This window comes from Clinocottus analis, unplaced genomic scaffold (assembly GCF_023055335.1).
Source record: "Clinocottus analis isolate CAN_PGR_092001 unplaced genomic scaffold, fCliAna1.0.p SCAF_7, whole genome shotgun sequence".
Taxonomy (NCBI): Eukaryota; Metazoa; Chordata; class Actinopteri; order Perciformes; family Cottidae; genus Clinocottus; species Clinocottus analis.
The window spans coordinates 9,025,884-9,314,241 of NW_027176229.1; the positions used below are offsets into that span (position 1 = coordinate 9,025,884).

Consider the following 288,358-nt stretch of genomic DNA (forward strand, 5'->3'; position numbering starts at 1 on the left):
GTGCCTACAGAATCTGCATATTCATTAGTGAACCTTTCCACTTGAAGTTGTTCTAGAAATCCCCTCATTTTTTTTTTTGTTTAAATATGTTTTATTGATCCCCTCCTTATTGAGCACAGTGGTACTCATCAGGTAAAATAACCACATAAACATGTTCTCAACTGCACCTTAGAAGGTTCATTTCAAAGATGGGAGACATAGCAAAACCGCTTTGATATGCATCCTGTGATACAGTGCTTCTCCTGACGGCTCATTCTTATTCTCTGGACACACGGCCTTGTTTATTAAAAGATGCAAGGATCCAAACTCAAATGGTTGTCATTACATAAAGCTTTTGCTATAATTTATCTTTCAACGCAGTGCCATGAAGTCAAAACGTTGTGATATGCCAACAAGTCCTGTCAAGTTCTTTTTCTATTGTATTGATGGTTTCATTCTTGCTATTTTACTGGTGAAGGTGTCGACTAATGAGCCAACCACAGAGCCTGTCAAACTGTCAGGAGTTATGAAAGCACTTCACAACAATCAAATGCCAAACTACCAGTAGGACAGCAGAGAGGGAGGGGAAATGTAATTACAGTGCAGAGCATTACAATTTAAAAAGCTGTATACATTTTGTCAAGAGCAAAACCTATTTAGCTTTGTTGATTTGTGCAACAACATATTCACAATAAGTTCTAAGCTCTTACTAACAATCACTTATTTATACACTATATTTGCTTTGCTTTGGTGTTACAGCCCAAATAACACAGTGCCAAAATATCTTGTATCGATAACATTCCTACTACACTTAATATCATTATTTAATATGTAAAATTATAGATTTTGCCTATTATAAATAATATTGTGATAAGATGGGAATCGAGTTTTAGTGCACCAGTAAGAAACACATAAAAGCCACACAACCCTGTGGGAAGGTGCAGCATTTTGAATGACTGCAGAGAAAAGCAGGCTTCATGCTTGTGGCCTGTCTGCTCTCTCTGAGTCCGTCTGTGGCCTTCCAGCTCACAGCAGCAGAGAGAAGGGAAACGCATCCACACAGAGGCAGGTGAAAACACAAAGATGTGACAACGCCATACTCTGCTGCTTTGTACGATACAGATGTGTAGGGGTGTGAAAAAGCAGATGTGTTTGCCCTGGGAATTCAAACTGGTTAACACCCCAGTTAATTACATCCCCACATGGGGCCCAAATGCTCTTTGCTGATTCCCTACAATGTCCCGAACAAAGCCAAGATGAAAAGAGAACATACAGGCAGAGTGCAGGGTCTCTGTAGATAAAAGACCGCCACACACTTCTAGGAGGGATTGAGAGGGAATCTTTTTGTATAAGTTTAAAACATATTTTCAGACATTGTTATACCTTTAACAGTGAGAGGAGCGGCAATTTGGAATTTGTGGGAATGTTTGTTTTCGGCTAATATAATATTTGAGTTACCTTCCACGGCAGCTGGACTCTGTCACAAGATGGATGCAGGATCACGTAATCACAAGAAAATGGATCTCGTCAGGCTGGAAATAATGCATTTGTGGTCAGCAACGCAGTACACAAACCAGTCAGCCAACCTGTGAGGAGGAGCTACCGGCAGCGATGGGCATGGCTTGTGTTTGTGCGAGGTGACTCTTGGCAAAACCACAATGGCGGCTACTAAAAAGGTTAGTGTAGATGCTACACTAGGACCAGCTATATCAGAACTGGAGTTTATTAATTTATTTAAAGAAGAGCAACACTGAGGGATTTTCTCGATAAAAAAAAAGCTGTTTTTGCTCTTCTTTCGACCGACAGTAAGCGTTTACTGCTGTGAGCTAAACATCTTATTCAAGAATAGGTAATCTGTCAAACATACACGTATTAATAATACATTATTAGACATGCATTAATAACCCTATTCCCCAGAGCAACTCACACAGTTGCATCACTGGCTGAGACAAATAAAAGACTTCTTGCTGAGACACCAATGGCTCATTTCATTCAGCTGCCTCTTATGTGGAGCTTTCAGCGGGAAGTGAGTCATTCGCTCCTGCTCCTGTGTCGGTGGTGAAGAGATGAGCCGCATGACCCTTGTGCATGATTAATTAGTGATCATTATCCCATCTCCGGTCTCTTCAGTGGGTGTTGTGCTTTTGTCCCCACCTTTATTTGCATAACTGGCTGCACTACCAGCCTTTTGACGTGACTCTGGAATATGGGAATGTGTGTCGCTGAGATCTGGCAGAGGATGTCCGGTATTTCTTATTGGATGCTTTGGTGATTCTAAAGTTGTCTTTCTTCACTGTGAGGAGTAGGAAGAAAACAAGGAAGGAAGGAAACATTTAATAGGTGACAGCAAGGGTATCATTAGACTTCTTTCAGTGCAGTGTGAGCATCTGTGGTATTGTGCTCCAGTTAGATTAGTTGTGAAAAAAAAACACAAACACATTTTTGAACTAACATTACATTATCAAAAAACATACAATATGCCCGATGTCATGCATGTTGTATTGCATCTCTGACTGGATGGACATGAAGATAGATACATTAGATACATAAACTTGCTAATGCATGTTGTCAGCAACATATTTACTGACTAGATACATGTGGAATTATGTATGGAGTTATGAAGATAAGGCAACCTAGAGTCTAATGTTATTGTTCATAGGTAATTTAGTTAAGACTAATTCTGGATGACATTGCCTTGGATATCTATTGCATTTATACTAAATAGATTTGAGGAATACAAATATTCAGTTGAAACCACAGTCAGTTTAAATTAATGGCCGACCTTATACTGAGGCTTAAAATAGCAACACGCCACTGTTAGCAGAGCAGGAGTTAATTCAAATTAAGAGCATAATCTGAAAACACATCTGGAAATTAAATGCAACCCTGTAATGAATATAGAGAATTAAGAGACTCTAAAACATTGCATCACATTGCATGCCTAAGACTAATTATGATTGTGTCTGTAGATTTAAGTGTTTGAAAGGTGGAAATCTTTTAATTTCACTTTGCAGGTTTGGAGGAGTATGAAAGATTACTTCTGTTTACTTCACAGGTCTAGAGCAATGGTCAATTATAGAAGCATTGGTGAGGTTGTTTTTTTTTTAGAAAGAATGATAAAAGAGTAAAAAAAAAACATCTCAATTTACAACTCATAATTACTGGCAGCAATATAAACAATTCAACTTAAAGAATGACAAGCCTGCTGACTCTCTAGCTATTGCATGTAATGCCTCAGTTTTTGTGGGATTCAAACATAGATAAATAGCTGTCTTTTGCTACTAGTTGTGGAAATAAACTTGGAGTATTTAGCAGACAAACGTGTGGTGGATAGGATTATTTTTTCATGTACGTCCCAGCATCATTTTCAGTTGACAAGGCTCGGTAGAGCTAATAGCTACGTAGGAGAATAATCATTTTCTTTGTCCTGCACACACAGCTCCAACCTGGCCTTCCACCACCTATTTAGGTGTGAGGCAGCAAAGGTGAGAGAAAAAAGGATACAAAACAGTACTTGTTGCTAAAAAGAAAGATGGTAAAAAATGACATTCAATATTGAACCAAATCTGTACAATTAGTGGCCTTACTCGTGCACAATCATAACTCACGGCCTTGAAGCTCACAATTCCATCAAAGGCTAAATCAACACTGAAATCACACAAGGTTGAAATCCGTTGCTTCATTGGGTTAACACCAATAACTTGTTGTATTTGTGCCCACATCCCAATCAGTGATGTTACACATGTTGGTTATCAGTTGTCCTAACCTGCAACAGCTTCTCTGGTAAGAGTGTGGCTACAAACTCAGGCAGGATGCCAAAACAGCTCAAAGAGTCAAAACACCACATCATTACCAGGTTCAGTTTCCTGTCTTTATGTATTATACAGAACTAAATGAGTGAACCAATTGATAACAACAAAACAACAATTGTTTATCAATGTTATGGCTCAGTGGGTGCTGCATAAGAGAGGGCACGACACATCATAATCATAATCAGTTTCTTTCAATTTGAATTTGGGCAACATTGATACGTTGCCCATAGATCAGGTATAGGTTTGAGTTTTGTCAAATAGATTTAAATCTGAACAATCTTATTGGAATTCATGAGACGAACAACTATTGTGACACATCACAACTAGATAATTCCAAGTTATTTACTTTAACTGCACTAACCAAATTCCAGTATCCATCATCATGGCTCATGACTCAGGATAAGCTGTGGTGCTAGTCGAGCCAGGGCACAGACGTGGCGATACCTCAACATCTCTGCAGCTAGGCAGACAACAGACAACACACTCGGAGGGGGGTTGGCAAGTCGTTTATGTCGCCGTCTCATCGTGCATCATTACGACTGGAAACCTATCCACATCGCCTGCAGCCTGAGTAAACATTAAGTCAGAGCCATTATCAATATAAACTCCATAGCTGTGATGACATGAGATATGGAGCATAGAGAAGATTCTGTTGAACTTTACATGCATCATAATGCCAAATAAATGAATACTTATAGAACACTATATTTGGACTAATCGCTAGATACCCGCAATCATCTTACTGACACTGTAGATGTCATCTGTGTCCAAAACATAATTTATGGCCTCCTGTTTCCACATGAATGTTTTATATGCCTTGTAACTACCACCACATGGAGATTTTACTTCATGCCGGTCTGCTAGACACACACAGGGTGTGTATTTGTCACTGAGACGTTTCTCTGGGTCTTCAATAAAACTTTGTGGGTCATAAAGTCTGCAATACAAAGCTTAGTTAATCTGTAAAGACAATTTAACATGATATCAACACATGAATCGTACAATTGGCTAAAGGGTTCAGGTTTGGTTACATCAGTGACAGCGTATGTTCAGGCAACAGAGAAGAACAGAGAAGGTCTAAAGAAACCAAGGCTTTGACGGTGGCGGGATAAGTTCAGAGGCGATGAATGAGTCCTTTCATTTTGTCAAATTAGCTCTCGGAGGAAAAAAAGGTTGCACAGCCTTGCTGGAGCAGCACTCACAAATAATGACGCACAAGCATCGTCAAAGTGATGCCGTCAGAGCGAGCTCCTGCAGAGATCAGCCTGGAGGTTAATGTACAGTAAGACAAGATCTCTTCATGCAGCAGACCAAGAGAACATGCAAGCAAAGAGTCCCTGACCCATTGAGGCGTCTGCAAAGACCCTGTGGCATCGGGATCTCTCTCTTCGACGGGGTAGCACCCAGACATACTAATGGATGGTTTACTAGTGTAGCGGGTCATCCTGAAACCACAAGGAGGCTGATTCGAACCCCCAGTTGCCCACTGCTCCTTAATTACCAAGGATGGGTAAAATGCAGAGAATAATTTCTCCACTGTGGGGACAATAAAGCATTATGAATAAAAAATAGAAATAAAATGTGATGCAGTAATTGTGACAGTATTCTTCAACCATGTATTTAGTATAACCTGCAAAACAGTCACTACACAGCTGTTTTCATATTTTCAAAACTACCGTTTTCAATATGGCTTTGTGAGTTACTCCAGCTATAAAACTTTGAGCATCAGCAGGCGACAGGATATCCTGCTGAGACACGTGGCAGGGATAACAGCTGCCACTGATATCTCTGGGCTCGCTCGATCATGTTCAATAGCAGCGAAGCTTTCAGGAGGACTGTCACAGATCAGAGTGGGGCCATTATACACTCTCTCCACCGCTCCTATGTAAAAAAGGTTAAGACCATCAGACCGATGCTGAGAGCCGCTGTACTGTCAGACCATGGCCAGATAAAAGTGAATCTATCCGTGTCTGAGCTCTCCTCTCAGTGGGAAGTCTTTGACATCTCCAGCCAGCTGTGCTGCATGGGAGCGCCGCTTCCATCATGTTTATCGACTAGGAGCGGTCCTCTAATTGAAAAGAGATGGAATAGAGAATTTCACGTTGACTCCCTCTTTATGAATAACTCGATAGCTTTATGAATAACTAATCGATGAGTCGGAATCAAAGATCAGACAGAACACAGTTGGAGGAAAACACTCCGGACTTTGCCTCATTAAAGACTAAACCGTAAACATCAATGTACCATCGGCCCACACTACAGGCAGCAACATAGATGCACTTATGGGCATCACATAACTCTCTTTAAAATGGCCAGTCCACCTGCCTGGAGTGACTTTGTGCCTAATACTGCTTTGTCATTATAAACGCTGAGTGAGCTTGATGTTTGCATGTACAGATTAAAGAATCCCACGATGCACCCTTTTAAGGAATTAAGAACGTTTCTTCAGTGTACTTCACCCACCGTCACACCTTCAAAAACACACAATGCACACAATGCACGCCTGCAGAGGTTGAATGGATTAGTATTTTCAGTAACTTTTGTCTTATCAGATGTTCAGCTTCATTTTAAATGTTGCCTGCATAAATTCAAAAACATAGACCCTTGCAATAACTTGAACAGTTTTCAAGAGTGCATCACATTTGGCCTGGAAGCCATGTTATCAAAAAGCTGCCATATGAAAACCTAAAATCCTGACTATTCAAAAAAAACAAACTTTTGACACGATTGAGCATGGCCCATACAAGTTGGTAATTCAGATGTCATGACCTTAGTGCACTTTGCCAGACATCCATTAAAATCTCAGCGTAATTTGAAGCGGTTTGGCTGTCAGCAATTTATGAAAAGTAGACTTATTAGCGATGCAAGGCTTTTGTTAGCGACCAGCAACAGAGTGGAAAGAATAAGTGCTCGGTTATGGCCAACAATGGCTTATTAATGCATGCCTAAAGGGTACAGGACGTGACTGCACAGCCACATAATTTAGAAACAGTTTATGATGATTCAGAATCCCAATAACGTACCAGCCTCCCAGAGCTAAACTTTTTGAGTCCCAAAAATGTACCAAACACTTGCTTACTAGTCAGAAGAATATTGGTAAAATAATCATTGTCAATATACAACATTAATTTGTAAATAATAGTTTGAGATATAATAAAATATTGTATGACATCTTCACAGTTTGAAAGCCATGCTGAAATAAGCAAGGTCAAATATTGTTAGTTGAGCAAAAAAAAAAAAAAAAAAGAAGTGATGAATATTTTCTTCGGTGTAGTTTAATAAATACACTTCATTGTACATATAGGTTTACATACCATACTCAACACATACACATATTTGCCACTGTAATTAACAGTAACTGAAAATGGATCAAATGACCTAATAAGTCTTATTGCATTGAGAAAATATGCCAGCAGTCGCAAAAAAACCTGTAAACTGCAGCGACACAATCATTGGTTTACATGGCAACATTTTGACCTTTAACTGTCACCGGACATACCCTAATGAAGAGCAAGAGATGTCCAAAGATCACTGAATTAACCAATAATGGAAAAACAATCTAGTATGCAGGGTCATCTCTTTCATTATCACACCTCAGTGCTATAAAACTGCTCTTCATGTGAGCAGTCACACCCGCCTCCGCAACAGGACTGTGAAGCTGCAGCGCCACCACATGGTCATGGTTGAACAACCACTTTGCCCTGGCTTGTTCAGACAGAGTGGGAGAAAGGTCTGTGTGAGACTCACAAACACATGCTGTGAGTTTGTGGTGAATAATGAGGCTTTTTATACAGCGGGAGTCAGAAAAGCATGTCACAACAAGTTCAGACTGACAACTGATTGAAATTATTTCAATTTTAAAGCCATGCTCTCCTTAAGAGAATAAAAGCAACCGACAGAGGAAAACCCTGATGTGTATTGTAGCAGTAGACATTGATCAATGTACAGAACAAGACGTGACAAAAATAATTATTAAAAACATTTAGAGAGAAACAATGGCAACTCATGAATAATGACAATGGAGTGCAAAAGACCACTAAATGCACTGAAGACCAATTGGAGTGGGTAACTTAAGTTGCAGCATTTTACTGCGTCCATTATTTACAGTAGGACACATTCGATTCCCGAAGTTATGGTAACTGTACACTTGTGCTGAAAGTGAACATGCTCAGAACAAACACTGCATGAATATATACACTTCAATGCGTCCATTATTTACAATAATGGACGCAGCACAAGTCCTATATTTTATATCTGCTAATAGCTGAAGAGTTGTAAATTAGGTAAGTTTATAGCCATTAGTATGGCTCAAGTGATTAAAGCTGTGGTTTCTATTACAGGGTTTAGGTAATGACCCCAACTCTACTTGGCTGTCTTTTACCGAACGTGTAAGACGACAACAGGAAAGAGGTGGAGTTGTTTTTGAGTCAATTGAAAAATCAAGCAGCAAACCTCAAGGGATTACTGGTCGAGAGCTTAATGCCCCTTACTCAAGATCTTGTGTAGGTCAGTAGTAGGACGGTATATGGAACCTTATGAAGAGTCGTTTTTAGTATTACTAGCAGTAACTTCTGATGAAAATTACAACAGTTATGGAAAATGCATTCACCTCTTCCAATCAAATGTTCATGGCGCCCTGGAGTAAGATATTGGCACTATGTCAGAGGCCAGTAGGACACATTCGATTCCCGAAGTTATGGTAACTGTACACTTGTGCTGAAAGTGAACATGCTCAGAACAAACACTGCATGAATATATACACTTCAAGAAAAGTATGGCTCATTTCTGGCTTTTCCAACGGCACGAAATGTATGTGGAGCCTCTGTTAGTTTAGTTCAAACAAAAAGCAAGGAGAAAACATTTCCCATTGTGGTGCAGTACTGGAGTTTAGTCCAGAGGTACCTCTGACACAACGGGTAACATGAAGGTTGTGGCCCGCTTAGATTCCTTCATCTTGTCCAGGCCGAAAAGAAGGTCCAGCTGGGTGACCGGCCGCAACTGTTCCTCATCCACAGGTCTGGAGCAAAGGACACAAGCTGTCAGCGGTCAGACACAGAAACCTACCAAAACAAGGCCGAGTCCACACTGCACACTAATTGTAAACCGTATGTACAATTCACACTAAACATTATTGTAGACTGTTTTTGCTGTGGTATTTAAGAAATCTACATACTGGAGCTAAATGTTTTATACTAAAAGGAAATTATACAATATTCGATAGCGCACATATTGTATATGAATATCAATCCCACTGTTATGTTTTGACTAAAATACCAAATATACTTCACAAAGAGACAGCAAAAAGTTTGTCAAATATTTTTTGGGGGGGGTTTTCTGAAGCCGTTTTACCTCCAACCAAAGTAGCAATTATTTAAATATGTATGACTTATTTTTTCCTCTCAAGATGATCTATTGTTACTCAGTGATTTAAATTTCTTCATGATCACTATATGGTGACAAAGGTGGTTGAATTATATTTGATGCGCAATCCTGTTTTTATACATATACACACACACTGTACCATATATATATATATATATATATATATATATATATATATATATATATATATATATATATATATATATATATATATATATACACATATACACACACACACACACACAATACACAAATAGTGCCTTGTTCTGAGAGCATTTCAATAGTCGCTTAGCAACGACTAAAGCATGGGTTACACAGCTCAGATATTCAGCATATTAATATAAGATGCTTTTAAACTCAATTAGATCCACCTCTGACACCTTTCAATCTAAACACACACACACACACACACACACACACACACACACACACACACACACACACACACACACACTGAAGTTAATTCAAGTCAGGCCACAACCTGAAATTATTTGAATGCACATGATTGTAATCCTTGAGTGCATTCATGTTTTATCAAAGTCACCATTACTTTCAGTATCCCACTGAAAACAGGAGGGAATGGGTGGATGGTTGGTTGTTTGGATAAGTATATATAGATATAGGAATATTAAATCTCAGGTAAAGTTGGAGAGTACCGGTATATACATCACTCACAGTAACATTGCTATCAGCCTTCAAAAACCCACACAGGTGTAACCTCCAGTGTTTATGGCAGGCACTGCATTTAAAACAGAAACATGCTCAGAGGACACTAGTGCTAAGCAATCGTGTAGGTGTTTGAATGTATGAGTCATACCTTTCTTCCTCCTGGCAGTCCTGTAGCTGCTGAGCAATCTGTCTCATTTGCTCCTTTCGGACATAGTCCCGGACTCTGTACATGGCAGCATCACGGCAAAGCTCCCGGAGGTCACTGCCAGAGTAACCGTCGGTCTTCTCCGCCATCTCCTTCAGATTTATGGCATTGCTCAGCTGAGCAGAAAAGCAGGACAGGCGATGTGAGACAATTATGTAGATTTAATCTGTTAGCCGTCACTGGTCTTTAGCTTTATTCATGGTGATCTGATCTACTTTAATGTCATCACACAGTGAAAGTACAGGTGTTAAATGATCACTGCAAATAACAAAAGAGAACATTGAAGAGAATAATGTCTTTCAGGACTGGCTAGGATAAAAAGAAATCACATCTTACGTTTTCTCCTTCTAAAATCAGCCTCAGGATGTCCTGTCTTTGTCTTGTATTCTGCAAAGACAGTGATTATTTACAGAATATTAATGTCCCACTAATGAAAAACAAAAAAAGTACCTGAGCAACTAATCACTAGTTAGAAGACATGCCATCATCAGAAACATCAAAAGTGCCATTTCAACGACCGAGACATGCCATACATAAACAGCATGTGTCATTTATTGTTTTATCCTGCAACAACAGCTCATATATATTTATATCAGACATGATAAGGAGCTGTATAATGTACTGAATTAAAGATTAATGCTTTTTGTGGCTGAGCCAGCAGCCATACATCAATCTGAGACACACAGTTCAGCTCAGTTCAAGCTGTGCGCCTTTCCTTTATGTGTAGCGCAAAGCACATAGCAAAACACACCTTTTCAACACAAGTTCAATCACTACAATAAATAGAGATCAGGTGATGATGATAAAAAAAAACATTGTGGTAAAGTTGGGCCAAAAGTTACACAAGGAGCTATTTGTTTAAAAAAAACAACATTTATATATATATTTATATATATCAATAAATTTGCATGACATAGATAACCATTTGTGCTGGTGTAAGCGTCTTACTGGCAGGCCAACATGAAAAGTAGTGGGCATCCTGCGCAATATGGCTGGATCCACATCTTGTGGCCTGTTGGTAGCTCCCATCACCATCACCTGAAATCAGAAGTACATCAACATTAATACATTATGCTGTCAAAACCACCTACAGCATCAACTCCTCAAACACAGGACAACGTACATCTTTTTGAATTTTGAAAATGAAATGAAAATGAAATGAAAAGTACTTTATTAATCTCCAAGGAGAAATTTTTTGTCGTACTAGCAGCATCCCAATGCCGTAAACTAAGTTAAACACACAGATGATAAAATAAAATAAATAATAACAGGAACAGCGGGTAACAGATGTATGCATAAGTAAGAAATAAGTATAAACATATATATACACATACATGCAAGCAAGCGGAATGGATACATATATATATATATATACATACACCCGCACACATATACATACACACATACATACATATCTACACATGCATATATACACACATACATACATATACACATACACATACATATACATATATACAAACATATACATATACATATATACATACATACACATACCTACACATACACACCCACCCGTGGCCCACGCACATACATGTACACATATATACATACATATCTATATACATACACACGCATACACACATACATACATACACATACATACATATGCATGCATGCATGCATGCATACATACATACATACATACATACACACATGTACACATACATATACACATACACATGTGCAAAACATACACAACAAGCAAAACACAGCAGTGTATTCGGAGGATAAATTAGTGTATTCAGTGTATTCAGAGGTTTGATTTAAATTAAATGTAAACTGAAATGTGCAAAAAGTGCAAAATGCAAAATATATGTATGCAGCATACATAACATATATACATCAGCATATCTATATACATGTACAGTGTACAGTGTGACTTAGTCCACGGATCTGGACTCAAGGGATTTATTGTATAGCCTTATGGCCGAGGGTAGGAATGCCTTCCTGTAGCGGTCCTTGTGGCAGCGGAGCGTGATGAGTCTTTTTGAAAAAGTGCTCCGCTGACCCTGCAGGAGCTGGTGGAGAGGGTGGTCCGAGTTGTCTAATATGGACAATAGTTTCTTTAGTGTCCTCCTCTCCACCACCTGTTCCAAATGCTCCTGCTTGCAGCCGATGATGGAGCCGGCTTTCTTAACCAGCTTGTTAAGTCTGTTGGTGTCACCGGCTCCAATGCTTTTCTCCAATGCTTTTTCCAATGACAAGGGACAAGAGAAATCCCACCCAGTAGTATATAGAACCTTAATCTGGTATGTACATCACAGTATGGGGAGGAGTGTACCTGGGTGGTTAAAGAAGTATCCAGGCCATCCCACAGGCTCATGAACTGGGCCTTCATCATGGCTGTGGCCTCATGGTCCTGACTGGAACGATTCCTCAGAAATGACTCTAACACACAAGAGACAAGGAGCAAAAACCAGGATGAATCAGATTCTGAAGGGAGCCCTTCAATTTGTTTGTATGAACAGCATCATGATAACAATGTCAGCCTCAAGTTTAGAAACAATGTCTTCTTGAAAGAGTAGACTTAAAACATAAATCATATCTAACAGTGTATTAAACAAATCTTTTCAAAGTAATAGAGTAATCAAGCATACCAATCTCATCAATGAAGATGATGCAGGGCTGGACTTTTATTGCCAATGAGAAGACAGCAGCAGTCAGCTTCTGTGATTCACCGTACCACATGTCCGTCAGCGTGGAGGGCTGAAGGTTAATAAACTTGCAGCCTGAGGCTTTGGCTGTTGCCTTGGCGATCATGGTCTTCCCACATCCCGGAGGACCGAACAATAAAACCCCTGCAAAGGCAAAACATACTTTCAAACTCCCGTTATGTTTTTAATACTAAAATTAGTACTACTAGTAGTCAAATTCCTACAAATACTATTCACAACAATTACATATCTATAAAATACATCCTGGTCGTGTAAAACAATACATGTAAGTTGGAGACATGATTTTACATTGGCTTTTGTTATTTAGGGACATTTTAACTACTGTGGGAGATATGTTGCCTACCTTGGTCCTCTCTAACACATGTACAGATGGGAAATTGTGCCTGACTTGCAGTGTACTTTAAGAAATGTACATGATATAAATAAAGGCTGGCGATGAGGAATGTAACTGAATTCCCCTGACAGCTAATTTTGGAGGTTGACTCATCCTTGAGCTCTGTATAAAGTTTTCGGCCAAACAGTGAAAACTCTGTAGAAAGTAAAGTGTTCCTCCAAGTAATCATCTAATGCTTTTTGGCACACAGCTCTAGATGGAGGCATAATGCACCGGATAGCTTTCTAACAATAATGAGAAATAGAAGACATGAATAATTATATATAATTATATAAAACAACTTTGGATATCTGTAGCTCCTGAAAATCTGTTTGTTGGTTTGTTGTTGATGCACTTCGACTCTAATTTTTAGCATCAATAATAGAGAATGCAGACATTGTAACTGAGACTCTTTGTTTATACTGCCTGTTGGCAATATAAGCAGACCATCTACATCAGACTATAGATGCTATTTATGTATTGTGAGAAGAAGGCATGTCATTTCCAATTCCTCCTCCTTACTGCTCTTGCTTGGTAATAAAATATGTATAGATTTTTGTTAGATCACACCCTATAATTTGTTTCAAATATTGTTTTGCAAATCTGCACTGAAGTGAAATAAAAAATAAAAATGAAACGCTCTTCACTCATTCAATAAATTTAGTAAACAGAAGTAAAATACAATATAATACTAAAGATTAAATAGTGCCAGATGTCTATGTGTAGTTTCTAATCCATTATTACATTACAGAGTACAATAGCATGAAGTTTATTTAATTTGATCGTTTTAAGTTAGTATGCATCTTAAAGATTATGTGTAAAGTATGTCATTATATTTCTGAGAAAATAACTGCTGTGGTACCTTTGGGAGGCTGAAAGAGTTTGGATCCAGCTAAAAGGTGTCTTTTCTGAAAGGGCAGAATGACTGTGTCTTGCAGCTCATTGACAACCTCATCCAGACCGGCTATATCTCTCCAGGTCACCTGCAGGAAGGTAGAGAATGGTGAAGCGGGTAATAAAAAGAGTACAATATTGTCAATAATCATGACACCTTATAATCTCAACTGTCAATTGAGGACTACTGTGGTTACCTTTATAGTTTGGGGATCAACTAGTTGAGATGCAATGTTCATCTCATACTCAGTTAGTTTGACACCCTCAACACCAATCCTCTTCATTAGTTGTTCTGCCTGTAGAAAAGAGACACACACACCAAGACACAAAAAGATAGTGTGCATTAATCTGCTTCAGCCATTACTTTAATTTCTTAATCACTTCTGCTACACTGACAGAAGAGAGCCAGGACAAATACCGACCTACAACATCTTACATACTGTAAAACAATGGCCTGCTTATATTTTGTGGTTATGTTAAATACCCTTTTCTTGGCTTGGCTTTTCTGTTTAGAGGTAGGATCCATAGCATCTATAACCCATTTGATGCTGTAGTACGTCGCTGCACCAAAGATGGTCAACCTCAACAACATGCCCACCACCTCATTCCTGGACAGTGGCCGCATCAGCGCCTCTCTGGGAAGATCTTTAAGGAGCATCTCGACTGGCTGCTGTCAGTCCATTGGCTGGATAAAGATGTAGGGAACAGAGGGATGAGATTGAGAGACGAATAAGACTGAGCTTGAAACTAATTATGTAGTTACATGTATACCAAATATAAGTCATAAGAATTCTGTCTGGTACACTTTATGCTCCACCTGGTGGTGTGATCTATAATCGCATATTGCTTTATTTGACAAATCACACAATTTAATGTGGCTTTGCAGTGCATTAGTGTATACATGACAATATCATAAAAGACAATGTGATTTTACCTTCATAAATTGCGTCTGGCTGACATTTAACGTAACATTACCGTGTATGACAGTAAGTAGGTTGAAGAGAATTATAACGTTTATATTGCTCTACTTGTCGGGTAACACGTATGACAAACTGTAGAGTGGCTCGGGTTGTTACGCAATAGATGGGGTAACATGTTTTTAGTGTTTGAGCCTTTACATTATGAGCAGTTACTAAATAAAATTGCACGTGAAGCGCAAGATTACAGTGCTCCTACCGAAAAGCTAAAGCTAACGAACCCATCTGTCAATCATTGTATTAACATTTGCAAACTGAGCAAGTCATTTACAACTCACACATAGTACAGTTGCATTCAGGATACGTCCTTGTTTAATTACGAAAATATAAATCATATAAATTCGACAGTTAGCGTCTCAATGCGAGCTAAAGCTTACGAGGCTGTAACTAGCATGCACTAAACTGTGACTTCCGCATGTTCATATAACTAAAGCCTGACTGCATAAAACAGTCTGCATGCTGTCAAGCATACATGTAAAAGTCCTTCTTAAGATAAAAGACAAAAGAGTCAGACCTACTCAAGACGGGAACCGACAGCCGAGGAAAATTCCCAAACACTGACACTGTGCACCATGTTTTGTAACTCGGGTAGGAACAAACACTTGAGTTCCGGGATCTTTTTATAATATACCCATTCATTGAGCAGACATTGTTCAGACAGTCAGCCACTGGATGGCAGAGTTTGCACACAGAAAGTTTACATATCAGCACCACGGACAGCATCCACATTACGATAGCACAGTGGGTGTCAACCTTTGTTTCAGTGATGTACCGTCTGTTAAATATTTTTTTTTTTTACCCCCCAAGCAAGTGCAAAGCAATTTGGGTTGAACACAATATGTAATACACAGTGCTGTGACAATAATGTATGATTTAATATAAAATATATACATTACAGTTTTTTTACTTACACTTATATTTTATTGAATATTTATTAAATAACATTTTTAAAAGAATCTCACATGGAGAGCCTTCATATACCCTCAGGTGTAAACATACCCTCATTAGAGAACCACTGCTCTCTTTACCTCTTGTAAGATCGCCAAATATTTGACTAGTTTCTGGACCGAAACTCTCTTTGATGGGACTCAGATGGGGCAAATGGCTGCCCAACTGTGTCATGGAGGTGGTTTCAAGTAGGATTGTGATGTGCTTGAATATGACATTCTGTTTGACACAAAAAGAGATAAAAGAAAGAACACTGTGTTCATGCATTGGTGTAATGATACTTTGCAGCATATAAATACACACACACACACACACACACTCACACATACACGTGTATATATATATATATATACATATATATATATATATATATATATATATATATATATATATATATATATATATATATATATATCCATTATCTTATTTATTTCCCTCCATTAATGCCCCAAAGTGTGCGCTATTACAATATGCCTTGGAGACAAATATTTTGCTAGGGATGAATGTAGATCTTTTGATTAGACTGTGATTGGACACCAAAAACCCAAGCTTTGCATGGGGTATGCTTCATGCAGATGTTTCCCAGTTGAGTAGATAGCTCTTATCTGAAGCTCTTATCTGTTTGTTTTCCACTAATTTCAAGTGCTGACTGAGGCAGGATAATTCAGTCTTCTCAACAGCAGTCTCAAAGATAAGACTGTAACAAATGGGCCTCTCCTACAAGCAATTTATCACACATGGTCCAAAGGGATTGCTAATTGTCACAGAGTGTGTGCTAAATTTGAAAAAGCTGTTATAACTTCTTTCCAGACTGGTCTTTGCTTCAGGATTTTATTTGTGAAATACAGAGTGAAGTATATAAAAACATCTACTATAACTCCATAATTTGAAACTTTTTACATCAAAGGATTTAATGAATTCACATATTCCTTTTGATATTCCCCCAAGACTTGCAGCTCTTGCATCAACTATGAATGCTGCTTCTCAAGCAAAAACAAACAACAGTTTTCATTGTAATGTTCACTTCACCGTCCATGGATATGTAATACATTTTGGCCTAGTTTACCACACTTCTCTGTGAGCACAATTAACTGGATTTTGCCCCCACCCCACCCCTTTGTAGTATAATTAGTGGTCCAAAATGGACGCTCACTTCCATACTGCACAGTTCCAGTTAAGAGTCCAGCTAAATTAATTCCACCCTTGTTGTGGAAAATGGCACAAAGGCTGCTATTGCGCACACCTTCGACTGTGAAAATGCTTCACGAAAAGCTTTAATCCCCTTGTACTGCAGCAGCGAGTCCCAGGAGATAGCGGCCTGACAGGGCCATTTTGATGGGTCTGGGCATTAAAGCACAGGCTTGTGTATCTGCAAAGTGCAGCCGGGGCTCCCACAACGACTTGCACCTCGCCTAAACAACCACTCTCACAGGGTGGGGCCAAAAAAACACATTCAGCTTCTATGGTTGTCAACCTCGACCATGCCGGAGCTGAAATAAAGCACTCTGCTTGTGGCTTTCGCATGCCAGAGCTGCACTCTTTGGCAAAAACAGGCTAGTAACTGATTGGATTGCAGCAAGAGATGAGAATCCTCGTTAATGGGAAATACTTGTGCCATAACGTCTCATTGTACCGGCCAGGTTATAATTTGCCATTATTTCATGAGTGTGAAGAGTGAATATATATCTCCCTTTTTACTGAAGAGATTAAAATGTTTCACACTTCAGTAAATGTTGGCCACACAGCAGTTAATTACCCTTTCAATCTCCCAGGGAGAGATATTGTCTCCTACAGGATGAAGAATCATTTGGTGGTGGATTATTATTATTAGTATGTATTTGCCTGTTATCCAGAGAGAATCCACAAAGGATTTATTTCTGAAAACAGTAAGTGCTGGAACTGGACCGCTCACCTGAGTATTTTGAACATAAGTGGATGGTCTTTTTAATCCATCCTCTATAGTGGTTTGAGTTTTCTCACATGTTTGGTCCTATTTTAAGTTGGCCATTATAGGTTCAGTGAGTCTTAACTAATTTACTTGATTTTTAGATAAGCTATTAACTATGGATAACAAACAACAAGGTTGGTAGTAAAAACAAGGTTGTGAAAAAAATTGACAACACAATGAAGTTCCCTCACCTATGGTCACGAACTCTGGGTCATGACCGAAAGAACGAGGTTGTGGATACAAGCGGCCGAGATGAGCTTCCTCTGTAGGGTGGCCGGGCTCAGCCTTAGAGATAGGGAAAGGAGCTCGGACATCAGGAGGGAGCTTGGAGTTGAGCCGCTGCTCCTTCGTATCAAAAGGAGTCAGCTGAAGTGGTTCGGGCATCTAATCCGGATGCCTCCTGGACGCCTCCCATTAGAGGTTTTCCAGGCAGGTCCAACTGGGAAGAGGCCCCGGGTAAGACCCAGGACACGCTGGAGGGATTATATCTCCCGGCTGGGAATGCCTTGGGGTCCCCCAGAATGAGCTGTAAAATGTCGCGGGTGAGAGGGAAGCCTGGGTCGGCCTGCTGGATTTGCTGCCATCGTGACCCGACCCCGCATAAGAGGCTGAAAATGGATGGATGGATGAATGGATGGATGGATAAAGTTCATTCAACCACTGTCCTTCGTCTATACTAAGCATGGCACTCTGGGTCCTGGTTGCCCTTTTGTGCAACCTACCTGACGCCAACTATTCAGGGGCCTAACATAAATGATTCATGCTTATTATCGGACAAAAAAGCCTGTCATTGTCCTTTAGCATCGATGAAAACACAGAGATGAGCAGATGATAGATGCATGAAAGAAGCGATAGGTAAGACTTGATACCGCTCCACAAAGGGATTTCACATGGTGCCGAAGCTTCCTCGGGCATCTCGCACACTTTGTTCATTCTGCCAGGGTAACTCGTGCAAGTCACGAACACATTGACATCACCAGAGAAAGAACAACTGTAGTTCCAGAGTGACAGCTTTCTCCAGTTTCCTAAACTCTGCAGGCCCCACCATGGATACGGAGGCAATGCTTGAAAATGAGATATAATGTGTTTTCTCCTTCTCCTTCATTGTCTGAGACACGTGAGAAGGCTATGCATTCCCTGTGGCACATCTGTTCATGCATATAGATTACACAGCCATAAGACTTCTTGCTCTGAAGAGGAAATCAGTTTGTTTGGTGAATCAGTGAGATGGAAATTTGTGGAAAATAAAAAAGTTCTAACATGTTTCATTACAATTAGAATAGATGATGTATATATTTAATTTTAAAAAGTAACTTCAGATTTTTTGCAGTCAAGTAGGAATTGACAGCAGGGTGATAATTACATCTTTAGATTGTCAGGATTTTGTACCAGTAGTCAGCATCTATTATCAGATAATATAAGGAACCCAATTAACCACCGAAACTTAGTTTTAAATTGTTAAACTGATTAACGGTGACAAGCGGAACAAGACAGATTGAAATATTGTTGCAAAAATAAAGCATTAATTTACATACACGGTTGTGTGAAATGTAAACAGAACTCTTATAAGAAGCAGCGCAGGTTTTCCAGAGATAACTGTTGGAGCAAGTTTACCATCATGGTGCTATAATGAAAAAATAAATCATTGAAGACTAAACGCCTTAATTTCTACAACCTGGATACACTGATAGCAGTAATAAAAATGTCTTTCTTACCTGCATATAGCATGAAAATCTGTTGTCAGGGGCGTCTGTAGTTCAGTGTTAGAGCAGAGTCCTCCTTCCATCAAAGGATCGGTGGTTCGATTCCCGGCTCTGCTAATCCATTTCGATCTGTTGACTCGTGTATTAACACATAACCCCAATTTTCCCCCACAGGCTGTGTGTCTTGCATGGTAGCCCCTGTCACCAGTGTGTGAATCGGTGAGCAATGACAAGTATTGTTGAAGTGCTTTCAGTGGTGGGAAGACTAGAAAAGCACTGTACAAGTCAGTGCTGGACCGTGGTTTTAGACCTAGGGCTTCAATGAGTGCCGTATGGTCCACATCACGAGCGTACTGGGGGGGAAAAGGGTCCCTGGAGTTACTGTCACAGACCGAAACCACTCAATAATACACAGTGCGTTCATACAGGCCACCATGTGTGGACCCACTCTGCAGCAGACACCCGACTCGCGAAGCCGCTCCCCGCTGGAGTCTGCGTGGACTCCCTCGGTTTAGGCCTTCAGAAAGGCTTAGAAGGCCCGAGTTGTATTTAATCAGTTGAGTTTATAGTTTATGTTGGGTTGTCTAAATGGCCTTAATGAATATTCATTAACTGTTTTCAGAGACAATTATAAGCCTGAATCATAGATGTACTAAAGAAGGTCAAAGCTAATGTATTCAATCTATGGTTCCTTTCTTGGTGTTAATATTATACATTACCATAGTAGATTAGGTGAATATTGTAACTATTATCGTTAAATGCAACAGCAGCAGTGACTTGACAAAGATAATTCATTCAGATGTAAAACTGGCGATCATGAACCATTTCACTGCACTCTTCAAACTCTGATCTCTGCTCCTTCTTCCACTTCTGACAATTGTGATATATTCATTGCCTGCAAATCTGTTACATAGTCTGAATTTATATGCGATAAGAAATAAAATGGGTCTAAGATGTATCTCAGACTGTTCAGTCAAATAAAGCTGGAACCCAATTTACCAAAAAATCAACGAGAGATGAGTGCATTACACCATAATGTTTGTTTATAGACATTTCTATAATGTATTATTAAGTTGTATTATTCACAATATTTTCTTGTTTTGAAGAGGAGGTAAAACTCAAGCAACAGTTGTGGTAAGTGAAAATAGAAAATAGGAAAATGTATGATCAAATATAATATGATAAACAAAGACCATTACAGTTTCTTTTATGAAAATATACCCCGGCCCCTCCCCAAAACTGCTGTATTTGGATGTATTGAACAAGTAAAATATACGGTTTGGTGCATAAATGTCACAGATGCAAGCTTTGTACTAAACCCTCTTTAACTTTGTACTGCTTCACTTTATCAAAGTCAACCTTTGGAGAGAGAATGTTCACATGTTGTGCTACGATTTGGGTTAGAAATCAGAAATAATCATCCCGAAAGTGCTTTTTTTTCTATGTAGACGGACCTGAAACCTTGTCTTTTCTTTCTGTGTCATCTTCATTTACTCAACCAGTAACATATATACTGATATTTACACATTTAAACAAAATCTCACATGTGTAGCCTTTTATTATAACCACAATTAATCAAATAGCCCTTGTGGTTGCAGTGATGCACCTTTTTTAGTTTAAGTATACAATGTTCAAGGAAAGGGCCTAAAAATAGGCGGATTTCCATAAGGTTAAGATTGTATAAAAAAACACATGCTATAAATAAATGCGAGCATCGGCTATATTACCGTTCCAGTCAGGCAGCGAAATCTAATTGTACCATTTCAAGCCCTTGTAGTTTCTCACACTCAACCATTTACCTGGAGATGTCAACCCTTCAGGGTTCAGGGCCCAAAGCCTTACGGGGCACATTGGCATTGGGCCAAAACGACCTTGAAGGTGACACTGAACCTGAAGTTGCTCCCCTGGCACTGTACCTGTGTGTGACTATCAAGTACAACATTAAAACAGTAGCTTTCAATACTTTGCTTAAAAAGCACTTAATTTGGAAAATGTGTCTGACTGTGACCAAATGAGCTTCACTCATTCAAACCAGTTTCTGTTGGCTAACTAGCTCTCTCGGCTGTCAAAAGACAGCAGCAACAGCGGCAAGGCCTCATCACACTGTGTCCACACATTCACCAAGGTTATGTCCTCACCACTACCCTGAAAAGCCTGAGTCGACTCCATAATATCCACCTGCATGACGCATTCTGAGCCATGGAGAGGAAATTCAAGCTAACAGACCCTTTTTCCCTTAGGTAGATTCTAATAAGAAAATCCCCAGGGGTGTTAGGTGATGGGCTTGTTTCTGTGTACGTGTGAAAAAGATGACAGTTGTATGAAGGCCCCAAAAAAGCAGGGAAATGGTAGAACTCCTCTGACAAGGAGGACGTTTAAGTTCAGAGCTTGTGAGACTTGTCCCGTCAAGTGAAAACAATTGGCCAGTTCCAGCTCCCATTCATCAAAGTGACAGCACTTGGCCACGTGGAAATGAATGAATAAATAAAGTAGAACGCATCCAGTGTGCAGATCTAGTGGAGCCTGCTGGGTAGAAGATGCCAGAGAGGACTGTCAGTATGGATACTATTCAGCCCTTGTTAGCGAAATGACATACTCCATGACTAAAATGCTCATTGCATATGGTTCTCTCCTCTCCACCACACTATAGATAACAAACAAATTATTTTTGACAGCGAAAGTAAAATGTAATCTTTTCAATCCCCTTCTTTCACTTCTCATCTACTGATATTGTATCCCTTACCGGGTGGCTGTCACGGCTGACCTGTGGCTGGAAAAAACAGGAGTGGTTGACCTCGGAGAGCTCGGGCATATCAACATCCCGTTCATGACTTGGACTTTGGAAAGAAGCGTATTTATATGCACCCCACGTGGCAACAGAAACGTATGCTTCACCCCTCACTACCCTGCTCTTGAGCTATGACCTGCCACAAATTCATTATTGACCATCGATTTCTGTTGCTGCTGAGCTGCCTTGGTTATCTATAGTGGATACTAGTTCATGTTGCTTTCTTACCAATAGTTGGATGAGGAGATTGATAATAATGCCATTTCATTCATAAGTTCAGTTTAAAAACTGTAAACAGGGGAAACAGCAAACTGGAAATAGCCCTGTATGAAGTGTTAATTAGTGAGCTTTAGAAGGTCTGTCTCTGTGTTATTTTTCATTTGAACCAGGCAAGTTGTTTCACCGTTCCCAGTCTTTATTCTAAGCTACAGTAAGATACTCCCCTAGTGTTCTAGCACCATACATGCAGGCACGGAAGTGATATTGATTTTCTCATCTAACCCTCTGCAAGAAAGCAAATAAACCTATATCCCGAAATACCACCCTTTTCCTATATTTAATCAAGGTCTACAGAGTATATAACATAATTGAAAATATACTGACTTTACTAAAAGTATTCAGAAAATACACTTCATTGTATGTATTGCTGTGTCAGTTTATAAACATCATTTGATATATTCTATATAAATTGGACACTGATGCTACAGAGCTGTGTACTACATCTTTTTTTCAAACACACAAAAGCTTTGCCGTGGTCAGGGTGTGATTGGCTGAAGAAACATTTCACAGGGGTTAAACCCCTGAAAAAAGGTTGCGACGCATTGAATTCAATGTCCAATTGTTCGGTTAGATAAATTATTTTTGCATGAACCTTTTTTCCTGAGAACATTTCATCCGTATTATTTGTCACTCAAAGCCATTTTAAATGCATCTCTCAGATCTCAAATGTTATGGGATATCTTGCATCAATCCATAACATCCATAGCATAATCATTTTTTCTTTATGAGGATGAAAAGCTTCTATTTCCCTTATGAGCCTTGCTCCCTCGGCTGTGGCGTATTGTTCTGAGAGTGACACCTTTATCATACATTACGTACAGGCACCATGATGGCCACTAACCTTCGCCTGGGGTGAGCAGCGGGTGGTGCGGAGAGTCTTATGTTGCTTGGCTGCACAGCGAACCATATTGATTACCACTCGTGTTTCTTTAGAATCAATCTCCATCATCCATTGGCCATTTTCTCCATTCTAATTAATTTCGGAGGACGGATGATGAAGTTGACTTGCTGCGTGTGTGAAGCATATCAGTGGTGCTGTCGTGATTCCATAAGGAGATTTAACATTGTCTCGATCTCACTACGATTGGCTAATGGAAGAAGGCACATAGCTGTCACTGGCTGCATCCTCCCATCCTTTCCTATTCTCCTTCACACCCCCGAGGGATCCAGAGAAAACATTTACTTTGGCTGATTAAAAACCTTACCAAATAACATCTTGGATTCAGGCTAGACACCCTCAATCACTGGTGATTTATGATTTTGTCTATGTATACATAACCATACATGGTGAACGTGTTACACTGTACATGCATATTGGTAGTAAATCAAAGCTTTTAGTTTGATATTCCTGTCTCTGTCAACTATAAATGAAGTGACTGGTATTGACGCTTTACTGGGTATTCTTTTATTCAATGCATGAAGTCCTTCTTGAGGCACATCTGAAATAATAAAACGTCTTTGATCAATCAATGTCCAAAAACAATGAATATCCATCCATATTTTGTTATTAATGGACTGACAGGAAATTAACTCGGAAGCCATATCATGACCGGCGGAGACATTCCTCATCATGACGACGACCACACATGGCATGTTTATCCTCGAAGACAATCTAACTTTTGATTGTTCCTCGCCAGAGTTGTTGGATGAAGCCTCTGTGTGGACTGGATTTCACTCGACTGGTGTCAACTAGATTTATTTTTCCTCCCAGCACTGGCGCTCGGTCAGTGCTCAGCTCAGCCCAAACCCCCTGGTGCTCTCACCAATCTATCAAGTCCATCAGTGTTTCATGTAGCCTGGGGGACACTGGCTGGCAGCCTGAATGAGCTTCCTCTTCCTCCATCTCTTCCTCATCCTGCCAACGCCTCCTCTCCCTCTCTGATGCCTGCTGATGTTCGCTGGCTTTTAAGATTTCTGTAGCTTTTTTTTTTCAATCTCCTCAGATCACCTCAACGGAAGTACCAAGTAAACTGAGTAAACTACACTGACTGCATCACAGCCTATAAAAAAGAATACAAAAAGATAAAGATGAAAAATGTTCCCCTCTCTCCGGTTTAATTCCAGCTGTGGATCTTTATTGAATCTTAAACCCCACTCTCTTTCTCTCCCCATGTTTCCTGACTGTGTCCCTCCTGTTAACTATCCAAATAAAAAGGGAAAATATTCCAAAAAGAGATGAATTAAAGGTAAATAGCCTGTTTATACTGATGCATTTACTAATAATATGTAAAATATCTCTACAGAAACCAGAAGGCACTGGAGTTGAAGGTAATATAATGAAAAAGTATAATTTTATTAAACCTGCAATAACTTATTTTGGGGAGGCAGCAAACACAACCCTGAAACATTATGGCTAACACAGTCACATAGCATCCATTTAGGGTTATGATTCTGTAACTTTTGCTCTCTTTTTAGCTCTGTTTTTCTCTACAATAACTCTTTTTGTGGATTATTTTAATAATTTTAAATAGGGAACGTTATAAAAAATACTGATAATAGCAAATTTAAATAAAAAAATATATAATAATTGCTTATATTTGTCGATTGTTCTTTAAAACGTAGAACTATAAATTGTAAAAGGCATAGTATAGTAAGTAAAGCAATATCAATATGATCCATACTCTTGAATAAAACCAATATTGACCAGGATTACATTTGAGCAAAACAACCTCAGAGTCTCACCTGATCATGAGGTAAGTTGAGGTTTTATAAGTTCGGCAAAATTTTATATAATCCTTCCATGAAGTATCACCAACACTACCGGTGCTGTAGTTTATGAGGCTGTAAAGGGCATTGCAGAAATATCTGATGTACTGAAACTGCAGCTTCTCTAGCCAAGATTGGTAATGCTTATAATGTACGAGCTACAAGTAAAGTTAACATGACATAATGCAGCATAACATGCTTTTGATGGGAGCCCATACATTTACAGCGTCTGTGGCTTAGAAACTCATTTTGGTGGGCCGTAAACATCCATTATAATCAGTTAGTAAATACTTGAAGACATGATTGTCGATGTCTTCTGTTACATCTTGAACCACATTTCTATGGTGAGTGATTTTTCTTGTGTGTCCCGGCGGTGCCCTTCTTGTCTAATAGAAGGTGGATCCCCTTTTTAAAAGTGATTTATGTGTTGACGCCAGTGATCTTTTGCCAGCTGCAGAGGTCTAAGGAACACATTTACACAGACTGTGATTATGCTCTCCAAAGGTCACTGTAGCGAAAGGTGGCTGTAATCATGTATCTTGTCGGAAATCAGTGAGAAGTGGATTAGAGCTATTTTATGAGGTCTTGGCTCTCTCTTTCATCCTCTCATTTTCTTGTTGCTAAGTGACAGGGTTCAAGTGGGATTTTGGGGAGAATATGGACTCACGCAGTCATGCCAAACAACTCATACATCATTTTTGGTGACTAGAGCGTTTAAACAATGTTTGCCGAGGCTGCAGGGCGGATTAAACTGCTTTGTGTTGTGACTTAGATGTGAGAGCATGTTCTATATGCCCTCAGTTCAAGTAAAGATAAAGACAAGATTAATGCAGTTTGTTCATTTCCACAAACCCGCAAGCCTTTTAGTCCCTGAGGGTGCATAACGTCTTGATACATGACCAACATATGTGAAGTGGCTTAGTAGAAATTAGCTGAAAAGAAATTAATGAAATGAACCAGAGGCCAGCAGAACAATTTCACACAAACAGATGCCATTTGGGATCAGCATTAGAATTACAAGGTCGCCTGAGGCCAGTCATTTCCCTTCTCAGCTGTCTGGAGCACATCTTCAAATCAAAACCACCAATGACTTTATTAATAAACAATATTCCATCGGGTAAAATGTTAGTTAGCTAATATCATTTTGAGCCAGACATGATGTGATAAAGCAAATGCTATTCTGGCATTACAGTGAATTCACAGTTTTATTTATTCTGAAGAGCTCAATAATTATTACATTATTACATGTCATTTAGCTGACGCTTTTATGACAAAGCCACTTGCATTGTTGCTCAATACAATGCAGACACAGCAACGGGGATCAATTAGGGGTTAAGTGTCTTGCTCAAGGACACACCGACATGGACTAGCGGAGCCGGGGATCAAACCACCGATCCTCTGATTGAAAGACAGACATGCTAACCACTGAGCCACAGTCGTGTAATAAGGATGTGCTGTATATTTTCTCCAAAATAATTGCAGAGTTGTAAAGTATTCCTAATTTGCTTTCTTGCAGAGAACTTCAATACCAGTCTCCTACGTAATGCTCATCAAGCAAATTAACAAGTTTTTTTGACAAAATGTTTAATTAATGCATTAAAGGTTTGCAAATATGCTAACTTGATGCCAAACACTGTATTCAGCCATAATAAAAGCACTAATAAACCAGTGTATCATTTCATTTGGCCCATCATGAAAGATATTAAGACTCTATAAGTAACAAACTAAATTAGGTTATTTTTTTGATAATGATGCCCTGCCTTAGGCTAAAATTTAAAAAAAAGCTATTAATCATTTGTAAATAGCTACAGAAACATGAGCTTCATGCTGTGCCTTGATATTTAAGATATAACGTTGTGGTTTGCAACTGTCTCTTTCGTAAATTGAGGCATGCTTGCTTGAAAAGTACTTATTACTAATATTAGTACTTAGTTCCTATAGTTTATTTAAATATATAGTATAAATATACAAATTCTGACTCTGACAACATCTGACTCTTGAGCTGCTAAAGTCCATCAGCTTGTTGCTAACTGTGTGTTTCTGCTCTTTGGTGCTGAGCAGGCAGTATAGGGGGGTTATTGTACCTTCTTCGCCGATGAAACAATCAAGTTTATTCAAGCATATGATGCCTGTCAGAAAAGCACTTTGTTGCGTATCTGGAGTAGGCCGCCACGTTCATACGCCTACCACCCAAGTCAGAAGATGATCCCAGTTTAATGGATGTGAGAGCTGTGATGGGACGCTTGCCTGAAGTGGCACTTGCATTCCTCCTCGCATGCAGTCATTCTGCAGGAGCAGCATAGTTACTCTTTCCACTTTTAAGTGGTGAATGTTCACTCTATCCATCAAGGGCATCTTTTTACAGCCAAACATTGCAGCCAAGACAGCTAAATGACAAGCCGAAAGTGGACAAGTTAGTGTCCACGACCGGGTATTACAGCGCAGACATGAGTAGATTTTGCACAAAAGCTGTTATATGAACTGCTAAAAACATTTTGACAAACAACCACCCATCCATAATTAGCCGCTTATCCGGGTTTGGGTCACGGTGGCAGCAGGTCCAGCAGACCGACCCAGGCTTGCCTCTTACCCGTAACATTTTCCAGCTCATTCTGGAGGACCCCGAGGCGTTCCCAGGCCAGCTGGAGATATAATCCCTCCAGCGTGTCCTGGGTCTTACCCGGGGCCTTCTACCAATTGGTCGTGCCTGGAAAACCTCTAATGGGAGGCGTTCAGGAGGCATCCGGATTAGATGCCCGAACCACCTCAGCTGACTCCTTTTGCACAACAGTTCCAAAATATTAAAATATCTTAGTAACATATATGTACTTAGCATTGATTGATGATGTGCTAAGCAAAAATAATGAAATATGAAAAAAAGACTACTGGATACTTACTCAATTGGATATTTTTTATATATGAACATAAACAGTATGCAAGGATATATAGTGATTACATGTGATCTTAATACAAAAATCCATTGTCATTAATGGTAAATAAATAGTTTTTGCATAAATACGACATGTAAGAAATAAAAGAATGTATTTGACAAATAGACGCACATGTCTAGACGTAAATATAGATCATGTATTAGTAAACTATTTAAAAAACATCATAACAACATGGAGGTATTAGATTTATTTTGCTGTAAAACATCCCTTATGTTGGAAATGCCCAAGACTTAGATTTTACTGTGGTTTATAAATTAATGTATTAAACAGCACAACCTTGTTTTCAGCATTACATTATTGGCTAAAATGGCCAAACAAAACAACTTACCAAATATCAATACACTTGCCAGTATTATATTGCTACTAGTTTCATTATTACCTGACATGTCAGAGCCGTCTTTACAACATTGTAAAGTGAAACAACACATCACTGTCTTGTCTTGCTTGAGGGGTGTGGGAATCCCCTGAGCTTTGTTTAGAGTGTCTAGGAGAAACCATCAAGTCCCTCGAGCTGCCTTTGAAGTGCCAGAGAATTGTCCGTGGAACATCCTGTGAGATGTGGAGCAGAGCCCTCTACATCCCTGAACCTGTTCCCTGGGGCCGCTGCAAGAGAAGGAATTCTACATTTGATATGTAGCTTGTTAGAATGGTTGTTAAGATTGAAATAATTATTTCAAGATTCAGCTTCAAGTTCTAAATTTTTAACAATACAAATTGAAAAAAATGAAAAGATTTCAGTAAGGCATTTTCATACTGTCATTTTTTGCACTTCCCAGATGTGTGTCGTCTTATTTTGCCACTCAGAATTGGTACCGGCCCTGTGTTGTGTTATGACTTCTGTACCAGCAAGGAGGGCACTTAAAGTACAACTATAATCATGTTAAGACATCCTTTTATTATTAATATTATTATTATTATTCAAAGGAAGAAACATGGTGTTCAGGCTGGAGTGGAGGGTCATGTTCCTGTATGTGTTTGACAGATAGCAGCAGATGGCAGGCTGCCACAACGCCTGTTACATCCAGGTGGCAACCTCATGGTCCGAAAAGTGAAGCCAATGTGGAAATGTTTCAAACGTGCATCCTTTCTAATTGCCTTCAGGGGATGAAGGCAATTATGTTGATAATAAAATGACCCACCTTCTAACTTGTATATTACCTCAGTAAATATTGTAAACATAACACAATTATGGTCTCAGTCCCTTTAGTTTTTGGTCTTCTTCAATACAACATGGTGTTGTATTGGATAAAAGACCTTGTACTTTGCAGAGAATATATGTAGCTCCACCATCTCATGGCACTTCTGGTTACAAAATAAAGAAGATAAGAAAAGGACTAATTAATGACTGATGCCTGGAAAACATCTCTCCATGCATGTGGAGGGATATCTTATGTTTGTCAGATGCTTTCGAGGTTATTATGAATTTGACTGAATCAAAAACCGTGCAAACTGAGTACATTTTTTGTGTTAATGTTGTATGACACATTGAACACAGCTGTATAAATATATGAACCTTTGTGAGTCACTTGACTGAGGACATGCTTGTAATGTGGCTCAGGTCTCCGGATTGTGAATCGTCAACCGTAAAACAGACAGATGCACGCACAGAGAGGGAGAGGGACGAGCACATCGATCAGGAGAAAACACGGCTATGATCAACAGCAGCGTGATCTGTCATGGTTGACTGTGATCACATTATGATCAAACTAATTCATTTGTAAACACACTATTTTTTGCTTTAATCCAAGCAACTCGGAAAGAAGTAACACAAACAATTCAATCAATCTGAATTGTTGTTTTTGCTGCTAAGAAAGTAAAACGACAGGTTGTATAAGTTTAAAGAACACATCTTAACTGAGCCTTAGTGTGAGCTAAATAGCCTTATTCCATTTTGAGAGACGATCAAACCAGTAAAAGCTGGCATAAGAAAAATAAACCACCTCAAACAACAACAGACTGAGTTGTTTTATAAGAATGCATTGAGAACACCAGGATAATATGAAGCCAAAGAACAAAAATGAATGTATCAGTATTACACAGTGTAGGTCTGGCTTTATTAATTAAATACCAACTTCTATTTGAAAACCCTCCTGTCTATTTAATTTGCCCTACATTTGCATCCATGTGTGAGTAAATCTATCAGGAAATATATTAAGTAAAGCTGACAGACAAAATGTCGTTGAAAACGTATTCTTCTAAGTTGAGCTTAATCTTTTTTGTTTACCAATATTTATTTATTTTTTCTTATATAAAATGAAATAAAATAATTAGTTTTTAGTCTGCCTACACCAGGGGTTTCCAAACTGAGAACCATTTTTTCAGGGCTCTCAAGTTTTGATGACAGGCAAGCGTGACATCTATCCCCCCCCACTTTACGAGGGGGAGAGGAGGGGGGAAGAGACCAACCACGGCGCCACAAGGGGGGCGTGGCTTATCTCAGCCGCTTCTTTCCTTGAAGAGAGCGATCTTTTCCGTTATGGACTATAGATGAATGACCACCAGATTTCCTCTATACTTGTTGTGGAAGTCACAAAAACGTGGGAACATAAACTCCATGGTGTCTGGGATCCGTAGTCCCACAACAGCCTGAATGAGACCGCTATCAGCGCTCTTTCCGGGTGACCGGAAGCAGTTTGATTCGCTGATTGGCTGACGCACCATGACACACCATGACGACGACAAATACGCGCCGCCGGACGGCTCCAGTCCCGCCTGTCACTGTCATTACATCTTACCCGGATACAAAAGGTATGTTTTTCTGATTGGCTGTAGCCCATTTCTTTTTTTGATTGGCTGATGAGTGGCTCCTCATGAAGGGTGTGTGTGTTTTTGTGTGTGTGTGTGTGTGTGTGTGGAGGGGGGGGGGGGGGTGTCGAGGCACATTAAATAGCCTAGGCCCTAGGGTTTTTTTTCAGCGTGAGAAATACGATGTGTGGCGGGAGGGCGTGATTTAAGACCAAAATACGTTACAGTCACGCTCAATGCCTGACACTTGAGAGCCCTGATTTTTTATTGACAAGTTCTAAATATATAAGAGAAAGTTAAGTAAATGGCAGCTAGCCCGCTAGCTCGACGATCATATTTTTGCCATCCAAACAAGACAAAATAAAATGCCACGCGAGCAGCTACGAGGTCAGTCAGCTCACAGCGCAACACGGAGACCTCTCAGACGAGACTTCATAACACAAAACCTCTCTCACCCCGAGGTGCGCTGCTCAGTCGCGACGCTGTCGCGGCTCAAGCTGCTGCGGTTTTATTCATTGAGGTCAGAAATTGACCAGTTTTTGAAGGAGAGGGACCAACCTCTTCATGAGCTGAGTGACCCTTTATGGTTGGCAGACTTTGCATTTCAAAGTGATCTTATTCATCACCTTAACACACTGAACAAGAGCCTGCGAGGCAACGAGCAGGTAGCACCACAGCTTCACGCACACATGAAAGCATGCTGTGTGAAGCTCTGTCTCTTTGAGACACAACTACGTAACGTCAACGTTGCACACTTCCCAACACATGAGAGCAGCTTTTCCAGAGGTCAACCTTTCTGCTAAATATGTGTCCGTCATCACATCTCATGACAGAACTCAGTCAGCTCTTCCAAGATTTTTCTGCCATTAAGAAAGAAATCAAGCCGTTCTCGACTTCCTTCCTGATGAATACAGAAGAAGTGGAAGAGAGTCTGCAATTATCACTGATGGAGATGCAGTGTGATGATTCTCTGAAGAATCAGCATGAGCTTCTCTCTCGACCTGATTTCTACCAAGGTTTGGAAAAGCCCAAAATCTCCAGTTTTTATTCAAATGGACACAAAGCCTGTGTGCAACAAATGAATGACCAAACACTTCACCAACTATGATGACATCTGGATCAGGACATGAGAAGCCAATACTATGGCTGTAGTACTGACAAGAGTACTTGTTTTTTTTCAGGCAGCAAACTCTAAGTCCCTCTCTACTCAAAAATGTGTTTTCGCTGGGATGTGCGTCAAGTGCATTTGCAGAATACTCTTGTCATTAAATACATTTTTACAAGGTTGTGCTTTTCTCAAGATACTATTGGCCCAATAGGTGTAACTAAACTACTGGTCATGTTAAGCGTTCTCTGAGGCTGCACTGAGACACAGTGGTGCTTTGAGCTAAATGCTAAAACCTGCTTACATGCTCACAATGACAATGCTAACATGCCGATGTTTACCATGTTTAACATCTTAGTGTCATCTTAACAGTTGTCATTAGCATTAAATATACAAAGTAAATATGAAGCTGATGAGTGTCATTTTTTTTGCAGGTATTTATTAGAAAACAAAAGTATTGAACAAACCAAATAATTAACCTAATGGATGACTAAATGTATTACACATTTTCTGAAGGAGAACATTTAAAAACAGTCCGTCAAATAGTTATTGATCTTGTATCTAATCAACTTTATGGTTGGGGTATCAGAAGAGTTCACCTAAGATATTTGAATACATTGTCTGAGTCCATAAATGCCCATCCATCAGGTAGATGTTTAGATATTTCACATGGTAAGTAAATACTTTTATCTGAAAAGTGAGGGGATCACCAAAGTTATAACGATTAATCCTGAGGAGAGGAATAATGTCTTTAAAAAGATCATGGTAATCCACTCAATATTTGTATTGATATCAGTGACGACCAAAGTCAACCAAATTGCATGTGTTTCCAAGAATAAGCAATTCATCCTGTGGGTTGGCCAAACAAACTGTTCCTGTGCAAATATTGCACTATAATCATTTAAATATTTGATAAAGTACTTAGTTGTCATTAACTCGAACTGAACTTTTCGTATCAGAGTAAAAGGATTAGTCCTTGAAATGAATCCTGATTATATTGCTGTGCTCTGACACTTTTAACATTAAAAAAAAAAACCTCTATGTAGCATCACTGAAACATTTCATGCTTACAGGATGTGGTTTTATGGAAATTACACTGACAAACAAGACACACAGTAATGAAATCAAATCTCCATTTCCACTAAAGCAACTGCAAAAGATGCAACACATCAGAAGCTTCCCGCCTTGGCCTTGTCTGGAGTGGTTAAAATAAATCAGGCCACACGGGAAGCGCACTGAAATGCTCTTGTTCCTTCCTGACAGTGGATACAGCCCAGCGCATTGTGTTTGTCGGCTTGCCGCGGTCTGGGGAATGTTTGGCCGATGTTGGAGGGAGAAAATTCTCGGCTCACATCTGTGAGCGGTGGCTGATGCTCGGTCTCTTGGGCTCTGCGGTAGTACTGCTGTCAAACCCCGGGGCCCTTGCTTCTTCTCCTGGAGCCCGCGGATCAAACACTAGGCACACGACTGTCAAAACCCATCTCATCATGGAGAGAAGAACACGCACACTGTGAGGCTGTTATGCAGTTTACATGCAAGAAAGAGGGACAAAAAGCACTTTGCTTGGAACCAATGTGTTCACTCAGCAGTTTATTGTGTCCTATTTGCATCTCACCATGTTTATAAATGTGTCCTACTTAATGACCATACATGAACAGCATTGAGAGCTTCAGGAGAGTTGTTACAGAACAACATATTTCATGTCCCTTCATGGGCAAAGTGCTTGGAATAGTTTGTACTCACTGTAACTTCTTAAAATCAAAGAGCAAAAACATGAACATATGCAGACAGTGTATGAAAACAACCTATAGTGCTACAGGAGAGAATAAACAGAAAACATGGCCTCGAGCAGAGAACCATATCTTGAAAAGATTAATGAGTGTTCCTGAGGACCCCAAATTAAAATAGCATCGCTTTACATATCTTCTTGACAGGGGATAATTAATTACCAGCCCTTATACAATTGTTTTCAGAAACATTGTGATTACTGTACCTGCAAAAAAAAAGTCAGAACTTTCATTAACAAAATTCACTGTTTTTTTAATACATATTTTTATTGGTGCGGTGCCAGCAGGTCAACAGAACATGACTTGGCATCCACAGAACTGCTGGCTCAGTTACTTGCTCCTCAATCTCGAACATGGAAAGTAACGTCTATAGGGAGAAATACACTCAAGAACGCAACAAGGACAGTACAGCAGCCATTTAAGACATGGGAACTTATTAAACAGCACAGTTTCTTTAGAACAACCTGAATAAATTATGGCGTGTCTCACACAAGAGATAGAGCTCGCTAAGAGAGTGGATAGAGTGTGCTTGTTTCCCCTCCTCATCAATCAAGCATGGAAAGCAATCTAAAGGCTGTCGATACAGGATGGCGAATAACATTGAGAGGTCTTTGGTGAATGGGAAGGGAAGGCATTTGTAGGCGTATAGCCAAAATGTGGGCAGAGATGAAGGTAGAGTTAGATTTCAGCTCCTGGGTGTTATCCTAAATCTTGCTTCAATACGTGGCAATATTTCATGTAAAAATACAGCTGTTGCCAGCAGAAAGGATTGTCCCATCCAGACATATAAAAGACTTGGAATTTCCTTATACACCCGCACCTCTTTCCCCACAAGACACGTTGTTTTAAATTTAGAACAAAATATAAACTGAGGGCTAAAAAACAAAATGGTCATTCTGTGAAAGACATAATGGATCTCCTTTCAAACAACTAAAAAAAAAAAAGATGTTATGTTAGTATCTAGAAATAGTAAAATGTACTTCTGTACTTGGAGATGATTCCCTACTTTGCTGCAAAACAGCTTAAGTTTCACTTGCGCAATAAATATGTGAACAAAACCCAAACATCATTTTTACACTTTTGTTACATGTGCATCTTTTGTAGACATATGCGCTGCTCATGCTATGCTATGATGAATGTTTGCACCAGATTTCCTGGCAATTATTGTTGGGATATGTTGACATTACATTATAAGTAGATCAAATTGGTGGATGATAAAAAGTAGTGTTGTCAAGTGTTCGTCCTGCTGTTTGGGGCACCAGAAAAAACAAAAACATGTTAATGTCCATCCTGTTGCTATTTCAAAAGAACACTTCCTAATTTGTTTAATTTGACACGTTCAATGACAATCATCTTTATTTACCTTCAGTTGTGACCAACATCAGTGTGGGAATATTTAGTAACTATCAAGGTGTAGGTCAGTTCAAATATATATTTTTTTATATCTAGTTAACTTCTTAACTTCCTGCAGTGTGTCAGTTGCCAACATCGTGACATCACTCTTAATGTGTGTGATTACGGATGTCAACTCGACGTTATCAGTGTGTCATGTGATGTTTATTATCTTTAAACAAAGGGCAATAGCATAATCCTATGCTAAATGCTCCTTATGGCTTGTGGCTTCTCATGGCCGTCATTTGCAAAACAACCCCCAGTAACAGTAAGCAAAAAACAAGTATGTTGACATTATCCTTTGGTTGTTTCTGATCGTAAATGGTCTGGACAATCAGGTCATACTACTTCTTTTCAGATCTTTGTCTTTTGCGTCTAATTGTGTTATGTGACTGTGTTGTGTGCATTCACCTGGCCTCAAGCCATTTTTCAAATGTCAGTGTTGCCACATTGGGGACAGATTTTTTTAATAGATGGCTCCACAAGTCTTGATTTAGATCTGTGATAATATTTGAAATCAGCAATAATCCTATTTAGTGTGAATTTTGCCCTGCTCGTAATCCTTGACTTGTGACAAACGTTTCGTCTTTGTGAGTCAGCCAATGCCTCTCTGGCATGTTGCTGCGAAAGCGTGTGTGTGAAGGTGAGGCACTATTCTCAGGTTGAAGGCCCTTTTTAAAGGAAGCACTATGTTCTTCTAGACATACTTAATTAAGAGAAAGTCTGGCTGAAATAAAGTTGATTTTGTTATTTCCACAGACTTTTGTCATTCTGCTATTGAGGTAAACAAAATGCAATCCTCAGTATACTGGCTACAAAGTGTCCATCTTGCAGTAGTTTCTTTCACCCCCTTGATGTGGGTTATCCATAAACAAAAGATGATTTTGGGTTTGTGATGTCATTCACAAGTTAAAGTTACCCATACCTTAAATAGCGTTGCGTACATAAGAAAAAAACATATACATTAGAAATATGATTCAGTTTACACTCTGTTGTTGCTATAGTTGTGTTTTATCATCCACAGGCTTTTTCTTTCCATTTTTGCCTGAAGACCAAAAGGCTGAAAAACAATTGATCTTTGAGGTTGAGAAAGTGCACTTTCCAAAGCAGATACAGAGGAGAATCAATTTGAAGTAAGAGCACTCCGCGCCACAATTGTTTGTGGCGATCAAAGGCTACCCTTTTCTGTCTCATGAAACAAACACACCATAAATCACTACTGATTGGACAGTGCGGGTTCACCACAGCTCATACAAGAAAACCAAGATCCTGATTAGTGAGGTAAACATACAAGTAGGTAAAGCCTTGGAATGTAAATGCCAAGAGTGAAGTTGTTTTGTTTAGTACAAATGAAGATCCAGAATAGACACAGACTCGTACGATTTTCCTGGTTCAGTCTGGCCTTGGCATACTTTTCTGCAGAGAGTACATGTGAAACTCTGTTTAAATGGCATTGAATGTCCCATTGATAGGAATCATCTGTAGCAGAACACAGCAATGGTGATTCATTAGTTATTGTCCATCAGAGAAGTAGTCGCAAGTGCTTTACCCCATTGTTCCTGATTTCAACGAATCACCGATTGATTGCAACGGTAGATTTCTCCTTTCTTCTGAGAATAACCTTGGAAGGATTGGCCCTCAATTTACAAGACATAGCTTTGATATTTCTCTTTAAAGTCGGAAACTGAGTTTGCTTTCATAATGACTGTAGACTGAATGTGCTTCTGGTCTAGCATTGTCACCTATGTTTGTTTCCCCTTTGAGAACTACATCAAGGGCATCCGCAGCTGCCTACATTTTAACAGACATGGCTGATTATTCAGAGAGATAAAAGGAGGTTCATTTGTATTCAAAGATGAGTAAAGATGGATAAGTGAGTAAATCACGCCTGGGTAAGACTGATACTTGCTAATGAAAGCAACCCACAGGTCAAATCAATACTCTGTCAACGATAACACTGTAAAGTGCATACCACGGCTATTTAAATATTAAATAACACTTACCACCTCAAGAATGCAATGGAGGACCGTAGCACTGCACACACACACACACACACACACACACACACACACACACACACACACACACACACAGTCATGCACAGCACATGCACACACCACCCAGCAACTCATCTATGCTACTGTATGCTCTTCTATGAGTTAAAAAGGATAAACAATGCAAAAAGGAACCAGTAGCGTGACTATTTTAATAAATAAATTCACTTCTGATATGAGTCATGTCTGTGGAGAATTGATCTCCAAGCTTTCATTTCCATTTTCTCCTCAGCCAATCTCTGATTGGCATTTAGACAAAGCTACCAAGAATCCTGGAGGGAAATGACATTTTCGTTGCTATTTTTTCCTCGCTCCTCTGCATATTTGGAATGATAAATCATTCCTGGATGAATGCAACATCGTCTTTTCTCCATATGAACAGTTCTGTAATAAAAGAGAACATGTTTTGATTTCTGCTATAGACTTCGGAGGACTGTGTCTGTTTTATTTGTGCTACGCTTTCACTATCTTAACCCAATACATGTTAATATTGACAAGTGCTTGGCCTTCTAGTTCAACTGGGAGTCTCAGCTGGTTGAAAATGTTGAATTTTCTTTTTTTTAATGTATTATTAACCACCTTTGTGACTTACAAATCTTTCCTTCTTGTGTCTTGGCTGCTGGAAAATGTCAGTAATATTGGGGCTATACAGTTTAGCTATGACTACTGCAAAAACTACGACTACTTTCTTTTACAATGATGATTCTAATTGAGTGTGTATGGTACTTTTAAAATGTACAACACAAATAGAAGCAAGATCATTTAAATGACACATGTAATAAAGGTGTTAAATGTATTAAAACTTCATAAATGAGAGAAGCCGGCCTATACAATTGTATTATCTATGAAACAAGCCCATCATATGTACAATCAAATAACACACAAGATAATAAAAAAACACAACAAAAAAGAAAGCCAGTCGGAAAAATCTGTTTTCAGCAGACAGTCTAAGTTGATGTGGCCAAGTGTATTTTGGGTGCATGTATGCTTTTGGCGGCTTCGCTTCCAAGGCAACACAGTTGGTTAATCAGTTGTTTTTACTGACAACAGTCGTCTGCTGCCGCCTCACACAATGCTGAGACTGAACACAAACAGCAAAACCATGTAAAATATAAAAAAATGCTTTGGAGAGGTTAGAGAAACAGTTCAAATATGAATACCCGCAACATTATTTTATGATTAAAAGTTGCTATAGCAGTTTTAGCAGAGGGCATGATAGGTTACTCAAATGATTTGGTCTGACTAATTGGTAAAAAATAGTAGTCCAAACTAAATGAATAATTATTTCGGATTTGACTCATTGTAGAGGAAAAAAGACTATAGATAATCATTTGCAAATAAAAAAACAAAAACGGAATAACTTAAGATGAGAACACAGGTTAAAAAAAAGGAGAGACATAAGTTTCTTTATTAAGAAAAGACAACATAATTGCATGGATCACCTGATCAGTTGCATCCAGTTTATTGGCCAGTGTTTAACTCTCAGCTCACTGCACACCCGGTTGCATGAATGTCCCATGACCACTCAACTGCATGGCGAGATTGATTCCATTCATCTGAGTTATTAGAGGCCGAGAGGGCAGCCAATGAAGAGAGAGTTCAGTATGGCACAGCAGGGTTGGGGTGACCATTCAATTAGCTGCCTCCATCTTTGCACCACCTCCACATGACCTGCACCAGTAGTTTTTTGCTGACGATCAACCTAAGTAAAGTAAAGTAGTGGCATCCTTGGGTTGTGGCGCAAACGCAACCAACATGCCGATTGTCTGAGAGGACTTCAGGTTAATGGGATGGGTGGATGGGGCTTGTCCTTCTACTTTCAGCTCACAGATTGGTTTCAGAGTAATTGCTGTAGAAAACCAGCAATGGTTTAATTTCAGAAAACACAAACGCACATTTGAATTACAGCTCTCCCCTCTCGTTTCTTAATGCGGCTAAATGTCATCAATAACCATAATCATTTAAATTGCAGGTGCAGCACTTCAATTATGTAATTTTATTTCCGGTTTTTTTTCAGGTGGGCTGAGTGACCTTGGCTCATTTATATTTAGGCTATGCAGAACACCTACATTAACTCTGTCATGTGCAATATTTAAGAAACATGTATTCAAGCCTTGAAATGTTTTGAATTATCTGTGACATGTTTTCTATTTCCACGAAGAATTATTCAATCCATGACAGATCCAAGTTAATATTCTATACAGAAAACAGATCAGTCATGAGGGTGAGAGTTCTCAAAAACTACATTTTCCATATATTATCTGATTACTGTTTAATTGGATATATTTCACTATGATGAACTTGTGATAGTTGCACGAAAAGCACAATATAAATGAAATATATTATTATTAGTTGATAACAATACTTACAGCAGTTCATCATGTACCTCTTTTTTCATAAACATGAACAGGACATGGATAATATGATACCTTTCTTTCATCATTGTAGTCCAACCCTAACCAGGTACCTTTTTTTTCACACAGCACAGAGCTCACAACCCACATTGCATTGGGTCTGTAGTTGTGACAGAATTGTAAAGATGCAAAGTGTTTATAGAATTTTAATGCAATTAAGTAATTTGAAGAATGTTAAGACGGAGATTTATGTCTCTCTGGCAAGTCACCTGGTCTGTTGACAACTTGACTAAATAGTTATTGGTACAACTAATAAAAGCTTTGTGAACCTGACATAGAAGTTCAATGTAATAACTTGGTAAAATGATTTTACACTACTAGCTGGTTCCAAAATTGACAAAATGCAAAAGGCTCCAGTCTCTATATTTTGACAGTGTACGAGGAATTTTCATAGATTTTTTTGTCAAATTCAATCAGCATAGGTCATCTGTAAACAGGATGGGACTGAAAGGAATACTTTTTACAAATGTTAACTCAAATCAGAAAACCTCAGAACGAAAAATCTTTAAAGAAATTAACAAAGTCCAGCATTGATTTAACGTGAGGAGCCCGACCCCCAGAAAAGTGTCTGTCCTTCAAGTGTAGAAATAACATGAATGATTACAGCAGGATTAGATTAGCCTGGGTGGAGATGCCAATGTAAGAGCCAATTCAGTGAAATTATGCAAGGAGCCAAACAAGTTATCACTGAACTGCAGGGATATTTTGGCTGAGTGGATTGGGGGTCCATCTACCAACTTGTCTTTGGTATCGATAGATGACGTGGTTGGCCGCATGATGTCGATCATGGTTCTAGTTTGGATGAAGGACATTCACACATATAGTCACACTGTAGTTAGAATGACATGTTGGCTTTCACTCTTTTCTGCTCGACGAACAGTGAAATTGGCAAACACCTATAGCAGAGTTGCTAAGCCTTTGATTAGGATCTGTTTATGTGCAAATGCCTTGGTAAAAACAAAAAAGCACGTACCTGGGTTTTAAGCAAGTGACATGAACACCAATCCCAATAATCTTAAACACCAAAATTGAACTGTGTTACTCGATCATTACTGACTCTCGCTGTGCTTTTCCTCCCACAACAGTGGGCAGTTACAGCACATATCCTGAACTCCAGAAGTATGTATCACACACTATGCAACTTGAAACTGTCCAAGGCTAGTCTTAACCACAAAAAGTATTTAAATTTTCATCACTTGGAAAAGTTTTTAATCAATGTTTACCAACAAACCAATGCACTGAGACCTTTCTGCAAGGCCACTGTGTTTACAAGCAAAGCACCGTAAGAAACCAGAAAAGGAGAAAAACAAAAAAGAACCAAAACAGATCCATGTTTAGATGAACCTGCAGAAAAAGTTTAAGGGCCGAGGGAACCTTGCTGTGGCAAATAACCTCAAATGTTGCCATGGGTAATACATTCCCCCTTGAGCCATTGTTCTGTTTTGGGAAATGGCGCTATTAAAGTCATCACTGTCTGCAATGTGGAAAGATTTTGTGAGCAGCGAAAAGACGAGCTGACCTCGATGGAGCTTATTAACATAAATTGGCCCCGCACAATAGGTGGCTGTGGTCTGTGTGGAAATGTAGCCAGCTCTGAAGCTGCTTCCTATAAACCATAGAATACAATTAAAATGATGAAATCACTCTTATATTCACTGCTCACCGTAACTACAATTCTGAAATAGAGTGTAAAAGATACTATATCATAAAAATGCTGTACTGTAATGACAAAACAACAGGGAAACAAATGGCATTACAGTTGAAATAAACATGGAAATGAGGTTTGACTTTTCCTCATAATTCAATTGGAAGAAATTAGATAGAAAGGATTTCTTGAAAGTCACCTCTAATTGATTTGTTGTGGATATTTGTAAGCATATTAATTAGATAACACTGTTGATTTTGACATTTAAAGCTGCATTTATTGATTTGTCTGGAAACTTGAAAACTGCAGAAGAAGCAGAAAACGCAACATTTATTCTAAATTAGACAGCCAGCAGGAAAAGAGACATTTAGATTGATTAAGAATCATGATTTTCTCCATCCGACAAATTTAAGTTCAATATTTATTCTTCTTATTTTTGAACAAAGTGAGTGGGTCTTTAGTTGATAGATGTTCCTCTATCCACAAGTTTGTTCTAAACTCTGTTTGCCTGTGGTTTGGTGATGGGCGAGGAGCATACAATAGATTCATCAGACCTTTTTATTTACTGAAAACATCTTGCCTCTTGAAGTTGGGGAAAGGAAAGTTTTATTTTGAAAATAACCATCCAACAGTCAGAAAGGCACATTCATTACTCTGTAATGTATTTGCACATTAGATGTTTACAAATTACAAACACAGTTGACATTCTTTTAAAAAATCCAGCATTTTATTGAACAGCTTTCACATATTCATATTATGTGTGTGTCTGCTTTACCCTATCTTGTGACCAGGAGTATATTGGGACTGACTGGGTTGTAAATGTGTGAAACTGTGGGTATGTTTGTCAGAAAACAGTTGCTGATCAATACCAGAGACTTATTATTTATTTGGACAGATGCTTCCCAGCCTCAGCTCGTGGTGGAATCAATACTCCTCACCCATCAGAGTTGCATCACAGGGACGTGTGTATGAGGAGACAGGTTCTATCAATGATCACGAATCTTCTATCCTGTAAAGGTCGTGGATTATATAGCGTGGTCTGTTGCCTCTGAATGTAACTTATGCTTTCTTTAGGAGCCAATTAAATGTTGGAACAACTTCATATTATAATAGTAGTCATGATACAAGGCACTGATTTCTGAAGTTTTGTCAATATTGTCCCTGCAGACAACTTTCTCTATATTAAATGCAAGCCCACGAAACAGATCAAACCTGTTTCTCTTTTATTCCTTTGCCAAATCAAGGCCTAAAGGCATCTTCAGACTTTATTGGTTTCCAGTGGTTATCTTGAACCCGGGAGCATTTTCTTTCTCAGTTGGCTTTGTTTGAGTTTAGAACTGCGGCAAACGGGTTGTGTCATTGACATCAGGATTTGTTTTTAGAGACCTGGGCCCCGTTCCTCGTACGTGGTTCAACTAAGTCGATCAAATGTCTAATTATCCAGCTTAAATTTATCTAATGATTGAAGTCAAGCTATTTGAGTTTCTCAAAGGCTGATCCGCACTCTAAAAATCGTGTTAATTTGTACCAGATGTCAGTCATCAGGATAATTGGGAAAAGAGGAAAAAGTCAATCTCCGAAACCGTGATTTTCTAACAGTACAATGGCAAATAAACTCAAAGGAAAAGTCTCTTTTTTTCTCCGCTGACGAGCAGTAGATGATCATAAATGCATATGAGTTATCCATGATCCTAATTATGGTGAAGTCTGACACTGCCACCGCTGCGAGGGCTAGACAAGAAGAGTTGCAAAATATCGCAGATAAGTTAAATGTGTAAGAGTTGAGAAAATGTATAAGCGAATTTTAAATGCCTCATCACCCCAACCAATCAGATTTGTATTTATTTAAATGTGCCCGCTGGCAGTAGGCTAAATGGATTGCATCATCAAATAAGATCTTGCAAGCAACATTTTTTTTGAATCTCAACTCAAATTTATAGATACTTATGAGGATATATGTACCGTATGCGCTCATGTATCAAGAGCGATATATGCAACTCTGTCTCCTAAAAATGTTGTTCCCCCAGAAAGCGACAAACCAAGCATATACGTAGATTCAAAATTTATATTTGTAATAGTCAAATACAAACGTAATCAGGAAAAAAATATGTTTCCAGTCAAACGAAATTGAGAATGAGTTTTAAATTCTTGGGGAGCGTAATTTTTAAGGGACAGGGTTGATATATGTGTATACGTGTAGATTACCGAACTCGGACTTTACATATGTGTGTGCAAATCTGTCAACGGCTGTATCAGTACTGCATTATTCATAATCAAACATGTAATCAATTGAAACAGTGAAAATACATTGTTTGTGAATCTCTCTATTCTTACCATGAGTCCGCCTTAATCATTTTTTTTTTTTTACAATAATCATATCCTATATATTTTAGCAAACAAAAAGATGGCTGATATGGTCAAGACAGGGGGGACCTAAGATTCCAGACTTTACTCCTGCTGAGGAGCTGGCCCAATAGGGGTTGGCCCATAGTAAGAGGGCATAGCAGGGGCAGCTCCTCTGGAGAGGTGGGCAGTACTGGGAGAAGGACAGGGGACAACGTAATGAACACATCCAAAAGTTCTTAAGCGCCAAATAAACTCTACAAACAGCACAGCATGCAACGGCTTTCTTGATGTTCTCCACCTCGCCGACACTGACAGTGTACCACTCGCAAAGAAGCGCAAGGCTATGCATACAGTCTGTGAGACAGTCTGTGAGAGAGTCAATGTTCGGCTGCGGCGTTTTGTGTTTAACGTACGGCTCGAGAAGGTCTTGTTTTTAAATGATTCCTCGTCGGCAGAATCGATATCGCTCGCACAGGAAGTCATCATGATGTGAGAATGGATCTTGGCAATCGTCAAGAACTCTCCATCTCTGAGGAAGGGAGTGGCCAGCTTATCCAGTGAATTGAAGTTAGCCTGCGCAAGTTTTTGGATGTGTTGCTTCGGTGATTTTGCCAAACTTGCTTTGTGGAACCGAAAAGCCTGACATTTGTAATCTGGTCCTGAAAATTATCCGGCTAATCAGTTGTGTGTGTGCATAGTTAGTCCCTCGAAGAATGGTCTATTATTTGTTGCATTGTCTAAATCTTAAAAAAAAAAACAGGACGTGCACAAAGACATGCACACACATACACACATGCACACACACACACCACCTCAGTGCTGCCTATACAGTTATATATCGGAGGCAGAGCAATGCTGGGCCTAATTGTGTCTTGGAGCTACTATGTTGCCCATCTCTGGAGATCTCATTATAAGATCCACAAGCTGTTCAGGCACGTATACTTTCTTCCCTCTCTCATCCCATCAACATCATAACGGCACGACATCTCCATTGCCCCTTTGCAGTATTGCCAGAATAAAACAATCATTGTTGATTAGAAAATTGCGCCACAAAGTTAAAGAGAGACACATGGAGACAAAGAGATAAAATGCTCTGTGAGACGTTTGATCTGGCCGTTGGCTGTCAATAGCGAGTGTCAAGTGAGCAGCTCTGATCCGAGCCATGAGAGCAGAATGGGTTTCAGAGTCTTCAGAAAGTTTTGTCCATTTGACAGCGAATATGGCGTTGAAGGGCTCAAAGCACGCTTTTTTCACCATCCAGCTTGGGGGCCGTGCTCTCAGTTTTCACCCCTTCATTTATTCAGGTTTGCATGTGGTTAATGTTGTAAATCATTCAAGGTTAACAATATAACACGTGATTAAGGTTGTGAAGCGATTAGGTGAAGGCAATAAAATAACTTAGTTAGGGTTAGAAAAATCATCCATAAAATGAGTCTCATCCTGCTGCTAAAGGGGCCTCGTGTGTCAGCATCAAGCCATCGAGGACCACTGCCCAAACATTAGTATCTGTCTTATATCAGAAGATATAGGTTACAATTACAATAATATTTAAGAAGAAGTTAATGGAGGATTAGGGGTTGAAATTATTTTAAATAAAGAGTTACAACTCTACAGTACGGACCAGGATTTGGGAGGCAATTAAAAACTGGAAGTAGGGGGAAGAAGATTTTCTAAACTTAAAAAAAAGATCAACCCGCATCTCCGAAGCTTACTAGTTAATGACGCAGGGTCCCTGATAATATCAATCATAAAATGCGTCCAAATGTTCGTTGCCTCAGGGCAGCAATGTGCCGCGAGGTTGCATTTGATACGAGGCGTAAGGAAAACAAGCAACATCCATTGAAAAAAAGTTATATTTTGACAACATTAACATGTAAAACCACATCCACAGGGCAGTGCGTGCGTGTGTGTGTGTGTGTGTTTTAGGTGTGTGTGTGTGTGTGTTTTAGGTGTGTGTCAGTGTGTGTTATAATTCTGAACATAGTCATTGTTTTACTTTACTACTCATAAACTAATCATACAGAAATGACATAGGAACATGTAATGTTCCTATGTTCCTATGTAATGCGCATAATGAACAGGATTGGGCAGTTAGGGTGACTTAAAAGACAATTAAAATTAATTATTAAACTTTACTTTTGCCCTTTTGTACTTATTGAGCTTGTTATCTGTCCAGGTCACTGTGCTTTCCAAACACGGCAGTAATTGCTGTCAGTTTGTCTGCAGGTAAATAAACCTCAGCTGGTTCTTGCAAGTAATGAATGAAAGTGCAAACAGTCCTAGTGGTCGAGGGAATTAGCATCTGTTTGTTTTCACAATGGAAGTGCAGCCTTTTGCAACACTTCTAACACAGTTGAAAGAAAACCACAAAGTCCTATATCCCCCCCAGCATGCAGCTGTCGGAATAATGAAGTCACCTCTTCCTCTGGGCTGCATTCCAGGCATGAAAAGACTATTGTCAGTATCACAATGAGAAAGAACGAGGATCCCTGCACATGAGACGGATGTGGTGTCCTTGCCCATGCAACCCCGACCCCCCACCTCCAGCCCCACTTCCCGCCACCAGCTCTCTGTCACACACACACCCCTCACCCTCCAACAGGCCATCACTCACTGTCACTCTATTATCCAACCGAAGGGAAAATGCAGACCAGCCTTCCCATCCATATGGCAAATTGTAAGCGTAGCAGTACCAACACCCTCCAACAGTTATTTTAATCATACACTCAAATAATCATCTGAGGACATGTCTTTAGTTTGGTCACAAAAACCCATGCACACCACCGACTTCATGTAAATAAAGCTAAGCTACATACACTGGGGCTCTCAGTCATTGCTGTCTGCCATCTGCACTGAATTTCTTTTGAGCTCGCTGTAAATTGGCTTGGCAGGTGAGCCTTGGTGGTACAGAGCTGTAACCCATTGAATTCACCCATGCTATCAGGTGGTGTGACATTATATTTAAAGTGTGAAGTCTGGGGAAACCCATATTGCTAGAATAATTTTCCGGTGCTGGCTAGTTACTCTCATGGGGTCCATGAGACGTTGCACTGGTGGTGTTTGTAAACCTTGTCTGACACCAGAATAAGATATTGCCTTGGAGGATGAAGTGGTATTCGTTTAGAGGACACCGATGATGCAACGCTTATGAATTGATCAGGGGCAAAGAAGCATGACATGGTAGCAAGTGTAGGCAATCTCTCAGGGTAAACCAGCTGGAAATCAAATTAAAATAGGCCTTTGGAACGTGTACGTTTGAAAGCATGGCTAACCCCAGAAAAAAAGACATTTCACTTTCTATTGCATACTAAAATCTTCAGTATATCTGGACATTTTATATCTGGGCTCGCAGAGAGTTGAGAAATAAATTGGACACACAAGGCAGTCTCTTGTGAATGCAACAAATGTGGTCAATGATTTCAGGGTATATATATATATATATATATATATATATATATATATATATATATATATATATATATATATATATATATATATATACATATTAAAGGGAAAAGGCAGTCAAGTTTTTACATCTTGCTACCACTAGTAATTACAAAAATTCAGCATCAAGCTGCTGGAAGATGCACACAGGACCAGATTCAAAAAGAAGAAGCTGATCCATTTTCAAACGCAGTTTGAAATTACAAATGTGGACAACTGATGACATTGAACTTTTATGAATACCTTGTCTTTGATTTGGGAAGGAGGTAGACTAAGGCTGTTTTCTAATCTAAAAAGCAGATGCTTTCACATTTATCCAGCTGTAGCTGCTAGCTACTTAAGAATACATCAATTTAATGGCTTAAAACGCCGTCTCCAGCTTACTTTTTAATATTTGCAGATTACCCGAGAAGCCATTAAATATGCACTTGATGGTTTAATCCGATTACTGGCTTAAGATCGAGGTTAAAGTCAAAACGTTGAGCACCTTAATGATCTACTATTGTTATTGTCTTGCATTGTAAAAGTCTGGATGGTATGTATTCATCAAAGATTACACTTTTTTTGTGTATTTTTGCATCGCCCTGTTTGATTGCTTAGCTTTGCCTATTTGGCACTAGTAAAGCATGAATAAACACTGAATTCATCATTCATAAAGCATTATTACAACATAAACACTTATTAGTAACTCATTACTATGCTATTCATAAAGAGTTATACATATTTCATTATTGATTAACAAGCTTGGGTTTTTGTACTTTATAAATGATGGTCTCCCCATTTGTAAATTAAGTATTAGGGACTTATAGATGATTAATATGATCATTTGTAAAGTACTAGAAAATGATAATAAGAATGCTGCAGTTCATCATAAATTCATGTAGTTTAACTCATGTATGTGCTGTGGCCTCATCTAAAGTGAGAAATATTTATGCCTTACAAAGCATTAATACACGGCATGATTAATTTAGTAGTTACTCCTCGTTAGTTAAGTATTTGTTAAGAGTGTTCTGTGACCTCATCTAATGTATTATATAACTAAGAAAAGAGTGTGGGTGTATTTTGAAAATATTTTAATATCTAGGTTAAAAGCATGTTAATTAGCACTTTAAAGTCATTTTGGAAAGTTTTGAGTGCTTTCTGAAGACCTGATAATCCAGTGGGCGGATTGAACAATCCCAGTACAGTGCCAGAAATCTGACGGAGGTTTGAGGTGGTTGGGAGGTTGACAAATGGCATTACAATAGGACAAAAGAAAATAAGTAGTTTTAATGATACACTCAGACATATTTAGTCGGAGAGCAAAGGTTGACACTTAATTCTTTGAATTAAAGACAGAAGTGACGACAAGAAAGACAAAGAAGGAGAGGTTGCTCATCAAAAAAATGACTTTATTATCCTAATTGTTATCAGAGGACAAATATCAATTCTTCACTTTTTACAATATATTACTATCGTTAGACTGCTTTATACATTGTTTTATATATTAATAATTTTCAAATGATTTTGTACATGCTTTTGGAACTGACATTCCCTGGTCAGAATAAAAAAAAGAGAAAAAAGGCACATGATTGCTCCTGTCCTCCGTGAGCAATACAGTCCAAAGAAACAAAGAACTGTAGTGGTTTGTGTGAGAGCAGGTGAAATGCCTTCCAATCAGATGATGGGTGAACCCTTTGAAGGCTATTACATGTCTTGCCAGTGCAGCACAATATGTCCAAAGCAATTTTCCAAATCACAGCCCAAAATAATTACTTTGATGTGGCAATTGACTGAAATCAGAACTTTTGATTTGCTCCGATGCACTGTGGAAAAAAACACTCACAAGCTCACACATTCTTTCTCATCTCCAAAGATCTGATAGTTTTACAGTAGAAACAAAATAATTACAAGGATCTTAAATCACCTTAAGGGGCTGCACTCAGGTGTTTTGTTACTCAGTTCTGTACATTAAGCTGAATGTAAGAAATGAGGGCCATTTAAAACAATGCAGCTTGCCATAAGGTCGAAGTGAACACGCAGCTCGGTGCAACACATGAATTGATCAGATTCTTCTTGAAGACATAATGTTGGAAAGCTCTGTGGCCGAAGGGGAGCTCAGTGTGCTGTGCAGTCTGCATAGTGTGAAATACCACACACTAGCACCACTAGTCCGCGCTCCTCTCTGAACTGTCCACATTGTGAGATCCGACTGCGACTTGAAACACTGCCCAAACTGTCTCAGAGGTTGTTCTCTGGCTTCAATGCCTGGGGTGCTTAATCCAGTTCCGTATCATCCATTTCTGACCGGAGCATCTCTGGACCACCAAGCGAAGGCCAAAGTTGGCATCCTTGGACATTTCAACCTCCAAGCATCGACCGCTGTCCCTGCTTATGATTGGGCCATTCTGCAACAAAAACACATGAGAATATGAACAAACTTGCACAATAACCATATAACCTCTTAGAAATATCATATTATAATGCCTGTTGTCAGGGTATCAGGTATTAGGTATTCAGTAACATATGGGTCACTGTCCTTATTTATCTTGCATTACATTTGGTGAGTCTGAAATTAACTGGTGAAGCTCAGTGTCAAAAGATCCTGTTTTCTCTTTACCTGTGTGAAGTCCCAAAGCCGCTGGGAAGTCCTTGAAACAGTGTCACATTTTTTCAGTCTGGGAGTGCGTCCTCTGCCATCATCAACGAGGCATTTTGTGTCAGGCAGGAAGGTGGTCGACCCCAGGGGTCCTAGCTGGAGAAGCCCCTCAGTCGCGTAGCGGGCGAGCTGAAATATAATGAAAAACAACGTCACACTAATGGACTCATGTACTGTCGGATTAACAAAGAAAAATTAAAAAAAATATGACACTTTAGAGGGCACCTCAACAAACGTGGAAAGCAGACTGACAGCAGTTACTGCAGAAGCAGCAGGGTTTTGAGTTTTCAGGCTGGTTGGCGGTGCAAATGATGGAAACGTTTTTTTTTTTCATTTCACGCCTTTTTGAGCATTTTACTTAACACAAAAAACAAGTCGCACACAAAATGCACACATTTTGAGACTGCTTTGGATGATCCTCGCAGAATGTGAGAGGGAAACGCTATCATCAATCAAAATGTGTTCTTTCAGCTTCCTTGACCATTTCATTATTATCATTAATAATAATAATAATAATAATAATAATAACAATAATAATAATAATAGGAAGTTCATTTTGAAAAGGGACTTGAGCGGGAACTGATACACTGTTCCTTTAGGGGTACCTTGAGTTTAAATCATAGTTTTAGGTGTAGGGACACTCACGCTTCAGTATTGGACAAATTGGGAGTGAGAATGTTCACATTTCTGTGGTTTAAAATTTGTATATGCCAGCTAGACGATGCCAGATTTAGGTCTTAACTCAAAATATCAAACACGTAGTTATGTTATTCCCTAATATTTACATTTTTAGATTGGAAAACTTCCAACTGTTCTTTATCACACGTGGTATTGTAGGATTTTTCAGTGTACAGCCTTGCATAGAAACCACTGTGAACAGCTGATTAATGCCACCATATTTCCCCAAACCAAAACTTGATCCCTGAATGTTTCACCCTGCACATGAAAGGCTCCGTGGTGATATGTATTTATTACGTAAGGATACAGTAGCGATAGCATTTATTATTTATGGGAGTGACTCTATCTGAAAGTTGAGATGCTAAAGATAGGCAGGTCTTCAGTACGACAGCAGCGTTGCTTCAAGGGGAACACGCATACATGACTGACTCACACCCACACGTCTTCTAAGCACAGGGTAGTATGCTATGCTAGTCACAGTCCTGGATTAAGTCAATTTAAGAGAAAGACACTGAATCCAGAAGAAGCAGTGTTTTACACTGCTTCAGTGATGCAAAAACATGCCACGTCTTTTTCTGTCCGATGGACAATGAGAGAAATTCTTTAAAAAAATAATTTGTGTGTTTGACAAACAATTAGATCAACTATAAGTAGGTTATTTTTTTACTATTATTATTGTGTTTATATCCTGTTCTAGTATCTTTTCAATTGTTTTTAGCATGTTAACTTCTCTTCAAACTGATATAACTTTTTTGGTCCGGAGGAGTTTAGGAGGATGGATGGAGAAGCTGGCGCTGCAGGGAGCGGCCTGTGTGGGTGCTGCACCTCCTGAGAAGAGAGCATGCAGGTGCTTTGGTTCTTCTCTGCCCTGAAGAGCCACTTTGAACAAATTAAAAATAAGGACAAACCACTTTGCGTGCCACTCACAGTTTGCATATTTCAAACTCTCAATCCTCAATCTGATGCGAGACACATAATGTGGTGAACTTGTGCTCTTTTTCTCCAGGTGACAGCCTAAAGGTCAGATCAAGAATTCTTTGTGGAATTTTCAGGGCTACAGTGTAATGTTCTTAGCAGATTTATCCATAATGTAAACTATGACTGGGCAGAAGGAATACCTAATATAATCCCCACTAATACCTGTTTACAGCTCAGTCTGGCAGCAGTTTATATGCTAATACATTTAAAATGGGACCATAACAAATAATGAATGTCTGGAATTTATTCTGCTAAGCCAATTAACCTGTTCCTCATGCTGCAACATTAGCTGCTCCATTGCCTTCATGGCATTGTTAAAGTTCTGCAGCCACTTACTCGAGGTCAAGCTAATCTAAAATGTCGTAATTAGCTCATTAACGGTGCAACGCTGTGACAATACGAGATACAGTGTTTGTATATTCAATCTCCACTCTTCTACCTTTCCTGTGCCTAGCTCCACCAGGAAGTTAGTAGTAAATTCATGCCACGGATTAAAACAAACATTTTAAGAAGGGCTTGTCTTGCATGGGGCCCTGGCAGTGTACCTATGGTAGCAGGAGTACTCTCCATATGTGACTATAGTTAGATGTGGGAATCTGAGTGAGCTTCCAACTTCAACACAAACCTCTAAAGGGAGCTTCAAGAGGCCCCACAGGATAGGCTGTGCACAGGGTGTACATCCAAGTACATAGTGAGGATTTCTTGTGGGAGCCAGGAAGATTGCTTTTCAGTTGGAGGGCCCTGTTTTTATGGAGGTGCAACAACTATTAAAAGCAGTGCTAAGCGGTGTTTTGGTGAACATTGCACTGGGAATAGATTTGTCAATAACAGCAAACTAAATACTTGCTGCTGGGCTAGTGTGTTTATGCAGCGAACGTCCACTGTGATTACCTTCATTAAATGACACAAGGCTGCTACAAAACACACAACTCTAGACTGATCGGCACTCTGGGTATTTATGCGGATAATTCAAGATTAGTGGTGCTTGTTTATTCAGTTGCAGTCTCTTTTAAACTTTTATAATATTTCTTGAATAATAGCGAAGTTTGTTTTATTGTTGAAATGCTTTATGGCGCACATGATGATCAATTGTGGTATGATGTGATCTATTAGCTATGAGCAAGGGCATTATGAGACAATGGGCCCCTGGTCAAAGACATGCAAAAGACCTCATATTTCACCGCTTTTATGATGTTTTTGCCTCTTTCTTATCCTTTTGCGTGTCTTTGTAGTTTTTACTAATATCTCTGTGGTTTTTGGTCACTTTGTGATTATTTTGTCTCTTTGTAGTCAGTTATTGGACTGACACTTGGGGGTCCCTGAGCCTTTGCCAAGCAGGCCAGTTCAGTAATTCATCCATGCCCATAAAACCAGTGATGTGACCTGCAGGGAGTGTATTTATTAATCCCCACTTTGTCTGATCTATTAGCCACCTCTCCCAGTCTTTTGATGTATGCTCCACATACAATACTAATCAATATGTACCTTGAATATTAATAGCCAAAGGCAAGAGCTCCACTCAAACAGAAAATCTATGGTAAAAGATACATGACTTACTTTAACAGACTGCTACTACAACTGCTGTGTTTCTGTGTGTGTGTGTGTGTGTGTGTGTGTGTGTGTGTGTGTGTGTGTGTGTGTGTGTGTGTGTGTGTGTATGTGTGTGTGTATGAGAGAGAGAGAGAAGTGCAGGCTTTGTAGCCCCTCCACCATGCATTCATTGCATTACATTATCAGACAAAGGTGAGGCATTGTCCATGATTTAGATTTCCACTGGGAGAGCCGACAGAGAGAGACTCACAATGAAGAATTATTAAATTATATTTTTTTCCTAAGTAAACGGAGCAACAGTAAAAAGGAATGCGTCCCACCAAATGCTATTCTGCCTCGCTCATACTAATGTTGGTCATCACTATAATCTAATGATACAAAGACACAAAATTCATCTCTGTTTGTTTATTTCCCCCCGGGGATCAGGAATAAAAAAAGTCAGTTAAGCTTTACATTACAGGACCTTACTGAGCTCTCTGTAGAGGAAAAGAGGAGAGGCGCGTGAGCTGCTGGCCTCCTTATAATACCTCCTGCCATGACAGATAATGAGCATATCACTCACCAGCAAGAGAAGCAGTTTGGAAAGGTGGGAAATGTAGGAAATATGCATGAATATTATTTGCATGGTTTGTCTTTAGGAATAGCTTTTGTTTCTGAGCACAACAACAGGACAACAGCGTCCCACCCCCAGTGTCATTTGTCCTGGTATCTAGTAAAGGTCATACTGAGCACACATTCTTTTTTTCTGCAGCATCTGCCTGCATATTCATAGCTACATGCAATCCCACCTGGGAGTGGCCCAGTATTTTATACTGAGCGGCTCAGATAGAGCTGTTGGTGATGCCTTGCACTCTGTATCACAACAATGTTATGTTTTTTAAATCAATAGTGACATCATACAGTGTTATTAAAAACACATTTTGACTAATCACAAACCAGTGTGAAGAATTGGTTCATTGTAATATTTTACTCCCACAAGCCTCATCCTCTGATTATTTTACTATTAAACAAAAAAATACAAATGTCAAGGAAGTCTATCCTCCTACACATAGTGTGTAATTTGGACTTCACATCCTCTGTTTCAAAGCAATATGTCAATAGAGTCACTTCCTGTTAGCTGTTGTGAAAGGATAAGTTGTTTTTATTGAATTTATGAACTCTTACATTTTGAATTCCTTTTTTATTGTATTAAATCATAGAAGTTATGAATATACAATATCTACCAATATCTAAATAATCTTAACAGTAATATAGGTGAGACAAAGCATGGAGTCTCTTAGTTAATGGTAGCATAACATGTTTTAGTATTTCGCACGCAGTCCCAGCACAAGCTGAAGGGATAACATATCTCATCTGGCAAAGGTAAAGCCTCGGGATCCCCCAGGAGGAGCTGGAATATGTTGCTGGGAGAGGGACATCTGGAAAACCCTCCTAAGCCTGCTGCCGTTGCAACCCGGGCCCCAGATAATCGGAAGAAATTGGATGGTTAAGGCAGCCAGATTTCTTTTCTTTTTACTTGGACCCCAAAGCCATCCATAAGTGCACTTCATCTTCCACACTATGTTCAGGTTTTATGAATGAAATTCAATCCAGATCTGCAGAATGTGCAAATGCATATGCATTGCAGCTTTTATTGAAACATTTCATATCCAATATATCGCTCTTGTATTTATTTTTTACATATATATATATATATATATATATATATATGTATATATAAATAATGGGTGGACGGTTTACTGGCAGTCTCTTCATATACAGTATATAGTCACCTTCAGTCCAAACAGTATGCTGCACATCGTATGCAGTCTGAGACTGGAGTTGGCGTTGAGAGGCAAACTGATTTTTTTCAGGAGCAAGTTAACTGGCTATTTTACTGCAAAAAAAAAGCTCAATTGAAAGGCGATAACTGATGGGTTCCAAGATTGCATTTCGGGCAACACTCTCTCCACGCTGCTGGTTTACCTGCATTCAATCCTAGCCTGCTCACATGTGTTGGGTTCCCATTAACTGTGACGGTATTCACTCTTTTAACTATCTTTCCATGCATGAGCAACCCTGCTATGTACATTTGGTAGTTTATTTCTTTTTTTAACAAGCATTTACTGTATTTCTAATGTATTGTTACCACTTTACTGGTGATTTGGGAGATACTGTCTGCCCTCAGTGTGTCTTGAGCGTGTCCTAGCTGTTCATTTGAAAGCTTCAATGGGGAGGTGTAGAAGTCCATAGATCTGTATAATAATAATAATAATAATAATAATAATAATAATAATAATAATAATAATAATAATAATAATAATAATAATAATAATGCATTTCAATTTTTAATTCATATGGCATTTTCTGTGGTACTCCTCGACACTTGATAAGTAGTCAGGCAATAGTGCTGTTGCTACTAACTTAAACAAAAAAAATACTTTTAGTTCTATGGAACGTGAAGAGGAGAGTAATTACACCACATCATCCTGAGCAGAGTCCTCAATGGTTAAAATACAGAATGATTTATACATTTAAGAATGAGTGTTTACATTTTCCAGGAGGACAAGACAAGGAAACCAAATATAAAAGTCTATTCAATACATGGACTGACTGATCCGATGTGAGGTCCTGGGACAGGGATGTCATATGTGTACAGATTGTAAAGCCCTCAGAGGCAAATTTTAAATTTGTCAATCTGGGCAATACAAAATGAACTGAATTGAATAGACTGACAACTTAATGTATAGCTGCTTAATGAAAACAACAGTGAACATGGACACACAAACAGTTTCTGACTCTGACCTGCGAGGACATGCCATGGCATGGGTAGAGGATGGCTTTGTCATCGTCCTCAGAGCCCTGGTCCAGGCAGTAGCCGCTAGCTTTGCTGTTCCTCACCTAAAAGACAACACAGAAGGTCCAGGTAGTATATGAATGAAGTTAGGAAGACACATGAGAAAAGGTAATTGTCCGTTGATAGGAGGTAAATAAAGTTTAGTATAGAAGAACAGTTTGACATGTTGGCAAATCTGCATAGTTGTCTTTCTGACAACATTATTCTAATTTTCACATAATATATATATCTCGGTGTAAAAACAATGTGACATCGCTTTAAAAGTTATGGGAGGGGGTGTTCCTCCCATTATAAAAAGTAATTTCCTTAGCATGACGTGTGTTTTACATGAGCGGTTACATTAATACATTCTGTGATAGATAAGAAATAACGGCATATTAGAAGTGCAGGGAAGCGAATCTGGGGAACCGGGATAACAAAACAGAGTAAATAAACAGGGGAGGTAATCAGGGGCAGGTGAGTAATTGAGGGCAGTTCTGAATAATTAAAGCTTGCTCAGTTTTTCTAAGCACACTGACAGCTGAAAAGTATGCGTAACTTCAAACTAACTTTGACAGCTTCTTCAGTGCAATGCAGAACCTTTCATTGACTCATAATCTTCTACAAGAGACTGTCACACCGTAAACATGTTCAATACACAGAAGAAGCTGGGTAGTTCAGGTATTACTACTCCTATGTCATTTGATGCTAAGAAAAAAAAAGCCATCAAGACCGGGCAAAGAATCACCCCATTTCTTTCATGTATGGATTATAATTCATAATCCTTCATGCATCAAATAGTGATTTAAAGGACATCAGAAAATAAAACGCCGCACCCTACCTTGTCTAATTCATTTAAAATCCAACTTGGAATGCAGTGTAGTGTTTATTTTCCACTCCTCTGCATATACGAGTAGAATACATGAACTGTGTAGCTTCTATAGTTGAACATGTTTAAGGTTCAGTCTGGATGGCTTTATAGTTTTCGCCTCTTTTTTTCTTTGTCTAATTGCTGTTGATGTGTTATGTTGTCCAACTGTGTATGTAGCGTCTGATGCAAGGTGTGCTGTATTTGGAAAACTAATAGAAGTCAGAGGCCTCTGGACATTAGGTGAGAATGTTACATTAACATGGTGTTGGAGATAACAAGCCTACTGGCTGCTGTAGTTACATTAGCCACAAAATTGAATCTGAAAGCAAACCAATTGCCAATTATTATTTTTTTCACAAGAATCCTTCACAAGAATTCTTATGACCATGTTACACTGCCTCTTGTCTATTAGATCTACTGCAGCTTGTTCACACAGTCTTATAGCATCTCAAAGTGATGACCTGGCCATGACAGGATATTAACATGCTGTGACCAATCCCCGTCTGGCTCTTCCTCTCCTCCAGGCTTCCAGGTGGTGGTGTGTGTTGAGCATGAGCTTTGGTTCTGTGTGATTTGAATGCATACAGCTTCATTTCCAGTTTGTGACACATCTATCATGTGCTGTTGTCAGGGAAGGTTCCACTCGGCCGGTCTGGTCAGCGTGCCCGAGCTCGGCACTGATGCTCAGTGACAGATGAGACTCGCTACGGCTGCAGCGGTGTGGCAACACAAGGCTTGTCGACAGATCTGAAATAGTGCCACTTAAGTGGCTGCCGCTCTGAGGAATCCATTAGCTGGGTGCCAGAGCCAAAACAGGCGGCAGGGGGAACAAATTCACATAGTTTTGATGAAGCTACAGGTTAATTTTGATGTATTATGACATTGCATTTGCAGAGCATAGATTTACCACTGTTTTCCATTGTTGAAACTGATATCACCAAAAAATGTGTCTTTCAGCAAACCTCCAAATAGTGTCTGACTCTGGACTGTGTTCAATTCTTCAGCCGGTCATACTCCTGTTTTCTTCTCCCACTGTGCTGAGTACGAAGCCGAGCCCAAAACAATCAAGTTGGAATGGAAAACTAATAAGTGTTTAATTAAAACTAATTCTGAGGAAATTGCATCTAATCCTGCGTGGTGATGCTGCGTTGGTTAGAGCAAGAAGATACCTTTACCTAAGACTGCCTACAATGAATTCAGAAGTATTCTGTTCAATGTGGATGCTTTGAGCCATGCTTGCTGTGGATGCTTTGAGCCATGCTTCTTTATAAGCGCATAAAAGTTTGTGTTTGACGACCACTTTTTTGGAAATATTTTTTTCAACATATTATATATCAACATTAAATGTTTAGGAAGAAAAAAATACACAAAAGTCACAGAACAAATCCTTACAGCTCATAAATTAATTCATTCCTAGCAACAGATTTTCTGTATTTATGATCTGTGGAATCAAATTTGTTAGTCTTAGTGTATGCTCCTCTTCAAATCCCAGCTCTCTAATAAATAACAGAGGAGGATGATATAGCAAAACTAAGATGCAGAGTATTTCAAATAATCCTGTTAGCAAGTATCTCACCTCGCCGTATGTGATGGTGTTGTTGTAGATCCGCATCTCTGGGTAGACGTGTTCAAGGTACCAGCGAAAACTCCGACATTGCAACCTCTTCCTTAAGGCCAAGCGCTCTGAGACATCCCCGAAATCAACCCCAGGGTTCTGTCAACAAATGGTACAAAACAAAAAGAAAGAAAAGCTCTTAGCCAGCAGGCACTTTACTTAAGAACCAAGTGAGAATACTAGCTGCGGGAGAAATTAAAGATGCAAGAGTGCTGAGGTGCCGAGAGGACGCAACAAGCATTTAGTTAAGAGATGGATGTATGTGCCTGTCATGTGGGACCTTTATTGTTCTTTCATTAGACATGATCTGTGCTGAGCAAATTCTAATCAGCTGCTTAATTATGAGCCCTCACGGCCCTGCCTGCCTTATGGAGGTAGCTTCCTTGATTGATTAGGGGAAAGCCTAATAGCTGCACTGCCTGGCATAAAGGCCTGATCCTGATACGCGCACGCGCACACACACGCACACACACACACACACACACACACACACACACACACACACACACACACACACACACACACACACACACACACACACACACAGCATTATGTGTATGTATGGTGCATGACTTAAATGTGCATGGATATGCAAATACATATTGCTCTCACACACACACGCACGCACACACACACACACACACATACACACACACACACACACGCACACACGCACACACACACACACACACACACACACACACACACACACACACACGCACACACAGAGTTTCCAGGCACATTAGTCGCATCAGTTTCCCTTCGCTGTAGGAATCCACAGCCAGCTGTTGAACTTACTTTTAGCATCTGTTAATAATTCATTCTAGTTGGAAATGTCCACTTTTTTGTACAATAAAGTGACACTAACAAACGCATTCAATTTCAGTCATATGTTGTTTGGTATTTGGATTTGGGGCTGGCCGCTGTGGTGAATCATAAAGCCTTCTGCTCTCAACAGGTACCTCAGACAATAACAGGAATCTGGGATTGTGTGCATGGTAGGGTTGGGAGGGAGGGGGGTCGATAGAATAATCGTAGCGTTAGGTCTTTGTACTGTACACAAAAGAACTCTGCGCCACAGGACAGCTCAGGTAATAATGTGCCATGCCACTGTGTTTGTAATTACACTGGAGAAGGGATGTGGCCTGATTGGCTAGTTTGTTAAATCCCCCCCCTCCCCTCACTATGTCCTCCATGCTGCACTCAACAGTTTCATTTCCCCAGCTGGTACTTCCTGCCTGCATTTAGTGAGTTCTCATGTAATGATGTTTGTGCCAGATTTCTAGACGTCATGCAGGCATCCGCTGCGTTTCAGACCTGTATGTGACTGCTACACAGACAGTTATAGTTTGGTTATAAACAGCAGTGCGGTTGTTTTTGACAGCGCTAAAAGGCTTTAATTGACGTCCTTCACTGACAAATCATCTCATGCATGCCTAAAGAGGCAATCAGGATTCAATATTAAACTCTTTATTAATAAAAGTAGCTGTATATGAATTTGCAGGACATCTCAAAGACCCTTGAAAGCAATTAAACTAAACCGATGTGTATGAAAATAGACTGATTAGACATGAGGCTCATCTCTTTCACTTGGTGCTCTTCTCACATGGTTTTAGAGTGAGACCCCACTGCTTCCTCATTCTGGCTTTCCTCTGCTGCCAGTATGAAGGTCAAATGGGATGAAATCTGAATTTTGAATTTCTATTGACTAGCGTCTCGGGAGACCGAGGCATGTGTGAATGAGCAAGTGAGAAAAGAGGGAGCAAAGGGAGCTCAAGGTTTAAGAGAGTGAGTGATCTTAGATGGAGAAAAACTTACGTTCATGGGGATGTTCCAAGCCATGTAGACGTGGGATTTGTATTCATCCATCCATACCTCCGCGGCCCTCAGGGCATTGCGCTTAGCGTAGTAATCTATGTCATTGTTGTAGGGCTTCTTGGTGCGCTCGATGTGAGCCACTCTGGCACATGGCAGGACTTCCATACTCCCTCCACACTGCCACACCTGGACAGCAGCAGAAAAAAATACTTCATGTTTCAATTATATGTGGATTAGCACTAGAAAACTTTAGTTTCAAATACATATTAACATGGTGGAAATGGAAGATGCATTATTTCAACAGTCTCGGAGCAGTGTTGTCACCAGAAGTGTCACTACTACTTAATTTAAACTTAACCTCACAACGTTAAAAGAACACTTGGACTCAGGACTGACGACTTGTTCTCTTGGACTCTAGCTTCTTTACTCAAAATGGACCTTCCTCAATCCCAAATATGAAAAAGGATGCCACTGAAATGTCTTACTTTTCTTGCTTATTAGGCAGTCATCCTTATGTGAGCAAGAAACAAACTTATGAGGCCTTAGAACAGTTTTCCCCAAACATCTTTTCTTAAAAAGGACAACTTACCAAGAAACACACCATAATATCTGTCAGTTTGGGGCTTAAAGGATGGTAATTCTGGTTCATTACAAATTGGTTCTTACGTTCATAGTTTTGGCCATTATTCCCATCGGTCATGGTAACATTGTACCGACGTAGTGAGATCATGGAACACAACAACGGTGCTACAGCTGTTACTCACAAGCTGTTAGAAAGTCTGATGAATTGCAAACAAGCCAACAGTTTAGCTAGAGTAGATACAGCCGTGCACTGGGTGTGTGCAGCCACACATACAACAAGTGCTGAAGGTCAATATTGACTCCAGAGTTTGATCTGTGAACAGTGATGGATGTTTTTGGCCTTTTTTAAACAACCTCATCACATTTCAAGATCTTAGCAATTTACTCAGTGAGTACATCTAAGTATTACTAATGTGAAGCGTGTTTAAAACCACAAAAATGCAAACAATATAAGGCTGTTCAACCGAAGTATTCATAGAAACTTGAATGCCTCTTTACAGCACAACTCCCCTCTCCTTTGTCCATCTGCATGGTTTCATTGATCGATGCAAAATTAAGTCACATTTGAAATACATGGTATAAAAATATAAAATAAATACATCTTGCTTTAGATCGCAGTTAAATAAGATTTACATTTTGACCACTCATTATTGTGGCTCTGACGCTGAAGCCCAGGAGTAAACTGAAGTAAATGCATACATTTTTGTATCTTGCCACTTTTCAGACTAAATTTAAATACAAGGACAAAAGGTAAAATATGCATCTTCATTAATGCGTCAGCTGCATCTGGTTCATAAATGGATTTGCTGTAGTCATCTGCTTTTTCATGCAGCCTTCTAATTAACATATAGGATGTATGCATGGACACATAGAAATCTGCTACTAAATATTCCATTGAATGCACAAAAATTGGGAGTGCAGCATGCACAACAAGCACTACATGAATGGGAAATAACAATAAAAAAGCATTATTTACAGCAACATTCTACATCATTTTTCACTTTTAGTGAGCTAGTATTTATTTTAACATGACACACATGTGCTTGATGCTGAAGGTGTTTCTGTCCCCTATTGTCTGCTGAAGCTAGTAAAACAGGATGTGATAACAGGATTGTGACCTGATGGTCCATAAGAGTCATCAGAGAGTTGCCTACGACAACCAGAAAACCCCGATACCACGAGTGCTCTGTGTACGGCATAAGGACATAGTGATGTATAAAAACAGAGGTTATTTATTTTTCATCTTGAAATGCTATTATATTATTATATCTATTACAGAAAAAAAGGATCACAGATTTAGAGATTATGTCGTGTGTCAGTCACATAGCTGTCAAATTTGTATTTCTCGCAGCAAAAATCTACAATTTAAAAGCTCTCTACGAAATAATACGCTTCAATGACATGCTGTGTGCAAATCTGCAAAACTATGCCATGCTGTGGGAAAGTGGCTCAGCAGTTACACACTCGCGCAGCGCCCTCAGAATGCCACGGCATATGGTAATGTCCTTCTAGCTGTACAAACCGCAGAGCCACCACCACCACCCACAGTATCCTAATGATGATCACCACGATGCGTACCAGATGTTCTGTACCATTAACATCTCTCTGAACCCAAAATGACACCCCCTGCTTGGTCCTAAAGGAGACTACCGCTGCAAAACAATTTTCTTCTATTAAATCCATTGCACGGGCGAAGACTGTGTTTAGCTGCTCATGTATATTAATGTCATGCAAGTAAAGAATGCTTCTTCTGCTTTGGAGCATGTTCACAATAATCATGTTGGAGTGATTTATTCAGATTATTCTCATATAGTTTGATTCTCTTGGCCAGACTACAACAGTATGGTTGAAATTAGAGCAACACATCACAACCTCAGGTGTAAGCATTCTCAACCTCTTCCTTCTATGTTGTTGCTCTGTGACGAGTGAGTACCAACGGCTGAACATGACGCCGACATGCGAAATCTCTTAAAATGATTAATCTGGTTTATCTTTAAGAAACTAATGTCAATGACTTTTTAAAACAAGTCATATAACATACACTTACAGTTCCTATGAGGAGTTTGTAAATGGTTATAAAACACACAATATGGTTATAAAGCACACAAATAAAGATGCCTCTATGACCTCCAAAAGCAAACAAGACCATAAGGAAGTAGATTGTCTATTTCTACATAGTTATTCTGCCATGCCGGATGGACGCATATCTGGCTTCAGGGCTCCACCAAACCCAAAACAAGATAAAAGTTCCTTGTTGTAATGTTAAACTTGAAAAGAAAAACTGCTAAATACGTTCCTTAAACAGCTGGGTACTCTACTGGGTACTGAGGACTATTTTCAGTTGTGGATTCAAATCTATTTGGTGAGTTCTTTTTTTGGCAGAAGAAATCGTACTTCTATGTGGGACTGCCTCACATAAACCTCTCTCATGTTTATAGCAATGAAGGAACATGTCACCCAGGAACAATGTCCATCGTTCAGGGTTATTAAGAAGCTATTTCTTTGTAATTCCCCAATTGAAAAGGTCTTTTTGAATAAATTTCTTATTAAGGTAACTATTAAGTAATCAGTTTTTTCCTTTATCGTGTTAAGATAACAGAAAATGTCCACATTTATTAGAAATAAGAAGAGGTCCCCAGGTAAGACTAATCACTTGCAAAATAGGGCTTTAGATATCCATCTAGCTCTATTACTGCAGTGTTGAAATCAGCTGAAGAAAAGACAGCAAAAAGCCAAAGAAAATCACTCGAGTAAGATCCAGTGGGCGGGCAAGATGTCTGACTCATATGGCCAAGTGGGCTGCGTTCTTGTAAATGAGACGCTATCCAACATTTAACCAAGTTCCACTTCCCATAATTTACATGTCTCTGTAATGCTTAAGGGTGTATAAACGTGTTTAATTGAAAATTAATAAAGGCATCCACCCTGTGTTATTCTCTCGTACCCTGAAGCTCTTAATTACCCCGGCTGTATTACTTGTGGAGTTCACCGGGATGACCTGAGCTTAAACACCTCTATTAATGGGCTGACCCCTCATCTTGACTGCCAATGATCCACAGTGACCCTGGCCTAAAAAATCCATTTGTACTTTGGAGTAGGCTTTACCTGCTTTGCTGCTGCCCATGACAAGTGCTGCCTTCCCACAATAGTCTTTATGGATGGTGCATTTATGTGGGTGGAAGTGCAACACCAATTCAATGGTAAGTCTTTAGTCCTTGGAGATTCGCCCCAGCACCTTTTGTATCATAGTGAGCTGTGTGTAATGTTGTCTTTTCTATGGTTTCCTTCTTCAGGTTTACTGTTTAATCAATAGGGTTGCAATGTACTGAATGTGTGTGAAATAAATATATTTGTGTTCAGTGCTTGTGCACTAATGGATAATTGAAAATGTGTATATGTGTAACTGCAGTTAGCAGCTTGCACTTGCACTAAAACAAATTGAAGATCAATATTTTCTCCACCACTATTTCCAGAAGGTTACAAACCTAATAGCTAACTAGGCTTGTAAAACAGGCTTCAGTTTCTTTGCATCACATTATGCTTCTGTCATTGGACATAAGCAACACACAGTGTTTTCTCAGTAATAAGGATTATTTGCCTTTTTTTCTTTCACATGGCTGGAGTTCACTGCGCATCTTTACCACTGTACCTCGAGACAGCTGATAATAATACTGTGTGACTGTAATCATCTCAATAAGCATAATGCATTCATTTTGATTATATATTACAGCATGGTGCATGACAAATTACATGCTCAGTAAATTACAAAAAAACATTTAATATGATATCCAACGTAGCAAAACCCTTTATTATCTGCCAATTCTGGTAGCTAGGTGTTTATAGACCCAGAAACGTTTAGGGAAGAAAAAGAAGATTTATTCCCAGTTTCCCAGTGCTGGAAAAAAAGATACCTTTACTGAATAAATTGAGCTGCTGTAGCTTTGTACATACATACTAAACTGTACTATCCATAAACAAACTCTCGGGTGTACCTGGTTAGTTATCACTCAGTATAATTAGAGTGATGGATTATATGTTGGTGCAGTGTGACAGTAACAAAAACATTTCAAACAAGAAGCTTTTTTGGACCTCACATGTATAACTTGCCTGACACCACATCAAATATGACAGTAACAGGGTTGAATGTATTTGTGCTCCTCCATGTTGGAAATATTCAAGATTGTGACTTTCATTTGACAGTTACTCACCTCAACATCAGTGCACTGCAGTGTTTGGCTTTATTGCTAAGTGACAAGGTGACATGAGCATAGCCCTTCCACTGTCACTTAGGAAGATTATGTCTATTTCTAGTTATTGTTAATGCTTATTATTGCCACTGGGTCAGATTCTGGGTAAAATCAGAGGAAATCTAGCAGGTTCACCAGAAACTCCTCCAGCTCAGACTGCAGCAGGGCCTCCAGCGCAACCTGCCTGCAGTCGGAAGCTCCAGCTAGAGGAGGAGAGCTCCATACCCAGCAGCATCTCCTCTTCCAGCCAGGAGCAGCTCCTAGCAGGGAGCCAACACCAAAATTACGCTGCTGGAGACCCAGGCCGAATTGCTGGTCCTGTTGGAAGGAAGAGAGGCATAGAAGACCAAGAACAAAGGCTGGATGGGGCAGACAGTCAGACCCTGCTGCAGTTAAAGGAGAGGTTTTGTAAAGGGACTCTAGTGCTCTGAAATACTACCACTATACAGGGCTGCACAAATCAACACAAAAAGAAAGTGTAGTAGCTGTAAGAAAATAATCTGAGTTGGGGGACAGTTTGGGAGATGGTAAGTACATTCCTTCCTTGATTTAACAACAAACAACCCGGTACAAGACATCTGCAGCGAGCCAGCTCTGCCTTTGAGGATCATCCGAGCTGATGTGATCTTTTTCAACTTGTGAGAGAATCACAGATCCAATGATTTAAAGGAAATACAAGACAGCAGATTTCTGGCACCAATAGTGTGAGTTGCATTCCAGGACTGCTCATGACACTATCCTGCAGCCGGTATCTTCAAAACCAGGGCTTCAAAGCATGAGCAAAACAAATAAGTGTTTGTGTGATATGTTTTTCTCTTGAGATAATAGACACAGTATGGAGGCATGTGCTTTTGTGTTCACACTGCGAAACATTAATGACAAGCTGAGATCACCTCTGCTAATGAATGACATAACACTTTTTGATTGATAGCACTAACAATGTGCTATCAATCTGGCTAAATGATTGTAGTCTTTCTATACCAGGGGTGTCAAACATATCAGTCCAGTCCGGCATTTATATATATATATATATATATATATATATATATATATATATATATATATATATATATATATATATATATATATATTAGATCAAAATTAGCAGAGCTGGGATATAAACCTCAACCTCTAATCCTTTACTTGTAAGAAGGACATGTAAATCATTGTTTCACAATCACAATTGATGTGAGCATTGATATTATCGTGTTGGGAGTCGTTAAAAAAAGGACCACGTCATGAAAGTGCCGTCACAAACGCGTCACAAAGCGAGAGCATCTGCAGAGGAGAGCCCAGGCAGATAAACAGAGGGCTGATGTCTGAATTTTTGGTCTTTCTGTTTCTCGTTAGTTGTTGACAGACCTTAACATAGGGTTTATCGTCCAAAAACCTTCGCCATTGATTTAAACATAGAGAAATATTGTCGTTATTTATGCGTTATTATGCTGTGATTTTACTGGTCCGGCCCACTTGAGATCAAAATGAGCAGCATGTGACCTCTACACTAAAATGAGTTTGACACCCCTGTTCTATACTGAGCCAACTGGGTATCTGCTGCTCCACTCACTTACAAATAATATTGGAATTAGCATACAAATCAGCATAGAATAAGAATCTCTAGCCACTTTGAAACCCATTGAATACAAATGTGGAACAAAATCAATATGATGCTATTGTACTGAGGAAACAGAGCTTGAAAAGAGTGAAGCTATGCTGCAGTTACAGTTTTTTTCCATTAAATAATCTAACATTGTGTAAATATAATGAAATTTAAATACAAAAAAAGATTGTTTTATTCTTTTACCTCTTAAGACAGCCCACACACAGGACCTCAGGACTGCATTTTGCATAAGTCCATTTGGCACTGACCCTTCATAAAATTGCAGCCTGCATCATTAAGAGAAAGCACTTAACACAGAGCACTTTGATGTAGTGGTAATGTAATTGCTAATTTAATTTAATTGTCTCTGTACATGCAGTTAGTTAATTGCAGCTGGTCCATTTGCGTGATAAGCCTCATAGGGCTACGGAAAAACATCAGACATAAAAAGCATGAAAGCTATTAACAGCAGTAAACAGGTTTCCATCAGCGCCATTACACAATATAATCAATAAACTGGGAAAATGCAGCACGTAGAGGCTTATAACAGGCATTCAGGAAGGCATTAATGGCAAAACTATTTCCACATGTGGGTGAAAAAAGCCACTGGAACAGAATTTACTCCATTATGGGCCATGAAAACTCTCCATTGGAACTGGATAATATTCCAAACAGTAAAAATGGCACATCATCAGTGCGTCATTGGAATCAGTCAAGGATTGAACTGACCTGTCCATATTTTTAAATAATAATCTATACATTGGCTCACCTGGTGAATCACCATGTGTGTGTGTGAATGTTGGATTGTTGGTTTTGGTCACAGAAGTAGTCTGACACTGCCGGCATGATGTCAGAAAGGTATGAATTGAGGAGATTTCTGATGGCGTTTCCTTTACTGGAACTACAAGGATGATTTTACCACTGTGTCCTTTTCTCAGCGAGTGGTCAAAATAGAAAATAGGGCAGAGGAGACGGAGCCACTGTGCAGCTAAGAACCCAGATTGGGATGATGAAAGGGAGTGCTGAGGTCATACAGATTTAATATAATCTTGCAAAATGGCTGACATATTTGACAGACAGACAGGAAAATTACTCTGCAGCAACAAACACAAGTCCCAGGACTGCACAGATTAGTTTAGTTGTGTCCTGCGGTCAACCAGAGTTAATCTCCACTTTTTAAGATACTCTGTGTATCTCTGAAGCAGCTTAATAATTGACGGAAAAGATATACAGGTTTCTAACTTTTAACATAGCGGAGAGAAACATTATGTGGAGGTGTTTTACTGATCTCTGACGGACTGACTATTTCACTGTGCAGTGATTTTTATGGAGACACATGAGACATTGATATTAATGTCTTTGATGGACACATACCAGTATATCTCTGCATCAATCCATTAATTTTACCTATGGCACTACTGACAAACTTGGCCCACTTTACCAACAGTAATCATGCAAAGATGCTTACTATTCAAAAAAGAAAAAAAAAACATACTGAATTAAACTTTACTTAAACTTTTACAATTTAGGAAAATAACAAAACTCTGAATAGTAGCACATCTCTTCTGGGCAGCATTACATTGACTCGTAATCGACCTGTTGGCTTGAAGTTCATTTAAAAAACATTGGGAAAATAAATAACCTTCTCCTGTCATTTCTTTTTCTCAATATGGAGCAGGAGACAATTAGTACTATGCCATAATAGCATTGTCGGCAGGACTCTTAAAATTAGCATTGTATAACTCATCTCTTTACTTTCAAGCAGTTTCATATTTATAATTGCTCTTGGGTAATGAGGTGCCCTGTGATTAAAGGAAACTTTAAACAACTTGCCTTTGTTTCTGTCAATTCAAAAGCATTAATAAAGTCTATGTGAGTGAATACATCTAAATATATATTCCTATTCATTTTGAGGATATTCAACAGGCTCAGTTTGCAGGCAAATGACATTTCAGAACCTCAACGGATAACCTTCTTGCTTTGTGACTGCTGCATTTAAAATTGATTGTGCACATACATTAATCTAGCCGCTCTCAGTCCTGGTGCTTGAGTTCACATCCAAGCTGGTGTTCTATCAGCCATTTAACATAATTCATCTAAAATTACAGGTGTTAAATCAATGGCTGACTAGATGGCAGGGAAACCAGAAGGGCTGTCATAATTGAGGTAGTTAGTAGTAGTAGTAGTAGTAGTAGTAGTAGTAGTAGTAGTAGTAGTAAATCAACTGCAAATATTATCCGATTTAATATTTTAAGTGGATTTTTATTAGAATGTTCGCTAAAACTGTCCGGAGCAGAAAACAATCCTGTTCCAATGATCATGTTTATGGACACTGACTCCGTCAGCTGTTAGAGTGACTGACAGCTGATCAGCTGTGATCAGCTGGCAGTCGGCTGCAGTCATCAGAAACCGACGTCGCTTCACGTGACGCTTCACGTGACGCTTCATGTGACGCTTCACAGAAAAGGACATCTCATGTCTCTTAAAACATATTTTTTCGCGTCTTCTAAATCTGCCTTCTAGCACCCTAAAGCTCATCAATTAAAATATCATACCTCCTTTGTCCAGGAAGTGCAACACTCATGGCAGTTTGTGAAATAGGTGTATAACATGTAATCTATTGGTTTTGTTTACAGAAACAAGAATTGTCTGTATTTTTTATGTCGCTCTGCATTACTTTTTTTTTTCGGGACGACTTTTCATTTAAAACAAACGTTAGGTTTAGGCAACGAAATGAACATTACGTTTAGGCAGCAAACCACATAAGATTAAATTTAGACAACGAAACCACAACCAAAAGACTACAATGCAGGGTTAAACACCGGTGTTGTATGAATTAACAAATGTTACATTATCATTTGTGAGCCTCAGAGATTCTGCTAGGTGTGTTTTTGTTATACCTTGTGATAGAGCTACGCTTGCTGTTTCTCCCTCTTTCCAGTCGTTCTCTACTACCTATCTAATGTAGCTACCAGAGTATCAGAGTACACTGAGACCTCTATGTTTTTTCTTTATGCATTTTTAAACTAATTGTTGACATTCTTTGGAAATCTTCCCCAGTTAATATGTCACACTGGACATAATCATTGCCATGCTAGCTTCCCCCATTCCCTTCCCCTCAAGTCTTATGTAATGAGGAGAGATGTTTCAAAGCGTTGAGAACTGAATGCTTCGTCCTCCATTGAGCGGATATGAGCCGCTCCCCTCGGCCCATCACTTCATTGCATGCCTTATTTTCCCACCCCTCATCCTCATACATCCATAAAGTGGAGGATGTTGAAGGAGATATATTAACTAGATGGATGAAGAGGCCTTTTTAACTGTGCCTGTCTAAAGCTAATTTCATCCAGTTGCTGCCTTCATCTTTGATATGCTTGCACATATGCTGGTACGATCCTCGTCAGATCACTTTAAGATTCAAACTTGCGTCTCAGACATCTAAGAGAAACAATTACATGACCAGATTAACTAATATTCAGATAATGAATGAACCAATCTGTGCTTGTTAAGTGTTACTGTATCTCCTGGTGATGACACTAAGAGAGGCTTGATGCTTTTCTACATCAACTGTACAGAATATCAGAAGGATGTGAAATGCTCAGTTCATTTGAAATAATCTTAATTACCTTGTCAAAATGTGCTTAAATTAAAGTGGGAGTATCTGCAGTCACTCTTGAAAGAGGTTTTTAATGAAGTTTATGATTCACATGGATAATAGGCAAGCTGACAAGGTCTGTCTAATTACTTATCCCTTTGGCCCTGAACACCAAAGCAGCAACGCTCTGATGTATGCTGATGCACAGAAAGCCATGTCATCTTTCCAAAGCCGTTACAGGTTGAGAAGTATGCGACGTGTCACTGTTTAAAGTAAAACTTAAAGTATACTTTGAAAACACACAATCTGTTCAGGCTTAAATTACAGATAAAGCCTGGATCAGCAGGATCTGAAGTAAAAACAAGACAATACAAGTCCTGAATCATCTACGTAACTCACAGTGGATGAATGCAAATCCTACGTTAAAATTCACAACAACACAAAGCATATGCAGAGCTGCTCCACTTTGCCATATGTCGGCTGTAAGTCTCTTCAATTGCTGCAGTAATTCCTCTGAAACAATATTTCATCTTGTATACATAACTTTTACAGCTGCATATATTCCCACTTGTCTCTCCTTCCTTTGACAGATGCAGACTGGAACGTATATTAATGAACCTAGGAGTAAGTAAACCTGAGTCCATTAAGCCCCAACAGATTGATTCAGCCACTAAATAATGCAGGCATTGAAAAAGACAAATGCCCAATCAATATCTAATGCTATTGTTACCTTTTTGCGGGCTGTATTGATGGAGAGCAGATGGTTCCTCCCATATTATAGTTTGACTGTGTTGTGAGAGAATGAATCGTAAAGTCTACATACTGGAAGTTAAGGGAAAAGTAAGACTGAGATCAAACAAGCTCTAGACCAATAATAGAACATTTGAACTACTCTTTAACCAGCAGCCACTACATTTGCTTTTTTTTCATTCTGAGAGTTTAAAAAACATTTAAAAATTAGACCAGACTCAACCACCTAAGCCCTGTAACAAATAATGTACCCACATAAGTTATAAATGTCAATAAAGGATATGTTGCTGCACCATATGTAACTACCAGATTGTTATACAGTCCCTTGTCCACAGGCTCCTACAGCATTCCTCATTATGGCATTCATCCAGCAGTTCTCCACATTTTTCTTCTACATTTGACAAGGTTTGATATCAGATTATTCAGAGATTTGTTCTCATCTTTGGAATGACTCAGTTTATTGGAGAGGGCTCACATATGGTCAGCACCAATGCAATTTGCTGCTTGATAGACACAGGCATTGCAGTGATTTTGAAGGGGCCAGAATGGCCGGTGTCCACAGATGGCTGGGACTTAATGTCCCCTCTTAACGACGTTCCTGCCCTTTTCAAGGTTATTTATTTAGCTGGGAAGGGGATGTAGGAGTTGCACAGGTTTGATCAGATGTTCTAAAAGGGCGCATATCAGAAATGCAAAGGTTCAAGATACAAACTGTATTATCTGAATGGCCCTGTGCACAATACATAAGACAACCCACCAAAGCATGCATACAAACACATGTGGGCAGAGAGAGTGCAGATAGCTTTGCAGTTCCCAAAAGGAACCAGGCTTATCAGGAAGTAAGTTGCTCTGGGCTTTTTATAGCAGCCCCTGATAACTCATTGTAGCCTGCAGATGAGATTAACATTTACTCTATTAGTCCTGGTAGATAAAGGATCAGTATCAAGCCCTGCATTGCTGACATGTTGCTGCATCCTTTCAGAAAGTTGACAGCAAACCACAATGACAACACACCTAACTGTCAGAGTTACTTTCTGAATATCATGGTCCTATATTTGAGATTTATGGGCTTGGCGGACTGAATGAATATGATTTCACCACTAAAATAAACAGCAGTACATCAAATCTCCAGGGTTAGGGTCACTATCTTTGAAAAGAAAAGCCAATGTGTACTAATGGTGTTACTGTATGTGGACCGTTAAGTCTTAATGTAAGGCTGATGTATACTTGATGCAAGGTCTGATAGGAGTCCCGACCTACACAACTACAAGTTCCACACCGTGTACAACAATTCATTAACTTTATGACACAAGCGATGTTGGGAAAGTCTGCATTGTTTTAAACTGAATGTTGGACTATTCAAGCATTACACACCGTTTTACTAGTTGTGCGTTACTAAGCTTTTATTCTCTGCCCTATCCAAATGTCACAGATTGTGTCATAACTGTCCGTTACCGCACTGAAATAGTTGACTTTAGCTTATAATTTGATGGCCTTTTTTCATCATGTGTTCAGTTGTACTCACTTTGTTCACTGAGCTAACAGCATTAGTAGCAGCTCAGCCACAGAGTATAGCTTCAGAGCCTTCACATACAGCCACCACAGGGACAACATGAAAGGTCTACCAACTCACTGCCCACCTCCATTTCCCCAAAACACAACATCAATCGAAGTCCACGCCCAAAATTACAGAGTGTATCAAGGTAGGGAGGAGTAAATTTCAGAATGTGTCTCACTGAAACATTCCTTTTCACAGTGTCAAAACATCATGATTAACTGTAATATGACATTAATGCTTGTATCCCAGATTCACAAGTATGGGAAATATTCAAGTAACATTTTGAACAAACTGTAAATTGTAACGAGGTTATTCGAGTACATTGTGTTGTCACCACACATTTACCAAATCATAACATTTGGAATGTGTCAATTTCCTTTGAATCAACTTTATCTGCAAATCCAGGTGGCTTGTGAGGTTAATCAACTGTTAAACGTGTCCAGTGGGGCAGATCTGACGGCTTCTACCAACTGCTTTGAAGCAGCACCTGTTATTGTGCCAACTGAAATCATCCTTACTGTCTTCACTTAATGTATAATTAGTTTCTAGTCAGCAACATTGCCATCTGAAAAAAAATAGATGGAGTGTGATATTAAAGGAGTGGGTGGCATGAGATGCAGCATACTGTAAAACAGGCTCTTGTTTTTTTTCTGTGGTTGATAATTGATGCATCTTAGCCAACAGCTGATCCATCTTTTAGCTTAAAGTTGATACAGTTAAACAATAATCAATAAGCATTGATTGTGAATAAACAATAGAATCCCCTTAGTCTGTGTTTTTGATTCAGTTCACTCGTCTTCAACTAGATTAAGTGGAAGGTTTTTTGATTCAAAATAAGGTCTGGAGATAACACGAGCTGCAGATATTTCAAGGTTTTGTTCTATAAGACATGAAATATATCAATATGTGAATGTTTATGCTTTAAGGAGTCTTATACAAGCAGTTGCTGACAAGTATGATACTACACATTTTCATCACATCACACATTTACAGTCTCATTTTGAATGCATTTATACTTTAAAAAAACAGAAACGCATGTTTAAGAACATAGCCCTTTAATTTTGGTAATAATATGCCTGAACAGTAGTTACACATAATCTAAAATTTGTCTATTGTGTATGTTTGTTGGCAAAGTTATGTCTTAGAGAAGGATTACTTCTTTTGAAGCAAATTGTAGGGATTGGAGACGGAGGAATTTACCTTCACTGCTCTATGGGCTGCAGCTTCCTGTTATTCAGAACAGCGGTGCAGCCGAACACTGTCATGCACCTGTCTCTTTCATCTTTGCGGTATCTCTTTCGTGCCCCCCATGGGGAGGCATCTCTCACAGTTTCAAAACCCCTGTTCAATTGACAGTGTACTCTTGAAATTGATTTTTTAATTATGTATACTGGTCAATCTGATAATACATAAAAACTGATGAAAAATGCAAAATTGTCAATGTACTGAAGTGTTGTACCGTAAATTGTCATCACACTGTAATAACGCTCCTTTGGATGCTGAGGGGACCAACTGAAGTGTAATTATGTCCTGTTTAGCTGTTGGTACCGCTTGACTTTAATTATCTCCATCCTCCTCACGACAGAGAGATTATGACCAGATGCCTCAAAGCTCAGCCCAGGTGGTTGTGGAGACGAGACTTCAAAGAAAAATAAAGAATATTTTCTCATTCATTATTTTTGAAAGGAGTTCCTGGTGAGTTCAATAAATGTCATTGAGACAAGCAGGCAATAGCATGAGATCACACTTCAGTTTTATGGAATTGAACTTGATTTATTGTTTTGAGAAAGAGGTAGAATTTGGATTTGGATGTTTGGATGGTGACCATATTGGAATATGGTGTGAGGTAAATCCATCTAGACTCAAACTAAACCAAATTAGGACATTTCATACTGTTAAGATTGTGTCTCAATGAACGACTGAAAAAAGAAATATTTTCTGTAAATAATTCTTTTGATATTGACTTCTCATCTCGGAGGGATGTATTTCTTATTCTGTCGTGATTCAACATGTACGTTCTGGTAGATTTTGGTTTCCTTAGTGGTAAGAAATACAAAAGGATCATACTTAGAAAAGTAAAAAACTCCACATTCCCTCTGCCAAGGAGGTTATGTTTTATAGGTGTCTGGATGCGTATTTAGAGGTGCATTGACATTCGCTTATATCTGCATAAATGTTAACTTCATAATATAAAATACATTTAGAAAATTAAAATATATATTATACGGTTTCAGTGCACACATTCACAGGATAAAACTCGTGCCCACAGGAACTTTGAAATGAAAGGCAATGTTTCGGTCTCCTGGGATGCTATATCAGCAAAGACTCAGCATTGCAGGAGGGGCGGGAGACACATTACAAGATAAACTCATATTGACACTTCTGGCAGAATTAATCATTTCAGTCCCTGACCATTTTTCTCTGTTTGCAAATGAAGCCATTTGGGGAAACAAAATGTTTGTGTTCAGACATTTATGATTATTTGAAAGGTGAAGATATACAATTTCCATGATGTTAATATATTGATTTTAAGCACCATCAGTTGATTATGTAGTCTCCAAGAATGAATGTATTGGTGGTGTGGCTGCATACGATGTATCGATCACTCACTACATCATGCTGAGAGCTTCTTTTACAGAACCATTTTTCGTTATTTGTAGTTTCATCCTGTCTCTTTACATTCACAGGACCTATCGTGTAAATTATTTCACATGTGAACAAACAGAAAACATCAGTGAGGTGTATGATATATTTTTCCTTCCCTCGGCTTTATTTCATTCTCTACGTCACGGAAACAACACCTCATGCAGTACCATGTACTGTATAATCCGCCCTAGCACATCCTAGCTTCTGTTCTGCCTACAAAGAGGCCGGTTCTTTAGATCCTGGAAGTCTTTTTACCTCGAGCAATATACAGAAGCCGGAACTCACAGTAAATTATAAATACGCCGTAACCTTTCTGTGTGAACGCTGTGTTTCATCACCCCCTATAGTCAGATTGTCCTCGGCAGGTTTAGCTATTGTGAGCTGCCTTGGCTAATTGTTGAACATGTTCTTGTCAATCAAGCCTATCTGAAATGCCATTTCCTGAGCCAGCACTACAATGACATTTCTAAATTGCAGTAGCCTTAAAAAGGGGTAATTATCGTCCACTCTCCAGAAGCCCATTTCCATTCCTTCAGTGCAATATGGATGACTGAAGCTGGTTGTTAACTGCAGCCCAATTTAAACTGAATAGCCCCCTTTTCTATAGTATGTGTTGATTTTTCACACAAACAGCAGGATAGGTAATTGCATCGGTGATGGCGTTGTGTTCACAGACTTCACTTCATGAATCAAAAAGCTCCAGTAAATATTAATTGTGATAACAATCAATGAGGAGCTTGTGTGTGAGAGAGCTAGAATACGTTTATTGTTACACCATATTGCACTTTTCAATAGAGTTGTTCTAACTTCATTTAGCTGCTATAGCTGAATTGATCTTCATGACGAATTTCATCTAATCATTGCATGGTTTGTTAGGTACATATAAGCAGCTCTGCTGAATGAGAAAACGCTATGCAATCTGCAGGGGGATTTTGGCAGTTGGCACATATTATATAATGCTAAGTTATCATTCTATAATAATGGGGAAAAAAAGTAATCAGAGAAAAACAAAAGAAGCTAGATGATTGTCGTTATTGGCGATGGCAAAAAAAACATGTTCCTGATGTCAGGGAAAAGCTACTCTATGTGGAATAATGAGACGTTTTGAAATGGCCACCAACAAATGCAAACGTCTCTGGCTTCAATACAGCTTGGCAGAAAACTGTAAATCAAAATCCATTCTCCAGGTAACGTTCAAGTGCGGTTTCAAATGGGCCCATCACTTCAGAGGTGTTGTTGAAGCTGCCTCAAGACTTTTAAATAGATGTGGGGACGACGTTAAATGACGGAGTGAGATCTTTCAAGCACATCTCATTCCAATAAGCGAAGGGAGAGCTTTTGGATTCAGAACGGTTACACTCGGCTGGAGAATAAAAATTCTGAATTTAAACGCTAAACAATTCTTCAACAAGCCCTTCGCTCACATGAAGCGTTAAATTCAACTGAAAGCAGCAGCAAAAGAGATTTACATTTTACGTATACAGGCTTTAGAGCCTTTGGGTTGGTTGAAGATTAGCATAACAGGGATTTTTTTTCCCTCTAGTTCCATCTAAGAAACTTTGCTAAGTTTAATCATGGTTTCTGTTGACGCCCCTGGGTTTTGTATCTTTAACTGTTCCCTCTGACTCGGAAACATTAAAAAAAATACATTTCTTGCAGCAATTCTGAGAAATTTCATATTCTGTTGAACATATGAGACTTTTAATTGAGTGTAAAAAAAGACAAAGTTTAAATTTCAAATTATTATTCAAAATTCCAATTTAATTCCAATTGAAATACATTTAACCTTTGAACACAAAAATCAAGTGATTTTCACCCTACGATTGTGGTTACGTTATTTTCTTTATGTTGCTTTTTGCTTTGCTTCATGCTGCTCAGAGGCGTTATTGCAGGTGGGTATTAAACAGGCACATGTTTGTATTATTTTCACACGGTGTTGGTGACAGAGGGTGAAAACATTTTGGATGGGTTTTACCATTGAAGAAAGACTTTTCTTTACATGACAGGACTTGCATGTCCCATGGACGGTTAGACCAAAGGACAAGTTCATAGTTCCATTATTTATATTTTTATTCATGTTTCATTGACAATTCCCTAATTTTTCACCCGATTTTAAACCTTTTTTTAGAGTCCCCCCATAATACCTGTTTTTCGTTTTAGGAGAAGTTCTATAGGGTAAAATAAAATAAGAGTACTTAAATTTGCCTTGTATTGTTGTATTTTAATCTATTTTGATCAGAAGTATTTTTTATCAGGTACATAATATCGGGTAAAATATACCTGACGGTAGTGATGGTGTTACTATTTTTTAACATTATTGTTTTAGTGTGTTAAACAGTGGCAACAGTGACAATCTGGGCTCCTTACCCGCATGCCGAGCTCGATGTTCTCGCCTCCGTAGACCTCCATGCCAGGATCCAGCAGACCAATATCGCCAAAGTATTCCCGATCAACCACAAAGGAGCATCCAATCATAGCTGGAGTTCTAGATGAGCAAAGAGAGGCAGCATCCTTTGATTATTAGAGAGGAGATCCTATTTAAAAGTTAGGCAACACTGCGATTGTCTTACGGAACTGCTCCGACTGCTTGGTTCATTTAACGTACACACCCTCAATCAGCTGATGAAGTATTTGCTGTGAGACTTAGAGACTGAACTTATGAATGAACTAGAGAGTAGAGAGTGTCTTCCTTACTGAACTTACGCTTGAGCTTCATGACACCAATCCAGCATAACGTTTGAACTGTAATTGTTGGACTTCATTATATGCATTATACATTTTTTTTAGAATAAAATCTAAAAAAAAAATACTTTCAGGACTAACACAACTTAAAAACAAGTTCAGCTGGTATGAGCAAGAGACATTTTTTTTTTCACAAAACAAAGTGGTTACTTTCTACTTTTCGTAAAATAAATAAATAAAATAATAATAAATAAATAAAATCTTGTGTCAGGTCTTAAGTGGTCTGGGAAAAAAAGACCCATAAAAAGCAGAGCATTCATACGGAGTACTTAGCTGCAATATTTTTTACTCAAAGTGAATCTGGATTTGTCGCCTGGGGTAATTCACCATATATGCGTACACACACATACTGTATAGAAGAGCCGAATGTGTGTCTGCCTCTTCAGTTTGAGAAACAGAAGAAAGTACTAGAAGGAGAAAGCTGCATTATGATTCACTGACTGCATTTAAAGAGTGCACTGAGCCGTACCATGTGTGAGCCAAAAAGAAAGGTGCTTTTAGGTTCAGAGCGGGTGGGGTGGATGTAAACCCACCATGAAACACTTTCCTGCTGTTTTGTTGACAAAAAACATTTATGAAAAGACATTCACAGTACATTAGGTAGTGTCATATTATAAGTTGCTCAAAATAAAGAAATGTAAAGAAACATCAGTGTGACAGCATGATATATAGTTTTGATAATTATTTCATTGTGAAAAATATATATTCACATTCATGCTGCTAATCCTTTAATACCTTTGCTCCACGCTGAACTTTTATTACAACACATGTTTTCTGACTTCTAAACTCTCCTTGCCCGACGTAATCTCATACAGTCTTTGTTTTAATTCTAAGATGGTGACAGGGAGGCTTTCAAGCTCCATTATTTGCACTCACCGTGCAGATAAAAGGACAGACACAGCACATACTCAGCCTTGTTCACCTCATCCTTTCTCCTCTCTTGACAAGTGACCTACCTTCCTTGTCTGCACAGTGCAAACTTTGGACAGCTCTCTTTGAGTGTTCTCTTTAGAATAAGCTTCCTGGCCATGTAAACAGTCCTGTGTTTGAGTAGAGACTCAGCACCTTAATAAGTCGGATGTATGTGATGACAAAGCTCAAACCTCTGGATGACAGGAAGCGATGGTGGAGAAGAAACATCCTCACATTGATAACAGTCAAGGCTTAAGTGGATTATATATTGGTTATGTTTATGTGGAAGATGTGCCGTTTCTCTTATTTGCCTGGTGTGGAAGGGGATCAAACATGCAATATAAAGACATGAAAAAGTAGTTCCTCGAGAGCTAATTAACTGACACCTGCAGTGTACGCTGCACGTACACTGCAGGTGTCAAGAATCAAACGACCAGGAATGGTTTAACGCCTCTATTGACGTACGTAGCGATGCCTGGCGTATTGTCATATATCTAATATTGTATTGTATTATATCTGTTGCTTACTCTGATTCTCACATTTTCTTTACAAGTGACTGCAACCACACCAGATGACCATCTCAAGAAATCACACCAATATTTAGAGTGAGCCTTATAAAGCACTACTTGGGAAGCAAACATATCTGCGTGATTTTTGTTAAAGATTTCAGGTTTTTGTCAATACTTCCAAACCTCTTAGAGGCCATATTCACTACCTTTCTAGTTCCTCCTGTCAATAATCGCTGTAGTTGCAGAAGAAAAAATATATTTTTCATCCTACAAAAACGGTTGCAATCCTGTAGCAGTTGTGTGTCCTTTTTTTGGTTGAGTGTGTCCTAACAGCCAGAGAAGGCTTTGAGACTTAGCTCTGAATGGCCACAAGACGTATGTTGTTGATGGACAGAAACCTTGAGGAAACAAGTGGGAGAATGATTTCCAATAGAAATCCACACAGCTGACACACTTCAGCCGGCCCTTGAGGCAATCTGTCCATTTGCAAGTGTAAATGGGGAAACGCGAATCAGCTCTGAATTGTCTGAAGCTGTTCTCCTATCTTCCATCCACACCAAATCGAGCACTTTAAGCTCAATAATACATGATTTTCATGGAGCTTTGATAAGACATCCAATATTTAGGTCTGCAGTATTAACTGTTATCACATTGTTTGTATGAGACCAACTGTATCAAATGAGACCATTATTGCTTTGCCTACGCTGGACTGCGAGGTCATACAACTCTGCGGTGGAATTTAGTTTGTATTGCCCTTGGTTAAAATCTGACCGTATGTGTGAAGGTCTTTAGATTCTGTTTGAGATATCGGATGACATTCTGGCAGTAAGTACCAGTATGTTTAATGTTTGAACTATCTGCTTTTATTTATATCAGTACAGCTTTGTGAAAATGCAGTAGCAAAGGCTTTCAGTCTTTTGATCTAGAACAACCTGGTAGAGAAGCTTATCCTACAGCAGCTACTTTACTGAAGTGATTCCTTCTTTGTCGTTTTCTGCCACAGCTGTTTTCAGAGAAACCGACAGTGCTCTTTCTGCTCCGCACCAAACAGCAGACAGATATAGTCAGAAACTAGCTGTTGAACATAGTGAAAGCTGAGCAAATAGCTGATCGACTACCATTAAAGGATTACATGTGACCAGATATAATCAGGGACTCATCATTGATGAAGGCCTCATATCATTGATTGTTATGAGTCAGATTGTTATCAGTCATTGAGCATAGTTCAGCTGCTGAGAGTTTTCAGATGATGGAAGGGTGTGATTCAACAAAGTAAAATCATCCAACCAGATGCAGATGCCTAACAGAAGCAGCCGCTCACCATTGCATGCAGCGAGACCTCCCATTTGCCCATCACAGCCGTCATGTGAGAAAAATACCATTTCAAAATGAGTTTGATGTTTTCAGGCCAAGAAATGTCATAGACATTTCAGTTTCATAATCTCTTCATAAAGGACCAACAATTGAAACGGACTGTGGTGAGATAGGGTGTTCTACAGATTACTGAACAGCGGTGTCTCGCTCACCCGGTTTGGGGTATTATTGTGAGAGAAAAAATTCCGGACATTCACAATTTATTTAGATTACAGTAATATTTGATGTTAAAATAAAGAAAAGCCTTTCATCTGCTTTTTTTTTAACGATTTTAAACATATGAGGCAGTGTGATAGCATTGTCTGTCCATTTCAGGCATCAGATCTGTGGGTTCCCTTTGATTTAACGTATACAATTTTCCCCCTTTTTTCGTGGTGAATCGTTACGAGTTAAGTGGGTCCTAACAAATACCCTCCCTCTCCAAACCCCCATAATATGGGAGGTTCAAAATAAAAGGGAATGGAGGAGGTCTCAGGGAGAAACAACACTCTCCCTCAGTCAATTAAAGTCCAATATGGCCGAGGGCATATATAATCAATTCTAGGATTATACAGAAACACGATACAAGACAGTACTGTCCTCCAATCAGCGGTGGATATAATGGAATTCCTCATATTCAACACACAATTACACTAATGACACAGTATCGCTGTGGCCTCATGATCCTGCATCAAAATAAAGATATTCATTATATCATGGTAATTAGACAGCTTTGTACAGGTAGGCTTTATTTGTGTCTTAGGGGTGGCAGAGCACCACTACAGAGCACCTTAATTTGATGGTTCCACACATGAATAAGTCATATACTGAGCCTATCCATATTTTATCAAACATCCTCATCTATAATGTACGCTGTATGCCAAACGAGGACCTCACCTGATCGGAGCTGTCTCATCGCCCTTGTCCAGCCACTCTTGTGGTGGGATGATGTACATGCACCACAGCCCCCAGTTGTAGCCATGGGCGGCATTGGCATATTGCTGCACCTCAAACGTGTTGTACTTGATGTTGTCTATGGCGGGCAGGATGATGCGGGTGTGATCCTCCTTCATCCGGGTCAGAATAGGTTCAGCCCTTTGGAGAAGGAACAGAGGCAGAAGTTAAAAGTGGACCTTCTGAGTTAAGTATGCTGGAGTTCAATTGCACAATTACAAAAGATGAAGAAAGACAGTGAGAGGAGAAGCCAGAGGAAGAAGAAAAAAAGTCTGACATATTTTTATTCTGCCCGGTAGAGGTTTCAAGTACAAATATTGCAACGTTAGCATGAATAATTCTGGTCAAGGTTGACCAGATGGGTCACGTAACACAATGTAAACGTAAGGTGAAGTTCTGAATGTGTTTTTTCACAGAAACTGAAAATCAAGCGAAATATTAATTACACATACTGAACCAAGAGTTGTTCACTGGAGATCATGATCCCTTAATCATTGCCAGGAGCAGCTATAGATGACTGCAGATGTTATTTCAACATTCAGACCAGCATTACATATACAAGTGTTTTCAGTCTATCAAATCAGCATTTTTTTCAACACTTAAACCCAACTAAGATGCGCTTCCTTCCACTTTGTATGAAGGTCATGCAAAATTATTTTCGTGCGGCACAACCAATGATATCATAATATGTTATACTGTATCTCCTGCTCATGAAAACTAAATGTCAAAATGTGACAGTCATACCGGTGAGAGTTGATAAGAGGTCAAATCAGATATGACAGAACACATCAGGTGAAAAGAGAGGCTTAGTCTGCTTCAGGAAAATACCCACTTTCTCCTTTATCTGAAGATAGTTTCTGAAAAGGCCTTCCTCTAAGTGCTCACCAGACTTAAGAGCACATCAGGTGGAGGGCAGAGGCCATATTAACAAAACACCCGAAGGCTCAGAGTAGCTCTTAACAGACCAATTTGGGAGAAACAGCTCTCGTACCTTAATACTTTAATGAAGGTTTTTGTCTTAGTTCATGGGGCATTTTAGCACCAGCGCTTAAGCCTGTGGAAGGTTAAGGGAAGTCAAGAGGACTGACAAGTCACTGAGGATAAGTAACTCAGTACTGAATAGAGGCTGCTGCTGGCAGTCCATCCAGTAACTGGGTCAATAGTATTGAAAGATTAAAGACATTGACCTTTTGAAAATACATGACATGTATTTTATTACATTGATGAGAGCAGAGCCGGGTACAGTATGCAGAGCTCTAGCCATTATTCAGAATTATACTTAATGATTGTTAGTTGACAACTAATAGATTTTTTTTAAGGTAAAAATGTGAATATTTTTTGGTTTTCTTCCTCATCTATGAAAGTTAAATATCTATGGTGGATGCATCAAAACATATCAGAATGTAATCTTTGTCTTTGGAAAACTCTGATTGACCAAACCACTGTGGCAATTAAGATGCATGTCTCCTTTCAACAGCGACAGCAACATTGATTTCTTTTGAACTAAAACTTGTTTGGAAATACACCTTCAAAGCAAGAGGGTATCAACCTCTTTCTATTCATTTTAGTTGCCTCCCTTCTCATAGTAATAGCTGCTCTCAGAAGTTTTGTTAAAAGGTTTAATAGGCAACAGAAACTCGTGTCTCTCCATTTGCATACTTAACAACTCTGAATATACTGCAGGCCGGTACACCATCATCAACCATCACCATCTGAAACATTTATTAATAACTTGACGGTGTGAAAAAATAGACTTCTCATCAAAGTAAACTGAATGGCAGAACATTTTTATTGGATTGCACCAGATTGTGAAGGTGTGCCTAATAAAATGACCACCGAGTGTATAATCATAATCACGAGGCTGTGCATTGATAAGGGGATGAATAAAGATGCAGTCAATGCAGTCATAAGAACTGGATATTGAACATATTGTAAGTAAAAAATTGCTCTTTAGGCTTAAAAAAAGGTTTCCCCGCTTCCTGGATTGCTTCTTTCTTGTTTCCCACTGGACATGCACATACATACATACATACATACATACATACATACATACATACATACATACATACATACATACATACATACATACATACGTTCTGCTAGCATTGTTATTTGATTGGGTCCAACTGAAGACAACACACAAATGAGCACATATTAGCTTCTATGAAAAATAAATATGAAAACAAAGCCATTACAAAAAATATAGCTTGTTCACAAAACAAACAGAAGATATACAGATGTACAGAAGATCTGCAGAGGTGTCCATGTTCGCCAGATACTCTCTTTTATGGAAAACAAAAAAAAGGATCTGACAGATGCTTTTGAAGATAAATGGCCTGAATATTTTATATGCATTTGCACTAGTGCTGGTTAGAAAAATACATACTTTTTTAGCCTTAGTTTTTCTTAACTGCCGGCAAAGAGTTATGCAAATCATTTTGTCATGTTTGTAAAAGACACTATGAGCAAATTTGATTTCTGAAGCCAACATGTCATGTACAACAGGAGAGTCGCTGCTGAAAAATATAATTGTTTAATGTTGTGTTCCTGACGCTGATGTGTTGCTGCTACTAAATCTCCTTCTACGTGCTCTAACCTTGAGGTGCTCTTTCTGCCATCACAGCATCTTCCATTCATCTCCCTGCATCCTTGAGAACCCAAAACACCCCGGAGCCAGCCAGCCGCTCCTGTACCTCAGGGATCCATGAGGCTGATAAGATAGAGACTCTGGAAATGAGGACACATCTGGTTTTGACAGAGGAGCCTACGCCATTCCTCTTCCTGTATCTGCCATTTCATCTGCATAACACCGAGAGGGTAATTCTTCCACATCAGCCCAAATCATTCTCTGTTCCATATTACAGGATTTTCCCCCTTCCAGCAATGACTCATCCAATATTTTGAATACATGTAGACAACCTCTGCTGCCGTCCTCCTCACCATAACATTTGTGTAGAGGTTCATATTTAAGCATGAGGTCCTTTGATGTATTAAGTCTTTATGGATGACTGTTTGTCTTTCGTAATATCCGGTAGCTTTGTTGAGACTCGCATCAGGCTGTGCACATATTTCACAGTTAAACAAACAGAACCAGCCAAGATAAATATCACTGTACAATTTCAATTCATATCGGTTTTACTCAGCCTCAGAATTTGTTACCATCTGTCATATCTTTGTACAATACTGACATACAAATCCTGTAGCTGTCCCTTTTTGAGAATTTATTCTTATTTTGAATGTCCAGATCAACCGATTAACAGTAAATGATTCTTAAGCAAGTAATTATCAGATGATTAATCTAACTGTGGTAGGAATTATACCCAATAGAGCTTCAGGTACCTTAGCATTGAAAATAAGATCTCCTTTAAATCTGTGTTGGAATTAAAGAGAGCTTATCTCCACTGCCATTTGACCAATAGCTCCTGTGTGCTTACTTAAAGAATCAGAAGGTGGACATAGAGTTGCTGCAAGTCAAAGTAAGACGAAAGAATTTGAATGAGTTCTATGAATACACAGATAAAAAACACGCAGAGCATGTGCATGTTTTTACAGATGGATTTTTTACAGATGGATCAAAAGTTTAGTAGTTGGGAACCGGAAGATGGCAATAATGGCAATAATTATCTTTCTTTCTTCTATTTTTTATCACTTCAGGAAGATTGACACTTTGCACAAGTTGTTAAATGTATCACTTAAATAAGTAAGAGAAAGCAAGACTCTCTTAACTCCAACAAACACAAAAGAGATCAGAAATTCTTCTTTTGTGCTTTTTCCAAACTTTCCTCCATCAATGATGCTCTCAGAATGTAATGTAATGTAAACAAGGAATATTTGATGCACTACAGAGCAATACATTCATCACATGAATTCCAGGATATTTAATGTTAAAACAGTCATATCACTGAAAGATATTATCATATGCAATGCATGAAGAAAATTACTATTGACTGTTTAAAAAACAGGATGGGCATGAAGGCAATGAATAAAATTAATCGTAGGGATTTGATTTGGGTGGATTTGTATTAAGGCTGTTCTAGATGTGCATGTTCATACATAAGTGTATTTTTTATGCAAGTATGTATGTATGTTTAGGTAAAGTGAACACATTTGTACTTCTCCTTTTTCTTTGTTTCTCAAATCTTTTTTAATGATGTTTTCACAAACTTCACATAACATAATTATGGAATTTGTGCAACTGTGGTGTATGTTTAAAACATTTCAATAGTTTACTTTACATTCAGTTTATTGTATAAAATGGGATTATTGATTCAATTCAGTAGTTTCAATTTAATTATAGACCTTACATTTATAATATAGAAGCAATACCTGTACGGTTCACAATGATACTGCTCGGGAGCTCATTTAGAGAACAATACAAAGTGTTGACATTTACATATTTTAGAATCTAAAGAAAGTAAAACAGATCAGCGCAGAATCTCAATTAATCATGCGGTGGATAGTGAGATGCAGAAGCACGACCTGGAAAAGGATCCTACGATTCATTGTAAGATTCCACACTACTTCTAAATGCATTTGCTCACGATATGGTTGAAATGATACGAATGACGGCATAAATCTCTGTTTGCGCTGCGTTTCGGAAGTCTGCCTGGCCTGTGCTCTCTGGAGCACTAAGTATGGCTGCAGCCGTCTTTCTCGTCTCCAGACAGATATAAACACTGAGCCACCGCCAGACACAGTGAGCGAGAGCTAAGACATGATTTAAAAGTATTTCCTTAGACTTCAACAACTGCAGGGTTGTATACCAAATGTATTTATAATACCAATTCACCCGCAGAGCATTATAGGTTAATGATATCTCAGTGATATTAAAGAACTAATATATGCCATGTAAATGAGGACGTGGCTGGTATTAGATAGTTTATGATGACAGGAGGTGGAGGTTGGTTGGAACAGTTTTATTTGTTCTTAGATAAACTCAGCAGGTCACATAGCAGATGAACGTTCAAAATTCATCAAAGTGTTGCTTTCTGAAGCATGTATTTCATTACCTGCCTGCAATGACAATCTTATCTCCAGCACACACTCAGCAGGGAGCAGCTGCTACACGTCTAATCATTATGTGTTAATAATCTGAGATTGCAACTGTGCAGGGACTTAAAAAAAAAACAAATACAAAATAATGTCCTGCTCTTTTCCTCTGCAGGTGTTTGGTAGAATACAGTAGTTCCTGATTACAAAAAGCTCACATTTCCAGTCATTAATCCTGTTTATTTACAGAGCTTGCTGAAGGAAACAGGTCCCGTTTGGAGCAGAATGAACAGCCGTTGCCTCAAAGATGGATGTATATAAAGTGTTAAAGGCGATGGATTATGAACATTTAGCTGATGCAATACTGCCTTAATAATAGGCAATGCTTTCAAATCCTCATTAAAATAGCAAAGGCGTGGAAGTCTGATTCCATCACTCCTCTGGTGGAAACGTGTCTCACTTCTTAACTCCTCATAAACCAACATGGTGTGAGGAAATGGGAAACAACTGTCAAGTGCACTGTACGGTGTGATATAATTATGTCTACTTTAACAGGAATACCAACCAGAAACACATTTCAGTTGCAAATGTACAGCACACCAGGTGGGATGCTTTGCCAATGAATCACAGCACTGCAGCTGAGAGTTGGCAGCATTGTCTTTGGCTCAGTATGCACAGGCAGTGTGTACAAGGTCATTGTGGGATACTCACCACAACATCTAGAGGAACCATCCATCTCACTTATCACTGGATGTGCAATGGTGAATAATCGTATTATGATAAATAGGGGGCTTCTTCCATTCAAGCAAATAGATCGTGTAGATACAACGAGTGAATCTATCTGAATAAAGAAGCAGCACAGAATGTTTTCAAACATACAGTAGAAAGTAAAAAGCACACATACAAAAGATATCAAAGCAGCACGAAGGACATTCTTGAAAATGCCTAACATCTCCTCCATTGCAATATATCCCTTTACCCGGCGTCTACAAAATCACAGGGATTCTGCTCTACTTTCCATTGACTCCTGGAAATAAAACCTCACACAAAAGCAAATCACAAGCAGTAAACAACTCAAAAAATAAAGTCAGTGGGTTATCAAAGAAAGACGGAGGTGGGGTGAGGGTGTGTGTGTATAGGGGGGGAGGGATTCACTCATGGTAGGTGAACAAACTCAAAAGAAATTCGCCAACATAGCCTCAACATGTAGAACATTGGGGAGCATGGGGGGCGGAATAGCAAGAGAGCTGTGGAGGAGGAATCAGATGCAGAGGTGAATGGGTTATGTGGGGCTTGAAAGGTATGTCTATTTTTGAGCCAGAACAGATGGGAAAACAGATGCGGGATCCACAGGGTATCAATTATCATCACTATTGCACCTAGGCAATGATGCTATCTTCTCCCTGAGTGCCGTTTGTTGACTGGCCTGGTCAACTTGCATGTCCTCCGGGCCTCAAGTATATATATTAATGCTACAATACAGTGCAGAGAAACAATGATCCAGGTATATTAAATCCCTAGGTGTTGGAAGGTCAATGTGTTTGGTCATAAATGGCGGAAAAAAAGCTTGTTTTCACCCTGTTACTTGTTTAACATGTTAGTACCCTGCTTCCATGTGAGCATGGTAGTACAACACAATCCTACTATTTGTGTCCATTTATTTCATATAAATATCTATATTATTATTATTGTATTCGTACTCATGCAAGCCGTGAGCAAAGCGTGCACTAGAAAATTGTTAAAAATCCTCTAGACTGCATACTTCTCTATGACAATGGTTTATCCTGCCATTTATATAGAAATAGGGACCACAACCTTGTAATAGCTCTTTACGTGATGTACAATATTATGCCTACGCCGCGGAAACAATGCTGATGGAAAGTAAATTAGGATTTCTCTTTCCTAATCATAACCAAGTTGTTGTTGCCCGAACCCAAATTTAAAGTGATTAGTTGACAGCATCTGAGTGTCCAAGACATGCAGACGCAGATCTGATAATATGAGCACACAGTTGATCAACAGTCATTGGCCTACAGTGTTCTGGTACCAAGGTTTAAGCCATATTCATACATAGGCCAGTTCACTGGTGTAACCAGACACCTGCATCTGCATTACTTACACTATTTTTGATTACTGTTGCCTTTAATTTTCTTTTTGTCTATGTTGTCTTTCATGTCTTTTTATATGCATCTTGTTTTTTGTATATTGTGTATGTATATATGTGCAAAGAGCTATGTGAGTCAAACTCTATGTGTCGACATACATGGCCAATGAAGCTGATTCTCTGCCGTATGAATATGGTGTTTATTATGGCCAATCTTTGACCAGCACATGACTAGTGCTACCTCTTATAACTAGTTTGTACAGCTCCACCTCACACACTGGCTTTAGTTCCTCCCCCTCCAGAATGGTGACATTCCACATCCTTAGACGTCGTGTGCGATGCCAGGGGTTGGCATGTTCCTCCATTGGGACCACTTTGCCTTTGGAGACTCTACCAGGAGATACTGAGCCCTATAAAAAAATTATATATTTGAACTGCATTGAGGGAGTCTCTAGAAAAGGTATAATTAACCATTCCTCTCTGCTGTTCTCCTCCCTACCTCCTGTTCTTCCTTCATCCCTCCTTGTCCCCTTCCTCGGAGGCAGCTTCCCAGGGAACAAAGGCGACACTTCATCTTCAAACACTGACAGCATGGCAGACACAAATTAGGTGCCAATTACATCTATTTGAGTGACTTGTTGGCTGGTAAACTTAAGCAGCAGGCAGACATTGGACTGAGACCCCCAGAAGTAATTTCATATCGCAAAATAAGTCCAGAGCCTGCAGGTAAAATTTTGTCAAAATGCTCAATATTTATGCGCCCTCTTTAATTACACTCTCTTTTGCCTTCCACATTGTTGTGCTCTCTTATCCTAAGTGTATGTGTTGGACAGGTAGTGTCATTTAAATTGGGCTTTTATTCAGTTCAAACCAAAGCCATTACTCACAATTTAAAAGGAGATACCAGAGAGAAAAGTGTATTAATGATAAACCCTTCATAATAATAAGGGTCATTTTGCTGAAAATGCTGTATCAGAGAATTGACCTGGCACTGTACCAAAATGCGTAAAGGGCAGAGAAAGCTGCATATTTTAACGATAATAATCTTACATAACATCCTACTGTACCGAAAATATGAAAAGCAAACCACAACGCAAAGGTGACAAAGAACAGAGAAACAGCTCAGACCTTCTCATGTTAAACATGACTTTTTCTTACCAGCCAGGGTTAAACTCGACATGGGCGTCGAAGAAGCCAACGACAGGAGCCGTGGCCGCGTTCCAGCCATGTATTCTGGCTCGGATCAGGCCCTCCCGCTTGCTGTTCCTCACAATCTTTACCAGGCCCGGGTAGCGTTTGTTCACGTACTGGTCCAAGTTGAATTTCAGCTCCACTGAAAGAAGGCAGATTAAAGAAATGATTTCTTCAAATTCATCCAGATGCAAGGACAGCAAGTGAAAATGTTTCCAGGATGGTTTTGAGCAAACTTGCCTTGATTCGTTATGTCAGGACTGCAGTGAAAATGTTTAGTTTTTTTGTATTGTATAATGATCGTAACTTGTGACCAGCAAGTTGGTTGGTTGACCTTTAATTAAACTCCAACACCAAAGCTTCAAAACCCCTCTTTGGTAACATGTAGAAGTGGAAAGTGAATCATAATGGTTTCACAAGCAGCCACTCGAAAGTCAGTATTTACTGACTATCAACGTTGTCTAGCTTACTGTTAGTCCTGCCTGCAGCAATCCAGCAGTCTTGTCTTTATAGTAAAGAGTGACACACCCGCTGACTGCAAGTGATTCCTGAATGCAGGCTTATAAGTAGCTTGTGTTAGCAAGCCAGCTAAGTCAACAGAACATGTAATAGTATGTTTCCTGGCAGACATTTGAACAAGTCATAGTAGGAAAAGTTCAGATATATTTCATAATATTAATAATGCTACATACCATTTTGGGGGAGGTTTGGGTATTGTAAATGATAGCTCAATGGTATTGGTAATGGTAATGGTAATGGTATGGTATGGTATCATTAATGCCCGTCATTGAGTGTCTATTTATTTTCTATTTGCACCTGTATAGTCACATGCTATTTGGCAATTGTTCAGACTGAAAGTAGTGACATTAGTAGTATAATAGTATGTGTAGGGATTAGGTTATGGTGGATGACAGGGCAAACTCAGAATTTACACCTAGGAGACGGGAGATTGAGTCCCATGGAAAGTCTAATCAGCACCACCGGGGCCTGGACAGCTTCGCTTCAGGCTAACCAGGGTTACATTATTTCAGTGTTTTAACTACTGTAGATTATAACCCATGTATGTTCAACCAAAAATAAATTAAGCCCCAGGTTCAAATCTAAGAAGAAAAAGAAGAAGAAGAAGAAGAAGAAGAAGAAGAAGAAGAAGAAGAAGAAGAAGAAGAAGAAGATTCTCTCAATGATGAGAACTGTTCTGAATGTCTCATACAAACATAATGTTAAAATGTTATTTAATCCTATCAACAGGAAACCAACATTTCCTCCATCAGTACCAAAATCTCATTGGACAAGTGTCATGGAGGGCAGCATATTTGGGCAAATACAGTAAGACAGTGAACAAGTTTAACTCCCAATATGTTGCTGAAACAAATAATTATTTGGATTATTAAGTGTGATGTCACCTTGTTACAGAACATAGTAATCTCATTACTGTAATACATTCGACATGTATAAAGTGCTAAAAACTGATGGTCGGCCTTACTCGCAACTTTAGCAATAGTGGAAGATACAATAATATGAGGAAACCATTATCCTAACAGCGCATCCTATAAGGGTCGCGAGGACGCTGGAGACAATCCCACCTGACATTGAGCGAAGGCACTGGACATTTCGCCAGTTTATCACAGGGCACATATAGAGATAGACAACCATTCACGCTCACGTTCACACCTACGGGCAATTTAGAGTCCAATTAACCTAAGCTTTGGGAGGAAGCCAGAGAACAGGGATCGAACCCCTTGTACTGTGAGGTGACAGTGCTATCCACTACGCCATTGTGCAGCCCAGATAAACAGCCCATTATTGCTGTATAAATAGGATACCAAACTGATAGGGAATGTAACCTCCTTTGCTCTCACAGACAAGTTTGGCTGTCATCACTGGAAAAAGTTTGCTGGATAAACAGCCAGTTGCACAAATTGCTGTCTGTGTTTCATTGGAGGATAGATGGCTGTTTGAGCTTCTCCTCTGGGTTTCTGCTGAGCGTCCCACTTTCTGAGGGAGAGATTAATAAGGACGCTTGTGGCACACTGGCACTGAACAGCATCCACACCTAGTTTGTGAGTGTGACTCGCAACATAAATCAGCCAGTGAAAGTAGAGCGATGGCAGACTAATCCTCTGTCTGTGTGACTGACGAGACAGAGTGAGTGGATGGATTGTCAGGAGTCTTTTTCAGGTGATGGTCTAAAGCAGGGGTCTTCCTCACGCCGAGGACCCCCAAACTGAGAGTGATGGAGCAGGGACACCCTACTATATACATTATATACAATTGAGTGTATATTAAACTGGGCCTAGTGTCATGTGTAAACATGCCTTGTCATTGTGCATTCAAAACTAAGCTATTAAAATAATCTACAGGTTCAGACATTTTCATTTTAAACATGTGCAAGGTACTTTGAGTAGGGTGCTACTGCCATGTATAAACATACCTTGCACACTGATACCAATATTAATATGTTCTGTCAATTGTATAATAATCATGCCATTAAATGGCTATTTTTATTTTTGAACATAAATGTGAAAAGGAAAATGAGCGATGGCCTATTAGTGCCAGTGGCATGCATCAACATATCTGTGGTCTTGCATCACACTGAACTATTAAAATAATGGATGGATTGAAGTTTTTTTTTTAAACTTACATGTAGGTGGACAGTGAAGCCTCAAGCCATGTGGATGGCACACAAAGGCTTATTTCCATATTAGTGAGATGGCTGACCCTGATGAGTAGAAACAAAATGTATCTATCCTTGGATGGAGGAGTTGCCAGCAGAGAGTCATATCAGCCCCAGGCTAGTTTTGTGACTAGCTTGAGAGTACTGTATGTCGCTTGGCATCAAATTACAACAAGCATTCATGGGAACTTTCTCCATTTGTGATGGTGTCTGTCTGTGGATTCCTTGTTTTGTATTTCAATAACACTCTTAAGTTTAACATGAACCAGCAGGTCAGCTCAGTGGTTAACATTGTGGCTACAATAAGTAGTAGATTTGATCTCCAGCATTTCTGTGTGGGCTTTCCATGTTTTTGTAAGTGTATGTTAACCAAGAATAATTATGTATATTTACTCAAGTACTATGCGATGCTTTTACTCCAATATATTTCAGTAATTAGAAAGTAGCTATTCGCTAATCAGATGTAGTTTTATTTTTGCTATACTGGAAGTACATTGTGGACATAATTCTTCTGTAATTTTTTGTATTGTTACTTTTAGTTAAGTTTAAGTAAGTACTTCAACTAACAATCAAACAAGTGATGATTTTAGCACATTTTATACTGGCGAACTGAGACAACCTTTCCTGTTTCTTTTTTTGCTAAAAAGTGTTTCAGAGCAGTGGGTACAAATTAGCTTGCTGTTAGCATTTAGTAATAAAGCCACGTAAGCTCATTAAGGAATAATGAGATTCATCTTTACTGCGTTCCCATTTGGATCACTCACTGTTAGAAGCTGCATTGCTGCTCTTTGAAGGTCCAGAGACATTTTCAGTTTGGTTCCGTTTGCACAGTTGAATATTTCTAACCTGTGCATTGGGTCTCCTTCATCATTGTCCTACTCTGCAGCTACAATATGATAAAAGCTATTAGAGTGCAATAATTACTGGGCTTTTTCTGGGAAGGAGACAAGTTATGGTCCTCCCCCTGATCCTAGAAAATAAAACATTGGACTGCATCCATGGGAGGAGAGTTATGGAGCAGGGAATACATTTTAAAGGAGTAGCAGTGAAACATAGCTGCGGATAAATAACCATCTATCATACCATGAATTTAAAATGAATGCATGGTGTACAGCGCAAGGAGCACCATGAATTCCTTTGGCGACATGTGAGATTATGGAAACCGTTGTGTTGAGGATAGATGGGAGAGAGTTATTGAACCTGCCTTTGATTATTTAAACTGGGGCAAAGCCTTAGAGTTCACTTACAAGCTGCAAAGCCTGAATTATATCCTTCCACATATTGCCTCTTAGGTGCTCACTAAGTACGGGTACACCTGCATTCAAAATAAGCCACAGGACCTTCTGTTTCCGAGCCAGTAAAATCAGCCTCAGAAGAGGCATCAGTTGAGTTTCTCTGTGTGTTTCCAAAAGTCTGGTCTCAAACAGACCATATTCTTCAAACAGCTCTTCTTCAGTATCAGACACTGATACAGAAACAGGTCTTACATTGATCGATCACAGGCAGACTAGTGGAGTTGGTAAACTGAATCACCACAAGTAATGTGATGTTCATTAAATATTAAAAAACACTGTAGCCAAAAGTAAATTGATACTCCTCATCCAGGGGCAACAGCTAAGTGCAGTGTGACAGTATAAGTCCTTCATTTAAGTGGGAACGTTTTGACGGTAGGCCTGTAAATAATCTGTGCAGCAGCATGTCAGCAATTTGAGGGTTATCCACCTCTCACAGAAACAAGACATTGGTAACCTGGTTCATGCGTTTTTGACTTCTTACACATCCTCTTCATTTCAAATCATGCCTTGGCAACATTGTGCTGTTTTTTTCTTGGGATTAGTTACAGATAAATTATGAAAACAACCATTTTCTCTGCTCTCTGTCTTTTCGTCTCCTCTCCTCCTTTTCTTTATTATAATGATCAGTGATCGCATTACCTCCTATACATTCAACATATTATGTCTATGCAATGCTTTCCTACTGTAAGTAGGAAGTGAATGCAGTATGTGAAGCTTTACAGAGATATGTGATTGAGTGTCTCAGAGTGCAACGAGGACAAACACTTTCCCATTAATAGTGTTTTGCAACTGTCAGATAGGCTTTTAATTAAAATGTAAAGTGATAGAACTGAGCTATTTTGAACCGAATTAAGATAATTATATAGGAATTAAACAGTGTATTTTTCAAAATTGTTTCTTGCAAGCGCCTCAATGTGTCAGACAAATATTCTGTTGCGTGTTAATTTGCAAATCCTTCATCCTTTTTTAAATCAGATTTAAGAAATGCAATGTTGAAAGTAATTCAGCTCTACTTAAAATTAATACCACAAGCTGTGTCTACTGGTCCTCAGTATATATCCTGTTTTCAATATATGAATCATTAAATTATCAATGAGATGGTGGAATTTGCAGGAATTAATCCTATAAGGTTCATTAAGCCTTTCCTTGCCGTTATGCCGCCAATATGGCGAACAACAATCCATTTGAGTCGTCCTGCCTATTACACACACATAGCCAAACTCGCATCACTTGGAATGTGAGTTTAGTTTAAATGCTGTGAATAAACCATTCAGCCTCAAGGCAAACATGCTTCTGGTGCTTAATTTATTATGCCAGAAGTGAGCGTGGCTGTACCTCCACTCATCACACCGAGCCTTGTTTAAATGAGAGGGGACAGACAGAGCCATCCACAAAAGGTCAAGCACACCAACCTGCATATTAATTGTCTAATGTCACAGCAGAGCAGCTCCCGAGAAACCGCTCACACATCTGCACAAATCATCTTCACTTTTGGTAAACATACAGGACGAGCCGCTGACAGATGTGTCTGTTTGCAGGCAGTGACCTGAATTTGACCTCATGTATGGACACCAAAAACATCAGCACCTGGTCGTCATGTACCTTGATGTCAGTGAACTGCACACTAGTATTGTTAAACAGTAGTCTTTAATGCTTTATAGCAAAGGTTACTCAACAAGTGACAGAAGCCATGAGTTTAGCTTTCTGTTTTCTACTGCTTGTACATCAGTTACAATTTGTCTCTTCCTCTGGCTGGAGATAACTTTATTGAAACAGCTCTGATGAGCTGTCATGCCTGAGGTATTATTGTGGCAAATTAGGTGACTCTATAGGGATTAATTAGTTGGAATGAGTAGGCGACTTGGTGGTTTAAATATCCGGGTATCAGGCATGTAATTTGCTGACAAAGTTGTACCGATTGTCAAATCCATTTTAAACCAGACAAACTTGAAATCAAATTTCAAAGTTGGTGTTCTTCTCTTAAATTATTATATAGATTATTTGGAGAACTTCATTTAAATGAAAAACAATGTAGTCTTAAAAAAAAAAGTTTACCCTTGAGTGTCACATTTTAAGTGCCACATTTCTCATGTTTAAGTATGGTTTAAACATTACAAGAGGGGCGCTTGGACGAAAATTAAGAATTTAATTGTGTGTACATTTAGTTACTCATGTTTTCCTTTTATGCAATGGGAGGAACCTTAATCCCTCGCTGATATACAAAAGTTTCACATCATGGAAACTTTTTTTTTAAAACAAAGATATTTTCTCAGCTAAATCTAACACTTTAATAACCTCCAAATTGATGCCTTTATGTAGACGTCTCAATTCTCATTTGTGGTGGAAAGTGTTTGAATCTCCCCTCTGAACCACGGACAGAAATAACTGCGCATTAAGAACAACCAGACCATAAATCAGCAAAAGGCAGCCTCTTCCAAATCCGTCTCGGCCAACACAGATAAGATACGCCACGTTTAAACCGGAAAAATCTATTTCAGGAAAACCTTTGCGAGAGTCAAAATGTGTGGAGCAGTCTGACATAATGAGAGGAAGGGTCGACTTCCTTTTGTATCTGTTCATTGGTTGTTAACGGCTGCCTGTTTAATAGTTGGCAGTTCTAGCCTCAGCGGGAAGCGGAGATGTGCCAGCGTGGACTCTTGCTCGGCCTTCTTTCAGTATGTTACTCATGCGCCCTTTTCCACTGCCAGCCCGAGGGAGGGAGGCCTGTTACTCTGTGCCAAGTGAAGGAGGGCCAAGTGTCGTCTGGAATCTAGTTCATTGTCCCTCCCTCTCCAAATGGAAAAGCTTTTGAGATGTGGAGCCGAGCATCGTCAGCTGCTGTGGGCGTCATGGTGTGGAGGCGACTGAAGCAATTGCCCACATCGCCATGGAGACAGTAGTAAGCAACAGCAGTTTAGCAAAGGACGAGACAAATCCCATCCCTTCTCTTCACCCTTTTTAAAAGCTATTTTTAAAACCTGGTGTGAAAGAGTTCACCCTCAGGGACTCTCTATGCCTTCAACTGTTACTCGCAAAACCAAACACACAGAAAACTGTGTCTGACACACACACGCCAACACATGGAAAACTGTGCCTGACACACACACACCAACACACCTGTAGCATTAGAAGACTGACTACTTTGGCAGGAGTCCAAAAATATCACACTGACTCAATTGTGTATGACGCCTTAAGTTTGCGTTCCACCAGGGACGACAAGACATGATAAATAGGGTGACTGTCTCAACTGAATAAGCAAACCAAAAGGATTAGACAATGACAAACTGCAGGTTCTGTCGGTTTCATGATTTTAAGTCTCAGAGGAAACACTTGTAAATGAGGAAAAATTAAATGTGCTGCAAAATGAAATGATCAGCTCAAACCACAGCAACTGAAAACATCTCAGTGACTAACATGAATTAATGCGCTGCGGAGCATATAAGTCACTTGCTAGGTCATCTTTTTCAAGTGTCGAACATCTGTTTTGTTTTTTTATCCAACTAATAAAGCTGTCAAAGGTCTTACCACTGTCACTGTTGTCGTCCACCAGGATGATCTCCTTGAGCACATGTGCTGGTGTGTGGTTGACAACACTGTGGACGGAGCGCAAGATCACTGACAGTGCCTCGTTCACGAAGATGAAGACCACGGAGATCTGAGGAAGGTCTTCTGGGTACGTCAACTGCTTGCACCTGTTAAGATACATTCAAGATTATTAGCAAATGTTAAACTACAAGCACTTTGTTTGTATGTCATTTCCCAAGAAAAGCATGGACAGCTCCCTTTGTGTACGTTATATGTGACTTTTAGAGCCAAGTGTAATATCAATCTTTTCTTTCAGCAAACATATTTGGGTGGATAAGACGACGGTCTTCTATACAAAAATATTGAATAATATATATTGAATAATTCAGCAGAACAATTATACAATTTAAAAAAAACTCAGTCATAAGAAATAGCTAATTCATATTTTAATAAAAGAATAGTTTGTAATTATGACAGAAGCTTTAAAATAGACAATGTGTATAAGAAACATGAAATTAAGATTTTCACAACCTCGCTGAGCTTCCAAAAAAAATCTCAGAAACCTCCTTAAAGAAACATTTAAAAAAGAAAGAAAGCCATCCATGTCCTTTTGAACCTTTTCAAGGACTGCTGAAGGCCAATATGACCACATGTACACATCTTTCTTACAGCAGGCATTTTGACTTGTCAGGGCAGAGAAATCCCATGCGTTATTAACAATGGGTGCATCCCAATTCTCTAAATTGCCGTTTCCTCGCTCCTCGGTCCTCGACTGAACCGGAAGTGGTTTTGAAGGCGGATATTGAAGGCCGTCCCAAAGCTCTTATTCGGCTCGGACGAGCGAGGAGCAAGGAGGGAAATCAGAGGAGTCGTGATCGAGGAGCCCCGAGAGCAGACTTCCAGGAAGTGTTTTAACGCTGGACACGCCCCCTCATTGTTCCTCTGTTATTTAATTGGACGCTGCAGCTGAGCAGACTGATCGCTGGAGTTTCATACCAGAGTGAAGACAATCACAAAATAAATGTTCTATATTTTAGTGTTTTCTTATTCACCATCTGGTTAAAATATGTGTTCATTCATTCTGAACAACAAAAGGACAACAAACTATTTTCTTCAAAGATTTGATCTGTTCTTTCCTTCAATAACTTGTATTATGTATGTAATTAAAATCAGAGAGCTGGAGAAGGGAAACACATTTTACAACATGCATGGTTATTTTATAATGTCACAATTTGTCAGAATTTTAAAACATACCGACGTAAATAATTAATAAATAGGACGCGTTAGACGTTGGTAATCGATCCTGCGTATGAGCAAGACCCTGAACACAACACAGTGTATAAACACTCAATGCAGTTTGTTTAACAGTTAACAGTCTCCACATCTCCACTCTGACACTGATGATAACTGTGCCTTTATTTATATAAATTGTAGTTTAAAACTACTAAATCAACTGAAAGCAAACAATCATTTTTATCAATATTAAAATTTGTATTGAAATGTTCGCTAAATCCGGTCTGGACCAGAAAACAACTCTGCCGACTGACAGCTGATCAGCTGTGATCAGCTGTCAGTCGGCTGCAGTCATCAGAAACCGACGTCGCTTCACGTGACGCTTCAGAGGAAAGGACGTCTCATGTCTGTTAAAACGTGTTTCCTTGCGTCACTCCGTGCATCCCTGGTGGGCGGGACTAAGACGCAAAGAAGGGATGCAAGTGAGGGAAACAGGGATGCCATTTAGAGACTTGGGATGCACCCAATACCTCTGATAGGCGTGTGAGCGTGTGCAGTAGCAGAGCTCTGGAACCGGCACACCTGCGGTAAATGGGATGCAGACATAATTAAAGTGATTAGTTACACCTGTTTTTCACCTCCACACCCACAAAGACGTATTATGTGTTGAGAAATCCACCTCTTCCTCCTACTTATTGGAGTTTAAGAAGCTTTTATATCATAATGTAATTGCATTTCCAATGTTGCATTCACAGTGCAGCCGCATATCTCTATCCAAAAATAAAGGGACGTAACCTGGATAACTTTTTTCTCAGAGAACCAAACCAACAATGCCAAAAATAGCTCTATTCTGAGATATCATGTAAAGCCCCACATCCATTTGATGGTGAAGCTGCAGCTCCCAGACCTGGATTCTCTATAGTGTACAGTGACTACTGCTACAGTATAGCTGCCTACTCTCATCCTGCTTTTGAGAAACCTGAATATGCTGACTGGAGTCCTCTTATCGATTCTTCGGCATGATAACAAGCTCACTGCAGGCGTAATATTTACCATGTTCATTTAATTTGAACATGTTAGCCTTATAACATTTTCTAATTTGCAACGCAATAAGTGCAGCTGAGGCTTGATATTTATTATGACGGTATTTTGTCATATTACGAAGTACTGGACAGATTAAAATGCTGTGACGTGATGATGGCTTTAATCTAGATTGAAGGTGAGAGGATCACTAAAGTGATTACAATTCATCCTGAGGGGGACACACCAACGCCTCCTCCCCTTGAAACAATTGACGTAATGATGATGCACAACCTTAAATAAAGTGTGACTGAGGCAATGTCAGGGATGGATCGTCTTGCATTAATGGTCACATATACTGTGTGTCGAGCGGACCAACCTGGACTCCTAAGTTATTGCCCTTGAGGACTTTAACAAAGGAAACCCCAGCCATGAATTTCTTAAATACAAGTTTATCAAATGCTCAACCAGAGAGGGAAACACTCTCGATCAAGGGGTACGTGTACCTCTGGGGGTATGTGAAGGCACTCCAGGGAGTATGGGAGATTTTATTTTTTTTTAATTAAAAAAAATTAGCATGCAATCAAAAATCCTTTAAAAGTAGTAATTCTGAAAATATTTAATCAAATACTACTACACAACAATAAGCGAGACCTTTCAGGCCGTCCCTCGCGCCACACTCAGATCCTCTGACCACGTTGTGGTCCATCTGATTCCTGCATAAAGCTTTGTAAGCCCGATGACAGGAAATCAAAGCAGTGGACCAGTGAAGCTATGGAGGGTTTTGAGCGTGCTCGGACTGCACAGACCGGGATATTTTCCGAACTGCTACCAACAGTCTGGATGAGTACACAGAGGCTGTGACTTAATACATCAGCTTCTGTGAAGACAGCTGGACACCGTCACACACCAGGGTGAGTTATAACAACAACAAACACAGCAGAACTCCATCAGCTAAAGTTCAAAAAGGAACAGGCGTTTAGGAGTGGGGACAAGGATTTGTATAAAGAGTAAAAAAATACATGTTTAGAAAGGTAGTGAAAGACGCTAAACGACAATGCTCTGAGGAATTGCACCGTCAGCCCTTGGCAAGTGACTCAGCTTCTGTATGGAGAAAGCTTTCCAGCTATAAACCAAAAGACCCCCCAATCCATGAACAACCTATGCTTGGCAAGCCAGCTGAACCAGTTCTACTTTGCTTTGAAAGGCAATGGAGCAGCTCTGACCCCATTACCCATGACCCCATCCACCAGCTTCAGACCACCAGCTCAGCAGAGGCCCATGCCTCTTAACACCAATCCCAGTGTAGTACAGTGTACAGGGAGGTGAATGTAACATGAGCCCAAATATCTAAGATCAAAACCAAGGTGAAACCAAAAAGTATCTTTTTAAATATGCTCAATGTCTTCCATTTCTCTTAACCTGTTAGATCTCACACCACCCGTCATGCCTCAATGTCTATCTCACACAGTGCATTGACTCTAGTAACCTATTTTGAACATCTGTGAACACTTACTTTAGCTCAATTCACAAAAAAATTATTGTAAGTCAGAATTAACTGTGTTGACTGAACGGACGCAATTAGGTGATTCCTATGGCAACTGTGAACACACACACACACACACACACACACACACACACACACACACACACACACACACACAGACAACATCTTGAGTCTCGCCGCGTCGTAACAACTGGGCTCTGAACAAACACGATTCACTCGCTTCTGCCTTTGTTTGTCTCTATGTTTTCACATATCTTATTCAGCAGTGCTGTTTCATTATGTAGGAATAAAGAGCTGGCTATTGTAATTGTTGTGGTTGAATTATTTATAAAAGATTTTGACTGCAATGAATGTGATATTATTCTATATTAGAATATCAAATTGACATGAATCAACTCCAGAGTAAGCACATCTATGAGTTTCGTTTAGCCTCAGTAAATCCTGCTCAGCTCTGGAAGTCGTTTTGCCAAAATTTCCCACCAGGATAGTGTTAAAGACAGTGAAATATTGCATTTGGCAGGAGAAATACCATACACTCAAGAACTATTATTGAGAAAATAAATTGATTCGACAGAGTGTATCGGTCTCTCACATGCTATCACAGATCATTAGATGTAAGAGGCAACAAGTGAGGCCAAAATTCAGTCTTGAAAATCTGCACTTTGCTTAGGCATTTAAAAATAACTGTCTCATCATCATCATCATCATCATCATCCTGAAACACAAATGAAGGCTCTTAGAAAAAAGAACATTTATTATATTAACTAATAAGACACAGCCAACATATCATAAAAGCTCAAATGAGACTAAGCAGCTGCATACAGTCTGATGTTATACTGTGCTATTTCTGCATACTGAATCACTTGAAATTAAAACCTCATCTTTATCAAAATGTAACTGCTTATGACCCTGTTGATGTTTGTACTTGTTCACTGTGTGGTCGTATGTTGAGATATAAAACTCGGTAGTGTTGTTATCAAAGTCATAATTCTGCTACCTTGAACGTGTTTTGTTGAAAGACAGCACATTCCCTGCTCTTCCACCCTAACTGTGAGCCATCTGAGCTCGACTGGAGCTCGGTGCACTGATACCCCGGTGAACTGCAATGTCAGCCTGAGTCAGCAGCATCCATGGGGTCAGGCTGCAGGGTTACAGGCTCACAGCAGATGGATCTCAGCATGATGCTAAAGTTACATCCTCTTCTCTCCACCCATTGGAACCCTCCTTGTCCTCTACAGCCGCTGGCTTTTGTGAGTATTAGTGTGTGTGTTTGTGTGTTTGTGTTTGTGGCAGGCATGTTTTAGCAAGTTCTTACCTTTCAACAATGAGATTTGGCAAGAGAGGGCTAGCAATTATGTAAAAAGACACAACAGATGGTATCTTTTTAGGGCCCAAGCATTGACAATGTCGGGCCAATGAAGGAACCATTGAAATTGTAGTGTTTCTTCTTCTTACATTACATTTTGCTGATGCTTTTATCTAAAGCTCTATACACTGTAGACACAACAACGGGGCAGGGGTAAGTGTATTGCTCAAGGACACAAGAACGCGGATTAGCGGGACCGGGGTTCGAAACACCGATCCTCTGATTGAAAGAGGGGCATGCCAACCACTGAGTCACAGTCACCCTTATTCTGACAAATTAATTGGCTTTTTGGGAAGCTTTATCATATCCCAAAACTCACCAACGTTGACATGCATATCAGGATTGGTGAAAAATGTGATATACATATAGTTTTTTTTAAGTTAGAAAGGCCGCACCAATCGATCAATCGACTTCAAATTCGACACATGTCGAGTTACGTCTACATTGTAGACTCTACACACCATCATCAGTCAATGGACTGTAGACTGTACACTGTAGACTGGACGGGATGGCGTCACTGGACTGTAGACTCTACACACCATCATCCCTTCTCTGCTGCAGCTGCACGTGCCCAACTCCACCTGCCAGTGGATCACAGACTTCCTGTGTGACAGGAAGCAGCATGTGAAGCTGGGAAATCATGCCTCAGCTTCTCGAACCTTCAGTACCGGTTCCCCCCAAGGCTGCGTTCACTCCCATCTTCTCTTCTCCCTGTGCAGCACATCACCCGTTCTGCTGAGAGGGTGACTGGCGGGAATCTGCCTTCCGTCCATAAGTTTGCATCAAGGACCCTGAAGCTGGCAGGTAAGATTATACCTGGACACAAAAGTACCCTTGTCACATTACCTTCTATTGTAAATGATTCCTTTGCAATTTAAGCTGGTCGCTTTGAAAATAATGTTTCCTCATGCATTCTGGTGTACTCTATTTTGGAGTTGTTAATGTCTGATCTTTAAATAGACAACATATAATGGTATAGTGTGTATTACTTGTTTTGTCTTTTTCCCCCAACTAATTCTTGTTCATTCAATTCAAGTCAAATTGATTTGAGACAAAAGTAAAAAGGTGGTTGTGATATAATAAAGGAGCTTGAGCTTGAGAAGCACTGACATATCTTGATCCTTTTTATTTTCTTCCGTGACTCTTAAACTTAATACTGGCATTGACTCATGCATAGGAAAGGAAATCTACTACCAGTAGTCTCACTATGCAAGAAGGCTAGGGCTTGCTGTTCTGGACTGGGAAAGTTTAATTTCATGCACTGTTATCAATCACTTCCGTTACCACAGTCCACATGCATTTGACAGCAGAGGTAATAAAAGGAAAACTAAACCACAGAGAGTGTTTATGATGGAGCACGTTGCGTACGTCTATCTATACTTTAAATCCGACTCTCGCGCTCTATTTGTAAGAGTAAGTGCAGAAGTGTTTTGATTGATAACCCCTCCACTGTATCATTTCAGTCCTTCCCTGTGCATTTATGCTCTCCCTCAGCAACTCCTTTGTTCCCTTTCACAGCTTTCTCTATTGCCTCTCTCAATCAGCCATGCCAAGTCTATAAATACGATGACAAATCTGGCAGTGAGTTTGAATGGAGATTTTATTTTTTTAAAACTTCTTTACACAGCCACAACATGGCAAGTGTGCAAAACAAAGTAACATATATTTCATTCCTTTTCAGTTCTACAAATCGTGGAGAGGCTTCGTTTAATGAATATGACGACAGTAATTTCTCGAAAATGGCAACGCAGTGCAACGCAGCCTCATCGCTTCCAGTTGAGATGTGGAGTGAGGCTGGTTTTCAGTGTCGAGATCCTAAACTGATATTGTAGTTCCAATGCCCTATATTACTGGATCCAATTTAGGGCATTGCTCAGCCTTAAATTTGTACCTGTCTGCGGTAGCGGGGAAGCCTTGTAAAGCTGTAACAGGATGAGCGATCGACTCATCTGTTTGTAATGGGACTGAGCTCACTGGCCAGTGCTCATAATTTGACCCGGAACAAGCTTTGACAGAAGCAGAGCGCCTGATTAAGATGTATTCCAATCACACCTCCTCCTTCTCCTCCTCCACCAGCCGAGTGGCTCAGTGCTCCCTCTGACTTTTTCCCCACTGGCGGCTCTTATTTGCTGTGAAATTTCACATTAACCTCCTGTAACCCGCGAGGTGCAAGCAACACCAAAGCAACTTTCCAATCCGCAAGCACTTCTCTCAGAAAGATAATCATTTGCCTTGTCATTCCTCCACCCCCATTTCCCCCCATCCAGGAGATAAACCGTGGCACTGGAAAGAGCAACAATTTTCTGCAGGAGCTCCTGCACCGTGGAGACCTTACGATCCCATTCTGCAGTATCAGATGCTAAAGAGATGAGGTAAGCCTGTTTCTTCAGCCTCGCTCTCTGGTTATCACCATCCCACAGGCACAGGGCGTAGACAAAGGGTCCATGGTCTTTAATGTAGTTTTGAGTTTAACTATTTTGACAAAGTATAAATAAACTTCTTGACAACGAGACGATAGTGATACAGATGTGATTTTAACTAATTGAATATGAATTCCTTTGCAGGAGAAACACTGGAGGTTAACATGCCAGTAGATTGCCTTGAATCCATTTTCTATTTTTGAGTGAACCTAAGTCACATTTTACATATTTTTGTTTGTTGCATCAGTTATCTTTGTAGCTTGCATGCCTTTTATTATTTTTCTCTCCACAGCCCAATGAGACGTTATCATACGTAAACCTCCCAAGGACAATGAATGGCAGGCTCAGAGTCACTATAATATAGAGCCTACTTAAGTTCCTTGGTATCTCAGTTAAGAATGTCACATGCTAGAAGTGAAGGGCAGAAGAGAGAAATCCAGGCTGGCGGCCAGTGAAAGAGGATTACTTGTTTTTTCGAGAGAGACAATTGCGACTGTAATATTATGAATTGGTTCTGCTGCTGACTGGCAGGTTTAAAAAGAGAGAGACTTGAAACTGTGTGGCTCGTTCAGTCATGGGCCATGGTGATAGACTTTGCTCCCCTGTCGTCATCAAAGTCCTCTGCTTAATGACTCCTGTTTAATTAAAAGCCTATTAGACAGGAGGTGACTGGTTCCTACTTTTAACTTCACTTCAGCAGTGCTGCAGTCACCTTTATCCTGCAGGACATTAGAATTAAATTAGAAATCAAAAATACTTAACTGTCTTTCATTCATGAGGCAGAGAACTGCTTCAAACTGAACCAAACAGGTTACTCTAAGCGTGAAAGCGCCCTAAAAGTCGACACTAGTGACAACAATGCTTGCAGTATAGTATTGGTCTGGCTGCACATAAATCCATTTTCCTTTACTTGAAGTTCTTTGATGTTTCTCTTTAAAGTACTGCTTTGGTGATGTAACCACAAAAAGCAAAGAAAACTATGTTTGCACATTGCACTGTATTGATTTCTATTGAGCCTCACAACAAATGGACTAAGTCTTTATCATGGAGTGTACCTATTGGATAGCTGTCATGGACTGAAGCTTTACCTTGTTTGACACAACATGTTTTCTTAGCTCTCATAGAGACTATGTGCTTGTTTTATATGGGTATAAAAATATTCTGGACACGGAGAACCAGAACAAGAAGTGTATTGTATACATTGCAGAATTGTTTCACAATCCGTGAAACGAGTACTAAATCCACAAACAAACACACAGCCCCGATATCAGACTGTAAACACCTTGACAAACCCCCAACACTCACTTCCCTTTTGTCTTAATTTCAATTCATTTGTTGAACAAGTTGATTGAAAAAAAAATATTTCCTAAAACCCCTCCATTCCAGAGGCACTCTCAGTGGACTTTATTAATTAGCAAACTCCTTTTAGCTTGGCCCCTCCTCCCCATTTCACCCTTGTCAGTTTTTTTCTGGGTGTGAAAAGAGCTGGGAACAAAGCAGCGTGGATCAAATGAATTGTTATCCCTGCTAAAGCCCTAAGAAACCTCTTTTGGCCGTCAGATTTCCGCTCAGTGTGTCCGCCTCTCGCCATTGTTCTTAGTGTGAACGCCACTGGCAGCTCTGATTACACACACAGTCACACAGACCCCAATCCATCTCCTGCAGCACTCACTGTATCACAGCTGTAGTCTCTGTATAAAATGTATTTTAGAAGGATCATTTAGGCGGCTTGACACTCAGTGGACACCCATAAAACTGAACTGATTCCCTTTTGGTGCGACATTACAACACAGCACAACTGTCATCACCATCTTCCCCATGTCTTTTCATGTGAGGATTTGGTGTGACAAAAGTAATTTTCTATTGTGTAACTCCCCATGGAAGAGGCCTGAAGATGCTCTGTGGCTAATCTAACTGTACTGCGTTGACAGAAGAGACAAAGAGGGATTAAGTGGAGTCAGGCAATAAGACATACCAAGGGGATGAAAAGTATCAAACAGGAAGTAAGGTTGGCTTTTACAGTGGGGAGGCACACTGTCATGTGACAGCAGGAGACAGCAGTTGGTGTCATTACTGTAGGACGCTTGCTCGCTTGCCTGCCTTGTAAGAGGATGTTAAGTCGAAAAACCCCTTACACAACTGTTCTAGAAAATTTCATAAAATTGGCATAAAAGACAAAAAAAAATGCTGTTCAGCTAGTTATCAGCCTGACTCATTTTACTCTTCTTTTGTCTCTTTTTGGTTTTGAGGCAGTGCATGATTCAGGTGTAATGAAATTATTGTCATTCAAAAATTACTTCAACATAAGTGTTTTTAAAGTTACTGTGTTTTCACAATGTTTCCCCCTCAATTCTCCGATGTGTGTGTGTGTGTGTCTATCATACATCCCTGTTCAAAATGTCTCTGGATGAAGAAATAACAAATATTGAAGAAGGTACAGTGTGATGCCTTTGGAGGAAAAAAAACATCTCCCTCTTTTTCAATATGGAAACCAATGAGAGGCAGTTTTTGAATTAAATTACATTTCAGAAATCTCATCAGCACCCCAGCACACTGACAGCAGGCACTGGGTCCAGTGTTTTAGAAGTTATTCTTGAATAATGTGAAAAAACAATACAACAGCGCGGATTAATCTGGAAGTATAAAGCTATGTTGGTATTGAAAGCCAAAAATTATATTAAATGCCTCTACTTTCACAAGATTAATGTAAAAAAACCACTTTGTGTTGCACCACTCTACTTCTGTTTCGCATTGTAAACTTGCCTTGTAAGCCCAACGTTTTTGAAACCTATCAGTCAAGACTAGAGTAGCGCCAGACCAAAGCAATGCAAGTGCTGCAAGTGTCTGCTATTGTTAGGATGTGGTCTGTGAAGTCACTGTGAATTGCACAGTATTCAGATAATGGAAAAATTATTTGCTTGATAATATTATTGCCTTGCATGTCTTCAAATAAATTGAATTTAATCATTGTAGAGTAAATATAACTATTGGGTTCTGTCACTGCACGAGTTGGGCACTTAAAACAGCATTTTTAACATAAATGATTTGAAAATGAAGACATTCACTGTCACTTTTAGCTTTTTTGTGCATATGTTGCTGATGCCATATTGCTGAAGCCCTAAGAGGTCCATCCACCATTTGTTCCCTGGCATCTATAGAGGACACACTCACAAACAAAGTAAGTCTAATTTACAGCACGCTATCAGCATAAAAGCATAAATATATAATTAGTATGCCATTCACTTATAACCTTGTCTTAAATTGCAGGAAATTGTTGGAATTTTAAGTACACAGTTTCTCATAAATCTTGTGCTGCAAATCTGCTTTTATTTTTGGCACAGTATTTGTTCTGGAAATTCAGCAAAACACAAATTAATTACCAAAAAGAAGAAAAAAAGGAGAAAAAAAAACTGAGCGCTGGATGAAAAAGCTAGTTTCCTGGCAAAAGGTCCTGCAGTACATTGAGTGTTCTCACAAAAATAGACCAGCAGCAGGGATTAAAATGGCAAACCATCCAGTTACAAGCCTCTTGAACATTACACAACCCTGGCGGGAGAAAAAACACTTGTAGAGCTGGAACGAGAATGTATGACAGACAATTAGAAAAACAGAAGGTGGACATACTTTTTAGGCCTGTAGTCTGGGATGCTCCTGTCCAGGGAGATGCGGTCACTGAGCTGAGCGTTGTAGCCATACTCCTCATATTTCCCCTCCACATCATGACTGTCCTCTCCCAGAGTAGCAGCAGCTCCCCCCTGGCCAAGGCCTCCGGGTCCCTCAACTAGCCCCATTGGCTTCGCCAAACCTGCCAAGAAAATGACACAGCAGAAAGACAGTCACACAGATGTACATGGCTATGTACTGAAGAAGGACCCATTACATTTCGAAGAACATCCAAATTACGACATGGATACACAAATGACTTTTCATTTTCTTTAACGTTGAGAGATAGGGCCTTTTGACTTGGTGAATGTTGGAAGAAAAACATATTTACTCTTGATTAAGTGCTGTTCTACTGTTAAATTCAGAATTATATCTTAGTTTCATTCATTATATGTAGTATGAGAAAACTAGTGCCTTTTCATTGAACTCTCTCTCCCATGTTAATATCTACACACCAACTTGGCGTGTCTTCTGATATGTCATGAGACATCAAGTGTCAATATGTCTCATGTTTTCAGAACATATGGGCGCCTGTTGCCTTGTGATTTTGGCCATGGCAGGCCAGATTATAAGATGGCAAGAGCTCATGATAAAGCCATAAAGACATCATATGGGCCTCTGTGTATTGATTATAAGCTATTTAAAAAGGTAGTGCCTCGCTCATTCGGGGAGCAGACTTGGATATGCAAATAGCAAAGTAACACGTCTCTGTCTCTGCTCCTTCCTTGCAACGAATAAATATCCTGATGAATGATTTTACCACAAGGTGTCGAGTCAATCTATCAGTGGAGGTTTATGATGGTACACATTTAGTCACCAAAATGTGTCAGCAGATGTGGTAGCACAGCAGTTTGTGAACAGTACAAAAGCACAGAAAATGTAATTTTCTTAAAGAATAACTAATTTAGTGCACCACCCGGTAAGAATGCGACCAAAAATAAACACGGCCACAATATTGAGTCTGATAATAGTCTGAGTAACGTTCCCATCGTGTGGCACAAAGTGGCTGAATAAACTGGTTATTTTAGGCAATAAGAAGGATTAAGCATATATTCTGAACCGCCAGCAGATTGAGGAGGACTTCACGGTGCCTCAATGGTAGATGTAACTCACTGCACAAGGAACATCAAAAGCCACTGCATTGCCTCGAACCTGTGAACTTGAGTCTACATTTCTATACTGCTGTACTATGCCGGCTGTATAATTACATTTGATCATGCAGTGGTATGTGCAGGCTGCAAATGTCACTTCATGGAGAAGGAATTTATTTTAGTTCTTGCTTAAATTAATTATTTGAATTGCAGATCAGTATTATTAGAAGTTTACAATTGTCATCATCATCAAATGTTTCAACTTTCTAAAAGTCTATCTTCCAAACTTATGCTACTACTACTACTACTACTACTACTACTACTACTACTACTACTACCACATATGCTACTTAGCTACTGCTTAGTAGATAAATAGCATATGTAGCATCTGCGCTCCTGTTCTCGGTCACCTACAATATCAATATTTATTCTTAAGTTATTGTTTGATGCTTGGTGTGTCCGGATGGTTTCTTAAAATATTTCAAATCATGTCCTATCAGCCTATTCTTATTCCCGGGACGTCACATACTGGCACTTTGTCACGCCCCTTGGGTCTAATACCAACACACAAGGCATCCTGTAGTGCCTGTGTGAGATGCACCAGGCTTTCAAGTAACTAAAATGTAAATCCATCCGCATCATTATTAAACGCTCAGAGAAAAGGCTCTGGGAGTGTGATGATGTATAAAAAATACATCCACAAACCCTGCTGTTGTCTTATTTTCATAATGTTTATTGACATAATATGGTGTGGTCAAGATGTCACAATGTTGAAAAGATCCTAAACTGCTCTGTTTTTCTGTAGGTATGGCGGATAATGTAAATGTATTATTTATCAATAACTACATTCACTTTTCTGAGGTAAAAACATTAACGATGGAAATGTAAACCATTAGTCCAACACAAGGCCACCAGATTTTAATTGAGGCCCTAATGGCTCCATATGGGTAATCATAAAAGCATAGACCAAGTGTGGAGCAACACTCCAACTGTGAAGTGGTTATAATTCAAACGGTGCTTTGGCCGTGCAGGTCTTTTTTATCCCACAAAGGATCCCTGAAGAAAGGCCAGCTTGCAAAGGGTCTGTGTGCTTTAGAGCCAGTTCTTGGCCAGCCCTATCATGTTAGGCTTCCTTGGTCTCACAAAACTAAATTCAGCCCTGGATTTAATGTGTCAGACTTAAAATACCTCTCTGCTCTCATTAAAATGACTCATGACTGTGATTTAACAGAATGCCGCGTTGGTAGCGTGACAGTCACATTTTCAAACAGAGAAGGAGAAAAATGTGGTACAGTGTCAAAATGAAGTTTTGGCTGATGGAGAAAAAGACGGTTCACTGGTTCAGGGACTATACAGAAATGATGAGGGAGGACAGAGGGCCTGAACCTGCCGTGTGTTTCTTCTTTTAAAGAATGACCCTCTTCTTGTTCCTAGTATTTGGTTCGGATCCTCCACTTTTGACTTTTACAATAATGCAATATCTTCCCTTATTTCTCATTGTATTTATTCACTGGTTCTTGTTTCCTATGAATTACTTATTGGTTCTACCAGCTTCTTGAAAGGCTGGACTACTGTTTGACTATTTAAAATTCCGTGAAACTGCGGGATAATGTCAGATTATTGTTATGTGAACCAAGCACCAGTGTGGCCTTCACAGAAGAATCGAACGGCGTCTGTTCTCCATACCAACAGATGGACACACAGACAGTAAGTAAACAGTGCATACCAATGAAGAGCTCAGCTCTCCGCTTCAACCCTCCAGGAACTGCGGACTAATCACCATATTTGGATGGCTTCAATCCTCGGGTGCTGCTGAAGATTTGTAATTGGAGCTGAATGGTTGCAAACTGACTTCTCCCACGAGAGGGATTTAACATGTCCTGCACCAGCAAATGTGGTGGCATTTTGACAAGTATGGGTGGGGTTTACGTCATGGACTAGCCATCTGGCATAGTGACCCATGTCACACAATAACACAGATACCCTCTAGAGCTGGAGACTTCAGTGTGGAGGGCCTCGCTGTCTACACTGGAGTCCTGGAAGCAGGACAATGCCTGCCAGCTTTGTTTTCGGGTCCAGGCATCATTTACGTCCACTTCCTCTGTCTGATTGAAGGAAATTACATTATGAGACGAGAGGCCTGACAATCTGATCAACTGTCTGTAACACTTCAACATCAATGTAAAGATTCTGCAGAATCAATCTCGTGATGAAAAATGAGTATGAGTATCTTTAAAACAGCACTGCAGCAAATGCATTTCTTGTTCTGTTGTTTTGTCGCTGACCTGCATTGATATGGCCTGGTGGTTTATTTGAGGTAGTAAAATGACTCTGCCTGGCTGTGATTTACCTTTTATGTTTCATCCATTTGATCTTTTTATGTTGTGAGATATGTTTGGAAGAAAGCAGAGACTAATACATTGAATATGCAAAAATGTGTGTTTCTTTGACACAGCAACCTTTATTTACAAACAAAAATAGAAGCTTTTAAAACATTTCTTTGAAGGAAAAATTGGACCGTGTATTTCTGTGGGCAGAGCATAACACTGTGGATTAAGAGCTCTATTCCCAGGGCGAATGACTGCATGAGTTAAAAATGTATGTATGCGTTATCCTGGGAGGCACTTTGTATAAAAGCATCCAGCAAGTGGGCCGTTATGTCAGAAAAGGATGACAATGACTAAAGGTCCACGCTGCTCACTGTAGTGCTGTGACAACCGTAGCTACGAATGCAAATACAAATGAATATTGAAGACGTGAAGTATTTGACTCTACAGCTTTAAAATACACATGTATTTTCTCTGAAGTATTCTTTTATTCACTTTTCCCGCAGCGAGCCACTCAGCACTTTCATCATTCCACAAGGAGACTGTTACAACATCTGCTTCTTCCATCCAAAGCAGAACGTGGCATCTCACATTGTCAGGCACCAATTTGAATCTCATTATCTGAGTATACATCTGTCTCTGTGCTTGTTCCTCATAATCCATTTGTCCAAATCCCCCTGACATGATACGTGAAACCCATAAATAACAGCTATGAATCACACTGCAACTTTAAGAATGTGTCTGATTTGGCCTTTATAAGATAGAGCCTCACATTTAAAGATGACCCCATTTTTAATGAATGATTTAAGAGCAAGAGTGGATTTATGCAAGTACAAAGTGATGCAGCAGGGCTCTAAATATTGATGGCGAAGGGAGGGCGGGGAGGAATTCCGTGATTTCTTCAAGAAGAGGAAAATAACTCGATCTGGAGAGGCTTAAGCCTTCAAAGGCCAAAACAAATCTATGAAATATTGAGAGCTCGGTGAAGAGCTGAATTAATTCTACTGTAGCGCTGCCACTCATAACAGCAGCAGGCATGTCAGGAGGATAACAACTCTGATTTGGAAATTGGTAGCACTAGACCCCAAATTCATCTCTAAACAATGGATTGTTTTCCTTTTGCAAAATGTACAGCAATCTCTATGAGAGCTGGCATGACAGTGCAAGCCCAGCACATATAGAGCTGTATGTGTTAATTATACACAAAATATGTACATTCTGTTGTTCATTTTCTTTGTCCAATTGTTTTCTTCTGCCATTTAAACTATTCATATGTGTGTGTTAACCTGTTCACATTCTTGACAAGACATGGTCATATTTCAAATATGCACATCAATTAAATTTAAATTACATTAGAATAAAACAGTGCTATAAAAAGCAAGGTGTTAATACAATTGAGAGAAGACAATGTAATGTATTAAAAAAAAATATTAAGTTACTGACAAAAGGGGCTCGCCATTTCCTCATTATTATTCTGGACACTGTGAAGTCATGCAAAGTTTTCCAATAAGCCAGGCTTTAATATTGCATCATGAGGTGTAAAATAACACTAGTAAAACAACAGTTAGTCAAGCTTTATCCTTCAACACAGAACAAAAGTGGTACAAAAATATTATTATGGACAAACCATAGCAAATAACTGAACATCAAATGTATTGCTCGTATTTATTTACAAATCTGCACCGTGTAAAGTCACGCTAAACTGACGACTGGCAGTTTCTATAAAAAGCATGGTTTTGTGTGATTTCTATGCAAAATTATGGCTAATCTTACCAAAAACTAAATACTACTGCATCAATTCTAATGCTGTTAGCATCTGTTCAGTGTGTGTAGTCTGTTCAACTCTGAATAATGTATTCGTACTTTTCTGTTTTGAAAGACTTTTGTTGCATTTTGTGAAAATTCTGGAAAAGAAGATGGGAAAAAAAATCAAAATTCAGAAAGGCAATGGGAAACCATTTACATCATCAATTATCCAGCCTGGCATACTGATCTCTGTGTCCCTCCTTCATCAAATGTCTTCATTAAACGTTGGTAAAGTAATCACTGCATGACTCAAGGCCAACAGTGTAAATAAGATGAACGCTCGCTCCATCTGAGATTGCCATTATTGTCTGTGGCTGACTGCTGATTGTCAGGTTAGCTGCTGAATCCATTATCAAGATTCCTCAAGGCTGAGCAGAATTGATTCTTATCCGACTCTGAAACTGTTTTGTCGACCAGAGCCTCATCTACATATCGTTATTGGAATATATTTCAATTCATCAAGGTTCAGCGTGCTTCCCTGCAACCGCCTCCATTACACACCGCACAACAAAAATATAGGCACACCGCGATGTGCATCATTGAGATACTGCCAGAGTATCACATTTGTGTGTGTGTGGAAAGGAGCGAGAGGGTGACGTTTCTTATTTTTCATCAAGCCTTTGCTCCAGCAGGCTTAGCATATAAACAGCGTTAGTTTCTTTGTCATCATTGGGCATTATAGATAAGAAGCATATCTGGTACTGCAGCTGGGCCTGTGAGGCTGGCATCCCATCAGCACCTACGCGCTGGGAGAAGGCTAGGAGTGACATGCATGGCTGATGACAACAGCCTCAGTAGGACCGTGCGCTGAGGGACAACAGCCGAGCTCAAGCAATGACACATCCAGCGCTGGTCAGCGGATTGAACCGAATAGTAGCACATTCCCCCGCTAATAGCAATATATATATATATATATATTTTTTTTTTTAATAAGAAGCTTTATTTTTAGAGCATTTATGCTTTGAATGACAGCATGGTAGAAGAAAGATAAGCCACGAAAAGAAGGTCAGGTAGTTTTATCTGGGTCTAATCCAATTTAAATTTGACCTTAACACCAACGGAATGAAAATTATGAAATGTTATGGGTTTTTTTTTCATTATGTTTTCCTACTAGCCTATATTTTCATATCTAAGTCTTGAAAATGATTGATCGCTATACCCCAGTCAGCAGGGAACCTTCAGAGTCAGCATAAGACACATTTTCAATCAACTCATGGAGCTAAGAGACCCAGCTTAAGACAGCTGATGAATCTACTGACGTTTGTCATTTCAACCAACAAAGTTGAGGTTTGCCAAAAAAAAAAGCCTGCTGTTATCTACCTCTGTCTGAAAACAAGGACCATTGTTTCAAATGTCTGCAAGTGCTCAATCTGCCGCCATTATTATTGTAAACCGCTTGAAGTACCGTTAGTAAAAAGAACAGTAACAGAGAGAGGGAAGGCTTAATCGAACTGTGGATTTATTTTTAATCATGTTTTCTTTACACTACTTGAAAATCAAATAATTATGCTAGATTTTTACAGCTTGAAATGTGCATATCAATTATGACCTTTCAAATCATTACAATTAATGCATTTCCGTTTTTTTAATAAAATGATTGCAGCTAATACATGTCGTGTTTATTTAGGCCAGACAGCCTTACAGGGCTTCAGCTGGTAAATAACGACGAGAATGTATTTGTTGGTTTTAATGCAGTACTTAAGGTCAAAACGCTGCTTTATAAGCTTGTTAACACGCTTAAAACCCCCTCATCTGATTACCCAAAGACATTGGCAACCACAGCAGAGCAGTGCTTCTGATAAACCTCATGTTTCTGATAAAGCTTGACCGTTGTTTTCTTGTTGGTAGTCCATCTGACCATCCATCTGACGACTGTAAAAAAGGAATTTTGCGACTTGTTTATGTCCTTCAAATCTAATTGGACCTTGCTGTAGCTCCCGTGGCATGCCATTGGTAGGCAATAAACAACAGAGGGAATGGGCAATTACTTCATATCGCTGCTGGACATGGTAATAGTTATTGGCGCGCTGAGTCCTCCCCTCACCATAGTTATTCCCAACAGCCACAGAATACAATTTGTGGTCTGTGCACGATTTAGAAAAAGGGGCAGTGACCTGGGATATGAGGATATGATTAAGTATGCCATTAAAGAGCTCAAGACAAATCATGGAGGGATTGTGACAGCGAGAGAACGTTTCCAGCCTGTGAGCCCTCCTGGGTACACATTGTCGCTGTCAAATAAAAATTACGTAACTGCAACTGGTTCCTATTTCTGTTTCAGACTTAGAATGTGTGGAGCCAGCCTTAGATGAAGTGGATGCGCTTGAGCCAAGGCTCAGGGGAAAAAAGTCAATTCACAATTGCACTTTATCCCCCCAAAAAACATCTCTGAATTAAGGTTTTAAAATCTACCAACTCAACATTGCTATAAATTAAAATAATATATATATGCAGTTTTGGCTTGGACGACTCCAATATGTAACATCACTATTTAACTTTAGTTAGAAGTCTTTCTTTTTTTCTTGCTTAAAGAGCTTTGCAGACACAGTGTGTTTCTGTCCTATAGAGATATGATTTGGGGTTGCCTTGTCTTTACATAAAGCTAAGTGACTAAGGGGATGCATTGTATCTTTTAAGAGGCAATGCCTGCTGGCCAGATGCCGAGCATAACTCAAAGTGACAGTGACCATCAAATATCTGCGGATGCTTTGGCATTTTAATAACATCATGCAGAAACAGTCTACAACCGCAGTGTTTTGGGGCTGTGAAACCTCCTTAACTGACTGTTGAGCAACTGTCAAATGGGCTGTCAGGGCACTTTTTCTGTAACATTCGAACGCTACAACCAGTGAGGAAAACACTTACTTTCTCCATATATGTTCTATGTATTCTCCATATATGTTTAAATGCAATGTTTTTACAGCTTTACGGGTCTGGATAATTAAAGAGATATTTAGATATCTGTGTCCTCTGCTGGTGACCAGCATGCAATACAACAACACCCGCAGAACCTGCATCCTCCTGCACAGTCTCCATCCCCCCCTTCCTTCAGCTTGAGCTATGATAGCCTTCACACAAATGATAAAGTCACAATTTCGACAGAGAGCAGTAAGCTGGTGAATAGAAAATGACGTTACTGATAAATTAGAAATCCATCAGTCACACCATGCTGAGGAGGATTAAGATGCAGATTCCTCCATATTTGCCTTCGGGACATTGTGTTTTGTCTTTTATATTGTAAGTTCAAACATGGCCCTCATCACCGTCAAGTAAATTGGTTGAAGGTTTAAAATGTAGCAATCAGTGAGTCATTGCTACTGAAACTGATCAACCATCTGCACAAGCATCAGGACTGTTTGTGTTCTTAACTGGAACAGCTTTTTAAATCTGGAGAAAAATAATCTGTCAGAAAATAGTACCTCTTGGTAAAGAAGCTACGAAATATTTAGTTGATCAACAAAAAATTAAAATATTTTGAGAGCTAATTTATGGTTTGTAATTTTCCAATATATATTTTTTTTGGGCTAGTTCCAGTCAAAAGATGTGAGGATTTGCTGCTTCTCCTTGTCATAAATACTATATTTTGTGTTTCTAAACTGTTGGTCAGACAAAACAAGACATTTGAAGACATTTAGCCACCCAAACGAGTAATCAATTAATTGAACATAATTGGCAAATTAGTAAAAACAATATTGATATGTTATGTTGCTATGAATAATCACATGTTAAGTTAATTCAAACAACCACACAAAGCCCGTGGATGTAGAAATATATGTCTATACAGTAATTAATTGGATATTATTATGCGACTTGATGTGATTTTATAATGAATTTTGAGGAAGGAAATGTTTGTTTGCTTCATTAAATGTCTGAAACAGTAATATGTATATATTAATTTCAATAAATAATAGATTTGGAATATCTCATGTACTGTATCCAGGTCAGCCTTCTTTCAAGCATATATGAATAACACCTCGAACGTCAGTTGTGATTGTGTGGATTTTCCCATGGGAATACAGCTATGTAAGTAAGACATAAATAAGTAAAATGTAACGTTATGTTAAATGTACATGTTCCGCTGAGGCAGCAAACCTGCCCCTCAGGCTAATGGCCAAGTAATGAAACCCAGGTCTGTCATTCCGTTATAGCCATTACAGTACACTATCCTTCAAAACTCAGACAGCTTGTAAGTTCCACTGCGTCCAGTGAAATGAGCTGGTGATGAGATACTGACTCCCTCTGACTGGGAGTCTATACAGAACTCCAGACATGAACATAAGTTTATGTGAAGTTTACAACAAGTCAATCGTGGGTTAGGGGTGTTGCCATCTGTTAGGCCATTAAAGTAACTGCCTAGTAAAGTCTATCAACACAATGTAAGCACATATACCAAGCACTGCACTGTAAAACACCACCAAGCATTAGTGTACATCAAGCAGGGTCCGTGCTTTATTAGTAAACGTTAACTAAGTTTGTATGTGTAATATGAACAGGATTTTTTTTTTTTTTTTACTGTTTTATCAATTGAATGAGGCTACAGGATGACAGTAAAATATGCATGAGTCATGCTTCGGTTCTCACCCCAGTGCATGCAGCCTTGGCCCCTTTTGTATTCTGAAGGACAATTTGGCACCAATCAAACAAGACGAAAGTGCTCTACGTTGCAGGCGGTCTGCCTATTTATAGATACAAATGCATGAAGTGATTGGCTTGCAGTGGTCGTTATTTGCTTCATTACGATGATGACTTCCTGACAAGTCAATCGCAGATTTGTATATGCAGACGACCGAGGCGTATCCTACCGTTCAACTGATTGTAGACCACATCCTCCAGCCTCTCCAGCCGCTGGAGAATAGACTGCCTGTCCACCAAGTTGGAAACTTTGCCAGTCCTGGCTCGCAGCCTCTGGTCAGACACACGCCCAATCTGGATGAGCTCCTCGGATCGGTCTTGGATCCTGCAGTAGACCGAGAACAGGATAATCCCCACAAACACTAAAATGTTGACGGTCAGCAAAGTTTTGATTTTGCGTGCCACAGCCATGAAAGAGAATATAGTCTGGCTGACTCAGTCAAGCCCAGCAGCTGTCCATGTGCGGTGGCCTGTTTTGCCACCTTACTGTGTGGGTTGCAGGAGGAGGTTGTTCTGCTCGGGGAGAGAAGGTCAACTCGCGGGGACCCGCGGAGCTGACGGACCCGTTCAGCACCACGGACAGCTCACGAGGCTGCGCTCACTTCTCAAGGTGGGCAAGGTTGCTGCTGGTGGCTCCAGCGGTCGAGCAATATTGTTACAAGCTTCACGAGCCGAGAAACAGCTGCACGCGCTCCGTTGCCGTTTGAGCTACATATTACAAGCTAGAAATGACGCCGAGGAAAGCATTCATCCTGAACAGCACCAAGGCAGTTGCAAAACATCTTTCTCCCGACAGCGTGATAAATCGCCAGTTCCTTAGCCCCAATACGTCTCGTCCATCTTACGGGGGATGCGTTGCAACAACCGCTCGCATCGAAGCATCCTTCCGCTATCACCGCTTCGCTGTGGCATCTCCCTTTTCAGGCGCTGTGGTCACTCGATCCGCCCCGCTCTGCAAATATGAACCCGAGGAGCTTCTGTCCAGAGAATATGTGCATGCTTCAAAAACAAGGCGGCGTTTCCCACACATCCTCCCTCTCTCTCTCTCTCTCTCTCACTCTCTCTCTCTCTCTCTCTCTCTCTCTCTCTCTCTCTCTCTCTCTCTCTCTCTCTCTATCTCTCTCTCTCTCTCTCTCTCTGCCTCGTCAGTCCATTGTCGTTTCCCTTGTCGCCGGTGCAGGGCAGGGTGAGTTGAGAGCAGATTTGCCCTCAAATGCGTTGGGAGAGATGCGCTCTGGCACGCTGCACCTCCTCTCAACCTCTCCGATCTCTGTCAGGCAGGAAGAGCCGCCACTGCGTCCTGACGCTTCGAGGCTCAATCATGCATATTCACGAGCTGTGTTGGGCTCGCAGGATAAAATAAACAGCACGACCGTGGAGGCAGCTAATACGTTCACTTGGTTGGGCAACCCTCCCCCTATCAGTTAGTGACCTGTAAAAATGTTAAGATGTGTGAAGAGATTTGTTTTGCTATTTGATCCGTAATGCAAAGGTTACCAGTTTCCGCCTCACCTCCGATACCAGCAGGAGCAACTTACGTGCATCACATGTCGCATATAGGCTCCAATTTGTATGTTATGCAACTGACCATATATGCACGGTCAACCTCAGGAGTGTGATTATTTCACTAATCACATGCTTGGATGGTCCTTTAACTCCATCATATTAGAAATAATAAACGTATCCCGCACTAAATAAACAGCCTATTTTAATCTAACCCATTGGGAATTGAGGTTGCATTCCTTTATTTTTCTATTGGAACCACCTTCAGAACAGAGGTACAACTTTTAAACAGCAAATCCGCCTCACATAGAAGCCCACGCTGGTGACTGGACTATAAAGGGCAGCAGGACCCCCACAGCTTAAAATAAATAGCTGTAAGGGCATGGTGTCGACCACAACCATGCAATAATGATTCAAAACATCAGGAGCCACTTCAAATCACTTTCTCCACACAGCTAAATTGTAACCTCTTCATTATAATCTTCCCACCTCTAATTCCAAATGAATTAGCTCAAGTAAATTACGTCCAAATAGCTTTAGTCTCATCGTGTATTTTTACTTCATCCGTCGAATACAGACAAAGAACACTCTTCCCAAAGCACTTTGATCCCTCTCCACACACACTCCACTAAAATCAGGCTGTTGCTGTAAAAAAAACAACAACTATCTTTTATAGACTACAGATCTTCATCAGAGAACATCTATGGCAGGCTACTAATTGTATCCTGGAAGTATCCTCATACCTTTTGAAATGTGATGATATACATCTTAGGGATGAAATACATTCTATTTTTGAACCTCTCTGAAATTGGTTTCACAGTTATAGAGAAGTAGTGTGCTGTGATGTTGAGTGTGCTTTCAACGTCAGACACAAGAGCAACATGCTCAAGAGTGAGCAGTGAGAGCTACTGATTCCTCAAAGTTCTCGCAACACCACACTGGCCATACTAATCTCTGTGGCATGTGTGAAAGAGTGGAGCCACGTGGGCCACCTCTGTAGCCCTGCAAGCTATTGTGATTCTCAGCTCTGTATGACACTTAAGTTGGAAATAACTGACTTTGTATGCAGTTTTTAATTAGACGTCATGCTGCACATGAGCCCCACAACAAAAGGTGCTGATTTAATTCAAGGTCTGCAGAAAAATACAGACTGTGGGGAAATCACTGTTATAGCCACCTCAGCCGACATGCAGGCCTCAGGACAGTTGCTTCTGCTCTGCATGAGCTACAGTATCACTGCCCCCTACGCTCCTCTATAAGACTCTCTAAAGATGTCTGTCTTCTGCATTCAGCACCCTGAATGCCCTGGCCCTCTGTGACCGAAACTGCAGACAGTGTCGCTCTTTTAACCATATTAACTTGGGTCACTGCCAGCTGCAACTTAGTCAGCCCACGTTACACAAACCACTTGAACATGTTCAGGATGCAGGCTGGACAATACTGTGTGCATCTGCAGCATCAGCTCCAGTCATGTGTTCACCAGATCTGTGCTCATGTGAAACGTTAAGTATAAGATAAGGTAACCACCCTGAAAAGGAAGGTATGTATGAATGTAAGTGCATCGATAGCATTACATTCAGCTGTCGCTTTTATCCAAAGTGACTTGCATTTTTGCTCTATACACCACAGACATAGCAACGGGTAGCAACTTGGCCTAGCGGAGCCAGGGTCCGAACCACCAATCCTCTGATTGAACGAGGGTTAAGGTTATGCTAACCAATGAGCCACAGATGCCCCTTAAGTGTTTTTTCTCAACATGTTAACATGTGAAAGTTCAAGCCTATCCTTTTTATTTTGCTACAGCAAATCATATCAAAGTAATTTATGTTTTGAAATTAGTGATGAGTAAAATTATTATTATTAAAAGGAAAAAAACAAAAGGCATTTAAAGATAACGTAACACTCCTTTGCCCTCCAAGCCTCAAATTGCCAATTTGCAGATTTGACCTTTTCCCTTTTCCTGCCCCCCAACTTCTAGCACCCTTGCTGAGGGCCACGCCACTCTTCAAACTCAGTCTTTACTTTCATGTAAACTACACACACCTTTAAAGTTTTGTTGAGTACAGCCCAGCTGTGATGCTATTCTGGTGACAAAAGCTGTCCACAGAAACATACACGCTGAAAAGTACTAAAACGCTTATGTCCCCGCAGCAAAAGATGCCACTAGGACCACAATGCTCCCTGAGTGCACACACACAAACTCACAAGGTGAAAACAACATGAAGAACACATTAAGCATGCAAACATACACATCTGGACATTTGTAGGTATGTTTTTCAAGTAAAATGTGCTATCTAGACTTTTTCTACCTTGTTTGCTAGTTCATACAGCAATCCAAGGTGCGGAACAAGACATGAAGGTAGTTTTACACTTTTCCTATGTCATCATGTCTCAGGATGTGCCAAATGTTAATACTGAATAAGAGAAATTTCCAAAGTCTGTAGCTAACACCGTAGATATTGAGCAACACTAGTATACATTTGGTATCATGGTTCAGGAGATTTGATGAATGTAGGTCACTCTTTTCATAGCTGTGTTTTTGGTCCCACCAATGCTAGTGAAAAATAGCAGGCTTTTCAGGAGGTAACTACTCCAGTATGTTCACCAGCTAATCAATGAATTTGCATGCTATGCAGCTCTGCAAAGCGGAGCCACTGCACTCAGGTAATAGTGATCTGTTGGTTCATCACTATGAGCAACACATTTCATGTTGGACACAGCCTTTGGATTTGTGGTTCATATATAAATATTGATTAGTGCAGCCTTTAAACATAAGCAGTCAGGTGCCTTGGCCATAAAGAGGATATTAACTGCTGTAAAAACCAAGGTAGTAAGTGCTTTGTTGGGCACCATTTAGTTTGCTACACTCCAGTGGTTTTAGTATACTGGGTATTCTTGTCAGCTGAAGCTGCTCCTCACTACTGTTTGGTTCACAAGAGGCCAAAATGGCCTGGCAGAGTGAATGTGTGAAGACAAGTTGCTATGTAGCAAGGTAAGCCAGAAGTCAACAGATCATGCACATTCACTGCCTTGCAGGGACTAATGTTACTGCAGAACAAAAGCATATCAAAAGCACATCAGTTTTTTGTTTTTGGTAGTGTTTATTTAATGTTTCATCCAGGTTTCATCTAACCATTGCCATTCTTATAGAATAAAAACATGTACTTTTGGATGTGTCTTCATGTAAAAGAAAGAAAGACCTTGTGATGCCAGAATCATGCAAACTTTGAGCTGTTAGCACAATGAAAAATATGCTATGTATAAAAGTGTGTCCAACATCACGGCAATTTTCATGAAAGAATATACAAGATTGTTGTTTCTTCTGTGAAAGAGTTGTATTCTCCATTTGTATTCACACTGCCTTATATGCAGTGTGAACGTTTTGGCTTGAACACAAATGATCTAATTCACCACAAGATACATCAAGGTCACTATGACCACTGTGAAAAGGAAAAGGAAGAAACTGCCAAATCTGATGCAGTGCATTGGTGCTGATGCTCTGCAAATTATTCATGTTTGTACCCGATCAGCTGACACGCAAACGTGTGTGACTTTTACAATAGTGCACCCACTGTAAGACACTCGTTGGTCACTAATATAGTGCTGTCTGCTTGCCTGCCAGAGCTAAATTTATACATTATCACTTTGACCCCCAGGCTAACAGCAAAGCCCCAGTTCTGTCTGCCTTAACTTAGCTCATTCACATTACACCTCCAGCCAATTCTCCCCAGTGCGCTGCTGCGGGAGCTGTTGATTTACCTAATGCCTAAACAAAATTTAAATAATAACCCAGAACCATTTTTATATGTTTTTGGGTTCTGTACCACATAGATGAAGCAACACTCGGGCCCAACAGCTGAATGTTTATCAGAGCGACAGCCTCATTAAGACACAATGTGCTCCTTGACCTTGGCAGACAACTGTGGCTGTACACATAATGCATCACTCAGTTGCAACCTAATCACAAATGCAAAGTGTGGGGACAAAGAAAATCTTGATGTTAATGAGACAAAGACTGAAGCAGCATTGCTTCCGTACACAACAACAAAAGTGAAAGAACTACCAAAACACTGTGCAAGAGACTGAGCACATCAAACACGAAATGTCAAATTTAATGATTGGATATGTCAATATGGACGTAAGCCTGGCTTCGCAATGTGTTTGTATTAATGGAGAAGGAGCTCTCCGGACGCCCCCAAATGTTTCTTGATTTATGGCAGAAGCAATTACATCTTGCCAGTGTATCGATGCTTGATGGGCGAATCGGTGCAGGTAATTAGAAAGAATAATGAAACAGAGAGTCAAGGGAATGAATCCCTGCATCAAAAAATCTAATCAAAGATAAATGGACTATCTATATCACCTAGTCATTATGCAAAAAGATTATTGTTTTAAATCCCTGTGTACACCAGCTATAAACTCTTTCTCAAACAAAAGCCATTACTCTGCTGACACCTTCGACTTGTTTGCAGATTGATTGAAATTCCATGGCTTGGGAGCTTTCCTCTAGTTTATGTTTTCCAATTTCTTGGTGAGACAATAGATGCTGGTATTTTATACCGGCGGGGGGTAGGAGGTCGGGGGGGTTGGGGGGATACAGCTATTTATGGATTTACTAAATAATACAGTTATCCAAAAGAACACATTTAAACTCAAACAGAGGCACACACGCAGTCACACGCACAAACACACACGCACACAAACACACACATATGCACACGCACACACACACACACACACACACACCTACACACACACACACGCACACGCACACACACAAATACATGGCGCTCCATAAGTTGGGTAATTCAATTGGTGCATTACAGTGCATTGCCAAAACTGTTGTTAGGATTTCTACAGTGTCAACGCTAAACCCTTTAAAGCAGAATTAGCTGTAATTACAAGCAAATCCTCGGCTCAATCCTCTACTCTCTTCGGTCGCTCAAACTATATTGCTGCTGTGGAGACAAATACAACTTGGAATTTACCTGGTGTTTTGAAACATTTTCGAGGTCCTCTCTGAAATTTAAAAAATAAAGGTAGATGTAAAAACGGTGTTGCTGTATTCTTAATTAAAATATGTTTGCAACCAGTGCTCAGTAGTACGAGAGGGCATACGTACTGAACGTGCGCTGTGTTCTAATATAGCAATACCTATATTGATGCACATAATGCCCAAAGTCTCTTTTGTTTATGTAATATGTTCAACAAATAAAATGTTTAATACCTAGTTGTGGTCTAGACTTAAAATGATATAGTTTTTTGTCACCTGACTACAACATTTTTTTTGTGTTCTTATCCAATAACATGTTTCTGATACTGTATAGAAAACTTCTAAAGTTTCATGGTGGCATGGTGTGATTTGTGATGAACATATACAGAGACGATATTAGGGCCCTAATGTTTTTACAACACAGCGCACACAACAGACATTGTTCAGCTTTCCTTTCTTTAAGCTTTATTTACTCAGCAAGTGTCACTGGGTTGAGCTACCGGTATCAGTGAAATAATGTGGCCGGTCTCACTCAGTAGAAAGTTGCAGATTGATAATATAAATCTAAAATTCCTGTAGATGCTTTTTCTGCTTCTCTAGACACCAGAGAAGCAGACTGGACGTTGCGCGTCCCTTTCTGTGAGAAGAGAGGAGAACACAGGATTCTCCTCCTCTTGACAGTTTAGAGCCAAGTAAATGTTACTTTGCTTATGATATATTAATGACATAAAACCGTGTATTAAAGAGCCGAACTTCCGGCTGTTCGGGGTGTTGTCTTAGACGGTCAACCTGCGTTGACTGGACGACTCCCTGCCTTTGCAACCGCAGAGCTTGTTACTTTACCTGTGATCGAGGAAATAAAGTTGTCGAACTGAATTCTTCTGGAGGCTACACCAGGCGTCCAATAATTTTCACACTAACAAGATGCAAAGCTGCTGATTGAGTCCTGTCTTATGTCCATTTGTGGTCAAAAACAGCCAGCAGCCAACATCTAAGCCAATGCTCTAATCACAGGCTCACAGCAGCAATCACAGAGCTAGTAGGTAATCAGACGCACACACAAATAAGCCTAACTGCATGCACATGTTCAATTTTAAAAGACTATATGTTATTATTGCATATTAGCAGCTTTGATTTTACAATATTGTCTCTATCAGTTTTTTAAAACCCATCCCACTTTTACAGTTTTGTCCAAATATAGTACGCATACACTGAGTGAGGATACGCATTGAAACACACGTTACAAACACCCACAATCTGCTCACACACAGGTTTACTATTCCTGCCGACAGGACTTACGACAAAAAGAACAAAGTGGTTGCTGCAGCATGGATCAAAAGATGCAGATGGTGAGACCGGATTGGAGCAGAACAATACTCTGACCATTGTTAAGCTAACATTACCGCCCAAAAACTAATTCCAGATCCAAGCATTCGCTAGCTGCTTTGGATAAAGATGCCATGTTATAGTACATCGCCTGACTGCCAGAGAGAATATGATGCAGTGAGGCCAGAATGGGGTTGACATAAAAGTATTCTGCCATTTGCCGGGAAAAGAAAAAGAGTAAAGTGGAACGAACACACATCAAAGCAGCATGTCTGGTCCCTCCCGTTAAACCCAGCTTCTGCTCAATTGTAATTAAAGATAGAGGCGCATGCAAGCAGTTTGTCTCTCAGAGAAAATAATGATGTGGCTCTGCCAGGGAAGAGGGCATGTGGGTGGGTGTAGAGAGGAGGGGAAGAGGTGGAGGTGAATGAATGTACGATCGTGCGATGGCTGAGGTGTGGGTGTAGGGAGGGTAAGTCACAAGGGGTTGCTGAGGCTGAGGTTAAAGTGGGTGCAGAGGACTGCGGGTAGAGGAGAAGACTGCGGGTTATAGCTCATCTTTACACTGCTCTCTATTCAAAATACCACAACACTCACACATCCACACAGAGACACACATTCCTCGATGGTTGATTAATTAAAGGGCAGAAAGAGAGCAAAAGATAGAGAACATGAGAGGCTGGGGGTTGGATGTGAGGAGGGATCTCCCCGCTACACGCCAGTCAGAGTGTTATCTTTGAGCGAGAGGTGGGATGAAATAATGGTCCACCAGTTTTATTTATGATCACATACTGCAGCTGTGAATCTACATAACACAAGTTTAAAAAAAAAAAAAAGATTTTTAACGCTATCAGTGAGCAGGAATGTGTTTAATTGGTATCAACTTCATGTAGAATCACAACACAAACTGAAGCTAATTTCATGTGTTTGTGGCTTTGATTTGTCACTTGATGTCTTTGGAGCATAACAACATAGTGGTCCATGACAGTAGCCATAATGAGAATGCAGCCAGATAGTAATGCATGATGGTAACCAGTAAGTCAGTGGAGCTGGATCGTGATCCATCAGGCAGACACCATCCAACCAGGATCAGTAGAGATTTGAGTTGGAGCATTTCAAATTGCAGACTAGAGATAAAAATAGGACTTTGTAAACATACAAACACACAGAAAGAATAGTAGCTGTAACTAAGTCTTGCCTACTTATTCCACTCAATTTGCTGTTATTTGCAGAGACATTAGGGCATTCGGTACTGTGGTGTACCTTTACAATATACCATATTGGTGTAATGTCATGATGTAGGTTAAATAGGTTGCATGCTTCTGTAATACATGTTGTGTAATCTGCATGTAGTTTGACTTTTTTTTTTTTAACACTTAGGGAATTAGAATAGCAAATTGATGCCCCTCTCATGTCTGTATGTTAAATACAAAGCTAAAGTCAGCAGCTGATTAGCTTAGCTCAGCTTAGCTTAGTTTAACATAAAGACTGGAAGCAGGATGGAACCACTAACCTTACTAGTATACAACAAAACAAGCAAGCACCTCTGAAGCTTGCTAACAGGTATATCTTGTTTGTTAAACCCAAACGACTGAAGCGTAAAGGCCACCGCTTGTACAGCTTGAATGAAAGCAGAGAGAAAAGAAAGAAGCTTTGTAATTTACTATAGTGATAGCATGGCCCAGCTGGTTAGCATGGTAGCAGATAGCTAATCCAGCTATAGCTACTATTCCTGAGAGCAGGATAATCCCTACATCTCTAAGAGTATAGAAACATATATTTTACAAACACTCACAAAAATTCTTTAAGACAATGCTATGGACTTCTAGAAAATGATACATGTGTTACTTGTTACCTGAAAGAGCAGGGCTGGCTGTTTCTCCCAGTCCACAGTCCTTATGCTAAAATAAGCTAGCTGGCTGCAGCTATATATTTACTGAACTGACATTGGGGTGATATTGATCCAGTTATTTAACTCAGCAAGAAGGCAAATAAGCGCATTTCCCAAAATGTCAAACTATTGTGTTCAATGACTCCTTGGAAATACAGCAATAAGACTAAAATGACCATTGTAGGCAATAAAAGAAAGACAAACATCTAGCATATGTGCAGGTGTTGAAATAGTCTGACAGAATTAATAAAAGAATCATCACATTAATTTGCTCATAAAGCTTCATTAAAAATTATTGCCATCATCCATTTAAGGATTTTAACTGGAAAGTCTGATTTGCTTTTGTCATGAAAATCAAATGACACAAGTTATTTTCGGCCTATTTGTTTAGCTTGTTTTTGAGGCTTATTAAATGAGGGCTTGAATAAAAGGAAAAGACGGGTAATGGATCTTCAGAATGTACAAAAATCACAAACCATTGTCTCTAGTTAGTAATGTAATATGCTGTCTATTGCTATGGAGACTCCTCGTGAAATAAAAGCTCTTCTGTGGTTTAAGGTTGACTCTGAGTGTTTTGAAACCCAAATGAGAGTTGAAGCTCCTTATTTGTTACTTTTTTCTTTTAGCTTGACAAACCAATGTTTGAACTACAAATTGGCTACTTACTTAATTTTTCAGCCGTGGCATACATTTTATGGGAAAGGGTAAGAAAGTCAGTTTAAAGTTTATTCCAATGTGTTTGATTAATGGACACTGGAGGATGCTGTCTAATCTGTGTACTGTTCAACTGTACTGTTTCAAGCCACACATAGGTAATTATTCCCTGCTTTTGCCTGAAGTAAATTATGTTATTACACTTCATCCGCCCAGCTGTCTTGTTTCTAGACATCTTCCAAAGGATGTAGGGTAGGATCATATGCTGTTGATCTGGTTTGTTGTTATGCCACCGTAATTATAAAGTCAAAACAATAATGCTTCAAATACATTTTAGCTGTCAACACTTGCTGCAGAACATTTTTTGTTCAATGACATTATTTAATGGGTTTCACACACAACAGAAAAGGATTGACCAAAATGTCCTATGGTTGGTTTGTGTCGCGTTCTCAGCGCACAATATGATGATGCACCAGTATACAACTCTTGTGTGCGTTGCATTTATGCTATGACACTTCTAAGTAATGTAGTCCTCCAAAACCAAGACAGCAACCACGAACTTGACGAAGTTTGGCCATTAACGGTAACTATAAGCTAATGGTGTAATGGGGGGGTAAAAAGACAACTAGGGCTGGACCCGAATGCAGGTAAACACAAAGAGCAGAATAATCATAAATCGTGATGATTTTAATACAGAAATATTGCAAACAAAACTTAGCAGGTAAGTCCAAAAAATGTAACTGAAAATTCAACATGCAAAACAATAGGATACAGAGTCAAGTCAACGGACATGTGGCCAGGAGACATAAACAGGAACATATCAGACAGAGACATGAGAGTGTTAAGTTAATCTTCTAACACAGGGACAGGGGAACACTTCGGTTTAGGTTTAGGTGATTAGACACAGGTGGATTCAATCAGGGGTGGGGCAGACAATCACAATGGTGGGAAAACATACAATGGCAGGAATTCAAGCAGGAGACAAGTGGCATGAAACTTTATAAATAAAACAGGAAACAGACTTAACCAAAACCAAGATCGTGCCAAATAGGCATTGTGTCAAAATGTATAGTTCATTCATTATAAATGAGAAGTGATCCACCCGCTCTAACTGTAATCTAATGTTACCATATGTATTTCATTATGACTGATGTAAATGGTATAATATTCGACATGACAATTGTATGTGTCAAGGGCTGGTCCAACAGCAGCAATATACATTTAGTCAAAGTGACATTATCACAAACAATCTGCAACAGTAAAAAGAGTGGCACAACATCCGTATACTTGAAGAAAGGTAAAGGCCAGCAAACATACATTTACGTTTCACAAAGTAGCGACATGCGCGTCTGACATAATATAACAGAATATAATCAGCTCAGAACATTTCAGACTGGAGGGTCTCAGGTGGTCTCAGTGTGATTGTTTTCGTACCTGACTTCAAATGGGATCAAACTCAACTCGCCGGATAAACTGAACTAACAAAGTTTCATACATACATACCTTTTGTGTGTACACTTGGCCTGAATTGCATGATGTTGTAATATAGAAAGAGCCCATTCAACATATCATATGTAAATGTCAGAGGTATTGAAACTAAAGAAGCACATCTGTGGATATTAAGCTGTGCTTTGGGTGCAAATGTGCATCTTAAGTTGTCTGGGAGTTCACTTCAGTTCACATCCTCCAGGGTGTCCTGGCTTTTTCACCCATTTGCTAATCCTGTCTGCATCCTTGCCATTGATGTTTCCACCCTAGCACTCTACTGCAAAGAACAGAGTGCTGGCCAATACTGATTGTTAGAGCATATTGAGCTGAGTGTTCATGAGCCTCCTAAAGAGGAGTTTATGTGGAGGACAGCATCAGTTTGATGGTCATAGAAGTGATTGGCCTGAATTCTATTTCACTCAATCATTTGATTTGCAAATGCGATTTTTTTTATGATAATGAAACACATTATCACACATATTTTTTTATCCAAACAAAGAGATTAAATCAAAGTGGAGCGAAATGAGCCCCTGGTTTATGCACTTTGATGTTTGGCCCTCTGGAGGAAGGATCAGTTCAGATTGCTTTTGGTTTACCCACCAAACATCCTTCAACCAAACTCACACCGCTGGTTCACAAACGGCTGGGGGTTGGCTTCTGGCTCTTTTAATTTTTGCTGAGTGATTAGGCCTCTTCTGCTTTGTGCAAATAGATCGATGGATTCGACTGACTGTATGAACTTGTTTAAACAAGGCAAGTTTCTTAATTTGTCACCCTCTAAATGATGAAGCATTGTGCGTAAATAAAAATCTGCCTGTAATTTGTCACAGTAGGACACAATTGGATTAAAAAACATTCATACAATGCTTCCTTTTCCATAATAAAGCTTCCTGGACTACTGTGATACATGCCTGACATCAAGTGCATTCATTTGTAAAGTAGATATATGCTATGTACAAACAGGTGCTGTCCGGTTTTCTATTACATTATTCACATGCAGAAAAACTGTGGATAAACACAAATGACCTTCTAGCCTAATGAATAGATCACTACCAAGATGCTGCTACCTCTCCGTGGAAGAGTGCAGGATATTTAGAGAGTAATTGTTTGCTTCTACCGCTGTGAGTAAACAGAATACTTTAAAAGCAGAGCAGTAAATAATGTAGGCTTTCAAACCCCCACAAAAAATGTCTCTTAAACTGTGATATGTTTTACCCCTTTAGCGAATGTAGCATTTATCTCAGCAGGAATAGCTTAGTTAGAATTAGATTACCTTAAAAAGCATCTCTACAATTAAAGCTTGATTACCTTCAGTGTTTGGTATTTTGGATAGGAGTTTCATGCATCACAGGGAGATAACTATCATTTGAATATAATTAGATCTACTCACAGAATGATTGCTCACATTCAAAAAAGCACATTACAGATGAGCAAAGGCCGAGCAAAAGAGGTGGCCAGGGCTGGCTACCTATTGGCCCACCCCCTTGAGTAGGAAAGTATGGCTTGTTTTTCAAACAGTGCTTAAAAGTAATTAAATTATGTGTTAAATTATTTATTTTTTTGGCTTTTTGACAGTTTTTTTTATGTTTTAAAATAAGTGTGCCATACAAACACATATTTTGGCATATATATTTAAGTGGTTATTACATGTTTGAATTAGAATGAGTGAGTTTTTGTTTGTGTTGAACTGCACAGGGACATAATGCAAAGCCTGGACACAGTGAGCAGTACCTACTCAGCTCTTTCTCTCCCATCTCAATCACCTTCACTCTTTCTTCTTTTCTCAGTCTCCTCATCTCGTACTGTATCTCTTTCCCTCTCAAAAAGACATCAATCGGATATCAACTTATTGAACAATTATTGTACAGTGTATTTTATCAGGAACCATGCTTTAATCGGAGTGAGACACTTTCCAAATGGAATGAAATTTCTATTGTCAGTTGACCTGATATTGATGGTACCTGCTCAAAAAAGGTGCAATAACAGGCATGTCCATAATAATTAATTGGCATGGCTCAGTACAAATAGCCAAGACCTACTGGGGTGTTGTGTTTTTGCCATCACTTCCTACTCAGACCAGGTCAAACGTGTATGGTGTGCTTGTATGTTGTGCTATTTTTGTCACCATGTCAATGATGCATTATGACCAATTTGACTTTAATAAGAACACCTCTAGCTGAAAAATGTTTGAAGAATAACTACTATTTACATGTTAACTATATGCAAGGAAATGAGAGTATGTGCATTGCTGGCGATTGTCTATGAATGTCAGGGATGGTGGGTGTTCCCTGGCTGTGGTCTGCAGCCAGTTGGCCATTAAACCTTTTCTTTCTTTGGACAGTGCATGTTCTTGGATCCCCCTAAGCAAACTTAGGTTCTGTTTGATTGTGGTGATGCTACACCTCCCACATAAGAACACCAATTTCATCTTTGGGGGAGCTTTTGTGACAGATGTGCTCTTCACTGTCTTTTCTGGAAATAGTCCGACCACTGTGACGCAGGAACATTTTGATAGGTATTGTTTGGTTTCTAATCCTGTGCACCCACATTCTGGGGCATGCATCAAAAATAATTGGCCTAAATATTGGCATTAACTGCTTGTTGTCTACATTTAATAGGTTTGTAATAGTGTACATTTCCCCAGTACTCATAATACTTTTACCATTTGTTTAATCATAATGTTTGAAATGTATCTTTTCATGAATGTGTTTAGCACTGCAAACACACTTGGGAAAAAAAAGTGTGGTGGATGTGGAAATAAAATTATTTTCCCTGAAGCTTTATTGTGTTGCAAAATCAGATTAAGCATAACATAACTAACTATTGTTTAACCAACTTCTTAAATTTGTTAATGCATCTTTTTTTTAGGGTTTCCTATAAAACACCAACGTTAACATTTATGATGTTAAATTCAGGTATTATTTAGTGGTCCAAGCCAAGATTGGTTCCAACCAAGTTAGAGAGCATATCTGTGTATTGTATGGTGATCCTATACAAATGTTGAGCATCACCACAACAACACACTGGTAGAAAACTTAGTGCACTGTGGCTGGTCTCTCCATACATCAGCTGAACAACAGCGCTCTGCCTTTCTGTAATGTCCCCAACAGACCTATGAACGTCACCGAGGTAGCGGTTGAAACAGCAGTTGGATGCCCTCTCAAGCTGATTGAGTAAAGCTCATTATCTTCAACCGCCACAGTAAATCCATTTCATCAGTGCAACAGCTCTCTATATCAACTGTCGCAACTCATCTTATCTAATTGAATTTCACCCAGTCCCTTTTATCGCTGACAACCTTGACGTCGCGGCAGTCTCTTTTTAGCAGATTAACTTAACATTCTCATGAAACCTGTTGTCTGGTCTGTGGTGTCCAGTGTTGACTGACAATCTGGATAGAGTAAATAACAACAACAATCTAAGGAAATTGACCTTTAAGGGAACAATAAATAATATTCAAAGCATAAATTAAACTGTCATACACAACAATTACTATGAGATTAGTTTTGGAATCATGTAGAGGAGCTATACAATTATAGCTACCGCTATTCTTTTTTTACACTGCCGTGCATTGTGCTGTTTACCCTGAAAGTGACATGCATCCATTCTTCATCTCCATTTCTGGGGGTTTCCATGATGTTTCCAAGCTGAAGTCAATAGTGTGTTCAGGGTCTTCTCTGACATCTCCCAGTTTGATGTGCTCCTCATATTTCCACAGTAAGGCCTCCGGGGGGTATCTTAATCTGATTACTCAAGGCAACTGAATGTGTGCTTTCTAATTGAAAAGAGCAGCAGCTGTACTGGGAACAATTTCCCTCTAACTGAGCTCCTCCAACAAAATGACGTGTGAAAAAGCAATTCATTTTGGCTGCTTGCATCCCTGATGTTTCCTTGCGGTCACTACCCAAACCTTGTGACCATATGGTGGAAGCGGGATTGTTTGGTAAATTGACAGTTTCATTTTAAGTTCCAGGTGGTTCAACTACAACAGCTTTACACCTACAGTGACTGTTCCCATCTGCCTGCCTGACTTACTTTTATTCCTGAACAAAATAAATATTAAAATACTTAAACTGAACTCCCACAACTCACTCCCAATGCAATTCCATGGGGGCAATTGTTATTATGGCTATATATTTAAAGTGCTTACCCTTCTGCTAGGGTAGATCAAAGTGAAGTTCCCCATTGACATTAGAACAGCAGATAGTCTCTACATCTTTAGCAGAAAGTCTCTACATCTTCAGCAGGAAAGTCTCTACATCTTCAGCAGGAAAGTCTCTACATCTTTAACAGGAAAGTCTCTACATCTTTAGCAGGAAAGTCTCTACATCTTTAGCAGGAAAGTCTCTACATCTTTAACAGGAAAGTCTCTACATCTTTAGCAGGAAAGTCTCTACATCTTTAGCAGGAAAGTCTCTACATCTTTAACAGGAAAGTCTCTACATCTTCAGCAGGAAAGTCTCTACATCTTTAACAGGAAAGTCTCTACATCTTCAGCACAAAAGTCTCTACATCTTCAGCAGAAAAGTCTCTACATCTTCAGCAGGAAAGTCTCTACATCTTCAGCAGAAAAGTCTCTACATCTTCAGCAGGAAAGTCTCTACATCTTCAGCAGAAAGTCTCTACATCTTCAGCAGAAAAGTCTCTACATCTTCTGCCGCAAACTAAAAACACATCTTTTTCAACTCTACCTTAAATAGAGAAAGTAGCACAGTAGTAGCATTTTAGTAGCATTTAAATGGCACTTACGTATAGCACTTTGTAGTTTTTCTTTCTGGAAGAAATTGTACTTTCTTGATTCTTGTTGTTCTGAGTTTGTACTCTTGGTTGAATGCATGTAAGAATGCATGTAAGTCACTTTGGCTAAAAGCATCAGCTGAATGAAATGTAATTAAATATAATGGAAGAGTCAACATAGCTAACGCGCTATGATATTGTCCTCTCTTTTCTCGGTTAAAGGTTAACAATCTCGACCAAAAGGGGAAATGTGTATGTTAAAGTTCACCCAAAATTGACTGGACCTAATCCCCGCAAGCAAATCCAGTGATCGCAGCGATTTTTTAAATTAAATAAATTGGCTGTAAAAGTTTGCTGTTTTACATGGTGTGATTTGGATATTGTCTCTATTAACACATATGGGTACCAAGCACAGGTATAGGTATCTTGATAAATTCCTCCCATTTTTTGCTTGCCAATTATAGTCGCCTGCTTTTGAATATTGGGGGATTAAAGCATCACTCTGCATTAAACCTTCTTCATTAACATTTAATGGAGTATAGCAACTGAAAATCTATTTGTCACAGTGAATATATCTATTTAAATGAATAAACTGTGTCCTTGTCTGTGAGAACCAGAAAGTTGAAATGCTAATCATAAACAAATACTTATTGATCTGTGGAAGAGAGACCCACCCAATCCAGATGCAGTCAGTGATCTATTTATCCCTGAGTATAGATGGTAAATGTACCTGTACTTGTATAGCGCTTTTCTAGTCTTCCGACCACTCAAAGAGCTTAAACACTACATGAAATCATTCACACCCATATGGGAGGAGCCATTATGCAAGGTGCCACATCAGTATCAGAAACCATTCATACTCCGTAGGCTCAGCTACAGGAGCAATTTAGGGTTAAGTGTCTTGCTCAAGGACACATTGACATGGGCTAGCGGCTCCGGAGATCGAACCGCCGATCCTCTGATTGAAAGACAACCGTGCTCGCCACAGTCGCCCCAGACAGCTTGCAAAGAGGTGGTTGTCTGTTGCCTAAAATTGACAATGTCCTCACAAGTCTCCACACAATGAATGCATCATAATTGTAAGCAGGAAGAAGAATATAATAACAGCACTCAGACTTTATTTCCGACTTTGCCTGAAACCACCTCTCAGGCTTGGTAGATTCAAACATCAAATCAAATGATGGGGGTCATTGAGGTTATAACTATCTCTAAAGTTACGAATCTGTATTAAAAGTATGTATCACTAAAACACAGCTTTATAATAAAGAAAAGTTAGAGTATAAATGTTATTTTTTAGATTTAATGTCTCTCAACTTGTCCACACTCTCATTGAAGCTGAGCACCTCGAGCTTGTGTTTGGGACATCATTTGACAACAATAAACCACCATTAAAAAATAACCACAATGACAAACTACAATAATTGTTCACAAATAAGTTTTATAATAACTGAGTTTACACAATTTCTGAATAAATATCTCTTTACCGAGAAATTTCTCCAGAAAACAAAGCACAAGTTTTTTCAGTATGCCTGATGTTTGAAGGCAGGAATGTCTTCCTTCACTCTATCCATCTCTTGTAATTGAATGCTCTGTATCCAACCAATTAGAAACCAGAAGCATTAGGAGGTAATACTTAATGAAAAGCAGACTCAGATTCCTTGATAGCTGTAGATAAATGTCCCTGCTGGGCTTGCTAATGAGTTTAACTTGTGAACTCACCCATCATATTAGTTTCATGCAAATGGTTCTTCACCACGGAGGCCCCTGTGAATAAGAACAGAACACGCTTTCTACAATTCAAATGTTCTGTTATCACATGGAAACATCCAAAGTGTGTTAAATGGCTGCCCATATGCCACTTGGGATGCAGTGCTGTATACGCAGGATGCATATGTTATAGATGGGCAGCCAGTTTGTCTTCATAGCTTTTCTGCAGGCTGACTAAATTCTGCCAAGGCCAAAACCTTAATCTTTACTTGTGCCAATATCACATTTTGACAGACAGCGAAGCTTAATTTCCCTAAAATTGCTACAGGCCCACACATAGCTACTTGACCCGTTATGTGGTAATAATCACCAGGTAATATATGCCTTTTAAAAAGATGAATCGATGTCATTTTTACCAGGGTAGACATGTCTCTATCTCTCTTGTAAAGCCTCTGAGCAGTAGATATGCCTTGGCTCTGGAGTTCAAGATCAATAACTTAGGAAAGCCATTGGATTTCTTTAAGCCTTAGTTCCGTGCTTGTCTTTGATTGGTTTGTTTTGTGGATTTAGCTGAATGAGAGGTTGTAAACTAAAATATCCAAGCTGCTAAACATCACTGGGAAAGGCAATATATATATGAATGATATAGTGGACTCCGAGAGCAGTGTAACTGACCACTAATTGGAACTACCTACATTTTCTTGGACATATATTTATAATTACATTCATGATTTTGTTTCAAGTTACTGTACACCTTAGAAAAATACTTACATTATTATTAATGATTAATGACATTTAGAAGATGCTTTTCAAATACTGTATTTGCACACTAAATAGTAGATTACAGTTGATTGAATATACAGAACGGTAACTTTTTTAGGATACAATTTTATTATTGTGTTGAAAAAACTGTGTTGAAGGGTGCATTTTTGTTCTCAGAATTAATTAGCAATAAATCATATAATCCCGCATTAGCTGACCTTAACTTTGTCAATATTTGTGTCCTGAATTGTGTCTAAATTGCTGTCCTGTTTCTGAGCAAATAAGAACAGCACTGATACGCTGCATCTTTCACATACTTCAATGGTTTATGTATCTATAAAAGTGGGAGACATACCCATGAAAAAAACACCTAATTCTGAAAACTTCTAACCATCAAATTTGGAGATACACTGAAGAGAGACATAGATATTGTGTGATGTGTTGTATATTTATTGCAAGAAATAGGTAAAAGTCAAGTATAATTCGCACTGATATTACTGTGTCTGTTCATTCAGTATAAAGGCATTTCCTCGCAGTGTTCAGTATTTTACCTTTACCAAGTGAGTTGGAAATTAAAGTGCAGAACTCCTGCTACAAAAAGATAAGTTAGTATTCAACTTATCATGGCTGCATCACCGCCAGTCCACACATGAATTAGATATCCGTTGTTGGTTACAGGTAGACTGTAGTTCACCCCACTGCCTCTTGGTATATAACATACACATTTTTGATAATGTCTATAATAATGTAAACAGTGCATTGACATGTTAAAGATTTATAGAAGGCCTAAAATGTGATTATTTTGAGTTTAGCTTGGCATTCATCTTCTAAACTACCCATATGCCTCTACAAATATATTACCACAGGATAAATGTGCAGCCTTGCATCTGCTGGTGGACTTTGTTCAGTGGTGCGAGAATTCATTTTTGCAGCTTAGCACCGGGACGTGTTGATCGATTTCAGATGCCAATGTTGTCAAGGGGCCAAGCTGGGGAGCTGCTTGACAAATACAAATACCTGGACATGTTTATTGATGACAAATTGAGCTTTGACCACAAGACAGAAGATTTGCAGGAAGGGACTTTACATATTGTTTATATTACATAAGCTCAGCCCCTCTCCGGTCGATATCAGCTTTAGTCTCATCCTTTGCACATCTTGGGGTGATTATTGGTCTAATACTGTTAATCAAAGATGATATGGTGGTGTTGCATATAATTGGTTGTTACCCTTCTTTAATGTATTATACTCCTTGCCTTACAATATTGTGGATTTTACCTTCACTTTGGTCTCTCTCTCTCTCTCTCTCTCTCTCTCTCTCTCTCTCTCTCTCTCTCTCTCTCTCTCTTGCTGTCCCTCCTTTCCTGTTCTTTATCTGTGTGACTATTGCAGACCAGTTTCTCATTCCTCCTGCATATTTTCCAGTGACTATAATAAAATATACCAACGTGCTAAGATACAATAAATCACTGGGGTAATCATAGAAAGTGATGAAATGGAGAAATACAGAAACATCTAATCAATAACAACTCTGAAGGCTGATTTTCATGCTTTTGTTTTTTTGGGGAAACATATCATTCTGGGTCATGGGATCTATTATGTGTGTGACATGAAAAATAGATATTATTTACCTCCTGTAGCCTCTGAGGGCGTATTATTAATGATGACGCACAATTCAATGTGTGTAGGAATGTGAATATGCAGTGTATGTGAAAGTAAAGGATCACAAAGTAGAAGTTGGCTGCATGTGTCCATCATCTTTCCTTTAATTGTTCTAACTCTAACATAACTTAATATTTCGGCTGTTTGAAAACAACATTATACTTATATAAGTGTGAAGTATAGTCGGTGCATCTATCCTACTTTCATCCTTCTCTTCACCAAGTCATACAAAGCAGAACTGAATAGGAATATTGAAATACAAAACTCATGTTTTTCAATCAGCTACCTGCTAGATCTCCCCTTCCATCTGACAAATAAAATAAAAACAACATCATATTTTTCTAAACAATTCAATGGGTGGGGGAGAGAAAAATCCAGCATTCAGCCTCTTCCAATTGCAGTCATAGTAACTTTTACAATGACAGTTTTTTAATATATTTAAAATATCAATGAGTACCTATCTTTCATGCTCCTGTAGGGCGATCAAACCTCTTATGATTGAAAATTACACGTATTTCACACAGTAGACATGGAAGGCGTTCAGCAGCTACAGGCGTGAGAAGAAGGGTTGTTGTTGGCTAGTGTTAGAGAGGTTGGGAGTCTAAAAGCGCGACGCAATCCTCTCAGACAGCATGTGTGTTTTACAGGTCACTGCTCCAGAGAGCATGTCTATGCATGTGCAGGCACATATATGTAAAATCAATAGCATGTGGACATAGAAGCCCACACATGCACACTCTCATACTGGCACACTTAAGTGCACACACACATCTGAAGCAGGGGCCTCCACATGAAAGACAACATGTCTGACAGGAGGAGACAGTGACAAACAAAATGAACCCTTCACAGCAGCCTGGCCGTGTAAGACAGGATGTTTGTTTTTTGTCCCCCGACCCAGGGACAACAGATGCAAATTAGTTGCTAGCTAACTCTTGTGCAATTAGATGTAATAGTGTGCTGTTTCTGCAAAAGAATATATAAAATATGTACACATATTTATAGCCAAAATATATTGTATGTAGTATACACTTTTACTATGTATGCACAAAGAACATATTCAGGAATGAAAGAAACACCTATCCTTTACTTATCCTTTACTAAAAAATAAAAACAAGTACAAGTAAAAGAACAGAAATATATGTCAACAGCAAAAGTATTAATTATGCTGAATTGCCCCGAGCAGCGATTACTATTATTCTATACTGTATTTGAGTGAATTACTATTATTGATGGGTTCAAATGAAAGCAGTGTTTTAATGTGGACATCTGATAATCTTCTGTAATGTAAAGTTCAGAGAACCTGCACTTCACAGGTGTTTTCACTTTATCTGATTAGAGCTCTGTTCTACCTGGTTGGGCTTAAACTGACAGCTTGGACTTGATTGGCTTATGTGCCCCTCCCACTTCCAGTTGTTTATGTGGCTAATTAGACATTTATGCTGTAAAAACATGCTGCTTCCACTCACATACAGTAGTATTGGTTATTTCATGACAAAGTTCGACTGCCAACAGTTTGACCATATCGCTTGGGGACAGCCCAATGTCTGTGACTTTGTCATTGACGCGAAAGACACGAAGACTATGCGTCAGGGCTCACTGCCACGTTGATGTTAAGTTGGTGCAGCACATCACATTTCTTGGCATCTGTTGGCTGCCAGCATGCTGCCGCTATGAAGCGTTAGCTACATGTATGTGCTCTGATTTTCTCGGTGATTGAGTGTTTTATTTATTTTTTATTCCTTTTTTTCCAAAGGTGTTTCATGTTGGCTCAAAACTACTTTGCTTCTGTGATGTTAGCTGTACCAAATATGGCTGCTGTACATTAGTATTAGGTGTATTACCATGGTTGTTGTGTTAACAATGACATTTTAGTTTAATGCTTTTGTCATACAAGATGAGTCTTATAATTTTCTCAATACATGGTATTCAGTTAAACATTTGATACATATCTCTATAAAAAGGTTGCTGTTTAATGTATTGCCATTTATTGTGTCGGACCACATGTCAATCGCAAGTGCAGCTAATAGGATCTGTATAAGCAACAAATTGAGGCTAGGATCAATCTCTTGTGTATGAACAGTAAGCATATTAATGGCAATAGCTACAACTGCACTAGTGCTGTATTAGTAATGTAATTGTTAATCCTTTACTGGTCCAAATTGGCCGAATTTTAATATTAGATTTTGCTTAACCAGAGTTTATTGAGGAATGTGTATTTGGAAAGGAAAAGCAAGAGGTGTCGTGTTGCACAGAAATATTTGAACCTGCATGGTATTCTTTTACGTTTCTGTACACTTGCAAGGCTTTTCTATATCTTGTTTATATTTTGAGCAGAGTTTTTTGTGTAAACTTTCATATGCATAAACTTAATGTTGCATATACACAAGTGTGTCAGGCATAATTTGTATGCATGGGCTGGTTGTTAGCAATTTTATTGATTATCTCAGTTTTTTCTTGCACATGACACGAAGCTATTAGTCAAATCCTGCTACAGAATAATTATATTCATTAGGGTGCTTTGAGTAAATCTGGCTTACATTAAAGCTAGTTCCTCCCCAGCTGCTGACTATTCAGTTGTGACATTCATGTCATAGCCATACTTTCAGGCTGTAAAAGGTATCATTATCAAGGATAGGTGTAGTATCTGTCAAACTAACATAATGGAAATGACCATAGATTAGCATAATTAATATATATATATATATATATATATATATATATATATATATATATATATATATATATATATATATATATATATATATATATATATATATATATTTAACATCATTTAGTACATGTTAAATCCATATTGAAAAGTAATTTAATGTATTCATATTTCACATATGAATGTTAGATTATTATTGGGTTCACCCTGACAATATTACTTCAGGTGGTAATAACAAATGTCATAGAGTGCTGACCTATTCATACCAGTCTGTATAGCAAAGTCAAATAGTGATTAAGTATGCCATAAAAAAACATAACCCTCCCCTTAGCTGTCAAAGGGGAAAATTAATTGTTTTTCAGCTTTCTCTTTTTTCTCGTGTGTCATTTCCTCAACTGAGCACTTAATTTGCTTCCGTAGAAGGCTATACAAATCCTTGAATATAGATCGGGATGTTTTTTGTTGTCTTAGTTTATGTGGTAGTGAACATTAAGTGGCTTAATTCTTTGGTAAATGAGTTTAACGAGGAAAAGTAGCCAAGGAGTTGCAGGAGTTGGGGATACAATGAGGAAAAAGAGTAACTGCAGACCTTTGTTTGTGTGTTTTTATTTATATATAATCAGACTCAGAATCAGCTTTAATGGCCATGTACATTTTCACAGACATGGAATTTGACTCTGGTTTATGAGCTTCGTACTTGTTTACAATAAGCAAGATAAATAAAAAAAAAAGACCAAAAAAAAGAAGACATTAAAGAAAAAAGTAAACAGTGGCCCAGAAAGTGCAGGTGGAGGTGTCTGATTCATTGTTCAATTGTTAACCAGAATGACTGACAGTGGGAGGAAGCTGGAACCAATAGTTCTCTCTGCAGACCTGACAATCCGTTGCAGTCTGTCTCTGTTTTGCTTGGTGGCCGATCCGAACCACACGGTGATGGAAGAGCAGAGGACAGACTGGATGATGGCGGTGTAAAACAGGATCAGCAGCTCCTGAGGCAGGTTGTACTTCCTGAGCTGGCGCAGGAAGTACAACCTCTGCAGAGGCTTTTTGCAGATGGAGTTGATGTTGAGGGCCCACTTCAGGTCCTGGGAGATTGTGGATCCCAGAAATCTGAAGGTCTCCACAGCAGAAACAGTGCTGTTGTGTATGGTGTGTGTGTGTGTGTGGGTTGGAGGGTAGTGTTGGTTATTAATGTGATGGGGAAATTGTGTTTTTCAAGGCCAATTAGAGGTCGACGGTAAAAGCCACTGCTGGATTGGAGGTGGCATGTGCGAGTGAGAAAATATGTCAGATAACTTGCACTGTTCGGAGCTGTCTATCGTATTTTAAGCTAAGAGAACCAATATATCTAGTCGGTGTGTCTAGCGCCACACCTTTTTTCAAGGTAAAAACGAGGTGTTCTCTCATGATTTGCCTATCAATGGCGTGATTCCACAATAAAAATGATGATGGCTGAGGGTTAAAAATGTGTCTAAATGTTAAGTTGCTATTTGATTTGTAATCTTCAGGGCATGCTACAGAGCTTGTTTCATCTCTTCCGCACACTACACAGAGTGCATCATCGTGTCATTATCCCTCACAAGAAAAGGAAAAGGAGAAAAAAAAGAGAACAGAATGAGATGAATATAGAAGAGGAAACGGCAATGGACGGTGGCTTGCAGGGTCTACAATAGTTTGCAGTAATGGCACAGGGCTTGCAATTGGAAATCCATTCGCGTTGAAATTCAATCACCAGAAAACTCTGATTTCATGGCGGAGGAGGGAAAGGAGAGAATAGTTTTCTATCTCCATCTCACTGTCACTGGACCATTAAAAGAAAGCAGTTGGTTTTCCTTACGGCTTCAACCGGCTCAGCTTCAAGTGTCCAGACGTCAGGGGCTGTCGGGGTCCTGTGTTTGTGTGTGTGTGTGTGTGTGTGTGTCATGTTAAGTCAGTATTCACAAAAGAAATGTCAAGTTATGCAGCTATGTAATCAGCTATGTAAAACACAATCCCCAAATAAATACAGTGTGATGTCTGTGCGTCTAAGTCACAACACTTTTAACTACACATTCAACACTTGCACAAATACGTTGTTCTAATTACTTTAAAACATCTTATTTGCATGGCTTTATACATTTAACAATCCTTGAATTATTTTTTTTGCATTTTAAAATGGATATATTGTGAATCTTAACTGATTACTATGGATTCATTGAGACTGTTTACAGCGTTGTTGTGTGTCACACAACATCTCTAAGTGCAGAGAAGACCCAGCACTTTCTAGTACACACTCGCCTTAAAACACGTGGTGACCGAGCTTTTGAGGCAGTAGCTCCAAGGCTTTGGAGCACTTTGCCTGCTCCTCTATGTTTTGCTGTTTCATTTTCGACTTTTAGAAACCTAATAAAAGCACACTTATTTTCACTAGCGTTTTGTTAAACAAATGCTCTATGACCTGCCTGTTATCTTTTTATTTTTGTTCTGTTGAAATGTTTGGCCCTGTAATTGTCAATCTGGTTTTAACACTCTCATTTATTTATTCATTTTTCCTGACCCAGCACTTTGTGACCCTTGTCTGTAAAAAGTGCTATACAAATAAACATTACTCACTTACTTACTAGTAAATAATGAAAGCTTCACAGCCCAACTCGCAAAAATATAATATTTTTCAGTGAGGTTAAAAGTCAGATTATCAAGCTTTATTTGCTGCTACAGTGTTACACAGTATAACGTTACTAGAAATATATTGTAGTACCCTCATGTTGAAAAAGGCACGATACCCTGTTTTATTACATCAATACATTTGAGTTGAAAAGCTAATGAAAGCTGGTCATGAACTGCTTGCTGTCTCCATAGTCCTGCTCTGAGCTGGTGTCTGTATCAGCACAACTCTGTAAAAAAGCAGAACAACAACACAGCTTATTAACAACCAAATGCATTTGTCAAAGCCTCTCCAGTAAGCACAGGCACCAAAACCCGCTGTTAAACCAAACCGATAAGCAGTATCAATAGAATCGTTACGATACCCATCCCGTTTATTTCAAATATTAAATTTAAACCTGGTTATAATTTTTAAAGCCCAAACATATCAATCCGTTACAAACAGTACTTGGTAAATGAAGTCGAGAAATAAACACAACCATGCACAGATAGTGTGTGTCAAACATCTTTTTCAGAATGTGTCGTAAATAGTTTTACAAAATAAATGGTACACACTACTTTTCGTGTTCATGGCATTCATGCACATGGAGTGAGACAGTCTCCTGCTGAGCCTTCAGTAACAGAGTTTGTACTTCTTATCATAGCTCAATGTGTGCAGTTGGGAGAGTGTCTCTTGGTTGCATCAGTGCTCTTTGTAGCGAATGTGTGGCTCCCAAAGCTTTGTGGAGACGAAGAGATATCTCAGATCCGCAAAGAATTCAGCACAACTAACTGATAATAACATCCAAAATAATTGTTTTCTTTAAACACAGTTACAATCTCATGTGCTAACAACAAAGTGGAAAACAAATCTGCAGTAAAACCAAAGGACATGAAAGCAACGCATTGAAAAAAGGTTAGAAAAGATTGTTATATGAAAGAAGGTCTTCTAAAGGATGTGGATGTCTGTAGCAGCAAAGATGTGGCAAAAATAAATCTACTTAACTTATTTTTAATAAGAATAGCACTAAATTCACACCAAAATCAATGACCATCAAATACAGTGCAACTTTAATTATTCAGAAAGTCAGTATGCCCTCAACATATTTACTCTATTCAGTAGTAGTTTTAATTGTTTAATTGTAACGATACTATTTTGTAAAAACATATACAAAAATATGTATAGAGGTCAAAGTCCTGCATGTAAAATAATGATCTTGTTGTACAAACTATTTGCTGTAGTAGCAGAGAAAGACTTTATATCCTGCTTGGTAGCTTAACCTACAGTAATATATCACAATGGTTGATAACTGGTTGATTCAAAAGATTGTGTTTAATAATCGTAATCTGCAAAGTAACCAGCAACTAAAGATGTCCCATAAATGCAGTGTATGTACAATATTTGCCTGCAAAAATGGAAATACTCAGAAGTGCCTAAACATTTTAAGTACAGTAAGTAAATATACGTCTTCCTTTCCATAACACATGTCATGGTTGAATCATTTCACTGCAGTGCATTAAGTTTCTACAAGGTCATTATGGCCAAGCATTAATGTTGTATTGAAAGTTATTTGACATTTATTAAAGGTTGTCCTTGATTGACTGTAATTTGATGTGTGGCCTTTAGGGCCTTTCAGTATTTTTGGAGTAAAAATTAACTGGCACTTTATTTCACTGAGCGTTGATTTGCAAGCTGTTGGCAGAAATTACCAATAATCTATCTTGTTCCATCCCCAAAGTGAGGCTGCATATTTGTTGCAGATAAGCATTTTCTTTTGCACCTCAAGAGATGTTTTTCAATATGCTGATGCATTGTCAAAATAGTCTATTGATGAAGTATACACTTTTAACAGTTGTGTTATCTAATCAAATAGGACTGAACACTACTTTTAATTAATACCATGTGTGGCATTTTAGTTTATGTAATAACTCATAATGTAACCAAAGATCAATTATTTGAAGGACTAGCATTTTCTGCAGCATTAAGCAGCATCTTCTTGTTCTTCAATGTCAGAAATTGTTGTTCTGTCATTGTTTATCTGCTCCATTAATTATGTCTCTGCAGTTAGTCAGTTCAGTGATTCAACAAAACAAATGGTCTCAGACCCTTTTTTATGGGTTACAATAAATGAGCAAAGTAAATTTCTGCCAAGGCATATTTTCCCGTTTTTACACATCCATTAGTGTGTTATGCTCCAACTCAGGCATCAGGCGGCAAATTCAAATTATATCAGGAAATAATATGTTGTATCAGGAAATACTTGGTTGAATTAATTGGTTCTAATAGTGAAAGGATGCTGGCCTTAACTTACTCAGCTATATCTCCAGTTTTGGACCAATCTCTGATTTTTTTTTTTAAGCTGAGACTTTCTTATTCTTATATTCCTTGTGAGGTGGTTAACCTCCTCCTACAAATTTGTGCAAGTTGGAAATGACACCACATCCTAAAAGCGGCATAGAGATGGTCAAAATTCAAATATCGCCAACATGTAGCACAAAAGATAGAACATCCTTTCAGCCGTGAATGCATCTGTCAGTGTTCACAAGCAATATGTCATTGAAGTTAAACGGATGTGTCAGGAGGCGGTTAGCGGTTTTGTGCTTCATCATAACCTAGCAAAGGTTTTGTTATTAAATCAGTGTGCTGATCTTCTTTCTAACCACGTTCTGCGAGATGTTCTCTATTTGTTGGATTTTCAGAGAAGCAGATGAGCCAAACACCACGCTGCCTTCACAAACAGTACAAAAGGGAAGTATTGACTAATGCCATCAACATTATTTTTACTTTAAACAATCTATATCTGGTAATATACAATGTAACAATGCAAAATGTGGATAGCACAAACCGATCTTGTGACAGAGTAAACAAAAACAGATTGCACATTTTGCAATTGCAGTTTTGTTTGGCATACTTAGTGTCAAACAATGTTGTGTAATTCATGTTACCCAGACATAGTGAAGGAGCACGCAGAAATGATTACTTAAAAAAAAAAAAATGAGCATAATGAGTTAAAACAACTATACTTTCTTTCTGGAAACCGGCAAACGGCAACATATTGTTTCTGGATAACAAATTTAACAGCCACTTTGGGAGTATCACTGTCTTCTAACAGCCCCAAAGTGTGCGTAAACCACACCACCGTGGCAACATCAATAAGATGAATGGGTCCTTAGTTTCAAGACTTGCCATAGTCTCTGATCACATCCACTAGTTGAAAGAGCACCACAAGGACTTTATAAGAAAACCTTATTTCTTGAAGAGTCTTATGGGTGCACCGTTCCTGCAAATGCTCCCTGAGAGCGTTTACCAGTGTCCCAGCGTTGATGCGCTGCTTAAAAGTATAGCACTTAAGCTGTTCCACTGCAGATAAAACATTTCCCTTCCGCATTATCAGTAGCAACAAACACATCAGTGGATCATGACTTCATGACCAGAAAGCTGGCAACAATTTCTACTAACCCTGCACAGTAAATGCACAACTGTATATTCTTCTTTGGCTACACTAAAAGAACAGCTTTTACCCCAGAGGTATTACCTTCCATAACATTGTACCCATCATAATACAAGCAACCCTCCTTGGCTGCACTAAAAAAATGTGATTCTTGGATGCATCACAATGCTCTTGAACAATTCTGACTATGCAGAAAACTCAATAATCGGAAATAACGTTATCGTCTGTAACAATTCTGTGACTCCGTGCTGTCCATTCCTTACCCCTGCCTCTCAACACAACAGATGTAATACACATTAATCTTATTTAAGTTCTAGTCTAAATACTAGCAGAGTTTTAATGAGCTTCAGCAGCCAAATATGGATACAACCAAACTGGCACGCCGTGGCATGTTGCTGCTTCTACTGGCCAAATCTGACATGGTGAAGAGAATTACAAAGTAGATTCACACTTCTTTGGCCAAAGGATTTGCTTCCCTACTCCGTCATTAAGAATTGGATCTTTTACGCGATGTTGCCCACTTTGGAAGCGATTTGCTACATTCATCTCAGTGTTTTTTTAAAGGACATGGCGATACTGTATTCAAACCACATCTGAAGTCATGGAGTCACTGAGGAAAGTGTGGAGGATGGAGGATGAGAGTAACGTGCTTTGAGTCAACATCCGTCTCGACAGAATCTTGTGTGATCATAAACACTTCATCACTGTATAGTTTAACCACATGTTTCAGAAAGCAGAAAGTCTGTTGAAAAATAGTTATTAGGGCATGGCTGAATTTATTTTTTTTGTATCTATTGACCCTATTTCTTCACTCTCCTTTAGTTTTCTTGTGTCGGACATCAGTTGCTTGAATACAATATCTAAATGATTGGGCTTAATGATTATGAATGACCCTTAAGGATGTTGTGCGCTCCTCATTCTGTGTGTGTGTGTGTGTGTGTGTGTGTGTGTGTGTGTGTGTGTGTGTGTGTGTGTGTGTGTGTGTGTGTGTGTGTGTGTGTAAACATGCTCAGAGTGCAGCCTTGGGTTCAGGGAAAGGACTGTACTGTACCTGGGAATACTTGTGTTTGTGCACCACAGTAGGAGCCACAGGCTTTCTCAGATGTCACCATTGTCAACACACCTTCTCTCTGGACTCATCACTATAAAAAAAAAAAGTCTAAGAGACAGAAAGGAGAGTGTGATCATTGGCCTCCCTCAGTTTGAGGGTCTGTGTTAGTCCAGACAGAGGAAATAACTCATTATAATGACCGTTGTTACATATATTTTTCAAATGTAATTCTCAAACTCAAGTTAGTATTTTAACTGAATCATTCTGGCTAGTCATCCATTATCTCTTGAGATGAGTTGGGTCAAGCCATTTTGGCTTCCTCTTTATTTTTTCATTTTGTTTAATGATCTTTTATTTAACCTAAACTTCCCAACATTAGTCAATAATTAATTAGACATTTTTGCTAGATATTGATAGTAATAGCAGGACATAAGTGGTGAACTAACAAGCCCGTAGAAAAGCAAACTGAATGATTTCAATAACTATTGGATATATTGCTTTGGCTTTTAGTACAAGCATTCCCATGATAAATCATAGAGACTTTTGATAACCCTGACTTTTTTTTAGCACTATACCGTGGTGATGAACTTTCTGGTTTTGTGTAAAATGTCAGCAGCAGGTCAAAATGTGTTCGATGCTTTGGTTTATGACCAAGTGGATGTGAAATGGATGACCTTCCCATCCCGCTCAGTTGTATTCAGTGTGTACTGTTAATCAGAAAGTGCTGAATGGATAACACGCAAGACTACGATGGTGAACATCTGCTGAATCTAATCTAGTTTACCACCTGCTAAACATTCTTGCGATGTCACCAGAAGGACCCCCTCTTATCTCAGGATAACATGTCACATGAAAATCCATATTGTCAGTGCCCTGTGAAGAGCTGCTGGCATCTACAGGTGTAGCTCAAGTGTGTGAGAGATGACACGGAGAGGCAACTGATTGCTCCAAACAACAATGGCGCTTCCTAAAGAGGTTAGCATATATGCTGCAATAGCATCGGGTAAATCAGAACTGTAGAGTATTGTAAGAAGAGAAAAGAACAGCAGTGAACTGGCTTTGGCAAGAGTTTGATTGGCAGATAGTTCATCAAATCACCTGTCAAGTATTTCTTCAAAGTGCCTGCCCTTTTCCCAACTGTTTCCAATAAATGGCTAAGTGGAGCCTCACAGAGCCAATAGCATGATTGTAGACTCTACTTTTTTTTTCTAATATGAAAAAAGATGATCATAGACATAAAACAATGCGACCAAACAAGTGAATCTATACAAATTTTTTTTAATATCACCTTAAAATCAAGTCCAGGAAAAATGTCCTCACAACCAACATTGTTCTCCTACAACTAGGAGTCTGTCCTGAATCACTACTCGCAGGTATAGCCAAAGCAAACACCACATACACACACTTTCAGTTTTTTCCCCCACCTGCCCCTCTGCCCTCCCACTCTCCCAAAACCCATCAGCTCAATGTAAGCCCTTCTCCAGCATGGAGCCAAAGAGTTCAGTGATGCCAAGCTGAGTCCCTTAATAACCCTACAGCTCTTTTGCCTGTTCCCAGGGCCAACCCTGCTGCGATTGACAACTAATATGATGGTGGGCCCCGCCGAGACATGTGGTTGAGTTCCTGTATGCCTGAAGGAGGTGAGACTGGTCAGATGTTGGCTATCAGATCTACCTGTGGTGAGGAAAGCAATACAGTAAAGACCAGGGATCTCATTTATAAAATGGTGTGTACGCTATGCACATAAAGTGTGCGCACAAAAGCTGAAAATCCTTGCATATGCACACCTGCAAGCAATGTTTCCTGCATAAATGGCAGTCCACAAGGAAATGTGCACAAGGGAAACCTTGTGCCTCATACCCGCTGTCTACTATAATTGTAAAGAACCACAGGAATATTGATGCATACTCATAAAGCTGCTGATCGATCGTTCTGCACAGTCGGGGTTCTCAAACCTGTTGGGGCCACATACTCTTTACAGGGGGGAACATTTTGCAATTACATTTATAAAACCACAAGAACCCAATCATTCTATTTTTCCTTTTTTTAGGGTGATGATATATGTCGGCTTTTAAAAAAAGAAGGTAAAAGGCTATGACGCTTTATTGCAAACCTGAATCAAACCTTTGGATGTGAAAGAGAAAATAAAAGACATTCAACAAGCCTGACTCATCCATAGCATTTACTTAGAGGTTCGTTGAGCAGGCATTTGGAGAATGGAGATGTATTTTAAAGTACCTCCTCTTCATCGTAACACTAATTAAGCATATGCTTACTACCGTTCACTCAAATGCTGTTTGAACTGTAGTTCAGACCTGTTTCATTGAGATAAACAAAAACACATTTCAATTTGACTCAGGATAAGATCAGATAATCCAAAGGAAGAACGAAGATTCGGGGTCTAATCATAGAAAAGAGACAGTAAACTGGTTTTGTAATTACAGATTTCAGATTGTGCTGATTAATGGATAACAGCAGGCCAACAGGCTGCTCCACCAGAAACGTCTCTCAATGCACAGTAGGTCGCAGATTCTTCCATTATTTTTATAACCTCTTAACTGATAGTTAGCATGATCAAAAACCATCGGTGCTCCTCCCTTCAATCATCAATATATATGATCCAATCCCCAATGTGCATAATAGTTACCATTCAGTCTGGTGTTTCCCTCTGCGGCGGGGATGTGATGGCAAGGAAGTGCGAATGGAGTTGGCTTATATCTTTTCAAATTTAAAGATGATTCTGAATTATTATTTTTATGATTGTATAAATGAGACTTCTGATTTGAATGTTAATGATAACATGGATCTATAATTCACATTGTGTTATTAAGTTGGATTAAAATGTGTGAGAGGCTTTATTTTCCAATCTGGCTTCAATTGACCGACCTACCGTCAGTGTCGTCAATTGCACCTGCATCTAAAATGTTTGTATGCATGGGTTACAGCTGGACAATTTTGAAAGAATATCAAATTGTGATTGTTATGGCTGATATTGTGATTGAGTTATTATTCATAATATTGGAGGGAATACTATTTTTTACATGGATACATTCTTTTACAAAATAATTCTCAAATGTTTTCTTTCGTCAGTAGAACAGAACGTGAAGGACAGGCGATATTTCATTTCAAATGGCATCGTGACACATTTTCAAGCTGCAGAAGGCCGCGTTGCAATTTTTACAAAATGTTGCTTCATTGTGTAGCCCTTGCACAGGACAGTGTTCCCACACAGGTGCACATCATTTTTTTCGGAGTATGCAACAGTAATAAATGAAACTGCAGGATGATATCTTTGATAGTTTAATTATAGTCAATGGTATAAATCCATAATATAGATGTTTATTTGAAAACTATTTAAGAGTACACAAAAAGAGCTTTGCAAGATCAACCAGTTTAATATTATTTTTAGTTGCTTAGGAAAGTAAAAGAGCATGACAAATATCTATTTCCTTGCATTGTAAAACGTTATCTTGCCACAAGATTTTTTTTTTAATGTATGACAGCTAAATATTTCTACAATAACAAAAATAAATACTGCATCACAGCTTTCTTTGGTTTCAACACCTTGGATAGAAGCTAGGGTTTTATAAAAAAAAGACCATTTTGTTGCCTCTGAGCAGCAACATTATAGTTAAATACACAAACCTCAGGCTCTACATAGTAGGAGTGAGGCCGTGCCTCTGTCTTCCATCCCCCTCAGTCCACATCCTGTGGAGCAGCAGGGCTGCGTGGTGATGGATAAGGCCAAAATGCCTTACAGGCTCTGCGGGGGCTGATGAATTCACCTCTCCTCCTTTGTCTGATCTGACCTCAGGCGCAGCGTGAACTTCTACATCTCCACAGCCGAGAACGTAACAGTCCTTCACACAGGACCATGTCGCCCTTTGGCCAGTACAAACACAGCTCCTGAAACATGCGAAAACTGTTTTTTTCTTATTCATTTTAATGAACTTCCAGGCAGATTACAACTCTGTATTTCAACCCATGCAAAATTTGAGAACCACGCACAGCATTTTTCATTGTGTTAATACTGTGACAGATGAGCAGTAAAATGTTGCTTTTGATTCCCGTCAGTGAGAAAAAAAGTGCAATGCGCCTGCATCTGACCAAGAGGTACTTTAGAAAACATCATCATTAATTAACTCAAAAAAGTTCAATGTTTATTCTCAGTGCGGGCAACATTGTTTATACAAGATAGATGAAAAATCAAGTCCTTCTTAAATCAAGTATCTGTAGAAATAAGACTGTAATACTGTAATACTGAATATACTATACACATCTAAATAAACAATGTATTTTGACAAATCAAAAAACATTTGTTTTCTTTTTACATATGACACTTATACCCGGTAGATTTCGTTCTTAATATTTAGCTATTTTTCACATAACAGCACCTGCCCTAAGCCGGCAGTAAACTGCGTCTTTCTTTAGAGAACACAGAGTAGTCTGACTGGTTTTATAGGTGTCTTTTAATTAGCCTCTAATGAAGAGCGAGCGGAAATGGTTTCACTGATCAATTGTGCACATAATTAGATCAGGACTTTTATAGTGAGAAGCGTAAGGGAGCAGGAGAAGAGGCAGAGGACGACCACATGCAGATAGACGTGCTGGAAGCCCATCATCTGTCATATTCAGATTCAAGGGCGTCTCTTCAGCTCTGACTGGCAGGTTAAACGATGCAAAATGCAACTAGTCTGATTGGGGAATCGGAAATAAATAAATAGATTCTGGGAATGAAATCCTTTTTTTCTTTTGCTAACATGGCTCCTATGCTCACTACCACCTATAAGTAACGTTTCAGCAAGTATGCTGTCACAGGAATTTCAGATTTCACTCATGTGGAGCCTGAGTTTTAATGCTACATTTCAGACAGCGCCTGAAGGCAGCCATGCTCGGCAGTCTGTCTGTTGTTGTATGATGATGGGAGATCTGCGGTCGCCCTGGGAGAGATCTATCTATCTATCTGTCCATCTATCTGTCTCTGGGTATGCTTGTTGTGACCATGGTTTGTGTATTGTGAAGTCAGCTATCTGTCATTGTGATTGCATTGTATTTAGATTTCATGATCATAAGCAAAAAGCTAACGCTATAGGTTTATGCAAATACCGGCAATAATATCTGAAACACGTCATCACAATGTTAAAAACAAACAATAAAAACGTGGCATTACCAATCATGTCCCAGCCGTGTTACATTTAAGTATCTCCTGTTCCTTTCATCTGAGTTTCATACAGTGCTGTTTGTAAAGGCTGCACATGTGTGATCAAATTGATGTTTTCTATGTTGTTGGTGAGGAAATTTTCTAAATGCTGTGAATGTGTCAAGTTTTTTTGGATGTTTTATAATTTGCTTGTGTAGCTCTCACACAGCAGCAGAGAACAGTGCAGTTGCTGATGTCAGGATGACTATGATTCACAGGATGAATAGATGCTGCCCCCTGCTGCCTTTCATTTTTGCCTACTCCATGTAATACGATTCAACATTATTTACCTTTTTAAAACCTGCTTGTATCGGTGACAGGGAAAACTATAATTATAGATTTGGTCGGTTTGATGAAAGTAGTCGCCTTCATATGACCAGTTTCCTCCCTTTTTTTCTTTCAGTTCCTACATCATTACTTTAACATACTGATAATGTTACCAAATTGGCATTGCTTTGGCCAGGAATAAATATAACATCATTTTTACATTAGGGCACATTGTCTGGAGAATTGTGGCACTGTAAAGTTACTGCAAAGTACAGTCGGACTGCCACAATGTGCCTAACTCAATGTTAAGATCTACTTATGACTTCAAGACTGCTCTGCTAGTTTACCTCAAATGATCATATTCTTTTAATTGTACTACTTGTGTTCATTATGTTATTCGTAGGCACAGTACTTGTGGCATAGTTTCATGTGGTTTTTTTTGTTGTTTTTTTTTACATGGTACTTGTACAGAAATGTGGTGTGGAAGAGATTCTGAAGGAGTCATTTTCCGTGCGGTTTTGTTTACACTATTGATTTATTTTAGTGGAATTATTTCATTTCAACCAAACTACCACTTGAGGTCAGTGTTTTGTTAAAAATGGTTGGACTTGAGGTCAATAAGGAATGCGACCTAATGGAACACACTCAGTCAAGTATATTCATTGGGTAATAATACATTTATAATTAAGAGAACCCTATAGCAGAGTTGTTTCTAGTGTCTGTGGATCCACTCCATCCCATGAATCTGTCATCTTCATTGAATGTGCTGTAACTCTGTTACGTTGTTCAATCTGTACACATGACATCTATTGCTTCTGTCCATCCAGGGAGAGGAATCCTCTTCTGTTGCTCTCCTGGAGGTTTCTTTCCGTTTTTTCCCTGTGAAAGTTTTTTGGGAGTTTTTTCCTGAACCGATGTGAGGTCCTGGGACAGGGATGTCATACGTGTACAGACTGTAAAGCCCTCCGAGGCAAATTTGTATTTGTAATTTTGGGCTAAATAAAACAAACTGGATTGAATTGAAAATAATTGATGGATGCGGCGCTATGTTTTGTATTTACAACTATAACACTCGGCACAATGTGACTTTTAAAAATTAGCTCAACAATCGGGCTCTTTTCTTGATCATACAGTATGGCTAAAAAGGAGCTGCTACACTGGTTCTTGGATATAAAAAGATCTAAAGCTAATGTCAGCAATGATAAAAAAAAAAAAAGATTGTGCTTCTATTTGACATTACCTCATTCAGTACACGCATTATATTATCTTTTTAATACGGGTGGTCCTAAACAAAGATAAACAGCCCTAATGCTGCTCTGCTCACTGAGTTTCAAAGGAGCCACATCAATTGAAATTCTAACAGATGGAGTCAAGTTGAACAGAATTGCCAAATGTCACAAGTGTTTTGAACAAATCAAGCAAATATCACGTCGGCGGATAGTAAATTATCTCTCCTGTTCTATTTGTTTGTGTGCATGAAAGTCTTGCAGATGATAGATGGCAAGGTTGTGGATGAAACGTTGTCATGCTAAGCCTTATTAAATTGCTGTGGAAGTATCTGCTACACCACAATACACCTCCACCTTCCTTTACCCTGTTCGTTCCACCCACCAAGCATGTAGTGCCAGAAATGCTTTATTCACTGTCACGCACAAGGCTGGCAAGATCTGCCTCCATATCTGATGTTGAATTTGAATGTGTTTGACACTGTGATCTGAATGATTTAGGTTTAAATGAGATTCAGTCTGTGATGCCGTGCATAACTTCCTGTGTTGCATTCAGTAGCTGTTTGTTTAACTCACTGGAATGTTTTTTTTTTTTCACAATTGATTTACATTCCACTAAGGAGTGTGTGGATTTTTCATTTTGCCTTTGAGGAAGTCTAGTTATTGCTCACTTGGAATGCAAAAGTGGCTGGTCTCATTGCTGGCCTGTAGCTGCCGACCGGCTTTAGCGGTGTTCTGTTGAATGTGCACGGGCCGAAATTAACATTAAGGATGGCGGAAATTCCCTATTGTGCATTTTCTGGTCATGTACATGTCTGCCAGAAAAGTACCACTTGCACAGAATTACATCAGAGTCCAAAAACTGGAAAATCTAGGCAGTGATACAAGACTGCAGAGGGACCACCTGATGTTCAGAGGCCTTCCCTTGATATTTCAAATTAGAGGGGTTTACATTACCATTACATCACAGTATACTCTTGTGGCCTGTTACTGCAGTGTGTCCTCACATCCATGCTTCATATTTGGCTCAAATTAGCCCCTGCTAACACACAGGGCCACACACAGCATTGGACACAACACAAATACAGGGAGAGGCTCACTCACAGCCACAGAGAGGCTCACCCACAGCCACAGGATGTTGTTCTTCCCAGTCAGTGATGATTTCCTGGAAACTTAAGCGAGTTGCTGTGCAGTGAAACAAGACTTCATAGGACATTGGGGAAAGGGAGACATGCCCGACTTGTGACGCTACTTTTAACACGGTTCAAATGCAATCATGCCCGGAGAGAGATGGCACGGAAAGACAAACAAGCAGCCACTCGTGATTGGCCAGCATGATGAGGTCAGTCGCACAATGCAGTCAGCAGCTGCAGTCCTCCTTGAATTGAACAGTTTGGATAGTGTTCAGCACCGGGAGCGACAGTGGTCGAGCCAAATCAGTGTTGGGGATGCTGAAAGGAGAGCTGAAGCATAAAACCCTTTTCTGAGGAATACAGTGTGCAAAGAAATAGCCACAGTGTCAGTGTCACACCGGAAACCACATGTTTTAAATGTTCAGGAAGTGGAAAGCAACTCCAAGCATCCTTCTTTGTATCAGAGAGGAAGTGGGTCAGACATAGAGCACAACATCACCAGAGACTGTTTGTTGCTGCTGCTGCACAAAGACTACTACATTGCTGAAACTACAACTGTGTGAGCTGGATAGTCTTATGTTTATACTTTAAAAGCAATTACCAGGCTTGTTTCAAGTGATAGCCTTGAGGTGGATCTTAAAACAGATGTATCTTGTACTCAGTAATATTAACCAAAAAAGTAAAAGTTAAGAATGTGACAACTAATAGATAGTTTTGCCTATTTTTGAGTCAATATGTTTAATCCTAACTAGCCTGACAACATTTAATAGTTTTATTTTCTCGACTAAGGTGGAAAATATGATACGACAGGATGTATACTACACAGTGTATATATACATATATATATATATATATATATATATATATATATATATATATATATATATGATATGATATGATATATATATATATATATATATATATATATGATATGATATCATATATATATATATATATATATATATATATATATATATATATATATATATATATATATATATAGTAATAAGGTGAGCCACATTAAATGAGATGTCTACTGTAGTTTCATGGCAGGCAGATAAGTGAGTTTAATCCTCAATTGGTGTGAGTCAAAATATCTCCAAGCACGACTGACATTTACATTTTTTAGGGTTTATTTTGCAGTGCTGATGCCATACATGTGTCTGCATGTGCTATGAATATAATCATTGTGCTTCCCCGAATGAAAGTAGTTACTTTAAAGAACTTTCAACAAGCAGATTAAGTCTTGCTATAAAAGAAACATCAATATATGTGCTTTAAAATTATGTAGCCTGCTAAAGTAATCTTTGGTTTGAAATTGTGTTTAATCCATTGGGTCATCGAGACATTTAGTTTTAGATGCTTTTGACTCACTGAACCCATGAGGTAGTTTCTGCCTTTAGTCAGTAATGCCTCTTGTAAAAGTGGCAGAAAACAAACTTCAACCAGAAAATTGCATGTGTTCTGCTTTATCCCACCATATATTTTTCCTTGTATAACATTCATTTAATTTCGTTCACCCATATAGTGAACATTTGCCATTGCACAATGTTGCTCTTTATTCTTCTGCACATCTCTGTCACGTAGCAAAGAGAAATGAACAGCACCAATTTGAGTTTAACGGGGCCACAGCAAAGCAGAGTATATAGAGTCATCACAGCACCAATGAATCTCTGTGCTTCCCTGTTCCTCACAAACGGGGAGCGGCAGAGTGGAAAGGACAGCTCTTTTCTCAGTGACTGGAATACACCACTGTGCAGTGAGATGCATGGCCTCCCACAATCCACTACAGCTCCATTACTTAGCCAAGAGTTCGCTGGGACACGACGTCTCCACACAGCATGTAGACACTCTCATTCCAACCCTATAAACCTGTGGAGAGGAGTCATCAGCGCACAGAGAGATTTACAATGGCCTAGCCCAGGGCCCCAGACAGTTATAGATCCCTTTACCTTTCAAGAGCAATTTCACCGCAAATAGGATTAAAACTAATAGCGTTTGACACCACCAGGTCCAGCACATTGAATCCATCAGGTTTTATCGTGCTGACATTTCTAAAGGTTGGCCTGTGTGTGCGGTAGTGGGCTAAGAGATGCAGAGCTGGATGACATATAGAGGACCCTTGGGACCGGGGATTTTACAGCCAGCTCTGGAGATGTTGCCCCTCCCCAGTTGTGCCACCACCCAACCAGTTCCATTACAGCAAGTTTTATAGACATTAAAACCCCAAAACTACAAATCATAACACACCAGTGCACATTTTCCACTAGTTTACAAACAGGAGATGCTGTTTTTCTTCTTTGTTCTACAGGTTCAGCCCTTTGGCGGACCATGCACTGAATACATAAGCAGTCTTATGAGTGGAATAATGCTCATTATCTTAGTTTGTGGGGAAATTATTATTCTCCCTGTGTGATCTGTTTACTTCATGAAGGTAAATTAAACCAGGGAATGATTTTCTTCCTCTTTGCCGTTTAATTTCAATTTGTATAAACAAGACTCTTCAAGGTCAGTAAATGAAACCGCCGTGTTTGCAATGTGAATGTGAGTTTGTTGCCTCGGGGATCCTGCGCTATTAAAATGTGCTCATTCAGTAGCATAGTACAGTACTCGACCTGAATAACAATTTCAGCGTAGCCTCACATAATGCTATGACTGAGTGTACTCTTCTAAACTTTTATCTTTGTTGTATTTAACAGTCCTTGAACATATCCACATGCATCCTGTCATTGTTTAATATTATTATGTTTATTTCAAATCTTAATTCTGTGAGCGTTTCGACAATAAATCCATAAGATCTTGAAAAGGAATAAGATCTTGTAAAGGAATTAAGCGCCCCAGTCATACTCTATCGTTGTTTCAATTGAACACGATTATGTATTATACAAGGGATTTCCTTAATTTGTCGCCATGTTTGCTGTGAAACATAAATTGCATGGCAGTCATTTCTATTAGGATGTCCAGGCTGAAAAAGGGGCAAAAATATCACCAGCTGAGATTGAAAGCCTAATTAAATTTACATACAGCTTGAAGGCCTCCCTCACTCCGCTTTCGGAGCTCCCATTCGAGCTTGTAAACACCACTTTTCAGAAATCATTACTATGGCACACTAAACACTTTCCACCCCGAGAACAAAGCGAGTCGGAAAAACAGGAATACATTAGCAACTGAAATGAGATCATAAGCATGCATTGCGAGGTGGCTGTGAAATCACAAAGCAAGGATGAAATATCTCTGCCTGAGGAGTGTTCAGAGCTGGCAGTTAGCCACTGTGAATGATTGAACTAATATTTGAAGTTATTAGTTCTGCTACATTTTCTTTGAAAATGTGCAGTGTAGCAGGTCCGGGACGACATGGTTGATGCTGCTGCTGGGATCTCTCAACCAGCAAGTGCTTAAAAATATATAAAAGTGATGAAAATCACTTCAAAACCACTTCTGTGTATTCAAGAGATAATCTTGCTTTTATGTTTCAGACAGGGCTACGTACAGGGCTGTGGACAAAAGGTAATATACAATGTTACTAAAGCAGGTTTAATGGCCCCAAACCTGCTGCACGTCATCATTTTAATACATTTTAAAGGTTCAGTAGAACCAAATTATTAGAAAGAAAAACAATGTTCAACTGTATTTGCTCAGGTTTTGCCACAGGGCTCTATGCACTGTACTTTTTTGCACTTAGCACTGGTGCTAGAGAGCATGAAAGTTTTAGGAGTATATGACATAGTGCCGGACAGCAAAATCCTCCTATCTGAAGAATTAACTATACATAAAAAATAAATTGTTTTCTTGCAGAATTCTATTTGTTAAGGTTGCTAGTGCAGTGCCTGTGGAAAAACGATGCTTCTTCATAATTCTTGCTTTACCATTGCTGATAACCTAACCCAAAAAATAGCTTATTGAAGCACTTAAGAGTGAATGCAACTGAACTGTATAACACTTACTGTATACTTCTACTTTAAACTAAAACACTGTAGTACATTTACCTGACAGAGTCTGGATACACTGTAGATTCAGATTTTAAAATCCAATGTATTATAATTCATTAAACTATCCAGCATTATAAAAAGCTCCACCTTAAACCCTAAAAGAAGATGTAGTACTTTGGGCCAACAGTGCCTCTCTTTCACTTTGTTTTAAATTTGAAGGTAGGAATGTCGAACACTTTTGGAGTAGACCTACTTCTTCACTACCAACACAACAATGTATTGGCATCAAATCTGTATAAAAAAAAAAGAAAAGAAAAGAAAAGAAAAGTCAAGCAAGTCACCCCTAAAATGTTGCCCTTACTAAAGGTGAGAAATAGGGGTGAAACATTCTTAGCAGAGGTCATCTCCATAATTGTTATTAGTTTATAAACTAGAGGCTGTTTACACTCAAATAGGGAACACATCTTAGAACAAACACGTTCCCTTTGCTGGAAACATGTAGAAACATATTGCCATCTCATCATCAGACAAGTTCTGATGGCTCCCTCATGGCTGCACACTGCAGGCCCTTCAGAGATGTGTCAACTTGAAAAAGAAGAGTTCTAATCCCTGAGTACAGACAAACATTAAACACAGTCCTCTGCATTATGCTGCAGCTCTCCAAATACCACACAGCTGCCTCTTCGCAACACTTCAGCCAAAGGATGTATGGATGCAGTGCAAACACCATTTACCATGCTCTCATATGGAAAACTATGGCTGCCGATCTTTCCCACGTGTACGGATACTTTCCTGTTTCATGTAGCATAGAGAAGCGTTGCTGCTGGTAATTTATGCAGCACGTCTGGGAGAACAAATGTTCTCATTCAGCGGCATCCACAGGGAGCTTTGTTTCTACACTGGTGGTTTTTGATCAGAGGCGGTTATAGTTGGTGAGATGAACACCAGGTGGCAGTCCAAGTCTTCTTTTGCTCTCTCTCTCTCTCTCTCTCTCTCTCTCTCTCTCTCTCTCTCTCTCTCTCTCTCTCTCTCTCTCTCTCTCTCTCTATCCTCCCCACCGACATCCCGAACAATGATGTAATCTTTTTCAGACCATTATATCACATTGCACAAACAGGCTTTTTGCTTCTCTCAATAAGAATACACTTTGATTTCCAGCGATTGCTGACACCATTGTTGCGGTTTTCTCCTGCTCCTAGTTATCTGGTATTCATAAGAAGCCTGACAGTGTCTCTTTAATGAAGTCAAAGTCAGAGCTTATTCTGCTGCATGGTGCTGAGACAGGCGCTTCCATCTGGCCACATATCCACTGACGCTGCTCTCTCATGGATTTTAAATATGGCTGTGACCTTAACAGTAATAAAAAGCAATTCTCGCAGCACTAATCCTCTCCTCCGGTCTCACTAGCTCTTAACCTTTTCTGCCACCGAATAAGTGAACTGAGCTGTGAAGATGTGAATATGCATCCCCCTCTCCCCCCCTGTAAAAATCAGAGCCTAATAATATTGGCTCAGTGGCAGACAGATTACGACAGGAGGAGAGCATCTGCTGGAAGTGGGAAACAATATGACGGCTTCCTCCCCAGGGAGCAGTGGCTGTAAAAGACAATCAGAAAAAGATAGAAGCACGGACACAACCAGGCTTTTTTGAAGAAACGCGTGAGCATTAAACCGCATGTCCTGCCGGAGAGTGTAGACAGTGACGAGAGGGTTATCTTTCTCCACAGGATTGTCAGTATGTGTACTTATTTAATATGTTTGCCTCTTATTTGCCTCCCAATTCCAATTGAACAATGATGTTTTAGTTAATGCTAACTTTATACAAAAGGATGTAATGAGGAAGACTAATTGTGGGCGGCAGTGGGTCAGGAGCTATAGTCGAATGTCCTCTAATCACAAGGTCGCTGGTTCAATCCTCACCTCCTCTTATTGGCATACTAAAGGGTCCTTGAGCAGGATACTGAAACCCTTCTCCAAATGTGAAGGCTGGTGCCCTGCATGCACGCTCTGACATACACCATCGGTGGGCAAATTGTAAAGCGCTTTGCTCTGGTAAGGTAGAAAGGTGCTTCATCTTTTCTTTCGTCTAATAATAAGAAATGGACTGTCGTAGATCCAAGAGTAAATTAAAGTACTTTTCTTTGGGTTTTGATGGCAAATTCACAGATCTAACCTGCACTTAACACATCAAAATTAAGTAGAAACATGTCTGACAACTGCTAAATATAGTTTAATGTTCTTAAATACTGCAGTAGACATTTTGATAGAAAACGGTGAAATAAGCTATGTTTAGCTGTTTAATTAGGGGTAAAAGGTCAGAAGGGAAAAGAGGTTCCTGTTTCTACTTGGCCTGTTGTGGTGGGAGGATAGTATGAGGCTCTAAAACCGGGCATAATGCCAGCCGGTAATGGAGAATGTTATGTCAGAGCCGCAGCTAATGCACTTCACACACTTTTACTACTATTGTCTGTGCACAGAGATATTCTGTTAGTTATTTTGAACAAACATTCAAACAGACACTTCCACTAAGAGAGCAAAACATGAATAACAATTAGCTGAAGAGCAAGATGTATGTATTTGTTTGTGTAATAAAATGACTCAAACAGATTGAACAAGGGAGAAACAGTCTGATCTGAGGCTGGAGAACGCTACATGCTTCTACCTTACTTTTGAGGATGTGTCTTGTGGTTTTTACCTGAGAGGCTCAGGAAAACTTATCTTCTTTGTTCACATTGTAGAATGACAGATGAAAGCTGTCTGACGACTGACTGACACCCATTTAAATGTTTTATTTGACCACATATAAGTATAATGCACACTGGGATTGACACCATTTGCCTACTTTTTCCTTGTCAAAGATTTGACTGAACTCAGGCCTCTGTGTGTGTGTGTGTGTGTGTCTGTGTGTGTGTGTGTGTGTGTGTGTGTGTGTGTGTGTGTGTGTGTGTGTGTGTCAAAGTGTATTATTATTCCCCCATTATATATTTATTGCTAAAAAAAATACTTTTGACGCCAAACATGGAACCAACGCAGTGCATTAGTTAATAGCAGAGTGTGTTATTATTGCTTATTTATTCAGGCTTGGGTTGAACCTAAGTTCTAATTACTCTTCTGTGCAGCCGACTGTTCCCTAACCCCCTCGCCCGAACAGCAATTAGTTTAGCAGCCACTACAAACGGCATGCCTGTTAACATTTCTACGTGTACACATGGTGCATGGGGCTGTGGTAAGAGCAATACAGTGGTACGCTGACTACATTAGCATGGAGAGTTATAGGTTTTGTCAAAAATAAAAGCCTAATTTGCAACCAGTACATCCACTGTGTCGTACTTCCCCGCTGCATGAAAGCCTGTTCTATATGCTGTTTAAGTATTTTACACTCCAGCAACCCCAGCCAACAATATATTATTCAAACTACGAGGCAGACGTAGCTTTAGCTTCAGTCTTTAAGTCAATCAAATGTTTTACTAACACATTTTCATTAAAAGATGTACATTCAAGAGAGTTAAACCGTGAAGTCGGTGTAAGGCAAGTGCAGTATTTTTTCAAAGCTAAGACAGAGATTAGTTTATACAGTAGTTACCATTGTGTGAATGCTTTTTCTTTTATTCAACAAATTACGAAGCAATGACATTTCGTAGCATTTCAAAGTGATGACGGATTCACTAAATTCCCGAACTCAAGTAATTTGAAGTATAATTTGCACAATGTTAATACGTTTAAATCACTATGTGTTTGAAGTGTAAAAAAAACTCCCTCTTAATGTCTTCGCCTGTGTGTCAATGGCTTTTCCTCTCAGTGGGACTCGCCACCCACAAAGGTTAATGAGCTTAAACACAGCTCAGAGTGAGCTCATTAAACAGACCACAGAGACTGCAGGGTGGAGATGAGAGGGAGGATGACTGAGGGGGGAAGAGGAATGAGTATAAAGGTGGATCGCTTCTGCCTCTGGGAAGATGTCCCTCTGTAGGAGGAAGTGGTCCTCAATATAGCCAGAATCAGTTTTTGTGTCACAAAGACGAAGGTAACTGGCATTTCTTTGAGTACATCTGCACTAGACTTGAAATAATCTGAGGTAGAATCATTCATAAGGTGGTCAGACTTTATTTTCAGTGCCTCATGCTGTTGGCACCTGCTTTCGATCACTTTCCAGACAAAGCGAGCCTAATGTGTCCATCCTCGTGTACGTTCTGTCTCACCAGAACTGATGCTCTGGTGCCAAATGCATGCTATTATTCTGAAGCCATGGCGGTGGTACTTATTTTCCTACAGTATAACCCTGATAGTGTTACATTAGCAGTGTCTCAAGTCACATATTTCTATGCGCATTTTGAAGTATTGTATCGAGAAAAAAAAAAATCAACTTTCTGAACTGCAAAAAAGTATTTAGGATTATTTGAAGTGGTTTTTACCTTTGTTTAGAGAGAGTTGATGCGCTTAGTGGATTATGGAAATGCTTTGCCAAATAAATTCTGACGTTGCGAACATTAAGCTCATATGATTCAGCTCTTGGCGTCTACTCGGAAATTCTCATAGTGTGCAAAAGCTGCACTTCATCTCCCGACAGCATGAAACATGGCCATGACTAACTGACCAAACCAGTTGATGGAAACAAATAATTAAGCGACTAACACACGGAGGTGCATTGAATTACATGTTTGATGTGTTCAAGCTTCATTCAGTAAAATGATTATTGGACAAAGGTATATTTTAATGTCATCATTTTATGTTAGAATTGTATCTTGCAAAATTTAGATTTGTGAGAAACTTGAGGCGGACCATAAGGCGTTTATACTAAATTCACAAAAAATAGTAAATTAGGTATCAAGAATAATGAAATGTACTGGTATTGGTACCGTCTACAACATGATTCGGATTTTAACCTATACCCTATTGACGAACATGTATTTCCAGCAATTAGCAGTATTGAAAGAGTCGTCAACCTATTTTAAACACAAACTCTACAAATTATATTTGAACCACTTACAGTTGTGTAAACTGAAGAGATTTGGGATCTAATTATTGTTCCACCACAAGACAGGCTTTGTCCGATAATCAAGGATTGCTGAGCGAATCAAAGGAAAGAATGGTGAGCTTAGTCAATACAAGCTTGTCACTAACTTGTTTGCTTCTGTGTTGCTCACAGTCTACTTAATAAGTCCTCTGTGTAATTGCAGAGCAGTGGCTTCTGTTCAAACCTTGCAATACTGCCGGCTTCATTTATGAATTGATTACTTTAATTTTGCACAGAGCAGCTGACACAATTTGTTTGCTACCGCTGAACACATTTGTAAAACATGATGTTGAGCAGACTTGCAGATTTAAAATGTCTCATAGAGGAGCATTTAGCTGTTAGAGAGATAAACATTTCCGTCAAAAATTGGTTGAGACTTAAAAAGCATAAATATTGAACTCATGCTCATCAGGTGGCAAAAAAAGTGCCATAATGATGCTATGTACCTGCTAGCTGTGTAAATAAGCTGTTTACATCTGTGTTCACAACGATTTCCCACGCTATCAAGTGGCCAAAACAAATCAGTCATCGTAGGTTTAATGAGCCCTCTGCAAAGAAGTCAGCACCTAAAATGTATTTTTCCACACAGGTTGCTTTTAAAGTCATGACATATTTCCTCCAGAGATCCAAAAGCATTTGTTTTATACACATTTGCAGCAACACAGCTGCACTGCCTGCTGGATCTAAATGGATCTAAATTGCTGGATCTATTTCACAGCAACTATTATCGAGATAACTTCAATGAAGCTGCTGGAGATATTTACTGTAAGCCTCGTAGGTGATTTTGTGGAAAGTTGTATGGATCCCCGCCAAGGATTTGCTTAAAAGAGCATACATCACTGGTTGATCCTCCCTGTCGAAAGGAAGGTCTCCAAAATGCCAATTAGCCCATTGACCCCTGTGAGGCATTAACAAAGAATACTCATTAATCCTTCCCTATGACTGACCCACAAGTGCAGGAGCTATGGCCATTCTTGTCCAGCAAATATACGGAGACAAATGTGTTTGTAGAGAGACGTTTGTTCAACTAACAAGCACATATTCTATCGACGAAAAGGGTTCTTTCATGAATGTTTTTCGTTTCAGTGTCATGCTGAGCTGCAAATGATATATTCTCTCTGCCGGATGCTTTGACAGGATGAAGTTAATTAATAGAATCATTGCTGCACTAATTTGAATTCATGATAGTGTGATTTGAACTGAAGAAGTTCAAAGTGGTAGTCTAAAATAATGGGACAGACTTAAAAGTGAATGTTCAGAGGATGCAATTTAATGTTATTGTATATATTTTATGCAGAATATATTTTATGAATTTTGTCTTATTTTCCTACAATGGACTCCTTTTTTTAAAGAATGCATATACAAACATGTTTGTTGGATGAGTTTTTGTAAGAGCTGTGGTCTGACAACACTGATCTATACAAATAAACCTCAATATAAAATACCTTCCTATCGGACTTTTCACCCTGACAAAAACAAAAGTCATTGTGAAACCATGAACACAAATGAACATGTGCAGACACCATGACAGGCAGTGACCTTCTAAGTGCAGCAGGTGAAGAATGTCAAAGCTGGCGGCTGGCTTTCTGCTAGGGATTAAAAGATTTCAGAGTTTACTAGTCCCAGAGATAACCTGAGATGTGATGCTGCAGAGGGGACCTCATTGGCACAACCATAACAAAAGAAAACCCTACTGGCATGTGTAAAGTCATTTCCAGTTGTCTGAATGTTCACTGTGGGGAATAGCTTCCTCTAACACATTAGAATAGCTTCTTCTAACACATTCACAAATCTCAGTACAAAACACACCAGGCTCGTTGTTTTATGTTCTTGTCATTCATTTTGAAAATATCTAGATCTTTTTTTTTAAAGCAGCAGATGGTCTTCAACAGTTTTCCATTAATAATTTAGGCTTGTATCAACAATTGAACTGGTTTAAAAACAGACATAGTTAGACACCATAGGTTTCTAAAGAGCCAAATTCATAGTCAAAGTTGGCAGCTCCTGGCATGGCCACCATGGCATAGTCTAATCCAAAAATGACCTAAGAGGTGGAAGGTGGATGGAGCAGAGCTGGGCCAAGAATGAGGCCTCGTTGCTGAAAACACCCCAACCAAATCCATGCTATACTACTCTTTGTTACTAGCCAGAAAATGTTAACCCTGTGGTCCTGTTGCTCCTGGTGCTGTGCTATGGATGAAATAATACTGATGTCAGAATTTGACTCAAGCACTGGACCCCAGCCTTCTTCACTCAATCAATATATTCGTCACATGAAATGGTATACGGTTGCGTTACGACTTTAGTGAAATGAAATCAAGTCATCTGTTAATTTGTGCATCAAAATGAACGTTATTCACATTACAGTTACAGAAATACATAGCACCAGGACAACAGGACCTCACACTGCCTAAAGCACATCTTCCAAGGACTGCAGACGTCACTGTTAAGGAGTTTTACTTGCAGTGAAAAGTTAATTGATCTAACACGTGATGGTGCAGGACGCAGCACCATGTTCCTCACACCATCTCTTCTGTTTAACGTCGCATTTTTTATGATCTTCTTGTCTGTGCAACACTATTAGCAGGTGCAAGATCAAAGTGGTAGAGATGACCAGCAAAAATATCTGGGCTGGAAGACCTTTGACAAGTTGAGTAAAACCCTCGCAGAAAAAACCTAAAACCTTACACATGTATTAGTGATCACTCCATCATGAGCACAAAGAGCGTTTCATGAGTTTATATTCGAGGCATGCTCCAGGGGTTTGGAAAACAAGGAGGAGTCCAACCAGGGTGCAATCAATACCGGAGCTTTTATATGTTAGTGGGTTTTTGTTGGGTAGTAATGTATTTATGGATTTGTCAGCTGTTGCCACAAAGACAGTTCTCTAGTTGGTCTGGTTTCCACACCGTGGACAAATGCAAGGAGAAGCTGAACAAGAGGGCGGTGCTATGATTGAACTAAAAGCTGCAGCCCTCCCCAGCTCTAACACAAACATCAGCACTTATTCTAGGTTCAAGTCTTCGGTGGTCTGAGGAGAGCCATATTTCAAGTCTCGGACAGACTTACGATGGCGACAGCAGAGGTATTTCACTCACAGACTGAAGCTGGATGTTGACTTTGCAATAGAGGGAGTCGTTAACAACCATCGACATAAGGGCCACAGACTCAACGAATCGCTCCCTGGAAAGCCGCACTTAGCTTCAGTCGACCATTTTTCAAGACTGGATTCTCTCTTCTATAAATTTTCTCATAAAGGAGCTATTGTGCGTGTGTGTGTGTTTTTGCGTTTGCAGCTACTACAAAAGCAGGCTTCTAACATACAGGGGAATACTTGCATCTACTCATCTATTTTACTCGTATGCATAACAAATAACGCAATACAGAACTTCTGAACACACATTTCCACTCATGGTAGCATGTTCTGTAAACTGCCAGGAGAGCTCTACCGGCATTCATGTACATATAGTACAAAGAATATGTATGCTTCTGTTACTGTTAGCGCTGTTGAAGCTCTGGAGAGAGCAGAGTTCAAAGTTGGGGATGAAAGAGACTGTCAAGCACCAAGAGAACCTCATCCATAATGAAAGCAGTGAGGAGGTGAATCACCAACGCAAGAAAGGTTCTGTCTGGTAGCATAACTTACCTTGGTTCCCTTTCACTGTTCTTTCTCCACAACATAGATTGAGTGTGGCTAAAAATATATCTTGCAGTGCTATAGTCCTACATCCCAAGGGAAGGGCCAGTATTGACTCTATGTCGATATTAATATTACTTACTCATAATGGTGTTCATATTAATATTTACCCTGTTGGGTACGTTGTGAATCATAATTGTTAACTTATTCCTGATCATTTTATCCATATTTTGCCCTAAAATTTGAACTGTAGATGCACACAGAACTTTTACGCTGCTAAAAGGTGAACAAGCGGCATATCATGGTAATTACAACGCAAGCAAAATTAAGTGATGAAATAATTATACTTTGAGATATTACAGAACGGCTTTTATTAGAGAACAGACTGAATGGGCTCAATCAAGTTAATCATGAGCTCAATGCCCACAGGTCTTTTTCACAGCAGTTACTATAACACTACTATTTCTACTACTATAACATTAACCATTGAGCATCCACCTAAGTGAGCACCATGCATAAAACCAGGACCCTGAAACTAAAGCAACTCGATGGACACCAATGCTTTTCCAACAATGCCTTCTGTGAAAAGGCCCTTTCTTCCTATATATTAGGGTTTTATGCACTGTTTTCTTTTTTTGTTGTTTATAGTATTTGAAACAGGCATCTCAAAAAGTGTAGAAATTGTAGGTGTGGTGTGCTCTACTAAAATCCTCTTTGGAACAAATATTACAATTCATTCTGTAGTAGTAGCTCTCCTCTTTGGGCACATACTATACCTATACCTCAAAATATCTTCTTATTGAACAAATGTTTTCTACCAAAAGAGAATAACTGTATAGCTTTTTGCTTTTGCATTGCTAAAATTAGTGTATTTTTGAGGTAATAACTCGATGTTGACATGTTTAACATGTAGTTAAGTTATTGAGGATGCACTAACATGCAATGTTTGGTCAGCCTGCAGCTTGTTTTCTCATCCAGTGTTTCGACAACATCAAGGCCTCTGCCAACCAGTGTTTTTAAGGTGTGTTTGCAACCCTCTTTTCTAGCCACAACTCCCTTAAAAGGTTATTATTAGCCGCAAGAAGGATGATTGTGAAAATATGTTATTGTAGGGCAGGAAAGCCCCGAGGACCTGTCAGTCAGTGGCAGGCCTGATGCTGCGCTGGCTGGAGCTCTGGGCCCACAGCTGTGTCGTGTGTGTGTGTGTGTGTGTGTGTGTGTGTGTGTGTGTGTGTGTGTGTGTGTGTGTGTGTGTGCGTGTGTGTGTGTGTGTGCGTGTGTGTGTGTGTTTTCTGGTATATCTATTAGCATGTGTGAATGTGCTAACGGTTTCTTGTGATCACCCATGTCTTTACTATTTTCTGAATTGTACTCATGTGAACCCAAATTAAAGCTCAGACACATTCCTTGTGTCTGAGCTTTAATTTGGGATGGAGTTATTTCAGAGCGTAGCCAGCTGATTGGCTTCATCTGTTCTGACATCATCTTAGGCTCTGAAGAGCAACAAGCTTGCCAAGATTTGATTGTGACTCATGCTCAGTCTACAGTCTGCGTTGTGCCAGCTTACTGCACACAGTCAACAAACACTGGGCTTATATTATAGAGCACAATGAAAGAACACATGGAGGGGGCCACAAAGGGCCTGTGTTGCCCATCTGCACATTGGAGTTTAGTTATTTGAACATTCTGAGCGAAGAGATGCTCTCGAGGCAGAAATTATTTTATTGGTGGAAGAGTCAAAAAGTCGGGCACTATTCTACAAACCCCATGAAATCTGTTCGTATACTTTTAGATTTCCCTTTCCTCTTTGTGGCACTCAGTCTCAACTGAAATACACACATATATATATATATATATATATATATATATATATATATATATATATATATATATATATATATATATATTTCATGAATTCACCGGCTACCTTCTCATGATGATTTAGCTTTTCATGAGCTTGTAAACTGGAAACTTGTGAAACAACGTGGTCATCGTGCACGTTTCGCGTCTTTGCCCCCAGAGGCGTACCTGCCGTCAGTACTGATTGCCGATGGATTCCTAGATTGCAGTTAAATTCAACGAATGAGGTTATTTCTGGATAAAACATTGCTTTGTCTCTGAGAGATGTTTGTTAGAACAACTCGGCGTTCAAAAACCTTTTTGTGATTTGAAATTATTTTTAGCTTTGATGCTGTTGAGCTGAGCTCAGAATGCGTTTCTCTTTGTACTGCACCATCTGTTTGCCTTAAACCTGACATCCTTGGGAAGTTGGTTGCATGTCTCTGCACTTGAGATTCCGACTCATTTGTTTTATGTGGTGATAAAAGTGGAAGAAACCAAATTGTGCAGAATAACGCTGTGATGCACATTGTCATATTTCTTTAACTCTACAAATTTGTTCTATATTTATCCTGTCATGAGAAACAGACTCTCACTCTTAATTGGGAATTTGGATGATTGAGTGAATGTAATGATTTGTTTACATTGCACAGTTAAGAAACGCCAGTAAATTCACAGTCAGTGATGCAAAGAGCTAATTTAGCTTCCCGGTATTTCAGAACAATAATTCATTATATTGTTTATTGTTGTTTATGTTCATTATTCCTGGTATGTCACAATAAATCAAGTCTTTCTTTCAAGTTTCTGGTGTCAATGTGGAAGATGTGAGTAAATGTTGTTGATGTTGTCACACTGGTCTCACTAAGAGGAAATCATGTACAGGTTTATTTTTTTGTCAGAAAATGTACTGTACAAACTATATTTGTGCAGAATTGGCTAATTACATTCTTGTGAACTTATTAAAAATAATTGGAAATGTGTGGTTATTCATGTTCAGTTGGATTTTTTCAGCCACGGTCTGAAGAAGGAAGGCTGTTTTGTCACTTACTAACAACTTTGTGTGTGCAGGTGAGTATGTGTGTGTGTGTGTGTGTGTGTGTGTGTGTGTGTGTGTGTGTGTGTGTGTGTGTGTGTGTGTGTGTGTGTGTGTGGTCAGCTTCATGTGGCTGTCTGGAAGCTGTGTGGATGTTGTTGCTGTGGCTGCTGCTAGATAATGAGCCTCTGGCACTGAGCTGCTGTCAGTCAGACAGGCGAGCCTTTGCCCTGGTCACTGCCGCCTCATGCCATCTGGGTCCCGGCTCTGAGAGGGTAGGATAGGGACATGCCAATGGGAGGACGGAGGATAAGGTCATACACACACTGGCAGACTGACTGGCTGACTGTTTGACTGACTGCCTGGCTGATAGACTTGCTCTTGTGCTTTTCTGGTTCAAGGCTGGATTTGACAGGTTTAGTGTGTTTGAATAGGCCAAACTGAATGAGTGACTACAAAAATCAGACATTTGGTAAGCGAGGTGTTGCTCTTGACAGAAAGATCAACACAACCAGTAGTCTACTCTACAGCCACGCTTGCAGCTCTGTGAGGATATACTTGTGCACAGTATTGCTTTGAGCTAAATGCTAACGTCAGCATGGCAGCCAACTCACAGTGATAGTGCTAATGTAGGGATGTTTACGAAGTAAAATAGTTAAACATGTCTAACATGTGCTAATTAGTACAAAAGGGGCTGCTGTAACTGCTGTAACTATGGTGATCGTTAACAAAAGTACTGGGCAACTTTGACCTGATGATGCCGCAAGATTAAATCTTGAAGCACCTCCAAACTTATTAAGGTTCATCCTGAGAGGAACGTGAATGCCTTTTGGTCGTTTTATTGACAATTATTGGAAGCATTTCCATAAAAATTGGTACAAACAAACATTGCCGTTCCTAAGAATAGACACACAAACTGTGAATGATTAATACAGTTATCCCTTTGTTTTCTATACAAAACTAAGCCCTGTGGGTATGTTTCTTTTATTTATTTTTTACATTTTTTAAGTACTTTTGGGAAAATAAAATGATTTCCCACAACTGCTTGCCCAAACTAAGCTCTAACCTTAGTAAGAAAATAGATGGATGGAGGGAGGGAGGGAGAGAGGGAGGGATAGATAGATAGATAGATAGACAGACAGACAGACAGACAGACAGACAGACAGACAGACAGACAGACACATACATACATACATACATACATACATACATACATACATACATATATACATACATACATACATACATACATACATACATACATACATACATACATACATACATACATATATACATACATACATACATACATACATACATACATACATACATACATACATACATACATACATATATACATACATACATACATACATACATACATACATACATACATACATACATACATACATACATACATACATACATACATACATACATACATACATACATAGATGCTGTGGGGACCAATACAGTAAGTCATGTCCTATTGACTAATTAGGCTTTAAACAACTCCATCTGTGATTATCTACCAAATTTCATATGAAACAAGAACCATATGGAGTCATAAATCCAGGCTGAGCTGCTCTGCCTTATTTTGGGCTGCATATTTTCTGACAACATACCACAGCATTGACAAGACATTCCACAGTTCAGGCCCTCCACCTTCACATTTATCAGTTCATTATGCAGCCGGTCATGTAAACAGGCCTGTCCATGTAGAAATCTGCACTGGCACCAACAAAAATGACCTCAGATCTGTCATTAAACATGGTTCTCCGCCCAAAAAGCCAAACCCCCACCTCTGCTTAATTATGCATGCGGGCCCAGCAATCAGTCTCTCTTTACAGTATACTGTACACTCTATCGTGCAGCTTCCTTGAGCGAGCAAGCTGATTATAGAGCTTTGGCAGTCCAAGCACTTTGAATTATTTAAATCTCTCTTAAACCCGTCGTACATATATCAATGGAAGAAATGGATTAGGGGTTGACATGTTATTCCTCTGGCTTTGCCCCCTCCTTTGCCTCTTCCTCCGAACCTGACAAACACTCCACATGAATCATAACACGGCCATTCCCTTGCCTTTCAAGGAAATGGCAATTTTTCGACTTCTTTAATGAAGCATGTTTCCCAGTAGATGTTGCTTTTAGCCGTATTAGGATTGAGATTACACTGTGGGATTAAGGATTGTTTTTTTTCTGCCAAGTTCTCAGTCTGTCGAAAAGTCCAATGAGAGACATGGAGAGGGCTTTTGTGCACCCAAGAGGGCCCACCCTGGAGAACAGGGTTTGTCCAAGGAAATCCGTCTCTTGGGTGGGCTGTGGAAAGGTGATGGATTCTCTTTTCACACCACCTTTGGAGGAAAGCATACAATCAATATCCTGCTGTCTGCCTCCAGTGCCAATAAATTAAAACAGTGTGGTGTGAAGAGATGAATAAATGAAGGGGGCGCACCCTTTTTTATTTAAAGGGGCGGGATTACACAAAGCCGAACAGATATTGTATTTAGACAGACTATAACAGTGTCTCCGCCTCTCAGCGGGACGCTTGCTCCAAATTTATGTTCACGGGGCAGAAAACAAGCAGTATTTACTCTGAAGTGCAAACTGTCTCAGATCTTATTCAAATGTTTCAATAAAGCATTGTGGAAATCGATGCAGTAACATTATTGCCTTAAGATTCTTCCTATCTGCAGGTTGGCTGCGGCTGACAGCTGCATCGTAGTCACGATCGGGTGTAACATTTGTAAATAGGTCTTTTCCCTGTCAACTGACATGAAATTACAGTTGAGGTAATAGAACAGAGGAACCGTCTGTCAGGTGAGGAAAAGAGGAAGGGAAAGAAGCCTGAAGAGAGTGATGTGCCCATCAGCGTGGATGAGTGACAGGAGATGAGAGAAGCTCTTCAATTCACTCTCAGGCCGCCACAGGAATGAGTTTCTATCTCCTCAATTGCACCACCTGGAGAGATAGCAAAGGGAAGGCTTTTTGTGCTCTTTATGCTGTCGCGGGAAACCAGAAGTAGGGCTTGCTGTGTTTTACTCGTCCTTAAGTGCTTCATAATGATGATGATAATACTGTATGTCTACTCTGTTGTATAACTATCCTAATCCAAACAGTGAGATATCCCTTGCGGCAAAGAAAGTTTGGCAATCAGAGAATTCACACAATTGCAATCAGATCTGACTCTACAGTTCCATCGATATTAGCGGTCTAGTTTTCACCAGTTATGACTCCAAATATGTTGCTGTCAAGTGCTAATGAAGAAATAGTTGCAGCAAACAGATGGTTATAGTTTTTTTTCCCAACGTTTTGATGTGCAAACATTTTGCAGGAGAAATATATGTGTTGTTATTGCCATGGGAGACACCCACCCACTGATATTCAGAAGCACGCACGGTGTGAACATGCAGAAGTTATTTGGTCTCTCTTGGTCTCTATTATAAGTCCCAATTCCGACAAATAAAATGAAGTAATTTCTCTGCCATTGCTGGCAGACTGCCCAAAGCCTGTGACGCCTCCCTGTCCTTTTCTGCCACAGAGCACTGACAAGTGACAGGTGAGCTATGGCTGTTTGTAGTCGGGGATCTAAATCTGAAATGAGCTTAGCCGCGGCTTGTGAAATGAGAATTGATAATCGAATGATGCTGAATGAGGGGGCCTGTCAGTACATTGTAAGGAAGCTGACGGATTTAGTTAAGGGAGAAGGAAGGCATGGCGGATGAATTTTGGCAGGATAAAGAATTGCTCAGCGCAAAGAGAGAAACTGATCCCCCTGCAGCTACTTCTGATTTTCTTTGAGTGTTTACATGTTGGTAGTGTTCTAGATGAATAATTGAAGGGGTACTAAGCACATTATGATGATATATGAACAGGATAGGTTAATGTTTTGATAACCAAACCGCAAGGCCTCTAATCTAATTTTACTGTACGTGATAATTGAGTCATAAAGGAGACTGTGGAAGCGTCTTTCATGTGGAGAAAAACCCACATTTGGTGGCATAAATGAATTGCCCATATACTTAAAAATAAACAAGCTTTTGGGATAATGACACTGATGAGTCAATGAGAGAGCTTCATATTCAGACTGTTAAATTTAAAAATAAAAAATTACAAGAGAAATATTTGTTGTATATGTATATATATTCCAACCTACACAATATGTGAAATACTGAATCATTGCTTTAATACCCACCTGCATGCATCTGTAGCTTTCTCCGATACTATCCTCTACCACCAGATTATTGCTCATGTTCAGAAGTTAATTTAGCTTCTCAACAAGTTGCAGCATCACCAGCATTGGTGATATTAGTTTTCTCACTGAATTAACCTGAATTAAAATGTCTTACCAAACCTTTAAATGGCTGAGCATTTTCCAAAACTAATATACATGTTCATTCAAAAGCAAAAATAAACAACAATTAGGTGACTATATGAACACAGCATTATGACCACTATAATTTCATCCTTTCTACTGGTGGATATTTGTCTCATGATGTCATCCTCTTCTTTTTATGTACTGCTGGCTCGTGAGCACAGATGACGAGACTCACAACTATCTCATGTTGCATTACAACACTCAGAAGACGCTCATGACTTATGACACATTGTAGATATTGTAACTTCCAAGGTAATGTGATATGACAGCCATCCGTGCTTCAGATATGTTTGCTTTTCTTGGACTGTGTCTTGCAGTGCCTTTTAATGTCATACTAGCTGTACTGTAGAAAGTTTTGAAGCGGCAAGGGAATTAATTGGAAGCTGTGCACAGTTTTGTTAAATCACATTTTAACCTCTTAAAATCGCCCAAACTCCAGTTGAGAAGGGAAACTCTCTTGAAATATTGCTCATGATAGTTGAGGGATGTTTTCTGCCAAATCTGTCAGAGCTATTACCCTTCAATATCGGTTGCCAAACTTTTTTCTGGTTGGAAACCCCTTGTTAAGAAAATTCCCAACAAATACTGTGTTTGTACTGTGATTGGAAGCATACGGGGGTTTACAGGATCCTAATGCAATACGTCAGTTCACAACTAGTGATCGCGATTCTTCTTTTAGCTATTTCAAATAGCAGAATAGTGTGTGTTAAAATATAGTGAAGTACAATGATACTGCAGCTATTATACTTTAATTTACTTAAAGTTTTTGGTAAACAAAAGGCTTCTTTCCACATAGTGTTGGTTGTGAACAGTTAGTGACGCTGCCATTGGCTGCGTGTGGATGTATGGATGTGTGTACGAGTGCATTTTGAAACAAATTGTAACTTTATGATGCATTTATGTTGTTGAGCAAAAATATTCAAAACCCTGGCCAAAGATAATTGTATTTTCACTTTATTACTGCTTGAAGTAAGCAGTGGCTGTTTTAAACATAACAATTTTTAGATTATTAGAGTGGTTTGTTGCAAGTCAAAGCAGTGATTAAAGAAGAAAGAAAAAGAAAAAACTGTATTTGTTAAAAATATTTCCCCAAGTCAGTGAAATGTTGAATTAAGTCTTTGACGTTGCGTGTAAAGTGAGGCAACGGACAATATCATCTACATTATATATGAAGTGTTATCCAGTTATATTGTCCAATGCAGTGATGGTCCGTGCTGTGCAGTGCCATTATCTTCCCCATCATTCCTCTTACCTGAAGTACCTGGCCTTATCAAGCTGCTGGATGCGGCGCTGTCTTCCTCGGCAGTGTCGTTAACAGCACCCATGTGAACACCCGATCAATCCACCAGGGCTCGGAGGCTATCCCTGCTAATGGCTAATGAAAGGTGTAATTACAGCAGGTCAGCGGAGGCCTTCAAACACAGAGGAGAGGGACAGTGACAAGTTCATTGAGAGCATTAGAGCTGAAATGTGCCTGCCTCGTTAGACTGCAAGTCAACCGCATTATCCGCATGATCTTCCTTTGTATCTATTAAGTTGAGTGGGTGGAATTTGATGGTGGAATAGATTATAGAATTATTACTGGAGAAAGGTGAGTTGATTTAATTAAAGGGAGTCTGGAGTGGAACAGAATAGAACATTGGAATAAATTTGGGAGTCATCATGATACTGGGAGTATTTTATTTAAATCTTCTACATCACTAGGAATTTTCCTACAGCTTGATAAAGAGGATTAATCTCCAATTAATGTGTCTCACTGATGATCTTGTGAAACTCATAGCTCCTGGCACACAAGCTTTCACATAATTGCTCGTATATGTCACTTGGCACAACGTCTTCAAAACGGGTTGCACTTTCCTGCAATCTCAAATGCTGCTAATAGCAGGAACACCTTGCCTCAGAGGGCCCCTGCAAATAGACCTGCAGCTGTATTTTTAGATGGCTATTAATACCTCCAGCTAATTCATTTCAGCTCTCCAGGCACCTTGCATGGCCTCTCAATTATGGATGAGGGGAAAGTCATTGGATTCTCCGCGCTGAGAAGAAGCTGACGGGAGTGACATGACGCTCCCTGCGGACGCTTGACGAACAGGCAGGCAGCTGGAGGGCGGGCAAGAGGATTAATATAAGATGATCTGTGGTTATAAAAGCCTGAATTATGCTTAAATGACAATAATTAATAATAATAATGAACTAAACTGTCTCACTTAAGCAGGTTGTTTTTTAATCTTAGGAAAACGCTACTAGATGGTACAGAGGACAATAAGACATACAACAGTCACATAAAAATTTATAACAAATCCAAATTGATCCTGCTGATAGTTTTCATTTACTCCTTTCGATGCTTTTCTCATGGTGGCTGGTTAGTTGCTCAAATTTTCTATCAAATAATCTACCCACTATTTTATCAAAGAATCGACTGATTTAAATTTGAATCCTTTGGTGATCCCTCGGGCAACTTGAAGTTTGCATAACCATCGTTAACTATTTTTCCCGAGAGGCTAATGGACATCAATTAAAAACGTTGTGCTCCTCTAAACACACTATTGGTTGTATAGATACGAATATGTATGACAGAAAAAAGTCTATATCAAAATATACTCCCCAATTTCTTACAGTACACTAACCCTTGTTGTAATCAAAATCGTTAGTCTCCGCTATTTAATGAAATACCTGTGGAGAACATGCAGTAGTTTGCAATGCATGTTTACTCATGTAGACAGCCAACAAAGTATGTATATCTCAAAAGATTCATATTACACATGCTGATTCATTTTCCGAAAACCATGAAACAACAAAGTGTGTAGCTTGTTGCATTCCATCTTCTTTTGATGACTATTAAAGTCTCTAGACTTCAGAAAGCGGTTTTGTATCTGTACCTTTTAACCAAATAAGAAGAGGGTTATATTTACTCTGCATTCACTTTCATCTCCTCTGCTTAATTCAGGAATACAAAGGCAGAAGAAGAGAGTATGGAAAGCTAACTACAAAATAACGCAGCCTCTCTCCCTCCTGGGAAAGAGTCGGCCGCAGATGAACCATGTTACATTTTTCAGAAAGACTAAATCCCTCTGAACTGTTTCTCAGCTGGGCTCCTCCTGGTTCACCACCAACATATTCATTACTCTTGTGAGCGACAAGGGGAGCATGCAACTAAATTGGGTTTAGCTCTTGACCTTTGGGGTTTGATTAATGGGCTCACTGTTCTGCCGCTCTATAGCAGAGGTCCAGTGAGCATCTTGGTGTTGAAGGGGTGAAGTTACAAGCTAAGAAACCCGGCACAAACCCTTACATCCTCCATCTACTTACTCATCTCGAACTGAAAGGGCTGGACCTAGTCAAGGGCTACTGACCCAATCTGAAACATTGCTTCTGTCAAATGGCCAACAAGCCTTTGGTATTATTGTTTTATACGTATCTCTGTTTCTCATACACGACAACATGTTTGAAGGAGTTTAAATTCTCTCCATGGTTCAGTACATCTGAGTGTTAAATCGCTTAACAGTTTTCAATAGCAGTTCAAGCATTTTGATGGGCACATATTATAGTCTTGATTAAAATATTTTAATATGTTTATGATTTATGTTTTCTTGTGTCCAGGGACACACGCATAGAGCTTTACTGGCGCAAAAATTTAATTAGCAATGGTCCAATTTCCAAATCAAATCCACCTGACAGCATGAAACAGGAAAAGGCAGAGGGCCTCCTTAAATAACCTTGCTTGGCTTCAAATTGTATCTGCCACACAAGAAAGATCAGAGACCGAGAGCCAGATAATTGGGTTTGCTTCCTCTGCCCTCCTATTATGACAAATTAAAGAGGTCTGGAAGCCATATTTTTCCGAGCAGCGGGTTCTTAGCTTGTCATTAGCTAACAGACTGACAAATTGATTAGCATTGATCGCAGCCAAAGCCTTGCAACAGCCTTGGAGCAGCCTGCCTGGCCTGTGGTATTCTACAAGGACCTGCAGAAAAGGTCATAACGTGTTCAGAGCAGACGAAAGGGTTTCATGTGGCTTTGGGGCCAAGGTGAAAAATCCGAGTAAAGATGTCATGGACTAGTATCGGCTAAAGCGGTAAGTGAGAAAATGATGCAGGTTAAGCACTAAGTACAATGAAATTATGTATTGATGTAGAACACTTATTGTACTTATGATTTTCCTCTGAAAAGATGGAACAAAGAAGAATAGCTTTGGTCTTGATGTCACAGCTTTTTCACTTCTTCTCTTAACAAACACTACTTAGAGATAGTGTTATTATCGCAGTATATTTGTACCTTGCTGGCTCTTCTTTTGATATCGTACATGTTGAAATGAAACCAGAATGTCGTGGTGGAGTGAATGTTCCAGTGAACAGTTTTATTTCAGTATGTTTATAGTATCATTTGTGAGCTGTGGGATCACATTTCGCATGAAACACATCAAGCGAAGCACAAGAACGACAATACGTAATGAGACGCAACCATCTAGTTAGGTATACACATCTGATTTTCACTGTCACAATGATGTGTCGGAGCCTTTCAACTGACTAATATCAGCATAATGTTCTGTGTCCTAAGAGATGTGCTCGTTGACAGAAAAACAACTGAAGAAACGCTCAACCGCTTTTTGTTTCTTAAAAGACTTGAGAGTTTCATTTTCTCGTAATCGGCTGCTTTTAAGTAAAGGGGTGTCTTGGTTGGTGGGTATGTTGTGGCTGCTGTCCCTCTCAATCTCCCTGACTGATATGTTCAGGGCCCTTTGGGTTGTGCTTTACATGATTATTTCCATTTCCTGCTACTTTATACTCTACTACGACTCAAAGGGAAATGCGTTTTACTCCCCTATTATTTGACACTTTGGTAAATACAAAACATGACGCTGCAGCGCTGAGATGATTGTAGCCAAAACCTGATTCAAACGCTATTATACCAGTATGGCTGACAGTAGCGTCTGGCTATTATGTTACTATAGTTTGTTCTCTACTAATTCTCAATTGCATTTTCTCGAGTTGCATTAGGTATTGCATTGATATTCCAACAGCATATATCTGTTTGTAGAGGTTATCAGCATGCATTGTAGCATGTATTAAGGATATAAGTGTGCACATCCACTGTTGTGGTTGAAGTGTTGAATGAAGTTGTTCTGTCAAAGTCTTCTTCAGATTGAATTACTGAGTAAAGTCTTGGACAGGTTAGTACATTCTTGGACAGTAGATAAGCAGCAGCTCGTCTGACTAAATGCAAGTCCAGATGGCTTGTTTTCTCGTTGCGATCAGACTTAGTTCAGACACACATTCTCCAGTAAACAGAGAAAATAACAGTGCTGGCTTGTTGCAGGTGCAGCTTTCATCGAGCTGACGATGAGGTTCGCTGGGCAGGTTAAAAAAATCGAGGAAGGCATTTTGATCCAGGTTGGACTTTTATTTTTGTTTTTTTCCTGGGAGGTTGTCATGGTAACAGCAGCAGCGGGGCATTTTAGGACAGCGTCTCTGGCCAGAAAAACATCTCCAGGGCTTGTTATAATACAAGAGCCCACAATGGGAATTTGAGAAGCACATAGAAGGAAGCAGAGTGTCGTGAGGCTAAACTGTGGTACATCCATACATCTCGTGATTGTTTCTCAGTCCCTCACACCAGGGATGCACGGAGAGACATAAGGAAACCATGCAAGGAGAAAGGAAACTGAAATGTTCTTTCCTCTGTAGCGTCATGTGATGCAACGTCTGTTTTTTGAAGACGACGGCCGCTGATCACAGCTGCATCAGCTGTCAGTCGGCTGTAACAGCTGGAGAGACTTTTGATCACTGTACTTACACTAAAGACAGTTATCACTGTCAGAGTGGACAGGTCTTCTCCCTGCAGCCTGTTCAGTACAGATGCATTGAGCCTCTGTGTTCTGTGTCCTGCTTATAAGCACAGGACCGATTTCTACCACTGGAAGGCCTTTGTCTTATTCATTAATTGTTTGTGTCTGTATATTTGAAAAGTCTGAGAAGTTGTTATTAAATAACCGAGAATATAATTATAATTTCTCTTGAACACTGGAATTAATTTATTGGGCTCAATGTTTCAGGGCAAATGAAAATTACATAATTCATCAAACGCGACACTTATGAATTATCAGTCTCACTTGACTGAATGAAAATTACGATAAATGAAGTAAAAAGTGTTTTGTGCTGACAGACAGACGTACTTCCCAGCTTTCTCTCTCTCTCTCTCTCTCTCTCTCTCTCTCTCTCTCTCTCTCTCTCTCTCTCTCTCTCTCTCTCTCTCTCTCTCTCTCTCTCTCTCTGACTGACTTTAATTGTGTCCATAATTCAAGTTATTAAGGGAAATAACAGAAAGACAATTCTTTCAGGAGAAAGCTGTTAGTGGTCTTCCCATCATTATCATTCCCGACATACATTGTGAGTTTTATGAGTGGGCAATCATAATGTGTGCTGCCATGTTTTCATATTTGTATGTAAGAGAGAGTCACACAGCAATAAAGGCAGTAGAGGAAATAATCAAAACAATTCATTTAAAAAAAAAAAAAAAACAGTATTATGCCAGACAGCATTACCGGGCCAAGGTATGTTTCATTCCTCAGAAGAAGTCTTTAATTCTGAGCTTAGAAGTAACAGCTGCATGTAGAAAGCTCCTCCTTTACTTCTTGTATAGCTCAAAACATTTTAGTAATATTTCCTTCTGGATTACTTTGAGGAGTAATTAGAAATGCATCAAGGGAAGCCTAGAATACACATTGATTTAACATTTCCGTACATATTTAGTTTCTTTTAACTCGGCTGACAACAGCACATTTTAATGGTAGACAGTTAACAACAAGTCAGATGAGACACAAAATTGGCCTCCTCTATTGAATGTACAACTCTGTTGTTAAATCACAGTTAAGGACAGATGTTTTGCTCCTGACAGACAGTAAATGAATGTAGAATTATTTTTGTTTTATGCACTGAATAGTTTACAAAGTAGTTTTCACATTTCAGATTCAGATTCAACTTTATTGTCATTGCACATAGTAAAATGTAGTTTGCATCTATCTAGAGGGCAAAAGAAGCGGTTAAGGTGCAGTGCAGTGTGGGGAATAATATGAAATAGACATTAGAGACTTCAGTGAAAGTTTTGAAGTGGTCAAGTTTGTCTGCTTTCTTTCACTGCTATATGTTCCTGCTCATATCTCTTGTGCACATGTCCATTTACCTGATTCTGTTTTGTGTTTTGCTCATTTTTGTTTCTCTTGGATTTTAAGTCACTCACATTTAGACTCACCTTTGTAAGCTTTGTTTTGGATTACTCATCATTAAAATCAGTTAAATATCCTTCTGATCCCATCTACGTGTATTTGGGTCCATCCCTCGCGGCTCTTTTTGCCCCTGTTGAGAAAGAAATGGACTACCAGTCCAGAAGAAAGAAAGAATGAAAGAAAATTGATGTGATGCTTAAAGCGAGGCCCCCTAGATCGATAATGTGTTCTTTGTTTCCAGCTGCATTTCTGATCTCAAAATAGACCAAAACCACAAAACGACTGTTTGCTCGTGCGATGCACCGCTGATAAAGATATAGTCGATCCCATGGAATAGCACAACAATGTCCAGCAACACAGGAAGACAAATTATAATCTTAACAATTCTACTAAAACTTGAACAACTTCGACTATCGTTTGTCTCTAGAATGCTTTTCAAACATTTAACCTTTCCAAAGTTCACGTTCATTGATCATTAGAATTAACCGTGTGGGAACCCTGTAATTCCTCCTCCAGACTTAAATGCAATGGGATAAAGAGATAAGTCATTCTGCAAATTGTTGTTAAACCCTTAGAGGAGATTATCCTTGTAAATCTGTCACCCATAATACTATCAGTATTCTAGGCTTGGTCTCAAACCCCATTACAATAGCAAACATGAAGTAATCCTAAATCATGGAGCAAGAGTCTGTTAATCCTTATCATCACAATATTTGAGAATTTTTATCACGCTGAAATTGAAGATTTAAAGTGCGTACCATTCTCGTCTATTGGAACCACACACAGGCTGTTGCTGCCCATAAGGTACGCTCATCTGATCTCTTTTACAGCATCAACTAATGGAAAATAAAAAAAGCAGAATGTAAGATTAAAAGATTAAGATACATAAAGCGTGTACTGTACTTGAAACACATCGGAAACATTCAAAGACAACATTTCTTCCTGTGAAATTGTTCATCTATTAATTTGCCAGTTTGAACAAATCTCTGCTTAGCTTAGATATTCTGGTGATAATGATCATAACTGTTTTTAAAGATGCCATATGAATAGAGTTTACAAAGAGCTTTGATAGACAAAATAACAAAAGCAAGGCAATAAAACTAAGGTCAAATTTTAACCCTAATAAAAACAGTCCCATAGATGGACAATTTATATGATAAAAGTATGTTTTTTTTAGGAAGTGAAGTCATTGAAGTAGCCGATTTAATCTAATTTAATTCTTCTTTTACCCTCACTGCATTCATAGTTTTGTCCCACAGACTTACAGGATAAGTGAAGATGAAATAGTGATGCAAAGGCAAATGGTTTTTAGCAACCTGCAGAAAGGCCACTACTAATGGTGTCGAAATTGGACAATGTTTGCAGTATCCCAGAGGTCACCCGCATGCCCACAAAGCGGAGGAAAGCTCTGCAGGGCAGACTGAGGCTGACACATATTGTAACAGCTGCATCTAGTGTGTAAGTGTACTTAAACTAAGGTGTCTGTTTTAAATCGTTATACTAGGTGTATGTTCACTTCATCTGGAAACCTAAGCGATATGGCTGAAAGCTATCTGATGTCTTACAGTCATCACAATTTGGCAAATGTTAGGTCTTTAGATGGGCCTTTTTTTAACAGCTCACATTTTGACTTTTCATAGGCGAAAAAAGCACAGATGTTACTTATAAAAGATTTAGTAAAAAAGATCTGATTTATTCAAGTTTCCAAGTCAGCTGCAACAGCGTAACGCTGAGCCAGCATGTTAAATACTGAAGCGGTTAAATTGAAGTGTGCTTACTTTAATTATTTACACCTGTGTTTTATCGTGTACTAAACTAATCAGTGAGTGTCAGATGGTAAATTCTAAAAACGTACAAACCTTACGAGCAACATTTTAAAATCAGGTGATCTAGAAATATAATGAAACATGATTCGGCAACAACGTGTTCTTTTCCTTACTTAAATATTATTTACAAGCAAAGTTTGGTGGACAATTATGTATAACATTGACACTGTTTCCACAACATCTGTTTGTTTGTGTCAAAGCAGTGACCTTTTCCATCTTTAGGAAAGACGGCGTGGCCTTGAATGATGCGGTGAGCTCCACACTGTGACACCTTGCTCCCCCCTGAGGTTACAGGGTTGTCAGTCAAGGGGATTGATGTCAGGACATTGACTGTATGCACTTCACAGACAAGCTGGCATTCTGCAACAGTAGGAGAGTCAATCAAACTGGGCTTTAGTCCTAGACATGGACTCACACTGAAAGAGAGACTGAATAGGCAGCAGCACAAAGACAGGCAAATAAAAACACCAACAGTCTGACAAAAATAAGGTCAACGGACGTATAGAGAGTGCTTACCACAGTTAGAGCGATGATAAGCTTTGAAGGCTTGGACATGAATTGAAAATTCGATACGGGCTAAGTGGAGTCACCTTCTCCATGATGGATGCACGTGTGCTTGATTCCATAACTGATGAATTCTGTTCTGGTTGTTTATAAAAATCCCTGAATCTAAATTGATTAGTTTTGTCAGGCGCCACGCGAGTATGGCATTGCAGAAGCTGGATGCCATTGCCAATAGATGGTCCTATTGGCAGTGTCATCCAGTTGTTGCAATGGCGTTGTAATGTAAATGTAATGCAAGTGCATTTAGGTTAGTCAATACTGTACTGGTGCTTCTAGTCAACTGCATCTCATTTTAACTTCACTACATCGATCGGCCAGTATTGATTACTGGTCAGGCTGCTTTGCAGATTCTGATTCCTCGCATTAAATGTAAATCAACTAATACACTATGATGTATCATTAAATAGTGTACAGCCTCATTATTAAGTATTTCAAATTGATTAAAATGAGCTGCACCTTTAAGAGCTGAAACATTAAAGTTATAAACACATTCATTCATATTTTATTATCATCCAATAATATCGGCCTTCCGTAAATTTTGCGTAATGAGAATATTTATATACTATGTCCGTGTGAATAATTGTATTACTAAAACATTGGTTGTGTCAATTATTGTATCGAAAATTCAAAAAGCATGATAAACGAGAGAGGGTCCGTGTTTTGAGACGTGTCAGGTGGATTGTGGACATCAGCACACACCACGCTCTGAAGGCCGCACGTCCCACCAATGGGGGGTCCCCGTCAGTCCCCGCACGATGAGAGGGTGAGGGGTGCTGTGAAGCAGACCGAGTCGAAGTCTGGAATGAGCCGCTGGCCCTGTAGAGAGGTTCAGCCAGTGCACCCGTTGAGAAGTCTAAAATGTTTTTGGTTCATAATGAAACTGCGTTAGGACAAAATACACTTTGGCAGCCTGCCACCGCTAAGAGACCATGACTTCTCTTATGTAATTGTATGTCAATCCTGCCAGTATTTGGCATTATAGCTTACTTTAGACACAATAATCGCAAGAAGGTATGGTCTGACCAGTGGATTTGACACTGTGACAAATCGGCGTTCTGTCTGAATCCCCACTTCGGCTTCGCAAGCAGGCGCACATACTGTACTGCAGACATGTAATCTTGACAGATGGATAGGTAGACAGTATTCACACTCATGAATACACATAGGACATCATGCAGTCAACGTGTGTGATGAGCAGGTTCATGTGTCAGCCATCCAGACAGAAAAGAGCAGCCTCACTGTGGATAAATAAGTGAACTTCCCAGGAGACTTTCCAAGGTCATCCAGAGAACTCAGTCTGTCAGCTTTAAACTGAGACCAGCTGCTGCTGCTTGGTCCATATCTGGACCAAACACTGCTTCCACTACAAACTGCTAACCAGGCACTGAGTGTGTGTGTGCATGTGTGTGAGGCACCTTTAGTAATTTACCACAGCTAAATAAACAAATCTTTTAAGTCAGTTCCCAGACTCATTATCGCCATTCCAAGGTCTCCACGGGTCGGCAACTACTATCTCTATTTTCTGAAGCACATACGAGGGCATGCTATAAATTATTAACAAACACTGAGCCAGCATTTTGCAATTCCTAATAATTACTAAGCCAGCACGGCCCTTTGTATTTTCTGTAGTTGGATGTGTGTGAGGGAAAGCTCGACTGAGCTCCTTACATCTGCCTCCAGTTATTTCCTCATTTTCTTCAACCAATAATGTAGTTGTTGGGAATCAAAATACTTCTCATAGTCTGAAAAGTAATATTCAGATGTGAATGAGACATTACTGAAGTTATGCTTTTCACCCCAAAAATGTAAAATCATGTACTGCATCATTTTGGTTCAGTTAACCTTTATTCTTTAATCCAATTGCATTAACCTTATAAGCTTTTCCCCCCCACATAATCACCCCTCATTTCCAGAGGCTCATCTCTCACCCAACAAAGGCTGTAATAGACACTTAGGGAAGGGAAGTAGCAAGGAAAGAGGCGACATGGCCTCCAGCAATTAACAAGGACCCTTCTGCTGCTCTGGATGGGAATGTTATGACAGCTCTTGATTAGACATTGCCACCACATGGAGCTTTGCACCAGTGAGACATGTCCCTGTGGGCATGTACACCACCAAGACAGTCAACTGCGGGCTAATTTTCCTTATTTATCATCAACACAACAGTCGTGGGTGTGAGAGTGCTTTGTCTTCCTCAGGGGAATAGTGGTTGCAACTGAAGTAATACAAAAGCATCAGCATCAATTAGTCCCCTTCTCCTCTCTGATCTGTATCATTATCTGCAGGCAGGTGATCTAGTGTGGGTGGGTGGGTGTGGGTGTGTGTGTGTGTGTGTGTGTGTGTGGGTGTGTGTGTGTGTGTTAGTGTACATGCTTAAATGTCCACCTGCCCTGCAACAAGGCTCTCTCTCTCTCTCAGCCAAGGCCATACTAAGGAGCGCACTGACACACACATTCTATGTCTGGTTTAATTCAAAACGACAGATCGACCCAAATGGCCATGTTTTTGTTTCCCCGCGGCCCTCTTTGATGTTAATGTCCCTGTGAATTATTTATCCGTGTGTTCTCTTTGCCTTTTCCTCGTGCTCTCTGAAGGAATAAATCAAAAGAGCGAGGCGCACACAGAGAACAGACAGAAGGATTTATCACGGGCAGTATTGTTTACCATGCTGACCTCCAGGCCCTGCTATATACACATATCTGTGCTTTTCAATCAAACAACTGCCTGTTCTCATGCACACACAGCACAACACACACACGCATTGGCAATACTTTTTTGTTTTTGTTTTGGCCTTTGCATCATCAGAATTATCATGAATGCACAAATACGAGAGCATGTATCTATTTTGTAATGATTATGGATTATGTGGGGAGTGTGCCTGCATGCATTCCATCAATCATCGTCTGTCATAGTGATGAAGCTGACGGCAAAGTTAAACTGCATATTTCTTCCAAGCTTTGTCACTTGTCCCAACAATAAAACTGCTGTTTTTGATGTCCCGACAACAATCCATCCTGACACTGTATGCTGTTTTATTTTTGGTAAAATACAAGCTAGTTGTATTAGTTGTAGTTATATTGCTCATTATGTTAATAGTGATTGGCTCACTTACGTCAGCCAATCCTTTTGTACGTCTTTTTCAGTAACATTTTTGATTGCAGGACTTTTACTTTTAACGGACTATTTTCATACCGTGCTAAACAATTGAATCAGAAACACATTGTTTGACACAGCAACGTCACAAAAGCACTGGGTGCGCTTTCAGTTTCGAAGCTGCGCAACCCTGCAAACGAAACGCTTCAGTAGAGCCCATTCATGAGAAGTGTCGAGATATTTTCTGCGGATGGAAATGACTTTGGCGGGCCACCACAGTGTAAGTCATTATTAGGAAAGTGTGTATGCTCGTCGTAAACTGGGCTATTATAACATGTAAGTCATCAAACTGATAGTTAACTATGACATGCTATTTGGCTTTGGAAGTCACACTTGGTCACTGCTGCTGGCAGGATAAAAAAAAAGGGTCATATTTTTAAAGGAGTAAGCTGAAGTTATTAGACAAGAGACATAATTGAAAGATGAAATGTATCACCGGGCAAAATACTGGTACATTGGCTCTACTTTGCCAATTGCTTTGCTTGCTTGAGCACAAATCTTTTTTCATCTCCAGCTAAAATATGTATGCTGGTATCACTCACTGCATTGAGGAGGGATTGGAAAAGAGTTGAAACTTTTGAAAGCTATAAATGTCAGAGCGGAACTATGCACTGTCGTAAAAATCATCTCGGTATTGATCAGTTACCCTCTGCACATATTTTCCAATCAGAGAGTTTCATAGAGAATAGGTTGAAACAATCATTCCACTACATGTGCTGCACATTATTATATTACATATGTAGAACAAAGCGACATGGGCCGCCAAAACTTCAAGGTTCGTGGGTCTGACGTTACAGATATGCCAGGCGGGTTTTGCCAGCAGCGTGAGAAGAGAGAATGGCTGCTCATCATCTTGTGTCCTGGCCTCTTTTCCTCAGCTTGAGCTCAGACCAGCCGATCCCCACAGTCTGATTGGCCTACTTTAACACTTACCTTCCAGTGGTAGCCACTGTGCTGATGTGTGTGCAATGCATCTCTTGTGGGCCATTGCTCAATAATGGTAGATTCCAAAAGGAGGCTTGACACAACGCTAAATTAAAACCGTCTACCTAACTTCTGTACCTTGAACAGCTCTTCACCAGTATGTATGAATGTATTGAGTACATAAGATTACTTGTCGGCTTTGTGTGTGTGCGTATCTGCCATGCAGCTGCAGCTCAAGATCAGCCAGTAATTGGTCTGGCCCTTTTTGATTTGTGATTCTGGTATTTTTAGTCATGTATCAAGCTTGTCTCCCGACATCACAAAGTGTATCTTTAAGCTCTGCGGCTCCAAGGTGAGCTCGTGAAATTCTTAGTGCTGTTAAGACATTTCTGTCTTCAGATGCAAGAGAATCATCACTGATTCAGAGCTGCATTCATTTTAAATGTCAAATAATTCACCGGTTACCATGGAGCAATACAAAAAAAAGGCAAAAACACATGTTTGAGATTACAGATTGAAATAAAAATGCATATAAAACCTTTTTTTTTTTGTCTGAAATATCTAAACAAATATGAACTTCATTGCCATGAAACGCACACATAACCCACACATAAAGTGTTTGAAGTATTTGAGACATTTTAATTTGAACCTGTTGACAAAACTAATGGAGTCAGGAGATCACCAGTTCGTTCACATCCACCGAAGCTGTGTTCGTGTTTAGTGCTGATTAGCAAATGCTAACACACTAACAGGTCAAACTAACTGGTAAACATTCTACTTGCTGAACATTAGCATGTTAACATATTGAGCATGCTAGCATCCTGACATCAGTCCAGTCTGACAGACCTGAAGCGTGGCAGTAGACTCTGAGTGCTGTTGAACTTGGTGCACACTCGTTAAAAGAGAAGGCTGGAAGTATTACGTCTGTGTTGTATTGCCTACAAATCCCATGAACAGACCAAAACCAACAAAGCACTCATCTTTCTTTTAACATTTTGACTTCCTTAAACTGCCTGGCAATCAACCTCATGTCTGTTTTTCACAAGTGAAGAAGTACTTATAACAAAAAAAGCTTCAGGAGTGGTGTAGTTGTAATACAGATTTGGTGTGCTGGTGTTTAGAGTAGTAGCATGGTGTATGTGAATTTAAGTAATTTAAACTATAGTGCATCAAAGTAATACAAGTTAATGTTTTAAACATGGCAGTTATATATAGGATATATAGGCATTTGTTAAAAAATAGAGCATCACCAACCTTTTACTCAAAGAATGAAACATATGTTTAGCCTGCCTTTCTCTTGCAAGCAAAATCGTTAAGCAAAAAAATCAGGGCTATGGCTAAAATGGCGGGTAGGGGTGGTTCACAAGAACATCTGGAGACAGATATAAAATGTTCAAACACTTGTTAGGAGCTGGCTCACCCTATGACACCCTTTGTCACCGTAGCGAGCCACACTGGGTCAGGTCAAAGACCAGGCCTGGTGCTCGGGGCCAAATTGAATAACTATGATTGCCTAGTCTTTTATAATTAATTTGCAAAGGGCTTAAGGGCCTTCATAGCTGTGAGGAGCTCTGGCTTGAAGGACAAACACTAATTAAAAGTTGTCAAGGATCAGGAGTATGCCACGTTGTAGGATGACTTTTCTGTTGGAAAGAGCTGATTATAATTCTGCACTGGTCCTCCACCGGCTCTGCTATCATGAGAGTTCACGTTTCCCTCTATAGAAAACTGGGGAGGAATTTTGACTCCTGCTACAAGACACTGTAGTGTTGGTTTTGAACCCTAATACTGAAGTGGAGGAAGCTCCAGTTTGGAGTTTATAATGTGTGATTGCCTCATTTGGCAGAATGCTTGGAATGTGGCATTTACTACACCAGCTAGTGTTTAACGAGACCATTTACTAAACGCTTTTGTTTCGCTCCTGTAATGAATCCAGAAAATAATCTAACTTTAATTAATGCTCGGTCTGTCTGTTCTGCTCACCTGATCTGCTTCAACGTTATACGAATGCTGGATAATGTTACAACAAAACTCTCAAGTCAACGAGTAGATAGCCGTCCCAGGAACAGTGCAACTCTGCCATCACAACTACAATAGTGTTGGTTTTTTTGCATTACTAATTTATAACTGCATAGCGTTGCCACCGACAAAAAAGCTCTGCTAAGCCGAGCTTAGATAACTACTTGTGAGTGCTTTGGCTGTGTTGTAAATCCCATAATACCATAGGCCGACTGTATACTGAACAGACAAGATGCATTGAATGCTCCAAATTGGAATTGAGTTATTTTCTCGCATAAAAACATTCAAACTTAATAAAGTGACATTTTTACCAGCAACTGATTTTAATCTCCCAACTCAAAAGGTATGAACACACACATCCGTACACACATACACACATACAGACAGACAGACAGACAGACAGACAGACAGACAGACAGATAGACAGACAGACAGACAGTTCTCCTCGTCAGGAAAAGCCAAACAGGGGAACGAGCAGGGTGACATGCAATGAGATAAAAAAAGAGAGGATTCGTCTCCTCATGGAAAGGGTTGTGCCGGTAAGTCGGTTAGCGGCCTGGCTGCGATACTTTAGTCTGGACTGAGCTACGTTTTCAGTTCTTTTGTGTTTGTTTGTTTGTTTTAACCTGTAGAACTTACTCTGCCGGTCATTCCACTTCTGTGTCCTCCATACCGGCCCGTTACACTACATACATACATACATACATACATACATACAAATCAAACCGTTTGTCTGGGATTATGCAGTATATTTCTATTAAGTCAGGAGAATGTTGAGGTTTTGGCAGGCTGTTGATCCAGTGAAACATTCCCATATTTATTCTCTGTGTGACTCAGCGTCTCAGAGCTCACATATAAAATATAACTTAGCTTACATCTTCACAGCAGGAACAGATTGCCAAGCTAATGAAAAACTCCCACGGCAGTATAGATTAACTTCTTCCAGGGTTTTGTGGAAGTCAAGTCCTCAATTGCTTTTCTGCCCCTGGCAGTCTATCTCTTCCTCTCTATTTCCTCTGTCTTTTTTCCCCCTCTGCCTTCACCTGTAGAGTAGTAGCTGCTGTCTCCAAGGGGGGAAAACGCTTATTGAGTCAATTGAAGCAAAGAGGAAATTAACAACTACTGGCTGGCTGACTTTATTGTTTTGTTTGGTGACAAATGTGGCTATATTCTTGCTGGAGAAGGGAGGGAGTGCTTTTGCTGGCTCTCTCTGAATTGCTTTGTGTTTTCATAAATACATTGCTTCCCTTGTTCATTGTTTTTTATTTTAATTAAGGAAGTTGCTTTCAGTGCAAACCAGAGGTCTGATCTTCCTCCTCTGACCTTTAAAAAGTTCCAATTTGGTATTAGCAAATTAGCATACACATATTCTGGATGCAATTTCAATGCTGAGATTTGAACCATTCTAACCCATCATAATGTATCACACTGGTCATCCTGTGTTTGTCAAACATCACCGGTCAGTACAAGTTGTTGTTGCTTGTTCATGTTAGTCATGAAACTGCAGTGTCATCAGCAGGTTAGCTTATGTCTTAGTGTAGAGGCGTCACCTTATTGGTGAATCTATTGTATTTGTTTTTCCTAGCCTCTCTTGAGTCAGTTTTCCTCACGCACTACCTCACTTTTCTTCTATTTGAGGTTGTGAAAAGGGATCTCCTGTGATTTTAACTTGAAGGTCAGAGGTGACTAATGTTGGTATTGCCTTTTTAAAATCATGTCAGCTATCTTAGGAAATGTAGAATTTAGCAGTTTTGGAGATTTACTGTTGAAAAGAAATTGCTTGCTTAAATGTCCTTTTTAATTAAAGGGACATTTATTTAATTACCTACAACTGCACTGCAACAAATGACGTCTTTAAGAGGGTTATGTTTCCCTGTTGTTGAAACTGTTTTAGAGGGTTTTGCTGACACAACTATATGGTCAATTTAGAGGGTTTTGTTTGTGGTCACGTCTCAATGCTCTTTTTTTTAAAAAAAGGCAACCAGATTGTTTTTCTTAAGTAATTAGGTTTATATGCATTTATAACTCGGCTTAAAAATTCAACTGTGAAAAAAAAACATTTTTGCTGATTAACACCACAAATCCATTGGTGCCTCAGCGTTGACATTTTTGTGGGTCCCTCATGTGACACCAACATCATTTGATTGTTAAAGTGTGTGTGTGTGTGTGTGTGTGTGTGTGTGTGTGTGTGTGTGTGTGTGTGTGTGTGTGTGTGTGCGTGTGTGTGTGTGTTATTACAATTAACTGAACATGAACAGGATGAGACAAGTTGCAGTGATGGTCTTGAATATATTTAAATTGGGGTGATCATCACGTGTAGTAGCTTCTGCTGTGCAAATTGTAATGCTTCACGGAATTTCTCACAATGGACTCACACCCCACTGGACCATCAACAACACTGACACATTTATCGTTTGCCAGCCGGCTGTTAAGATATTAATCAAGAAGTTTTTCATCAGGATCCCTTATTCTATGTCCCCTGTCATCACTGTCATCTTAACAAGAAGAGGCGTCCGCCACAGGAAGTCTTATTTGCAGTTTAATTGACTGAAGCCAGTTGAGATCATTTGAGGCTAACCACACTTTCTCACAATGAGGTTTTGATGAGCACAAATCAATGGTGGCCAAGAGGAGAGTGTTGCATGTACTCATTAATTCAGTCTTCATACATCCCAGATGCCTGAGTCAGAATTAGAGGAACAGGAAGGCTATTGATCGTTCTCTGGCATTTGGCCAGACAACAAGTCTGCATTTTTAGTATTAGAAAAACACAAACACATAATGACCTTCTGTAAACGTTCTATCCAAACAACATAATACATTTTTATTATCTGCAGGCTTAGTTGGCTCTAACTACTGGCTACAAACTGGAGCCTCCAACTTGTGAACTGAAATGATTTGTGTAACTTAGGGGGGGGGGGGAAGCATTCACTCTACTGTACAATGGGTTAGACATTTGGAAAGGCCATAATTTAGATCTTGTTTGTGCTCTCAAAATAGCATGTGGATGAACTTGCACAGGGCTAAGCCAGGAACGCACATATATTCTCCCTGTTACCTTATCCATAACTAGACTTCATTCTGCAACTGCTTTATAATTTGCTTTGGCAGAAAATCTCTACTTGAATTTGTAAATATTTGTTTTGCCTCAAGATATAGGGCTGTCAGTCTGTTAAGGCTTTGGTGCCGTCTGTCTCAACGACAACCAGTGTATCCTTTCTTTCTGTCCACAGTAAACGGTATCAATCTGTTGTACAACATTCAAGCTCCTGGAGGCTCTCCTTTCTGGCTCTTCACACATCTGCACAAGGCTATGTCAGCGAGTGGAACTGTTTAATTTACCAAGCCCCCTAAGATAATATTTACATAAGCAGTGTTGAAATGAAACCTTGCCAGCCCTAAGGTTATTAACGGTAATTATGCTTTATAGACCCATGCCTTTCCCTTGCCAAACACACTTACGGGCCCTGTGGCTCTTATTTGGAGTTTGCGAGCTTGATCACAGAGAAGGGAATGGTGTAGATATACAGATTAAGAGTCCGCAATATCCACCCATTTACCGGCTTAAAAGAGGACAGTGTTATTGGGTGTATTCAGGAGTGCTACATTGTCTGAGCAATGAGATGTGACAGCACAGATACAGACTGTCGCTGACATGTCTTCCATCCTGGATTACCGGTGAGTCAGGCTGTGAGGAGTTTGCTTTTTGCCAAGCCAAGCTAAAATAACTTGCCAACCCTGCACACTCGCCACCCCTACAACATACTTCACTGTATGTTTATTTGCACTGGGAGTAATGGGAGACGGCTCCTTTCCCCTTACAGTTCAGATTTCTTTACATAAAAAGGGTTTTCTTGGCAAGCGTGAAAGGGATAGGTCTTTAGAGAGCTGGATGGAAAAATACTTAGCCACATTTAGTTTACACATTACATACAACCGTTTAGCAGTTTAATCACTTTTAGTTTTTAGTATGTAATTCTCTACATATCACATTAGAAAATAAATTTCAGCAATTTCAACGGAAGGACAATAAACAAGTTGTAAATACTTCCATGCAGCTGGTATTTCCCGACACCCTTTTAAAGAACGATACACGTGGCTGTAGCCTTTTCCTTGATAGTAATCCATGAGTCACTTCCACTGCTACTGATCCTTATATATTGCAAGTGTAAAAGCCTTGAGTTGAGAGCTGATGAATAGGCAGAGAAGGCTCTTATCAGAGGCAGCTGTGAGAGTCATTTATCAGTGGAGAATAATGGTAGCAAGAGGAGATGATTGGAGTAGTCGGCCTATTGCTCCACAGTATAATAGGCCTACATGTTCTCAGTGTCCTGGAATAACTCTGTATCTCCATCTATGTCACTGCTGGTATTGTTCACTGCTAGCAGAACAGGTTTCTAGAGCCAAGAATCTGCCACGAGAAAAGATATTTCACAAATCTTGGGGCGATTTTACAATTCACAATGCGTTTGTTGATGGAATAATGGACATTGCCTAAATTCTTGTCGGAGGCAGGTTCACAATCCAATTCAGGTCGTTTTGATTGTAAATTATAATACCTGTCCTAGAATTTATCTTGGTGACACCTTCTCGACCTAAAATGTCTTCCAAGATTCATGATTCATGATGGTTTTACTGTCATATGCATTGATAACAGTTATTCTATGAAAAGCTTATTTTGCTCGGTCCTCCAAACACAGAATTACAATAAACTTAAGGTTAAAAATAAGGCACAAAATATAAACAATATGATAATAGTATTGCTATGATAAATATTATGAAATATAAAATACGATAATAGCATTGATATAGTATTGTTATGATAATAGTATTGCCCATTGTATATTTCTACACTATGCATTGCTACAACATTGCAATTTGTCGCAAAGTTCACGGGTTGATGGTATTTCGGGAGGACACTCTTGAGGTTGCCATGGTTGAAATCCCTGGCTCCAGCAAACACAGCGTCCGGATGTCCAGTCTCTTGTTGACTGATGACGTCATGCAGCAGCCCCAATGCCGTTGCGGAGTCTGCTCGTGGTGGGATGTAAACTGCCGGTATGAACACTGCACTGAACAAAACACTGAATCTAATTCATGAGCTACACATTGGAAGAGGTTTACATGTGCTGAGATTATAAGAATATATTGAGGCCTTTTCAAACCAAAATGGATACCATACAGAAGTACAAATTAGCTTTAGTTTAGACACATCGCCGAGCACTGACCCCCCTTCACACAACACACACACACACTGATAAGGAGGACATCAGGACGGGAGCCACATGGGTTGAACAACCCAGTGCTACGATCGACGGTCTCGCGAGTGTGAGCCACGCGCCGCTCCAACGTCTAGACGACCAATAACAAACGCTCTTGTTGAGGATTGGCTTATGTAAATTATGAGTTCTTTTCTTTCTAAAGTTATTTTCCTCTTTCATTCTTCATTATTGAAAATAACTATGAAAGTTATAAGTAAAATGTTTTCTCTCACGCTGCATTGAGATTAAGTATATTTCTGTTTTATTTGACAAGTCCAAATGTGGTCATAGTAGATGGATCTTACAGTATACGCAAGTCAGGTCTAAATATGGTCATGGCAAGATCTGCTGTAAAGAGGTATCGAACCCTGTGACCAAACTCAGCATGTTCAACCACAGACACCCATTACTCACACTAATGAAAGGTCCGACACCTGTAAACTTATCATGACCCCGTCAAAACAGCATCGGCACGTTTCATCTGCCAACTCTGCGTACCAGGCGCCAGTCGAACTGACACCTGTTCAGACTCCCTTTCTGGAAGTTTTTTGCAGCTGCATCTACAAACGCACATTGAGCTTGTGACCGAGGTCAGATCAGTAAATCACTGCCTACTGTCATTCCCACTGTAAGATTCTCCCTCGCACTTGCCTATATATACCGAGATAACTGCGCACCTCTTCAGTTCCTTCTTGGACTCTGTCCCCGTGATTGAACCACTCTATTTGAGCAATCAAATGGAGACTTCCTTATGCTGTGAGTAAACTGAGTCTTTTAGTACTGCGGGGATAACCTCCAAGGAATAGGAGATTTGGGGGCACGGTGTTTTAACCTTTGAAACGTACGTTGCTTTTTGACTGTCTTTCAACTCTTGCGAGGATAAAAGGAAGTTGCAGTAAAAGTACTATATGTATAAAAACTCGTATTGAAATAAATATTATGTACTCTGGAATAAGAGTCTAGTTATCTACTTAATAGGGACTCCCGTTAAATGGAAGGATGAATAAATATCTGTGTTCAACTTTCACCACGGCGTCCAGCCTCTCTTCTTCCTAAGACCAATGTGATCAGGAATCCATTGACATTTGAACACATGCTTTGAGCTGTTCATCAAACGTCCAGACACAAAGTCTACCTGACCCAGCAGTGACTTGGAACCTAACGCGGTAAACTCACAGTCTGACAAGGCCCTGCCCCGTCAGCTTGGTGTAGCTTCAGTACTGAGCCAGGTTTCTCCATCTGCCTTTGGAACAATGCCACCGATACATCCTCTAATGAGCCCAGAGACACGCTCTGTGGTTTTCATGTCTCTTTGGTTTGGCTGCTGTTGCAGGTCCAGCTGCTGTCTTGTCACAGCTGTATCCGGGGATGCAACTGCATTCACCTGCTCGTTGGCCCTTTACACATAGTCCTATTATTGTCTTATTTTCTTGTACTTTCCGAAAGCATTACATTTCTGAGGTGGTTCACTTTTGCTATTCTTTTGGTGCATGACAATTTCAGGTCCGTTGAGAGCACTTAACACTTCTGACTGATATGGATTTAGAAACACATGCAAGTGTTGAAAACAGTCGTGCGGTTAATAAACCATGCACTCGGTTAACTCCTTAATTAGTTCCAGTGTGCAGATGTGTTCACAAGTGTACACATATTTTCATGACACCTCTTGATTCATTTCCTAAAGATAATTTAAACTCCCAACAAGGTGTGTGCACTCATACATGCAGTACCATGCAATGCAACACTGCAGATGTGTCCTCCCAGGAACTCTACTCCAAACTGTATTATTCCCGCAGAGCCAAAGAACTCTAGATCCCAAAGCTTCTTATCAGTGAAGCAGCTGCCAGTCATGAGTTATTGCCGAAGATGAGAATGGACACTATTGGTGCAAATATAATGAACACAGTTCGGTTCAAATGTGATGTATTATGGCTTTAGATTTATAATATCTGTCTGTGTGCAAGTTGAATCATCGGCTTGTGACCTGAAATGGTGTGCTTACAAACGGGAAAAGATGCCAAAGGGTTATTTTCATATTTTGATTAGTTCATCAGATTGTGTACACCTGTACTAAACCATTTTTTTTTTACATTGGAGACTCAAAAAGACAGCAAAAGAAACTCTTTAATTTCAAGGATATCTGTGCAAAGGAATCCATTTGAGGGCATCAGCCCAGCTGCTGTGTGATGTGTCAAGGTTACTAAAGAGATCAGACGTTTCCTAAGTGGCAAAATGGAAAGTTCCTTATTTAAGGTAACATGAAAACATGCATTCCTACTAACTTTTAAATATGGCCATTAATATTTTGCCATTTGCCCTGGTGCAGCATACCTGCATAACATTGTTTTGTGCACAAACCTGTGAGGGACTCTAATACATGCATTTTTCTCTAGTTTGCTTAATAATAAACCCTTCTCTGCCATATGATTTAGTGGAGCAAACCCACCCAGACAGTCCATCTAAATACCATTAATCAAGTTCATATGCACTAGTAAGGCAGCTATAAGTGCTCACTTAGGCAATTTCTATAGGAGGCAAAGAGGCCTGGGAACTGGTCTTTTGTAAAGAGGAGACCCAGCGGTCAGCTGTAGTCAGTCCTTATTTATGCTTTTTTTGTGTAAACATGCTCTCTCTCTCTCTCTCTCTCTCTCTCTCTCTCTCTCTCTCTCTCTCTCTCTCTCTCTGTCTCACTCTCCCTCTCTCTCTCTCTCTCTCTCTCTCTCTCTCTCTCTCTCTCTCTTACTCCCCCCCCCCCTCCCCTCTTCTCCCTCCAGACATAATCACACAATGCATTGAGATAATGGCTGCTGCTGTTGGGGGCCTGCTGCTTCATTGTTGCAACCTCAGCAGCTCGTGCGCGGGGGCCGCTTGCAGGAAAAGCTTGCCTGAAGGGTGCGGCTTTCAGAGAGGCAGCAGAGAACCGGTTGCCCTCACAGCCAGAGCAGCCATGTCTCCACTTTGTGCTGAAACAGGAGTCATTTGTAGTGAGCTGTTTGCATAGCAGGGAGACAAGGAACAGCTCTGTCCCTACTGCGACTGTGTCCTCCTACTGATATGAGGCCTGTGTTCCCTGTGACGCTTTTTAGTGAATTTTAATGTTCAAGTCATTGAAAGTATCTTGTTGATTAATCAATTATGCAAACAGTGCTGTCAACACAGAATCATGAGCAGATGTCTGTCTCATCTGGTGATGTACTATCAAATATGCAAAAGAGGACATCATTGCAACAAGGCCGTATTTTTCTTTTTAAATATTTAGACAGACTGACATGCTGAAACTCTTATATGGCTGAAAATCGGTGTAAAATGTTGACGTTGAATTCATTGAAAGATGGTCTCACAATACAAAAATGATGACTTCAATTTGATACGACTGTCCCATTTCCAGCAGCTAGCATTCATATTGCTTTTTGACTGAAAATAAGCTTTTTGTGCAAGTTATAAACAAACTGCAAAGCAAAACAATTAGTAATTTTAAATATCGCTTTGACCAAGATGATACTATTAAGACTGTAAAGTCAACCATGCACACATTTCACAGAATTCTAACTACTAACCACAAATTAGTTTTGGGACTTCTTTCTGATTCCTTTGCTTGTCAAACTTTTTAAATGCAATGTTTGTCAAAAAGGGATAACTTAGTAATGTATTATATTAAGACGGTCACATATTTTCAGTAATGAGTAGTCCTGGTGTAAGCAATAAGCAATTTAAAGTGTGCTTGTGTTCTGGCTTACTCGGGGCTGAAAGGACCAATTTCATCTGGTTGTGTTCTCAGAAGAGACCTAATCGTGACATGGTAACGTGGTGCAGGGGCGAGATTGCAGAGGCGAGCTTTACCTTTTAGGATTCACTTGGGTTTTTTAGAGTATGTGTGAACAGATTCACTGTGAAGTTTCTGCATGCAATTACCGGTACTGTGATAGCTGATGATGGCCAGTTGATGCCTTTTCTGTAAGATGTGGGTGTGACAAGTAGTGTAACCAATAAGTAACGACTACACTCTTGAAATGTTTTTTTATCAGAATTTCTGACAAACTGAAAGGAGTCAGGATCAAGCTTCCAGCCAGCGTGAGCTAAAACATGAAAGCCAAATTTGATCTTTGAATGGCCTTTTTTTTAATACGAGAAAACGTAGTTTGTTATCTAAGGATGCCAAGATAATTAGTATGTGATCACAAGGAAAGAGCTTGTTATCTTGAGATAACGAGATGATAAAGTTGTGATTAGGAGAAAACGTGGTAAAGACAATCTGTGAAACTCTGACAGCTTCTGGAGTTTCTGTTGTTGTTCACAAATGAGAAGTACAATAGATCAGAGCAGATTTAAGGATCTTTCATAAACAAGTCCTACCCTATGTAGAACTTGTATGATGTGTTTATGCCTGAGTTGCCATGTATTCATTTAGACTTGACAAAGGGCTTTGTAAAAGCAAAAGCAGCAGGAGTGTCTGTGAATAATGCCTGCACGCAGGTTAAGTAGTCGTCTGTAGCTTGTTGTCTCTTAGGGGTCGGGCAGAATATTTTGTGTTTATTATTTTCTACAGCTCTGCTTTTGAAAAAGGCAGGCCAGCCATCCTGTTTTTGTTTATCATTCATATGAGAAAAATCCTATGAAATGCTTAAATATCTGTCTGCACAAAGGTGTACGCTTCCAACACAACAACGTGGGTTAAGTTCTCGTTGTTGTTTCACTATAACCATCTCATCAGGAATCTACTTGGTTTAAAACATGATAAAAATGTTGTTTGAGGTGATTCCCCAGCCTTTTTTTTTTAGGAAATCAATACAGCTTTAACAACTGCATGATGCACAAAGACATGAATCAGCACCAGCTCCTTACCATGAATACAATATGAACACCACAAAAGATAAACAACAAAACTTTCATCCGCTCTAAAATTCCTTAATAGTAAGATTGTACTATTCTACCTTCCAAAAGACCTTTCATGAGAAATAACTTTACAAGTAGCATTACAAAAAATAATCAATAGAACACAAAAAAAAGGCGGAGAGGCAACTGAGAAAATGTAATAAAAAGGTAAAATGGCGCATAAAGGGTCTTCAAAAACATCACGATGCATTAAGGTGATGCGAACTAATGCAATGTAGCTTCAGTATGTGTCAGGGGCATTGTTTAGTCTCAAACAATACAAAAATCTAAAAGCAGCTGCAGCATTTCAACAGCATGATCATGACGAATAAAGCCTTTGTGATCATATTTGACACACTTTGACTGATTTCTGAACAACTTCTTTTGGTCGGTTGTTGTTGAATGCATGAATTATGATGCTCTTATGCCACTGGTTCCTATAATAGTGTTTACTGATGACTAAATACTCCAATATTTTTTAATCTCAACTGATTAGCTGCTGAACTAAAGTCACACTTTATTGCACGCATCAGACAGACTGTGTTTGAGACAGAAGGTGGGGGAAAGTCAGCACAGCGTCGGAGGGAGAAGCGACAGGGCGCGCTGGGCTTCCGATCGCCCGGGAGTAATAGATGTGCCAGATTCCTCACTGTTCATCATCTCGATCATCCTCATTATTGCTATCATCACCACTCTGATCGGACAGAGCTGAGGAAGATTCCTTGTGGTTTTCTTTCCCAGTAGAGCTTTCATAATGCCAGGACTGGCGCTCTCCAGCTGATTACTGGGCAGAGGACTCTGCAGATGAACAGAGGGTTGTGCCGCGACAGAGGTTTGCTGTATTCCAGCAACTGTTGGACTTTCAGTCGATGCAGCATCGACTGAAAGTCTAAAAGCTATTGGTCGTTCTTGCTGTTCCCTCGGCAGTCGGAGCTCTAATGACCTTAAATGACCCGAGGTTTAAATCAGTGTGTGTTTACCATTCGTCGTGCGGTAATGTCATTTCCGATTTATTTTCTTGCCAAAAAGTATTCTAATTGATAAGAAATTGGAGGGACAGAACAGTCTGACATAGAAAAAAATATGAAAAGAGAGAAGAAAGAACTACTGACCTCTCTCCGCCTCACAAATGGTGTCTCAAAGTCACGCCTTTCACTCTGCAGTCTCATCTGGTCTCTGTTAAGGGCTGAGAATATACAACACTGTCTGAATAAAGGAGTGGAAGATATGGACGAGGACATTCTGAGGGCTTAGTTGAAACTACAAAACAGCAGCCCACTCTCAGGCAACTACAAAACTTCATATGCTTTAGGTCCAATTTTCCTTTCGACAGTTTATATATTTTGGGCTGAATTATTGCTTTTCTGTCCATAAATTATAGCATTCAAATATGATCTGCATGTCACAGTACAATGTGAAATGTTTTACCTACTGCCTCTTTAGAAGAACTTTGTCTCATTTAAATGTTTCTGTGTTTGTCGTAATTCAATCATACGTTAAGGAAAGAATCATGAAAGACAAATAGTTGGCCTAGTGTCGTCAGATATTCTTGTGTTTTGTTTGTTCTGTTGTTTAAGGATGGCTTGTTATCAATCTATAGAATATAGGCGTATTAACACCGACATACTCCAGCCTGTGAGAGATTTACAAGAGAATTTAAGAATGCATGTGTACGCACATTTACACGTTTAGTGGACATTCATGTATAAGCAGAAATATGTGTAGCACAGGAAGAATGTCCATAGATAACTTGCACGCTAACAAATACATACTCAGATTTCCCGTTATTATCAATGCCCCTCTTCAAATAAGAACGGAAGGTAAATGCTGACATCATGGTCCACACCCCGACCTGTTTTACAGAAAACAATGCATCACTAATCACATCTGCTTTTAAATGATGCCATTTGATTGCAATGAAAATGCATTGAATGTAGGAAGCTCATAATTCATTGGGATATTAAACAGATGAGGTGCAATCCCCCTGCTTAACCTCTACGTTTTTCCACAACTAAATGTCATTTCCAGAGCGACCACCCTCCCCCCTCAACTGGATAAACCGTGTGTGTGCTTAAGTCATTGTTTACTCTGATTAGCACAACTCCCAGCAGGAGCACCTCGACATGATTTGCACTTAATAGTTCCTCTCGCTTCCCCTTCCAGTGGTTACCCATATTGAGAGCATGGGTGACAGGTCAGGGTGTCATTGGGGTTTTTAATGGAGATCACATGACCATGATACTCCATAAGTAACACCAATTACACCATCCAAGGGCATGAATGATGAAGCACAGATGAGTTGTTCGTAGGAGGTGAAATTCCATAGATTAGGAGTAAAAAAGCATGAGAAAAGAGAAAGACACACACACACATGTCTCAGCTCTGCGCGCTTAAGCACATGTTTCCTTTTTGCATTGAGTTAAGAGCAGGTTGGTCAGCCAGCCAGGCTGCATTTTAATGGATCTGGAGCTAACGTTTTATACAACTCATACACAATGGGCCTAGTGTGGCTGTAATATGCCCACAGTGTGCTATTTTTCAGCGCCAGCAGTGCTGAGTACTACTTACATCGGGACACTGTGTATTCCAAGATTAAAACGAGGATATTTAATTCTGCGGTCATTCCTGCTGCGTGTATGTATTTATATTATGACATAAAAATAGCTCACACATAGATGTTAGTCAACTGCACCAGCAAACTGCAGAATGTGAAGTATTTGTATGACAATAAAAACCTTCTCTGATTATTTTATTTCATGTTAAAATATTTGACATGCTGGAACACTATCAAATGTATGTCATACTTGGATTGGATTGGGGGTATGAATCCTCCCTCCATCCCCCCGCTCCTCCTTTACTTTTTAACCAGTCACCAAGTCAAATTATTATCTACAAGAACTACAAAAAAATATACCTCAGAGTAATGGTGGTCTGTCGGTCAGCCCAACACTGCAGTGAAACATCTCAACAGCAACTCGATGGATTTCTGTGAAATCTACATCCTCCTTTGGGGATTTGTGTTTGGGGACACTGACTCTTGCTTTAGCGTCACCAAGTGGTAGGCAGCTATGGTTTGGAATGAAATTTCACAAACTATTCAATGAATTTAAATGAAATACATGATATTATATACAGACGTGACATCTATCTGTAACCGTATTTCTTCAACATCAGCATGTTGGCATCCTCAATAAAAGCATGTGTGTTTGCTGACATCAGCAAAAGGCTCAAAGCGGTGCGGTGCCTGAGTACAGCATGGCTGTATGAATAGAACTGGAGACAGTGTCAGAGGTTGTGGCATATGAAGCAAAAATAGTTTGATTGCCAGGTATAAAATGTGGAAAATTCCCTGGATCTTCCAGCAATCTTCTGCCTCCTGGGCCCGTAGAGCAGATAAGCGTGTCCTTTCACTCCTCCTTCCAGTCCTCCTTCCAGTCCTCGGTCCAGCCTCGCTCTCATTTACATGAGCCGAGGAAGGAAAAGAACCTTGGTTTCAGCTATTAGTGCATTTTACAACTTTCAGGACTGTATAATATAGATATGGGCTATTCAAGTGTGCTTACTGGGAAGTTGATTGCGTCACATGACGACCCTGATAGTTGTAATTCCACCATTGTGCCACTATGTACAATTTGTTTCAACGCCCGGTGCACCTCTGGGGGGCGAGAAGCAATACAACTGCAGTAGGTAACACTTCTTTCAACCAAGACAAAGCCCCACAGCGTGGCCTCAGTGCTAAGCAGGGATTAACATGACTTCTTTTGAACTCAGCTCTTGCCACTTTTGCCAACTTGGAGAGTTGGATGGTTGATTTTAAGGATGACAAATCGTGTTACTCTTTTGTGAGAAGTTACAGTATATTATCAATGTGTTGCTTCCGAAGGCGTTGACTGACAAATCTCTGCAGCAATCCACTTAACATTTAGTGCGCTGTGGAGATGCCCTGATGCCTCTCCGATGAGCATATCTCATCGTTAGACTTCACATCATGTCAAAGTGTAGAGCGAAAATGGTGCTAAAAAATTAATGATGAGTTCAGGGTAGGGCTTGTTGTCGTTAAAATAATTACCGTACCAGTACCCTTGAAGTAATATCGCTACCAATAGAGTACTTCCTTCGATATCAATCATGTAAATAGAAACGATTAGTTGTGTAAAATTCCACCACCATGACTTTTTACTCAAAAGCATTTCAAAAGTGTCCAAATTATTAAAATGTGTATTTAATATCTGTTCAAAACTGTACAATGAAGCATTATTTTGTCAGTGCGATGTTAATCATCACAACAACCAACATTTTAAGTCAGTGATCCTGAAACATGACGGTTCCTCTTAAGAAATATTAGCATGTCAACCTTCTCTGCAGCATTGCCCTTTCCTTGTGTCTCTACGGTGAACATAATGCAGCTGTCCATTCTTAAGTTTTCTCCACGTTTAATGAGATGCTCTACTGTGTTACTCACAGTTTTCCTCATCTTATGCATGTATTCTTGCCAGACGACACAAGCATAAAGTTTAGCTATACTTTGCACCGTTTGGTGGCATCTCGCTTTACCGAACCTTCACACCTTTTCCTTTTCTATAATATATGATTTAATTGCTGTGATGTCGTTACATAACAACAACACCCGTCTCTTGCTTTCTTTGTTGCTACTGTTGCTCACAGCTGAGCTGTGTGTCTAAACATCTCAAACTAAAGCATCTGATGCAATCACAGCAAACCAAGAACAGCATATGTTTGAAAGGCTGGAGAGCAGGTTGTGTGATCTGTGCCCTGGGAATGGCTTTGGGTTTCATACTTGTTTCTGGCACAACAGTGCAGCTGCCAAGTCTGTGTTGGCCTCATTGTAAATATTAGGATTTAATTCCCTCAGTAAAAGGCATTTGTAAACCACCTGCACTACTGTTAATCACAGCGAAAGCTCCACTTGCCTTATCCAAATTGCAGTGCACAAGCTACAAGTAATAACGAGTTGCGAACGCATATGGACACACACACACACACACACACACACAAAGTTTAAATTCACTGAAGTCTTTGGCAGACAATAGGAGGCATTTCTCCAACTTTGTGGGGTGTATTTTGGAGTATTGCACACACACAAGCACAGAGGCTAGGAGTGTTGTATTTATGGTGTGTAATTTAATTAACTGGCTCTTAAAGCAAGTAGATAATACTAAGGGTTGAATATAGAGGGAGAGATAGAGATACACACAAACACACGCACGCACACAAACACTCTCAATGTGCAGAAGTCCATTATGTCAGCATTTTATCACAGCTGAGTAGCTGGAGGTTCAAAGGTCAATCCCATTCTGCTTTCAGCCAGTCACCTTGCCATACTGACAGCGCTATCTAAAGCAACATTGACTGAGTCAGCCATCAGCCAACACTGCAGAGCTCTTAAATGGCTAATGGAGCCTCCAGAACAGCTGGGAATACAAACCAATGGATTTATTGAACATTCAGCATACAGCAGTGCCAACCAAACACATGTTACACATACACAGTGGTTTCACTAACTGCCTATACAATTTTGAATTTATTCATTTATGTTCTGTGGGTGGAAAGTAAGACTTTGAATCTATTGTAACCCGCGGAAAGTCACGAGATGTGTTATGTCATGTGAAATACACAATGTGCTTTTTACACAAACACATTGTGACTGTCGCCTCTGCTTTTCTCTATAAACGGGTATTAATACACTGGCAGAAATACACTATGTCATTAAAACACTGTTTTAATGATAAGCACAATTTTAAACAGTAATACCAGATGTTGGGAATTTCATCGCTGTTTATTGTGAAACCGGTCACATCCGTTATTATGAGGTTGACGTGTTTTTAGTTTTTTTGCCGTTTATGGTGTCCAGAGGATGAATCAAAATGACTTTGGTGATTCCCTAACATTTCATCCTGCACCATAGACAGGTGACGATGCAGGTAAATCTGTGTGGTTGAAGCCAGTAAAGCTTAGAAAATACAACACTTTACATTTCACGCCACATGGCATGCACTTGTTTTCATCATGGCCTCCGTCCGTGCCTGACGCATGAATAGCCTTTTTCCCTCGGTTGAGGTTTCCATGCTTGTCTTTTACAGTACAGGTCATATTCTGTAAAGTCCCACAGTCCTGCATGGCTAGAAAAAAAGAAAACCCAGGAGTTGTCATGTCAACTGAACTGAGGCAGGAATGCACATTAACATACAAGACAGGCAAAGAGAGAGAGAGACGTCGTCTAATAAAATTGTTTTGCTGCATCGCTAACTGCGTTGAGCTTTTATTGGCATAGTATTTCATCACGTCAAGGACCAAATTGGGACTTTTAACTTAAATGAGAAAGACAGAGAAACATGACCGGAAGCAGCACAAGTAATTTGTCAATTTCACTGTTGTTTATAATATCACTTTATCTCATAATATATTGCTCTGGCAGCATAGGCATCTATTTAAATATGCAACATGCTGAGATATAATAGAAATGAACTGAACGGAGTGGAAAAGAGAGAAGGAGGGAGGCAGAGAGATGTGTGAGCACACTGAGACGTCTGTTATGCTGAAGGCTTGTGCAGGGGAGGGCCCGAGCTGTGAATGCAGCGGAATGACAGGCAGGGATTAGAGGGGAGGTGGTGCCATTGAAAAGCAAGCTGATCCAGAGAGCCAAGCTGACACTTGAACACAGCCAGCTGACAAGACCAGCCAGCCCTGCTGCAGTCCTACAGAAGCTTCTCCCCTCACTCCCCTCCCTTTAGGGACCATTGGGGTTTGCATTGGTTCATTAGTCGTCGCTGTGACTATGACAGATGACGCAATGGAACGGGATTAACGGTCCGTGTATGATTTTTCAGTTAAAGGTTATGAATCCAAATCCAAATTAGGAAAATGTAAATTTTGTTGCATTGCTCAAATCTCAGCAGGGACATATTTAATTTCAACAGCATGGAGTAATGTCGTTAGAAAGATCTCGGCATGGGCTGCGACTGCCTCCAATTGGTCATTAGAATTCAAAATGTTCCTCTTCTCACCCAGAAATGCTATCATATTTAAGAAGTGGGCAACAGTCTTTGCAATTATTCATAATAATCTGAATGTATTTAAACAATATAGATTGCATATTCAATTTTATAAAAGAGAGGGTCATAATGTGCTTCTGTGGCATCAGTGCCTGCCAAAGATAAAATGACAAACTCAACATGTTAATGTGGTTAATGTGTTTCCTGCTGAAACAGGATGTCGGGGTGCCGCTTGCATAATAGTCACCTGTGGTGAATTTGTTTAGTTTATTTTTATCCACAAACTTAAACACTTTACAGCTAGATGTGCTAATTGAGAAATCTTTTATGTTTCATCTGGATAAATTGTCAAACAGGATGCTAGTTTGGAAATTATCGATAACCGTGAACCGTCAAGACGAGTGCCTTGTATGCAGGGGGGGCTGTGGGTTAAGTGCCTCACCCGCTGCAACGACAACCTGATGCACAACAAATCCATAAATTACTGGCAGCTGCAGTGTATACACAAAACAGGCACGTGAGGCCCCAGTTCACAAGCTCTGGAGAGTCAACAGCCACACTGTTGCAACAGTTATAGCTGTGAAAGTGGCCGTGCGGACAGTTTGCTTGTCGGTGAATATTCCTCTCAAAACGTTTTTGGGTGCGACAGAATGGCCCATAAAGTCAAAGGGGGAAAAAAATGTGACTGGTTAAATTTGTTTGCATGATCTTCACAAAGCCAACTCAGTTTATGAACTTTAAACTGCAGAGAGAAAACAAATGTGTCTCTCAAAACAAGAAAAGCAATAACCTTGTAGAAGAGGCAAGCAAGCTGGTGATCAAATGCAAAGTTTCTGGGGCCGAAATGCAAGCACACCTCCATTCCAACCTTATCACTCTGCTATAAAACATCACACTTTCCCTGATGCGGCAGTTGGTGTTGAATGTTTATTATGCACTGTTGAATCTTTTAATATCAATGTCCTTTGTACGTATGTTGGAATTAAAAGTTATGTTATGTTTCCCTTTGGTTCTGGTAGTGGTTCTCAAAAGGGGGTACGTGTACCTGGTACGTGAAATTTGTAAAACAAATATTAAATATAATTATCATAAAATAAAACAAAAGACATTTTTTTCCAAAAATGCAAACAAACAAGGATTAATTCCCCTGTTGGGAGCTATGCGGTACTAATTTACACCAAACTTCACTTTCTTTAAAATAAATATAACATGCTGCTAGAAAACACACACACACACACACACACACACACACACACACACACACACACACACACACACTAAAGACCTTCTCTTCCTGGTCACTTGTAGCAGAGATAGAAAATGTATTTCTTATTTATTACAGACAACAGGAACTGCTTGTTGTACGCATACAATGGTGAGCAGCAGTGACTCTCTGTCCTCGTCTTCTACAACTCTCTCGCTCTGTTGCTTTTCTAGCTGACAGGGAACCTGCTGGCTTGTCTTCCAGCGCCATTGTTTCATTTGTATTTTCCTTCTTCTCATATGACTAAATGATTCCACTAATGTTAGCTGCTGTTCAGCAGGTGCTCTAGAGCTGCTGCCGTCTTTTGCAACTTGCAGTTTCATTTGAGATGGTGGAATAAATATGTTGTACTGCTGCTTTTAGTTGCCACAGACTTTAAACAAATATTACAATGGACAGAGTTGTGCTCAGGGTCGAACACTGCGCACTCTCGTGTATACTATGAACGGAAAGTGTTCATAGTATTATTATTAAGTCAAAGTCAGACTCCATTTTTATTATAAACATTGTCCTGAACTATGAATTGATCAATGTACTTATCATCTAGCCAAGTGTTTTGGGGTATTTTGGGTCACTGCTTGTATGGCATCTCTACCAAGAGAGTGCCCTTTGATTTACTTCGACAAACCCAACACAACAAGATGACTGTTGTTGTACATTTAATGGCATATCAACATGCTTGTTGCATTCATCGTTGTTAATTATATTATTTAAGCTTTAATTTTGCACTCAAAGTCAATCCCGCTGAAGTCATATTCTGAGACCATTACAAAAACTATTAATTAGACACGTTTTATGCCATTATATATGCCATTCAGGTATCATGGACGTGAAACATCTATTCTACACATAGTATCAGCTGCATTCTAGTCCAATCCAATTATTTTCAAATGAGAGCTGCATTCAGTGCCATACTATGTTGATAAATGGCTGGTGTGCAAGCTGTTTCTGATCTGCAGGGTCAAGGGATGGCTGTGCTGACGCCTGTCACCCTCACAGACAGAACAGCTGGAACATGCACCAGTTACTCCCTCGCGCAGGCATAATTGCTTCACGATATGAACTCGGGGGGCCTCATCGCTCAATTCTACCAGTATTTTACAGATATGCAGCTCACAGAAGTCTCTTCTTTCTGGGAGTTCCTTTGATTAGTGACCTTTATAAGTCAGACCATTAGTATGAATGATCCAGCTCAACTGTATGTGCTACACTGTCTCAAGAAACAATGGAGACATGACACAAAGCTAGTGGCTTCTTGCGCATGGGTTTGATGAGGAAGCACAAACCCCTCCAGCTGCTCTGCTCTGGGGATTGGTGCCTTGATGCAGGAGCTTTCTGGAGTATAGACACAAACACGTGCACACACAGGCGTACACATGTATCGTTGGGGACATCTTCGGGATGTCTGATCTCATGGGAACCAAAGTGGTGCTTGATTTAAAACAATGTGCACAAAGTTTTGCTGCATCCCTGCATGTTTATGTCTATGCTGTACAAAGGGTGCACAGATCTGACTTGTTCAGTCCTGATAGCGATACCTTGGCTTTAGATACCGGTTGATATGGAGTACTGTTCTGATAACAGTGTTTAGTTAATGCCTCACTGGGTGGAGAATAGGATCATTCGTTTATGGGTAAGACAACATCAAACATGGCTTGAATATTGCTTTCCTAACTTTGTAAAACAAAATGTAACAAATAAATATGTTTTCTTACTGGAACTGTATTGAACTTTTATGTACTATCAAACTAATAAATTGTAAAGCAGCAAATTGGTTTAAAAAGATATACAAAATGACAGTGTTCAATTAAATGAAAAGCCTCTTTAATGTAGCAACAAATTGGTTCAAATGCAAACATTAATGCAAATGTCAGTATATCATTCAAATGGTTTATTCCCATGGATTTGATTGAATAGATTTCCCTCAGTTGAGCCAACATTGGCCCGCTATCGGTATTAGTGCATCCCAACAACACACAGGAGGAAATGAACACCTCCAACAATCTATCAATTCCCACTGGTTTGGGGAGAGGGGATTTATTGACTGACAGAGTAAATTCAAGGCTTACGCACTGTCAACATAACCCAAGAGGCAGTCTGCTGGAAAATCTAGTGCTGTGGTGCCAGGTCGCTACACATAATTCCCTTGTAGAGCTGCTGTCTGTGATGAGCCATGCTCAGTGTGGTTGTGTGGCTGCTGGAAGGCCTGTCATTACAGCTGCATCCTGTGGCAAGGCAGCCAGATCCAGTCCAAATAAGATCCCCTCTCACTCGCTGCCCCACCTAAAACCCACTTATCAGGCTGGGGGGAATCATCTATGACTGGATTTAGTTCATTTCTGTAATATATAAGTGGGCGGGACATGTTCCGAGAAAAGAAAATGACGTATGAACTTTTGCCAATGCTGCACAGAAAGCTTCTGTTTACCTTTCATTAGAAATCTAACATCAGCCAACAGCACTGCTCATATTTAAAATTATAGATATGAATCTGAATGGAAGCTCCTAATTAAGCTATTACCTTACTTTGCTTTCTCTGCAATGGATGGATATCTGCCAGTATTATTGTGAGTAGTAGGCATTGCATTGTCCTTGTTACAATCCTACTATATTATTATTGTCTGTGAGAACCTGTTCCATGATGTTAGCTGTCCCCAAAATATTGTCTGGTATGTTTGTTTATCTCCACTTAATGGCTTGTGGCCTTTTTTTGTATTGTGGCTTTGCAAATGTTAGCTAATGCTAACATTTTGATTATGCTTCCACTCTCACAGTATACTGGATAATAGTTTTTTGTGCTAAATATATGTTACGGGTTAAATAGCTTCTCACACAATATCTGCATTTCTAAGCTATTTCTGTACATACGGTATACCTATAATCATAATAATGCTAATTTATGTGTTTGATACAGAATATACCCATCTGTCATTTCATTTTCGGTCTATGTTATAATTTGTATGCATACATCTTCACAACTTGCATAAATATTTTCCCTTTTACTTGATATGATGTTCTCTCATTGCACCATCATGTCTTTCCTGTTTGTGACCGACAACAGGTTTATGTAAACCATTTGAACGTTGTAGGATGAAAATATGCTGATTAAGCTTCGTCCCATCTGTTAGCACATCGTAGATTCAAACACGGTGTGTTTGAATGTAACATTACATAACCCTGTTGCTCATGAGGCATTTTAAAGGCCTTGCCACGCTATTCATCTCATTTTTGCTGCTTTTATGGTCGCCTCTATTTCTATTCTTCTAAATCTTCACCGTAAGGTCCCCAAGGCTACCTGTGAAGATGAAAATGCTGATATATGACAGCATTGATATATCCTTTATGTACTTTAGGACTTTTTGGAAAGCTGACTCTGAGGAGATTTGATTCATATAAATAAACCTGGTCTTTTATTCCTTCTTTTTCTTTCCCACAGTCTTCTGTGAGAGCGCTCTCTCTCTCTCTCTCTCTCTCTCTCTCTCTCTCTCTCTCTCTCTCTCTCTCTCTCTCTCTCTCTCTCTCTCTCTGAAATCAATCAGTGATGTTCCCTCCACCCCCGACCAGTGGATCTATTATTAATGAGGGCCCTTAGCACTAAACTAAATTTACTGCATAAACTTCACTTGGAGCACTGGGTAGAGGGATCAATAGGATGGCAGGGGCCACAGCAAGAGTCTCATTTAGCTCTTTGGAAATGCAGGATATGGAAAGGCTGGCCCTGAGTGCAAATGTGCCTCACGACTAAAAGAGAGCTTGAGAGCGCGGGCAATAAAAAGAGCAAGAGGTTCTGACAATACACAGCAAATTTCAGTGGGTCATTACTTTCCAATTGTTACCATGTAGCTAATCAATAAATGAGATGGGGGATCCTTGATGGGGTGATGTTTGGTGTAATTAGGTTTCTACAAGCTCTGGCTTATTGCCTATTCAGCATGCCACTTGTGCTGCATGAATCGCTTCTGATTTGTCAGTCACTGTGACATTGATACTGCTTGTCTCCTGTCAGAAACGTCAGCGCTATGATTACTCTTTCAGAATCACTGCACAGTTCAATATTTCATCATAGATCCATTTGTATGGAAACAATCAATTACTCCTGCAGTCTTTTCTCCATAAGATGCCAGCTGATCATGGTCATCACTGTGTGTATTGGACATCCCTCAGGCAGGACATGACACGAGATGAATGCACATAATACAGGTTTGCCTAATACTTTTTAAAGACAAATGCTATAAATAATGCATATACCCTCAGAGCTGGCACAGGTTTTTTTTTGGAACATGCAAATATATGATCCAAAAGATAGGAAAAACAAAAAGAAACACTCAAACTAATGATCACTATCAAAATGTATGGAACCATAAGCACAGCCAATAAAAGCAGTTAAAACCACAATAACTCAGACACAAAGATATAAATCAGCCACATAAAATTGGTCCAACATATTAATCATGTAACTGCAAACAAAAAAAAAAGATTAAGGAGAACACTAAAGTTATAACATAATGACTATTGGTCACATTACAGAGTGGTATTCTGCAAACAAAATGTTTACTAGATGGTCAGGAAGAAAACTATAACATATGTCAATATAGTGCCAGCCAAGTTATACACGCCGCAAAATCACTGCTGGATTTCAACCTGAACTGGGCAGCTCTGCTTGGTCTATTGGGACAGAGGTGAGTTGAAAGCTCACTGCAGTAGTTGGTAAGAGTATGAAATTGATTTTAAGAGAAATTAGCTGCCAGTACAGAGAAGCTATAGAAAAAAAAGTCTCAGTGTCATGGGAACCGCGTTTGTTTGGCTTAAGATTTCTGCACAGTTTGAAGCTGAGCTCCACCACATGGTAAGGTGTTTCGTTAGACTAGTTGCATTGGTAATACTGTGTTTTTCCATACTGCTCAGGGACAAAATTGCTTTAAAATATTCTGGAGTTTGATGATGAAACAAATAAAACCCTAAAAGTTGTCATAAACACGCTCATCTTTAGGAATAGGGAAACAAAGCAAAAGATACTGTACATTTAAGCAAGATTAAAACAAGTCTTTCCTGAATTCCTCCATCTATCTGAATTTCAACGCTGTCACCAATGAAAACATGAGCTCCCAACTTAAACAAACATGACAGTTGGACAGATGCCCGCGTCCATTTTTCTTTTTCTGTGCTACACTATTCCAGCTGGCTCCTGCCAATCACATACTTCTTCTGTTGGTATTAAATTACAAGAGGACATCAAGCTGTAATAGTCAAAGGATTAAGTGGGGAAACAAATCAACATGGTCTTGATTGGCACCAGCCCAGTTCCCTTTATCTGATAATGGGTAGAGTTTTTGCGTAGCTTTGTGCAATGAACAAATTGCATGTCACAACAGGCTTGACCCGATGGGAAAGAGAGTAAGAAGAAGTGAATGAGTTGAATTCTCTACTTTCTCAAATTCCGACAGGCTCACATTAAGTGGCTGGAAGCCAATCTTACCTTCTTCCCACAGGGATGACAGTAATTACAATGGCAAATGCATCCTTCAGCTTTAGCCAAGGACCAAGGCGTGGAACACAGCAACCTTTACGGGAAGTCAATCTTGAAGAAGGGAAGTCTGGTACAAATCGTAGACAGACAGGGTGCAACTGAGGGAGGTAGATAAGGGGTTGTGGGGTTGAGGGATGGAGGTGGGGGAGGAAGAGAGCGAACGAGGAGGGCCAAAGGAAAAGTTCAATTTACCCGGCAGTGAATAAAACAGACACAACACAGGGGCTGATAGTGACTGAAATATCAAAGCCAGTAGTTTGCTGGGGAGGCTGGGAAGTGGCTGCCGCTGCTGTTTGATCCATCACACAGCCGCTTGTTTTTTGCTAAAAGCTTTGGAGAAGCCTCTGGGTGCCAGAGAAAAGTGAAGTGAGGTGGAGAATACATCCAATCTCTCTCTGCCTCTCTCCGCGTCAGTGTGTCTCTTCCCTTCTCTGCCTCTCATCTTGCACAAATTGTGAGAACTCCTTTAGGCACAGCAGGATGAGAAAGTGTGCATTGCTGGGACAGCATGCGTGAAAGCCTTTGCGCTATCTGTGAATGTGTGTCTACCTGTTTTCGCTTACACGTGGATAAAAGTATGATCTTCATCTTGCTCGCTGTATCAAAGACACACAGGAGCTCCATTTGAGGGGGAGAAAAAGCAGAAGAAAGTGGAGAAAAGGATTTCTCCGTGGCATATCTTTTGTGCTTGGAGATGTACAGCATCTCAGGAGAGAAGAGCAAGTCAATAAGCAAAGCCTGCAGCAGAACAACCCAGCGCTGGAAGCCTGGTTGCCACCTGGAAGCCCACCAAATGGAAGCATCACCAGAAACAAAGCCGTGTCCTCAATCTGTTGGACACTACTTGTTGACTTACTTTGAGGATTTCTTTGTTTGACAGACTCACCACCAAAGAAAATGTGTCTTTACTGATTCTAAACAGCCAGAAATCAACCATCTTTCTATGAAACACCCTCACTAAAAGCCGACCCATTATTGATTGTTCTGTCTCAGTCAGCTTTAATCACAAGGACACTGTGTACATAAAATAAAAGAGGATTCCAACTTTAAGCCTTGCTTAAACTAAAAGGAGTTCTTACAACAAGCTGCAACTGCTTACATTTTGTATATTTTACGGCTGATGCTTTAAATCGGTCAGTTTAATGAAACCCATTAGCTCTCTGCAGCTCTGTGGGTCGTCTGCTAAATATTGACACTGAAATGTCAAAAAGCTTGGAGTATATTTCAGTCTATAAGTGAAAAACATTAAACAAGAGCTCACACATGCAAGCACAAACCTTAACCACAATCACTTGAGTCTTGGAAGTCAAGCTCACGCTTTAGACATATGAGCACTCCCTGCGGAGCCGAGCTCACCTGGCTGCAGCAGAAAGTACCTTAATGTCTTTGTCTTCCCCCATTCATTATTCAAATGCATTAGAGAGATTAACTACAGATGAGTTGGGAGACAGCCTTACCGAGACAATGACCCACTAAACAGCGACATAAAGGCACACTGTAGGTGACATGCTGTTTAGGTTTTAAATATACGAGGTATCACATGATACTGAAACGTAATGAGAGCACACACAATAGAGGTCTCATTGGATTGAGGCGATACAAGCATGATATTGTCGTGGTATAACACACGCATTGTTTTGTTGGATTTAGGTAACACTTCCGTTTCTATTTCGATTCAGGGAACGTGATAACTTGTTGGATTTGGGGAGCACACAATGCTGCACATGTTTTTTGTTAGATTAAGAGAACATCACAAAGACATTATCAACTTTTACACATTATTGTTGGTTACATTTGTCAAATGTACTGAAATGAGATTGAAGCTGCTCATTGCTTGCTCGTGCTGCCTGGCTGCTGTGGCTGCCATGCCTGAGAGATATCAGGGTGATATTGTGCACCTTGAATACTTTTCCCTCCACAATACAGCACATGTAGAGAAGTGTCACACATGCCATTTCTACAAGAGCACAGAAGTTGAGGTTTTGATTCACAGCAGGATCTATCTTTCATTCACTGTTCAGCTGGAGGTGAGGTACATTGCCACTTCAGCAGGTTGCCCACCGCTCAGCCGATACATATTTAACAAGCTGTCTGCACCAATCTTGAGATAGGGCTCCTCAAACTTTGTGTGGAAAATGGATTTAGTGTGGTGTAGGGAAAGTTAAACAACCATGAAAAATGGATGAAAGGTTTCGACCATATCCTTTCCTGTATTTGGTATCATTATAGAAGGACTTGACTTTGCTCCGGGGCTGAATCTAGATCAAAAATGAGATTCAATCATTTGAAAAGAAGTGGCAGTTATTCTGAAAAAAAAAAATCAGCGTAGCTCCTCTCTACTTTAGAGGAATTACATGATGGCCCCAAAGTAATGCTTTTTATTGGATGCATGCACAGTACTGCAGAAGAAAATCCTTCATTCTTCTACAATCAAGTGAGAGGCTAAACACGGTTTCACATTTGCTCAAATGCGTCCATCAATTTACAAAAGAACGCTGCTCGCACATAAACTCGCTGTTAGAAACTCTCTCCATCTGTAACGATGAGAATATACTGTCACACATAATCAGAGATATTACATTTTGGGCCTACATGATTAATCAGCAAGTTGGTGAATAACTTATGATTCAAGTCATAAATTATGTTTAATCAAGTCATTACTAAGGGTGAACTCAAGCAACTGCTTTTCCCACATTAAAGCAATGTGCTCGGTTCCCTCAGCATGTCTTAATTTAGAAACCCAATGATCAATACATTCACGCACAATGTCTCACAGTTGATGCAAATCACTTTGTGATACTTTTCTAATTATCTTTTGTTTTGTTATAAACATATTGTGTGAGACCTGTGCATGTGTCTAGTTTAGTATCTAGAAGTGTAAGGGATTGCATGATATTATATATGAATGCAAATGCAGTTTGTGCAAATATTATTCACAAGCTTACAAAATACATTTTTATAATTATGAAATTAATGAGTTAGAAGACACTTGTATGCCAAACGTACATGTAATCAGATGTTACCTGACCTAGTGTTATTATTGCAAAGTGTCTAAACAAGCATGCAAAGAGAACCAGTTCTTCCCAATCACCCAGTAGTACAAAGTGAACCAGCAAGGTCCCAATATATACAGACAATATGTGGCGATAACATGCATGTAAGTAAGGACACAAAACAAAAGAGGAGATAAGAAGCCTTCCTGTAAGAAGAAGCAGAATCTAAAGAATTGTGTTCTCTCATTTGCCTGGAGTAGATCCACGCTTGACAAGTTCCAAGTCTCTTAACATGCAAATCCAGTCCGTGTCTCTGAGTGTGTTTTATCTCGGGGGCTGCTGTTTGCTAATCAAGAGCCTTGTGAAAGCCAGGGGAGCGTTATAAGAAGCCGAGCATAATACGCCCGCTCACAGCCTCTCTATTTGAACACACGCTCATTTTACAGCCTTTTAACTTTCAATCTGCTCATCGTTGATATTCTATTCTTCCCACTGGTTTGTGATTCAGCAAGCCTTTCAATGGCTGTTTGAATGTATGCACCATATTAACACTTGGGATAATGTGTGTCAGCACTATAAAGGGATACAACACTATGGCATTTATGGGCGGGGATCGTGTTTATTTGTGGAGACGCCAATGAAGTGTGTCTTGTTTACTCTGCACAGACTCAGTGATTAGCATCAATGGACAATGATGTACAATCTCTGTCTTACTGTAACTAAAAATCTATCCATCGTTTAACAAGGTCATTGCCGGTGTTGAGTGCCAGTCTCGAGATACAGAACATCTGAATGTTCCTTGACACAAATCTATTGAATATCTACATGTTTAAGTCTGTCATGTTTAAGAATTTAAGTCTGAGAATACATTTATAATCATAGCAGTATAAGTATAATACATATGCAGTGCATCTTGTTTTCTTCATCAGCAGACACTAAATATGGGATTGAGCACGGAATCAACGACTTTCTTGTCAAACTTGTAGACTTTAAACCCCCCCCCCCACTCTTTCCTCTCCTCCAGGTCCTGGGCAGGGAAGTCCTCCGCTTGTGACAGTTTGTCCCATTGTGTCCGCCTGTTGAGTACCACTGAGGAAGCATCACCTCTGCTAATGTGACATTGTGTGACACGGCTTTTCGAGGTTGAAAAATCTGCCACTTGTGAACAGTTATAGGGTACATTACCACATGGCTGCATGCTGATGAAACCCTGAGTGAGACCCAAGTGAAAATGAAAGGAGGGAGAGTGGGCTTTGTGTGTGTGGGAGGTTTGCCGAGGCGCTTGTTTGGGGACTTGGCACAAGTGATCGCTGCAGCTTTTGGGGATTGGTGGCCCGGGTGCTAATTACAGCGTGACCAGTGGGAATACTTTTCTGTCTTTCGCAAAGCACCAGAGAAAAGAGATCCCTCACACCCTGTCAATCTTTGTCTATCCTCAAGTTGTTTACCGAGCACTACGCATAAAAACTGAGGTCAGACATTAACAGACTATCCTTAAATACCTTTTTTTTTGTGAGACTTTGATACTAATCCCTGAGCGAGTAAATCAACCTTTTTTTGCTTTCCTCCACTGAGCCTTAAAACAGTCTAATCACTGGCACACTCTGCCAAGCAAATCATGCAAAATATATTACAAAGAATTTTCAACATTATTTTTTTATAATCCACTCAATTTTGCTTCAATCAATCCATTGACCTTTAAGCTAAGAAGCTTTTTAATTAACTACACTTTCTTTTATGAAAATACTTGCAGTTTATTTTTGTTGCATATCAAGAGAAATAGTTGGAGATTTTGGGATACACGCTTACTGACTTTCTAGGAGGGAGTTGGATAAGATCATCAATTCCACAGTCATGTGTGTCTGTTTAATATGTTGCTGGAGCATGGAGATGTTTAGCTTAGCTCAAAGACAGGGAACTTGTCTGCCATGTCTAAACATTAAAACAATATATATTCCTTTCCTTTTCTACAGTTCTTGCACCTCAAAAACACACTAATAAACACGTAGCATGTTTGTTTATTCTCTACAAAGCTGTTTTAAAGGGGGTTATGTGCCAGATTATTTATATTTCCTCATTTGCAGTTTCCCCCAATTGCAGTCTTTATGCAAAACTAAGTCTATGCTAAGTGTGCAATATGCTGGAGGAGAGTAGGCTACAGCTTAACGATGTGTTGCTAAAGTGGTTAGTAGAACATCAAACCTTTTTAAAATGTGTGATAATGAAGTGCAATTAGTTATACACACTTAATTGCATTGCAGAAATAGAAGCATAGTTTACTTTGCAAAATAGTTGGCTCGTATCGGCATTAGAAGCCATCTCTCAATCTGGTTGTTTAGCATAGTGTCCTGTGTAATATTGGTGAAGGAGAGCTGCGTGAATCTGATGGTAGTGAGTTAACCATCACTAGTAAGGCACTGAATGCCATTTGACATGTACAGGTCAAGATGCAGAGGATTATCTCCTTCTTCTTGAAAAAAGCCCCTGAAAGCTCCAGCCCTGTCCTCAATCAGGAGGTTGTGCAAGATATCTTTGGTTAGATTTAAAGTGGTGAGCTTTTTTTTCCTTCAAAGGAATGATCGTAGATGTAATTGCAATATGTGTTCCCTCTTTTATAGGACCATTTCAGACTAATTATGGAATCATCAGGATGATGATAAGGACCTGGCATCTGCCTGTGAGTGACCTGGCTTTATTATGTTCTCTAAATGAAGTTGCATTGTGGGCATTTAATGCGAATGCATGACCCTCATGGATCCCCATGCACGTCCCCTCCCACCCCGCCTCCTCCGAGTTGTGGCTCGGATGACACCCCTGATACTAAATGTGTAGTGAGTATAGTCATCATCGTGATAAACTCAGAAAACGTCCTCCACTTTATCCTCCTACCAACCGACTGAAATCGAAGCACAGTTCTGGGGTAATATCGACCGCCTTTGAGGTCTTTTATGGAAAGCTGTGCTGTCACAACATCTGTTGATGCGATATGGAGAGGCAGAGAGCATTGTTACTTTAGCATCAGAGAGAGCACCAGACATCACGGATCAATAAAAAACATTATGGTATTTCGCTCAACATGTTGAGCAATGCCTGGAACCAAAACAAGAGATGTGAGAATTCTTAACTTAAGGATCCCCGTAGTAAAAAAAGGATTGAGAAAAAAATGATGGGATCAGAAACATATCCCCTCATGGCTTACAATAACTCAAAGAAACGTACTTTTTCATGATGACATTTAACGTGACATTTAACCACATCAATCTCTTAACTCAATGTATTTCTTTAAAATAGCAGGTCACGTTGCTAATTTTGCCCTGAATGATGCCTGTAATAAAAGCCATACTGCCTGTTCAAGGGCTGCCAATAAATTCAGCTCTCTCACCCACACAGCTCTGGGGCCAATCTCTCTGTTTGATTAAACTTTGCTCCCCAGTGGTATGAAATATCCAACGGCACTTAGATTTACAACCTATGCGTTCAATTATTGACACCTCACTGCCTTTCCTATCAGTTTCTTGATTAATCCCCTGTTGTTACCTCACTTATTTAAGTTGGGGACTTTTGCTTGACTTTCTGCAGTAGACTATGATTCATTCATGATTCATTATAACCCGAAGGCAGAGGCCATGGACATTTTAAAATTTCACATGCAATATCTGATAGGCTCACGCGAAGTCAGCCAGTCTATAAATAATCGTCTGTGTTCAACATGAAACAAACAGCTGTTGTCTTTGAAGCGAAGATACGGAGCGCTGGCTCTGCATTAGATTTTTTTTTTGAAAACCACAGGCTGTGCAGATAGCAGACGAGGAGAGAAAACAAGAGAGATGGCGAAAGCGACAGTGGGAGAGGAGAGGACAAGATATGAGTGTGTACGGAGGCTCTCAGGAAGGCAGCACGAGTAATCTCTGTCTCTGGAGTGAGCAGGTTAATTTTTCATGTGGCGGTTTGCAGGCAATCCTATAGCTGGCCACGGTTTCCCAAGAGAGAGCTTGTTGCTCGAGGGGCCCCGGGCAGGTTTCTTGTTGAGTCTGCCTGTAAATTGCCACCAAACTAGTGAATTACTCCATGATGTGTCGCAGAGGCAGCCGAAAGCCTACAGGCACGGTCTTATGTTTTTCCCTCACAGTAATTCTTCACTGAAAGTGAGGACAGCAAACTGAGACGTCTCAGTTAAAATCCAACAACTCCATATTCAAAACAGCTGGCTGCCACTGTGGCTAGAGTTTATGATGGATTTAATACATAAGTGTGATGCTTCTTGGTTAATAAAAATGTTTTGGAGAAAATATTGGGATAATTTGTCAGGAAAACTGACAAATTGACAGCCCTCCCAAGGAGGACACTACGATTGTACGTGCATGCCATATGCAGCGATGTGAGGCTGTCTTTACTCACAGTAGTGCTTTTAGCTAAATGCACCACTTACACTAACTAAATAACAACAGAATGGTTAATGTTATAGTCTTGCTGGTCACCATGCTAACAAATGCTGATTAACACTAAGCACAAATTGCAGAGGAGGCTGATGGGAATAACATACATTTTGTAGGTAGATGGTCAAAACTACGAGATGAAAATTAAAGGATCACTAAAGCGACCGTTCATCCTGAGGCTGCAGTAATGCCTTTACCACATTTCATGGCCATCCATCCAATAGCTGTTGAGACATTTCACTCAAAAGCACACATGTCAGCCACATGATGGGGTTAGAGAAAATGCCGGGGATCATCTGAGTCATTAGGATTTATCGCCTGTTAACATGACTGGCTGTAGAAAAGTTGTTGTCAATCTGCGGATTAGGATTTACCCTCTGTTCACAGTGCATATCTGTACCAAATGTCACCGCAATCCTTTGTCGAGGCATTTCACGAAATGACAGAAATGTCAACCTGCGTGTGGCACTAGGATCACCAAGGTGTACAGAATGTCCTCTGAGAACTGTGACTTTCTGTACAAAATGTATTGGCACTCAATCAAATAGTTTCAATAGTTCAATTTTAGGTTTGACCAAAGTAGTGACCTGGCAGACGTGCTGACATCCCGAGAGCCATACGTCAGTCATTTTAGCACATACCCAGAATTGTGCATGGTGGTTTAAAGTTTGCTCTCTGTAAGCAGGTAGGAATTCAGAATCTCACCGGTGAACATTTATACAAGTTAAACCTGGATTCTTGTTATTTTTCTCAAGACCCTATCACACCAAAAATGATGAAACAATCTCTACCTGCAACAAAAGAGTATCGACAGTGAACGCTTCACAATGTCTTTGCTCTTCAGTCAGGAGGTATCAATATTCTTACAACGTGTTCTCAAACCATGTTCTGATCAGCTCTAATCATTTTCACGCTCTATGCAGGAAGATTCTGCTCCCTGTGATTTACAGCCAGTGTCTGGGTTGTCGATCGGCATGTTGTTTTTGTCTGACATGAATGTGATTTTGACCAATGTGTTAACCATACCGTAACCAACATGTATATCTTCTTCGCATATGCAATGTATTGTTGTGAGCAAGGCTTTGAAAAAAGCTGGGATCAGACGTGAACAAATTCACTGGCACACCAAATCCCATGCTGATGTTCTTGTCTGGCAATGGGTTGCAGGGCAAAACAAGTTCTGCCCGTGGAGCCATTATTCTACCTTAAGACATCTGAGCGATGGCTTCCACAATTGGTGACTGTACCTAATATACTGGCTGAGAACAAATTATGTTGTGAGACAAACAGAATTTATGTTCTTCACAACTCTAGGGATTTGTGTCTTACAGCTGTCTTGTGTTCGAGTGTGAAATCTCGGCTTATTGATTTCTGTGGGGCTATATTCTCAAAGGATACGATGTGTACTTGAGGAGAATTCCTTCCATCACCTCTCCATCCCATGTCAACACACAGCACAGTATGCTGCTGGAACGATCTCAATGGAAAATAGCCCTTTTAAACAAGAAGCACCTTGACCTCAATGACATCAAATGAATCCTTATCGCTGTAGCAGAGGCAAAAAAAACAAAAACCCAATTCTGACGCTGAAACATCATAAAAGCATGACAGGCTGCCTCCCCTTAGCTTCCAGCACAGCTGAGGCTAAGCGTTTCAAAGAGACTAGTGTTTGAATGACTGCGATGTGGGAGCTCAGAGTCTGTAGCTCTGGATTAAGCTCACAGCAAATAGTAGCATGGAAGAAACAGAGGTAATCTCTTCCCTCTCCTCCACGGCCCTCTCACCATACCTGTTCCCCCTTTTTTAATCTCCTTACTGAATTAGTTCTTGCAAAACTGCTCAAACAGAGAAGGGTTTATTCACTGTGGTTAGAGGTTAAATTAACATGAACATGATACTGTCTTAAGTTCTTGTGAGGTCCATTTGCTCAGAGATTGATGTGCTACTCACCTGGTTATTGTTCTCCACAGAAACATACAGGTAGAATACACTTACTGCTTCAATGAAAAGTGCATGAGGGCATTCTTAGTTACGGGCATAAGTGCAGCCGGTTGTGAGCAGCGACCAAGTGTAACATTTTGGTACTTGCGTATAGATTACACAGTGTAACCTGACACAGCGGCGTATCGTAAAAACTTCATCTTACTCACTCACTCAATGCAGTCGGTGGTTTAATCACCCACAGTGCTCTGGATAATTTACCCTGCAGCACACCATATTTGCATAAAAGTAGTTTCGTTTTGCATTTTGATGCATTGCCTTGCAGTCTGACAGAAGATTCTCGACGTAAAAGAACATTCCCACACCTGAACCACCGCACTAACGGCCTAAATATTTCAGGCCCGCTCTCAATGCTTGGCTTTCACTGCTTTCTGTACTGTGAAGATCAAATAATGAGCCAGAGGATTCTTCTATGCAATATTTCACACTGGCTGAATATTCGAACGTTTCTTCTGCTTGCACACCTTCCTATGAGATAATTACGAGTAATCCTCTGATATTAAGTGTTCATCATCAGTGTCTCTCCCCAAACGTCCCCATCTAACTCTTACTAATGAGAACTACAAACAGTCATGGTGTAGTTCATCGGCGTCTTTTCCTAATACATGAGCTGCAGACTCAATAGGCTATACGGTTATTATTTTAGGCATGTTGTTGCATAGTTCAGGTTTTAATTTCACCTCATCTTTATTGCATGTCTGTCATCTTTTCTGTCAATTTCAATATTTTTTTTTGCATCATGCCTTCAACCACCCAAATGCACTCTCTGCGACAGTATGTTCTAACGATTAATTATTACATTTCCTTTGTAACTTAATTTAAATTGCAATGTTTAATCTCTTTAATCCGTATCAATTTCTAGGCTTATATTTTCATGTAAGATTGGTTTTGTGAAAATGTCCTGCATTGTAATAACATAAAGAAGTCAGAGGGTTTCATTATTTACAGTAGACATTTTTCCAATTGTTTCATCCATTATACTTTTTTTCTCCCACAAAAAATGCTTTTGAGAAATACAAAGTCACGTACTGTTACAGTATGGATTTAATCTTGTGTCGTCGTCCACAAACCGTTCCCTATCAAGCCATTGTAAATTACATCACATAACCTTATGGCCACGAGAACATTTCTTAGACATTTATAAATGCTTGAAAAAGCATCTGTGGGATTATTAAACAATCAGAGCAGGGGAACCTATAATGGAAATAATTGTTACACAACACAATGATTATATAATGTCATCGCCCTGATGTCTGATGATCAAACCCAGAGGACCCCCTGGAACTCTCAAAGGGACCCTTAGATGTCCCCAGGCTGCAGATTGGGAAGCACATCAATCCGACCACAGGGTTTAAAAAGCTGGAGCACGAGGCAAGATATGGCCACCAATACTTCAAATATTGACTGTACATTCCATTCCACTTTGAGATGCCTGCTGGTGAACCCTGAGTCACTGGATGATGTCCAACATGGTCAGAATGGAGAAGATGTCAAAACTTGATAGATGTTGTGTGTGTGTGTGTGCGTGCGTGCTAGCGTGCGTGCGCCTCTCTCTCTCTCTCTCTCTCTCTCTCTCTCTCTCTCTCTCTCTCTCTCTCTCTCTCTCTCTCTCTCTCTCTCTCTCTCTCTCTCTCTCTGTGTGTGCCTTGCATTTATTACCGGTGGCAGCAGAGTCAGTGGGATAAGCATGATGTGGCATCAGCTCGAGCAGACAGACTCACACAGTGCCTTGTGTGACAAAGTGTGCCTTACAGTGTGCGACAGAATGATTTTTCCCTTTTTTTGTTTTTACACCAGCTTCCTTCCTCTGGTAAATTGTAGGCCAGAGGTGGCGGAAATACGTCAGTTATGTGGGTTCTCTGAAGCTTGACTGTGTCTCTTAATTTCGGATGAAGGGAATGAGAAGGGGGCGGGAGAGGAGATTGTAATCACTCCTGTCGCTTTAAGGACACTTATCAAAGCCTTCTTATGCGAATAGAAAATACCACGAGCTCTGAGCAACTGAGCAGCAAAGGGACGGACCGGAGTGGATTTATAGGAAACTCAACATGATCTAAACTGGAATAGACCGCTTCATCGCCTCATGGAGTTTGGCTACACACTGGATGGCTGTCTTATTCGGACGGTTCGGATCATTTAGGGAATATTGCGCATAAGTAGCTTTCCGACTTGGGATCCTTTGCAGCCCGAAGCGGGGAGAGGAATATGGTCAAAAAACTCAACGCGGGCGGGATTATTCACTCATCCAGCAGGCTCGATCGATAGGCTACGTACTTGTTCGTCAGGCGTTTTGTTTCGGACGGATAGTACCCAAAAGCTCTTGATTTGACAGCCCTGGATCATGGATCGGGGAGGTGGAAAACAACAACGGGCAGCGACATGATTTCTCCGCGCTGTCTGCGGTATGCAGCGAGGTTTGGCCACAACATCGCTTGTGATTATTCCGATGCAACAAAAGTTACAAAGCGGGTATAACGCGTGGATTGTAACTAGTTCGCCGTTTTGCACCTGCCTTAGCGGATACCGCGTCGACGTCGCGGAGCTTCGTGACAACATAACGTGTGGATCCACGTCGCTTTGCTCTCTCGGTATCGCCTGAGTGGGATACCTGAACATTTGCTTATCGTAATGGAGATTGGGGAGGTATATACTCAAGGTCATTGAGTGTTCTAAGGCTATATTTGCGTTGTTATTGACATACATACGCGCGGCGTTATCTTCACGTTCTAGCGCAGCCCACAATTGTCAGTCCGGTGTGTGTTACTTGTGCACGGTGCAGCGAGCGCTCAGCCGAGCACCTACTGTGGAGTTATATTTATCTTTCTCTTTTGACACTGCACGCCTTCTCGAACAACATGGATGGGAAATTGAAACAGGGTCGGAGATGCCGGACCAAGAGGGTGCGGAGGTTGCGGGAGGCAGGAAGCAGAGACGCCCGCAGCCCCGACCCCAACTCCTCCTGCTCCGACAGGGAGGGACACAGCCCGGGGAGGGACGCCGCCTCCCTGCCCGGTAAAAAGGCGCCGCACCCCGCGGCAGCCGCCAGAGCCCCACGTCCCCCCCGGCGGAAGAGACGCGAGTCCAGCTCGCAGGAGGAGGACATCATTGATGGATTTGCTATCGCCAGTTTCATCAGCCTGGACCGTCTGGAGGTAGGAAGGAACCGGATCGTTTCCTGTTTGTTTGCGCGTTTGTGTGAGTGTGTGTGTGTGTGTGTACGCGCGCGCGCGTGTCTGCAGCATTCTTCAACAGTGGAGTGGTTCTCAAAGAGGTGGTCCTTGGGGGGGCCCACTCACTCCAGCAACCTGAGGACTAGTCTAATTTGTCTCTAATTGACTTGAGATGATGCCAATTAGACTGGATGAGGATGACTCCGCTAATCTTCTGATAGTGATTCTCAGAGGCTCAGGCCCCCTCAAGATGTCCCTGATCAATCCTTGGTTTGATTCTCATCACAATGTTTGAAACTAATCCAAAAAGAGCACCAGTGTTCCCGTATTGAGGGACTGGTTCGGGGATAGGTGTGTCGGTTTGGAGTCCTTGACAAGAAACTGTGAGACAATCACTGCAGCACACAACTCTGTTTGAATATTATTACAAGTTCAAGGTTTTGTGAATGAAATGTGAATCATTGGCAGCATATGGCTTGTTGAGGAAACTAAACAGGTGCTGCGCTGTCAGTAATGGCTCTGCCTTTGAAAGTTCTGATTCTCTGTGAGTTGTGAGTGCACTCTTGACATTTTGCTCTTTGATAAACTACCATTTATCTATTGCAGGCTGATACCACATGTGCTGATAGCTGTGTAGCTGTCATTATGGTGTGGTGTGTGTGATGTTAGAGGACTGATTTTAGGAACAAAGCAGGTTCTCTTGTGACATCCTCTTATCTCTTGTATTTCATTGTGTTCCAAGTGACAAATAAAACATTGCTCCCAGTGGGACATCAGGATGACTGACAAAGCAGGCAGGCAGGCCTGTGCTTTTTCCATGGCTCATTGTGGGAATAGTAGCACGACTGTAGTTTAAACATAAATCACTAGCTTCGATAAACATAGCGAGCCCACTGAGGTCTGTATATTTTAAGATGATGACCTAATTTGAAAGGCTGTGGATCATACCACGGCCACCTCATTTCAATGACAACCTCCCATGTGGGCTTAGCAATGGTATTAATCAGTCATGATTGACTCTTCCCTCCTACATAGTGCTTAGTCAGTATAATGCTTGAATACAGATTTGCAGTAAAATAACTGCATGAAACATAAACCAGCTGTCCAGATTCATACATATAGATTCACTTCAACACTCCCTTTCTGTTAACAAGTTTGACCTGAGCAGGTCATCAGTAGTTCATATTGTTATTCCATTCAACTCGGCCCCTCATTGAGCTGTGAGTGGGTGTGAAAGCAGATAGGGGAGGAATATGAACAGCGGTTTTAGTGTAAAGTAAGTGTGCATAAAACATAACCACAAAGAACTACTGTGCTCAGGAATTTATATCAAAAAGATAACAGGCACTGCACACAAGTGGGAAAACTGTCTTCCTACTATGGATTTTAAATATTACCCCTCATAAAATCCTATTGTGATGCCACACAGTAAGACATTCCCACACATCTGACACCCCAGTAAGGAACCCCAGCACGGCTACAGCACATACACTTGTTACTTGCTTTCAAATGTGCATGAAATGGGTGTTGTTTCCCGCTCGTTGCTTTGTGTGAGAGCAGAACACTGTAAAGTTGTATTCGGGAGTATTTTTGCCCTTTGCGCTGCGTCGCTGCCACTTCTGACAGCTGCTGACTGTGAAAGACTTTGAGGATGTCATAGCAGCAAAGTGCTTCCTACCGGCTCTTCTGCCAGCATGCTGGTGTCTCTGCTGCTGTCAATTTGGTGCCCTGTCCTATTGACTTCGAGGAATATCCTCATGTGTGTATTGAATACGTTTAGAGGTACTTTATCTGTTTCGCATCTGTCCCTGTTACTGTCCTCTCTGGTGCCGCAGAGCACGGTTGTGTTTCGACAAATGTTTCTCTTTGGAGGCTTTATCATGATAAACTGGCTGCCTCTTTGTGTTTGATAGGGGAATTAAGTAAAAATAATTAATCAATTGTTGTTTTACACATTCCCAAACAGTAATAGTTTTCTAACACAAGTGCTAAATCAATGTTGAATGAACACAGAGAAAACGGTGCTCTGCACAGGAGCTCATGATTCAAGGCTCAGCAAATGAGGCATGATACGGTTCTGTGTGAAATGATACTCGCATGCCAGCCAGCTACTTGTTGGTAATTGGTCTGATTTGCATGCAAATGGTCTGCGCTTATTAAATGATGTTGGTGGATTTTGTGCAATTACATGAGGGAATGTGACCAGGTTTTGTGAGCTTTGCCTCTTGACTTCCCTGTAGATGGAGAATGAAATAAGCAGGTTGACTTTTTACATATTTCATCCTGTCTACTGTTTGAGGTGGCAATAATCACATTTGTTGGCGGCCAAAAAGTTACATCACTGTGTTTGAATTGTGTACCTCGTCTCATTATTGGTTGTGACTCACACTTTTACCCACATACTGTACGCTTGAGTGAAGCTCATGAACAACGCTAGCTGTGCTAATTGCTCATCAATTATGAGGAGGACACAGCGACGTTTGGCAGGTGAACAGCTCTGACCTCATGCATCATGCTCCAATAAACGAGCTCACCCTCGTCGGAGCGACTATGTGCGCCCCCTGACCTCTTCTAAGCGATGACCAGCACGACTGTGTTTATGTCAGGCCCTACAGTCCGGCTAGTGCAGGGCTCAACAGGTTTGATTGCCGGGTTGCCATTCGCAACCATTTTAAGAAATTGGCAGCCAATTCGTGTCCTTTGGTCGACTTCGGTCGCAACTACTTTTCATTGTATGAAAAAAAGGGACAGCGGGTCATTTTTATTCCAGGAATAGAGGACGTTAACTGATAACACTTAAGAATATTACTTGTATTTACTCTATCTACGTTTCTTTTAATCTCTATTTAATCCTTTGGGTTTCTAAAGCTCTTGAGGATGAGCGTGTTTCATAAAATCCCTCTCACCTTTAGGTTCTGTGCTTGTCATTTGATTGTCTATTTTAGTCTGTAACTTGTGCACAGCTGCTACTGTCTGCTCGCACTAACCCGAGGTTATGGTTCCTCCAAGAGCATATTGACTCTTGTTAATATTCCAGCTCTGCGCTGATTGGATCAAGCTCGCTTGATGAAGGCTTAGGCTGTACGGTGGTCTCGCCTGCTCCCGTAACCTGTTTCAATACAGCTGAAAACTATTTTCAGCCGTGGCCGCATTTGATTATGGCATGTTTATTTGCTTCAAATCCCAACGCTTCTCGTAGGAAAGCCACCTACTTACCTGTGCAAATTGACTGTACAAACACAGGCGTCACGGGAACCTTATCGGGATAAGAGAAATGTTGGGGATGATTCAAAGAGTGTACGCACACTCACTGAGTCAGCCAATGTGGGCTACTGTAAGCAGAAAGGGAAAACCTTGTCCAGTTTGGATGGCTTTCATATTTTTTTTTCTTGCAATAATAATTCAAATCATCAGTTACTACTCCTTTCATTCCTAAATGTCTTGTGTTGTTCAAATATGTTTAGGGTAAATGGTGGAATGATTAATACTCATACTCATTCAAATGCTGAAAAGTCGACCTCGTGACAATATACAGTTTTCACCTGACAGCAGTGCTATAAAACAATTACCCGCCGTGGCTTAAACCCTTCAGAAGTCTCCCTGTGGATATCGAACAAGAGTGCAGATAATAAAATGACACAATTATCCATCTGTCACAGTATTAGTAAGATGTTTGATTTGCTCCATTTGCTCTGCGAGTGACGTCGGAGTGGCAAATCCCCCTTCGTTAATCCACAATCCTTCTGTTCATCTGCTTTAACATGAATTTACAGATTTGTTTGGGTTTTTCATTCCACACCATGAGTTTCTAAATTCACTCTAATGGGGATTTAGGTTTAGTTGATTTAGTGATATTACAACAGTGTCAAGGGCAGGAATCTGAAAGGCTGAGCATTTTGGACAAAAATGGTTTCACAAATAGAAACTCTTCATGGGATCTAGAGTCTGTCTCCAGGGAAGTTTTGCTAATCATGCTCGCTCTCCTGTTTGACTCACTTGCAATAACCATCATCTGCTGTTAGACACTGAGCAGCACCACCGAAGCAATAAGGGGATATTAAGTCAAGGGAAGCTTGACATTAGTTGTTAGAGAAGCTGTGAGTCGCCGCGTCCCTCTCTCCACCCATATTTTCCCAGCTGGTATGTGGATCGAAGCCAGACACATTCCAGTTGCAAGTATGCGCCTTTCTATTTCATCAAGTGCTCTGATGAACGCCTCAAAGGTTTGTGTTATTTCTGGGCTTTCCCTTCTAATAGTACAGTAATAGCTGTACTTGCACCTTGACAGCTGAAGTCCCATCGCATTCATTACTGGGTGTCTCACTGCTTGCACTCAGATAGCACCATGTGTTCTTTATTAGCAGTCATTAGTACAGCTAACGCTCTGGAGCAATCCTCTGTCAAGTGGCGACACTTCATATCAGAACATTACTTGTCAAAGACAATTAATAAACACACTAGTAGCACCGATAGAGAAATCTATAGAGACGCCTTCAAAACCTCAGCTCAAATAGATTTTTTGAGGTGGGGTTTGACAGAATTGTGTGTTATTTGTGGATCCCATTGTTTCCCTGTGGTCGGTCGGCTCAGTGCTTCTGATTACCGGTTGGGTAACGTAGTGCAAAGTGATACTGACACTTGAATCCACAGCATTCGTTGCCGTAGTAAGATGTCTTGCTTTCATGGTGAGGCAGCAGATTTGTTGCAGGGGTTGCAGCAATCTTGCTTCGTGTTTGCTCTTTCCCCCCCGACAGTGATAGCGCTGTGCATCATATGCCGGCACTGACAAACAACTCCAGCTTTAATTAACAAGGCAACCCCCTGAGTCTCCGCTGCTCATTGGTTGACGCATCCCACGGAGAGAGCTTTCTTAATGCCAGTGGGACGTCCCCCGGCCCCGGCTCTCTCTAACTGTCACACACTGTAGGCGACAGCATGGCTGATAAATGCATGGTCACATTCACAGGCCTTCTCTCTCTCTCTCTCTCCCCCTCAATCTCTCTCTCACGCGCACACATACTGTAACAGGATTGAACCTCCACTGTGCATCTGTCCAAGCCATCACCCAGTGACCTAAATATATCCACCCAAGGAAGGTTAGTGTGTTCATGCGGATCTGAAAGCATGGCAATCACTTTGTCAGCCTCCTCTGTAACTACACGACTACACTTCCATTCTGCTCTGCAGGATTTATGTCAGAAAATAAAAGTTGAAAAAATGCTTTAGTTCACAGATTTTTAAAAAGTCAAACAAAAAGGAGTTGGATGCCAGCTCAGATGTAACGTGTGTGTGTGTGTGTGTGTGTGTGTGTGTGTGTGTGTGTGTGTGTGTGTGTGTTGTTTAGGGCTTCATTACTGATTAATTGGCTGACTGCTTGTTTTGTCAGACCAACAGTCCAAAATCCAAAGATATTCCGTCTACTGTTGCGAACATTAAGAAAACAAACAAATGATCATATTTTAGAAGCTGGAACTAACTCATTTTTGCTTAAAAAATTACAAGCGAGTAATATGTACACAGTATATTCTAATGTGTAAAAGACATGAGGGATCATTTATCATTTTGAATTGTCAGTACCAAATTCATTTATTAAAAGATTTTGACCTTGTCAATTAGATCGATTCATCAGAGGAAAAGTCCTATAAATAACAGTGGCTTTGACACTCCTCGCTGTGAGACAATGGAGGAGATTTCAATGACATCAGAGAAACACAATTGGATTAAAGGTGCCCTTCAACACTACTAGCACATGTTTTATAAGTGGGTCTTGGTTTTGTCTGTGGGACAAACGCACCAGCCCGAGTACGCTGGCAATGTACACTCCTTCCACCAGTTTTAATGCTGTTCTGTTGATTAACAATTGGTGGCGGTAACAAAGCGTAGCAATGCACATTTAAAGACGGATATTGACGTTAACCACACAAATACATTTACGTTTTAAAACGTAAACAATCTGCGTACACACAGGCGTTTCAGTATCGTTTTCTAAATGATCTCTGCCACAGAGCAAGCTTTGAAAACGCATATCACATGAGTATTCACGTACGCTGGGCATGCGCATGCCAGTGTGGACAGGAAGCAGATTTTCCACACACTGCAATTGGTCTAGTTAGGAGAAAATACTTCAGAGGAATCGCTAGTCCCTCTTTTTGCCATTTTCCTTTTTGTTTCGACTGACGACGAGGTCATGTGACAGGAGTGCGACGAATCGGGGAAGAACGGGAGTGACTGCTAAGACCCAATCAAGTAGCGAACGAGTATGTCTCTGCCGTTTCCAAACCTCTCCATATACGCCCGTCCACACAAGGACGTAACCCAGGAGTTTTCTGATTGAATTGTCCTCTGGAGAGTTTCTGAACTCCTCCATTGTCAATGCTCTAAAACTCCAGCGCAGTGTGGACGCACAGTGTAAACATAGCAAAGTATATGCGTTTTGAAATGGAAGTAGTATATGGACACTAAAGTTGGGGAAACTTGTGATTTATATACAAATCTGAGTTGGCATGCTTCAAAGAGAGTGTTACAGGCACATTACAGTCTGTAACAAAACAAGAAAAATATTGAAATGTCACAGCACCGGGCATAAAATAGATGTATCTGTGTTTCCTTAATTTCCAGCCAGCATTTCTGGTATAATTTTTGGAAGATAGTGAAGATAGCTCCTTTTTGGAGCACTGTCAGTTGTCTATTTTGAGGTATCAAAGCGCTTCAACACCTCAGAATAAGAGCCTGTTTTTTGATCCAGTGATGCATGAGGATTTCCTGAAATGTGCAGACATTACAACATGGCTGAGACATATGAAGTGACACACACAGCATGTTGGTAGCTTGTTGGAGGCATATGTATCCATTTCCTGCTTGTCGTCCCGAGCCGTCTTCCATCTTCCTGCCTCAGTGTTTTCATTGCGGTGAATGACAGGATGTAATTATGCTGTGATTAAGATGCTGTCTCCGAGCTTGCGATGGATTAGGAACTGCACTGTGAGAAGGTTCCCCGGTAATTATCCACATCTGATTTGTCCCCCTTTTCCCTTTCATAACCCCTCTCCGGTTTCTCGGCTGCTTGATTAATTCATGTTACTAAACAATGTGAACAAAAGATATTTCATTTAAACAGTTTGAGAAAAAATACATTATTGGCAGATAGCTTCATTCAACGATCTTTTTTGTGGTTCAGCTGAGGTATTTTCCAGTCCTATGTTCTTGGTTAATATATAATAGTGCCCTTGGAGGATCTGTATGAATGACTAACAGACGCGGGCTGCGAGGGATTTACAACAAAAATAATGAAACCTAAATAGAGAGGGCACTCTTTAAGTGGCTCATTAAGTAATAGCTGTTTTCCTTTTCAGCCGTGTCCTTCACTGACATAGAGCAGACAGAGAGCTCTCAAAGCCTGGCTTGCTTCAAACTTCAAGTCACTTGAATCCCTTTTCAACATTGCTTGCATTAGAAAGTAGGTCTGCTGACTTGGAGTGTGTGTGCTGAAAAGTAATAACAATTTCAACAAAGGCTCTCCTGGAAACGCAGGTGGACACAAAACAATAAAGAGGTTTGCCACGCTACTAATATTATGTGAAGAAATGTGAAAATATTTTGGAGATGCAATGTGTTAGACATTAAAGGGCAAGCCAGCACACTTCCCATTGTGACATTGATATTGTATCTGCTGTGTGGACATTTATTTTGTGAATTAACCAACCCACGAAATGCGCTTTTGGCTAGTAAACATCACTCGCTCTGCTAAAGTTGTCGTTTAGGAAATGTCATTATGTATCATTTTGTCATGTTTGAAAAGTTTGCACAGATTGCATGTTGCGCTGTTCTCCAAGTCCAACAGAGTGATCAGTCTGGTGGTCAATACACAATCTTATTTAAGCTAAATGTACACTTTATTTTCTAGTTAGCTGAGCATCGGCTTGTTTTGTTCGGCTGTGAAACTATAAGTGTGCTAATGTAAGCGCCTGACGTTCGATGTGTGGACGACTAGAGCCACGGTCACATATTACAATTACGTCGCCTGACACCATGACACCACTGCACGAGAGCTGTACACACAACAACATCAGTGTTTTTGAAAACTGAACCTGGAGGAACGGGACATAAATGGGAAGAACCCAGCCATAGTGACAGACAGACTTTATTTCATATGATGTTTATTGCATCTATGTAACTTCAGAGTGGTCAGTGATGCACTAAAAAAAGAAAACAGTATGGACGTTGTGGCAGGTGTAAAACAAAATGCACTTAGTCTCCTATATTTTTTTTATGGCAAGTGCATTTAAGTTCAGTTTGTTCTCTGCTGTACAATGTAATACAAATACCTTTTTATGTGGTTTTGATACAATTTGTATGCAGAGTTATCAATATGTGATGTACATCAGACTATCCAGGTGGTATACAGCCAGTTGTATTTCCACCTCTATTTTCACATTTTCATTAAAAAAAATATTGCAATATGTATTGTATTGCAATTATAAGCTATATATTGTAACGTTAGGTTCCTCGCCAACATAATCCCTAATGATTAGAATGATTTAAAAAAAAATAGAAATTGTGTAATTGTGTCTAATAAATGGTGCCCAACATCCATTATTGTTATTTTAGGATGATTTATTGGCACTCATGGGGTGTACAGTGACTTGACTAAAAACACACCAATGACCCCCTTCCAATAATCCTGGCTCAGACGCGGAACATATCTACCATTTGACTTGCTCAAAGTCATTTATGGAAATCAACATATTTCAAGGCGTTTGGAAATTGTTTGTGCCAAGTATGATAAAATACGACCCTTTCAGAACTGAATGACATCTGTGAAATAGCATATCAGGACACTACTTTAAACGGCTCTGCAAATAGGAGAAGAAATCAATATTTACCCGTGTTCAAGCTAGCAATTGTAAATCATCAAAACACTGCAGATTACAAATCAGCCTTCAGTCCATGTGGTCATGTTTTTAAGGAGCGCTTCGTTTTCAAAGGCATGACTCACACAGTCGTGACATTACGCGGATCCTTGCTGCATGTTTTCTTAATAGATCACTCTTAGTGTGAAAGCAATTAGCGTTAACAGTTGTTGACATGCTCTTCTACTACCGACACTCGCTACCAACACCAGCTCTGAGGGGAATAGTCTTTATAGGCCAAGTGATGCTGATGATAATTGCTTCAGCATTCAGCTTCCCATCTGAAATAAGATACAGTGATATGTTAGTCTGCAATTTATTACAGCTCATTGTTTGTTGGTACGCTGATTGCATTCACAGCATTCAGCCTTGCCTTTGTGTGTTTTTATATGTGGGTGCAGACGAAGCCAAATAAGGACTGTTTCAGGGTTTATTTGCAATTGCTTTGGAAGCCATGCAACAAGCTGTGGCCAAGATAATAGAGCTTAGATAAGCGGGTGGTTATGCAATGTGGAATTTCTCTCTTTCCCCTTTGCCACTCCCGTTGCATTCGCTGTCTGGATGACATTTGCCTCTCAATTTTGGGCTGTGCTGCCACACTCAGTTTTCTACTGTTGAAATGAAGCACCTTGTCGGCCATTCACACTTTGCTCTGTGGAATCCAAATGTCTTTGTAGCAGGTGGACCATACAAGGATGTTTTTATCGCTGTCTGACACACTAGAAGTGCACAAAAACCTAAGGCGAACGGTTAACTACGACTTCCAAAGTGCATTTCATCCAATCACTGAGCTTAAAATGTTTAGTTTGCTCTTCTAACGGCAGGCGGAAGCTCAACATCACATTTGTGAGATACATCAATAGATTCTGCATCTTTTGGACAAAACAATTATGTTGCTGTGTTTTATTCTCCAGTGCATCGGTTGAGTGTTTCTTTGGCACCACTCTGATTCTGAATGGCTTCTTCTCAATAGCAACAATGGCTGAGGATGTTGGGTACTGTAGTAGACAAAGCCATATTAAAAATGAAAATGTCTCCATGATCGTGACATTTTTCTGAAAAGTTCCATATTTCTAAGGTAAAAAGCACTGGGGATATTGTTTAAAGAAACATTTGACATGTGAACAGAACTGGGAAACAAGGGGCTCCTCAGACTTTGCAACTCTAAGTGTATGTGATTATATTATGATGATGATGTCCTTTTTTTATTACTTCAACTTTTATAGTAGAAGTAAAGGAGGACGCAGTCGGAGCAATGATTCACCATGGCTTTCAGGGTAGACTGGGGAGTGGTTTACATGCTGTTTTAGAGACTTTTTGACCCTGCCAATGCTAAATTACACGGGAGACACTCAACAGTTCTGGAGTCTTAACTGTATCTACTTGGCAAAAATACACGGTATTAGAATTTAGGTCCATATATTGATGAAACTTTTGCTTCAGGAAGCAGTTCTTGCTCCTCAGCCTCCCTGCAGTTAATACGCTGCTGTAAAAGATATCATCAGTTTTTAACACACTCGGCCCTTTGCCAACTCAGACACTCCTCATTTTCTGAATCCTCCGAACATCTATGAAAGTCAATGTTGCGGTTGTGTGCTCAGCAGAGTGAGGAGGGAGAATGTGTGTGAAATATAATGGGGTATATAATAAGGCATATGTAACATAACCACTGCAGTAAAACCTGCGAGGGGAAGAAAAAAAAAAGTCTCTTGTCACCCACCGTGAGATCTGGCTGACAGATCTGCCAAAGAAAGTATCGTCAGACTATGTCTCCTCCTCTCTCCCTCCCTGTCTATCTCCTCACTTTGAATGCTTTCCTCTCTCCTTACATACTGTGCAGGCGGCACGTACGTCCACTGACGACTTCTTCCTTTTTCTTTTTCTCTTTGCGGTCCGCTGGTTGTTTACCCATAGATCAAAGGCAGTAAAATGCATCTGCTCCCCTTTTGTAAACAGGCCACACAGCTCATTTCAGAGAGGCCACTTTGTCAGTGCTTCTGAAACGAGGACAGTCACCTCAGAATCAGCAAGGCTTTACCCAAGGCGTGGAATGAGATCAAAATTACACACACACACACACGCGCGCGCGTTTGCAGCCCGAGCACAAGGCCAGTTGTTGAGTCAATAAAGAAAACAGGCAGCATGTGAGAGCGAGAGAACATAAACAGAACTTTGCCAAGCTACTGTTTGCATTCCACGTCTCTGTGCTTCGTAGCACAGCAGCCGCGTCCAGTTCAAATACCACGCTATTCATAGCCACACAGAGACTGTGTTCAAACCATATTAGCTTGAACATCTATCTCGTTTTCACTTGGAAGACCGCTAGAATTGTTTCTGCAAATGTAAAAATGTCAAGACATTATTGTTGAAGTTGATACAGATTAACATATTTCTATTAATAGAGGCACCTGTCTGCAGTAAACCAAAGCACATTTCTGTTGCAAATTAAATCCATTTTGTGGTTTTGGGAATAAAGACAGAGCATACTTAAGTTAATTTCTATTATATCATTCATTATTATTTAACTGGAAAGATCTGACTCAAGGATTCATCAGCATGGCGGATGCCAGGCAGGATTGAGCTCAGAGTCAAGTCTGAGTTTGAACCAGGTTCAGCTGGAGGGCATTCTGTACTTGACCCTACTGTCGAACCCACATCGATGTAATCTAAAAATGTTTGGCACCTCCTGCAGATTAGAAAGGTTGACTTCATCATTAGATAAAACAGTTATATTGGCAGGTTAACTTCATTAATCAGTGATTTAGGTTAACTTCCCATCACTGTTTAAAAGCCACTGACATGATTCTTGTTCAATATCCCGGTTCAGTCTCGAAGTTGGTACCATTGTTCATTTGCTTGCACTTAGAATGATGTTGGTTAGTTACACAGACAATACATCTTGTGACTATGAAGGCACCATGCACACTTATTCAATTGAGAAACACTGAGAGGATCTTGGTCTAATTTTTAGAAGAGACAGGGGAAAATATGAGGTAAACGTTGGTATTTTATGAAACTAATCTGTATAGAGATGCTACGTCATAAACCATACTGTACTGACTGTAGCCAGACGGCAGTTATTCAGCAAGTGTATGATAGTGTCTCATAAAAGTATGTACATAGTTTTTATTTATATCTCAACCTTTTTAACAGATGCTGATGTAATAAAAATGTAAATATGTAGATATCTGTTGATATACATGTTAGTATGATACCACTAGGATCCCAACAAGATCGAACCCCATATCACTCTGATGATTACATTTAATATTTCCGCTCCTCAGATGCCACAGCAAGTAGGTAGGACAAGCCGCGTTACCCATCTGTAGCTATGCGGGAGGTGAGCATTCATTGCTTCGCCCCAACATAGAGTCAAATGATATCCCAACACTTCTGAGGCACTATGTTATCAGCTATTAATGAGACACTTTGTGGAAATTAATACCTTCCCTCTCTTCCAGTCAGCTTTCCCCATGGCTCGCTATCAGTTCTCAAAATGTGCCACTGGTGTGAAGCGGGTACTTAGTGCAGGCACACAGAGTGAGACACAATGAGGAAGGTAGAGACTTGGAAAGCAATGGAAAGAAAGAGAGAGAGAGTACAGGGGGTTGTATTCCAGCTTCCTGCTTAATTGCTTCCTGGCACCAGAAGTAAGCTTGTTCTCAGTACATAAATCCTCCTATTTTCATTTATCTGCTCCAGGTGTTGATGAAACAATTCCCCCCACTGGATAATCATATTTCCCCTTCCCGCCTGCCAAGATGCTAAGAGGGAGATGGAAGTAACCCCCCTCCCCCTCTCTGCCCACCCATGACACAAGCGAGATGTGTGTGTGGGGTAGTGCGAGAATGTGTGTATGTGTGTGTGCGTGTGTGTGAATTGCTCTCCTTGCCGTTTCAATTTGCACAACAATACACAAGAGGTGGAAAACGGTTACACACACTGACAGGCCCCACCAAAGGGGTGGTGTGTGTCAGTGTGTGTCTATAGGTGAAGGGTGGTGCCACCCAGAACAGAGCAACCCTTCAATTTGTCGGTCATGCATTTCATCAACCTTTCAATCACTCGCTGGGTGAGACACCATTCAGCCAGTCTACTAGTTACTAAATCAGTCCTCTTAGTTAATGAGCCTTCCAATCCGTCATCGAGCGACATTGTTCTCTGCAGAAATATCATTTTCCATATTTATGGTGACTTTTGCGCCATAATTAAACCTGTTTAAAATGATACTGAAGGAGTAAATACGTATTATGAGCATGAAACCCTTGATCTGTGTGTTGCCCTTACCGCTCATCATTTCCTCCTCTTCTGTCGACTCATGTAGTGTAAAAGTTGTGATTATGATTGACAGAACCAGCGTTTATTTCTAGTAACTGCCAGTCATTTGGTAGCCTGTGGCATTACCTTTATCAGTCTTGCAGCCTTTAAATGTAACTGAGGGTCACATACCTTCTGAGGCCTCTCCAAGCCTGTATAGCTGCAGGCAGTAATGGTAAAACTAAGGGCAGACTCGGTTGTGTCTGTGTTTTTGTTGACTAGAGATATACTGCTTTGGATCGATGAAAAGGTACAGCATGCCTCCCTGAAGTGCTTTATTTATGACAAAGCACCTCATTATACATTGCTTTGGAACATATTGCTGCACCATATTGTGTTATGATTTAACTGTTGACTTTTCGGTAAGGTTTATCATTTTCTTCTGCCTCAGGATTGTTGACAAGGCGATCTAAATGTCGGCCAACACCTCCCAAAGCTGGAAGTGATTCAGGGTCCTGCTTAAAAGCACTTTAGCAGTGGCCTACCCACTTGACATTGTGTCATGCCGTGAACTTTCATTAACTAGTCGAGTCTTTTGCACTGGTCTTGTGACCAGAATCATGACAGGAATCTCCTGCAGACAAAAGGGGCAGAGTGAGCTAATGTGTGTTTTGGGGGTCCTTCGGCAAAACAGCAGGCATTGTTTGCAGTAGAAGGCACAATGGTGTTTCTGTTCAAAACCAGCACAAGTAAAAGCTTGTCAAAGCTGAGGACAGTGAGGGTGAAAAGACAGAGTGGGAAAGAAAAGCATGTGCTCACAAAAGCAACCTGTTAGAGTGCTGGCTGTGGTTATCTAACCTGCCAGGCACTGCTGTCCAGTAAACCATGTGGGCAGCTTTAGATGATAGTGTTTTCTGTCAATTTCTAGTTCCCTCTTTTTTGTGTCTTAACTTTTCTCTCTCTTATCTTCAATTATATGGTTGAAAAACGTACATTGAGATTCAAAGTTTGTGCGCTTGAGATTGTTGGACCTGTGTTGGCCTCTTACTAAATACTGTGTTGCTACGCTGCTCCATACACCGGCTGGCTGTGGGAATGAAAAGTCTGATCGGCGAAACCCTTAATCTATAGTACACTTGTGTCTGTGTTGGTGGTATCTAACGTTGTGGTTGCACATTGCAACAAACTGAATACCCCTGTGGTCACGTCTCTCTTTCCAAGACGGTGGTAACATTAGACGCTGAACATGTAAGCGTGTTAATGACATTAGCCTCACTCAGGGGCCATCCTGACCATGATAACACGACTTTAGGATCCGTGGAAGTCGGCCAGCAGCTGGCGGTACCACAGCCTTGGACTCATGGTGCTCATGTTACAGCAGTTTCAGTGCGTCCTTTGCTAGTTCAGGGACATAGTTGGAGGAGCAGGACCCCGCTCCCTGTGTAGATATGAAGAGCTCCCCTTAAGCTAACGAAAACACACTGTGTCTTAGTTTCAGGTGATAATCTTTCTGCTAGTACATCCCCCGAAATGCTTTGTTAAAGATAGAGGGGAAAAAGTTAAATGCCACCTGTCAAAGTTGTGTGACCTCATAATATTCTGGAGGAAATATGGATGGGAGTCAAACACCACAGTGGGGATAGATACAAGTTGTTTGCTGCTGAATAACAATGTTTTTAAATTTAAAATTAAAAAATGAATCGCTAAAAGATGCTTAAAGATGCACAATAATGATTTTTGTCATGTAGCATCGCAGGGATAACCAGTATGAGTAAAACGTAATATTCAAAGTATCATTTATTCTCTCCTGGAGCTAAATATAAGCAGGGGTTGCTAAATGTTAAGCGAAACACTGCTTACAGCCACAGTCCTCCATTACTACTACAGACCTTTTTGTCTCTTGCTCTTTTTGTCTCTTGCTCAGTAAACGTTTCTTTGTCTCAGACAGGCTGAGTTGGTAAACCTGGCGTCAAGTTAAATGATTTCTGCTCTTACCACTTTAGGCCACCCATTAGCATGCAAAGCCCCTTTCAGGTTTTGTTCCAGCTGGTATGAGAAATGCAAACAGTTTACTGAATCATCGTGCAGGAATCTAGCACATTGTCACAGTGTCTTCTCATCTGGAAGCATACATAAAACAAGGAAAGTCTGATTCAATCAATATGGCAGTTTTTATTATCAATATAGCGATTGAAATGAGTTTTTAGTGGATTAATTGTTAGAATGACCAAAGTCTGGTTAGGAATCAGCAAACGGCTGCATGGGCTGGCTCTCCTGTGGTGAAATGCTGCCCGGTTGCTTTCCTGCTTGTACTTGTGGTGGGTCTAAGAGGCAGCCTGTCAAAGTTAATCAGCCCACAACGACCGGCTAAAAACAGCCATCCTGACGGCAGTGTGGTTCACACACACAAAGGCAGTCGGGCAGGCCAACATGCTGATGTTGATGCTTTTGAACTGCCGTTGTAAAGAGAGAAAAAAAGTATTGTGAAAGAGTTTTCTTCCAACGGCAAGTCATTAATAGAGGCTTGATTAATAGTGACTGACTGAACCTGCAAAGATGCCGTGCAGTCCTTGAGCGAGAGCTTTTAATATGATACCCCTGCTAAACATTAGTATGCTAGCATTGTCATTGTGAGCATGTCGCCATAGTAGTGTTGATATTCGGCTCCGAGCATTGCTCTACAGCCTCTCAGAGCTGATAGCATGGCTGAAGTCTTGTCTTAGTTTTGTTGCTTTAAAGGGAAACACCTCCGTCGAACTGTTGTTTGAATATAGCACAGTTACTACACCACAGAGTCTATGCCTTCTTTGTCTCGATTAGGGAGCGGAGAGAGGACTGAAGCAAGCTTTCAAATCCAAGCATGCACATTTTGCAAGAAAGAAAGTATGACTTTTGTTGTATAAGTCTTCACGATATATCATATCGTTGATAATCATTGTATTCCAAAAAAAAATCTAAGTGTATGTGTTTGTACAGTGCAAAGGAATCAGTTCTGGCCTCAGAGCGGGGAGGCACATGAGGTCCTCATCATCTCCAGACTCTCAGACACTGCACTTTGTGCTGAACTGCAGGTCCGCTGATAGTTGCTTGTACACACATGCCACAGTGAAATAGCTGAGAAGCACAAACAATAAATAACTCTATCCTGAGGCCGAGCGTTTCACTGTGTGTCTGTGTATGTAATGGACCCTCTTCGTCAGGTCAGCCTCAGCTTCAGAAAAACAACCCTCCCCCACCTCTCTTCTGAAAACTCTCCTTGCGTTGCTGTTAATCAGCCTCTAATTGGTATGCAGGCCAGGCGGGGGAACACTGGCAACAGCCCACACTCGTAGGGCCATAACAATACCAGCAGAGGAGATACCAATGTAATATGTGGACATACAGCCAGTAATAATGACAACAATAATGAGAATCATAATACTTGCTGGGAGTGACTCTGTAGACAATAAAACCTTTGTCGAGGCTTAATAATTATGGTGTGCTTCTTTATTATTTGTCATCTGGGTTTGGTTGTCCAACATGAAATGTAAACATGAGGCGCAAAGCTAAAAGAACCATTAACTGTGTATTGGTAACAATACATGTATTGTCTGCCCCCAAACATAATTGTGGGCCATTGGCAGTCTTCTACAAATGTCCTTGAATGCAATGTTGTTTTTGTGAAAAGTGACTTTGACTCTCTGACTTTCTGGATGCAGCTGATTAGATTTTACAGATATATTTTTACAGACATTGGGTTTGGTTATTTTGCTTGTAGTTGGCTCCAATTCTATCTGGTAGATGTCAGATGTTTTTGCTAATGATTTCAAATGAAGTCCCTGGGTGCTTAATAAATGTATCACACACAGAACATCATTAATTGGTTGCAACATATGTTTATAGCAAAGTCTTACTATTTATGGAATCTCCATTGATTTCCAATGCATGACATTATAAAACAGTCAGCAAGGTTAGCCATTTCCATTTCGCCCATGTCTTAAGAGCATCTACAAGAATTATCGTCTGTAATAAACAATATATGTTTTTCATTTTCGTTGTGTAAATTGCCTCATTTAAAGATGATAAATATTGTCAGCTTCAATGCAACAACAGCACTGCATGTATCAAATGTGTGAGTTTCCATTTCAGTTGAGCCCTAATGATCATAATAACTTGTGTCGCGCTTTTTTCTAAACTGTGGAATAGTGATTTACAGAGACTGAAATGATAAAAATAAAGGTCCATTAGATTAGATGAAACTTTAATGATCCTTGTGGGAAAATTGGGTCATCACAGCGGCAGAGAACAGGATACAGATGAGAACAAGAAAAATATGGAGCACTAAAGAATTGAGGAGTAATTTCACAAATCATCCATGTTGAGATTAACACCACATTAAAAAGTCAACAGACATCTTCAAAAAAAATGAATTGAAAAGTAAAAAGCCTGCTTGCGTGTAAACTAGTGTAAAGACACAGAGACAGCCCGTGTTGTTATTTAAGGGTTTATGTGGACTGGTAGCTGCTGGTTGTGATGTGGCAGAAGGGTCATATTGCTTTATGCTCTTACTGTGATTGCTTCCTCAGATATGTGGGCGATGAAGAGCAGCGCTGATAGCAAAGAACAGCCCTGTGTAAATCTTTATTATCCCTTCAGGGCAATTTGCTTTACTGCAACTAGTCGTTAACACACAGCAGAGATGTAACACACTACACCTCAACACATAAACCCAGGAACCAGTATGTGTTGCTTTCAATGTGTGGAGAACAGCCACAATCCGCCTCTGTTGGGAAGAGCTGTGGCAGTGTAACACATACTCACCTGTTGGTGGTGTGATTATAGAAAAGTCATATTCATACACTGCAGGTTACTCATATCATATCTGATGTGATGGCTTTGGTGAACACTTGTTTTTTAGAAGGAGAAAACGACTTAAGATTCAGAGTTCCTGCTATTGAAAGATTTGCAACGATTTATTTTCAAAGAAATTGGACGCAGGTCATTCCACAAAGCTCCTTTCGATTGGAATAACCTCCCTGTTTCTCTGAGGTCAATTACCTTCTTCGACCTGTACATGCTTTTCATTTTTGCATTTTTTTCAGTCTAACGGAAGTCAAAGAAGTTGCTCTTAAGCTGATGTGTTTTGGTAATCTATCATATCGGCAATTGTCATTATCATTAAGTATTCTTGAATAATTCTTGAACAGTGGATCGGAAAGGCTGAGCGAGCTGTGTGTATCTGTGTATTCGTAGTAGATGTGATGTAATAATATTCTTTTCTGTTGTGTCTAATGGACCACCTTGTGAATGAGATGCTACATCTCAGGGGGCTACCCTTCAATCAATTCAAATGAGCTTAACGATGACTGTTTATTTACCACACTTTCTTTATACAATCATATATTTGCGGTATTAAGTTGTTCCAACTATTCATTGGAGCTTTAATACATTAACAATATAGTAAAAAACATACAGTCAATTGGAAATGATCGAGGTGCATTTTGCATCTTTTCACACACATTCTCCAAACATGTTGCTGAGCAATTTGGAATCTTTGAAAACTTTTCGGCTCTCCACTTGAATATAGAGTAAGGTTGTGGGTTAATAAAATATCTGGCTGCACAGTGTGAGGTAGAACTGAAGTAGGACAGTGGGGTTTGGGAGGTATGACTCGGTTTAGTTTCATTATGCCTGGAGTATGTTGTGTGTAATTGGACAGAAAGCAGCTCATTTTGAGTTTGTCCGTCTGCTGTGCCTGAATGATCAGTGCGAGCTGAGAATTTACTCTTGAGCTGCTTTGTTATTCAGGCTCATTGTTCAGTTGTGGCTTTACTGCACATTTTCATTTATATATCTTGTGATAGTTGCACCATCTCATGCTTGTGAGCAATCTTATTGATATTATTGTTGTTGTTGTTGTTGTAGCTTTTGTTTCCCCACGGTCTGAAGCACAGTCGAGAGTTAGCGGGGCTAATTTGGAGGAAGAGCTCATCTGGCCGGGGATCAGTTTCCAGAGCCACGCTGGTAATGTGGTTTTGCGGTTTGTTTTAGTGGTTGGACTGGTCACTGGCTTGTGTCTGTTTGGTTGACTGGCAGCACTCAATAGAGGTCTGCAAAATGATCTGCGTCAATATAGTAACGACAGAAATTATGTATAATGTATGCTTTGTTGCATTTCACGATCACAACGGCTGTAAACTCATAACAATGAGAGCACAGAGCCGTTTTAAAATCTAGTTTTTGAAAAGTAAACTAGATATTTTTAGGAGCCCATGTGACACTAAAATACCTATTTTGATTTGGCTGCACAAATGCTTTGCTGCCTTGGCATGTTTGAAACAAAAAAGTAACAACAATAACAGAGGAAAAGAAATGTGCTGGAAGGTTATGATGAGCGAGCACATATCTTATACTGTACTCTCCAAAATATTCTTCACATCTTTCATCGGCGCTTATACCTGACAAGTGGTATCGATCACTGGTGGATGTCTGACCCACTTTTTCCAGCCCTGTTTTAATTTCTTTTCTCTCAGGTTGTGTACCAATAGCGAGATGAAAGGTTGAAACAGCAGAATCTAGTGCTTGTCAAGTCAATATGTGCTCATTTAACTTTTTATTTCAATTTTCAGACTGTGTTTGATTGAGGTGAAGTTCCTGAACAGCTGCTTGTGTCTAGACAACATTTAACATTTTAGAACTCTGCTATTGAGATTGAAATGTATATAAAAACATGTATACACTATAAAACGACAAAACCCAGCCTGGTTTGCGATGTCATTATTTTGTCAATAACGATACTTAAAATAGATAAGGCAAGCTGCAAGGACTTAATGGATTTAACATCTAAGATGGATGGATCAGTGTCTCCACTGAGCAGTGGTCTGTTTTCAACCTGGAGTTTAATACACAAACCCAGTGCTCATAGAAATTATTAAATCTCTAATATCCCATGAGAAAGCAGGAGTAAGCACTATCAAGGTCCAGCCCAAAGTTATCCTCACTGCGGTTGTACGACATACACAATCTATCTGCTGAAAGAAGCCTCCAGTCACATAAACTCTGGTTCAAATCTCAACAAGATGTTTGATTTGTCATCTCTCTCTCTCTCTCTCTCTCTCTCTCTCTCTCTCTCTCTCTCTCTCTCTCGCTCTCTCTCTCTCTCCTCTTACATGTATTCTCTCACCACCACTCTCCCATCTTGCATTCTCCCCCTGAGCGTCCTTGTCAGCTGATGCTATGGCGAACAGAGGCGAGGTCAATAGTTTGTCTCCCGGCCGTATAAATAATGTGACTCAGAGGTGGACAGAATGAGTTTGGATGGCAGCAGCAGGGATAAAATGGCTGGAATATTTCCTTCGCCACCAGCACTCCCTCACCACTCCCCAGCTTGACTTTTTCAATCTCGGTGACAAATACTTGTCTGACCTTGCTGGTGTCTTTCTTTTCTCTTGGTTTTTGTTTAAGCCAGTTTCTCTCCTTTTCCTGCGTCACTGCTGTTTTTTTTTTTTGCTGAGCAAGAAAGTGTTTTCATGTCAAAGAGCCATGTAATCGCATTACCCTACACATGTGTTTCGGTTTAGCAAGTCAATGTGTGTGCGCGTGTGTGTGTGTGTGTGTGTGTGTGTGTGTGTGCGTGTGTGTGTGTGTGCGTTTGTGTGTGCTGTGAGGGCTGCCGTGGGAATTTCAATGCAGTAGGTTTTTTTCACACACACACAAAGACACAGTTGTACCTTTTTTGTACCTTGTGTGTTTGAGGCAGTTAGGGTGGGTTTGTGTGTGTTCATGCTGATGCGTTAACTTTTTGTGCATACACGCATGAACATGTCTGCAAGTGTTTGTGTTTACCGACACCGTGGGGTGTGCGCGCTCCTTTGGGATTTGAGCGTTACAATCCACTGCTGGCTGCCGCAGCCGGGGCCCCGGAGAGCTCTGCTGTGCTGTAACTGAGCAGCTCGGGGGAGGGGTGTGGTGCGGTGGGGTGAGAGATTTCCTGTGTTGCCCATGCTCGGGGTGAACGCCAGTGTCAAGCGTTGGGTTACAGCTCAGTGTGGCAATTGTGGACACGGCGCTGCACAATCCCCAGCAGCAGTGATAATTCCTCCTTTGCATTTGTCTCTCGAGCTTATACGTAAACACATTCGGTTACAAATAGCTATGTATGCATGCATACACATAATGCATGCGCTTATCAATGCACCTGTGCATTTAAGCAGGGGTCAGACTCAGAATTTGAGAACCTGTATTGGGGCTAATCGGTGCCCTTTTTAAATAAATATTAGTTCTGATTTTATTTACTGTAATATTTAGTTTTTCCTCGATCTCAGTCCGCTAGTAATATGGCAGCACTGCTCTTTTCTTTCCCACAGCAGTGCAGCAGTCCACTGCATATCCAGGTGCAAATTAAAGTGTTTGTGAAAAATAATTTCAACACACCGGTGACTGACTGATTTCAGAAAGAGAGGTGGGCAAAATAAAATAAGTAAAAAGCAGTGTGCATTCAGTTAGTTAGAAAGTTCCATTTCAGTCCGTCTTTTTCATCGTAGCTGGTGGCAGATCATATCACACTAATCCTGTGAGTAATGTCTGTTGTCGGGTTTGTTTGCTCTCGACAAGCCAGGGTGTGTACTCTGCCAAAGAGGTTTTGTTGGGGAAGAACTTACACTACATTGTACAATTGCAAGTGGACTGAGTCTTTCTGTTGTTCCTGCAAATCCAACAGACTGACACAGCTTGTCTCAAGCCAATTATCTTGTATCATTTCAAGAGTCACATTACCTGAGTTAAACAACATTTTCTTATGTAAAACATACACATATTCAAAGTTTATCAACTTACTATTGTAGCTTGTGAGAACTAAGTAAGATGTGACCAAACATTGTAGTCCAGAGCTATTATTTAAATGAAAATGTTCCTGTCAAGACAAGTATGGGAGTAGATGTTCAATATCAATGAATGGGAGTATAATAGCAAGATTGGGGCTAAAAAAATAACTTCCCTAATACAAATTGCAATATTCCCCATTGCCCAAGGAGATGTCTTCACATTCGTGGTTTTGTTCAACCAACAGTTCAAAATCAGCAAATCCTCACATTTGAAAAGTTGAAACGAGACAATGTGGCATTCAAAATCAACAACGTAGCTGCCGATTCACTTCCTGTCAATCAACTAATTTAACTGATTTGTGGTCCTAATGTATACAATGCAGGTGAATTCCATTGGATACTACGATAAATACCGCACACCTGTATCAATGCACAGAAACGCAGATGTACAAATAAATGCCCCAAAAAAATGTGTTCATGTTTGAAAATACATCTATGAATACAAAAACACAATATATATTTTTACACACACAGGAATTAATGAATAAATGTGCAAATGCATTTACACATGTGCACAGAAACTATTGAAATTCAATCATTGTCACCAGTGGGAAAAGCAGTCATTGGCAGTGGCGGTCTCATTCAGCAGCAGTTCTGTTCATCACTCTCAGCCTCTGAACACCATCTCGGGGAAAGCTGCTTTGCTTTTCTGAGGGAAAAGCTCCCAGAGCCGAGTTCGGTGTCTGATTGAACATTCTTTTTTTTTTTCCGCTCTCTCTCATTTTGGTGGCTGGGTTTAAAATGCCACTCCAGCTCCAAATTGACTCTTCAGGGTCCCTCAGCTTTTTCTATCTGCCATTCAGCATTAGTTTAAAGGGAGAAATTTGGGAGCCGAGCTCGCTGCCTGACCCTTGAAAACAGATATTGCTTTAGTGGAGCAAATTCTATGTGTCATTTTCATCTATTCACATGTTACTTAATGAAAAGCTTTATTTTTTTTTCTACTAACATAGTAGGTAGAGTGGTGGGAGTAGATTCTGTTGCTCACAGTGCCAGTGGCCTGTCCTGCCTTTTGAGCTTCCAGAAGCAACCTCAGCAAATCACCACCATTGCGACAGTATGGATTCCCATTATGGATGTGGTTATATATTTTGCGCTCGTAACTGCTGGCTCCTACTCTGGTTGCACAGTGTGTATCATGTTGCATGATTCACACAGTGCCTCATTTGATTACAGGCGCCAGCGAAGGGGTCAGAGGCAGAGGCAGAACTGATGACCATGCAGTTTAGGAGCCTCTGTGGCGGTTTCCAGGACATCCGACGGAGCCTCTGTTTATGGCTCCCAGCATAATGAATGGTCCAAAGTGTGATTTAAATGGGCTCACCCTGATCCATCTAATTGCTCCCCACTCAGTGTAATTACAACGTTGTGTGTGCACTTTGCGTTGGACTTCATACTGACAGCAGGCCGCTATACCAGGACTGCTGTCTGAGCGTTGTGCCTTTTCTGTTTGATTTCTCTCTGCTGGGATTGCAGTCTGTCAAACATATTTTGTTATGCGGTAACTTTTTTTTCTGTCAAGTGATATATTTTGGAGATCTGCCTAGTTTGCTTGATTGTGGGTTGCCTTTCCTTAACACGAGTGGAAGTGCTTAGTGTGCTCTATTCTTTCATTTACTGAAACCACTCTTGTTTTTCTGTGAGGCTTGCTTCTACCTATCTTCAAAGTCAAAATTGACCAAAGTCAATGTGAAAACTTGACATCAATTGTTCTTTTAACGTGACCAATGCCACCTGTTCCAGAAGCTAGGCCATTAGCATAACCCCCCCGATCATGACATGTTCAGCTTCTTGTGTGGGAACAGTTTGATAGTAGGAGCAGAATTTTGTGCTTTAAGTCCTGCTGTCGGAAATCAGCAGACAAAAACAACAACTTTAGTGTTATGATTAATCGTATTGTGGGCCCTGAAGCAAAGAATATAGCTGTTAATGATGTGTCATCCGAGATGCTTCAACATGAAGTTAGGCGCTAAAGCAAAGCAGTCCGTGAGAGGTGGCCAACGTGGAGGTGATTTATGGAGGTGGACAAAAGACAAAGTGTCAGGCCAATGATCCAAATAAATGTGTTCTACAATTATATAAAAAAATAGAAGAGCAACAAGGCCTCCATTTGTGATTTTTTTATTATTTTTTACTTGGCAAATAACTTAACTAATGATCACAATTAGTTGTCAATTAAGTTAAAATCATTTTAGTGCTATTATTTTATTCTTATATGATTTGTGTGTGAGCTGTTTATGCCTTTGTCTGCACCTTTCTCTAGATTTAACACATGTGCTTGTAAAAGCTCAGTGACTCTCTGACTCTCTCTCTCTCTCTCTCTCTCTCTCTCTCTCTCTCTGTCTCTCTCTCTGTGTGTGTGTGTGTGTGTGTGTGTGTTTATCCAGCTATGAATAAATGCTCCAGCAGGCAGGTTGTGTGTGTATTGTCAGCGTCCCAGGGGACTTGCTCCAGGCAGTCGGAGTGTTAGTAATAGACTGATTTACCTACGTACTGCTGCCTAACTTTTTGCTCAAGGGAGCTATACTGCTTGGTTGACTGACTCTAGAGCTGTGTGTCGACGCACGCACACACACACACACACACACACACAGACACGCACGCACACACACACAGTCCTCAACAGAGCAGGTGCCAAATACAAGTAGCACCTTCTCCAGTGTGTGTCAGCCTCTGGAAACTGAAAGACACAAAGCAAGCATTTAGCATTTTCAAAGCAGTGGAGATGGTGTTAGTTTGCAAGTAAGTTATTACAAAAATGGCACGTTAGGATGGATTATTTTACAGCACCACCTGTTTAGAGAGCAGCTCAGACAAGTACCAGCTCGCTGGCTTTTCCTTGCAATAAAGTATATGTATATAAGTGTACGTGTTAAAAGTGGTCTTTGAGGTGCTCGCTCTCTTTCTGGCAGCGCTGCGTTGCTACATTTGAAGTCCCTGCACTTGGGGTGATGTTTGTTCTCAGATTAATCTAAGCCCAGTTGCTTTTAAGACATTGTCAGATCGTTAGTGACGACTGTGTCATGTATTCACAGCGGGCTGGATAAAACATGTGTCTCAATTTGTCATCGGGAGCCTGCAGCAGCTCAGTCAAAGCAGCCTTTCAAAGAGACTGAATCAATCAGTTCGTCTTATCTGATGCTCCTTCACTCGGAAAGTAAGAACAAACTTATTCTAACGCTAGATTAAACTGGTCTGTCACTACCAAAACCTTCTGCTAAATGCAGTCTCTATCCATGCGGAATACAGAACCATTTCTATCCTAATATGAGTTTATTAATCAGTAGATAGTAGTAGTAATAGAATTATTAACCCACATTCTGCTAATTTCTCAGGTCTAATTATAAAACTGTATAGAAACAAGAGCAGTAGTTGCCTTCAGCCTTTTGTGTGATCACATTTTGAGCAGGCCATTACATGAAAATCCTCAAATAGAATCAAATCTACAGCTAAATAAATGACATACAATAGTCAAATAGAAAATAGGCTACATGCTGAAAAGTGTAAAGCTTCACATTTTTAAGAAGTGTGTGTTACTTTGGCCACTGTGTTTACAATCTGGACTGTCAGTAGGTCAACAAGGAAAAACCAGTCCAGTCAGAATGGATGAACAGTTACTGGACAGTGCCATGAATACGGCCTGTGCTATTTATTCTGCGTCTTCGAGGCTTATCTTCAGAATGACAGATGCTTCACCAGTGAACTTCACAACTGGCAGTATTTCAGCTTCCTCGAGTGCCTGGAGTTATTTTCCTCCAGTTGAAAAGATGTTCTGTTTTGCCAAAGCACGCAAGCTAAAGTGTGGATGTCAGGACAGCTTCATTCGCCAGCTCCAGTATTAATAGCCTACTTGGGTGCACCGAGCAGGCGCTGGTAAGTTGCTACGGTTTGGAGGCGGGGGGGGGGGGGGGGGCAGCAGCACTCCATTCAGCCAACACAGACCTCATTCTCTACTGCTTGAATGGAAATTCAACTTTTAGAAGGAATATCAGATCTCAGCTGTGGGAGATCATTACAAGCATTTTGGGACTCTGTTGCTTGAGTTGTGATCCCAACGGCTCTGCAAATTTGAGCTGGTGCGTTTAGGAGCTGGTGGTTCACATCGCATTGGTTAGTGTGTTTGCCATAGTGGATTTTAGAGGCTCCTTAATTAGAAAAAGATGCAATACAACTCGTGGAAAAGGTCTGTCTCTTGGGGGACTCGAGCTTTATGTCGTCTATGGCGTGTATCTGGTATCAATTTCCAGGTCTATTTCTGTCTCTATAGTTTAACTCTCGTTCCGATGTGCATTTATTACACCTGATGTGTGAAGTAATACAGTTCACAGTAGATACATCTGCTTTCTAATCATAATCCATTTCTTTCACTCACCTTATCCCCTCTTGACATCTTTACACCGGATGCCACTGTTATGAGACACAAGGAGCTTATTAGCGATGAGGAGGTAGATTTGTGCTGAAGGCCAGGGGTGACTCAGAGGCTGTGAGCAGAGCCAAACAAAGAGGAGAGAGCTGCATGTTGGAGGGTATGAGTAACGAGAGAACACAAAAAGGACAAGGGAAGAGGACAAAGCCATGTTGAGGACATGAATGTGAGAACATGAATTATTTAAAAAAAACAATCTGAAATAAAATATGCAGCACTGTAAAAACTCAAAATAGAGTTGTTGTATTTTCACTGCGTCACCTGAAATAAACACTGCTGCAATTTGTAATTTAATGGATGCCAAAACAAACATGCAATAAGCAGTAAATCAGCGTTCCTGATGATAATGCAGAATTACCTCACGTAGTTGCACAGCATTCTACGTTTATAAAATACAGGATACCACCCAGCCCGGGGAGCAGGGGAGTCAGCAGCCAAGTCCTGATCTGTGAGTGCAGTGTTAGGGAGCCCTGCTGCTCGGCTGCCTGCCCCGCAGCCCAACATCTGCTGAGCGCAGGAAGCATTTGAAGGATAATTAAAAGGACTGGCTTCCAACTCATTTCCCGCCTCCCATGGCTAAGCAACAACATGCTGCTCAACAACAAGAACTGCAATTATTTCAGGAATGAAGAAAAGAACAGAGCAATACAGATATCACATTTGTGCAACAAGCGGATGTCTTCTTGTTCCAGTCATAATACTTTATATATATATATATATATATATATATATATATATATATATATATATATATATATATATATATATATATATATATATATATATATCTTGTTCTTATCTTGTTTCTTGGTCTGATTACGCACCAGCTTATAGAGGTCAATGTGAAGGCTGTGTTATTTTATATGACAGCGTGAACACTGCTCTTTTGTTGAGCTCGTGCCAAAAATGCAGTTGACTCGGGCTTGATTTGTGAACCCGGGCTTAGTGCTCTGTGAAAGCAGCTGAAGCTCAAGAAAGGCAGTAAAAGACGTGCATGAGTCACTGAGTCTTTTCAAGGAGATACTCAATACAGCTCTCCATCGCTTAAAGAGTTTGTTAGCACGCGCTTAGAGACGGCAGAAATGAAATATTACATCACCTGTATATGAACTTTGAGTTTTCTGAATGACAATAATGAGTGTGTGTGTGTGAGTATAGAGTGCTGGCACGCACTGAGATGTTAATACAGTGTGCTTTACCAAAAGGTTGTCTTCCAGTAAACAGAAATGGTAATAGGAGGCATAACAACTCAAATGCCCTTTTTTCGGGGGAAAGTTGAAGAGGGATATATCACTCCAGCAACACTTGAAAAGATGAAACTCTGAAACACAAGTCATTCCTTTATGAACATTCGCAGGGTTGGTCAGCTGAAAGATATTTTTTCTTCTCTATTGTAGGCTCTAGAGACTTGTTAACTGTTCTTTCTTAAAATGTAGGATCATCCAGTTGTGCTATAATCCACCGCCCAGCTCTGGTCTAGCCCAGCCTGCAGCCTGCCTCCTTTGTGGGACACCAGTCATGTGAATAGGGCCCAGAATGGAGAGCCAGCTGTCCTTTTCCTGCCAAGTCATGTGCAAGTCACAAAGAAGCAGCGCCACTTGAAAGAGAAAGCAATAATCAATTTTGCAGAGTTAGCCTCTGAAAGGCTTGTTTTGTTCTTTTGGCCCGGCGATTTAGGACCGAGAGGCCAGCAACGGCGTTTGTCGTTTTAATGGAATACACTATTCTCTATTGTCCAGAGCCCCACGCTGCCTTGCATAAAAGTCAATTTTGGGGTTTCTGTATAACCATAGCACATTGGGGAACTCTAAATTTGCAGTCACATTATGTCTTCAGCTTTTTTGGCTCGTCAATGAAGTGGTTTGTGGTTTCAACCGCTCTTCCAGGTTAGGATAGAGGAGAAGAAACTCGCCTGGAACTGAAAGCACTTTGACACTCACAGAGCACAGATCTTCAGGAGGGCAGCAGACAGAAACCAAAGCTCTTTTGTTCAGTTGATATCTGTAAGTATTTATGGATGCCACAATTGGCTTTTGTTTGGGACGGTGCTCGGGTTGGGTTGATTTGCACACTGACTTTAAAGTTGTTTGTCAGAGCCAGGAGAGCATCACTCAAGCGCTCCTGCTACTGGCTGCAGTGCGTAAGATGGGGTGAACACAGCGTTTCTAATTCCCTGGGACATTGTTTATAGGCTGAGCGTAGTGTCTGGGTGTGTGTCGTACGAGGCTGGGACGTTCGCTTACAACCACTTCTCTGTGTCTTTTTTATGGTAGTTTTATTTTATTTTGCAGGTACCAAACAGCATCAAACTCATTTCCCTAAAGAACATTGCCTTACGAGATAAAAACAAAAACACCCCTCAAAATTGCATTCCACCAAATTGCACATCAACCACTCTTCACACCGACATGAGTTGAATCTACTGCACAGGATTTATTTTGATAAAGAGATGAGCCACTTTTAAAGCTGGTTCGCCTGTTACTCCTGGTTTGTCTTTCTTCCAAAACAGTAGTGAAGAACAGCAGGAGCAAATGCCAGGACTTGACTTTTCATCTAAACAAAATCATCACTGCATGTGCTTGGCATGCCAAGTTATTCAAAGGACACAAGGCCCAATTTCCTCCCAAGTTACTATATGACCTGTAACTGACTATGTAGCAGTCTGGCTCTGTGCTCGCTCAACATAAAATGCTACACGATATCTTCCAGCAGACATGACAGAACTGATATTCTCTGATCTAGCTCAGCCAAAAACACAAATACACTAAATATGTTAGTATCGTTTGTAACCTATGCCGACAACGTTATCTTCACTTCCCCTGCTTCTTCTCCGCTCCACGTGTGGAGAGTCTAAATGGTGGCAAAGTCTTCGGGTGTTTGATCTATAATCCTCACACATCTGCTTAAAGTAGCGATAGAGTTTATGATGTTATTGCATTGCATATCTGTCTGGTAGTGTGTGTTTGTAGGTAAAGTGCTCTAAAGAGAGACTGCTGCTGTCTTCTCCAGAGCAGGAGCTCTCCTAATAGCAGCGCCAGTGTTAACATTTGCTTATTTAAACTATATTGTCCTAAAGATTCCTGACATGAACATCAAATCCTCAAAATACCTTATGGGGTTAGATAATTTAAAGAAAATATCAAACTTCTATTGTTCTAACTAGCTCTGATTATGTTGTATACATAAACAAAAAGCCTGTATTTGCTGTGTACACAAACTGTGAGAGAGTGTTGACACCTCATGCTAAGAAGCTACGCACTGAAGCTAGCTGTCAAGCTAACGCTCACACTAACAGGACAGACTGCATCGCAGTTTCTAATCCAATCAATGTATGGCAAATTGTAATGAATTAAGATTGAACAGTCATAGCAGTTAAACAACAGCTGAAACGTGTACTGAATGTTATTAAAGGGATACTCAGATACAATTCAAAGATTTTATTGTCAAAACATATAAACAATATAAAATCAGTCACCTGTTCAGCCTGAACATATTGTTTGAGAACCAAGTTCAGAAACAACTGCAGAAACTACACTTTATTGATTTACTCTTGAATAATTAAGATAACATATACTTTTTAAAAAAAATATTATTTTACTTTTCAACCAACAGTGCATACAATATATAAATCAATGTACAGTCACAGTTTCAAAGCCAGAACCAGCATGTGTGCGCAATTAAAAACTTAAACATTTGTTTGTTTTTTTGTGATCGACTAATTTATTTAGCGACTCACTGTTTCCATACTTTTTGGTGGCGCACTTGAATGTTTTAATAACCTTACCGTGTCTGTGTCACATGTTGGCTTCCCCCTTTCTGTGTCCACACGTGTTCATTGACCCATGACCAATTGCCTCTATTTAATTACCGTGATCACACATGCTGTGTGCCTTTGGCAAAATGACACAGTTTTCCCCAGGGAGCTCGAACAGGATCACGTAGGTCAGTGTCTCATTGAAGGTTGTCTACCCTCCTCCATTCCTCCAGACAAATGGCATGTCCCCGGGCCAGCTGAGTCTCACTCACACACCACCACCACCTCATATACCAAACTTCTTTGCTATGTCATGTATGCCCTTCCCCTCGTTTCCCTCCTCCTCTCTCTTTGCCTCAGTATAACTTGCGAAGGGTTCAATTAACACGCCGCTCGACCTCCTCGCCCTGCTGCAGGCCCTCTGGGAGATAGCTGGGATTGTGCTCTGCTGCCTCGGCCCTGAAGATTTCCTCTTAGCGGGATCGGATGAGAATACACTCAGCGGCCCACAATGGCTCCATTCCAGGATGTGCCATGTACAATAAAGCTCTGCTGCTCAATATGATGGGCTCTGAGGAAGCCTCTTCAGAATGTAGTAATAAGGAGAGGGGGAGTAGTGGAAAATGTTGCAGTTTGCGATGCATGTTTTTTTTTTTCCTGTAGTGCATGCTCTTTTTGAAAAACAAATCTATTGGCGAAGAACAAATGCCGCCTCGCAGACCTCCACTTGTTCTCAGCTACTCTGTGAGAGTGAAGTGTTTTCAAAAGCAATTTAATGAAAGGTTTGTCTCTTCTCCCCACCGTACCCTCTCTTTCTCTTTGCTATCCAATATTGGCAGGCTTTCTTGTTTCATTGAGCAGACTATTCTGGAAAATCTCTTCTGACATGTAGGCGGACAGGATTCCATTGAGTCATACAGTGCAGTTCAATTCCAATGAGTTTTTTTTTTGTATTTCCAGTTTGATGTATTTAATCTTGCACAGCAGAGGCTATGTACTCTCCAAAATCCGCTGAACCACCACACTGCCTGTGCACTGTCAAAGGCAAGTCTCTAAATCTTCAAATATAAGGCTCATTTCTTTTGACTCTTTATGCCGTCTGCTGATTTTGTAAAATGCATATTTAATGTTGTGTGTTGAATGGGTTAGCCATCCCTCATCAGGTTCAGAAGCTCAGCTGGTCCTGCTCAGTGATTCTGCTAATCCCTTACCTGCTGAGTTGACCTTTTTATAAACCAAAGGCAGCTTTACTCAGACTGTATAAAAATATTTCTTACTCTCCTCTTTTCATTTCTACAAACCTCCTTGTTTAAAAAAGTATCTGTGTACTTCAAACATACTCCAGTAAACTCATCTGTGTACTGTAATTTAAAGGATGAGGACACACGTTTGTTATCACATATACGCTTGATAAAACATGTTTAACTTGCTTATGCTTGGGAGCTGGTCTGGAGGGGCGGCCATGAGCTTGGAAGGGGGGCTTGCATTGGTGGGAAACAGTATTCATTAAATTGTGCAGAATTCACACGTTTGGTTGCAATGCATTAGTTAAATGCAATATCATGTACAGTTTAATACAATCAATTACACTAGATTTTCAAAAAGGACTACCACTGTGAAAATCCTAATGTTCAATTGTTAAGAAGACTAAGTAAGCTCAAAGTAACCAGTGTTCAATCAAAACTTGTCTGGCATTGTGTACCCGTCCATAGAGATGTGTCAATCAGAGCTTTTCAGTCCTGATATTGATCCCGATACCTGAGCTTTGGGTATCCTTAGACACAGAGTGCCGCTCAGATATCAGTGTTTAGTTAATAAGATGTATGCTTTACTGCTGGGAAGAACACCGGAATCGTTCTTTTATGTGTAAAGCAACATCGGGTTTGAATATAGCTTTCTTAACTTGTAAAACTAAATATAACGAGTAAACATAGATATATATTGTATGTTAGTAGCCGTCTAAATCATAATAACTTGTCTTTTATGCATTCAGTATTGGGTATGATCTGTAACATTCACTTTGAGTCTTTATAATTCTGCAGAAAGAATTGCAGTTGTTCACCCACCTGGGGCTTTAATGTGCTTTCTTACAAAATGTAGCAAATCTGTTTGACACACTCACTGAGAGACCAGATTGCTTCAATTGTCAGTATTTTTAAAAGCATAAAACAAACAAATCGTCTTTGGGCTGCAGAGTGATTTTCCCATTTGCGGTTTCTAGAAAGTCTCAGGAAATGTATCACCGGTGTGGCAGCAGATAACTGTCTCGAGGAAATAGTTGAAAACAAATAGAAAGAAAAAAAAACAACAACTCCAAAATAACTAATGAACTGTTTGTGCTCAAAACAGCACAATCACTGGGCTGATGGGAGCAGTGAGCACCACCAGCTATTACATTATTTCTAGAGCTAGTATAGGTAAGTCTTAATGGGAACTGTGGGACTCTGCCTTCCTACTGAATGAATCAGCATCGAGTGAACTGGCAACAGGAAATACTCCCATTCAGCAGAACATGTTGCACAAGAGCATTTACATCTCCCCTTTCATCAATCTGAGTGTGTTTCTGTCATAGTCAAATATGTGTTGTGGTTAGAGGTTAGAAATTGAGTGAGACTGAATTCGTCATATGTCATGCATCTGCTGAGTAGGACCCAGCGAGTGCTCTCCAGCTAGAGGAGTGTAATAATGTGTGATGACTAATGGTGCTGTGGTGATGTACAAAATCTGTTGCTTTGTTTTGTGTTCCCTGAACTGAAATATACAACTTGAAAGCTTGGGTGAAATTAAAGAGCTAGTAGATGTCAGCCTGCAGCAGTCATGCTTCACTTACTCAGACATTTGGCAGATGCCTTCGTCATGTGCGATGCTAGGCTCAGTCTAAGTTAAGCTGTGTGTCACCAACATTGCTAGTAGCTATTTCCAATAACCATTAAACGGCCGCTGACATGATGTAATCCTTCAATTCTGAATTTAATCAAATCATGTCAACAGGTGTTTGTGTCGTAGTGTTTGCATTTTTCTGTTTGGAAACACATCTGAGTCACTCGAAAACACAAACACATTCTTGTATGAAAGGAAAAAGCAAGGCAGGAGACAGAAGAGTGCTCTGGAACTCTCCAGAGACTCAAGTGCTGTCTCCACTAGACATGTCACATCAGCAACTAGTGCAACTTCTCTGTCTATGCCTCAAAAAAAACAAACATGAACATTTAAATCAAAAAGCATGTGAGGTAGAACTCTATTGCATCCAGTCTCAACCAATCGTCATCGGGTTGTGTACAAAATGTTGTGACGGAGTATGTTTTTGCCACACACTTGCCTCCATGAATCAGCGTTAAAAGAAAATTGGCAAATATGGAAAAAATGTGTTCAATTGTTTGGCTGAAATCCTTTTTGTTCAAGAAGTGAAATAGTCTCAAGTAAAGACCCTGCCTAAGGTAAACCAATAAAAGACTTCTGGTCACAGCGCTGTGGTGTGAGTCGTTGGCCCAGAAGTCTGCTGAATTGGTTCAAATTAAGGTTTTACCAGACGATGATGTCTGGTTCAAACACTCAGTTAACATAATGAAAACACTCTTTTGTTTTCTTTCCTGCGGGGTGGGGGTTGTTTACTAGTTTTTACGAATTTCCAACTATTGTTTGCACTTCCAAAAGCTACTTACGTCTATATGGATCTCAATTTTCCGAGGAAAATATCAGTTTCAGTAAGCCCGATAGAGGAGACGAAGAAAAAAGGAAGACAGCTGCTCGGTGGAAAGTGTGAAGTCATTTATCATGGTTGTGGGTGGTGGAGGGGAAGGTGGAGAGGAGGGGGTAAGGAGTCGTCCCTGGGGACTCCTCCTGCGGCTCTGATCTTGTCTCGAAGCAGGCCGGGTAGGGATAATAAAACATTTACAACCATTAACCCAGTGAGTCACAGTGGGCTATTCCTAATGCCCGGCTTGTCTGGGCCCCTACGGATACAATGAGATGGACCGGGCTGCTGCCGGTTACCCTGCAGCCTGTAGGCCGACTCCAGCTCCACCTATAACTGACACTCACAGCAATGACTATTACCTTCTGACTCACCAATGCTGGATTATGTAATCTAGAAAGCTGTGAAAGGCTTAGAAAGACATGCTTAGTTGTTACAGACCACATACGTTGGTAATAAAGGGGTATTTCAGATAACAATGAATCAGGAGTGAAAAAAAAGTAATAAAAGAGTGTATAATCCATATGATATAAGCGTTATATATGCCTCAAGGCGACGGTATTTCACTTCGGTTCAAGGGCTTGACACGTTTCCAAGTGAAAGCAGAAGTTGTGGTATAATGTGAGAGGAAATATTTGCACTTAACTAAACTAATACTCAAAGACAGAGAGGTGGGGGAAGGGGCGAAGAAATAGCTTCTTATACCATCAAATTCAATATCACAATAACAGCATGACAGATATTTATCAACTGTTTTACAGTATTACTGCATATCGCCATGTTGGGAAAGATCAAAACAAAGCCAGAATGAAGTTGAATGCAGTTTGAGGCTGAACTATATTCCAGCGCTTTATACTTCTCTAGCTCCAGGACAGTGAATCATCCTTCCCTACTCCCTCGATTCCAGCCATGGAGTTGTTGTATGAAAACAAACTATTGTTTTTTGATTGATTACCCAAAACCAAGTGGCTCTCAAGTGAGACGCCTGAGGCTGCAAATACACAAAGGTCTCCGAGAACATACCTTTCTGTAATACTTAAGTGTTACACGACATGCCTTGCAGTAACAAATGCAATCACTTCCTGGATTAATGGCAATGTTTTGGATTTTATTCTTTCTGCCCAAAGCCCACATCGGACTCCAGAGACTGATATTTGCGTCCTCAGTCCTCTCTGTGCTTCGCATTAGGCAACAGAAGCACAGGAGAGATTATGGTTTAAATGTTGATAATGATGTTGTGTTTTCTTATTCAAGAGGCTGTGGATTTGTTCTGTATCAAATTAAATGGACTGTACTTGAGTAGCGCTTTTCTCTTCTTCTGACCACTCAACGCGCTTTAACACTACATTATTCACACACTGATGGCAGGGGTATCACAAATAACTAACATGCACACTATACTACGGGAGCAACTGATTTAGTATCAACATTTCTGCAATTTGCCAGATACATTCATTGACAACATTTCCTCGTTGTGTTAACAGCAAATGCAATACGTCCATCAGCGTGTTGCAGACTTGTTGTAAAGACACATCATTCTTAGGACTGGTTGAGGACTGGTACTTGCATGTTTCTTTGCTCTGGAAACATCCAAATAACAATGCAACCCCTCTGACGCTGGTTTGGTTAGACAGTGAAATGCAAAATATAATTTCCCTGTCGCGGTGTTGTTTTAAAATAGCTCCAGTAACACTTGATGGTTTCTTATCCCCTGAGAAGGTCAGGTGTTTTCTGTTTCTACAACAGCTAATGTAATACAATCTACCGTTAAGTATTTTATGTTGAGTTTGTAATTTTTCAACAGTCATCAAAGCCTACTTTCTGTCTTGCATACCTGAGCTAATTGAGGTCCATAAGAATTTCATTACATCTTAATTACATCAAGTTGTCTTTGATTCAGTTTCTCTGCGACTCAACTCTCCACATCTACAATACAAGTCATATGTACCACGCATACATGTACAGTACTAATGGGTTAAGGTTTGGCAGCACTAGTATTGCAAAATAAAGTCCTTAAAGAGGGTTTAGATCAATTAGCTTTCAAAAAAAGTAGGATTAAACATGAATAAATAAGAAAACAAAATATTTAATATAGGCAATGTTTTATTTTGAAATGTCTTTACAGCAAGAGTCAAAGAACAGACTAACAAAGGCAACAAAACAAACATTATTTCATTATGACACCTTGCTTACATCGCTGATTTCTCCACATATAACACCGGCCATAACATGATGAATACATTTGTTGGAACAGCACTCAACACTGCTTTAACAGCCTGTCAGTGCTCAAAGTGGTTTTGACAGTGAGATTAATGAGCTCAGTGTTTGCCCTGTCGAGCATGTTGCCTTAAGAATGCATGTACAGCATGTTTCATGAGATCTTATCTGGCGAAGTTTCTTATCGCTCTCTTTGCAGTTGATAATCATCAAATCTATCAGTTAGTTGTCTGTCACTGCAACTGTGGTAACAATAGAGAGGCCTAATGATTGCAGAGCAGAGAGGATCTTAGCAGAGCTATGAGTAAGTTATTTTACTTCAAGACAGACACTTAAATAATGACTTCTCTCGGTAACTAAATACACAACAAAATAGAAACTTTTTTTTCTCCATCTGCTATGTATATGTTTACAGTAATTATGTTTCGAATTTTGAAAAACAGTTTTTATATTAACATATCATGTAAGATAAAAATGCTAAATGCCCATTAAACCCCAACGGAGCTAAAATACTGAAATGTGCAGAGAGAATAGCCGTGGGATCTGCTTTGTGTGCTCTATGAGATGGTTTCCTTCCTGTGCTCTATATTTAACGCTACCACATTACATTTTAATCATGAGCCTTGATTGCTTACATTGTGAAAGGCTCTCATCTCCTTTGGCAAAGATGCATTGCCCAGGATATCATGTCCCTTGGTGTGAATAAGATACGATATGCATTGGATTGTTGAAACTGAGACAAAAAAAGAAAAGAGGATGTGGGCAGTTTAGGGATTAGAGTTCAATTCATGAGATGACAAGATAAAATACTCTGTGCTAAATTGATGGCTTAATAGATGAAGCATTTAGTGTGCACGTCAGTGTGAATATGAGTGTGAGCTTTGGATGTATTATCTCCTGTTTGCCATCTCTCATCTAGGAACACTCATTGAATTGTTTCATAGAGTAAAACTTTGCATAAAAGACAAACGTTAAACAGTTTAGCGGGTGTGAATATATTTTCTCTGCAGACCGGTGTGTGCTTGTGTAGCTATTATCACTTCTAATAGCTATTTGATGAATAACCACACAAGCCACACTGACACTGGAGAGTATAAAGCTTCAAACTGCAACCAGGGTAACATCCTCGCCGCTTTGCACCAAACAGAACGGCAGGATGAGGCTTCTCTGCCCTTTTGTTCACTTCACTGAAATACCAGTCAAAGTTCTTTCGAACAGATAAGATCTGCTGCATTTTGCTACACAGCTCTTATTAAGTCATTTCCTTGAGTGTTCTTGCTGTTATGTCATACCAGTTGGTGATCTAGGTTTCTTTATGGTATGAATCGAACACCAACACATCTTGTGTTTCTGTCACCTTCATTTTCTTAACTTGTAGATTGAACACACTGGCGGCAGGAAGCCCATTAACTAGACAACAGGCAATGTTACATTTTGTGTTAAAGTTCCTTCAGAATATACCAAAACAATAAGTAAGGAAGCAAAGAGAACTATAAGGGTTGCTAAGATATTTATTTGCAAAAGTGAACACTACCCACACTTATTTATGTATTTGTTTGAACCGGAAAAGGTTGACTGTCGCAGCTTTCATTTGTTTGTCTTTATCAGTTCAAATGTGCTTACACTAAACACAGCTGATGAATTTCCTCTGCCCTGGTTGGCTGAACCTGAATTGGATTTTGGCTGCTATCAAAACTGCTGAAGACTGGGAGCAACCTCTCTCTCTCTCTCTCTCTCTCTCTCTCTCTCTCTCTCTCTCTCTCTCTCTCTCTCTATATATATATATATATATATATATATATATATACATATATATATATATATATATATATATATATATATATATATATATATATATATATATATATGTCTGTTTGTCCCTCAGCAGCTGACAGAGAGCCACAGGAAGCCGCTGTCAGCTGCCTCGGGAGCAGTGTGAGCGATGCAGGAAGTGACCATCAATCCCTCCTCATTTCCTCCGCTCTGGTCCCTGGCTGCTGGTTTTTGGACGGAGCTTTCCCTGAGCTGCACGCCATCAATATGCACTAATGATAGGAATTAGCAGTGAACCACTGGACGCTGACATTAGGCAGATCAACAAGATGCTTGTTCCTCTATTTAATGGTACATGGCAAGCTGCTAGGGCATGGGAGCTGCACCCTGTTCAGATTAGGACCAGATTGAATTAGCTGTGGCTGGACAAGTATAAGAGAAGCCTTCAGTGGTTTGAATGGTACGAGAGTATACATGTGGTAAGGCTTAGTGATTTGAATGGCAAAGGAAACAGAATAGAGTGTACAGTGGGTCGAGAAAACCCCAAGCACATTTTTCCATGATCACCTCTTTGTCCTGTCCGTAACAAAGACAGGAAACTTTAGAACATGTCTGGTGTTTTACAGCAGCAGAGAGTAGACTACAGTCACACATGTTTAGATTAGAAACACTATAAACATTGAATATTTCTGTCTGTCGGGGCTAGGTAGCATATGGTACATATGGGCTACATACAAGTACACATTTCAGCACACAAAAATGTTAGTATCTCACTATAACATGTATATTTTCAACCGTGTCTTTGTTCAGTTAATAAAACACAATTCCCATGCAGAGCTGGTTTAATGTAGCCATAATTACAGGTTTTATAAAATCAAGGAATCCTAATTTAATCTTGCCACAACTGATTCTTCAGGCCAGTTGGGGTCAGCGAAATCAAGCTGTGAAGACAACACTGAAATGCTATGAACTGTAAAGTAGATGTAGCAAATCTGTTCCCTGTTCGTTGCTTTGCACATCAAACAGATACGAGAAAACATTGGCATTCATCCGTTGTCGTGTTTTTGGCTACCTGACGAACAAAATTGGATTGTACTTTTAGCTCTGTTGTTGGTCTCTACCAACTCCTGAGTGCAAATGTCTCTTTAGCAGCTAAGTACCCCGCTAAGCTAACGAGTTAGCTTCAGTCTTCAGTCTGCTGTTGTTGCTGGGCAGGTAGCATACAGTGTTTTTTTTCCAAAAGCTGTTGAGGTTGGATTACCAATCCAAGGTTCGATATAATCGTAGTTTATATCATCTGAAAATGGCAGTTTAACCTTTGTTTTGAAAGGATAAATGATTAAACGTTAATCCTGCTAATTAGTTCAAGTCCAAAGTCAATACTAAAAAGTGCATTGTTGATAAAGAAACTTTTCTGAACCTGGTGATCATGTCAGCTGTCTGTCAGTCAGTCGCGTTGACCTCATGCCGACCTGTAACTGCAGAGGATGTAGCCCAAGGCAAAAGACAACCACTGTGAACAAATTCTCTGGTATTTCTTTTTATTTAGTTTGCTGGGGAATTTTAGTAGGAGGGAAAGGCAGATGCCCTCCAGGCAAGCAGTAGAGCAGCCTGCATGTCAGATAGGAAAACGTATACGCATCAGTGGGAACTGGACAGTTTTCAACCAAGCAGTGTTATATCATTTTCGTGTTTATTGTAGTTGTTGTTAGTTTTCCGTTTTTCTTTGACAGCCTTTTTGTTTTGTTTCTTGCTTTGCTCCGTGCACATAGCCCAGCTGTTGACCCTCAAGGAGTGGCTTTAGAAGCTGGAATGGATTTCTCCTGACTGCATCCTCATGTTATCCTCGCTATCCCCCTCAAGTATGTTCTCGTACTGGGAAGTTACTCTCTCACTGGCCCATTGAACAACTCCCTCTCCCTCCTGTGATAAATATTGCAGGCTTTTGCCAGTCGAGGCCAGACATTGTCAGGATATTGCTTTTAGTACCAGAAGGACTTCCGCTTCCCCGCTCTTTGAACCAGGCGGTGCAGGAGACAAGAGACAAGAGCGTAATTACCGTGGTGGAATGTGCTGTGTGCCAATTAATGCCAGCTTCCTTTGAAAGAGGAGTATTGTAGGGGAAGGGATGACTTTCGGCGGCCATTGTTGCCTCCTGATGGAGGCGTCTTTAAGAGAGGGAGGCAGAGCTTGTTGAAACATCTTCCAGCTGAGAACACCAAGAGCTCCAGGTGCAAGGACGGACGTACACTCAGTCGTGATACTCCTAAAAGATACCGCTGGCACGTCATTTGCACTTTCTTCGTTTTGACTTTCATTATAAAAATTAAACACGATATCATTCACCTCAAATATTTTGAGATCCTATTATTGTTAATCAGAGGAGAACGTGTGATTTAAGCGGCAGTGTTCTTTGAACCTTTTTGTCTCTCGACCTGTTACATCCGCATGTTGGCTTGAGTTAAGATCTCAGACCTTCTTCAAAGGTGATGCAGCCCAAATTCCTGGCATCCTCCTGTTATAGAGAAGGCGTGTCAGTTCTCGGTGCTGCAGGAGCCTCCTGAAAGCCACATGACCCACGTCAAACACTTTGATGGCCACAGAGAACAAGTAGGTTTCTCTATAGCTTTTCTAGTTGCAGCAGAAATGCATAGATTGCATTGTTTCCCATAATCACATCGACATAGAGCGTGTCAAGCTTTCATGGTTGCGGGGAAATTTTTTCTTATTCAAAATTCCCAAGCAGCATGAGGGTATATGGGAAAACATGATATGCTTTCTTTGATGTCTAAGAGATGATTTATCTGTGTATTCTCTGTGTGTGTGTGTCTAGACTCTGTTGTGTTTTATGTAATTCCGACTGGCTTTGATAATTAATTGAAATACATCAAACATATCGCAAACAGAGAATCCTGTTTGTCATCCCCTGTTAAGCCCATCTCATGTGAGTCAGTGGGTTGTGAACCCAGCAGCAGCTTACTGTGTATCAACAGCACTGGATGTAAAAAAATAAATAAAAATACTTTCTCGCCACAAGGGAAACAGCATTTCTCTTTCTTGTAGCACCAAACCTTTTTTGTTTTGGAACCAAACATTCCTGTTGATGAATGTGGCTGCCGAGAGCGTCCTTATTTTCTTTAAAGAAGAAAAAAAGGATCAAATGCGTCGTGCTTTTCAGTGTGTGGGAAGACAGGAAGAGGAATGTACTAACCCCACCACTACCTCCAGCCTGCCACGGCCGTTCATTACCCAGCTTGCTGAGGGAAAGGGGAATTGAAAGGTCTGTTCAGGAAACGCAGCCGACAGAAGGCAGACTACATGTCAAGTGAGCCACAGCTGTTTTGTAGGCAAGTTGACATGTTCTTCACAGCTTCATGATCCACTCTGCCTTCCAGTTATGTTTTTAATAGTGGATGGTTATTGTAAAAAATACAAATGTTTCTCTCCATCACAGAATGAAGAAGTATGAAGTAAATCGTTCAGTTTTGATGTGTCTCATAATTGTTGATTATGTTTTTTCAGCATGCAGTGAATGTTAAACCAATAACTTAAATATTGGGAAGTATACTTATTCACTGTCTTGAAGAAGAAACCGCTCTAATGTCTGTCTCTTCAATGTGAAGCTGGAGTCCAGAGGCCGTTAGCTTAGCATAAAAACTGGAAACAGAGGCAAGCAGGTCGCCTGGCTCCTGTCTGTTTAGGGCTGTATCGAGCTGCAGTCCTGTGCAGTGGCTCTGTACTGTTGTTATGTGAGAGCGGCAGCAGCAGCAGCAGCAGCAGCCTGGCCACAGAGAGGTGTCGTGACAGGTCTGACAGGGATATAGCTGACTTTTAAAGCTGTCGTGTGCCTCCGCTCACACTGCCGAGCTCAGGCAGCCACAGAGAGCCGGGAACACCGGGATGCCAGAGACAAGGGCATGTTCACCAGAAGAGCTACAGCAAATCTTCAAAGGGAGGATTTGTATGAAGTCATCCGCTACATATTTAGGATGTGGGTTGATTTGTTTGACTCCTGCTTTGCCTTGAGCAGGCTGCGTAGATCCTCTGTGTGACATCAACAGCACTCCAGATTATATTCTCTTTATCAGTGAGGCTCATTCTACGCACTCGCTACACATTTTTAATACAAGGCAAATGTGTGTATCTGAATGGATGAAGGAGTGTCAGTATTTATTGCTATTTTTCTTACTTTAATCTGGCATAATCATGTTCTAAGTTTTGTAACAACAGGTGACATATTGCCTAACAGGCAAGATAATGTTGTGATGTCGACAGTGAGCCTTTTTGTGCATCTTTTGTCGTAGGCTTGTATACATAAAAAAAACTCTCACTGAAACATTATTGGGTTAAGGTTGTATGTTTGTTTATTTACCCATAGTGTTAATACATACAGTTATTCCCTGTGTTATTAAGAGCCTATAATCTCAGTCTATAACATGTTATAGGATGCCTACAGCCTGGAATCAATACCAGCCTGCCAGACAGACGGATACATGCAGAGCTGAGACGTGTTGGCTATTCCTTCAGGTTTTAGAAGCAAGCTTCAAGATAAGGAGACAAATTCTACTGTGAATAAAAGACTATACACACATATTTATATACACATACATTTATATGCGATGCACAACGCAGGCCAAGTTTAAGACTCTAAGAAGGAATGTGATTTATGAAGCAAGTTGTGTCCCGGATGGTCTTGCTGAAGCCTTTAGACTAGATCCGTAACAAAGCACTTTGAGAGATGCCTATCTATCATTTACTCTATTTCCCATTATGATTTTTTGAATGACAGTCCTGATATGAAAATACAATAAAAGCACCAATAATCACATTAAGCGACTGTTTTTTGCCAAGACAAGGAGCTTTTATGCCAGCTCTTAGCTGGCAGCACTGTAATTAAATCATATTAAAGCCCAAATAGTGTGCTTTTTAAGTTGTGTCAAATAAAGCAGCTCAATGTTTCTGTGTTATCCAAAAAATGTTGACGCGGCACTGATTAGAGCTCGCTCAGAAAGAGAGCTGTGCTCCTTGGTAATTTCTTGAGTTGTCATTAAAATCATGTTATTACCTTTTCATTTCTCTACTTCTTGTATGGACTAAACTGCCTGTGGCTTATTTTCTGCTAATGTACTCTCAAGTACTGGAGGCCTATTGTGTTTTAGTCTTTTTAGTTGTACAGCCCTTTGCTCCGCATACTGCTTCCACTCTGTCTGTATGATCTGCTGTCATGGCAATCCACTCTGCTTCATATCAACACAAAGAAAGGACCCACAATGCACTTCAACCTGGAAAGAGAAAACTCTTAAGGCTTGCTGTGCCAAGCTTTTCACACCCTGCCAATGTCTGAACCCATCAGTTAACATATTGGCTTCACTTGCCCTATTATGTGCCTGATGTACACTGCCAGCCGTGTGCTGTTAACTGTTGAAACATGTAAGAGGCTGGCTGATGGAGGAGATGAGAATCCTAAACAGACTGCATTATTAGGTACACAGCTGGAAGCTTGCAAGCCTCTCATTTGTAGTGCCCCAATGGGAGCGTAAAAACTGTGTAATCTTCGCAACTTCAATGATGTAATCAGCGGTAAAAACGGATGATAGTCTGCTTTGAAAGAGTCAACCGCAGCGCTGATGCAGTACAGCTTGCTTCAACGAAAGCGTCCCTGTTGTTGTCAAGCTCACTCTTAGTGTTTCATCGTGTTGCTTTCTTTGCTGGCATTGTGGAGAATATGTGTTGATGTTCTACAGCCATGTGGGGCCACTTGGGCTGAGATTAATGGGTGGGTGTATTCAGTTTTGTGTTAAGATGCAGTTTATTGATCTCCACTTGGAAATTGATTAATTTGTCCAATGGTTTGTTGCAATTTGTAAAGACCAAAGTGTAACATATGTTTGATTATAGGCTACAGTTTATCCATGTCCCCTATTTCCAGCAGTATGTGGCAGTATTTAAATGTGTCTGCGTTTCCCTGGAAAAAAAGCATACAGTACCCTCTAAACCAGGAGTGGGCAATTATTTTTCCCAGGGGGCCGCATGAGGTACAGAAAATATTGTGGAGGGCTGGACCAATAGCTCATTTATGTACTCTCCGCGACGGAGTTTGACAGGACTTCCCAGCATGCAGTTCCGTGGTATAAATTTTGTAAATGTGAAACCATGACTTAAGTTCCTACCCCTGGCAGTTAAGTAGCTCCACTCAGTGAGTCCCAGCCATGAGCTGTGGAAAGTAAATCTTACTGCATGATAAAATATATGGCAATGTGCTGTAAATACGGTATGTATGCCAGGCCCGCCCATAGCACCAGGCCCGCCCATAGCGCCAGGTCTAATATTAATAATAATTCAACACCAAAAAATTGAAATGTTTACTTTTTTTTTTTTTAATATGAAGAATTATAATACTTCGCGGGCCAGATAAAAATGCCCAAGAGGCAGGCTGTACTTTGCCCACCCCTGCTCTAAACAGTGGTTCTCAACTGGTCCGGCTCTAGGACCCACCATCACTGCTTAATGACAAAGCAAGGAACATTCTCAACTTCTCAAAAGGATTTAGAGAAAAGATGGTGCAGTTTGAGCCTGAAATAGTACAGACTATGTATGCCAACAGAGAGCAAACGAGTCCCTTTTACACTCAAATTGCTGCATTTTAATTATAAACCAAAAAGTGCATCTTCAGCACACAAGGTATTACAACATACATGACAATTCAGAATCTACAGATTTAACAGCTTTAATGCACAAACAAAAAAGTCAAACAACTAAGAAGTAGTTGAAAAGACACTTATTAAATCTATGACAAACACTTTACTGTGGAAAAAGTCACTGTCTTGAGGAGCTTTGTCAAGAATTCTCCTCATGACCCCTGAGTTTTTTCCTGTCGTGCAGGCATCGCCATCAGGTGTGAAATGTATATTCAGTAGGCTGTTTAATTGAATTATACTAAAAACCCAGAGCCTCCTCCAAATCAAAATAGTTTGACCCAACCTGGCACATGCTGCTGAAAACATGGAGGGACCAGTGCAAAATAAGTCCAAACAAGAGCCGTCAAAAAACAAACTAACAGTCAGCTGCATAAAAAAAGTCCCTTCAAAATAAAAGATTTTAAAAAGTTGAGAATCACTGCTCTCACCCTGATCCTCTGCTGTCAGCATGTTGTTTGGGGAAGCTTTTGTTGGCTGCATGTCAGTGTTTAGACTACCTGTGATTGGCTGTTTGGTGGCCCACTGAGCTGTGTGGACCAACAGACGATTCTCTGATTAATAAGGGGTGAATGGCAGTCTGCAGGCCTATTATTGAGCTCATTAACCTGCCAGCTGCCCTGAACACCCAGCCACCCACACACACACACGCACATGCAGATACACACTGTGCTATAACACACTCTAGTAACTGGACGTCCTCAAACACTGATAATGTCTTAAAAACATTGTGACATTAAACACATTACATTTTGCTCTGTCTGTCTTGCTATAGATGTTAAAAGACTGCATTTTGTTTTTGCATGAATAGCAGTGCAAAGATAAATTTTTATTGAATATGCCATTTGAAAATGTGCTTCTAGCCTATAAAAAAACATCTAATTTCCTATGTTTGCTTTATATATGATCATGTACCTCTTGAACATGAATTAAAGGTATCTCTGGCATTTCCATACAACACATTTCTACTCTGTAATAACAGCAGGTTCTGGAAGCCTCTACATTGCTCTTGCAAGCAGCTGGCATTTATTTAGTCTTTCCTTAGAAAATCCTCTTGAGCACAGGAAGGATTTGTTACTTGTCGCTCGAGTTTCTTGCATCTTTTGCTTTTTTTGGTTGCGGTATATCAAATAGTAGAAAAGCTTGTTTTGTCGAGAGTAAAGACATATCACACAAAACGCATCAGAGTGGTCCGCTCCACTAAAAGGTGATAACTCATGGCTTGTCAATGGGCCTTCCACCTGCTTCATATGTTTAAGCTAAATGTGAATGCTCACTCAGCACCAAAGATATTGTGAAGCCACAAATAGAAACATAACTAAAGCATGAATAATACCCATGCATCTAAAAAAAACTAATAAAAGAAGGCAAAAAACATAATGAACTGACACTTGTTACTTTAAACACAGAATAGTTTTTGTGAGTGTGACATACCACAAATAAGCCGTTTCTGTTATCACAAACAGCAATTAGTTAGGTTGTGGTTGCTCAGTTTGAAAAAGGAGGAAAAATTACAGCTTATGCGGCATATGTTTTCTAAATCCAAGTGACAGCAGAGAGGATTTACAAGTCTCTACACGACACTGAAACACTCTGCTGTACCAAGTCGATGCTGCCATTCTATGGGTAGAGAACATTTGTGACACTTAAATTTGTCAAGACTAATGCTTCCATGCTTGCAAACCACGAATGGAAAGAAAACAGGAGTTGTGACCAGAGTTTGTATCCATTGTAAACCCAAGGGAGCACATACCTTGCATACCAGTTATGGCATATTACTGGATAAATCTGCAGTTATTATGTTACTGCTGGTTTGTGTAAATCCCCTTTTTTTTTATAGCCGTACATGGTTACACATCATGTCGTATTTCAAGTATTTGTGCTGTCATATTTAAATAAGGTTCTATTACAGGACAGCGCACATGCTGCTTTTACTCAGATCATTTGAAAGAAACAATCTTTGACATAATTTAATGCTAAAAAAACATATGAATCTCTGTCAAAACTGCAGAGAAAATGATGTGTTGTATGTTTTTCCTGAAAAATACACAGTAAACGCGACAGTGACAATAGATTCAGCTACCGTGTCAAAGCTGAGACACTGAGGAGCACTAAATACTTCCTCTCATCTAAGGAGCTCTGATGAAGGCCGACATGTATGTCTGCCGACCCACTGGGTGCTAAATTCACAAATACACGCTTCTCTGTTGTGACTGTTGTGAGGATGACTTGATAATATGGCAATTTCCATTTCGGCTCAGACGCTTTCATAACTAAATGCTAACCGTGAACGTTTTCCTCCAAGGCACATTTCAATACCACACATTTTATTAAACTCAGTGAGCTAACATTATTATTATACCACTATTTTGACTGTGGCTGCCCATGCTGTACATTACAGATGAAGAACACCGCCGCAAAGAACAGCCTGATTATAAATCTTTCTCTCTATTAAGTTTCCATGACAGTGGAATGCGCGGGCCGGGAAGGTCGGAGAAGAGATAAGTGCTACTCACCATATTCAGCGTCGTTTGAACTAGGTAATTATATTCAGCCGGAGATGTTTTTCCTCCGTCTACCCCACAATTCCTCTCTCTCTGTTTCTTCACGGCCAGTTAAAGCGCTGGTGTTGAGCTTTAACAAGGCCGCTTTTGTCCCAGATAAAGCTTCTCGACAGCACTCATCAGCGCAGCGTAAGATCCTTGCCTGCCGGAGCACAGAAGGCTGCCCCGGGGGCATCTTATCACTCCGCTGGCAATCACAAATACCCACTGAGATAGATAGGCTTCTCAGTTCTCTCTGTGGGGAGCCCTTCATCCGAGGAAAGATGGCTTCTCTCTTTCTGCAAACACTTTTGACTGGCAGCTTGGCAGATGGACAAACATACAAATACAGAGAGAAAGCACGAGCTATTGACAGACAGAGGCCTGCAACCCACACTCAGAAGTGCTGGGCGTTTTCTACACATGCACTGATTGACAGATTGGCAGGCAAGATGGAACTGAAGGCAGACAGAAAGCTGACATATGCATATGACGCTCATGAAGACACGTTAAGGCATTTGAGTGCACACACACAAGTACCACACTCCCACACAACAGCACTGTGTGCCTGCATTCCTGCCATTTTTTCTTGGAGCCCAGGAATGGCGAGCTCCACATGTGAATCTTTATACATCATGTCACTGAATTCCAAATGGCATCCTCACCTCTTCAGACTGCCGGTCATCTTCACTCAGCCGTTGTGCTACCTTGGTAAAATAGCTGTGGTGTTTCAGTCAGGGTGGTGGCTATTTTTGCAGCCATAGAACCAGTGTTTTTTAAAGTGCAGTTTCAGTCATCCATAATACAACACCATCCTAACAGGCTGAGATATAGATATTATTGGAGGAGGGCCTGTTCAGTACTTTTTGGCAATTCCTCAATCCGTCTCAAAGGTCATCCTCGATATTCACTCACAACGCTTAATTCCACTAATAGAGACATCTATTTCATTAGTCAGTAAAATAACATGAAACTGGTGTCATGTAATTACATGCACTCACTTTTTACTATATGATGAATGTGTACCACTTAGTGCCTAAGGGGGCTGTTCTTATGCCGTCAATGATTCAGGCAGAACAGACAAGCCATTTGCCTCCACGTTGTAATAAGTCAATGTTTCGAAACAGTAATTACCTTTTCGACCGGTTGACAAATGACAAGAATAGTAGCATACTAACACACACACACACACACACACACACACACACACACATACACACACACACACACACACGGTATGGTCCAACACAAACATGGACACACACACGTGTCTCGTAGCGGAGTCAGGTCGACCTTTAACCCCTGTGCTGTCACATCGCCATTGATTCTCTTCTCGGATCAGACCTCATTATGTGTTCAGCGGGCAGCCAAAGCATGCGCCTGCTGAACACAGCAGACACCCTCCTTGCCTGCCATTGATCATCTTCATCTTCAGTCCTGATTGTGTTATTACTCAGTTGGATTACATTAACTCCTGAAATAAACATGCATCTGCGATCTAATTACAAAAAACAGATATGACTGTTAGCTTGCAATCCAGCTCTTCCTGCGATATATACATTCATCCTGGTGCACTCCTTTCCCCCCTGAAATTGACATGGAAATCATCCATCTGATTTTTGTGTTTTGCAAGGTCTGACCTTTGCTCAAAAATGCAGGTTGCTATACTGGGATGAGGAAAAATACAGCTTGATTGTTGCTTCCCCTTTGAATTTGTAGGACAAAATAAAAAAAAAATAAATAAAAAAATCTTCAAAGACTCAACTGTAGACAAAAATCTAGAATTGCCAAAACTGATTTTCGCTTTGTTACACTTAAAGTATGTTATTGCCTCTAACCTTGTTATGTTGGCAAGTTAGAGCTCACAACGTCAGTGCTTTAACAACTGAATTTTTATGTGCTCTTTATGGTATTGCTGAGACCAAATGCAATCCGGTCATGCAGGGTTCCTCTTAAAGTAAAGTTTAACAAGGCTCACAGAGACTCCCAGCTCTAAGTGATGTAGTCTGTCCACACATGAACACTCAGAGGAAATGATAGAAAAGCTATTGTGTATTTAACTCTCCCTCAGAAAAAGATGGTAACATTTAAAGGGAGTAAGTCTGGGGGATAGAGGAGAGTTTGCGTAACAGATGGTCAGAAAGCTGCCGTGTTTTGACTGGAGGTAAATGTCACAGTAATGTCAACTGCTTCCGATCCATAAAAAGAGGAAAGGAAGGTTAAGTTGTTTTTGTTCCGGAGGTTGGTTGGCAATTGGGATGTGGATGAAAGTTATTTTTCTAACTTGTTGATTTGGCAAGTTGTATGATATGTGGATTATTCCTATAAAAGAGCGTTGCATTGTAGGTTGTCCGTAGCTTCACTGTTGCTCTGCCATTGAGTTTATTCTGTGATTGACTTAGTGAGCCTCCAAGGTTTTTAGGACGTTTCTGCTGTGTAACATGTTTTGCTGCCACAATGATCAAAGATTGTTGTCGAAGTGTTAATAGCATCTGGAGTTGTTCAGACACCAGTATCTGAAATTGCTCCATTTACCAGCTGCTTTATGGCACCAGAACAACAACACGTGTGAGCCATCTTGCTTCTTTGAAGGGTAAAGCTAGCGAGAGCTATATGCCATTCAGTCTCTGTTTGCATTTCTTCATCTTTTACAAAGGGTTGAACCTGAGCCAGGCCAAACAAGAAAATAACAATCATATCACATCCATAAAGGGTGTTTTGTATATAGTTGTTAAAAAATAATAATGTGCATATTTTTCTTTTGAATGCACTTGTATCGGATTATTACGCAATATCGGTTGATATGCAAGTTCAGGTATCGTAGTTGTTATCGGTAAAGGAAAAATGGAACAGGAACAACTCTAAAAGCTCTCTGGACATCTTTACTGTGTCCAACATGGATGTGGGATTTGCAATCTGCTTTAATGGAAATATTTAATGCATCCTTTTCATTTCATTTTCAAAAGAAAAAAACACTTCAAAAATTAGAAAACTCTAATCCTTGAACCTACCAATATCTCAAGCAAAGTTTCCTAATAGGACTAAGAAAGTGTTTCTCATCTTCAAAAAGTACAAACACGGTATTTGGAACTTCTCAACGTAGTTGACCAAGTGGGTTCACCGGATCAGGACCGTTTGAATCATGTTTGGCAGATGATATAATATACTTTTATATATTCTGCTGCTCCCTGTGTGGCAAAACCCACCCACCATGTGTTCGAGCAGTCACACAGTAGTCAAACAAACACTCGATTGGTTTGACCCAGGTCTGCAAATAGAGCAGCTACATATGGAAAAAATGACTTCTCTAGCTTCAGAGCCACTAATGGTGCATGAGCTTTTGTCTAATCTAGATCAAGCTGTCCAGCATTGATTTGTGGGCTAGATTTCCAGCAATAGGTCTGACTGGGGTCAACTACACAGGTATTTATGGTGCAAGCAGCAGATTGCTATGAATTGATGACTTCCTTGGCTGCGAGGGGGACTCGGGGGATGGGAGGCGGGGTTACATCGCTCCAGCAGAATGTAATAGGAATGAAATGAGGTGCTAGTCGGCTGAAGAATGAGTACAGGATTGGCAGCACCGGTTTTATAAGGCAGTTTGAATATTAAGTCACCGGACATGAAGGGAATAGACCTTTTAAAAGTACATGCTCTGATGTCATTAACCAGTCTGAGGGAGGACAAGAGAGACTGAATGGATGAGGGTAAGAGCAGTTCCTCAGAATCAGTGAAGATACACATGAATCACTTCATTTGGCGGTCTTTGAACTTAAGTACGTGTACGTACTTTTTTATAGAGGCTGCATAAAGTTTTGTTGCGTAAAGAGACACAGAGCCGGGTCAGCTGAGGCCTGGGCTTGTATTGGCAGGCCCAGACACACTGCAGCTGCCAACTTTCCCTGTGAAAGCGTAAACAGGCAGTCACAACTAGCACACACTGCGGATCCACTGCTCCGTGCATGATGCTCAGTGGAAGGACGGAAGCAGAACGCAGAACATTGCAGTGCGAGTGATTTGGAGGCTAGGGACGCATATCACTTTGCACAAGCAGCGTTTTCATGCAAAACGTTGAACTTCTGGCAGCCAGTTTTGATAGAGGAAATGTGGAGACAAACAAATGAGCTATACTTGAGTTTGGGGATTTGATCTTACTATTTTGGGATCCTGGGAATACCCACATACTTGCTCTTGCGCCCAGTAAGCTCTACGTCTTAAGTATTTAAAACCAAAGTCTGCCTTTGTAACACAAGACTGTAAACGTTGCTGTGAGAACTTCTTTGCCCCGCACCTGAGCAAAGGTTCCTGTGGCTGTGCATACTCTGTTCTCCTCTGTCCATTAATCTCACATTCAGAGCCATCCAAACGAAAATGAAATTCTCTCAGTTAATTGACCCACGGCGTCTTTCCATCAGCTCCTTAAGAGTTGTGTGGCAGAATCAGCTGTCGATTCCAGATTAAAGCATGCTGTTGTTGGAGAGACAAGCGCATTGTGTTTATCTGCAGTGACAGCTGGCTGGAGGCAGAAGGGGGAATAGATCTGTCACTGTGCCTAGTTTGTCTGTGATCTGGCATCTGCCCAGACACTCCACCTTTGGCTGGGCTGACTATTGTACACCTCCGCTCTGTCTTCCCTTCCTCTTCCTCCCTTTCTTTTCCTTTCCTCTTATCCTTCTTTACCCTCTCAGCGCTTTGCAGGGTCTCTTGCAGGAGCGTTCTATCACTGCAGTAGATGTGAGCTCTCATCGCCTGCGTTTACTGAGGGTGTTAGTTGTTATGCATTGGCTCTGCCGTCACACATCTTGTTAATTTCACATTTACATACTGAGGGTCATTATGTGTGGCTCAAACTGACCCAGGTTCGACGGCAGGTATATCTGCCAAATGTGCCTTTCCTCCTTGTGTTCGCCAAGTACTGCTCCTCGCCCCCAGCATACAGATTCCATGAAGTCTGGCTGTGCAGGAGAGCCTATTCACTGTGATTGTTTCATCCTGCTAGCAATTGAGTCGCAATAGAAAAAAGGCAGCGAGATGAGTCACAGTTAGCCCTCCACTCTGACTCCGATCTTAATTTTCACAGAGGGGGGCTCCTGTAACGCATCGCTGTAACTGCAGACAAACCTGCTCCTTTGTCACGCAGGCCTCCAGGAGGACTTCCCGATGAGTTGACAGCTGTTCAATTTTCAGCCTGTGCGGTGCTTGATTAATCTCCCTGTTTTAAAGTGCCACAGGGCATGACAACGGGATCCTCTCCGTGGCTGAGCAAGGGTCACCAAAGAGGAAATTCCTCTATTTGTTAACTCAAAGGTTTGTTTGTTTTTAGCTTATTCACTAAGCGCTAGCCGTCTGTTCACACTCTTGCTGCAGCGTTTGATGTGTGTCTTTTTGCTACTTATGCAGTGTTGTGTTGACATTTGACCAGAGTGCTTCTGTAATCTGTTTTTCTCCTCTCGCTCCCTGTGAGCAGGAGCTGTATAAACATGTCCTTCCTCCACGAGAGGCGAAGGGATCATTCCTCATTACAAGGAAGGCAGTGAGACGAGAGGCACACAGCCGCTGGTGTTGTTAGATCCCATTGAGTGGCAGCAGGTCCAACGCAGGCACATGTGGCATGTATGCATGCACTTTCATAGGCAAAAAAAGAAGAAGAAAAAACACAAAGCACCTGGCAGGTAGGTTTACCAAGGTGGATAACAACTGAATCCTGAGAAAAGGGACCTGAGGAACCAGCATTGCCACTGTCAGCCGTACAGCTTTTAAAACTCACCTACAACTGATGATTTGAGTTCTCAGGCCTATTTTCATTGCAGCCTTTTGCTACTGGTCTTGGCTTGGAGACACATTACTGAACTCTGTCCCATCCCACCACACTTGAGAGCGCAGCGTCTGTAGCGGCTGAGTGAGCGCAGTGGTTACCAGCCCCACACCTCGGCCTCACACCGCTGCTCTGACACCACAGGAGTTGATGAGACATCATTCAGACCCACTGGGAACCTCAGTCTGGGCCACCGACGTTGTACTTACATACCCCACTAGACAACTGACAGGCTGCTTCTTACACGAAGGCAGCTTGTGCAGGAGCAGGGCGTCTCCCAATAGCAGAGGGTAATAGGTGCCACTTATGGCCGCTGCTGACTTATCCATTCATTAAGTCCTGCCATTTAGCCTGCTTCCCATCTGCTTTTCATTCATTATAGTCTACTTAACATATTATATTTCTGTAGGGTTGTCCATACCTTAATGATGTGTATGAGATTTGCATTTGGAACAAGCTTCTTCTTATAATGGTTTTAGATTCCAACGAGGAGCACCCTGGAGAGCAGAATAATTTACCATTAAATACAAGTCTTTATGCATTTTTGTACAGAGAGGTGTGTGTGTATGTGTGTGTGTGTGTGTGTGCGTGCTATGTGCATGCGTGTGCGTAAAAACAGCAGAACATACAGCCCCCCTAGTCTCTATTAAAGATGTGCACAGATGACACAGATCTGGGAGTGTTTGCGCGGATAAACTGCGTGTGGTTTTGTACTTACCGGTAATGTGTTGTAAAAAGTTATTTAACTTTTGAATTAATTTACTTTAGTTGTATCTACATGTATGTATGTATATATATATATATATATATATATATATATATATATATATATATATATATATATATATATATATATATATATATATTTATATATATATATTATATTATATATATATACAGGATCTGTAGACACAGGTAGATTACCTGCAGTGAAAGTAATTCTGTACAGCAGAAAAAAGTCAGACACAGTAAACATAATGTAAATGGTCACTTTATTTATGTATTTAAATCAGGTGAAAACTAAAATAGAATAAATTAAATGAAAAAAGAGTGCAAACATTCAGTCGTGTTGCTGTTATCCTGTTTATAACGACAAAGGACACTTCTGCAACAGGATTAGCACCACTTCAGTGTGTCATGTCTCTTTTTGACATGGCACTTTACTAAGAAAAATTATGTAAGCTGCACGCCCCATGAGAGAACCCTGTTACTGACTCCTGCACCGCTTGCACAAGGAGAGACTCAGTTTGTTTGTACGGTTTGTAAATATGAAACGTTAGTAACCACATTGAACCAGTGTTGTAACAATATTTCCTTAAAAAAAAGAAGGATTCCATCCCTGTATATACATTTGCTTTTAAAGTGTGTGAAAAACAATGAATTGTGGATGTCTAATCGTCACATAATACATGTTCCATATTCAGCATACAGTGCATGGTCATAAAGAAAGTGTAAAAAGGTGTGCAAGAGAATTCCTGCTGTAACAGCCCTCACTGTAGTGACTCTCCCTCACTTTCGCTTTCTATCATCTCCAGTAATTATTTACATCCCTCAGGAGTAAGTTGTCAGGCAGCTGTATTGCCAGCGTAGACTGCAAGGCGGTATCTCTGTGTTCTCTTTTCTCCTGACACCTTTTTCATATCTCTCTCTATCTTCTTCCCGGTGAACTGGCTTGAAGCCAAGGCCTCAGGTAACACCTAGATAGACCTCTCTCTCGCTGCCTGTGTCTGTCTCTCTCACTCTCTTCCCCTCAGCGCTACTCCACCTGTTAAACACAGGATTAGAGTGCACTCGGCAGGGGGCAATTATACAACAAGCACTGATACATCCAGAGTTAAACACAGCCCTCTCGCTCTGCTCACTTGTCTGCTGCAGGGCGCTGCAGACTGGAGGTAATTGTATTGCTGTCAGCCTTTGGTTGATGAGTTGCCAGTGTAATTGCTTTACGATGTGACCTCTGGGTTTTCAAACAAGCGCCGGTCAAGGATCTGTACTGGGCAGGTGAGGGATGAGAGGGCGGCTGGTGTGTGAATGCGTTCACTCGTACTCGTGTTTGTGTGTATTGGTGGTCGGTGGTCAGTGGAAGCAGGATAAACGTTAGTTCTCTAATAATCAGTGTTGCCCTCGTGCCCTGTGTTATTCTTTATCGCATCTTAAAGTGCAGCTCTATTCCGCTGTTTGAAACAAGCATCTGAGTCAATTGAATTGTTAGATATAAAACATGCACAGGGACTTTTCTTGGTGACATTGGTACAGAGGCGCAGTTATAGCAGTACTGATACACAAGGGCAACAGGACAGGCTGCACATTGCCAGAAGCTGCACTATACACACTGTATTTATCTCTTAACATGGTATTTGTAGCTTATTCTGCCAAAATACACAGTATATAACAGTAATAGTTAATAGCTCCTAATTTATCAACCAAGACCTTCTGAACATTTGACAAGGCAATTTATCAAGTTGGAATGGCTTTTTAACAAAAATGTAGTTCACATAAATCCCTTTCTCTCATTTTATATATAAGTATAAATGTATTGTAACACACATGAACAATATCTTCACAAGCTGTAGAACGTGGTAGAATCTTTTTGCAATCATTGATTTAGCTGCCTATAATGACAATTGTTTTAAGGAATCAAAATTAATTGCGGGAGTTGAACCAAATCCAGCAATGGATCTGTTGTGAGTTGATATACTCTCAACCTGCCAGTAGAATAAACGTGGTACTATTTGCAATCGACCATAGATGCTTTCATTGAGAGGTATTTTCAAAAGACCAACAAAGTGGTGTGTCTTACTTTACATAACAAGCATTAGTTGATTGCATGATGTATCCTTAGACAGGCAGTTAACCACTGGCTCGTTAGTTGTCATTAGTGAGCAAATTACCAACAGCTGGAGGATAGGGCGAAGACATCGTTTATTTCCCAGTTCAACTTTTAAACACATCACATGCGTTTTAAGTAAACCACATTAATTCAGCAATAGTAACTTTTTGGCCACTTTGGGAGAAGCTGTAAACACAGCATTGATATATCACTTTTCAAAATGTTTAGTAGCCAGTGTCTTTCTCCTCATTGAGCAGCTATGGGGCAACGTTGGCGTTCATTTGGAGTCGTGTTTAGTCACCTGGTGAATATAAGTCCAACAGTCACTCTTTTTTGTAGCTCTTCCGGTTTCAAGGCTCTTGAGCTTCTAAATGCTCCAAAATACTAGCTAGCTAGTCGCTAACTTTGTCTGTCAACCTTTTCATTCTAGAGTGATTGTGTACGATATGTTTATGCGCCACTACATTACATGTTGTCATTTCCACCATTGGTAATACAAAATATTAAATAGTGCAGTTTCAAAAGCTCTGAATTTCAGAAGGAAGCAGTGAAGCGGCTCGTCTTGTAAGCCTGCAAAGCTAACGTTAGATGTGGGAGAAATGCCAGACTGACAGTTGAGAAAGGGAAAGGTAGAGATATGAGAGAGTGCATGTGTGACAGTGAAGGACAGAGAGCGCTTCATTGTATGTATGTATTTGAGTGCCTTTCCACATTGTATATTACATGGGGAAGACCGAGGTCGCTGCACTGCGTGTCCGCGTGTGTGTAGTCAGAGGGGGATCTAAGTAGAAGTGAAACACAATGTGTTTCGAAAAGAAAAGAAAAGAAAATGACGTTAATACAAAAAGGAAAAGTCAGAAATGGAACTGCGGAAATAATTGAGAAATGATACCGTAGTGATATGTGTGTGCTTTTGTGTGTTGGCAAACACCATGTGGACAGTTGCACAATAGCAACGGCAAAATAAAAATTGAGCTGGTTATTCCTGATGGAAGCACACACACTGAAGGCTGTTTCCACACATGCATGTGTCTGTTTGTGTTTGTGAGTATATATATATATATATATATATATATATATATATATATATATATATATATATATATATATATATATTATATATATATATATGCAAACAGCGTGTCAGTCTCCTTCATTTAGCAAACAGTTCATGGCTGACTCAGTATTTCGGGAGCCCTTTGGGGTGGCTTTAAGCACCAACAGGAGACCTTGTTTTTGTTTCCTCCAACACAATGCCTCTCTCTGTGGCAGCCCATTTTCCTCCCTGTCAAACAAAATCACTATGATTACTCTACTCTGAATATTTAAACATTTAACATGCATTCAGAGGATAGGTTGGGCCTTGTTTTATCAGGGAGTTTCTGAGGAAAATGATAATTATCTTGAAGGACACAACAGGGGGATAAATGATTAATGATGAATAAACAACTCAATATTTATTGTAGTACAGAGAGTTAGAGGCAATATTTTGTTACTAGCTTGCCCATGTCTGTCTTCTACATACTCGGATTGGGAATCTCTAGCCGCCTCACTAAGAATATATGTTTATATTCTGCTTTACTGACCAGAGAGACAATTCAGTTGCATCATTGTGTGTAGCAGAAAAGTTGGTCTTTGATCTCTTTTTTTTTTCTTCTTTTTTTTATCAAACCGTGAATACAGTGTTTGTAAATAGACGAGTGTCTTTGTGAGTAAAATAATAGATCTATTCCCGCAGTGTTTTATGGAGATTTCCAAGAGAGGACTTTGTGCAGGCTCATTTTTAAAGGTACGACTGCGTAGTTATCAGAAAGCTCACTTAATTAATGAATCTATTAAACTATGAAATGAGCATTTGAAGTGGCGCTTTCATATTGGTGATGCTCATCAACCACCTCTTATCTTTACTGTGGTGTCTCATAAAGCAGAGATAGCTTATCCGTCTAAGTTAATCAGTGATCAAATCAGCTAATGTTAAATTAATATATGATATGTAGTTAAAATGTTTTTCTAGGTTTTCTTGATGTCAGATATCGTAACTTACAGACCAGGCATCTGGCTGCTGTCAGACAGTAGCACGGGTGTGACTAACATACTGTAACTGGTGATAGATGGGTTTCAGGGTCCTGGTATTGTACATCCTGGATCACTGCTGTTCTGTCTTGGCTTACTGAAGCACTTAAATAGAACAGAGCAATCACTCTTGTTATTAGAAACATCTGTGCTTTCCCCACAATCACAAACCAAGATGTCCCAACATTTAGATTGTTATCAAAATTATTGATTTAATACTTACATCTGACATTTGTTGGTCATGTTGTTGAGACTCAAAGAACTTCACTATGATTACCTCTAACAGCGTACGCAAACAGAACAAAACAACTCTACTTTCAAGTTGCATCATGGAAAGTGCAAGAACTATTGTGTTTTAAGCTTTAAGTTTTAAACATGCAAAACCTGGGTTTTCTTTGGTCCCTTGAGTGCAGCAGAAACATGTTGTGAACACCACGGATAAATCATGACCTTTTGAGTTAATATGGTGAACTTGTTTGCAAACAGTTGTTTATTTACTCATCCAACATTTGCATATATTTGGAGTTATGTTTCCAGTCCCCCATTTAATGTTAATCCAATCTTCACTCTTTCGCTCTGTTTATGCAGCATGAAATGCCTCTTGAATACATTTACATATACAGAAATACTTTAAGAAACAAGACTGTCTTGCTTTGGGAATCCTTGTCATTGTTTGCTGGAACAATAAAGAATGTGTCTCATTGATTTCCTAACAAGAGTTAAATATATCTGTCTCAACATACAACCATGACATTGGAAGTTTTATAATGGCTCAGGTTTTTGCATGGTGTTCATTGTATTATTTATACCAGTCGCACATCTTTTCAGATTTTCACACTACTCCTGGAGGGCAGACATAGTTATTTGCCTAAGCAGTGGGTTTGGGAACAACTTGAATTTGAGCAATTGTCTAGTTTTACCTAAATCTTCAGGTGTGTATAGCTGTGAATAGCTTTAGAAACAGTTGTCACGATCAGACTTTGAACAGAGTGTTGATTAAAGGATACCACTTTTTTGAGAAAGGCGTTGACTCCAGTGATATGAGGCTCCGGGCAGATCTGAGGTTTCTCCTTCCCTGTCAGTCGCCTCTGCCTGGGGTTCCTCCAATCTGTCTTCCTCTTGCTGTGAACTCAGCAGACTCCTCAGACCAGTTCAGATCACATCAGGGTCAACTCAGACATTCGGCATACGTCAAAACACTTCTGCCTTCTTTTGACTTAGTCAGCAGTGAGATTTTTGCTTGGATGTGGCTTTAACCGTCAAACTGTGAGCAATGCAGACAGAAAAGGGTGTTTGTTAGTTTTAAAACTCTTTAACTGGTGTTGAAGAAGCTTGCTATGACGTCCCTACTGTGTTTCTGAGCAGTTTTACCCATGAAAAGAATACCCAAACATTGGTACGTAAACTTCTTGAGCTGATTTGTTGACAGTGAGACCAACATTACACATTTATGGGAGTGTATTTGTTATTCTGCTCCACCAATGGGTGAAGCTGTTGCCGAGGCAACGCTTCCTTTCTCTGGAGAGTGGAAAAGAAAAACCTGTGGACTGACACCCGGCTGTATTTTGGGCTGCAGTGTGTGGGCTGAGCAGCAGAAA

The 288,358-nt window shown here is 40.0% G+C and overlaps 3 protein-coding genes across 11 annotated transcripts in view; 1 reads left to right on the forward strand and 2 right to left on the reverse strand.

The window, feature by feature from the left end:
* Positions 1-2,102: 2,102 nt before the first annotated feature.
* atad1a (ATPase family AAA domain containing 1a) lies at positions 2,103-15,571 on the reverse strand. 4 transcript variants are annotated; one of them, XM_068604422.1, is made up of 11 exons: positions 15,502-15,571; positions 14,495-14,695; positions 14,208-14,306; positions 13,979-14,099; positions 12,666-12,866; positions 12,350-12,456; positions 10,996-11,085; positions 10,384-10,434; positions 9,991-10,163; positions 8,694-8,808; positions 2,103-2,272 (listed from the first exon to the last, which is right to left on the reverse strand). In XM_068604422.1, the coding sequence occupies exons 2-11, from the start codon at positions 14,666-14,668 to the stop codon at positions 2,270-2,272; spliced, it is 1,134 nt and encodes a 377-aa protein (XP_068460523.1). In that variant the 5' UTR covers positions 14,669-14,695; positions 15,502-15,571; the 3' UTR covers positions 2,103-2,269. The 4 variants fall into 4 exon arrangements, with proteins under 4 accessions (XP_068460523.1, XP_068460524.1, XP_068460521.1 ...); XM_068604423.1 differs by lacking the exon at positions 2,103-2,272 and adding an exon at positions 4,198-4,358; XM_068604420.1 differs by lacking the exon at positions 2,103-2,272 and adding an exon at positions 4,198-4,358 and having other exon boundaries at positions 15,506-15,569.
* Positions 15,572-48,612: 33,041 nt separating this feature from the next.
* Positions 48,613-119,751, reverse strand: galnt9 (polypeptide N-acetylgalactosaminyltransferase 9). Its single transcript, XM_068566387.1, has 11 exons — positions 118,668-119,751; positions 108,603-108,783; positions 97,433-97,599; positions 89,906-90,080; positions 81,598-81,795; positions 77,552-77,669; positions 60,207-60,392; positions 58,350-58,487; positions 55,872-55,967; positions 49,842-50,009; positions 48,613-49,629 (listed from the first exon to the last, which is right to left on the reverse strand). Exons 1-11 carry the CDS (start codon positions 118,906-118,908, stop codon positions 49,483-49,485), a joined length of 1,815 nt encoding a protein of 604 aa, XP_068422488.1. The 5' UTR covers positions 118,909-119,751; the 3' UTR covers positions 48,613-49,482.
* Positions 119,752-227,664: 107,913 nt separating this feature from the next.
* The window catches only part of fbrsl1 (fibrosin-like 1), a 254,489-nt gene continuing 193,795 nt past the window's right edge, over positions 227,665-288,358 (forward strand). For 4 of the 6 annotated variants that reach the window (XM_068604518.1, XM_068604521.1, XM_068604519.1 and 1 more), the window contains exon 1: positions 227,666-228,895. In XM_068604518.1, coding sequence (XP_068460619.1) covers positions 228,599-228,895 — 297 coding nt within the window. In that variant the 5' untranslated portion in view covers positions 227,666-228,598. Of the gene's footprint in view, positions 228,896-288,358 lie in introns of all 6 variants that reach the window. The other 2 variants (XM_068604520.1, XM_068604522.1) reach the window with 2 other exon arrangements.

Excerpts from the sequence above, each read along its gene's own strand:
- atad1a (XM_068604423.1), bottom strand. The coding sequence starts at position 14,668 with ATGCTCCTTAAAGATCTTCCCAGAGAGGCGCTGATGCGGCCACTGTCC. Across the intron at positions 14,100-14,207 it reads TTGATCCCCAAACTATAAAG|GTGACCTGGAGAGATATAGC; the intron begins GTAACCACAGTA and ends ACCTTCCTGCAG. Across the intron at positions 8,809-9,990 it reads GACTGCCAGGAGGAAGAAAG|ACCTGTGGATGAGGAACAGT; the intron begins GTATGACTCATA and ends CCTTTGCTCCAG.
- galnt9 (XM_068566387.1), bottom strand. The coding sequence starts at position 118,908 with ATGGCTGTGGCACGCAAAATCAAAACTTTGCTGACCGTCAACATTTTA. Across the intron at positions 90,081-97,432 it reads GGACGACAACAGTGACAGTG|TGGAGCTGAAATTCAACTTG; the intron begins GTAAGACCTTTG and ends GCCTTCTTTCAG. Across the intron at positions 55,968-58,349 it reads ACACCATCACATACGGCGAG|GTGAGGAACAGCAAAGCTAG; the intron begins GTGAGATACTTG and ends GTTGTCTTTTAG.